This window comes from Schistocerca americana, chromosome 1, assembly GCF_021461395.2.
Source record: "Schistocerca americana isolate TAMUIC-IGC-003095 chromosome 1, iqSchAmer2.1, whole genome shotgun sequence".
Classification (NCBI taxonomy): domain Eukaryota; kingdom Metazoa; phylum Arthropoda; class Insecta; order Orthoptera; family Acrididae; genus Schistocerca; species Schistocerca americana.
In genome coordinates, this window is record NC_060119.1 from 1111228142 (window position 1) to 1111516499 (window position 288358).

The 288358-nt window shown below is 41.5% G+C and overlaps 1 protein-coding gene across 2 annotated transcripts; it reads left to right on the top strand.

Annotated features, from left to right (window-relative positions):
- Positions 1-29715: 29715 nt before the first annotated feature.
- LOC124550757 (caspase-1-like) lies at positions 29716-219390 on the top strand. Of its 2 annotated transcripts, none has more exons than XM_047125483.1 (7): positions 29716-29795; positions 53343-53548; positions 79140-79414; positions 123456-123628; positions 163835-163897; positions 212966-213062; positions 218492-219390. In XM_047125483.1, the coding sequence occupies exons 2-7, from the start codon at positions 53391-53393 to the stop codon at positions 218719-218721; spliced, it is 996 nt and encodes a 331-aa protein (XP_046981439.1). In that variant the 5' UTR covers positions 29716-29795; positions 53343-53390; the 3' UTR covers positions 218722-219390. The 2 variants fall into 2 exon arrangements, with proteins under 2 accessions (XP_046981439.1, XP_046981446.1); XM_047125490.1 differs by having other exon boundaries at positions 29722-29795; positions 53348-53548.
- The last annotated feature ends 68968 nt before the right edge of the window (positions 219391-288358 follow it).

The following is a 288358-nucleotide window of genomic DNA, read 5'->3' on the forward strand; positions in this document are numbered from 1 at the left end:
AGGTTATTGGTCTCATGAAAGACGAGGCGAATGGTTTACCAATAGTAAAGTTTGTGGGATTGAGGTCCAAAATGAATGCATATCGTACAATAGATGGGGGCACCCAGCGCGGGAAAAGGGTGTTAGACGTGCGGCATCTCAAGCTCAGTTGGTAGAGCACTTGCCTGCGACAGGCAAAGGTTCCGAGTTCGAGTCTCGCTCCGGCACACAGTTTTAATCTCCCAGGAAGTTTCATATCAGCGCACACTCCGCTGCAGAGTGAAAATCTCATTCTGGATAAAAGAGTCATTTGCGAGGATGGGGTGGAAACCCTCCCATACTCACACTATTTACTTGAAGCGAAAGTAGGGGCGGGGGACTCTGATTGAGAGAAAGAGAGAATGAGTGTGTGAATGAATGAGGGAGTCTATGCATGGAATAGTATGGCTCTTTTATCATAGTTTAAATAATGGATGAGTGTGTTTTGTGGTGTGTATCAGTCTGCATGTATCCGTGTGTGTCTGAGTGTGCGAATGAGTGTGGGAGCCAGTGTTTAGGAAATAAGTGTATGTCTGTGTAAATATATATCTTCATTAGTAGAAATTAATATGCCAAGGGAAAAATGATAAAAACGCAAAAATTTAAAAACTAAAAAAGACTGTCAAGACAAAAAGTTTGTACGTAAATATATTTCATCCTTATTAGTAATTAATATGTCAAGAAAAAGGAAAACGAAAAAAAAAAAATTTTTTTTAACTGTCATGAAAGTTTTCACACTTCATATGCGCGTGTGCGTGAGTGGTTATAGATCAGATTTTAGTTTCTAAGTTTCAACTGCCGCTAGCTACCCAGTCAGAACTAGTTTTAAGTATGTGAGTTCCACCCAGTTAATTATATATATATATATATATATATATATATGTGTGTGTGTGTGTGTGTGTGTGTGTGTGTGTGTGTGTGTGTGTGTGCGCGCACGTGTTTTCACTTGCGCTTGTGGTAGTGGAAAATGTTTAGAGCCACCCACTTCGAAGAAATACGTTCACCTTCTTGCATTGGAAGGAAGAAATGTTCAGCTTTACATCAAAGTCTTTTCTGTTTTGATTGAAATTTCACTAGTGGTAGTATTTAGCCTGTAAGATAGTGTAATTAGTTTGTAGTAGTACCTCTGCATTAGTTGTAAACTGATATAATGTAAATCTGAATCACGTATCTGTAAACTGATATAATATAAATCTGAATCACGAATCTGTAAACAGCAGAATGTTGATATTTCTCAAAAAATGTAAATCTGAATCACGTATCAGTATAAAGCAGAATGTTGATATTTCTCAAAACATTGTTAAATCTGAATCATGTATCTGTAAACTTATATTTCGCAAAACATTGTTAAATCTGAATCACGTATTCGCAAGTAAATCTGAGTTTAATAAGAAATTCACTTTTTAAAAAAAATGCAGAATCTTGTTATTTCAAACCTCAATCATCATTTTTTTAATTAAAATCATAAATGTATTTCTGTACAATGGGTGGTTACATCCACATTGCACTGCACGGGTCTATAAGGACTGTTGCTTTAAACACTATTCCAAAGAGAGAGAGTTGTGAATTTAATGGAAGGTTAAAGAATAACAAACATTATTTCAATTAAATTTAATTTATTTGGACATTATCATCCAACTTAAAAGTAATTTTACATTTTCATATGCAGACACAACGCTATTTTCTTCTTCACATGTTCGCCGTCTAAGTTGATGGAGGGGCGGACATCCGTAGTATTCCAGGTTTCAAATAGCAGCATACTTGTAGATTCCACGCAGCCAAGTAATATTCTCACCACCTTTAACGTAGATGATTGTCTCCTTGTGATCAAATACTCGGAGCACTCACGCCAAATCTTTATAAGAGATGCCAGGGTCATCCCAGTGAATTCCATGATAGAAGTGTGTTAACCACATTGTACTTTTACATGTTTTAATGCACTTCACTTCCTTCAATGGTTTCGGCAATGCAACGCTTGATCCAAATGTTCCTATTATTCCATCACTTTGTGTGAATGCTATTAATGCATAGTCTTTAATTACTTTAATTATGAATCGCCTTGTTTATCATAGTAAAATCCTTGAACGTCAGCTACGATCCTCACACCTTGGGGTAACATCATGATCTGCCTTAGAGCTAGCAGAGCACCGATTAATTTATACAACTTGTTGTACTAGACCAGTGAGGAGGCAGTATTTAACAACATGATCATGCAGAACTAGAGCATATGATGCAGTGTGAACTGGGAAGTTTGTTGAAGACTCAAATTCAATCCACACATCTACAGGCCCTGATTTAATTATCTCATTCTGTTTTGAACAGTCAATCACGATTATTGCTGCTAGCTTCTTGAAATTCTGTGGACTGAGTAGGCATTCTTTATTTTCAATGCCTTCGTAGTAAGATACTTGGAATCTCGCATACTTGTCAAATGCCAGACTGCATACATTGCTGATCCACTGTAGATGTAGATTCTCGTATGGGTAGTATTCGGAATTCAAGTAGACTCTGGCGTTACTTAACTTGCAGTGGTCAAATTCAGTTGAGTCCTTTGATACATTCCCACGGCTCTGAGTCCGAAATGCGAGTATGATGAATCGAGGTGCTTCCAGCTGCACTGATGTTTTAATTGCCCAAGTATGTGTGGATGCTGCAGGTAAGGCCGGGTATTCAAAAAGCTCCCATGAGCGGAAGGTTATTGCTAGGTAGGTGCCAGCATTCAGAACTTTTAAGAGCTTCAAGCGTTCCTCGTCAGCAACACTGATTTGAGGCATTAATCTTGATTTGAACATTCTCTGCAGCGGTTTGAAAGAATGAATTCACGTCAGTTGCACTCCACACCAAAATAAGTTCCTGTTTAGCACTCATTATAATTAGCTGTATGTCGTCAAAGTACCCCATAAGCATTTTTAGTGGCACGCACGCGGTAAATCGGTTGTATCGCCACTCACCATCTGGCGCATCTATGAATCATCCCTCATTTTCCAAGCTGTTTGAATCTGAGGCTAAGGCTGAAATGTACATCTTAAGGGTTGATGCTAGTCCGACATTACGTGTGTGGTCGATTTCGATACCGTTAAGTTCATAACGTATCTCCTGAAACAGGAATGCTAGAGCATTACGTGTCAGCTTTGAAAGCGTTACCATAGTGCCGCCAGCTTTCTTAAATGTACAGTCCAGATACAGGAAGCTCTTGCAAGGCTGTGTTATGGCGTCCTGATGCTAGATAACAATACTAATTTCATCATCACATTGTTAAATGTGGTTGAAACGCAGGATTTTTGTGAGTGATATTCATGACATAGAATTCGATCACAATTCTCTACTGACTGAGTTACGTTGAGCGACGTCATTTTTCGGTTTGAAACCTGCTGAAATAAGGAATTCGTAATTAAGGCGTGTTATCACCTTGCGCTTCTGCGATGCACTCACTGGTTGTGAGCTTGGTGTGCTAGCTTTATACCTTACCCCCATCTTGCCTTAGATGCAAGCGTACAATGATCTCTTCTCCTCGAAAGTTAACAAGTTGATTATTCTGGTCCACAGTACGCAGGTCTAGGTAATCCAATGTCTGAACTGTCACCAGGTGATGTATAACGTTTGTGGGGGCTTGAACTATTTTATACCCAGTATCGACTGTAGGGAAGAATCCGTAAATTGAGTGAATCAACTTGTCGTTAAGGTATGAGGTTGTGGCAATATTGCACTCAACGTTGATTGTGCTATGTCCACAGCCTGATCTGATGCGTAAAATTTACTGGGGTCCTTCACCAAAACACGATCCTTTGCAAAACCTAGCAGTGGACCTATTGAATCTCTCTGCCGGAAGTCGATCGTAGCACTCTGTCAGTATTTCAGATTTAAGCGTATTAATGCTTGGCCACAGTTCAGTACCTTTTCCAGACTGTTTTAAGACTTCGTTTAAATCATCAATATCGTAGGCACCCGGTTGTATTTGTAGAATCTCCTTCCGACCGTCAGTTTCAAGATGAAGTTTATTGTTGCTCTTTGTGATATTTAAAACCTCAAATGATGGGTGGGCGTTCAATGATGGCCCTTTTATAAGTGTGGATGTTTGCACACCTGCTCTGAGGAGGAGAAAGTGTGCATTCCGGACATCCATCCGCCCAGTCTATATACAGCACGCATTCCAGAGGTCCGCTGCTACAGGCGCACGCTAATTTGTCATGGATATGAGGAGGAACATAACGCAGAGATGCCCACACAGGCATGTGTTAAAGTCCTGATATCGCCGGAAATTGGAGAAGACACGTCTTTATCTGGTGAAGTAGCCTTGTAATTCTTCAGGCGGCTGTAAATCTCCAAATGAATGGAAATACTGAACTGTATTTGCACTTTTCTTAACATATACCACCCAGTGGGTCCCTGGACCCCTATGAACATCTAAATTTACAATTCCGCACTCATTAGTTCGCCACATGGTCTTCGGTAATGTATCCCACATAAAGACGCCACAGAATATAATATCTTAACCAGATATTTATTCGTGAGCGCTCGATCAGTTAGGATAACTAACAGACTTCTTTTTATTTCTGAATAGACCTAGTCCTTTCTTGTATGGTTTCAAGTAGAGATCCTTTCAGATAGCTACTGCTTCCATTGCCCGATTATGTCTTCTTGCTTCCTCTAGTTGCGCCTGTGCGTTCTGCGCGTTTTTGACCGTTTTGGCAACAGCTGCAGCCCCGGCTGTAAGTGAACCTACCGCTGACAGAGCTGCAAGGGCTGGAACGAGGAACGGGATAATTCCACCTGATGTCTTTGGTAGTGGTAGGACCCTAGGTGGTTTAATTGCAGTCTTTTTCTTCTTCTTCTTCTCGCCCTTCAACACACGTTTAGCTGCACACATCGAAGTGAGAATACAGTTTTTCAAACAACCGGGTTTCTTCTTCTTCACACCCAAAGCTGTCAGCACTGCATTCATAATTCGTTTGAAATTCATCACCCCCAGGGCTAACTTAATTTTTCCAGGCATGGTTTTATCAACTACGAATGCAGCAACACGCTGACCTATTCCGAGATCTTTCTGCGACGTGGCGTGCTGGGAGTTCCTTATTTGCAGCGTATGAGAGGTTGTGCTCTAGGCAGGCTTCGTCTAGTAGGTTAATACCTTTACCACCGCGTGCCAGGCGCTTCTGAAGCTTTGTTCCGGATCCACAGAAGTTATATCCCGGAATGTGCAATTCAACAGGCAATTTGTCGAGAGTACCACCTCCACCTCTTATTAGGTTGTGCTTCCTATCGTGCATGGTACGCTGCTGAGGAGATAGAGGTCTACACTCTCTGTTACATACTAACTTGTCGGCGTCAATCCAACTGTTTTCTGATGATGGAAATCCCAACCATTTAACTAGCGCTCTATTCCCGCGACGTCTTATCACGCGTTCAATGAGAAATACATCTGGTTCAGAACTCTTCTGCAATTTCTCCGTGTTAAAGCATCCTGCAATTTACGAGGCCTGTTCAGAAAGTAAGCTCCGATTGATTGCCAAATTGAAACCACAGTGAACATCAGAAATGTTTTACTTGTAACAGTTAGCTACACCTTTCAGCTACTTCTCTACGTAGTCGCCGTTCTGACTTAGACTTTTGTCATAGCGTTGTACCAACTTTTCAATAGCCTCATCATAGAAGGCAGCCGCCAGTGCTTTCCGCCAATTCTCCACGCTGGCCTACACCTCGTTGTCTGTGTCAAAATGTTGTCTTCAAAGACAGCGGTTCATGTGACCAGAGATGAAACTCAGGGGGAGACAATTGCGGACTGTATTGTGGGTAATCTAACATTTCCATTTGAAAACGATGCAGGAGCATCTTCATTGCCCCTGCAGAATGCGGCTGAGAATTGTCGTGAAGACGAAACAGCACGACAGTTATGTAATGTTAGCTGCATAGCTTCAGGCGAAATTTCTCACCAGGCCCTCGTACTTGGTGGCAGACACTATTTTCTAGATATCTTTACGCACTCACTGCGAGCTCAGAAATGAGAAGAGCGACGTGATGCTAACTGGGGTTATACTAGAGACACTACCCAACACATCTGTGCAAAGCTTTATCGGATTTTCATAGTCGTTTCCATTTCGCGACCGATCGGAGCTTACTTTCTGAACACCCCTCGTATTTACCCTTGCCATCCTTTAAGATATATGTCCCAGGGTTCGTTCTCTGCACTTCGGATACTGTATCTCCGCTGACCAGTTTGGTAACTACGATTTCTCGAACGCTGTCTTGTGCTTTGAAATACGTCGCCTACATTGAATTTCTATTTGCGTGGGTCCAGTATTTTAATCCAGAAATATACTGTGCCCATGAGTGAATTGTCGCGAACATCGATAGGTGGGGTGGTGGTTAAAGTTCAACGTCCCGTCGACAACGAGGTCATTTGAGACGGAGCGCAAGCTCGGGTTAGGGAAGGATCGGGAAGGAAATCGGCCGTGCCCTTTCAATGGAACCATCCCAGCATTTGCCTGAAACGATTTAGGGAAATCACGGAAAACCTAAATCAGAATGGCTGGATACAGGATTGAACCGTCGTCCTCCCGAATGCGAGTCCAGTGTGCTAACCACTGCGCCACCTCGCTCGGTATGACATCGATAGGTCTCATTTTTATTGTACTATGTTTGGTTCGATTGTACCGTGCAATTATCTGTGGGAGGACGTCCGTCCACTTGTACGCACAGCGAAGATTAAACTGCATCCACATTTGAGCTCTGACTGTTCTGTTCAAACGCTCCACGATGCTAACTTTCAGATGGGTAACCGTGGAGTAGTGGTGAATCCCGTACCGCTCCATCAAAGTCTTGAAATGTTCATTGTAAAACTCGCCACCAAGATCGGTTTAAAGATTGTCCGGGCATCGATTCGTTACTGTCTGCAGCAAACGGTCAAACACCGCAGCAACATCTCTGCCCGTATTAGTTTTCACAGGTAATACCCATGCGAATTTACAGTCTGTATCAATTACCATTAAAATATACTTGAAACCTTTATCCTCACAGGAGTAGAGACCCATATCCACAAGATCTGCCTGCCATAAGCCGTCTAGTTCTTTAATCATTACATGTCTGCGCGGGTATGTTCTGCGTCCCGATTTGTGCAGCTCCTGAACCACTGTTTCCATACTCGCTATTATTATTCGACGTTTCCTCTCTCTCTCTACGTTCTGAAATTATTGAGGTAACCTCATATGAGTGCGCTGTATTGCCCGCAACACCCGAAGCCATCAACAGTTGAAGTCTATCTATTAGTTCATTAGACTCATCGTAATATACAGGATGGTCCCTTAATCGTGACCGGGCCAAATATCTCACAAAATAAGCGTCAAACGAAAAAACTACAAAGAACGAAACTTGTCTAGCTTGAGGGGGGAAACCAGATGGCACTGTGGTTGGCCCGCTAGATGGCGCTGCCAGAGGTCAAATGAATATCAACTGCGTTTTTTTAAATACGAGCCCCATTTTTATTACATATTCGTGTAGTACATAAAGAAATATGAATGGTTTAGTTGGACCATTTTTTTCGCTTTGTTATAGATGGCATTGTAATAGTCACAAACATATGGGTCACAATTTTAGACGAACAGTAGGGAACAGGTAGTTGTTTAAAATTAAAATACAGAACGTAGGTACGTTTGAACATTTTATTTCGGTTGTTCCAATGTGATACATGTATCTTTGTGAACTTATCATTTCTGACAACGCATGCTGTTACAGCAAGATTACCTGTAAATACCACATTAATGCAATAAATACTCAAAATGATGTCCATCAACCTCAATGCATTTGGCAATACGTGTAACGACATTCCTCTCAACAGCGAGTAGTTCGCCTTCCGTAATGTTCACACATCCATTGACAATGCGCTGAGGCATGTCAGGCGTTGTCGGTGGATCACGATAGCAAATATCCTTCAACTTTCGCCACGGAAAGAAATCCGGGAACGTCAGATCTAGTGAACGTGGGGGCGATGGTATGGTGCTTCGACGACCAATCTACCTGTCATGAAATATGCTATTCAATACCGCTTCAACCGCACGCGAGGTATGTGCCGGACATCCATCATGTTGGAAGTACATCGCCATTCTGTCATGCAGTGAAACATCTTGTAGTAACATCGGTAGAACATTACGTAGGAAATCAGCATACATTGCACCATTTAGATAGCCATCGATAAAATGGGGGCCAATTATCCTTCCTCCCATAATGTCGCACCATACATTACCTGTCAAGGTCGCCGATGATCCACTTGACACAGCTATCGTGGATTTTCCGTTTGCCCAATAGTGCATATTATACCGGTTTACGTTACCGCTGTTGGTGAATGACGCTTCGGCGCTAAATAGAACGCGTGCAAAAAATCTGTCATCGTCCCGTAATTTCCCTTGTGCCCAGTGGCAGAACTGTACACGACGTTCAAAGTCGTCGCCATGCAATTCCTGGTGCATATAAATATGGTAGGGGTGCAACCGATGTTGATGTAGCATTCTCAACACCGACGTTTTTGGGATTCCCGATTCTCGCGCAGTTTGTCTGCTACTGATATGCGGATTAGCCGCGACAGCAGCTGAAACACCTACTTGGGCATCATCATTTGTTGCAAGTCGTGGTTGACGTTTCACATGTGGCTGAACACTTCCTGTTTTCTTAAATAACGTATCTATCCGGCTAACAGTCCTGGATGATATTGTCCAGAATACCGAGCAGCATACATAGCACACGCTCGTTGGGCATTTTGATCACAACAGCCATACATTAACTCGATATCGACCTTTTCCGCAATTGGTAAACGGTCCATTTTAACACGGGTAATGTAATCCGAAGCAAATACCGTCCGCACTGACGGAATGTTACGTGATACCACGTACTTATACGTTTGTGACTACTACAGCGCCATCTATCACAAAGCGAAAAAAGTGGTCCAACTAAAACATTCATATTTCTTTACGTGCTACATGAATATGTAATAAAAAATGGGGCTCATATTTAAAAAAAACGCAGTTGATATCCGTTTGACCCATGGCAGCGCCATCTAGCGGGCGAACCATAGCGCCATCTGGTTTCCCCCTTCAAGGTAGACGAGTTTCGTTCTTTGTAATTTTTTAGTTTGATGCTTATTTCGTGAGATATTTTGCCCGGTCACTATCAATGGACCACCCTGTGTATACTGCAGGAGTTGACTGCTCACTTCTTTATGCTGAAAGTCTACACCCTCACCAATGCTTTTAGGTAGCTCATTCAGTAAAGGTTGTATAATGGTTGTGTATTTAGTTTTGCGGGTTTCTCAGTGTTCCGTCAGGATTTTTATGCACCTCAGTCAACTGCAGTATTTCACCATACATTTTGCGATCATTGGTAAAGTATTTTATGTTTTTGAGGGCCTTAGGAAGATTAGATTCATTAAGCCATGTGTTCTTTTAAACTCTTTATCCCTGATGCGTATTGTGCTGTCGTTTAAACTTATAGTTTGAGAACCTAGCATGTACGGTCTCACTCTGCTGACACCAAATGTTCTATCTATCCTACCCACCGCATACTGGTTAGTGAATTCAGCGATAGGATCATTATCACGCGAAACCATCTTCCTGATAGATTCGGTAACGGGTTTAAAAATTTCTCTTAGTGTTTGCTCCCGATCCATATGTCCCAATCTCCATAAACATAATTTCTCTCCAACTGCTTTGCGCACCTGAAAGACTTTATGCCTTTGTCGACATCTCGGCGCATACTAATGTGAGTTCTGTATATCACGTGGTTTTATGTATGCTTTGTTGTTCTTCATCTTCTTTCCTGCACCCCCTTCTTCAATAACAACGACCTCGGCTTCTATCTTCGATTCAATTGCGCTAATTCTGTTCTCTAGCCGGTTTTGGTTAAGCGCAAGAAGTTTCTGAGTGTCTTTTAACTCCCTTGCAGTCTTACCGAGTCTTCCCTCAAGATTTTTAAATTTCATATCGGTGTAGATGTGAGCATTCTGTCTATGCACACCTAACCTCTCAGACTGAGCGTCCGCAATGCGTGCGAATTTGTCCATGGTGTAGTGTCTACTGATGCACTTACCTATTTTGTACGTTTATATCCTTAGAAACTCCTGGAAGTTCCGGCTGTACCTACCGTCATTCAGTTTTCGAGTTTTATCAATAACGAGAAACCCGTATTGTGAGAGATTCCAGGAATCCGCACATTCATTGTATGACATGTCGGTCCCTACGTGAGCGTGGCAAATGTGTTTTAAACTGAGATTGTCTTGTTTGAAGGCTATATGAAGGTTGGCGTTATCCCTCAGCTACTGTTTTGGGATCCAGGATTATGTCTGACTCAGATAAAATACGTCAACACCCATATGACGACCAAAGCAGGAATAGCTATGGATTTGATCCTGCTTTTCAACAGCCACATCGTCAAATATGAAGACATCGTTAGGCTTTACCTCTTCAGGGGGGGGGGGGGGGGATGTCGTCGCTTTCACTGAATGCTCTGTACGCTACAACATCTACTCCATCTAATATTTTCTGCAGTAACTGGTATTTGGTTTGAAATAGTATTTTGGAGAAAACGAAAAGGTACTCGAAGCGGACTCCATCTACGTGCGTTAACAGAGGCATGAGGACATTTGTCTTACCACAGGACCTACAATTATCGCTCGTATGCTGTCAGGAAAGAGTGCTCCATTCTTCTTCTTATTGGTCTTGTGGTCTTCGTCATCATTACAGGACCAGTCACCTACAACAAAGTCCTTGCGGCGAGGGTGCTTCAACCAGACTGCCATGATACCTACTGTGTTAGGTACTGGTGTGCAATAGGCTTTTATATGATAAACACTATGTGTGTTCGTGTAGCCACTATAGCGCGGTCACCTTACCAACTGAGCTACAACGGCTACACGATACAATTAACTCCAAGTGGTATATTTCAAGGGAAGATTGTCACACACATTAACGTACATAAACGTGTATTAACGTGCACTAACGTGTACTAACATGCACTAGCGTGCAATAACGTATGTGACATTTTGTCTAGAGAAATAAAAACACAAACACAAATTTCAGATTCTAAATATATTTATTTATTCACCATCTACAATTACCATCAACATCGAAAAAAAATCACTTCGTTTTTAATCGGTGCAGCAGCAGTACAGTATTTGGAAAACAGCTGATTCTTGTTTCCCTCAAATTTAACACGTATAATTACTTTTGAATGCATTACGGGAACAGCAGTGATCAATGTCTTATAAATAATTACTATTAAAAACAGTCTGTAACGCCGGAAATGCATATCCTCGTATTTCCATCTATTGTACTATACTTTTTTTCCTTGTTTTGTTACCTCAAGATATGACATTTCTGTGTCTTTATATATTGTAATTGTTTTACTATGTGTATATATATATTTATGCATATATGTCGATTTATAATTGGTTTATTTTGTGAATATTATTTGTATTTATACGCTGGGTCTTGCCTAGGGAAAACTGCTATCGAACGATTACATCGATAGGTCGTGTGAAGACTCAAAGTGTGTAGGATCTTTGGTAGTGTTAACTCTGCCGCGTGGAGCGCGGGCAGAGCTGTGGGAGTCTGGCTGGAGTAGCGAGTGGAGCAGGTGTGTTGTGTGACGCTCCCGCGAGTTGCCGCGCTTTCGGGGTTTGGCAGCATGTAATTGCGCTCGACTCGCGATGATAGTTTCTGACATGGTGTCGCGGACGGGAAGCATTAGCTGGCGCACATCAAGAGCCCGTTTCGCCTGGTGACCGTGTCGAGAAGAAGGCGCGCCAACATCCAGCTTCTGCAACAGCGACGGCCGACAATGAGTGACTGTCGCCACCTCCTCGATCGACGGCTTCAAACCTTCAATCAACCAACAAGGAAGACTAAAAGCACGTAAAGTTTCAGAACTGTATGGCAGACCTCAGTTTTTCAAATTGTTCCATTTGCCTCGCAAAATTACAGCAACTTAGCATGAACCTTTGTTGCTCATTGTCCCAATTGCATTGCCAAGCAGGGTCCCTTCCTTTTCCGAAATGAACCCGAGTGTCGTTGAAATTCAAACGCCAGCATAATTCCATTTCACTGCTTTAATTTCAAAGTTCAATTCAAGCATTAGCTGGCTACAATAGTTAGATTACACAAGCACAAATTAAGAGTGCGAGTTTTGTTACCGTATTTTAGCTTACCTGTGACTGCAGCTCAGCTTGGTACGTACTAAATTTTACTATTGTTAATTGTTCAGAATCATTTAATTCAAGTTCAAAGTTAATTCTCTTATTTCTAAATTGCGTAGATTAAAGTAGCTTTTGAAATGATTGTTGAGGTAGTCCAAGACTAACCTTATTTTTCTGAATGTCGATGTGCTTCAGAAAGAAAGCTCACTATTAACTTCAGTCACTAAATTAACTTTCGATTTTCCGGTTTCATTAATTCTTTTGCTAAATTAAGTGTAGCGAAATTTATTACTTCTGACAAACTTTCAGTTTTTACACTACACGTGTCGACCTTCAGTTGCCACGCTTCTAGTGCTAATTATATGTGTAATAACCTTTCTTTTTCAGTTATTATAGTAATTGTCCATGGGACTGGCGACCGTAATTTCCCCCAAATCTCAAATATCTAATTACCGCTAGTTAATTGTTAACGTAACGGCCGCACATTTACTTTCTTCATTAACTTCACCCCTTTTCAAAATTAATTTCCACCAGTTTCATTTGCATTTTTCCTTTCTAGTAACCCTTTCCTCCCTCTTTACCGACAGATTAACTTCGGTGACGATTGCTTTTCCAAAATTCCCATTAGGTACACGCGGTTTCATTTTTCACTGTCATTAAGGTCGATAAGTGAGGGGGAGGTTACACGTGGCGACCTGGTGACAGGACAATCTTCAGATTTGAGGTTGTTCTGGACACGAATTTTGTTTGGTGCAAATGTCGTAACAAAGTATTGGTTACGAACAGATAGTTACGTCAGCGAGATTAAGTAGTGGGAGGAATCCTAATTAGATTTGAGATTTGTTATTTATATTGAAAATTATTAAAATGAGTGAAGGCAACAATTACCAAAATTTGGTAGACTTGGATACGAAACAATCGGTCGAACAGTGGGAAACGCGCACCGTGGTACCCATTGTTCAGGGGCAGGCGGCTAGCGTGAAAGACGCGACCGCCGAAACGCAACAAAGAGCAGAAATGGAATTCCAAACTTTAGAAAATGTTTCGGAATCGGAAGTGAAAATCAAATCTGAACCCCTTGAGGACGAACACGCGGGGACAATTAAAGAGGAAGCCGCTACGGAAGTAAAACCGGTAGTTTCCGGGAATTTAGCTGATTTATTGAATGTTTTGATTAACGAAATCAAGGCTCAGTCTAGCAAGATAGAAACTCAATCGGCAGAAATTAAAGCTCAGGCTTCCAAGCAAGAAGCTCAGTCTGAAAAAATTGACAGGAAGCTAGACAATCAGAACAACGCTATTAATGTTGTTAACAACAATGTTGGAGTTGTTAACGCAAAAGTTGATAAAATCAAAGAAGATATTGTTGTGATTAATACCGAAATCCGTAATCTTAAACAGGAAATGATTGGCGTTCAGGCGGAAATTGCGAGCATAAATACGCGTTTTAATTCCGAAATTAGCAGAATCGAAAAAAGTGTAGGAGAAGCAGTTGCTCCGATCATCGAGAATAAGGTGACGGAACAAATTCAATTAGTGAAAAAAGAGGATCAAAAGAAGGTGGAAACTTTAAAGGCTTTAGTATCCGAAGTAGATACCAAAGTGACGAAGCAGACTAATACCTGCGAAGAACAAAAAAAGGAAGTAGAAACGCTTGCGACAACCACTTGCCAAGTAATTACGAGAGTGTCGGAATTAGAAAAGAAACTTGACGAAAAACAGAGCTATGTGCCAATCTGTGCACATAGTTCGGAATTGTTGACGAAAGAGGAGCGGTTCGACCCCTTGAAAAAAGGCGGTATACATGCGACGGATTTCATTAAAAATTGTGAAAGAGTTTTACCCAGATCATGGACTAATGAGAGAAAAGTTAATGCGGTTATTGATGTGTTGGCTGGTGATGCCAAGCGTTGGGGCTTAAACCTCAACATTACGAACATGACTTTTGACGAGTTTAAAAATTTGTTTCTGGCTGAATACTGGTCAGAGCAAAAACAGCAAAGTGTCTGGCGCGAATATGTCGTATCGAGGCCTTTCGATGCGAATTCGCGCGGCTCGATGAAGGAGTTTTGTGAGGGCTGGATCCGCAAGTTGGAATATTTGCGTGATCGCCGCTCGGAATCCGAAATAGTCTGGGAACTCTACAAGAAGCTTCCAGATGATACAAAACGATACGTAGGAAGCAATTACAGGACAATCAATGATTTCCTGAAAGAGTGGAGGACGAGGACAATTGGCGCAATAATCGCGACAGTGGTAGAGGCCGTGGTAACAACAACGGGAACCACAACAACGATAACCATGGGAATAATGCATACCGCAATCTTGGCAGCAATAACAATAATGGTTCGGGCCGTAATGACAATCGGTACAATGCAAATAATAACCGGAATGACGGAAACCAGTATCATACTTGCGTGATACGGGCTGCGCAGAATAGTAATAACGCCAGAGGGTGTGACCAGCCGGCTCAGCAGTATCCGGGGAGCGTATCTGCTGGGACGAGACAGGGAAACCATTAGCCGCGCCGGTGAGGGGTCGACCGGGCGTGGAGAAATTTTGGCGGCCCAATAACAGGAGAAAACCCAGGTGTCGTCGTTATGAAAATTCCGTATGGAATAATCAACGGTGGGAGAGTGTGCCAGTGTTAGGAGAAAGGAGTGCGCCCACAAGTAGTAGATCAACTGTATACACGGCAGTAGAAAATACATTCACTGTCAGTGAGAACAATTTAAGTAGTGTTCCGGAAATCGATTATAAAGGGGCAGCTGTAATACCCACAGCGGAACTGGAGATTGAGTTTAAGAATGATTCGCAATTGTTGGGAGAAGATCAGATGTCGGATAACACGTCCGTCATTGAGCGAGGGGATGCAGAGAGGGATGAGGTCTGGTTAAGGCAGTTCGGTCGCTTATACGACGAACTAAGAGATTATAGGGGCCTGTACGGGAGAAGCATTTATGGAGAGCGCGGGCAGAATTTGCCGCGTCTCGTCCCACAGGAAGATAGTATTTGTGAAGTGATGGAAAGTTCTGGCCCTAACCGGCAGACTTTACCAGAAATAGTTGATGTTAATGGGGAGCACGAGTAAGATTCGTCGTGTTTCGTCCCGCAGGAGTTAGATGTTGAAGTAGTAACGAAAAGTTCTGGCCCTAACCGGCAGACTTTACCGAAAATTATAGTGATAGAAGTAGCCGACCCATCCGACGCGAACATCCAGTTTAAACATTGCGAGAGTATTAAGGAGAAAGATTACGAAAATTTTAGTGATAGCCGGACACGATTGGTAGAAAAGCACGTAGATTACAGCGTGTATGAGGTTAGAGCTGACGTTATACGGTCAGACGGTAGCAGTGTGGGTTGCGCAGATCCAGAGGAAGTAATTGCAGATACTACTGGGCACATTTCTCCAGGTAGATTGGCAGATGAGATCAATCTGGCCAAAGAGGAATCAACAAAGGTGACAATTAGTGAATTGATAGCAAAGCAACACTCACTAGTTGACGAGTTACAGGAAAAGGTTTCGGTATTGGAGGCGAAGCTACAGACTAAGCCTCAGGACAGACGTGTTGAAATTAAAACTGTATGTGAACAGAGGCTGAAAAAGCCGCCAGATAAACCGGATTTAGGATCAAAGCCGGATGGTTTTTTCTGGAATGACCTGGATATAGACGAGGATTTACTGTGGGAAAATAAAGAAACCGTCGAGGACAAGTGTAGACAGATAGTAGTGTCTGTTAATATGCACGACCTACAACTAAACGTGTTGATTGACACCGGTGCAGAATTGAGTGCTGTATCTGGGAAAATATTTGAGTTACTGAAAGACAGACCCGGCATCGTAGTTATGCCAGTAACAGGAGTGAAAATTATCGGTGCTACTGGGAAGGCCAGTAAACCGGTCACAAAACAGATTTTTGTCAACTTCGAGATATGTGGGGCACGATTTGAACAAGAATTTGTCGTCGTGCCAGACTTAACTACGGAAGTAATTATCGTGTTAGATTGGCTATTAAAGTACCGTGCAGTGATTAACTGCGAAAGCAAAACTTTGACATGTACGTCCCAAGATAAAACAATAGTAGTTAGTTTTGACGAGGCAGGAGACGGTGTGCATAGGCAATACCAGCCTATACGCATTGTTAACTGGCCAGATGACATTGACGTAGGAATGAGTTTGAACTACTGTAATGTGAGGAATCTCGGCTTTGACAATAATGCAGAAAGTGAATTGGAAAGTATTGTAGATGGTGTCTCAAACGTAACACACGAACAAAGACGAGGCCGACTTTCCCGTACCTATTGCCATCACAACCATAGGGCATGGGGCAAATATGTAGTAGTATTTGAGAGAATTATGAACACCTTGAGACATGAATCGACGGGATTTTCTCCAGAGGAAATCCTGTTGGATGACAGAAGTAAGAGTTTAGTGGAAGAGATAATCAAATTCCCTCCACGGATTGACATTAGTATTAGTGTGAAAAAAGATCGTTTGCGAGAAGTAATGAAGCTTAAAGCCGATGCTCGCATACGTCGTCATGACGCTAAAGCGCGTTTTGCTAAGTTTGCGGTCGGAGACTTAGTACTTGTAAAAGCTCATGAGAAATCGAGCGAGATAGACAATGAAATCTCTAAATTTAAGTTTGTTTATAATGGACCATATAAAGTCATTGGTATACCTCACACAAATGCTTATTGCTTAGAGTATCCAAGCTCTGGAAAGCTATTAGGTATACGAAACATTGTAGACCTGAAATTGTACCAACCAAGGACTGATTAGTACCGCAGATAGGGTAATTTATACAGTATGTAAAATAGAGTGTAAGATTTAACGATTTGCTAGATTGCCATGCTTTTGACTGACCAAGGTCATTAAAGAAGTTATAATTAATAAGTAATTAATTTTGATTAATCAATTTAATTTTAATCAATTTAATCATGATCTAATCAACTGAAAAATCCAAGCTGCTAGTTTAAGTTTTCAGCTGAGTCACAGTAGATTAAGGAATGTAAATATGATTTTGTAAATAGCTGTAAGATTTCATAAATATGTGATTTACTAGTCATTGCCGATGTACTTAGACGCTGTTTTAAGTTTCAGGCTAGTACATGCGTGTGATGATGGACAGTGTTGAGTTATCCACTGTGATAGTGTTTATGGACTCCTTGAGATTACTCGGGAGTGAGTTTTTCCGAAAGAATTCAGTGAAACGGACGTTCTGGAAACGCCGTCACAAGGGCGAGTGAGATCAAGCGTGCCGCACACGCGGGCGCAACAATACTGGCGAGGCGAGCCGCAGTCGGCTCTTGTGCCGCTGTTGGCTCTTGGGCCGCTGTCGGCATTCTTTGTACTTGCGAGTACGGAAGGTGGAATTGTTTTTCTTCCTGGACAGCTGAAAGAATTCTGCTGTCAATACTTATGTTCTTTTCCATCTACTGAATATTATTTTCTTGTTTAGCATTAAGTGGACTCTCATGGCAAGCGTATTAATTACGAAAAGGTTATATAAAATGTGTATTCTATGTAATTAATAATTAATTTGCGTATTTTGATCTACCTGTTTTTATGACCATGTACTCTGATTAATTTTGTAAATAGTATTCCATTTCATGATACTGTTAGGAATTTTGACAATTTTAGAATAGCTAAACCATTTTCTATGTTTTCTATGAATTTTAATATGTTGTCAACCTGTTTTATTTCGTGTAAGATGACAGAGTGCAATAAGATTAGGAGTGTCTCCACTCAATTATTATGGTCTAAAAATTGATTTATGCTTAATTAAACGAATGCTAAATTTTGTTGATGTTTTGAGCATATACATTTCCGCTGGTTTTTTTTTGGGACATTTTCTGAGTCTGTTTAGGTTACACGAACATCCTCAGACAATGTGGGGCACGTGTAACGCCGGAAATGCATATCCTCGTATTTCCATCTATTGTACTATACTTTTTTTCCTTGTTTTGTTACCTCAAGATATGACATTTCTGTGTCTTTATATATTGTAATTGTTTTACTATGTGTATATATATATTTATGCATATATGTCGATTTATAATTGGTTTATTTTGTGAATATTATTTGTATTTATACGCTGGGTCTTGCCTAGGGAAAACTGCTATCGAACGATTACATCGATTGGTCGTGTGAAGACTCAAAGTGTGTAGGATCTTTGGTAGTGTTAACTCTGCCGCGTGGAGCGCGGGCAGAGCTGTGGGAGTCTGGCTGGAGTAGCGAGTGGAGCAGGTGTGTTGTGTGACGCTCCCGCGAGTTGCCGCGCTTTCGGGGTTTGGCAGCATGTAATTGCGCTCGACTCGCGATGATAGTTTCTGACATGGTGTCGCGGACGGGAAGCATTAGCTGGCGCACATCAAGAGCCCGTTTCGCCTGGTGACCGTGTCGAGAAGAAGGCGCGCCAACATCCAGCTTCTGCAACAGCAACGGCCGACAATGAGTGACTGTCGCCACCTCCTCGATCGACGGCTTCAAACCTTCAATCAACCAACAAGGAAGACTAAAAGCACGTAAAGTTTCAGAACTGTATGGCAGACCTCAGCTTTTCAAATTGTTCCATTTGCCTCGCAAAATTACAGCAACTTAGCATGAACCTTTGTTGCTCATTGTCCCAATTGCATTGCCAAGCAGGGTCCCTTCCTTTTCCGAAATGAACCCGAGTGTCGTTGAAATTCAAACGCCAGCATAATTCCATTTCACTGCTTTAATTTCAAAGTTCAATTCAAGCATTAGCTGGCTACAATAGTTAGATTACACAAGCACAAATTAAGAGTGCGAGTTTTGTTACCGTATTTTAGCTTACCTGTGACTGCAGCTCAGCTTGGTACGTACTAAATTTTACTATTGTTAATTGTTCAGAATCATTTAATTCAAGTTCAAAGTTAATTCTCTTATTTCTAAATTGCGTAGATTAAAGTAGCTTTTGAAATGATTGTTGAGGTAGTCCAAGACTAACCTTATTTTTCTGAATGTCGATGTGCTTCAGAAAGAAAGCTCACTATTAACTTCAGTCACTAAATTAACTTTCGATTTTCCGGTTTCATTAATTCTTTTGCTAAATTAAGTGTAGCGAAATTTATTACTTCTGACAAACTTTCAGTTTTCACACTACACGTGTCAACCTTCAGTTGCCACGCTTCTAGTGCTAATTATATGTGTAATAACCTTTCTTTTTCAGTTATTATAGTAATTGTCCATGGGACTGGCGACCGTAATTTCCCCCAAATCTCAAATATCTAATTACCGCTAGTTAATTGTTAACGTAACGGCCGCACATTTACTTTCTTCATTAACTTCACCCCTTTTCAAAATTAATTTCCACCAGTTTCATTTGCATTTTTCCTTTCTAGTAACCCTTTCCTCCCTCTTTACCGACAGATTAACTTCGGTGACGATTGCTTTTCCAAAATTCCCATTAGATACACGCGGTTTCATTTTTCACTGTCATTAAGGTCGATAAGTAAGGGGGAGGTTACAAGTCTTGATCACGATTTATTTAACAAGGTGACCGGTTTCGACCACTACTGTGGTCATCTCCAGACCATTGAGTAGGAACCTCTTTCTGTTGGAGAATCACTACTACCTCTGATTCTCCAACAGAAAGAGGTTCCTACTCAATGGTCTGGAGATGACCACGGTAGTGGTCGAAACCCGCCACCTTGTTAAATAAATCGTGATCAAGACTGTTTTTAATAGTAATTATCAACACGTATACCTCGTAATATTATCAGCGCATTGCAATATTCTGGTATTCCATCAGTAAATTTGAGTTCAACATTTTCAACACCTATTCGAGGAATAGCACAAGACTTTGGCACTGCACTTATGCAGGTATATCTTCTATGTGAATGTATGCTGCATGTGCCAAGCCAGTTAATGATGTCACTGTATACAGCTTGAACATATGGGCGCCATCTCTGCATGAAAATACTCTGTCCCTCACCACTTTTTATTCTTAGTGTAGCATCGTTTACATTGATAGAATTCTCAATTAGACTGCCGCAGTACATATCCTGGTAGGAGTGGGATGGAGCGTATTCGGTAGTCATATGCTTCTTGATGTATGTTTATATGCGACAGAGTTCATCCCACTCATAGTCTGAAAACCGCACTTTAATATTTTTCGGCACATTTTCGAGCACTAACACAGTTGACAGGCTACCGTCTTGTGAAACTTCGTCCTACATGAAGACAATGTGAACCATTAACTGTTAACACATAGCACGAGGCGAATAGTAAATGTTGCGGTGACTGGGGGCTGGTATCTTCTCTTACACACCAGTGCTGTTAGCCAGCTGTTCTTGCACAGATTGTTGTACGTCTCTTGTGCGATGATCAATGGACGACACGTACAAAGGAGTCCAGTACTGTGAAACTCCCTCAAGCGCAGTCTCTGGAACTGAAATTAGCACCTCGCTATCCTGCTCCAGCATGCTGAGAAGCTGCACTACAGGATCCTGTGTGGAAGAGTCCGAGACCGCCACGTGTGCAGACTCCGACAGGTTGGAGCCTGCTGATGCTGACGTCATGGGTGCAGCTACTGGGCAAAGAAGAATTTTCATAAGCAATATATGCTGCTGCTACAGAAATAATAATAATATTGCGAAATAGATACTTACTTATTTTTGTTGCTTCCTCCTCCTATTCTGCTGCTGCTGAGGAGACTGATGCTTCATCTTGACTGACTGACTGGAACAGAGATCAAGCAGCTGCTGAGTCCTCCTTATACACCATCCACCTACGTCATCATGAGTATAATCCTATTGGCTGAATCGCATGATCATGTGACCTATCAAAGTGCCCTCTAGCAGCGAGCTCGTGAACTAGCTCAGTTCTTCAGTTTGCTGGATCGGAGGCAGTCGTCTCTTGGGGACTTGGGGCTTATATGTTGGCTTTAGAAAAGGCAGACAGTTCCAACAGTAGCAGATGTTTCCATGAGTTGGTTAATGCATCTTTAAAGCATCTTCCTGAAAAATGGCATTGCCGTCAGGAGACATGACCATCATGAAGTGGTGTACGTGGTCTGCAATCAGCGTATGACACTCCTTCGCCATCCTGACGTCTTGCATAATCTCCACTGGACCCATGGATGCCAACATGAATGTTCCCAGGGCATAACAGAGCCCCCGCCAGCTTGTCTCTGTCATGTAGTACAGGTGTCGAGGAGCTGCTCTCCCAGAAGACGACGGATTCGCGCCATCCCATCGGCATGATGACTGCCGACAGCTTGCCCCCTTCTCACAGTACAAGTGTCAAAGGAACTGTTCCCCTGGAAGATGACAAGTTCGCGCCTTCCCATCGGCATGATGAAGAAGATATCGGGATTCATCGGACCATCCAAAACTCTGCCACTGCACCAACATCCAGTGCTGATGGTCACATACCCGTTTCAGTCTTAGTTGTCAATGTCGTCATCTTAACATTGGCACATGCATGGGTTGTCGGCTGTGGAGGCCCATTGTCAGGAGTGTTCGATGCACTGTGTGTGCAGACACAAAGGTACTCTGCCCAGCATTAAAGTCTGATGCTAGTTCCGCAACAATTCACCACCTGTCCTTATTTACCAGTATGCCCAGCCTACGACGTCTGACATCTGTAATCGGGGGTGACCACTAAACCCCACCTGGACCTGGTTTCACCATGGTTTCGCCAGGTGCTGAAGACACTCACCACAGTACTCGTCGATCACCCGACATGTCGTGCACTTTCCGAAATGCTCGGGCCGAGCATAACATGCTATAACAATCTGTCTTTGGTCAAACTCAGATAAATCACGTGCCTTCCACATTCTACACACGGACAGTACGCTCACTGATACCACATGTACCGTGCATGTCTCAGACTAGCAGTCATTCCTCTCTAGGTAACGCTGCTATCGCCTGGACGGGTTTATGCTGATAGTAGGTTAGTGGCCGTTTTGTTCTGGTTGATCAGTGTAATTACGATACTGCTGCTAATAGTTGGTCGCGTACTAATGTCTATATTTTTTAATTAATATGTACGTTTTCTCTTTTGAAATCGATCTGTTGAAACAGATTCAAGCTGGTACCTGAATAACACATACACTGATGGAAAAAAAAACGCAGCATCGAAAAATAACTAATGTAGAATAATGAAATTTCAGGAATATATTTTTCTAGATAACATATTTAAGTGATCAACATTGCAATATCCAAAATTAATGTAAGCTCTAAATGAGCTGTTGCAAATGTGAACTGCTGGTATATTAATAATAATCAGCCAGACTGCTAAGTGCAAACATGCAAACGTGCATACAGTGTGCTGTATAGATGCCGGATGTCAATTGTGTTATGGAGTTCCATCTTGTAGCTCTTTGTTCGTCAATAGAGGAACGGTTAATGCTATTTATGGATGACACTGGAGTTGTCCTCTGATGACATCCAAAATGTGGTCTATTGCAGACAGATCTGGTGATCCAGCAGGCCAACGTTCTGTCGACACTCTGTGGAGCATGTTGAGTTACAACTGTGGTACCATGGCGACCATCATCCTGTTGTTAAATATCCCATAGAATGCTGTTCATGGGGTTGGGTTGTTTGGGGGAGGAGACCAAACAGCGAGGTCATCGATCTCATCGGATTGGGGAAGGACGGGGCAGGAAGTCGACCATACCCTTTCAAAGGAACCATCCCGGCATTTGCCTGGAGCGATTTAGGCAAATCACGGAAAACCTAAATCAGCATGGCCAGACGCTGGATTGAACCGCCGTCCTCCCGAATGAAAATCCAGTGTGCTAACCACTGCGCCACCTCGCTCGGTAATGCTGTTCACGAATGGGGGTAAAACAGGTCGAATCACCAGATATACAAATTTGAAGTCAGGATGCGTGGGAAAACCACTGGAGTGATCCTGCTGTCGTGTGAAATCGCATCCCAGACCATAGCTCCAGTTGTAGGTCCAGTGTGTGTAGGCAGGAGACAGATTGGTTGGAGGCGCTCACCTGGCCTCGTTCTAACCAACACACGGCCACCACTGGCCCTGAGGCAGAACCAACTTTTATCAGAAAAGACAACAGACCTTCACTCTGCCCTCCAATGAGCTCTCGCTTGACAACACAGAAGGCGCAAATGGTGGTAGTTTGTTGTCAGTGGAATGCGCGCTACAAGGCGTCTGGCTCGGAGCCGTCCCTGAAGTAACCGATATGTGACAGTAAGTTGTGTCACTATGGTACCTACTGCTGCTCAAATTTGGTGCTGCAGACGCAGTACGATGCGCCACAGCCATACACGGAACACGATGGTGTTTCCTCTCGGTACGGCCAAATGGCCGTCCGGAGCCCGATCTTCTTGCGACCGTACGTTCTCGTGACCACCACTGCCAACAATCATGAAAGGTGGTTGAATTCCCGTCAAGTTTTTCTGCAGTATTACAGAAGGAATATCGAACTTCTAGTAGCGCTATTACACGAGCACGTACAGTCTTAGTGAGGTCTTTGTCGACTTACAGGCGTTCTTCACTGAATTCACTTCACCACGTCCGATTTCAAAGGTAACTAACACTTAACACCATAGTTAAGATACCAAATATTTTTTCTGATTAATTATGCTTTATATAAAGTATGTTTTCTTCAGTCTGTAATCTTTGATATGCTGTAAAGATCTAGAAAGATATGCACTATGTTTTCTCTTCACTGTTTGAACACTTTGCATCATTTGGAGGAGGTTGACTTTAATTACATGTATTCTTTTTGTTGATTTACTAACATGTGTAAATGAAAGGATGTTATAAAAGGTATGAGTATACAACTATGCTGATTCATACTTAGGACTTTTGAATTGTATAAATGAAAACTTGGTGTGCTTCCCCTCTGAAAAGAAAGTGAGTTAGCGTGGGCAAAATGTGGTTGGTGCCAGGGAAAAGGTGGAACAGTAATCAGTCGAAAACTAGCAACCGTACAGTCGGCAACTAGTAACTGGAAAGTGAACAGCGCAGGTGCCGAGAGAAGCTTTCAGTACTTGGAGTTATTGTGAAAAAGCCTCCGGTGGATAGAGGGCTCTAACAATATTTCTCTATTTTTGAAAAATATCATAAAAGTTGATGATTATGGCCAAGAAGGTAATAACAGAGCAAATAACTTACAACAGGAAGTCCACCTGTTGTTATGTACTCGCCACCAACATTGCGCAGTCACTTCAGCAGAGAGAAGAAGTCAGATCTTTGTAAAGTGTATGTATTAGCACACTTACTAAAGTATGTTCTAATATAAGGTAACTCAGGTTAAACTTTTGTACAACCTTGATTTGTTTCCTATCATGGTACCTCTTAGGATCCACTCCTCTTTCCGAGAACTGGTGAAAAACCAAGTGTTTAAATGCTTTTGCTTAAACCTGAGTGCTAAAAAGTTGACTAAAATTACTGAGCATTTTATTGGATTTGAGGGAGGAAATAAATGTTGCTTTTATGAAAGCCTCCCCAGTAACTGAATTGCTTTTGTTCAAAGTGTCAGTGTTATAAGAATTAACTGACTTAATTCTGTCTTAAAATATTAATGTTTGTGCTGATGACAAATAGGCAACACGATTTTGAGGTTGGTTAGAAGTAGATGATCTTAATGCCACATTTGAAAATCCTGTTGAAAAGATCTTCTGTATTAACTGTCATAAAATTCATACCAGGTGAATGAAAGTTGTGAAAGAGTGTTTACAAAGTTTGCTTCTTTTAATTTGGTGATAAAAGTGTGTTTAGATTGTCAAAATGCATAAATTTACTTGATTAATGAATATACTAAATGCATTTGAATTTAATGTTGAGTTTTGTGCACATTGTGTGACGAAAGTGTAATATCAGCTTGTGAGCCCCCACTTACTTTTTTTTTCTTACTGAAGGTAAAGTTACTGAGTGTGCACTTATTCATGCAAACAGTTACAACATTGATTACTAAAGAATGTGTAAATCTTATTGCAAGTGAATTTTAGTTAAATTTGTGCTGTTTGGAAAGTACTTGATGAAATAGGATTAGGTCCATGTCAAATTTTAGATTAACATTGATTTCCATTTTTATTGTTGATGAAATGACTTATGCTAGGTAAAATATTTACTGTTGATGAGTGCTAAAGTGTCTCATGTGTTTTGGAGAACTTGCATTTCCTATTGAAACTGGTTATATCCACTATACTACTTGCGTGCTCGTAAAAGGGTTCAATGCACATCTGTGGGAAAGAAGTATAGGTTGTGTTTTTCTGTCAAAACTATTTACTGTTTATTTAACAGAAATGTTTCATATTTCTATGCCTAATTTGGCTGGCGACCGTATTCTATTTCATTTGGGTAACTGTGATTAGCTAAAACATTTTCTAAATTGGAGCTGTCACTTTCTATGTCCTTATGTAACACTGATATTAAGTTCGATAGGCCAAAACCATTAGGCATTACTCGATCACTTTCCTTAAATCCTCACAGAGGATTGGTTATAAATATTAAGACAGTATACTACAACATTGCAGTGTAGTGTTATAACACGACCGTTACATTGTGTATTTGAAGCAAACCTGATAGGCCTATGCATCCTCATAGCGGCCCTAGTGGCACCTCTCTTATGCAACTGGCGCGAAATCTGAATGGAAATTATCTTTCAGATGTAGAAACACTCGTACCAACTTCCGTTTATGTCCCGCAAGCCCTTCTTAGTGTTGCAATCTTCTTTTCCGTGAGTGTATTTTCAATCGGAGGCTTATGGGGTACTTAAAATATTTCGTAACAACTCACAGCAGTCATCTTTATAATGACTGTATGCCCATCACTTTGGACCTAAATGATGTCCATTCATCATCTAAATAGGATTCTGACAAACAGTGCTTAATATCTAAAATTTTTGGTCCCGGAACACACCTCTCCAACCACACAACAACCCCCCTCTCCCCCCAGCCGGCGATAGAAATCACAAGTTTCGATTTTTTAAAACTCGTGGTAAAACTTACAATTGGAAATTATGTTTTACAAACTACTATTCTGAAATTCAGGTTTTTAAAATTTAATTTCTTATAAACAAAACAATAAAGTGGCAAGATTTAATAAGATGTGTGTCACTTTGCTCTGCATCTCGGCACACGTCGGTAGTCATCGTGTTTTCAACATGTTTTCAACTGCTGCAAACCGCACCGTTCAAACTCTTGCACGGTAGCTGCTAGTTGAACTTAGCATCGTCTGCATAGCGTTGTCGGTGCTAACAGGCAAGCAACACTATGTGAAATAACCGCATAATTCATTGTGGGACTTATGACGAACATATCCGTTAGGACAGTGCAGCTAAATTTGGCCTTAATGGTCTATGGACGTCACGAAGCTTTGGACGCAAGTTGCCATCAAGGAACTGTGCAAGCTGGTGGTGGTTTCATAGTGGTGTGGGTTGTGTTCACAGGGAGCGTGCGGCGTCACGGTTCCTTCCGTTCCTTTACGACGAACCTGCACCTACTTGTGAACATTGAGCAGATCATCAGTAGGGAAGCCGAGCGAAACCTACTGTACTTCGACGTGAACCGGGCTACAATTAAAGTCACTAATCTACGTGTCGGGAGAAAGTTTTCACACGAAATGAAAGGTTGGAAATTTTGTCCTTAATTAATACATTCTGAAACTTAGGTGAACAAGTATCACTGCCAAGCCCGTGCTAGTCTTAACACAGTCACAATCCCCTTCACTCACGTTAGCAAGTGTATAGCGTTGCATTTCCCGAAAACGTAATAGCTACAAAAATACGGATTGTTTTTGATTGAGAATTCTCGCCAAATATTAAGTCTGTCGGTACCTAATGCAGTCACAGTTTTTAGCCACCGACCTGCTCAATACGCCACGTGGAATTTATGTCTCTTCTCGTCACAAAATTCACTTAAAAATTCCGAAATTTCTACACACCCATCGGAATGATTATGCCGTCACTTTACAACACTTTTGATGTATGAAACGTTGCTAGATCCTGCAACTTATCATTTCCATCGGAACTACTACTACACACGCCCGGACTGTTTCATGGCTAGGCTTCGACTCTTCTCTAGAATACTCTTCAGTCTTCCCTACCAGCAGAGAAAGGGGCGCGAAGAATATTGCTTTACCATTGGTCAGTTTACTCAACAGCCAATAGCAAAACAACATTCTCCCGCGTCAGTCAGCACTTTTCCTCAATAACCAATCGCAATATAGTAAACCTAACGACTGCACTTTTTACCGACGTAATTATCTAACATGCTGAAGTTTCGCTTATGCATAAAGTTATTTACTATTGTTATTTATACCTGAATTAACTTTCCCTTTACCATAAACTTACTTTACAAATCTATTCTACAAAAATCCCCTTTGTCCACATCCATACTTCTTCGAAATGTTCCCACACTAAATCCCACTACATAATTCGTTAAACAATTATCTTCATGTTAACCTTAAACCATAATCACGCATCATGCATTCTGCTAAAACACATTTACAACATTTTACATACACAAAAAGACATAATAACACTTTATGAAAATACTAGAACAGTTTATGAAAAACATTCTATTGCTTTAGTGCACTCTAGTGGACACAATCGAAACTAAATCACAATCCCCTATCCAATACTGTCCTCTATCGGCTGATACATAAACTACGTGCGCGTCCAGTCTCGCGTCACCATCTGTCACTGTCCAGCTCTGATACACATCTCCTACTTAACCGCCTCCAAGGCAGGACCGGTATACGGCGCTACACCTCAAACGGACAGGGTCCTCTGGCCAAACTGAACCTATCATTGATTGAAAATTGATATGTTCACCTATCTGGAGATCATTTGCAGCCATTTGTGGGCTTCATGTTCCCAGGGAACGATGGAATTTTTCTGGATAAGTATGCGCCTTGTCATCGGACCACATTTGTTCGCGGCTGGTTTGAAGAACATTCTGGGCAATTCGAGCGAATAATTTGTCCACACAGATTGCCCGACATGCATCCCATCGAACATTTATGGGACGTAATCAAGACTTCAGTTCCTGCACAACATCCTGCACAGCAACACTTTTGCAATTGTCGACAGCTATAGAGACTAAATATTCGTGCAGGGGACTTCTAGTGATTTGTTGAGTCTATGTCACGTCTGCTGCACTGCGCCGGGCAGAAGGGAGTCCGATACGATATCGGGAAGTGTCCCATGATTTTTGTCACCTCAGTGTATCTATCTTGTGGCAGTCGTATTGTCCAGAGCTGCATGATCACGGCTGTCTGTCTTCTCGGTGAGGCCTTAAACATTGATTTGTGATTCCTCTGAAACCTTTTGGACTAATTGGAGGATATGAATGGAAAGGTCAATTGCGTCAATTTTTTAGACTGATCTAGAATACGAGTAGCTTTGTCGCCGGCATCCAAAGCTTTAAAGAGACCTTCTAAATAGTGTTACATAACCAGTACCTCGTCTCCTACCTTCCAAACTTTACAGAAGCTCTCCTGCGAACCTAGCAGAACTAGCACTCCTGAAAGAAAGGACGTTGCGGAGACATGGCTTAGCCACAGCCTGGGGAATATTTCTAGAATGAAATTTTCACTCTACAGCGGAGTGTGCGCTGATATGAAACTTCCTGGCAGATTAAAACTGTGTGCCGGACCGAGACTCGAACTCGGGACCTTTGCCTTTCGCAGGCAAGTGCTCTACCAACTCAGCTACCCAAGCACGACACACGCCCCGTCCTCACAGCTTCACTTCTGCCAGTACCTCGTCTCCTACCTTCTAAACTTTACAGAAGCTCTCCTGCGAACCTAGCAGAACTAGCACTCCTGAAAGAAAGGATGTTGCGGAGACATGGCATAGCCACAGCCTGGGGGATGTTTCTAGAACGAAATTTTCACTCTACAGCGAAGTGTGCGCTGATATGAAACATCCCCCAGGCTGTGGCTAAGCCACGTCTCCGCAATATCCTTTCTTTCAGGAGTGCTAGTTCTGCTAGGTTCGCAGGAGAGCATCTGTAAAGTTTGGAAGGTAGGAGACGAGGTACTGGCAGAGGTGCAGCTGTGAGGACGGGGCGTGAGTCGTCCTTGGGTAGCTGAGTTGGTAGAGCACTTGACCGCGAAAGGCAAAGGTCCCGAGTTCGTGTCTCGGTCCGGCACACAGTTTTAATCTGCCAGGAAGTTTCATATCAGCGCACACTCCGCTGTAGAGTGAAAATTTCATTCTAGTGTTACATAGTCATCGATGTAGATTTGGATTTCATGAATCCATACTAATTTTGTGATTATAATCAAAAATACTGGACGGAGAAACGAAAACGTGAACATTCTGAGAAAGTTAAAGACTCATCGGAAAGCAAAAAGAGCCAAGAAAGACAGGGAACTGAAGCCAGACCACCATACTATTGCATGAATTCGAATCTGAAAAAAGTAAAGCGCTAGGGAACGCTAAGTGACAGATTAGCTGTACAAGGAAACTACTGTATTCTGCGTTGCTCCAGTCGGCCAGAGAAGCGGATGTCGCCATTGGCCGGGCTTTATCAGTAAGGGAGCGCCGGAAAAGTGTTAGCTGGTTTCGTTTATCAGTAAGTCAGACTCTCTTAGCTGTGACAGTAGTTGATAAGTCATTTGAGCAGCGAGACACACGACAGCACCTCGGTGAGTAAAGTGCGGTCGCGAGTTCTACACGTGCGCTAAAATCTGATCCCTTAAAAAAAGTAGCTAGAGACGTGGAATTTTAGGAGTCTGATCGCTAACAGCAAGCGTTCGTACTCGTAGAGGCAGGGCAGAAATGTCAGATGCTTCAAGGACGTTTCACACTTGACAGAAAAACAGAACCTCAAAATACTCCAAAATGCGTTTCAGATGGTGGCATTCACGGGGTCGTTTGCTAATATCGGATGATAATCTATGCTCGCTGTATTCACTTATGTCATTGTCGTGGATTTTCTGTCAGTCTGCATTTGATTCTTCGTTTTGTTTTCATGACACACTGCGACAGTTGCACGAACACTTGGATACATTTCCTATACGCTTTCTTTCGCAAAAAGGACCGAAAAATAATTTAGGTTTTGCAATATCTGCACAAAGAATAAACATACATTGTGTATAAATGAGGACATGAACTGATGAAACAATTTTCATTGAATAAACTTTTTAGCAGTGAGGAAGTCACCTGTACTGAAGGGAAAAATTAGAGTTGTTTTTAACATTATTTGGTGTTTAGAAACAAAAGGAAAATACCATGAATAATGTAGAGAGGTTTTATGTATTGCCGCCTAAATATTATTTGGTATGTTCTCTAGCAAATAACTGTCGATGAATTGAAATGTTTGGACGACACTTTTCGTATTGTTTGACGTCTGAGCAGTTTATCATAAAAACCTTGTCAACAACATTGATTTGAATTTTGCTTTACTGTCAGTGAACTATATCATTACTAGTTCCTTAATTCTGATTTTGTATTCCGACTTTTTGTATCGCCGATGGTGTCTCAAATCTCACTTTAACCACTCGATACTAGCAAAAATTGAAGCCTGCGTTGTCTTCTCACCCAACTTCCTCACTCTTCTCTCTGCTAGCAGGCGCTGTGGGAAGTGACGTCAAGACGAAGCGTCACTCGATGCGACTGGTTCCATACTGGTTTCGTCACGCTTTGCAGTTTTACGCTGTTTGTCAAAGACTGACATTTTGAGCCCCTGGCTGCGTACAAAATATAGGTTGACTCTTACATATAGGATTACGGCAACCAGCCATTTTTACAATGCTATTTATTTATTTAAACAGTGCCGTTACCGGTTTCGAACCGACAGGTTAATCTTCAGACAGCTAGTTCACGTTGTACATTAGATTTCGCTGCTGCAAGATGATAAGCAGCCTGCACTGGAACATAATGGCGCGGATTCTTCATCATAAGTAACCGAAACATCTTCCCTTTAATAACAGTAATTTGTTACTTCACTTAAAATCGTTGTGAGGCACAATTATAGTTAAAAAGACGTTGTCTCACATCTTGTTTTGGCTGTAGTGCACCACCAAGCCAAGGAAATTTCGTCAGTTGGGGAAACAAAAGGCGAAATCTAATGTAAAACGTGAACTAGCTGTCTGAAGATGAGCCTGTCGGTTCGAACCCAGTAACGGCGCTGTTTAAATAAATAAATAGCACTGTGTAAGAGTCAACCTATATATTGCAGTTTTTCCGTTATAACTCGCAGCATGCCGTATCAAGGAAATGTCACACCGAAGATATATCACAAACAGGTCAGCCTTGGTATGATTTCTTCTAATTAAAAGTCAGTTAATGCATTATCGGTGACAAAGCCTTCATTGGATACAAATAAGAATCATATAGCATATAACATGACTGCACTACAGCGAAGTGTTGTAGTAGGTGAACTGGGAACTGTAAGCAGAGAGGTTTGCATCCTGACAGGGACTAACTTTTTTGTATCTCAGAGTTTTTAACACATTCTGGACTTTCTTATGACCCTAATTCAGCTATGTTTTGCAATACTCGATATTATTTAGAGATAATAGAGCACTCCTTCGGAACTGGGTGCGTTGTGCGTAAATGCAATTTTATACAACAGTTTTTACACGATAATTAATAAAAGGTAATAGCTAATTACAACAAATAACCATAACTGTAAGACTGGTATGATTGTTTTGTTTTTAGCTCAGAGGCAGCAACGAGAATCAAGAAGTTTGCACTATTGTTTCCTGTTGTTTACACTGCACACATGACTTTCTTGGCAGACGATTTATTGTTCACATCGATGTCCACAAGTATCCTCGATTTCTGTCTGATTAGAAAACTACGGATGAAATTACTTCCAGTCAAACAACGAGGAATGACATTTGTATTCTTGTTTAACACAAATATGTGGCCGTGCTTTCCGAATATGTCGTGTTTTCGAAGGGTGTGTTGAGACAGGAACCTAGGACTTCACCGTAAATTTCTTCGTGTGAAATGAGCAACAATGATTTTTGTATTCCTTGCTTGTCACAAATATTTGGCTATTTATTTCTGAATATGACCCGATTTCCGAGAGCGTCGTTAGGAAGGAACCTGAGAGCACAGCTTATATTGCCGCGAGTGAAATATTTAGCTATTGTTTCTACGATGCTTCTTTTGGCGAGGGAAGATGTCTTTGCCGGTGCTATTCTCCTTTTCTCGTCTGCCATGCATTACTTTCCATCTAGTCTCGGAAAATTACGTCACTTAGCCCACTATGTGGCTCCCAGTTTTGATTTCAAATTTGTCTCTCATCTCTTTTCAGCTACCATACTTATTTAGCGACATTCGATTATATACTCGATAGGGGTTTAGTCAAGTATAAGCACATAACAACTAAATAGATTTCGTTTCCTACATGAGTGACACATACACGTAACATTTTGATTATACAACACAATAAACAATATTAAAAGTTGAGTTGGGAAATCAGAACAGCAAACAGTATTAGCCAAGATGTAGTACCATACCTAAGCCGCGAGGGGTAGCCTTGTCACGCTTCGCGCGCATCCCCCGGTCGGAGTTTCGAGTCTTCCCTCGGGCATCGGTGTGTGTGTGTTGTCCTTAGCGTAAGTTATTTTAAGCTAGATTAAGTAGTCGATGGCCTCAGCAGTATGGTCCCATAGGAACTTACCATAAATTTCATACCCAAGTAAAGAACGTTATCAGTCACTGTCACATTAGTTTTGCACATTGGTGTTATAATGGCTGGACTAAACACGTTTTAAAAAAAATGCTTCCAAACGTGAGCTGTTTTTAGTTACATTAATACAACTGTTAAAGTAGTGATGTAAGTAATTTTCACAGCAGCACATCAGACAGAGACTGCATTCTTAACTGAGCTCAGTCAGGGGTAATTTTCTATCCTGGGGATTTGCTGCGTAGCTAAAAGCGCAAAATAAAGCCTTTTCTGATGCAGTTCACTTTACAGTTCTACTAAATCTTTTCGGATAATCCACAAGAGCCCAACACAGCACTCACAACAAGGAAGACTAAGAGATACAACATCTGAGACAAATTAATACTGACCACTGCCGTCATAGCCATGATCTTATTTACATTCTTTCAGCAATTAATATATTTATTATTTTGTTTAAAAATTGTTATTACAATGGGAGTTCAACAAGTAATGCGACACACTTTCTTCTCGGCCAATTTAGGGTGAAAAGATGCGAAATTTGCTGTGGGACATCGTGGAATTATCCCACTTCAACTCCTATAGTTTCATGAAGTCCTGACAGATGGCAGTGCTATACATTACCTTCAAAATGGTGTCTCTAACGAGGTGCGTTCCAAGCAGAAAGCTGTCATTGAATTTCTTTTGGCGGGAAACCAGAGCATCCAGACATTCATGAGTGCTTGCAGACTGCCTACGGAGACCTCGCAGTGAACAAAAGCATTTTGGGACGTTGGGTGAGGCGTCTGCCATCATCACAACCAGGTTGGGCAAACCTGTCCGAACTCCTATGTGCCGCCAGCTACACACAGCCTTGACTCCTGCAATATTAGAATGTGCGATCACTCTTATTCGGGCCCATCACGCCTGGATCTCTGCCCATCCTACCTTTTACAAATCCCTTCAAATCCTAGAACGCCATGCACTCCACCTCGCCAATCGCATCCGCCTTCCCTCCCCCACATGGACCTGTAGGACCTCATTCCATTCTCATACCTCCTCCTTTTCCTTGAACGGATATGGATCCTCTACACCTCCCGTAAACTTGATCCCCCTCACCCACTTGTCTCTCCCATCCTCTCCCACCCCCATCCGCTGTCATGCCTGTATTCCCTCGTCCCACCTGCTCTCCATCTCTCCACTCTCCACAGCCTCGCCCAAGGTGGTTTGCGCCAACTCCTCCTCCCTGATGATGCCCACATCTCCTCCATCTACCCCTCCTACCAACTTTGATCCTCCCAGTCCACCCCCTGTGTCTTTTCCCAAGGGCACCCTCTCTCCTTTCTCTCCCTCCTCACTTCTTCCCTCCCTTCTCTCCCCTGGGCTTCCCCTACCCCCTACCTTCTTTCCTCCCCCTCTCATCAACCTCTGCCACTGGAATCTACACCCTACCGTCTCCCTCCTCCCCTGCTTTTTCCCCTTTGGCAGGTCCCCAGACTCGTACACGTACAGTGAACTTTCGCGCGCCGGAGATCATCACCATCGGTTTTTTTAATGTGTGTGCCATCGTGTTAGTGCCTTAGTGTTTCACTGCCCACGCTCCATCGTTCACGTGTGTCTTTCGCCTACATTCGTGTACCAGTGCTAACCATTTTTTATTTTACTACGCCTGTGAACGGCTCCGTGTTTTTTACTCAGTGTGTCTACTGTTTTCTGTCCATCATTTTGTTTTGTTTTTTGTATGTCTTCCTGTTTCTACTTGTATTATCTGTGGCTGAAGAGCGGCGTAGTATTGCTGCTGTCGGCCTACCTTGTCAAGGTGTTAAAATTACAATAAAGAAAAAAAAACTCTTAATCTAGGTACAAACAAAAGTCTTCTTCATGACAACGAAGTCCTCACATAAATCTGCACACCCTAGAGGAGCACACAAAACTTGAATGGATTGTTCTTCCTCATACCCCCTACAGCCCGAACCTCTCCCCTTCCGACTTCCCCTTTTTTTCCCAATGGAGGATGGATTTCGGAAGAAGCAATACGTGGACGCTTACTCCATTGTCGACCAGCGGAGTGGTGCTATGCGGGCTTACAGGCTCTCCAGTAAGGTGCCTTAAGGTCGTGGTTGTAGGTGGTAAGTTCGTATGGGACCAAACTACTGAGGTCAGCGGACACTACGCGCGGCTACCCCTCGCAGCCCATAAGGTCGTCGCGTTGCATAGAGATTATGTGAAAAGAACGTAGAATTTTGTAACCAAAAGAGTGGGTTATAATATCGTGCATTGGAATTATAAATAAAATCAATCTGCTTTCAGAAAAAAGATTTGCTGCGTTACTTATTGAACCCACCTCGTACATTTAGTTTTATCTACTCAAACAATTATTACAGACTTATTGTGACAGTTTTTTAATAATTACTAGTAAATTTGTGAACATTCGATTGTTTTGCAAATATGACCTCCCTGCTATCGTGGCGGATACATATGGCGGGCGCCATGGATTTTAACACCTACTCCGAACTTTACTTTTGTTTCCTTCACTGCTTGCTCAATATAGAGATTGAATAGCATCGGAGAGAGGCTACAACCCTGTCTCACTCTCTTCCCAACCACTGCTTCCCTTTCATGTCCCTCGACTCTTATAACTGCCATCTGCTATCTGTACAAATTGTAAATAGCCTTTCGCTCCCTGTATTTGACCCCTGACACCTTCAGAATTTGAAAGACAGCATACCAGTCAACATTGTCAAAAGCTTTCTCTAAGTCTACAGATGCTAGTAATGTAGGTTTGCCTTTCATTAATCTATTTTCTAAGATAAGTCGTAGGGTCAGTAAAGGTAGCTCAAGATATATTCAGCGCCCCCTCCTTGAGGTTTTTATGTATCCGCCACTGCCCTGCTACAAATATGCATCCTTTCTCATGCGACTTACATGTTGTCGCTCTCTTATGACATTTATTACCTATCTTGAGGTTTATTAAATACATTTCTCAATCAAGGTTTGTTTGGTCCTGAATCAAATGCTTTTGGTAATCTGCTTGACTGCCATGCCCATGGTTTTCAGCATGTCATGTGAGAAGAGCGAAAGTTGGGTTTCACATGGCCGATGTTCTCGAAATCAAAGATATTTTCATGGATAATGTTATTCTGCTCAAGATACCTCATTATACTTGAGTTAAGAATATATTCTAGTATTCTACAACGGATGGGTGTCAGTGGGAGTGGCCGACAGTTCTGTGGATCATTTCTGTCACCCTTCTTACAGACTCGTATGACCTGTACTTTTTTCCAGTGACTGGGCACAGATTTTGTTCAAGGGATATACGGTGTTTTATGGTTAAAATGGGAGCTAATTCACCTGAAAATTCTGTATGGAATTTGACAGAGATCCCATCATACTTGTGAGCTATGTTGAGTGTTAGCTGTTTCTCATTTCCACTGACGCTAATATCTATATCATTTACCTTTGCAGTGGTGGAAGAAGTGAGCTAGGATGTTCCTCCTGTACCTCGCATAGTAAATGAGCAGAACCCAAAAATGACAAGATACAAGATCATAATACGTGGGTGAATCAGGTTCTTCATTACACATTTATTTCGTATGATCCAAGAAACGACAAGATACAGGATCATAATACGTGGGTGAAACTGGTTCTTCATTACACATTCATATAGTGTAGTACATTACAAGCTGTCTAAGACGGTTACATTTCAGTATTACTTGCTGCCTTTGTTACTTTTCTATTTCATTTAAATTGTCTTTCACAGTTTAATAAGACATACGCTGTATCCACTTAAGATAGTTCTGTAATGCCTGTGAGGTAATTTATGATAGAGTTATAACCCCCCCCCCCCCCCCCCCCCCCCGAAATCGTATACTGTTTTGGGTTCTCATTTTGGTGTTCTTTCTAGCTACCGACGTTCACTTTATCTACATCTTCATCTACATTTATACTCCGCAAGCCACCCAACGGTGTGTGGCGGAGGGCACTTTACGTGCCACTGTCATTACCTCCCTTTCCTGTTCCAGTCGCGTATGGTTCGCGGGAAGAACGACTGTCTGAAAGCCTCCGTGCGCGCTCTAATCTCTCTAATTTTACATTCGTGATCTCCTCGGGAGGTATAAGTAGGGGGAAGCAATATATTCGATACCTCATCCAGAAACGCACCCTCTCGAAACCTGGCGAGCAAGCTACACCGCGATGCAGAGCGCCTCTCTTGCAGAGTCTGCCACTTGAGTTTGTTAAACATCTCCGTAACGCTATCACGGTTACCAAATAACCCTGTGACGAAAAGCGCCGCTCTTCTTTGGATCTTCTCTATCTCCTCCGTCAACCCGATCTGGTACGGATCCCACACTGATGAGCAATACTCAAGTATAGGTCGAATGAGTGTTTTGTAAGCCACCTCCTTTGTTGATGGACTACATTTTCTAAGGACTCTCCCAATAAATCTCAACCTGGTACCTGCCTTACCAACAATTAATTTTGTATGATCATTCCACTTCAAATCGTTCCGCACGCATATTCCCAGATATTTTACAGAAGTAACTGCTACCAGTGTTTGTTCCGCTATCATATAATCATACAATAAAGGATCCTTCTTTCTATGTATTCGCAATACATTACATTTGTCTATGTTAAGGGTCCGTTGCCACTCCCTGCACCAAGTGCCTATCCGCTGCAGATCTTCCTGCATTTCGCTACAATTTTCTAATGCTGCAACTTCTCTGTATACTACAGCATCATCCGCGAAAAGCCGCATGGAACTTCCGACACTATCTACTAGGTCATTTATATATATTGTAAAAGCAATGGTCTCATAACACTCCCCTGTGGCACACCAGAGGTTACTTTAACGTCTGTAAACGTCTCTCCATTGATAACAACATGCTGTGTTCTGTTTGCTGTCTTGTGTATAGAGATGTTTATAGTATCATAGTGTTTATTTTTCCTTATACACACTATTGTTTCACTGGACTCGCATTCTGGAGGACGACGGTTCAATCCCACGTCCGGCCATCCCGATTTAGGTTTTCTGTGATTTCCCTAAATCGCTCCAGGCAAATGCCTGGATGGTTCCTTCGAAAGGGCACGACCGACTTCCTTCCCCGTCCTTCCCTAATCCGATGAGACCGATGACCTCGCTGTTTGGTATCCTTCCCCAAACAATCCATCCCAACACCATTGTTTGGAAAATATATTCACATGGGGCAACTGTAATACCTATCTCCGTAAGTAACTCAGCGCAGTGAGACCACTTATTCGCTTTCACTGGCTCCTAAAAGCCCTTTTCGTGACTTGACAATTTTTCTTAAGTTCTGGCAGTTTGAGCCCCAGACAATTGTAACTTACCTATTGAATGTGCATAATAAGTTACTCTGAGGCAAGTTCTGGTTCTAGTACGCTAGAGCATAGCATGCAGATGTAATTTATTTTGTTCTCCTTGTAATACAATCTCTCCGCTTCAGTTGCTCAGTTGCCGTCTATATCCAACCTTAAAAATTTGTGTTAGTTACACATCTTACCGAGCCACCATTTAATACCGACATTACTTTTGTTAATACTGAAGGTCATACTCTTCGGTATTTTTATATTAAGTGTTACCTTATTCTCCTCTTATCATTTGTGCACATTTTTAGCATATTAGCTTTGCACAGAAATAACACTTGTGAGTTATTATACTGCTGTGTCAGCAAACCGAAATTTGTGTCTTTGCACGACACTTGCTCATTCATGTAGATCAAAAACCGAATTCGGTACATTCCTGTAAGGATCTTATGCTGAAGTGTTTAGCGCTCATTTATTAGATGTTACGCTGTGTACTAGAGATCTTTATTGATCTGTGAAATTTCCACCCTATGTAAGTGATTAATGAGATATGACTGGAACCACCTGTTTACTACTCCTCTTAATCTGTTCAAAAATGGTTGTTCAAATGCTCTGAGCACTATGGGACTTAACATCAGGAGGTCATCAGTCCCCTAGAACTTAAACTACTTAAACCTAATTAACCTAAGGACAAGACACACATCCATGCCCGAGGCAGGATTCGAACCTGCGACCGCAGCAGTCACGCGGTTCCGGACTGTAGCGCTTAGAACCGCTCGGCCACTATGGCCGGCTCTTAATCTATTTTATGGGGAAGTATTGTGTAGGATACCGTATCGAACGCCTTCCGCAAATCTAAAAACGTTTCCTGTTACAAAAACTCCTCCATCCGAGGTCCGCATTAAGATTTTAGAAAATTCTGCAGTTGCTGATGCTATTCTACGGTGTAGTCTGAATCCGAATTGCAATTCTGTGTATAGCCAGAAGGAAAATGCAGAGAGTTCTCCTGTCTATACCCTGTGAAAATACGTATATGGTGAAGGTACAAATGGCTCTGAGCGCTATGGGACTTAACATCTGCCGTGCGGGATTAGCCGAGTGGTCTGAGGCGTAGCATTCATGGACTGTGCGGCTGGTCCCGGCGGGGGTTCGAGTCCTCCCTCGGGCATGGGTGTGTGTGTTTGCCCTTAGGATAATTTGGTTAAGTAGGATGTAAGCTTAGGGACTGATGACCCTAGCAGTTAAGTCCCATAAGATTTCACACACATTTTTGAACTTAACATCTGAGGTCATCAGTGCCCTAGAACTTAGAACTACACTACTGGCCATTAAAATTGCTACACCACGAAGATGACGTGCTACAGATGCGAAATTTAACCCACAGGAAGAAGATGCTGTGATGTGCAAGTGATTAGCTTTTCAGAGCATTGACACAGGGTTGGCGCCGGTGGCGACACCTAGAACGTGCTCACATGAGGAAAGTTTCCAACCGATTTCTCATTCACAAACAGCAGCTGACCGGCGTTGCCTGGTGAAACGTTGATGTGATGCCTCGTGTAAGGAGGACAAATGAGTACCATCACATTTCCAACTTTGATAAAGGGCGGATTGTAGCCTATCGCGATTGCGGTTTATCGTGTCGCGACATTGCTGCTTGCGTTGCTTGAGATCCATTGACTGTTAAGCAGAATATGGAAGCGGTGGGTTCAGGAGGGTAATACGGAACGCCGTGCTGGATCCCAACGGCCTCGTGTCACTAGCAGTCGAGATGACAGGCATCTCATCCGCATGGCTGTAACGGATCGTGCAGCCACGTCTCGATCCCTGAGTCAACAGATGGGGACGGACGTTTGCAAGACAACAACCATCTGCACGAACAGTTCGACGACGTTTGCAGCAGCATGCACTATCGGCTCGGAGACTTTGGCTGCGGTTACTCTCGACGCTGCATCACAGGCAAGAGCGCCAGCGATGGTGTATTCAACGACGAACCTGGGTGCACGAATGGCAAAACGTCATTTTTTCGGATGAATCCAGGTTCTGTTTACAGCATTATGATGGTCGCATCCGTGTTTGGCGACATCGTGGTGAACGCACATTGGAAGCGGGATTCGTCATCGCCATACTTGCGTATCACCCGGCGTGACGGTATGGGGTGCCATTGGTTACACGTCTCGGTCACCTCTTGTTCGCATTGACGGCACTTTGAACAGTGGACGTTACATTTCAGATGTGTTACGACCCGTGGTTCTACGCTTCATTCGATCCCTGAGAAACCCAACATTTCAGCAGGATAATGCACGACCGCATGTTGCAGGTCCTGTACTGGTCTCTCTGGATATAGAAAATGTTCGACCGCTGCCCTGACCAGCATATTCTCCAGATCTCTCACCAATTGAAAACGTCTGGTCAATGGTGGCCGAGCAACTGGCTCGTCACAATACGCCACTCACTACTCTTGATGAACTGTCGTATCGTGTTGAAGCTGCATGGGCAGCTGTACCTGTACACGCCATCGAAGCTCTGTTTGACTCAATGCCCAGGTGTATCAAGGCCGTTATTACAGCCAGAGGTGGTGTTCTGGGTACTGATATCTCAGGATCTATGCACCCAACTTGCGTGAAAATGTAATCACATGTCAGTTCTAGTATAATATATTTGTCCATTGAATACCAGTTTATCATCTGCATTGCTTCTTGGTGTAGCAATTTTAATGGCCAGTGGTGTAGTATTGGGGTGCGGCAGTCTTCGGTTGGCACAACTTTCTGAGTTGGGCAGAATCGTAGGTTTGGCGCTGTTTATTCTTCGCTGTTTGTTCTTGGTACGAAGGACGTTCATAGGTCCAGTGGCTGTTTGCACAAAAAGAGACAGTTTAGTGATCTATCATCGCTGTCCTTTAAAATGAATGGGAATGACAGAAGAGAGAGATGTGAATACTCTATTCGCGTAAGCGACGGTCTAACGGAACTGAAATGATGGTAGGCTGAAAGTAATTTGGAGCCCGCGCGTCGGAGACTGCGTGGGACTGCCAGGGAGCGCACCCTGTTGCCATCTATTGGCGAAACCGGGAATACAGCGCGAACTAACACCAGCGGGAACTAGCGGAAAGGTACCAACACGCTATCTGTCAGACAATGCACTAAGCTCTCGGACTCAAATGTATTCTTTTTCTTGTTAATTATAAGTTATTACTGTATAATTTAATGTTGTTAAGTGCTAGTAGTAAATCATTATGACTGGTATTAACTCCAGGCTAATAAATATAAAATTTCTTAAACACTAAATGATTTCGATAAAAATTTGGTAGGGGAAGGCCCCCACTCTTGGTGATACGAGCGTCGCTCGTGGTAGCTGGAGAGACAGGGTTCGAACAATAGAATGGCCTGCGTAGTGTTGACGTGATCGGACGTGTGTAACTGTGCTCACGAAAAAGTGATTGTGCAACGGCGAATATCGTCGCCGTTTGTGGAATAAAACGCGACGAATGGTTATCGAAGTCGTCTCTATGCCACTGGGGCTGATTGTAAGAGTTCCTGCTCCCAGATTTTATGGCGAACGTGCAGTAGACTACACGAGTGCTACGGCTCGTGGTTCCAGCCGCCATTAAGAGTATGAGGCGTGAAGAGTTGCGTTATCCACATACATCTCACCACCAGCACCGGCACGTCTGCCCAAGGCAAGACTGTAATTGTTAATTCGAACTTTATAGAAATGTAAAAGGAGAATACCAGTTACAGAGGACAGAATACAGTTATGAGTAAAATTACGACGCATGTTCATTGTAAAGTGTAGTAACCTCAAACATAGTATAGTGAAATCAGACTGAGGCCACCATCGCCTCTTTCATTTACAATTCTTTTTGTTTTAGAATACTTTGGCGTGTAAGAATGTTGAGAAGAGCAATGGTCACACCAGAATGAGTCGCCATTTTATAGTTAACTAAAATTTTTCTGAGTAACTTTTTAAGTAACGTCACTTAAGTAGTTCTATATCAATTGTTCAAAGAGTAATATCCAAAATCATTATATAAAGTTGAAGGATAGAATTTTGTTAACCCAAGTTGCATAAATAGCCTTGATAGTAATTACCAAGTCAACACACAGAAATTGAAAGAGTATTTGCTTTGTTGAATCACCTTGAATGATCAGTAATAGTAATATTCAAAATTAAGTTTAAATTCAACTCAAGCCGTTTCACTTTGAAACGAGCCAAAAAATTGATTTATTCTTTTGCTCCTTCAGAGCTGGCGACCGTAGTTAACTATTTTCAGGAGGATTCGACGGTAAGTCTGCTGCTCTCGTCGTGCTGATAGGATTATCCACTGCTGCTAGCAGTGATGATTGGATACATAAGCTCACTACCAAGTTAAGTGGGTCAAGTAGGCAGTGTTACCGTGTGAACTATAGGGCACTGTAGGCCGTGGATCGAACCCGTTCAATCATCACAGCTCTTTGGGAAATAGTCCGATTAGGAGTGTGCTTTAATCATTAGGTAAATACTGGCGAGTAACGGTCAAAATGTACACGCAAGTGAATTTAATAGCTTAGTAAGGTCCAAGTAGCACATAGTTAATGTTGTGCAATGGCGAGGGTAGGAGCGGAGTAAAAGTGAACTGAGCGTGTGGCAGGTGTGCTGTATTCAAAAATTAACGACTTGAATTCACTAATACCTCTTACCATTAGGGCTGAGTTATTTGCTGTTAAAATACGTAGCAGTAAGCGCAAAGGCGTGACAGCTACAAGTCCATATTGGTGATATACATACGGAATTAGGAAGCGGGTCATTCCGTCAGAGGAGGGGGTTAAAACAACTGAGTCAGTTGACAACATACCCGATTTACTGACGGAAGGATTCGGCGGTTCGGTCGCAACGGGTATTGCATATTTGCTATGGAACGACATTACAATACCATGCAGAAAGAATTTAAGGATTTAGTTGACAATGAAAGACGAAAAATTACAATTATCGACAGACGGTATTCACTGTTCTGTACATCAAGAAAGCACTTTGTGCTAAATTTGCAGTCGTGGAGAACTTGAAGAAATTGGTGGTACGAATAGTAAAATTTATCTAGTCGCACACATTATTCCATTGCCAGTTGCAATAGTTTTCAATGGAAGGAAGAGTAAGGAAACTTCATATATTACTGCCAAGTACGTTGATTAAGTCAATTTTTCTTTTTGAAACTCGCTATTGTTGAACTTATGAAGGAAAAAGGAGTGCAGAAACCGGAATTAGAACATCATTCAAAATGGATTGCAGGCTATGCATGTTAAATGAACTTGACTGCACATTGCCCACAGTAAGAAATTGTAAGGTAACTTCATTCTGATTTGATGGGGATGCATTTAAAAGAGGACACATAACTATCAAAGACAGTCCATTTTCTAAGCTCAATGGCTTTAAAGAAAACGCAAGGTTTGAAGAATTCATTAAGGCCTTGAAATAATTACAAGAATAGTTTCATAAAGGTTTTGAGGACACTGTCAATATTACATCTGTTTTTGAGCTGTTTTCGCAGTTTCAGTTGAAAGTCTCTCTTTCCCCTCTGCAGATGTAACTGATTGACCTGCAACGTAATTCAGGTTTTAATGACAAATGAATTCCCAGGCCTCCATAATAATTCGATTGATATATTTATGTGAAAGACGTTCTTTCGATTATTAAATTAAGTAAGTCACGACTGCGTCGGAACTTCAGTGCCAAACTCTGAATTTTTTTTTCATGTCCGATTACCAACAGTCTGTACCAGATAAAAAATATACACTGAAGAGCCAAAGAAACTGGTACACCTGCCTAATATCGTGTAGGGCGAGCACACAGAAGTGCCGCAACAGGACGTGGCATGGACTCGACTAATGCCTGAAGTAGTGCTGGAGAGAACTCACTCGATGAATCCTGCAGGGCTGTCCGTAAATCGGCGAGAGTACGAGCGGTGGAGATCTCTTCTATCACGTTGCAAGGCAGTGCCCAGTAGTGTTCATGTCTGGGGAGTTTGGTGGCCAAGGGACGTATTCCAACTCAAGAAGAGCGCTCCTGGAGCAACTCTGCAGCAATTCTGAACGTGCGTAGTGTCGCATTGTCCTGCTGGAATTGCCCAAGTCCATTGGAATGCACAATGGACATGAACAGATGCAGGTGATCAGACAGGATGCTTATGTACATGTCACCTGTTAGAGAGCCGGCCGGTGTGGCCGAGCGGTTCTAGGCGCTTCAGTCCAGAGCCGCACTGCTGCAACGGTCGCAGGTTCGAATCCTGCCTCGGGCATGGGTGTGTGTGATGTCCTTCGGTTAGTTAAGTTTAAGTAGTTCTAGGGGACTGATGACCTCAGATGTTAAATCCCATAGTGCTCAGAGCCATTTGAACCAGCCTGTCAGAATCGTATCTAGACGTATCAGGGGTCCCATACCAATCCATCTGCACACGCCCTGTACTGGTCCGTGACTGGCAGTACCCAAGATCGATTGACAACGACAAGGGATCGTACTGTACCAACGTCTCTATGCCGTTATTGCAGAGTATCCTGTTGCGCAAAGTACTTAAGCCACCAGTCGACCACCGCACCTTTAATTGGGTACAGTTTCTTATTTTTAAATAGTTGTTAAGACTGCAGAACGCTATCTAATTGCAGAAGATTTCAGTTGGAGAGAGCCTCTGATGACGACAAGAATCTACCCCGTGCCGCAATCACACTGACAATGAGCTAATCGAGAACGAAGTCAGCCTTAGTACAATTAATATTGCGGCCACCTCAACCGCTGACCACGCAAACAGCCTGTCTGCCAAATAATGGGAACAACACCCTGCCTAGACATGACGCCGAAATCGTACCAAGCCACGATAGAACTACGAATAATCACTTAACAATATTCACACACCAATGATTACTGAAGTTAAGCAGTAGTGAATAAATGGGCCGAATTTTAATGAATCACTCTCGTTGTCTACGATACTGATCTCGTCAGGGCAACAAATTACTTTAATTTCAGTACCTGATTATCTTGCGTGATGATAAATGCGATATCCAACTAGCAATTGTTATCTTTCGCAACGAGCTTTTCACAACGCAGTATGTACTCTCTGACATAAACTCGGAACTATTTTATTAATTGTACTAAAATACCGGTCTGTCTACCGTCTTGAAATGATTATTCTGTTTATGGAAACTTCCATCACTAGGAATTAAAACTTTTTAATTCTCCCTTAAATATTTTTCCAACTCGACGCAGCGATAATATATAAGTGATGAGACTTCGCATGCGTCACAGAATAACGAATCTTTGTTAGTAGCAAAATATTTGGCCTTTCCGTAAATAATTCAATTACTTCAATTAAACTTATTCATCATTTAGGAAGTTTTTTCCCTTAATTGAAATCTTTTCTTTAATATTGAGAAGATCTACTTTCAGTAGATTATTTATAATTTTCATTCTTTCAAGAACCTTTTACCAAGCACATGTAAAAACACCACATTATACGTGATATCGACTCCACTGTATCAATATCTCTGAATTACACTCGTTTATACTTCCGAAAATTCTATAGATATATTCACACTAGATACCAATTAAGTAGACTGGAAGGTTTCCTTTAACCCCAATAAAATCTGATTTATTTTCCTTCTAGGTATCTCAATACACGTTGGTTATCACCAGTTAACGAGTGCAAGCAAATATATGATCATTCCCCACAATACGGAAACAAGTAATAAAAAAATCAAACAAAAATCCTAAAAGTCCCCGCCACTTTTTAACTAACCTTAAGTTACAATCTTCACCTTGATGAATCAAGTTTTGGTTTAGCTACGTGTAGCTCGTTAAATGGTTCCTTCAATTTACTATCGCTTGTCTACTCGGTGATACGTGCCCACCATCACCGTATAGTGAAACAGTTCGTCGTTCTATGAGCCAATTCGCTGTCTGCTGCAAGCTAATGGTCTTGAAAATACAACTACCAACACGTGTTCGAGGCTTTCCCTTCTCGATACACACACGCACAATACCCAAACCACCTCAATAAAAACGACAAGCAAGCCAATTACCTCTGGGCGCATCGCGACCACTCAACATACAATGCAGACGGGATATCGGTCACACCGATTCCACAAAACTCAGCACCTAACAAATCAATCTCTCAATTAAATAAGGCTCTCGCGGGACTCATCCCAACAAATTTTACGAACGAAACTGTTCCCACAACTATAATCGACAAAATTCCGTGCACTCTCCCAAGACTTAGGTGTCAACTGAGTAGCCTCACTACACCACGCAGTGAAACGCTATAAGATCAGACCTGATATACACCACTACCACCACGTGGTCGGTGAGAGGTCTATCCGGGAACTAACTGACCCTTTTTGTTGCACAATAGGAACCATTTAAAACGAACAAACACGCAACGCCACACCAACTTCTAACAATTAATGTAATAATTTTCGATGCTGTCGATTCTTCGCAATAGCTGCCGGCTGCTGCGCGTCGCTCAGGCGGTAACTCTGGACGCAGCGAGGGCGATATGGTATATTGCTGCAGTCGCTCATAATCACCACCTGTTATTCCGTAGACGCTCTCATATCATCTAGAACACAATTTGATTTTGGTTTTACCACATCATACACTTATATTATCGTGACCACCAGGTGTTATCATTGATTTATCACGCAGGACGCTCAGCACCAGTAAGGGCGAACGTACCCCGTGCGTTTTGACACAGCACAGCCCCACACCATTACAGAGCCTCCACCAGCTTGAACACTCCACTGCTGACGTGCAGGGTCGACAGATTCATGAGGTACACGTCCATCCGCTCGATACAATTTGAAACGAGACTCGTCCGAGCACGCAACGTGTTTCCAGTCATCAACAGTCGAATGTCAGTGTTGACGGGCCCACGCGAGTCGTAAACCTTTATGGCGTGCACTCATCAAGGGAACACGAGTGGGCCTTCATCGCCGAAAGCCCATATCGATGATGTTTCGTTGAATGGTTCACACGCTGACACTTGTCGATGGCCCAGCACGGAAACCTGGAGCAATTTGCTGAAAGGGTTGCACTTTTGTCAGGTTGAACGATTATCTTGAGTCGTTGTTGGTCCCATTCTTGCAGGATCTTTTTCTGACCTCGTCAATGTGGGAGATCTGATGTTTTACAGGATTCCTGATATTGATGGTAAACTCGTGAAATAGTTGTATGGGAAGATTCCCACTTCAATTCTACCTCGGAGATACTGTGTCCCATCACTCGTGCGCCGACTATAATACCACGTTCGAACTCAATTAAATCTTGATAACGTACCATTGAAGCAGGAAGAACCGATCTAACAATTCCGCCAGACACTTGTTGCCTTATATAGGTGTTTCCGACCGCAGCGCCATACTCTGCCTACTCCCTTGAGTACACTCATTGCCACTTCATCTACCCCTGAGAATTTTTTAACCTACACATTACTCTTCTGACTGCCTAATTATCACCTTGGTATAAACAGCAATGAGTTTGCTGAGCAGCTTCTGGCTTGCAGTATGTATGACTCTGAAAGGTTTTACTGTAGTTTTGTTTGCAATGATGCAAAGTAACTGTTCATGAAACTGACCAGTTTCCACAAGTTACAGATTAACATTCCTCTAATTTTTATTTGGAACTCATTTCTGATTTTTCCTTCCCTGTCTCGTTTCTTACAACTATCACAACAGGTTCGCTTACATTGTATGAACTACCTAAGATTCTTTCATTCAAGGATTTATTTTCCGCTAGCAATGCTTTCCTGTACATTCTTTTTTATTTGTATGATGTTATTTAAACTCTGGTTCTGTGATTGCTTTGCAGAAAGGTAAGCTAATTAAAAGTTTGGGAGGATTTCATAATTTTCATGGAGCGAAGTCGATGTTCACAACTGAAAGGTGTTAATTGTGTTCAGTTTGTACTGTGGGCAGGCCAGTCCGTTTCGGGAATGTTATTTTCCACAGACCATTGCCTCACAGATGCTGCTTTAAGGAATGTTGCATTGTCACGCTGATATAGTCATCGCCTCTGAACTGTTTCTCTACTGCACGCACTACACATGCTCCCGCCATGCGTGGTAGCCGCGCGGTCTAGCCGCTTTGCCACGGTTCGCTCTGCTGCCCCTGTCAAAGGTTCGAGTCCTCCCTTGGGCATGGTTATACATATTTGTTATCCTTAGCGTAAGTTAGTTTAAGTTAGGCTAAGTAGTGTGTAAGCTGATGACCTCAGCAATTTGGTCCCATAGGACCTTACTACAGGTTTCCAAATTTTTGCTGTGCGGAGTGGCCATGTGGTTAGAGGCGCCACGTCACGGATTCCGCAGCCCACCAGAAGTTCGAGTCCTCCACAGTCATGGGTGTGTGTGTTGTTCTTAGTGTAACTTAGTCTAAGTAGTGTGTAAGTCTAGCAAGGCAAAGGCCTTGCCGCAGTGGATACACCGTTTCCCATGAGATCACCGCAGTTAAGCGCTGTCGGGCGGGGTCGGCAGCTGGATGGGTGACCATCCAAGCCGCTATGCGCTGTTGCCATTTTTTGGGGTGCACAAAGCCTCATGATGCCAATTGAGGAGCTACTCGACCGAATAGTAGCAGCTTCGGTCAAGAATACCATCTTACGACCGGGAGAGCGGTGTGCTGACCCCACGTCCCTCCTATCCGCATCCTCCATCGATGATGACACGGCGGTCGGATGGTCCCGATAGGCCACTCGCGACCTGAAGACGGAGTAAGTCTAGGGACCAATGACCTCAGCTGCTTGGTCCCTTGAGGATGCACCCTCCCCCCCACCCCCGCCCCCACCACACACACAATGCTGCCATATGTGTGCATTTCCTTCCGCATTAGGCTATTGTTAAGCACAATGAGGGGACCATTGTCTGATCACGAAAATCGCCATAATGCCGTAACATCACTGCCTCCAACTGTACTGTATGCTATATGTGATGACAGGTATCGTTCTCCAGGCATTCATCAAACCCAAACCCATTCATCGGATTGTCACAGAGCATTTGTGGTTTGTCAATAAAAGCATTCGTTTCCTGTCATCCTTTGACTAGTGGCGTCACTCTCTGCACGATGTCAAGCATCACTCACTGTAGCATTGTGGAATATAATGTGTGGCTTATGAGGACCATTCACCACATTCTTTTTAACTCATTTTACACAATCGTTTTGCTAGGTGGACTGCTGGTCTATAGCACACGACTGGCCATTAAAATTGCTACACCACGAAGATGACGTGCTACAGAGGCGAAATTTAACCCACAGGAAGAAGACGCTGTGATATGCAAATGATTAGCTTTTCAGAGCATTCACAGAAGGTTGGCACCGGTGCCGACACCTACAACGTGCTCACATGAGGAAAGTTTCCAAACGATTTCTCATACACAAACAGCAGTTGACCGGCGTTGCCTGGTGAAACGTTCTTGTGATGCCTCGTGTAAGGAGGACAAATGCATACCATCACGTTTCCGACTTTGATAAAGGTCGGGTTTATCGTTTCGCGACATTGCTGCTCGCGTTGGTCGAGATCCAATGATTGTTAGCAGAATATGGAATCGGTGGTTTCAGGAGGGTAATACGGAACACCGTGATGGATCCCAATGGCCTCGTATCACTAGCAGTCGAGATGACAGGCATCTTATCCGCATGGCAGTAACGGATCGTGCACCCATGTCACGATCCCTGAGTCAACAGATGGAGACATTTGCAAGACAACAACCATCTGCACGAACAGTTCGACGACGTTTGCAGCAGCATGCACTATCAGCTCGGAGACCATGGCTGTGGTTACCCTCGACGCTGCATCACAGGCAAGAGCGCCTGCGATGGTGTACTCAGCGACAAAGCTGGGTGCACGAATGGCAAAACGTCATTCTTTCAGACGAATCCAGGTTCTGTTTACAGCATCATGATGGTCGCATTCGGGTTTGGTGACATCGCGGTGAACGCACATTGGAATCGTGTTTTCGTCTTCGCCATACTGGCGTATCACCCGGCGTGATGGTATGGGGTGTCATTGGTTACACGCCTCGGTCACCTCTTGTTCGCATTGACGGCACTTTGAACAGTGGACGTTACATTTCAGATGTGTTACGACCCGTGGCTCTACCCTTCATTCGATCCCTGCGAAACCCTACATTTCAGCAGGATAATGCACGACCGCATGTTGCAGGTCCTGTACTGGCTAGGTCGGCCTGTGTGGCTGTGCAGTTCTAGGTGCTTCAGTTTGGAACTACATGACCGCTACGGTCGCAGGCTCGAATCCTGCCTCAGGCATGGATGTGCGTGATGTCCTTAGGTTAGTTAGGTTTAAGTAGTTCTAAATTCTAGGGAACTGATGACCACAGATGTTAAGTCCCATAGTGCTCAGAGCCATTTGAACCATTTTTGTACTGGCCTTTCTGGATACACAAAATGTTCGACAGCTGCCCTGGCCAGCACATTCTCCAGTACGCTCATCAATTGAAAGCGTCTGGTCAATGGTGGCCGAGCAACTGGCTCGTCACAATACGCCAGTCACTACTCTTGATGAACTGTTGTATTGTGTTGTAGCTGCATGGGCAGCTGTACCTGTACACACCATCCGAGCTCTGTTTGACTAAATGACCAGGCGTATCAAGGCCGTTATTACGGCCAGAGGTGGTTGTTCTGGGTACTGATTTCTCAGGATCTCTATACCCAAATTACGTGAAAATCTAATCACATGTCAGTTCTAGTATGATATATTTGTCCAATGAATACCCGTTTATCATCTGCATTTCTTCTTGGTGTGGCAATTTTAATGGCCAGTAGTGTACTTTTGAGCTTATAACAACGATTTCATGCGATTTCTTACAACCGCCCAACACGGTGGTCGACGATCCCTGTCCACCAGTACATGAGGGTTGTCTGGTATTGCTTTAACTGTGGTTGTTCCTTCACGTTTCCACTTAGCTATAGCATTGCCAACAGTCGGTTTGGACAGCTTTATAAGAGTCGAAATGTTCCTAATGGATTTGTAGTTAATATTACATGGGCTAGTTAGTCCATATTCGAAATTACTGAGCTCTCCTGACCAACCCATTCTGCTGTAACTGTTTCTCTGCTGACAGCACAGTACTTCCCACTTCATTTTATACTGGCGGATCCTCCTCTCACGACGTCTAATTGTCAATTCCACGTTACTTAAGAGTGCCTCGATAACTTTGATCAGATAGCGTATGTATCAGCGAGCAATTCGTGCTGTTGAACACTGGCAACCACTGAGTGGGAGATCTTCAATACTGCGCGTCTTACGATAGTGCCTGAATTTTCGAATGGCGTCACACCATGTGCGCCAATTCGGTGGGCAATGTACAATGCTCTGAACCCTGCTTGCTGTAAAGTGACAAAGGGGGTATGGACTAATAACCAGCCCAGCTAGCCGCACGGCTAACGCACTTTTTCTCGAGTGGGATGGCGTGCCGGTCCCTGGCACGAATTCGCCCGGGAGATTCATGTTGAAGTCCAGTGCGCCGGCCAGCCTGTGGATGGTTTTTAAGGAGGTTTTCCATCTATCTCGGTGAATGTGGACTGGTTCCCCTTATTCCGCCTTATTGCCATGTAAACACCATTTCCACATACGTGTACACCATAATTATTTTACGACGGTCACTCCAAAAGAAATGCACACTATTTTTTTAAAAATCCATCTTTTATTCTACATGTTTGAAAGTTTTACAGTGTATAGATACATCCTTTAGGAACAATATTTTCATTTCTCCACATTATTTCCACCCCACTCAACTGCCTTACACCATCTTGGAGCCAGCACCTGTATACCCGAACGGTACAATTCTGGACCAGCTTGTTGGAGCCACTGATTGGCAGCGTGCACAAGGGAGTCATAATCTTCAAACCTTGTTCCACGAAGAGAGTCTTTCAATTTCCCAAAGAGACGATAGTCACATGGAGCCAGGTCAGGACTGTAAGGTGCGTGTTTCAGTGTTGTCCATCCGAGTTCTGTGATCTCTTCCATAGTTTTTTGACTGACATAGGCCGTGAATTGTCGTGCAACAGCAAAACATCCTGCTTTTGCCGATGTGGTCGTACAAGACTCAGCCGAGCTTGAAGTTTTTCAGTGTCGTCACATAGGCATCAGAATTTATGGTGGTTCCACGTGGCACGATGTCCAATCGGGAAACACCATAGCCATAACTTTTCCAGCAGAGGGTGTGGTTTTGAATTTTTTTTCTTGGGTGAATTTGCATGATACCGCTCCATTAATAGCCTCTTTGTCTCTGGTGAAAAATTAGGGAGCCATGTTTCATCACCTGTCATAATTCTTCCAAGAAATTCATCTCCACCATTCTTGTACTGTTCCAAAAGTTTGCTGCATACCGTTTTTCTTGTTTCTTTGTGAGCCACTGTCTACATCCTGGGAACCCACCTGGCACAAACCTTTTTTAACGCTAACACTTTCAGTATTCTGCAAACACTTCCTTCCCCTATCCCAAATAGCGTGACAATTTGTTCACTGTGATGCGTCTGTCAGCAGTCACCAATTCGTTAACTCTCTGCACATTGTATGGAGCGTGTGCAGTACGAGGACTGCCACTCCAAGGACAATCCTCAATATTGCCATGCCCGCTTTCATCACGTAACTGGCTTGCTCACCGACTAACTGTACTGCGATCGACGGCAGCATCTCCATACACATTTTTCAATCTCTTGTGGATGTTTCCCACTGTCCTGTTTTCACAGCACAGGAATTCTATGATAGCACATTGCTTCTGACGAACGTCAAGTGTAGCAGCCATCTTTAAGACATGCTGTGACGGCGCCACTCACGGGAACGGGTTGAACTAAGTTTGAAAACAAGCGGGAAGGATGTATCTACACACTGTAAAACTTTCACACATGCAAAATGAAAACTGTATTTTTACAAAAATAGTGTGCCTTTCTTTTGGAGTGACCCTCGTACCATGCAAACATTTGGGGTTACACTTGTCTGGTATGAGACAATCCCAGGGGGGCCCACTGGGGATCGAACTGCACAATAACCCTGGGTTCGGTGAGGGGCGGCGGTGGGGTGAGTGGACTGCTGTATCCTGTTGTGGGGTTGTGAACCACTCAGGGCTACGGCGGGATGAAGCCTCTCCGTCGTTTCTAGATCCCCGGTTTAATACAATACAATACAATGGGCTAATAAGCCTGAAATGTGCACAAACCATATTCTCCCATTACTGAGCAAATTTAGGTTGTGTGCTTTATTTATTGTTTTTCACTTGTTGCAGAGAAGACCAGTAGGCAAAGGCTAAGCGAGTCTCAGGTCCTCCGTAAGAATGGAACAAGGTTACGAATCCTCTGACAGTGGAGTGTATGACATAGTGGACATCGCATTCCCATTTGATTACCCCCGCCAGCCCGGCAAGGATTACAGTGGCGGAGGTCCTCACCAAGAAGCGGGTGCCGGACATTCAGGATTCGTTCCCCATGGCATGTAAGTACCGAAGCTTGGTTCATACTTTATTCATTCACAGGTCAGTTTACAATCATTCTCAGGTCAGTTTCCAATGAGAAATATCAGATTAACACAACAATAAAACATAATTAAAATTTAACAAACATTCGAGCACATAAATTCGTAAATTTACTGATTTTTTAAAAATAACATTATGCGATTTGTTCAGATCTCATCACAAAACACTGCATGTTTTACACTTGCTGCTGACACTACACACACACACACACACACACACACACACACACACACACACACACACAGCCGGCCGAAGTGGCCGTGCGGTTAAAGGCGCTGCAGTCTGGAACCGCGAGTCCGCTACGGTCGCAGGTTCGAATCCTGCCTCGGGCATGGATGTTTGTGATGTCCTTAGGTTAGTTAGGTTTAACTAGTTCTAAGTTCTAGGGGACTAATGACCTCAGCAGTTGAGTCCCATAGTGCTCAGAGCCATTTGAACCACACACACACAAACACACACACACACACACACACACATCTATCTTTTCGCCTGACTGGAGGATCATGGTGATATTCTTGCCTCTCCATCGCATTCGTGGCACGTTCCCATTTGTCTGTCTGGAAAACTGAGTCTTCATCTCTCCAAAATGAAGATGGTGTGTCCAGGCAGTTGAAAGGAGAACAACATTTTCTGTCACAGGTCTTGGGCATACAGTTTTCCATTAACATACATTGTGTTCTGAAAGTGTGCTGTAGGTTGATTGGTATGGTTTAAATTTAAAGTTATTATCAGCTCCAAAATTTGTTATTGTTGTAGTGTTGTAGTCTGTGTCATTCAAGATCGTCTTTGCGTTTCTGAACATCTTTACTACTTGAGAGAAATTTTAACTGTTTCTAACATGCTGGTTCTGGCTACCTATTCGATTTTGTTAAAATGCACCATTTGTTCAGGCTAGATAGCACCTATAATATCCTTTGCCCGTGGCCAAGTTCGACTGAAAATGGGAATCGGTACAAAAATCTTGGTGTCAGACTGTAACACACCAAACTGTCACAATTATTTTCTTACTGATACTGCGAGTTTTACGCTCATTTATTCTGCTCATACATATTTGACATAATAAGAGATAAATACAGAAATACAGAACTGGGGAGGAGCTTTACAAACACTGGTTAGAGACTAAGCGTATTAGATTGCAAAGAAAATAGTCTGATAAATTGTCGTGTTCCAATGCACAGACAATTAAAAAAATTCAGACTATATCCAAGCAGTCTGCTATGAACAGTTAAGTGTGGGATATTTTTTAAATACAGTTGTTGTAGTTGTTAAATGCTTCATTTACTGTGCAACTGTCGTATTTATTAGATGATTTGTGCCACCACCATGTGTAGCCTTTCTTCTTCGAATTAGAAATGAGGTTCTTATACTTTCACGTCATCTTGTATGCTGTTATTGTTGTTATGGTCTTCAGTACTAAAAATGGCTTGATGCAGCTCTTCATACTACCCTATCCTGTGCAAGCCTCTTCATCTCTTAGCACGTGTTTGACTTCTGTTCATGGGTACACTCCAGACAAATACTTTCGGAAAAGACTTCCCATAACTTAAATCTATATTCTATGGTGACAAATTTCTTTTCTTCGGAAACGTTTTTCTTGCCACTTCCAGTCTACATTTTATACCCTCTGGTACTTCTGCCATCATAAGTTATTCTGCTGCCCAAATAGCAAAACTCATCTACTAGTTTAAGTGTCTCGTTCCCTAACCTAAATCCCCCAGCATCACATGATTTAATTCTATTACATTCAATTAACTTTGTTTTACTTCTGTTGATGTTCATCTCATATCTTCCTTTCAAGCTGCTGTCCGTTCCGTTCAACTGCTCTTCCATATCCTTTCCTTTCTCTGACAGAATTGCTATGTCATCGACAAATCTCAAATTTTTTGTTTCTTCTTCCAAATTTTTCTTTGTTTTCCTTTAATGCTGGCTCAATATACAGACTGAATAACATCGGGTGTAGGCTACAACCCTGTCTCACTCTCTTATCAACCACTGCTTACATTTCATACCCCTCAGCTCTTTTAACTGCCGCCTGGTTTCTGTACAACCTGTAAATAGCCTTTTGCTCCCTGTATTTTAACCATGCAATCTAATGAATTTCAAAGAGTGTGTTCTAGTCAACACTGTCAAAAACTTTCTCCGAATCTACAAATGCAATAAACGTTGGTATAACTTTCTTTAACATATCTTCTAAGATAAGTCGTAGGGTCACTATTGCCTCGAGTGTTCCTACGTTTCCCTGGGATCTAAATTGATTGTCTCTGAGGTCGGCTTCAACAATTTGTGTTAGTATTTTGCAAATCTTCCGTCTGCTACTGCTATACCATAACCTTAAAGTTGGATGCAGATCATAAAATGGAACTATATTGTTAAAGCAATTATGGGATAAAGCAACAGAGCAGTGTTACCCTCTGAAAGGAATTTTGTTGTGATGACCGCGATGTACCTAACGGAGGTGGCTTATCATAAGTGAAAGTTAGAATTACGTAAATATTTAAACAGAAACAAACAATAATTTACCTATCCACAGCGTCCAAATGATAATAAAAACGATCGCCAGTCTAATTTGGCATAAGAATGAGTAACATTCTTGTTCAAGGAACTGAAAATAAATAACTTCAATGGGCAAACACAGCCTATACTTTGTCACATGAGAGTGCAATGAACTCTGGCACCTGCATACAGTATGTTAACGTTAAGGTTGGAGCTGACAGAGCAGAACAAACTATTTGCATAACAGGTAACAAAACACACTATTACCTTGAGGACTTAGTCAAACTGAATGATCTCAATAAAGTTACTATTAATATTCACAGTAGAATTGCAAATTAGACATAGGTTAAATATTACTTTTCAAACAAATCCCTATTGGACATGAAATATGAGTATGGTTCACAGCAAAATTAGTTATTGTGCACAGATTAAGTCACTCACTACTAAACACCTTTCTACTAAGAATGAAAATTAAATGGAGTTCACTAACAAATTACATCTCAGTGTCTTTTGAATAAAGAAGTTACTATTTTCATAGATAGTGGTCTTTCTATTAATCATTATCTATCATGAGCACAATAGACAAACTGTGGATCCTGTTACACCATTAATATGCACTTCCGATACACGAGAGAGACAAACACTTAGCAAACATGAATATATAACTTTCCACAAACGCAGTTCACGACTTTTACTGCAGTGAGACACAATATTGACAAATTTGCTAAAAAAAACTGACTCACCTTTTAAAATTTACAACAGGCAGCACTATGATCATTAACTAAGCAAAACTTTATAAGCCTCAGTTTTAAGAACTTTTAATTTTTAAAAGTAACTGCAAATTGTCTTTATTACTGCAGTCTTCTGCTTTCAAGTCAATGATTGAATAAGTAACTTTGAATCTCCACAAAACTTTAAATTGGACTGTTTCAATCGCTGGGAGGCTTTAAAAAAGCTACATTTACTACCTCCCACAATTTTACCCAAGCCACAGTAAATCTGAATACTCCCTTCTTACCAAATATCAAACGACATTATTTAATTAACTGTTTGGCTTTGAGGCTTTTGTTTTTTCCACAACAAGGACACTCGGTAATGATATTTCAAATGGAGAGGAACCTGAGAGGTGTTGTGATAAGGAAAAAAATCAAGATAGGTACATAAATTCAGTTATAAATTACCTTATATTTGACCACACTGAAACATCCAATGAGCAGATCCTTCACTGTACATTAGTATAGTTCTTCTGTTCCATTACAGTGATTGCGCAATGTGGTGGCGAGTGCATGTTGGTAGATGGATTTTCAGGTAGAATTGCTGTTGGCGATGATAGATACCAATTCCAGAATAGTTCCAGCTCTTTATCCATCCATCCGAGGCATTGGAAAGTGCCAGGAAGAGCCTCTCTCAGAACCAGCACAATACACAACTTTTACATAAGCAGTTGATAGTTTGGTAGCTCGTCCCCAACTGACTCTTAATCCACCTCTTCTACCTATGCCAACCACAATTTGCGCGCACTGCTAAGTTCCGTTGCAGAGGGGAACCACACCATCTTTTACATACAAAATAACTAAAAGCCCTTAGTGAGGATCAGTCTTTACATAACAGCAACCAAACATGTTAAATAACACAGAACCTTTGCACATATTGACATTTGTACAAAAAATTATTTAAACAAAATTACAATTATATACATTAATTTCTTTGCGTGTTTTTGGTACTTGCATTGTTTAATTCATAAATTTCGGGCGTATTATAGTATTTGAGAGTGTAGCATCGCGTTTTAGTACCTGAATAGTGTAAATTCGCGTAGTCTCCTTCCGCCGCCAAGCAGTGTCAGCAGTGTGCAAGGAGCAGCATTACTGCATTTACTAGGCAATCTTGTATTTTAATAACCGTTTAAATTTTGTCGATTTGTTTGCGCTCTCTGTAGATTAGTTCAGACGTTCTTTGCAAAACAGTTTTTAGCATGGATAGGGACTGCAACTGCTGTGTTCGGATGCAGGCTGAGTTGGCATCCCTTCGCTCCCAGCTTCAGGCAGTGTTGGCTTCGGTCACAGAGCTTGAGGCTGTTGCCAATGGGCATCACTGTGGGGGTCTGGATGGGGGTTTGTCGGGGACGGCCAGCTCGTCCCACGCATCCCCTGATCGGACTACGACTGTGGTTGCCCGGGATACTGCCCGCATTGAGGCTGATCCCTCACCTGTGGTAGTGTGGGAGGTCGTCTCAAGGTGTGGCAGGGGGCGAAAGACATTCCGGAGGGCTGAACGGAAAGCCTCTCCAGTTTGTCTGACGAACCGGTTTCAGGCTCTGTCTCAGGCTGATACTGATCTTCGGCCTGACATGGCTGCTTGTCCTGTTCCAGAGGTTGCCCCTCAGTCTGCAAGATCCGGGCAGTCGCAGAGGGTGGGCTTACTGGTAGTTGGGAGCTCCAACGTCAGGCGCGTAATGGGGCCCCTTAGGGAAATGGCAGCAAGAGAGGGGAAGAAAACCAATGTGCACTCCGTGTGCATACCGGGGGGAGTCATTCCAGATGTGGAAAGTGTCCTTCCGGATTCCATGAAGGGTACAGGGTGCACCCATCTGCAGGTGGTCGCTCATGTCAGCACCAATGATGTGTGTCGCTATGGATTGGAGGAAATCCTCTCTGGCTTCCGGCGGCTATCTGATTTGGTGAAGACTGCCAGTCTCGCTAGCGGGATGAAAGCAGAGCTCACCATCTGCAGCATCGTCGACAGGACTGACTGCGGACCTTTGGTACAGAGCCGACTGGAGGGTCTGAATCAGAGGTTGAGACGGTTCTGTGACCGTGTGGGCTGCAGATTCCTCGACTTGCGCCATAGGGTGGTGGGGTTTCGGGTTCCGCTGTATAGGTCAGGAGTCCACTACACGCAACAAGCGGCTACACGGGTAGCAGGGGTTGTGTGGCGTGGGCTGGGCGGTTTTTTAGGTTAGATGGCCTTGGGCAAGTACAGAAAGGGCAACAGCCTCAACGGGTGCGGGGCAAAGTCAGGACATGCGGGGACCAAGCAGCAATCGGTATTGTAATTGTCAACTGTCGAAGCTGCGTTGGTAAAGTACCAGAACTTCAAGCGCTGATAGAAAGCACTGAAGCTGAAATCGTTATAGGTACAGAAAGCTGGCTTAAGCCAGAGATAAATTTTGCCGAAATTTTTACAAAGGTACAGACGGTGTTTAGAAAGGTTAGATTGCATGCAACCGGTGGTGGAGTGTTCGTCGCTGTTAGTAGTAGTTTATCCTGTAGTGAAGTAGAAGTGGATAGTTCCTGAAAATTATTATGGGTGGAGGTTACACTCAACAACCGAGCTAGGTTAATAATTGGCTCCTTTTACCGACCTCCCGACTCAGCAGCATTAGTGGCAGAACAACTGAGAGAAAATTTGGAACACATTTCACATAAATTTTCTCAGCATGTTATAGTCTTAGGTGGAGATTTCAACTTACCAGATATAGACTGGGACACTCAGATGTTTAGGACGGGTGGTAGGGACAGAGCATCGAGTGACATTATACTGAGTGCACTATCCGAAAATTACCTCGAGCAATTAAACAGAGAACCGACTCGTGGAGATAACATCTTGGACCTACTGATAACAAACAGACCCGAACTTTTCGACTCTGTATGTACAGAACAGGGAATCAGTGATCATAAGGCCGTTGCAGCATTACTGCATATGGAAGTTAATAGGAATATAAAAAAAGGGAGGAAGGTTTATCTGTTTAGCAAGAGTAATAGAAGGCAGATTTCAGACTACCTAACAGATCAAAACGAAAATCTCTGTTCCGACACTGACAATGTTGAGTGTTTATGGAAAAAGTTCAAGGCAATCGTAAAATGCGTTTTAGACAGGTACGTGCCGAGTAAAACTGTGAGGGACGGGAAAAACCCACCGTGGTACAACAACAAAGTTAGGAAACTACTGCGAAAGCAAAGAGAGCTCCACTCCAACTTTAAACGCAGCCAAAACCTCTCAGACAAACAGAAGTTAAACGATGTCAAAGTTAGCGTAAGGAGGGCATTGCGTGAAGCGTTCAGTGAATTCGAAAGTAAAATTCTATGTACCGACCTGACAGAAAATCCTAGGAAGTTCTGGTCTTACTTTAAATCAGTAAGTGGCTCGAAACAGCATATCCAGACACTACGGGATGATGATGGCATTGAAACAGAGGATGACACGCGTAAAGCTGAAATACTAAACACCTTTTTCCAAAGCTGTTTCACAGAGGAAGACCGCACTGCAGTTCCTTCTCTAAATCCTTGCACAAACGAAAAAATGGCTGACATCGAAATAAGTGTCCAAGGAATAGAAAAGCAACTGCAATCACTCAATAGAGGAAAGTCCACTGGACCTGACGGGATACCAATTCGATTCTACACAGAGTACGCGAAAGAACTTGCCCCCCTTCTAACAGCCGTGTACCGCAAGTCTCTAGAGGAACGGAGGGTTCCAAATGATTGGAAAAGAGCACAGATAGTCCCAGTCTTCAAGAAGGGTCGTCGAGCAGATGCGCAAAACTAGAGACCTATATCTCTGACGTCGATCTGTTGTAGAATTTTAGAACATGTTTTTTGCTCGAGTATCATGTCGTTTTTGGAAACCCAGAATCTACTATGTAGGAATCAACATGGATTCCGGAAACAGCGATCGTGTGAGACCCAACTCGCTTTATTTGTTCATGAGACCCAGAAAATATTAGATACAGGCTCCCAGGTAGATGCCATTTTTCTTGACTTCCGGAAGGCGTTCGATACAGTTCCGCTCTGTCGCCTAATAAACAAAGTAAGAGCCTACAGAATATCAGACCAGCTGTGTGTCTGGATTGAAGAGTTTTTAGCAAACAGAACACAGCATGTTGTTATCAATGGAGAGACGTCTACAGACGTTAAAGTAACCTCTGGCGTGCCACAGGGGAATGTTATGGGACCATTGCTTTTCACAATATATATAAATGACTTAGTAGATAGTGTCGGAAGTTCCATGCGGCTTTTCGCGGATGATGCTGTAGTATACAGAGAAGTTGCTGCATTAGAAAATTGTAGCGAAATACAGGAAGATCTGCAGCGGATAGGCACTTGGTGCAGGGAGTGGCAACTGACCCTTAACATAGACAAATGTAATGTATTGCGAATACATAGAAAGAAGGATCCTTTATTGTATGATTATATGATAGCGGAACAAACACTGGTAGCAGTTACTTCTGTAAAATATCTGGGAGTATGCGTACGGAACGATTTGAAGTGGAATGATCATATAAAACTAATTGTTGGTAAGGCGGGTACCAGGTTGAGATTCATTGGGAGAGTGCTTAGAAAATGTAGTCCATCAACAAAGGAGGTGGCTTGCAAAACACTCGTTCGACCTATACTTGAGTATTGCTCATCAGTGTGGGATCCGTACCAGGTCGGGTTGACGGAGGAGATAGAGAAGATCCAAAGAAGAGCGGCGCGTTTCGTCACTGGGTTATTTGGTAACCGTGATAGCGTTACGGAGATGTTTAATAAACTCAAGTGGCAGACTCTGCAAGAGAGGCGCTCTGCATCGCGGTGTAGCTTGCTCGCCAGGTTTCGAGAGGGTGCGTTTCTGGATGAGGTATCGAATATATTGCTTCCCCCTACTTATACTTCCCGAGGAGATCACGAATGTAAAATTAGAGAGATTAGTGCGCGCACGGAGGCTTTCAGACAGTCGTTCTTCCCGCGAACCATACGCGACTGGAACAGGAAAGGGAGGTAATGACAGTGGCACGTAAAGTGTCCTCCGCCACACACCGTTGGGTGGCTTGCGGAGTATAAATGTAGATGTAGATGTAGATGTAGAAATGAGACAAAGAATTTAAATGATAGATACACTATATTGCATAGAATCAAACCATGATATCAAAGTTTTTACAAAGAATAAAGTGAACAATTGTGCTATCAATGCAATCAAAACATTTACAGAAACTCAACGTTTTGACATTAAACATCAAACAAAAGGCAAAATAAATCAGTACAGCATTAGATATATGGTGTTACAACCTGACTTATTAAACTGATAGTTCGGTAATTTTCACACCAGTCAGCAACTGCTTTCTTTGTCATTGGAATTATTATGTTCTTCTTGAGGTCTGAGGGTATCTTACCTGTGCAGCGCAGGCTAGCCTCACGGTCTGGGCACCTTGCCACAGTTCGCGCGGCTCCCCCTGTCGGAGGTTTGAGTCCCTCCTTGGACATGGGTGTGAGTTTGTGTGTGTTGTCCTCAGCGTAATTTAGTTTAAGTAGTGTGTAAGCCTAGGGACCGATGACAGCAGCAGTTTGGTCCTATAGGGACATACCACAAATTTCCAAATATCTTACCTGTCTCTTACATCTTGTATGCCAGATAGAAGAGTTTTGTCATGACTGGCTCTCCCAAGGCTATCAGTAGTACAGACCGAATGACTTCTACTCTCTGGGGCTTGTTCCGACACGAGTCTTTCGGTGGTCTGTCAAATTCCTCCCTCCAATTTCGTCTTCATCTATGTCCTCTTCTGTTTCTATAACACACCCTTCATTATCATCTCCCGTGTATAGACACTGTATATGTCGCTTCCACCTTTCAGTTACCCCTTCTTTGCTTAGGACAGGTTTTCCATCTGAGTTCTTGATATTCATACAGCTGCTCCTCTTTTCTCCAAATGCCTCCTTAATTTTTCTGTTTACGTGAACGTCATTTGTATTATTTATTTTGCTTTACATGATCTATTTGCTCAGTCACGTTGCATATTTCAAGAATCATTTTACTTAATAATTGTGGGGATACAACCTCTCAATTTATGCCACTGGCTAGAAATCGTAATGTGGTTAACAGCCTCTCCTCGCAGTTTACAACCTCTCCCGTCACTAGTCTTTTTCGTTAAGAACGATTTGATAATATTCAGCAGCTTCGAAATCATTCATCCATTCTTAGATAATGACGAAAACCATCGGCTCTCAACTGTTTAAGCAACAGCACGTGTGTAAATTTCTTTCCTTGCCTTAGCAAATTCTCGGCTTTTTTTCGCATTGTTGCCTCTAAAACAGTCAAGGCAAACCCTGTTTTTGTTTCTGTGTAAAACCGAGCGGGATATCGTAGAATATAAACTCAATAAAACTTAAGTTAAACAAACCACAACAACAGGGCGGCGCTGTAATCGCTGACTGCAGACGGTCTGGATGTATATAGGCTGCCAGGAAATTTGTCGGTCGATTGGCCGATAAGTTGATGCGTGTGTAGGGGTCTTTACCATCCTTTACCCACCACATGCGTGATCTCAAAATCGCGCGGCACGCCTATGAGATATCTCTGTCAATAGCGTGTGTTTATAGTCGGTGGCCGAGGGAAATGCGGTTTTTCGTAGGCAGACGAGCGGTAGGAGAACTCACATACATTCTTAATCTGTTTTTTTCTTTTTTTGTATTTTCATTTTCTTAATCGGTCAGATTTGCGCACATCCTGTGCCCTATCTCGCCACGTTCTTGGTACAGCCCAGGAGGGACAAGAGGTGGAACTTCTCCCTCCCCCCCCCCCCCCCCCCCCTGCTCCCTTTGGATTCTCGTGTACAGTGTCTTTATTCGTTACAGTATTCTCATACATTTCTAGAAGTGAGTTCCCGTGATTGCGCCAAACCTCTTGTTTAGCCAATTACAACATTATCTTAGCTGATGCTGGGGCGACAGCAAACACCTTTGAAAAATAACTAAGACTCGCCGACGGCACAGCAGTCGTGGGGAATTTTGAACCTTTGGCGAATGCCATTGCGGTAGTAAGGGTCTGTTAAGTAGAAGCGGATTGTGTGGCTTTTAAGAACTCATTCCGTCTTCAGGCCATGAGTGGCCTACCGAGACCATGCGATCGCCGTGTCATCCTCGGTGGAGAATGCGGATAGGAGGCGCGTGAGGTGAGCACACCACTCTCCCGGTCGTAAGATGGTATTCTTGAGCGAAGCCGCTACTATTCGGTCGAGTTGCTCCTCAATTGGCATCACAAGGCTGAGTGCACCCCAAAAAATGGCAACAGCGCATGGCGGCCTGGATGGTCACCCATCCAAGTGCCGACCACACCCGATAGCGCTTAACTTCGGTGATCTCACAGCAACCGGTGTATCCACTGCAGCAAAGCCATTGCCAGCGTCTTTTAAGAACACAGATCGGAAATTATGTATTTATCGGGGGATATACACTGTATTTGTTAGTGGTAATTGCCCTTTCTACTCATTCTAGTTTACGTGAAAAAAGTGGGGAAGAATTTAAATGCAGCGATAAAGTGACCAACATTAACTTTCGAAAGTTTGTGGATATTTTTAAATGTTTTGTATATTAATGCACTAGCCCTATAACTGTGTCTACAATGTGATAATATAATAAACACACATTTAATTGCAGGTTTCCTGTTTCAAAACCACAACTTTTTGATAGGTTAAATGCTATCAGGAGGCACACTTCCTGACCGACAAAAAACGAGTTTCTATATTCAGAACATTTAGAGTGACGCTGTTTTATTAGGAATTATGTAAATTGCAGAAGGCTCAAAGATGGTGCTGTTCCATCTAACTTTCCTTTTCAGAATCATGTACTATTGAATGTAAATTACTGTTGTACCCCGTAGGGCCTATTATATTTTATTTTAACTACAGAACTTTAAACACACCAAAGTGTAAGCAAAGGGAGATTTCGTGCATAAGTTTACCACTACAGTGGCCGCTATTCAATTTGTCCAATGTTCACCACCGACCACTTACGGCATAGTGGGACATTGGTTCACAGTGGCACCGACTTCGGTGTATTCTGCCGACAATCGACATCGCCCAAAGACGGCCGAGTGTTTCAAATCAGAATGTCAATACGTACGCGGTCAATAATGCAAGCGATCTCATCATCTGAAGGTACAGACTTAGGACGACAATCGGTAATATTCAAATCAGTTTTTTTTCTTCGGTTGAAATGGCAGACATTCTCACACACGAAATATATGCTGTGAGGGACTGGTTCAAGAAAGAAGGGGTATTCTGTTGTATCGACAAGCACCGGCACAAAGATGAAGAACACAAGAGCAGAGAAGGCTGTGAGACAACGTCAGCCAATAGTCCGCTGACGAGGACCGCACCACAGCAGGAGCGGCCTCTTCAAGAAGAGAATACACTAGACTCACACTAATCCGGCCATTCCTGGCACATATGGGTGCCTGATTAGCGGAAGTTTTATTTTATTCATTTATTTTGTTTTTTATTTATTTTGAAAACATAGGGAAAGCAGAAAGGTGGAAGGAGTATATAGAGGGTCTATACAAGGGTGATGTTCTTGAGGACAATATTATGGAAATGGAAGAGAAAGTATATGAAGATGAAATAGGAGATATGATACTGCGTGAAGAGCCTGACAGAGCACTGAAAGGCCTAAGGCAAAACAAGGCCCCAGGAGTAGACAACATTCCATTAGAACTACTGGCAGCCTTGGGAGAGCCAGCCCTGACAAAACTCTACCACCTGGTGAGCAAGATGTATGACACAGGCAAAATACCCTCGGCCTCCAAGAAGAATATCATAATTCCAATCCCAAAGCAAGCAGGTGTTGACAGATGTTAAAATTACCAAACTGTCAGTTCAATAAGCCACGGCTGCAAAATACTAACACGAATTCTTTACAGACGAATGGAAAAATTCCTAGAAGCTGACCTCGGAGAAGATCGGTTTGGATTCCGTAGAAATGTTGGAACACGTGAGACAATACTGACCCTATCTTAGAAAATAGATTAAGGAAAGGCAAACCTACATTACTAGCATTTGTAGACTTCGGGAAAACTTTTGACAATGTTGACTGGAATACTCTCTTTGAAATTCTGAAGGTAGCAGGGGTCAAATAAAGGGAGTGAAAGGCTATTTACAATTTGTACAGAAACCAGATGGCAGTTAAACTTTGAGGCCCGCCGATGACATTGTAATTCTGTCAGAGACAGCAAAGGGCCTGGAAGAGCAGCTGAACGGAATGGACAGTGTCTTGAAAGGTGGCTATAATATGAACATCAACAAAAGCAAAACGAGGATAATGGAATGTAGTCGAATTAAATCGGGTGATGCTGTGCGAATTAGGTTAGGAAGTGAGACACTGAAAGCAGTAAACAAGTTTTGCTATTTGGGGAGCAAAATAACTGATGATGGTCGAAGTAGAGAGGATATAAAATTTAGTCTGGCAATGGCAAGGAAAGCGTTTCTGAAGAAGAGAAATTTGTTAACATCGAGTGTGCTCCCTGCCGTCGTTGGATAAGCAGCTGCCAGCAGCAAGTCGTATGCTTTTAGCTGACTTATTTGTTACATAGTTTAATTCTTAATTTCTTTGCGTGTTTTTGGCTACTTGCATTGCTTAATTCATAAATTTTGGGCATATTATAGTATTTGAGAGTTGTAGCATCACGCTTTAGTACCTGAATAGTGTAAAATCGCGTAGTCGTCTGTCTTCTGTTTTTGTTTTGAACGGCCAGTGTCGGTTGGTCACAGCCAGTGTGCTCCCTGCCGCCGTTGGATAAGCAGCTGCCAGCAGCAAGTCGTATACTCTTAGCTGACTTACTCGTTACATAGTATAATTCTTAATTTCTTTGCATGTTTTTGGTACTTGCATTGTTTAATTCATAAATTTCGGGCTTATTATAGTATTTGGGAGTTGTAGCATCGCATTTTAGTACCTGAATAGTGTGAAATCGCGTAGTCTCCTTCCACCGCCGAGCAGTGTGTCAGCAGTGCGCAAGTAGCAGCATTACTGCATTTACTAGGCAATCTTGTATTTTAATAACCGTTTAAATTTTGTGTCGAATTGTTTGTGCTCACTGTAGATTAGTTCAGACATTCTTTGCACAACACCTTTTAGCTTGGATAGGGACTGCAACTGCTGTGTTCGGATGCAGGCTGAGTCGCATCCCTTCGCTTCCAACTTCAGGCAGTGTTGGCTTCGGTCACAGAGCTTCAGGCTGTTGCCAATGGGCATTACTGTGGGGGTCCAGATGGGGGTTTGTCGGGGACGGCCAGCTCGTCCCACGCATTCCCCAATCGGACTATGGCTGTGGCTGCCCGGGATACTGCCCATACTGAGGCTGACCCCTCACGCGTGGTAGAGTGGGAGGTCGTCTCGAGGTGTGGCAGGGGGCGAAAGACATTCCGGAGAGCTGAACGGAAGGCCTCTCCAGTTTGTCATCTGATGAACCGGTTTCAGGCTCTGTCTCCGGCTGATACTTATCTTCGGCCAGACATGGCTGCTTGTCCTGTTCCAGAGGTTGCCCCTCAGTCTGCAAGATCCGGGCGGTCGCAGAGGGTGGGCTTAGTGGTAGTTGTGGGCTCCAATGTCAGGCGCGTAATGGGGCCCCTTAGGGATATGGCAGCAAGAGAGGGGAAGAAAACCAATGTGAACTCCGTGTGCAAACTGGGGGGAGTCTATCCAGATGTGGAAAGGGTCCTTCCAGATGCCATGAAGGGTACAGGGTGCACTCATCTGCAGGTGGTCGCTCAAGCCGGCACCAATTATGTTTGTTGCTATGGATCGGAGGAAATCCTCTCTGGCTTCCGGCGGCTATCTGATTTGGTGAAGACTGCCAGTCTCGCTAGCGGGATGAAAGCAGAGCTCACCATCTGCAGCATCGTCGACAGGACTGACTGCGGACCTTTGGTACAGAGCCGAGTAGAGGGTCTGAATCAGAGGCTGAGACGGTTCTGTGACCGCGTGGGCTGCAGATTCCTCGACTTGCGCCATAGATTGGTGGGGTTTCGGGTTCCGCTGGATAGGTCAGGAGTCCACTACACACAGCAGGCGGCTACATGGGTAGCAGGGGTTGTGTGGTGTGGACTAGGCAGTTTTTTAGGTTAGATGGCCTTGGGCTAGTACAGGAAGGGCAACAGCCTCAAAGGGTGCGGGGCAAAGTCAGGACATACGGGGACCAAGTAGCAATTGTATTGTAATTGTAAACTGTCGAAGCTGCGATGGTAAAGTACTGGAACTTCAAGCGCTGATAGAAAGTACCGAAGCTGAAATCGTTATTGGTACGGAAAGTTGGCTGAAGCCAGAGATAAATTCTGCCAAAATTTTTACAAAGGCACAGATGGTATTTAGAAAGGATAGATTGCATGCAGCCATTGGTGGCGTGTTTGGCGCTGTTAGTAGTAGTTTATCCTGTAGTGAAGTAGAAGTGGATAGTTCCTGTGAATTATTATGGGTAGAGGTTACACTCAACAACCGAGCTAGGTTATAATTGGCTCCTTTTACCGACCTCCCGACTCAGCAGCATTAGTGGCAGAACAACTGAGAGAAAATCTGGAATACATTTCACATAAATTTTCTTAGCATGTTATAGTCGTAGGTGGAGATTTCAATTTACCAGATATAGACTGGGACACTCAAATGTTTAGGACGGGTGGTAGGGACAGAGCATCGAGTGACATTATACTGAGTGCACTATCCAAAAATGCAATTAAACAAAGAACTGACTCGTGGAGATAACATCTTGGACCTACTGATAACAAACAGACCCGAACTTTTCGACTCTGTAAGCGCAGAACAGGGAATCAGTGATCATAAGGCCGTTGCAGCATCCCTGAATATGGAAGTTAATAGGAATATAAAAAAAGGGAGGAAGGTTTATCTGTTTAGCAAGAGTAATAGAAGGCAGATTTCAGACTACCTAACAGATCAAAACGAAAATTTCTGTTCCGACACTGACAATGTTGAGTTTTTATGGAAAAAGTTCAAAGCAATCGTAAAATGCGTTTTAGACAGGTACATGCCGAGTAAAACTGTGAGGGACGGGAAAAACCCACCGTGGTTCAACGACAAAGTTAGGAAACTTCTGCGAAAGCAAAGAGAGCTTCACTCCAAGTTTAAACGCAGCCAAAACCTCTCGGACAAACAGAAGCTAAACGATGTCAAAGTTAGCTTAAGGAGAGCTATGCGTGAAGCGTTCAGTGAATTCGAAAGTAAAATTCTATGTCCAGACTTGACAGAAAATCCTAGGAAGTTCTGGTCTTACGTTAAATCAGTAAGTGGATCGAAACAGCGTATCCAGAAACTCTGGGATGATGATGGCATTGAAACAGGGTATGACACGCGTAAAGCTGAAATACTAAACACCTTTTTCCAAAGCTGTTTCACAGAGGAAGACAGTGCTGCAGTTCCTTCTCTAAATCCTTGCACAAACGAAAAAATGGCTGACATCGAAATAAGTGTCCACGGAATAGAAAAGCAACTGGAATCACTCAAGAGAGGAAAGTCCACTGGACATGACGGGATACCAATTCGATTTTACACAGAGTACACGAAAGAACTTCCCCCCCTTGAAAGTCCACTGGACTTGACGGGATACCAATTCGATTCTACACAGAGTACGCGAAAGAACTTGCCCCCTTCTAACACCCGTGTACCGCAAGTCTCTAGACAAACGGAACTTTCCAAATGATTGGAAAAGAGCACAGGTAGTCCCAGTCTACAAGATGGGTCATCGAGTAGATGCGCAAAACTATAGACCTATATCTCTGACGTCGATCTGTTGTAGAATTTTAGAACATGTTTTTTGCTTGCGTATCATGTCGTTCCTGGAAACCCAGAATGTACTCTGTAGGAATCAACATGGATTCCGGAAACAGCGATCATGTGAGACACAACTCGCTTTATTTGTTCATTATTAAATACAGGCTCCCAGGTAGATGCTATTTTCCTTGACTTCTGGAAGGCGTTTGATACAGTTCCGCGCTGTCGTCTGATAAACAAAGTAAGAACCTAAGGAATATCTGGATTGAAGAGTTTTTAGCAAACAGAACACAGCATGTTGTTCTCAGTGGAGAGACATTAAAGTAACCTCAGGGGAGTGTTACGGGACCATTGCTTTTCACAATATTTATAAATGACCTAGTAGATAGTGTCGGAAGTTCCATGCTGCTTTTCGTGGATGATGCTGTAGTATACAGAGAAGTTGCAGCATTAGAAAATTGTAGCAAAATGCAGGAAGATCTGCAGCGGATAGGCACTTGCTGCAGGGAGTGGCAACTGACCCTTAACATAGACAAATATAATGTATAGCGAATACATAGAAAGAAGGATCCTTTATTGTATGATTATATGATAGCGGAACAAACACTGGTAGCAGTTACTTCTTTAAAATGTATGGTAGTATGTGTGGGGAACAATTTGATGTGGAATGATAATATAAAATTAATTGTTGGTAAGGCAGGTATCAGGTTGAGATTCATTGGGAGAGTCCTTAGAAAATGTAGTCCATCAACAAAGGAGGTGGCTTGCAAAACACTTGTTCGACCTATACTTGAGTATTGCTCATCAGTGTGGGATCCGTACCAGATCGGGTTGACGGAGGAGATAGACAAGATCCAACGAAGAGTGGCGCGTTTCGTCACAGGGTTATTTGGTAAGCGTGATAGCGTTACGGAGATGTTTAGCAAACTCATGTGGCAGACTCTGCAAGACAGGCGCTCTGCATTGCGTTGTAGCTTGCTGTCCAGGTTTCGAGAGGGTGCGTTTCTGGATGAGGTATCAAATATATTGCTTCCCCTTACTTATACCTCCCGAGGAGATCACGAATGTAAAATTATAGAAATTCGAGCATCCACGGAGGCTTTCCGGCAGTCGTTCTTCCCGCGAACAATACGGGACTGGAACAGGAAAGGGAGGTAATGACAGTGGCACGTATAGTGCCCTCTGCCACACACCGTTGGGTGGCTTGTGGAGTATAAATGTAGATGTAGATGTATAGATTTAAGTGTCAGGAAGTCGTTTCTGAAAGTATTTGTATGGAGTGCAGCGATGTATGGAAGTGAAACGTGGACGATAAATAGTTTAGACAAGAAGAGAATAGTAGCTTTCGAAATGTGGTGCTACAGAAGAATGCTGAAGATTAAATGGGTAGATCACATAACTAATGAGGAGGTATTGAATAGAATTGGAGAGAAGTGAAATTTGCGGTACAACTTGACTAGAAGAAGGGTTCGGTTGGTAGGGCATATTCTGAGGCATCAAGGGATCACCAATTTAGTATTGGAGGGCAGCATGGAGGGTAAAAATCGTAGAGGGAGACCAAGAGATGAATACACTAAACAGATTCAGAAGGATGTAGGTTTCAGTAGGTACTGGGAGATGAAGAAGCTTGCACAGGATAGAGTAGCATGGAGAGTTGCATCAAACCATTCTCTGGACTGAAGACCACAACAACAACAGGAGATATAGTGTACTGTACTTTAGTAAACGAAGGATACAGTTTTAAAACATAAAGGATATACTTTATTAAATCCAAAAATACATTAATTTTCAAAGAAAACTTAATCCTTGAGTGCTTACTGTACATAATTATACAGTCGTATCACTCACTGTGAAACATGTCCCTAATTTTTAACTGTCACAATGATGATGCGTGACGGTGGCATACGTTGTCACCCAACCGCTTTACAGACATTACATTGGTACTGCATGTATTTGGTTGTTGCATATTGTACTCCAGGAAGACGTCGGCAGCTTCAGCACCAGCAGTGTGAGAAATCTTCATGCTCTCTCCTCCTGTGTCCTCTGCTTCATTACTTTCATCATTACTTTCTTGCACGCTTTTGATTATTTTTTCGTATGTTAAAGTTTGGTCCTCATCACAGATTTCCTCATTCAGCCACTTAGTAACATCTTCATCATTAATTTCTCCTCCTCCTGGAAGGTTGTGGAACATGTCAGTGTACAAATTACGAATTGACTGGCTCATCGCTGTCACTCACTACTGGATCCAATTCGGCATCAATGGATGGCCACAATTTTCTCCAGCTCTTCGTTATTGTAAAACTCTCCACTTTATCCCATGCTTCGGTTGCTTGGAAAACAACATCTCATATGTTAATTGCTTTCCATGCCTTCAGCATAGTCTCGATAGAGTCGTTTTCACTTTCGTTCACGTTTAATTGATTCCTAAATTCCCTGGTCCATAGGTTGAATTAGGGCTGTCAGATTGGGTGAGAGAAAGAGTGCTTGTATACCATCGGATTGTAGAGAAACATCTGAAGGGTGACTGGGAGGTTTGTCAGTTATAAGGATAGCTTTCAGTGGAAGCTTTTTTTTCTTCATTAGCTCTTTTCTCACTGCTGGTACAAACGTTTCATGGAACCACCGAGAGAATACACTCCTGAAAATGGAAAAAAGAACACATTGACACCGGTGTGTCAGACCCACCATACTTGCTCCGGACACTGCGAGAGGGCTGTACAAGCAATGATCACACGCACGGCACAGCGGACACACCAGGAACCGCGGTGTTGGCCGTCGAATGGCGCTAGCTGCGCAGCATTTGTGCACCGCCGCCGTCAGTGTCAGCCAGTTTTCCGTGGCATACGGAGCTCCATCGCAGTCTTTAACACTGGTAGCATGCCGCGACAGCGTGGACGTGAACCGTATGTGCAGTTGACGGACTTTGAGCGAGGGCGTATAGTGGGCATGCGGGAGGCCGGGTGGACGTACCGCCGAATTGCTCAACACGTGGGGCGTGAGGTCTCCACAGTACATCGATGTTGTCGCCAGTGGTCGGCGGAAGGTGCACGTGCCCGTCGACCTGGGACCGGACCGCAGCGACGCACGGATGCACGCCAAGACCGTAGGATCCTACGCAGTGCCGTAGGGGACCGCACCGCCACTTCCCAGCAAATTATGGACACTGTTGCTCCTGGAGTATCGGCGAGGACCATTCGCAACCGTCTCCATGAAGCTGGGCTACGGTCCCGCACACCGTTAGGCCGTCTTCCGCTCACGCCCCAACATCGTGCAGCCCGCCTCCAGTGGTGTCGCGACAGGCGTGAATGGAGGGACGAATGGAGACGTGTCGTCTTCAGCGATGAGAGTCGCTTCTGCCTTGGTGTCAATGATGGTCGTATGCGTGTTTGGCGCCGTGCAGGTGAGCGCCACAATCAGGACTGCATACGACCGAGGCACACAGGGCCAACACCCGGTATCATGGTGTGGGGAACGATCTCCTACACTGGTGATCGTCGAGGGGACACTGAATAGTGCACGGTACATCCAAACCGTCATCGAACCCATCGTTCTACCATTCCTAGACCGGCAAGGGACCTTGCTGTTCCAACAGGACAATGCACGTCCGCATGTATCCCGTGCCACCCAACGTGCTCTAGAAGGTGTAAGTCAACTACCCTGGCCAGCAAGATCTCCGGATCTGTCCCCCATTGAGCATGTTTGGGACTGGATGAAGCGTCGTCTCACGCGGTCTGCACGTCCAGCACGAACGCTGGTCCAACAGAGGCGCCAGGTGGAAATGGCATGGCAAGCCGTTCCACAGGACTACATCCAGCATCTCTACGATCGTCTCCATGGGAGAATAGCAGCCTGCATTGCTGCGAAAGGTGGATATACACTGTACTAGTGCCGACATTGTGCATGCTCTGTTGCCTGTGTCTATGTGCCTGTGGTTCTGTCAGTGTGATCATGTGATGTATCTGACCCCAGGAATGTGTCAATAAAGTTTCCCCTTCCTGGGACAATGAATTCACGGTGTTCTTATTTCAATTTCCAGGAGTGTATTTGTCTGTCCATACATGCTTTCTTCTGAGCCGCAATATTGCACTGGTAGAGTACAGTCAGTGTGTTCAAAACAACGTGGGTGTTGGGATTTTCCAATCACCATAGGCGGTAGTTTATGACTCCCATTTGCATTACAACACGCCATTAATATTACGTGCTGTTTCTGTTGCTTGTAACCACGACCTTCCTTCTCGTTCCTGGCAGCTAATGTTTTTGAAGGAAGTGTCTTGTAAAAGAGTCCTGTTTCATCAGCATTATACAAGGCATCAGCAGTGAAATCTTCTTCCTCTGTTATCTTCCGCATCTTGCTTACAATCTCATCAGGATCCTTATCTTTAGGTGATCGAATTTCCCTGGTGACTGTCAGCTACCGAAAGCCATGTCGTTTTTTCTTCCAGTTTGATGGCCAACCTTCGCTCTCTGCAAACAAGTTACTACTGCAAAGTTGTTTGTTAAATGCAGCTGCTTTTTCCTATATAGTCGGGCCACTGACTGGAATTCCTTTACTGCGTTGTTGCATGAACCATCTATAAACAGCTATGTCCAGTTCTTCATTCTCACTCTTTTGCATAACTTTCTGTTTTCCCAAGTCACTCTCTGTTTGTGTTGAGTATTGTCGAATACCATTTTCTTTCCTTTTTATGTCATAAATAGTCCCTCGTCCAACACTGAACTCAGCAACAATGGTTTTCTGCGAAGAACCTCGATTTAAGTTATCTAAAATTTCGAGTTTCTGCTTGAGGTCTAGCGTAACGTGTTTCCATTTAGAAGACATGATTCTGAACTGTAAAGAAACCTACAATTTCAGATACTATATATAAAGCATTGTTTAACTAAGTAGTGTTGCGCACGGTAATTCATTGTACACGTGTTCTTGGATGTGCGCCGGATTACTGAGAGGCCGGAATACTGAGGACCAGATTCGCGAGAATCTAGTGTATAAGCACCGCTCCTGTCAGCCTCGGTCGCACAATACTAGGCTGGCTCTAGGAGAGCACTACTATTTCAATTATTAGTGATTCATATCCATTGCTTGTACGGACATAGTGTATAGAGAAGGACACTGATTGTTCGCTTGTCGCCCATCGCTTGCGACACGTTCTTTTAAATCCAAAGTTACGCATTGTCAATCTTCGCTATAGTAATCCAGTAACAACGATTAATGTTATTTGCCTGAATTGTATAGCTATCCGAGAAGGCAACATTCTTTAGGTACCCTGTAAGAAATGAGTGGGCAGAATGCCACAAGGAGTCTGAGGGATCCTGAAGATGAGAAAGATCATAATCGGGATATATCTCGGAATGTACGGACTGAAATCGCAACTTCATTGAAACCACAAGTAGGCAAACTCTTCATTTGAAATTTTAGGCATAAATTATAAACTCAAAAAATAATTTGTTCAAGTGAAAAGGGTGGTGCACTGTGTCTTACGTTCCAGTTATTGTAGTAGATCTTTCTCGGGTTGTGGTAGATGAGCATTAGCTGTCTATGAATTATAAGTATTGCTTACTGGCGTTTTTCTGCAAGCAGGGTAGCAATTCTGCTATTTTAGGTGGTTTGCAAATGTGGTGTGTGTTTCCACCTTTCAGTGCTTTAGGTGTGGAGAGCCTCTTATTCTAAAATGTACGTTTGTCTTTCACACATGTGCTGAGATTAGATTAGATTAGATTAGTACTTGTTCCATAGATCATGAATATGATGCTTCATAATGATGTGGAACGTATCAGGTTAATAAAAGGTGTCTATACAAGATATTACATTACACAAAATATTACATGACACTTAATTATTTTTTTTGTGGGGGGTGGGGAAATTACCCACTTACTACATCCAAAAATTCATCTAATGAGTAGAAGGAGTTGCCATTCACAAATTCTTTTAATTTCTTTTTAAATGCTACATGGCTATCTGTCAGACTTTTGATGCTATTAGGCAAGTGACCAAAGACTTTTGTGGCAGCATAATTTACCCCCTTCTGAGCCAAAGTTAGATTTAACCTCGAGTAGTGAAGATCATCCTTTCTGCTAGTGTTGTAGCCACGTACACTGCTATTACTTTCGAATTCGTTCGGATTGTTAATAACAAATTTCATAAGTGAATATAAATATTGTGAGGCTGCAGTGAAGATCCCTAGCTCTTTAAATAAGTGTCTGCAGGATGATCTTGGATGACCTCCAGCAATTATTCTGATTACACACTTTTGTGGAATGAATGCTCTTTTACTCAATGATGAGTTACCCCAGAATATGATGCCATAAGAAAGCAGAGAATGAAAATAGGCGTGGTAAGCTAATTTACTGAGATGTATATCGCCAAAATTTGCAATGACCCTAATAGCATAAGTTGCTGAACTCAAACATTTCAGCAGAAAAAAATGGTTCAAATGGCTCTGAGCACTATAGGACTTAACATCTGAGGTCATCAGTCCCCTAGAACTTAGAACTACTTAAACCTAACTAACCTAAGGACAATCACACACATCCATGCCTGAGGCAGGATTCGAACCTGAGACCGTAGCGGTCGCGCGGTTCCAGACTGAAGTGCCTAGAACCGCCCGGCCACATCGGCCTGCCATTTCAGCAGATCTTTAGTGTGTTTTTTCCTGTTCAACCCCTCATCAATGCATACACCTAGACATTTGGAATATTCTACCTTAGCTACCGATTTCTGATCAAAGTCTATATTTATTAATGGTGTCATTCCATTTACTGTGTAGAACTGTATATACTGTGTTTTGGCAAAGTTTAATGAGAGCCCATTTGCAGAGAACCACTTAATGATTTTCTGAAAAACATCGATTACAATTTCACCAGTTAATTCTTGTCTGTCGGGTGTGATAGCTATACTTGTATCATCGGCAAAAAGTATCAGCTTTGCATCTTTGTGAATATAGAATGGCAATTCATTAACATATATATTAAGAACAGCAGAGGACCCAAGACCGAACCTTGCGGCACCCCGTTCTTGATTGTTCCCCAGTTTGAGAAATCACCAGTTTTTTGCGCATTATGTGAACTGCGTATTTCAACTTTCTGCACTCTTCCAGTTAGGTATGATTTAAACCATTTGAGCGCTGTCCTGTTCATAACTTAGTACTTGAGCTTATCTAGAATTATTCCATGATTTACATAATCAGAAGCCTTTGAAAGATCACAAGAAATCCCAACAGGTGACTTTCGGTTACTCAGAGCATTTAATATTTCATTGGTAAAAGTATATATAGCATTTCCCGTTGAAAAACCTTTCTAGAAACCAAACTGACATTTTGTTAAAACTTTATTTTTACAAAGGTGTGAAGCTACTGTACAATACATTACTTTTACAAGAATTTTGGGTAAGGCAGTCAGAAGAGAGATTGGGTGATAGTTGTTGACATCAGACGTATCCCCTTTTTTATGCAGTGGCTTAACAATGGCATACTTCAGTCTATCTGGGAAAATACCTTGCTTCGGAGAGCTATTACATATGTGGCTAAGAATCCCACTTATCTCTTGGGAACAAGCTTTTATTATCCTGCTGGAAATGCCATCAATTCCATGCCAGCTTTTATTCTTGAGAGAGTTTATTATCTTCCTAATTTCAGAAGGAGAGGTGGGTGGAATTTCAATTGTATCAAATTGTGTTGGTGAGGCCTCTTCCATTAACTGCCTTGCTTCTTCTAATGAACATTTAGATCCTAGTTTTGCTGCAACATTTAAAAAATGATTATTGAAAATGTTTTCGACTTCCGGCTTGTTGTTTGTCAAATTTCCATTCGCTTTGATGGTAATGCCGTCATCCTATACTCTTGGTTGCCCTGTCTCCCTTCTAATAATATTCCAAATTGTTTTGATTTTGTTATCAGAGGTATTAATGTCAGAGATGATGCACATGCTTTTGGACTTTTTAATAACCTTTCTTAATGTGGCACAGTAATTGCTATAATATTTGACTGTTTCTGGGTCATTACTCTTTCTTGTTGTTAGATACAGTTTCCTTTTGTGGTTACAAGATATTTTTATTCCTTTAGTAAACCAAGGTTTCTTCCATGGTTTCTTATAATTAGATTTAACTACTTTCTTGGGGAAACAGTTTTCAAATTCTTTTACAAATGTATCATGAAATAAGTTGTATTTTAAATTACCATCAGGTACCTTGTACACCTCATCCCAGTCTAAATGCTGAAGATTTTCCCTAACATTTCTAAGTGTTGAGCCATTAATTGAACGCACAATTTTGGAGTCTAGTTTTGAATTACTGAATGGAGCCTTGTCATATAATGTAACTAGCTGAGCACCATGATCACAAAGGCCATTCTCAAAAGGACAAGAATTTACGTTTTTAAACTTATCTTGGTCTATAAAAGTGTTATCTATCAATGTGCTGCTGTCCTTTACTACCCGAGTAGGAAAATCAATGACAGATGTCAAATTGAAGGTACCGAGCAAGACTTCCAGGTCATTCGTCCTATTACACTCTTTCAGTGAATCAACATTGAAGTCCCCACAAATAATAATTTGCTTTGCCCTATCTGACAGATAGCACAACAAGGCGTCCAAGTTTTCCAGGAATAAATGAACGTTGACTGAAGGGGACATATATACTGTTACAATTATAAAAGAGCCCTCCTTCAGTTTAAGTTGGCAAGAACATGATTCTATATGTTGCACAAAGAACCTATATCCTCTACCACCTGGCTAAGACATGCACTTGGCTTGAAAAAGTTTGTGACCTGGTACCTGTCACGTAATTTTTCCAGCAAAATCTGGCCCACACCTCTTCCACGGCTGCTACCTAGCAACATAACCTTCCTCTTACTTTCTTACCTCTCTTACCCCTGAATCACAGTCATTGAAGATAACTGACATACGTCTGTTCTTATTTGAATTTGTACAGAGTGTCTGTATTCTTGCTTTTCACTGTCACAAAGAATCACCTCGAGTATGTAACAGGACATTTCTCTCTTTGCAAAATTTATCTGGTTGTTTCAGTAACTGAGGAAAGACAGTATCCACTACATGTTTTTTCGAGGCTGACATAGATTACTGTCGTGCATTCAACCATTTTTTAACAGCAAAAGTCGCAACGCAGCACTCGTATCCAGGCATAGATGTGTAGTGGCATCTATCCTGCCCAAGGGGTTACATTAGATTTTGAGCCCCTTAACGGGATAGATTTTAACGCACCATAAACTCTTTCATCCCACCAAAAACTGATGAAGGAGATCGGACAACTTGTGACAAAGCTGTCAGCCGATGTTATCGAGCAACCTCTGGCGACCTGAGGACCTCCTTCTGTGCCACTTGGAACAGCCTTAGTTTTTGCGACTTGACATCTCGAAACTGACACACTAATTTAAATAAAATAACTATATTTACATCTGTGTTATTATCATTACATTATAAATGTGCAGCATCTTGAAGCTATTGGATGTTGAGATAATGATCGTGGAATATTAATTTTGCTTTCTGAATAACCCTGCAATATCATTTTTGCTTTCTCTAGACAAATCCCGGCGCCCCCGCCGTCGACCCAGCGTGAGGACGTGGTGCCAATACGTGGAGTCTCTGTAGAAGATGAAGCGTATCCCATGGGCAACCAGGAGCGTGGGATAGCCCTCATCTTGAACCATAAAGTCTTTGAAGAAGACTCCCTTCATAACAGAGCGTACACAGAGATCGACAGAAACGCATTGATGCGTGCATTCACAACACTCGGCTTCGAAGTACGCTGTTTCGACGATCTGACATATAGCCAAATTCGCCAACAACTCAGACGAGGTAAGTAAGTCTACATCTTCATCTTCTTCACATCTGCGTCTGTTCTCTGACAAAGCATGTCATGGTGGTGAGAGATTTGTATTGTATTTAGAATGGACAAATAGAGGCTAAGTTGATCATGCGGAGACGGATCCGCACTGTCTTGATGAATTCTGCCCTCCAAGCTGCCTCCAAAACGGCAGAATATAGATATTTTGCATTCTTTTGTGTGTACCTACCCATAATTTGCAGGTAGTGGTCATCACCTGATGTTGAAGCTTCATTTCAGATTAAAACTGTGTGCCAGACCGAGACTTGAACTCGGGACCTTTGCCTTTCGTGGGCAAGTGCTCTACCATTTGAGCTACCCAAGCATGACTCACGCCCCATCCTCACAGCTTTAATTCTGCCAGTACCTCGTCTCCTACCTTCCAAACTTTGCAGAAGCTCCCCTGCGGACCTTGCAGAACTAGCACTCCTGAAAGAAACGATATTGCGGAGACATGGCTTAGCCACAGCCTGAGGGATGTTTCCAGAATGAGATTTTCACTCTGCAGCGGAGTGTGCACTGATATGAAACATCCTTACAGATTAAAACTGTGTGCCGGACCGAGACTCGAACTCGGGACCTTTGCCTTTCGCGGGCAAGTGCTCTACCATCTGAGCTACCCAAGCACCACTCACGCCCCTTCCTCACAACTTTACTTCTGGCTGGATCTCGTCTCCTACCTTCCAAACTTTACAGAAGCTCTCCTGCGAACCTTGCAGAACTAGCACTCCTGAAAGAAAGGATATTGCGGAGACATGGCTTAGCCAAAGCCTGGGGGATGTTTCCAGAATGAGATTTTCACTCTGCAGCGGAGTGTGCGCTGATATGAAACTTTCTGGCAGATTAAAACTGTGTCGAGACCGAGACTTGGACTCGAAGGTAGGAGATGAGGTACTGGCAAAAGTAAAGCTGTACGGACGGGACGTGAGTCGTGCTTGGGTAGCTCAGATGTTAAGTCGTGCTTGGGTAGCTCAGATGTTAGAGCACATGCCCGCGGAAGACAAAGGGCCCGAGTTCGAGTCTCGGTCCAGCACACAGTTTTAATCTGCCAAGAAGTCTCATATCAGCGCACACTCCACTACAGAGTGAAAATCTCACCCTGGAAACATCCCTCAGGTTGTGGCTAAGTTACATTTACATATTTTATGCCCACACTGGAGCACATTATTCAGTCCATACACAATTAAGTCTTAATACTAGTTGTAGATTTGGCTTTCCTCTTCTGCTCCCAAAACGTCTTCATCCTTTTTGACCTGGCTACCCTTTCTTCATCAGCTATGGTGTATTTTTTGCGTTTAAATGTCTTTAGTTTAAAACTCTTGTCACTGTGTTTCAGGATCTTCTTCTATTCTCTGCATTCAATTTGTTACATTGTCAAGCCTAACTAGTCTAAATCATCTTGAACTTCTTTGAACCAGTTGTTCTTGGTCTTACTTTTCCAAAAGTAGCTGAACAGTTGTTTCAGTAGCCTGCTTTCTGTTAGTCTGGAAATGTGGCAGAAAAAAGCAACCCTCCTTTTCCGTATTGTGTCAATTATTGACCCAGTTTCTTGGTATACAATTTCATTAGGTAATAGTCGCCATTGTCCCTCTACTTGGTATTTTTTGTTTATAATTGTTCTAAGGATTCTTCTGAATGCCTTCTGTAGTTTGCCTGTGATTATTTGGTGTCCCTCTCGAACAGTGTTTCACTAGCACAGGTTGCTTCAGGTTTAATAGCATAGTGATAGTGTCTGAGTTTTGCATTTATCAAGAGACATTTCCTTTTGTACGTTGACCAGGTGATGCGCTGCGCTTGTTTCAGTTCAGTTGTTCTGCTTTCTACTGACATTTTCTCGTTTGAATTCCAACTTATAACCTCCAAAAGATATTTCTTTACAATTTTAATTTGTTTGTTATATTTCAGTGTAAGGGCTGGTGTTTCAATTCCTTGTCTGACTTCTGCTGCTATTTTTTCGAGGTCTTCAATTTGGTGTTTAGGCTCTTCCACGCTATTTGCAAGCAGTGCTAGATCATCAGCAAAGGCCAGGCATTTGAGTTTGATATTTCTGACAATCTTGATGTTTGGTTGGCTTTCTTCTTCCACTCTCGCATGACTTTCTCCAATGCACAGTTACATAGTATTGGTGAGAGACCATCCCCCTGTCGGAGTCCCGTCCGGATTTCAAATGATTCAGATAGTCCACCTGAATTTAACTTTTGATTTAGTATTCTTAAGAGTGAGTCCAATAAGATTAACGAGTTTCAGGTGCAGTCCAAATTCCACGAGGATTTTAAGTAATGGCTCACGATGGATACTGTCATATCCTTTCTCTAAGTCAACAAAAGTGGTGACTAACTTCTTGTTTCTCACTCTTTGAAGTTTCATGTTCCACTTAAGGCTGATAATTTGATCTGGACAGCTTCTTCCAGGACGAAATCCTCCTTGATATTCTCCAAGTTCTTGGTCTAGTTGATTCTGAATTCTTGTAAAGATAATTGTAGACAAGATCTTACATGTGACATCAAGCAGTGAAATCCCCCGATAGTTGTTTGGATCCAATCTATCGCCGTTTTTGTATATTGGGTGGATTATAGCTTTTTCCACTCTTCTGGCATTTTCTAAGGATTCCAGAGGTCTACTATGTGCTTACGGAGGTTCTGAAGTGTTTGTTTATTTGTGCTCTTCCACAGCTGTGCGACCAGTTGATTCTCCCCTGCTGCTTTGTAGTTCTTGAGCCACCTAGTTGCTTTGATCGCTTCACTGAGATCTGGTGGTGTAATCTTCTCTGGATGTGTTTTGTTTTCTTGATGTGGTTCGAAATCTAGACATTCTTTTGGTTCCTTGGTATTTAGTAATTCTTTGAAGTGATCAGCTAGAATGTTGGCATTGTCTTGATTATTGTGCGCTAATTTCCCATTTTCATTTTTCATCATGAGTGTGGTTGGTGTATACTTTGATCGATATTATCTGACTGTCCTATAATAGTCCCTTGTTTTATGTTGTTTGAATAATTCCTCTACGAAGTTTAGGGTTTCTTCCTTGATGGTCTCTTTTGATTCTTCCGATTTTCATGGCCGTTTGTCTTCTGGCAATGGTTAGCTCTTCTCGATATTTTTCAGTTGTCTTTTGCTGGTCATTCAGCCATGCTTTGTGCCTTTTCTGTATTGCTTCTACTTTTAGTACTACTATTAGTATAAATAAATGCTATCTCTGTATATATGTATGTAACAAGTGTCTGTGTACTTGATATTAATATTAAGGAAATGTCCATGATAATGGTGAATCCAGGGCTCTGAGTGCCTTTCTGGCTTGCATGGTCCTCTAGTTCGATCACTTGTGTAGGTCAACTGCTTCCTACTTGATGCTGTATTCGGCCACGGTGCACCCATTTCTGCTAATATCGTCGAATGGTGGCATCGCACCTATTAAAATGTCGAGTGATTCGGCGATTACTACAGCTGGCTTCTTCAACTATATGAGATCTGTTCAAAAAACTCCAGAACATTAGTAATTTCGCGCCAATGGCGTGTTGAAGTGAAATGCACTTGGCATCCCTGCATACGCCTGTGTTTAATGAGTAGCTGGCGGCAGTTTCATTGTTGTACGTCTGTTAGTTATTGTCAGTGTGTAAGCTCCTCCTTCCCTATTGGCCTACTGGATTGCAATATAACTGACCGTGATTGCATATGACTAATGAAATTGTACAGTGAGTAAGACTATCGTTACCAAAGGAAAATAATGCCGGTTAGTTGGAGGGAAGTGTACAGTAGGCTCTTCTGAAGGAATTTTGAAACAAGTGGAATGTAATGCAATTGCTCACGAACTGCACAGGGGGAAAAAGGGTACGATGTAATGTTTACTACAAAAATCACTAATAGTACAAATAAAACATTGATTAGGTAAAAAAGAAAAACGGTCGCCAGCCCGCTAGGGCAATGAATCTCCAGAATCTTAAGAAAGGTAATGGCAAAAGTATTGAAGCAAATAATCATTGGCGTGGCAACAGAAGGCTGTCACGCTTTTCCACAGCACAACAATTCACAAGAAAATAAATGAATCAGAAAGCACTGAGTTTGCAGTTACTTATTCTGAAATACTAAATTTTGAAGGTAAAGCTAAATGGAGTTACTGGTTAAATAAATGAATGGCTTAACTTAAACTTTGCAGTGTAATAAATTACTTTTGGTAACCTGAGTGAGACGTAATGCAAAATTTAGAAGAAGGCAAGCAATTTACTTTTGAGTATTGAAAGATTAAAGTGAATTTATTTTAAGCAAACAGACAACTGATTTTATTTTTAATATAACAACAATAAGATACATACCAAGTCAGCAGAAGTCACTCGCTAAGCTAAATACAAAATAAATGAAAGTGCGCACTCTTAATTTGTGCGGTATCTTTAATTATTAGCTTTGCTATTGAAATTTTACGTTACTTTAAGCAAATGAAGTTAATACTAAAATTTGCAAATTAGTTTAGCCTTTGTTATGCAATACAACCCCCCCCACCCCCCAATGAACCATAGACCTTGCCGTTGATGGGGAGGCTTGCGTGCCTCAACGATACAGATAGCCGTACCGTAGGTGCTACCACAACAGAGGGGTATCTGTTGAGAGGCCAGACAAACGTGTGGTTCCTGAAGAGGGGCAGCAGCCTTTTCAGTAGTTGCAAGGGCAACAGTCTGGATGATTGACTGATCTGGCCTTGTAACACTAACCAAAATGGCCTTGCTGTTCTGGTACTGTGAATGGCTGAAAGCAAGGGGAAACTGCAGCCGTAATTTTTCCCGAGGGCATGCAGCTTTACTGTATGATTAAATGATGATGGCGTCCTCTTGGGTAAAATATTACAGAGGTAAAATAGCCCCCATTCGGATCTCCGGGCGGGGACTACTCAAGAGGACGTTGTTATCAGGAGAAAGAAAACTGGTGTTCTACAGATCGGAGCGTGGAATGTCAGATCCCTTAATCGGGCAGGTAGGTTAGAAAAGTAAAAAAGGGAAATGGATAGGTTAAAGTTAGATAGAGTGGGGATTAGTGAAGTTCGGTGGCAGGAGGAACAAGACTTCTGGTCAGGTGACTACAGGGTTATAAATACAAAATCAAATAGGGGTAATGCAGGAGTAGGTTTAATAATGAATTAAAAAATAGGTGTACGGGTAAGCTACTACAAACAGCATAGTGAATGCATTATTGTGGCCAATATAGACACGAAGCCCACGCCTACTACAGTAGTACAAGTTTATATGCCTACTAGCTCTGCAGATGACGAAGAAATTGATGAAATGTATGATGAGATAAAAGAAATTATTCAGGTAGTGAAGGGAGATGAAAATTTAATAGTCATGGGTGACTGGAATTCGGTAGTAGGAAAAGGGAGAGAAGGAAATATAGTAGGTGAATATGGATTGGGGCTGGAGATACTAAAAGGTATCAGATAGATTATATAATGGTAAGACAGAGATTTAGGAACCAGGTTTTAAATTGTAAGACATTTCCAGGGGCAGATGTGGACTCTGACCACAATCTATTGGTTATGAACTGTAGATCAAAACTGAAGAAACTGCAAAAAGGTGGGAATTTAAGGAGATGGGAACTGGATGAACTGAAAGAACCAGAGGTTGTACAGAGTTTCAGGGAGAGCATAAGGGAACAATTGACAGGAATGGGGGAAAGAAATACAATAGAAGAAGAATGGGTAGCTTTGAGGGATGAAACAGTGAAGGCAGCAGAGGATCAAATAGGTAAAAAGACGAGGGCTAGTAGAAACCCTTGGGTAACAGAAGAAATATTGAATTTAATTGATGAAAGGAGAAAATATAAAAATGCAGTAAATGAAGTAGGCAAAAAGGAATACAAACGTCTCAAAAATGATATTGACAGGAAGTGCAAAATGGCTAAGCAGGGATGGCTAGAGGACAAATGTAAGGATGTAGAGGCTTATCTCACAAGGGGTAAGATAGATACTGCCTACAGGCAAATTAGAGAGACCTTTGGAGAAAGGAGAACCACTTGCATGAATATCTAGAGCTTTGATGGAAACCCAGTTCTAAGCAAAGAAGGGGAAAGCAGAAAGGTGGAAGGAGTATATAGAGGGCCTAATCAAGGGCGATGTACTTGAGGACAGTATTATGGAAATGGAAGAGGATGTAGATGAAGATGAAATGGGAGATACGATATTGCGTGAAGCACTGAAAGACCTGAGTCGAAACAAGGCCCCCGGAGTAGACAACATTCCATTATAACTACTGTCAACCTTGGGAGAGCCAGTCCTGACAAAACTCTACCATCTGGTGAGCAAGATGTATGAGACAGGTGAAATACCCTCAGACTTCAAGAAGAATATAATAATTCCAATCCCAAAGAAAGCAGGTCTTGACCGATGTGAAAATTACCGAACTATCAGTTTAATAAGTCACAGCTGCAAAATACTAACGCGAATTCCTTACAAACGAATTGTAAAACTGATAGAAGCCGACCTCGGGGAAGATCAGTTTGAATTCCGTAGAAATGTTGGAACACGTGAGGCAATACTGACCCTACGACTTATCTTAGAAGAAAGATTAAGGGAAGGCAAACCTACGTTTCTAGCATTTGTAGACTTAGAGAAAGCTTTTGACAATGTTGATTGGAATACTCTCTTTCAAATTCTAAAGGTGTCAAGGGTAAAATACAGAGAGCGAAAGGCTATTTACAATTTGTACAGAAACCAGATTGCAGTTATAAGAGTCGAGGGGTATGAAAGGGAAGCAGTGGTTGGGAAGGGAGTGAGACAGGGTTGTAGCCTATCCCCGATGTTATTCAATCTGTATATTGAGCAAGCAATAAAGGAAACAAAAGAAAAGTTCGGAGTAGGTATTAGAATCCATGGAGAAGAAATAAAAACTTTGAGCTTTGCTGATGACATTGTAATTCTGTCAGAGACAGCAAAGGACTTGGAAGAGCAATTGAACAGAATGGACAGTGTCTTGAAAGGAGGGTATAAGATGAACATCAACAAAACCAAAACGAGGATAATGGAATGTTGTCGAATTAAATCGGGTGATGCTGAGGGAATTAGATTAGGAAATGAGACACTTAAAGTAGTAAAGGAGTTTTGCTATTTGGGGAGCAAAATAACTGATGATGGTCAAAGTAGAGAGGATATAAAATGGAGACTGGCAATGGCAAGGAAAGTGTTTCTGAAGAAGAAAAATTCGTTAACATCGAGAATAGATTGTCAGGAAGTCGTTTCTGAAAGTATTTGTATGGAGTGTAGCCATCTATGGAAGTGAAACGTGGACGATAACTAGCTTAGACAAGAAGAGAATAGAAGCTTTCGAAATGTGGTGCTACAGAAGAATGCTGAAGATTAGATGGGTTGATCACATAACTAATGAGGAGGTATTGAATAGAATTGGGGAGAAGAGGAGCTTGTGGCACAACTTGACTAGAAGAAGGGATCGGTTGGTAGGACATGTTCTGAGACATCGAGGGATCACCAATTTAGTATTGGAGGGCAGGGTGGAGGGTAAAAATCATAGAGGGAGACCAAGAGATGAATACACTAAACAGATTCAGAAGGATGTAGGTTTCAGTAGGTACTGGGAGATGAAGAAGCTTGCACAGGGTAGAGTAGCATGGAGAGCTGCATCAAACCAGTCTCAGGACTGAAGACCACAACAACAACAACAACATGCAATACAAGAATGAGCAGTAACTGAGGCAGAAAATTTGGACTGAAACTGGTCATTAGCAAACACACAAAACTGGCAGTAAACAGTTAATCAATTTTCACATTCTGGCGACACTTGGTGATTGCATGGACAGGAAAGGGGACCGTGCCTGGTAATAATGTCTGAAGACAATGACAACGCAGATGCCCTACAAGGTTTAACTATTGCAAGTTGCTATTCAAGTTAGTCATACTTTGTGAAAGAAATGTAACTGGGTAAAGCCTCTTGTAGTGGTTAATAAAAAAGAAAAAAGAGAAGAAAAGAAAAGAATAGAAATGGTGGGAAGAAATGGTGAATAAAAACGGGGTTTTAAAATCGTAAATGACCATGAAAAAGGGAAAGAATGAAATGCAAATCGGACTTTGTATTACAGAAAAGCTATCGGCCTTTGTGATTCGGAAAAGCTATTGTTGGGGTGGTCCTTGTGGCGTTCCTGAGCAAAAGTTAAACCAATTTCCACTACAAAAATTATTGAAAAAGAACAGAGAATAACAAAATGTAACTGACAGGGGGAAATCTTGTAGATAAGAGTTCATCCTTTACCATATTAACATGTCTTCTATCGTGCGGCGCAAAAATCTCCTACTTCATTTCTGCGTGAAAAGTCTGCTCCGAAATCTTGCAATAAGTTTCATCGTCCAGGAATTTCTAATGTGTACAAAACTGTCTTGACATTAAATGCAATTTATTTTACGTTGCTTCCCTCCTCCAAATGTCATAACAACTTCCACAATATGTCTACACATTAATAAGTTTTTTTCGTCTTCATCAGATCACGTCTGCATTAAGCTTCCGCTCTCGAGAAACAATAGATGGATAGAAAAAAAAGTTACAATTTTAGTACAAGATGCATTCAAGTTCTAAGGCCTCCGATTTTTTTTCTAATTAACAACTCACCTGAAATCGATGAAACTGGCGTTACTTCTCGACGTAATTTCCCTGCAGATGTACACATTTTTCACAATGCTGACGCCATGATTCCATGGCAGCAGCAAAGGCTTCTTTAGGAGTATGTTTTGACCACTGGAAAATCGCTGAGGCAATAGCAGCACGGCTGGTGAATGTGCAGCCACGGAGAGATCACGTCTGCATTAAGCTTCCGCTCTCGAGAAACAATAGATGGATAGAAAAAAAAGTTACAATTATAGTACAAGGTGCATTCAAGTTCTAAGGGCTCCGATTTTTTTTCTAATTAACTACTCACCTGAAATCGATGAAACTGGCGTTACTTCTCGACGTAATTGCCCTGCAGACGTACACATTTTTCACAACGCTGCCGCCATGATTCCATGGCAGCGGCAAAGGCTTCTTTAGGAGTCTGTTTTGACCACTGGAAAATCGCTGAGGCAATAGCAGCACGGCTGGTGAATGTGCAGCCACAGAGAGTGTCTTTCATTGTTGGAAAAAGCCAAAAGTCACTAGGAGCCAGGTCAGGTGAGTAGGGAGCATGAGGAATCACTTCAAAGTTGTTATCACGAAGAAACTTGCGTAACGTTAGCTCGATGTGCGGGTGCGTTGTCTTGGTGAAACAGCACACGCGTAGCCCTTCCTGGACGTTTTTGTTGCAGTGCAGGAAGGAATTTGTTCTTCAAAACATTTTCGTAGGATGCACCTGTTACCATAGTGAGCTTTGGAACGCAATGGGTAAGGATTACGCCCTCGCTGTCCCAGAACATGGACACCATCATTTTTTCAGCACTGGCGGTTACCCGAAATTTTTTTGGTGGTGGTGGATCTGTGTGCTTCCATTGAGCTGACTGGCGCTTTGTTTCTGGATTGAAAAATGGCATCCACGTCTCATCCATTGTCACAACTGACGGAAAGAAAGTCCCATTCATGCTGTCGTTGCGCGTCAACATTGCTTGGCAACATGCCACACGGGCAGCCATGTGGTCGTCCGTCAGCATTCGTGGCACCCACCTGGATGACACTTTTCGCATTTTCAGGTCGTCATGCAGGATTGTGTGCACAGAACCCACAGAAATGCCAACTCTGGAGGCGATCTGTTCAACAGTCATTCGGCGATTCCCCAAAACAATTCTCTCCACTTTCTCGATCATGTCGTCAGACCGGCTTGTGCGAGCCTGAGGTTGTTTCGGTTTGTTGTCACATGATGTTCTGCCTTCATTAAACTGTCGGACCCACGAACGCACTTTCGACACATCCATAACTCCATCACCACATGTCTCCTTCAACTGTCAATGAATTTCAATTGGTTTCACACCACGCAAATTCAGGAAACGAATGATTGCACACTGTTCAAGTAAGAAAAACGTCGCCATTTTAAGTATTTAAAACAGTTCTCATTCTCACCACTGGCGGTAAAATTCCATCTGCCGTACGGTGCTGCTATCTCGGGGACGTATTGACAATGAACGTGGCCTCATTTTAAAACAATGTGCATGTTTCTATCTCTTTCCAGTCCAGAGAAAAAAAATCAGAGGCCTTAGAACTTGAATGCACCTCGTATTTTCTCTGCTGTCGAGCACTCATACCGCTCCGACGGTATAATTTATATCTGAGGGAACGAGTGTAGCGCAGCGAAATTCAAAGTCCCGCTACATTGCCCCCTCAACTTTCACGCTAAAACATTTAGCGTGGCAGGCTAGCAAACAATGTAATTAATAGATATACCTATATATATATATATATATATATATATATATATATATATATATATGTGTGTGTGTGTGTGTGTGTATGTTTGTGTTTGTTTGTGTGTCTGTCGACCTGCCAGCGCTTTCGTTCGGTAAGTCACCTCATCTTTATTTATATATATATCTGAAAACAAAGATGATGTGACTTACCAAATGAAAGTGCTGGCAGGTCGACAGACACACAAACACAAACATACACACAAAATTCAAGCTTTCGCAACAAACTGTTGCCTCATCAGGAAAGAGGGAAGGAGAGGGAAAGACGAAAGGATGTGGGTTTTAAGGGAGAGGGTATGGAGTCATTCCAATCCCGGGAGCGGAAAGACTTACCTTAGGGGGAAAAAAGGACGGGTATACACTCGCACACACACACATATCCATCCACACATGTACAGACACAAGCAGACATATTTAAAGACAAAGAGTTTGGGCAGAGATGTCAGTCGAGGCAGAAGTGCAGAGGCAAAGATGTTGTTGAATGACAGGTGAGGTATGAGTGGCGGCAACTTGAAATTAGCGGAGATTGAGGCCTGGTGGATAACGGGAAGAGAGGATATATTGAAGAGCAAGTTCAAATCTCCGGAGTTCGGATAGGTTGGTGTTAGTGGGAAGTATCCAGATAACCCGGACGGTGTAACACTGTGCCAAGATGTGCTGGCCGTGCACCAAGGCATGTTTAGCCACAGGGTGATCCTCATTACCAACAAACACTGTCTGCCTGTGTCCATTCATGCGAATGGACAGTTTGTTGCTGGTCATTCCCACGTAGAATGCATCACAGTGTAGGCAGGTCAGTTGGTAGATCACGTGTGTGCTTTCACACGTGGCTCTGCCTTTGATCGTGTACACCTTCCGGGTTAAAGGACTGGAGTAGGTGGTGGTTGGAGGGTGCATGGGACAGGTTTTACACTGGGGGCGGTTACAAGGGTAGGAGCCAGAGGGTAGGGAAGGTGGTTTGGGGATTTCATAGGGATGAACTAAGAGGTTACGAAGGTTAGGTGGACGGCGGAAAGACACTCTTGGTGGAGTGGGGAGGATTTCATGAAGGATGGATCTCATTTCAGGGCAGGATTTGAGGAAGGATCAGAGGATCACCCTGTGGCTAAACATGCCTTGGTGCACGGCCAGCACATCTTGGCACAGTGTTACACCGTCCGGGTTATCTGGATACTTCCCACTAACACCAACCTATCCGAACTCCGGAGATGGGAACTTGCTCTTCAATATATCCTCTCTTCCCGTTATCCACCAGGCCTCAATCTCCGCTAATTTAAAGTTGCCGCCACTCATACCTCACCTGTCATTCAACAACATCTTTGCCTCTGCACTTCTGCCTCGACTGACATCTCTGCCCAAACTCTTTGTCTTTAAATATGTCTGCTTGTGTCTGTATGTGTGTGGATGGATATGTGTGTGTGTGCGAGTGTATACCCATCCTTTTTTCCCCCTAAGGTAAGTCTTTCCGCTCGCGGGATTGGAATGACTCCTTACCCTCTCCCTTAAAACCCACATCCTTTCGTCTTTCCCTCTCCTTCCCTCTTTCCTGATGAGGCAACAGTTTGTTGCGAAAGCTTGAATTTTGTGTGTATGTTTGTGTTTGTGTGTCTGTCGACCTGCCAGCACTTTCATTTGGTAAGTCACACCAACCTTGTTTTTAGATATATTTTTCCTACGTGGAATGTTTCCCTCTATTATATATATAGTTACATACAGTTTGTCTGAACAAGCTGCTCGCCAGCGCAGTTAATGTTGTGTGCTTCCAGCGTTGATTTCCCAATGCATCTCTGGCAGCACGTAGGCTTTGCTCATGCGCAATAGCATCATTGAATTTCGCCTGCGGCAGTTTCAAAATTGCTGTGTTATGACAGTCTTGAACAGTATTCACTTTCACATAGTGTTCATTACAAGTTGTTATTCCAGCATAAATGGCGTGTTAAGTCCGGAGACCCCATAAGATTGAGCGTGTGCGTGATCTGAAGCAATGTCCATGTCTTCTGTTACGACACAACACTCCAGGTCCTTGTGCGTTTTCGTGACTATTGTTACTGGGGCATATATGGTGGATGTAGTTTTTAGCCTCCACATCGCCTACGACAGGTGCTGAGTTTTTTGTCTCCAAAGCATCCGAAGGCCGGCCAGGAACAATGGCGTTGATATTCGCAAAGGTATGGGGTTTCATCACATTCTCTATACTCGCCAACAAATGTTCATTTGCAGTGTGAAAATCCTCATTTTTGTCGAAGTAAATTGCAGTTTATATTGGTTTACAAACAGTTATTTGGTTTATGCACTATAAGTTTCACAAATAACACAAAATTTGTCGTTTATAACGTTCACAGTTTAACACAGTTTGCAACACCTTTTTTGCCATATTTACATTTTAATGAAGTTCACTGTGTCCCAGCATGTTTACATAGTTAATTATGAAAGCTTACATTTCGTGGTCACATTTCGAAATATGTTGACAATATGCAAAGTTTTAACACATATACAAATACATATAAATTTACAAGAATATGCATGTGAAATATTTACACTAAAAAATTATTCTAAGTCCCATTGGCTTTCTTTTATTGGGGTATTAATTTTTTTTTATTCAGGTTTGGGCGTGCCAAGGGATATCAGACTTAACATTTAAAGCATGGGCTTTCCTTCATTTATTATTTCTTTCTTTCTTTTGATTCCATATCTTGGCTAGTGGTTGACCAGGCTTGTAACGCCATCAATATTCATGTCTTTTTATTCATACCTGAAAGTTTACTGTCACACAATGTATTCTTACATTCCATAAACAAACAATACCCAGCTGCAGGAGGTGGTAGGGTAATGGAGAAAGAAAGCAAGATAGACTGGAAGAAACTATTCACTACCTATAAACTACCAAATTCTACAGCTAATACATAAAAAGAGAACGTAATACATTATAACATTTGCATCACCTTCAAGGGGTGTGTGAAAGGAGGTGCTTACCATTTACCAAATCATGGGTAAATGTAAGTGTCCTTACGTTATAAACTACCAAATCCTACAGCTAATACATAAAAAGAGAACATAATACATTGTAACATTTGCATCTCCTTCAAGTGGTGTGTGAAAGGAGGTGCTTACCATTTACCAAATCATGGGTAAATGTAAGTGTCCTTACGTTAAGTCTGTGTAGTGTAACATCATGACAGGTTCTCTGTTTGTGTTCTGACTGTTCATATGACTAAGTGTATTATACCTTAACAAATCCTTGCATGAGTAAATCACGTATCTGCTCAGTACTTCCTCGTTATCTCCACTTCTTGTGGATACCGTCTATACAAATGGAAAATATATCTCACAGAGATTGTCTCTCTCATAATGTGTATTATATAATAACATATCAAATTTCCTCTCAAGAGTTCAACCATGAACTTTCTTCTACTTTAGTGAAAGTTAAACATCATGTATGTTGTGTATATATTATTTCTTTCTATAAAACATAAATGAAGAACATAGTATTATAATTGACAGTAAAATGTCTCTTTCTCAGTGTCCGTTGCTCAATGTCGGCTGCACGGGTGGTCACTGCTCCTTTGCACTTACCTTGCATAGCCTGAAAAGTCAAATGTTGTCTTCAACGTAGATGTAATTTTGTCATCTGTTCGCTTAAGTGGAGGTGTTGTACGAGTCACAAAACTGCCTTAATAACTCTCCTATCTTTTGCTTCCTCAGGGTTTTCTGTCATGTGTAAGTATAATAAAGGCTGACATGGCACTAAATTTTACTTTCGTATACACAAATGTATTCACATGAGGGCTGTGTAAAAACTATATTTCAACTTAAGTTCCTTAAAATATCATTCTCCTGTCTGAACACGAACTAACTTAACAAAAGGTTACGAAGTTACACTTCTGAAATAAATTAATGCTAATGTGTTTCCAAGTTACATTCTTATTACACTTCTTTCCACAGCTGTAATCATCATTATGTTCACTCTGCTTTTCTTGCAAGCGTTCATTTTAAAGGGCACTGAAAATAGATTCGCATATAATGTCTAGTACTCACGTGTTCTTAACTCATCACAAATGTTTTCTTTTAAACTGAAATTCTTATGTAATCTTAAAGATGTAGACTGTTTACTCACTTCTCTATGTAGCACAATATTGCCAAAACATTCTCACTCATTCCTTACTCACATATTCATCATAATATATATATCCTTATCAATATAATGGAAGGAAACATTCCACGTGGGAAAAATTATATATAAAAACAAAGATGAGGTGACTTACCGAACAAAAGCGCTGGCAGGTCGATAGACACACAAACAAACACAAACATACACACAAAATTCAAGCTTTCGCAACAGACTGTTGCCTCATCAGGATGAGGCAACAGTCTGTTGCGAAAGCTTGAATTTTGTGTGTATGTTTGTGTTTGTTTGTGTGTCTATCGACCTGCCAGCGCTTTTGTTCGGTAAGTCACCTCATCTTTGTTTTTATATATATATATATCCTTATACATTAAACATATTCCTCATCAAACATTAATATATCACATACGTGGGGCCATTTGGCACTTCCATTCTCATAAAACTCCAATAATATTTTCCTCAAATAATCTCTTGTCTCCATCAACTACTTCACAGTAACTTACCTTCTTATGTTAACTTAAATATTAACTCATTCATACTGATCATTCATTCTTACATCCTCATTCATTCTGCTACATACCTATGTCATTAATGATCTCAATAGCTATTATCTCCTGTCATTAGAGTGTCTTGAAATAACTAACTAATTGTTGATTCACCTTATAATTTACAATTAAGAACAAATGTAACCTGTGTAGATCTCATTCCTATATGAATATCTTTTCTTATTCAGTAAGTGTACTCAACTGGGTTTACATTCTCTTCATAATTATGTGTACAAGTGTAACTGCAGTATATAATTTCCATAAATTAACGTTTGTGTTCTTATGCTGTATAACTTAATGTTCGTGTATGCAATACAAATATTAATGATCTCATTATCACAGCGACTTGCTCATGTTCAAATTAGTTGTCATTATATTATGTTGTTTTAGTGCACAAAGGGTTTCAAATGTCTGTGGGGATGCAGCCCCCTCGGCTTGTGAGATAACGGGTATTCTAGGGAGTAACAGCCTGGGTGAGGTATGCTTGCTATTCTGTAAGGACCTGAATATAATAGCTGCCATTTTCTGTTCAGTTGTTTTAATTTTGTAGACTTGGGATGTGAACGCAAAAGAACAAGGTCATCAACCTGATAGGTTTGTGTATTTGTAACATGTTGTCATACTTCTCTTTCCTGATCTTAGCTTTATTGCACAACATAGTGTATGCCTGTCTTACTTTCTCTTCCAAAGGTGTATGTGTTGTGGATGCAGTTAGCTTTGGAATGGGTATAGTCCACTTGTTCTGTTCAGGTTTGTTTAATAATTATTCCTGTGGTGGGTATCCTGTTGAGGCATGAGGCAAATTGTTTACTATCTGCTCAAAGGGTGCTAAAAATTCGATCCACTTTGTGTGTTTGCAAGGAGAATGTAATCTCATGAATTGACCAAACTCTCTAAAATTCCTTACTACGGGGTTCCCTTCCGGATGAAATGCTGATGTAAGAATATGTTTGATGTTATGTGTGGCAACAAAAGATTTCCAATTTCTTCCCGTAAAATAGGGTGCGTTATCCGTGATAATGCTGTGGGGTTTGCCAAACCTTGTAAAGTAGCTGTTAGTCAAACGTCTAGCAATAGCAGATGCATTGACAGTACGGATAGCATACAATTTTAAGTATTTTGAGAAGACATCAAGTACAGCAACGATGTATTTCACACCTCCACGAGCTTTGGGATAAGGTCCGGCGATATCTAATGATACTAACTCCAAAGGTTGGGTTGGTACAATAGGATGTAATTCATTCAAAGATGATCGGTTGGAAAATTTTGCTTCTTGGCAGATGATACATTTATGAACAATTTTCAACACTCTCCGACGCAGATTGGGAAAATTACAATACTGTACTATTTTATCAGTGCATTTGGTGACTCCGTAGTGTCCCCAAGTTTTGTGTGTGAACAGAATAAAATCGTCAACATGCGCGTCGGGTAACCAAACACACCAATGGTGCGTCTGGGGTACGCCTATGAAAAACTACATTTTTATGTATTGTGCCATATTTTTGCAAGTGTGAAGAAGGATCTGTACGTAATTTCTTTTTGATGTTTGACCACCTGTGGTCGCTGTCCTGAAGTGAAGCAAAGTTCTTGCACATATTGCGGTAGTATGGGGCGTACGTACCATCGTACATAAGTAAGATGTTAAAGTCTGATGTTTGCTCAGAAAGTTCCGAAAAATCCTGTATGCCTTGCAGCAAACGGGACAGGGCATCGGCTTCTACGTTTGATTTACCTTTAATGTAAATAATTTCGAAGCTGTATTCTTGGAGTGAAAGGCACCACCGGGTGAGCCGTGAATGAAGCAATTTGCATGATAGCAAGAAAGAAAGGGCTTGATGGTCTGTGTATATGCGAGTATGTTTACCCCAAAGAAAGTAGCGAAACTTACGGAATGCCCAAATAATGGCAAGAGCCTCCCGCTCCGTCACGGAGTACGACCTCTCGCACTCTGTGAGCGTGCGGCTCGCAAAACTTATCGGTTTGATGATAGATTGTCTTGATTCGGATTGAATTTGAAATAGAAAAGCTCCAAGACCGTATGATGACGAATCCGTGGCTAGGCAAAAATCTGACGTCATGTCAGGTTGGCAGAGGAGGGGTGCGTTCACCAGTGCATCTTTAATAGCCTGAAAATCAGCTTGGCAAAACTCTGTCCATCTCCAAATTGCGTTCTTTTTCAGTAGAGTTATCAGGTGAGAGCTGTTCAGATGCTGTTGTGAAACAAACTTCCGAAAGAAAGAAGATAATCCTAAGAATGCTTTCAACTGTTTGCGGTTTTGTGGAGGAGGGAAATTACGAATAGCATCAATCTTCTTAGAATCGGGACGAATGCCTTCCGGCGGGACAATATGGCCTAAAAACTTGACTTCACGCCTTCCTACTTTGGACTTCGAAAGATTTACTGTGACTCCAGCTTGTGAAAATTTAAATAAAATTTCCTGTAACAGATCAATATGTTCCTCCCACGTATTTGTTGCCACGACAATGTCATCGACGTATGTCGTGACGCGGGACAACAAACACGGGCCGAGAACAGCGTCAAGCGCCTCGATGAACACGCCCGCGCTTACACGCAAATCAAAAAGCAACACACAAAACTGATAACTGCGTCCTTCACAAAGGAAAGCAGTGTATTTACGACTGTCATTGTGAAGGGACACCTGGCAGTACGATAAGTGGAGGCCAATATTAGTTAGGTATTGTACATTATAAAATTTTAGCAACTGTTCGTCCAAGTTGACGGGTCTTGTGTTAACTGGTATAATAATTTTGTTGATTTCACGTGCGTCTAGCACCAATCTGACGTTGCCATCTTGCTTGCCTACTGCCAGTATAGGACTGCAATAAGGGGAATGTGATTTTTCTACGACACCCCAGGTCAACATCGCTAAATTTCACGTAAAACTGCAGGTTTCCTCGTCCATGGAATATTATAATGTGTCCTACAATAAGTCTTATGTGGCTTAACATCCATTTTGTAGCTATAACCTCTGATTACACCAGGCCTCTCACTGAAAACTTGGGCATAATCACATAATAATTTGTACAATTCTTATTGCTGTTGTTTCATTAAATAGTCAGATTCGACACATTTCTGATACAATAAATCCTGCTCAATCTCCTGATAGTCTGAATCTTCAAGTGTTAAATTTACACTAACTATGGTAGGATATACCAATTGAAATTGACTTACTTCGTAATGTTTTTGTCGTGGGTCAATAGTCTTGTTAAGTTCAGCATTAATTAGTTGTTCTCCTACAGATAATTGACATATGCCATTACTTAAATCTATGATTGCTTTGTGTTCATTCAAGAAATCCATCTCTAGGATGCAGTGTACGATGAGCTTGTCTACCATCAGAAAATTACACTTGAACTGTGTATTGGAAAATGTGAAGTTAACAAGGGCTTGCATGCGTATGTTCTTAGATTTAGTACCTTGGCACTAACCACGTGGCAATTCTGTACAGGTAATGTAGGTATGTTTATAATTTGATTCAATTCATTATAGAATGCGGTTGACATCACACTTGCAACAGCACCAGTATTGAATAAAATTTGTACATCATAATCATTAAACTTAACCCATGCCATAGCTTGTATGAATTCTTTAACACAACTGTCTGATGTAATGTTTTTCTCGTTGGTTAATTCCTGTTCTGCTGTCATTTTGTTATCGTACCTGACGAAACAAACCATCTCAGCCATTGCGCTCGTACAACACCTCACGACCGAAGCATGAGCACTTAGCTCGGTCGACGAGTGTTTTCTGTCGTCTGCTGTGTTTGGCCGGGTTCATTGACCAGCTTCACTATGTTTACATTCCGCCCGGTTGGCGCCCACGCCTCAGCTGATGGCGCGCCGCAATTGTTATTTCTACTTCGTGGCGGGGAGTGCATAACTGTACTGGGGAACGGCGGCGGATTCCGTGGAGGGTTATGATTTGTCATGCGTGAATTTTGTGTGTTCCACATATTGTGTCGCTGATTGTTGGGATTGTTATTGTTTTGGTGGTAATTATGGCTGTTATATGGCATGTTCCTGTCAAAGTAGCCCGGGTTGTACCGGTTATTCTCACGTCTCCCATTGCGGTTGTTGTTGTACTGTCTGTGATTTTCATTTTGCATGTAGTTACCATTTTGATATGGGTGATAATTATTGTTGTTATTTTTATTCCATGAACTTCTGCGGTTGTTCCTACCGTCTTACACGTTTCCATTTGAATATGTTTCGCGCGCAGGCATCGTATTTTGTCGCGGTGCGGACGGATGGTTCCACCAAACACCATCACTATGGTTCCTTTGGGGTGGGTGCTGTTTTTGGTTACTAATAAGAGTAAAATTTGAATGGCGTTGTGGTGTTACCTTTTATTATCTTCTCCTCATTAGCTATTGAAACAACATCGCTTTGTAATGTAATTTTAATTTTCACCAAAAGCACATTCAACACATCGCGGAAAAATACACGTCTTTCGTATCAAGACAAGAGAGAGAGAGAGATATCCATTAGTTCTTAAAAACAAAAAAACTACGAAAAAGTAAAAAAAAGAACAAAATTATTTATAAAATCGGTCGCTGGCGCAGCGCTCTTCTGCGTGCGCGATCGTAAATTATAACTTTGCGGAACTCAAAGTACCATTACAATGCCTCCTCTACTGACACGCTCCGCAAGCGAGCGTGGCAGTATAGAAAATTTATATACATACATATATGAGAAAATAAGAAATTTACATATTACAAAAAATATTTCTGTGCACAATGCTCTTTGCATATCAGTCTTTGTATACAGTCTTTTTGGTGTGTATCTTCTTTAGGAGTCGTAACATTAATGTCTTTGAATTGCAGCATATTATCGTTGCTTAGCACAGCGACAGGCGTCTAAAGCTAGCGAAATGAGGGATGCTCAACTACCGGACCTACCGATAGATGGCTGTATCGCGTGCCGGCAAGAGACCGTATCATTGAGTGTCCGCCATATCTGAATTTGGCAAAAAACAAAGTGTCAAAACACGGATGAAAATGTTTTTCGTTCTGCGCCCTCATAAGTATTTTATATTGGATGTTCTAGATGTCTACACATCAACATAATGAAGTGTTTCTAATCTAGCGAGAAAAAACGGTGACTTCTGCTATGAAATTCCTAAATTCGAGTGTGTTTTGAAAGCTTGACAAGCTGATCTATAAATTGTTTACTATTTTATGAGTGCTTTACTTATTTGCCCGTTTTAAAACACTATTTAAGATTCAATGGAGGTCAACAAATTACCTTACTTGCCGAAGATGGTATAATTCGGAAAATCAAGTGTGGACAACAGTGAAGACGTCTCTTGAAAAAAAGTTGACATCGTTTGCTTAGGGGTATCTTTACTGACAACAGAAATTACAACTGAACTATTAAAGTATTACTTACGTATAAACGGAAAAAATCGTTATTTTTTCTTTATCTGAAGTGATGCATTACCGATCTACATATATGCTGACACTGTAATTGCAACATGCACTTACGAATTTGGCTCTCTGTTTGATCAGTAATTTAAATGCCATGATTTTATTATCGCCTGTACATGACACGGTGTATTTAAACTGAGTGATATGGTAGAAGCACCAGTTTTTAACAGTGCTTCACTCTTTGATACGAGACAAGAAATACATTTAAATGAGACAAACACAAAGCCCAACGTTAAGGCTTCTCGTAAATGCATGACTTGTATCATTTGGAAGTTAAGTCTAGTAATAATATTATATTGGACTGATCCATGATGATCTAGGCAGTGAAGGGACCTGTTGAAAATAACCTCGATCACAGCTGTTAATTTTAAGGTTGGGGTGTCTTAAAACTCTAATTTTCCAGTCTGACACCCAAACAATTTTAAAATTGAATTCAAAACATGTCAGTGAGCAAAATTAATTACACTTTGAATAACAACCATAGAATTCTATTTCTGTGAATCTTGGTTCCAGTCTTTGACATGGTGTCAATCACTGGAATGACTAGTTGTCAGTATACGGCCCAAGCAAAAAACAAACCTGAAAGTGAAAGCTACAGAAGCTGGCCAGACAGGCACCCCAATGGCTGCTACAATCTGTGTGAGACAAGGGTGACATTATATTGCAAATTTAGTGTAAAAAGTTCCATATTGTCTGAATTTGTCCTATACTGACAGGACATTCTAGTCCAGTCGATTTTCGTATCTGCAAGAGTACACTAGCCAATAGCAGTGGCACAAAGGTAGTGCCACATTACAACTCTTGCAGGATGAACTAGGATCAGAATACCAGGTCACCAATTTTTTTAAACCTAGTGCTGGTCTGGAGCAGGTGACAGAGGATTTAGGATCACTTTGCAAAGATTTCACTAAGGAAGATACCGTGGTTATAGTGGGTGGGGCAGGTAACAGTATTGACAGAGATCCTGGGTACAGCATAGAGTGTGACCTGGCGAAGATTGCATCAGCATCGAGGCATACCAGTGTTGAGTTTGTATCTGTTCTTGGGCGCCATGACCGACCTCATTTGAACTCTTCTGTCAAGAGAGTTAATTTGGAGCTGGAACGGCTGCTCATGTCGGGTGCGGGGTCACACATTGGTGTGGTTCATGTTGATTCTGTCAGTAGGTGGGATTATACTAGGCATGGCCTTCACCTCAACAGGAAGGGGAAGGGTAAATTGGCTGGGGAAATAGCAGGAAAGTTAAAGGGGGGAGGCACTGTCATGAGTGGTTATAGGATTCAGAAAAGACCCTTTTTTAGGGTAGGGAGGACAGAAAGAAAACAAATTTTAAGAGAGGTTAGAACTGAGACAAACCTTCAGTTTGAGAAAGAAATCAAAAAACATAATTCCAGCTTATTACATCAACATAAACAGCCATTGGTTAAGAATTTTCAACTGTCAGCAGATATTTTAACTCCATCCAATTTTAAGTCAGTCAATGTGAAATGTCAGCTATCTTTATTGCATCAAAATATTCGAGGACTGAGAAATAAAATTAATGAATTAACTATCTGCATAGATGAATTAGAGTCTTCAAACCCAGCTGACATAATCTGCCTCTCTGAACATCATGTGACCACTGGTATAGAACTTTTAAGTGTTACAGGGTTTAGGTTAGCATCTCACTATTGTAGATCAGAAATGGAGAAAGGAGGAGTTGCCACATTCATCAGGAACTGTCATAAATTTAAGAACATAGACATTCATAAATTTTGCCTAGAACAGCATATGGAAGCATGTGCAACAGAATTAGAATTTCACAAAAAATCTTTCATAATATTAAGTGTATATCGAGCACCTGCAGGTAACTTTAATCTGTTTGTAAACCACCTTGAAGCTGTACTGGCCCATTTAACAACCAAAAACAAAGAAATAGTGGTTGCTGGTGATTTCAATGTAGATTTCCTTAAAGACTCTCCCAATAAGAACCTATTTGAGTTAGTAACACTATCATTCAACTTAATTCCCACAGTAAAGTTCCCCACTAGGATAACCACTTGCTCACAAACAGCCATTGATAATATCTTTATAGAAAAGTCAAATGAACAAAATTATATTACAAAACCAATAGTCAATGGCCTCTCAGACCATGACATGCAGTTCCTTCTGTTAAATGTTAATACTGAACAAGATATAAAATCTGTTAAATCTGAGCTCAAGAGGGTAATCAGTAAGCCAAAAATTGATTATTTTAGGACACTCCTCAGAGACATTCACTGGACTGATGTTTACAGTGCTCATGGCATGAATGAAAAATATAACATTTTTGCTAATAAAGTGCTTACCTTATTTGAACACTGCTTTCCCCCAAAACTTACCAAGGTTAGAGCAAAGTCTACAAAGAAGCCATGGATTACTCGAGGAATAGGGGTATCTTGTAAAACAAAAAGAAAACTGTATCTGTCAATCCGAAACATTTCCAATGTTGATGCTATAGCACATTATAAGAAATACTGCAAAATATTAAAGACTGTAATACGGATGTCAAAGCAAATATATTACAAGGAAAAGATAGTCATATCAGATAACAAAATAAAGACAATATGGGATATAGTGAAGGAGGAGACCGGTAGAACCAGACATGAAGAGGAACAAATAGCATTAAGAGTAAATGATGCATTGGTGACAGATGTGTATAGTGTTGCAGAACTTTTTAACAAACATTTTATAACTGTTACTGAAAAGATGGGGTTGTCAGGTTCGGTAGATGCTGCTATGGATTACCTTAGACCAGACATTTCAAGTAACTTCCATAATATGAATTTGACCCTCACTACCCCAACAGAAATAATGTCCATCATAAAATCTTTAAAATCAAAAACATCTAGTGGGTATGATGAAATATCAACAAAGTTAATTAAAGAATGTGATTCTGAGCTAAGTAACATATTAAGCTATCTGTGTAACCAGTCGTTTATCAGTGGAATATTTCCCGAATGGCTGAAATATGCTGAAGTTAAGCCACTGTTTAAGAAGGGAGATAAAGAAATAGCATCAAATTTCCGTCCAATTTCACTGTTGCCAGCATTCTCAAAAATTTTCGAAAAAGTAATGTACAGTCGTCTTTATAACCATCTTATCTCAAATAACATACTGTCAAAGTCACAGTTTGGATTTCTAAAAGGTTCTGATATTGAGAAGGCTATCTACACTTACAGTGAAAATGTACTTAATTCATTAGACAAAAAATTGCAGGCAACTGGTATATTTTGTGATCTGTCAAAGGCATTTGACTGTGTAAATCACAATATCCTTTTAAGTAAACTAGAATATTATAGTGTAACAGGAAATGCTGCAAAATGGTTCAAATCTTATATCTCTGGCAGGAAACAAAGGGTGTTATTAGGAAAGAGACATGTATCAAGCTATCAGGCATCATCCAACTGGGAACTAATTACATGTGGGGTCCCACAAGGTTCCATTTTGGGGCCCTTACTTTTTCTTGTGTATATCAATGACCTTTCATCAGTAACATTACCAGATGCCAAGTTTGTTTTGTTTGCTGATGATACAAACATTGCAATAAATAGCAAATCAAGTGTAGTCTTAGAAAGATCAGCCAATAAAATATTTGTAGACATTAATCACTGGTTCCTAGCCAATTCTTTGTCACTAAACTTTGAAAAAACACACTACATGCAGTTCAGAACTTGTAAGGGGTGTCCCAAGAGTATATGTCTAACATATGATGACAAGAAGATAGAAGAAGTGGACGGTGTTAAATTCTTGGGATTACAGCTTGATAATAAATTCAACTGGGAGGACCACACCACAGAACTGCTGAAGCGTCTTAACAAATCTGTGTTTGGAATGCGAATTTTGTCAGACATAGGGGATATAAAAATGAAAAAGCTGGCATACTATGCTTACTTTCATTCCATAATGTCATATGGGATTATTTTCTGGGGTAATTCATCAAGCCAAGCTAAAGTTTTCCGGGCACAAAAACGTGCAGTAAGAATTATATGTGGTGTGAACTCAAGAACATCCTGCAGAAGCCTGTTTAGGAACTAGGGATACTAACTACAGCTTCCCAATATATTTATTCCTTAATGAAATTTGTCATTAAAAATATATCACTTTTTCAAACCAATAGCTCAATTCATGGAATCAATACTAGAAATAAGAATAATCTTCACAAGGATTTAAAGTCACTTAGTCTTGTACAAAAAGGTGTGCATTATTCAGGAACACACATTTTCAATAACTTGCCAGCAGCCATAAAAAGCTTAACAACCAATGAAATTCAGTTTAAGAGAAGCCTAAAGGATTTATTGGTGGCCAACTCCTTCTACTCCATTGATGAATTTCTGAGGAAAACCAACTGATTTGTATATAAGTACAACATATCTTCTGCACAATTTCAGTGCAGTAATGTGTTCACTGAAAATTTGTGTGTGTGTGTGTGTGTGTGTGTGTGTGTGTGTGTGTGTGTGTGTGTGTGTGTGTGTGTGTGTAAGTATAATCTAACTTCTGCACCATTTCAGTGCAGTAATGTGTTCATTGTAAATAAGTATTACAGTAGTTGTATTACATGTTTCTTACCTTATAAATAAATAAAAAACTTTTTTATTTTAAATTCAGTGCAATAGTATTTGTAAAGTGACTCTTAGTGTTCATTAAAAAATGACGATCATTCCACTTGGGACCTGTGGAATGGTACATTAGCTTATTTGTTTTAGTTTAAATATTTGTCATGTATTGTTGTTTTTCTGACATGTTCCACATCCTGGAGGACCTCCTCACTACGGATCAATTGGAATGAAAGTAAATCTAATCTAATCTAATCTAAACTATCTGGTAACAACAGAAGTATTAGTGGACAAAGTACAGTAAATAATATGTAATAACCTGAGAAATTCAAAATTGGTTGGAAGAAATAGAACAGTATTTGGATAGAGAGTAACATTTTGAAAATAACAAATGATGCAAGTAGAGTTTTCAGTTTTTATGAAGCTCGCTTACATTTTTTTTTCCCTCTCTCTTTTCGATTATGAAGGGAAAAATGTGATAACATAAAAGTGCAAGAAAGTTGTGTACAATGTTGGAAATGATGAAAAAGAAAATCTCACTATGCTTCCTCCTCCATGTGAAGAGTATTCCTGTAATAATAGCTAATATCATACCAAGAACATGAGGGTGTCACAGTGGAGATTTGTTTTCTGGTACAGACATCTGATACAACTATTCCACAGCAAAACGTACTTTCAATAGGTGTGGTACCAGTGCACTCCCGTAGGATAACAGAATATTATGTCCTCCAGGAATCACATTGGGTACACCACATACAGCATAAACTGTACAGCAACTACAATGCTTTGTGAACAAGTAATAACTGTCAGTATCTTTAATTTTAACATAACTGTTGACTCTCATAATTATCTGCTTATACGTGTGCTTGTACTACGGGTTATTGGTAAAGCAAATACTAATTGAATAGGTCTTCACACTTTTAATACTTAGGAGAAATTCTGAAAAAAGTAAATTGTTTTATTACTGTATCCCCTCTATGGTGAATTAAGAGGTACTGACTGGTTTCTTTGAACATTTAATAGAAGCCTTCTTTTTTACCTGCTATTGATAAAGAGCCATTCCAAGTTCTGTACAGAACAATCTCTCGCATTTTTCATGAGGGTTGTTATTCTGTACACTAGTATTTCTTCTTCTAAATGGTAAATAATGCATTCAGACAGTGCTGGTATTAAAGGTAATTCATGAAATAAACTATATTTAAACCAGAAAATTAAAGGTTCCACATGGCACATGAAAAGTACCTTGCTACACACATGTATGTACAGATTCCAAAATGTCTGTGAATTTGAGTTACAAACTTTTTTAAATAGAAATATGAAGATCACAATACTTTGGGTCTGCAATAACTCAAACGTAAAATACTTTAGTTCCCTATGGGAAACTTTGTTCTTTACGTGACTCGTGCAACTGCTATCACTCTTAATGGAAACCAAATGGCTTGTGTTGAAGTTAACTAGCAAAAAGTGTAACCATTGTTACATAATTTCTGTGAAGTAAGATTCCTTAATGTTATTTCCTTCCTTTGTCATCATAACTTGATAATTTCAATTCCGTATGGGACATATGAACTAACGAAATGAAATGCTTTTATTACTATGACCAAACAAAATCTTTTTAACATGTAGTACACAGTTCAAATCAGCAAAAAATGTAACCGTATAATTAAGGTAAATGTTGATGAAAATTAGGCATGTAAAATGAATACTGAAATTTCCTAGATTTCCAGGTGTACCTGTAATCACTGTATTACGTACTTTGTAGTGCTAGAAAGATAATTCTATATGATTATTTGCATTCTCCCCCCCCCCCCCCCCCAACACAGGAAAATATAATAGAAAGACATCCTAGCAAAATAAAGACAGGTTTTGCCTGACTCGGGCCCCCTTATTCTAGAATGGTTATAAAGTAATAAGAATGCTTATGATCAACTGGAACATTGTGTTCATTATAGGAAGTATTAAAACAAGAATTAACAGAGTAACAATTTTATTGCTCTTATGTTGCAGAGTATCCACAAACATTACTGTTTGAAACATAGGGCCACTGCATACTCCATTAGATCACACCCATCCTGTGATTAAACTGTTTTCTTGAAGTGAAAAATTCAAGTTAACGTAATTATTGAGGGAAATATTTTCTCACACTGAAAGCCATCTGTCAAATAAGTCTCAGAACATTTTTTTTTTCATTAATTTCACACAAATCACCCGTTTTTAATGCAAGTGCATATTTTGTAACACCAAACATCTTAAAATAAGCTTATATAATAAACAATTATAATTTTTTTACAATATCTACACAGGATGTAAAGACTTAATTTTACTTCAATGTGATTCATATTTTGAAGTTCATCATTACACAACAACAACTCTACGGACAAAATAGTAAAATCTGTCAAAATGTCACACCCATCTGCATAGAATGTCTTGTTACATAATTTTTCCAGTTTGAGCACTATACATGATTAAACAATACGAGTTTATTTAACGTCTGCCTTATACTTGATTTGTTGTTTAAAATTTTCTCAGCAGGCTTTTTTTCCACATGTTTTTAAGCGTATTCAGGAGTGTAGGGATGCAATCTTACAAACAAGTTGAGTCTGATGTAAGTCCTCAATCCTAATTTCATAATGGTAATCATGACCAAGAGCAAGAAATGGGTAATCTACAAATTTATTTTTAACACAATGCAAAATCTTGGCCTGTATATATTTCTGTCGCATATCCCCAGCAATCACAAACATCTGAAACAGTTTCTGAGTATTCTACAACAGAGTACACGCAGTCACTTGTTTTAACCAGTTTTCCCCGGTTAACAAAATTTACAAATGCATTTTTACTGGCCATATTGGGAAAAGCATAGAGGGAATCACATTCTAATGCAGATTTAACTACTTGTGGCTTCAGTATGTGATGACAGTCTTTGCATGTGATCTGCCTTGAAAGGCGCAATGACACATACCCTGCAATATAATAGAGTATGTTTTACTTGTGAAATGAGAACTTAATCTTATCATCAAGAAGTGCACACCACTCCTCTACTTCATTTTCTGCAGCACTTTCATCACTTTCTACTACATGCTTTCTTGCATGAAAATCATAAACAGGTGGCAAACAACACACATTAAAATTTGAGCAATTCCCATTCATTGCAGTGACACTGTTACCCAAGAGCAACTTTCTCATGGCACATTTGAACTGGTATGCATTTGGATTGTTGTTCCAACCACATCTGGACCGAATGCAGGGGGAAAAAAGCTCTATGTGGTCTTGTGACAGTTTATATGTTAGCAAATACTTCAAAGGAGATTCAACACGAAGCATACTTGTCAGAGCTATGAAAATTATCCCAAAAGCAAAAGTATTTCTTGCATGGAGCAGCAATGGAACACCAATGATTTTTAAGCTTTTGATATAATTTTCAGTGTGTCTGAAAATACCAACGTGTTGACTGGGTGTTGTGTGATGTCCTTAGGTTAGTTAGGTTTAAGTAGTTCTAGGGGACTGATGACCAAAGATGTTAAGTCCCATAGTGCTCAGAGCCATTTGAATCATTTTTTTAATTCTATTTTAAATACCAAGCCAATAAGATTTGTTGTCAAGTCTCAGGGGGCTCTTATACCCTTTACCTAATGGATTTCCGGAGTTCAGAATATCAAAAATCCTATCAATATTATACAAAAATTCTACTGTTGCTTCACTTCCTTTAATATTTGGATCACCAGCCCTCCTCAAAAAACACTATACTATCTGCCACACTAGAACACAAAGTCTGTGGAGCTAATGAAACATTCAATTTTCTATTTACATAACTTATATGTTGTCCTGATAGTTTGTTGGCAAATGTCATACCTTCTTCTTGTTGTACCTTGTTCAATTGCTCAATGAAATGCCATCTAATAATGCCAGTTGGAGACTCAATAGCAGATACTTCTGCTAGAGCATTTCTGGCAAACTTAATCACATGACATGTCCAAGATACAATAAACATTGTAGCTTTTAAAATCACCCTTGGAAAAATTTAAAGTACAGCCAAGTGTACGTAAAGTGCTTATATTTACCTTGCAGCCATCACATGTAACACACCAAACCCTAATGCCAGAACTATGCAGCCTCTCTAAGGATCCTCTCTTAGGATCCTACAAGTATGTGCATCAGTAGGATCCTAAGATTATATATATATCCTAAGATTATATATAATCTTAGGATCCTACAAGTATGTGCATCAGTGTGGTAAGTATACACACACACACACACACACACACACACACACACACACACTTAGAAACGGTAATAGAGGGGTACCACTCTTAGAAACAGCAATAGTGGGGACATCACACTTAGAAACGGTATATATATATATAGTTCAAGTCAATCATGTTCCTATAAAGTTTGTGTAGTTCATCTCCTTCCTTTCATGAGTATCAAGCAATATAAATAAATGTTTTACTTAATAAATAAATAAATCTTCTTAGATAATTGCTGCTGCGTTCCATGCTGTATATCCATTCTGTATTTACCTTGTGGTACCTGTAAAATTCTATTCATAAATAAACATGTGTGTATGTCTCTCCATACTGTCAGATAATCACGAATTATATAATGTCAAATATTTCATCACCATGTATAAATTTTTCTAAGGAAGGGATGAGAGTATGAGCCGCAACAGAGGACTGACGTTTTGTTTTCTCCTTATTCTCCTTTCTATTTAATGGTGCATCAGTTCAGTTCAGTAGATGAGCTTTAATTATGTCATTAGATGACTGCTAAATATGTTCTCTTAAATAATTCTTCCAATCTGAAGTGTCAAGCCTACATAACTCCAAAAATTTCATTACAAGTTCCCATTAAATTAGTGTTAAAGTGTTACAGATTTAAATCTTCTGGTATATTTCCAACAGTGGCTGCTGTAAATAATTCTTTCCACATAAATCTATACTTTCACCTTTAGTTATAAGAATATATAAGACACCACATAAGTTATTATCTCAGGCATACCAATCTTTCAATAAATAATATTCTTTCCACTACTTTCATTCTGTATTCCATGAGTACATGTGATATAGCGTTCAAATCTAGTTTCTCTCCTCTCAACAAATTCTCAATTACTCATAACATTCTCACCTATCCATTATTCATTCTTCACAAAATAACATATACTTATTCCTCAGCATTATATATATATATTTTCCTCTTGTTCATCACCACTTACTTTTTACTTCAACAACAACAACAACAACAACAACAACAATAATAATAATAATAATAATAATAATAAGACCATTTTCTCATCTTATATACCATTTACCTCTCTCCGTATTACTATTTGTCCTCTTATTAAACTAAAATTACATTCACTCATCTCATTCAGTCACTCACATCATTCATATCAACATTACTATTATCACATGCCTCCTAAAGAAAATAATTCTGTTCAGTTCTCTGCCTCCTCTAATGTGTATATGCCTCCTCTAATGTGTATATGCCTCAATAGCAACTCCTCTTATAACCAAATATCTTATTAGCTATTGGATTGTTCACATTGCTTTCTAGACTTACCTGCATTCATTAGATTGTAAGTATCTGTGTAACTTAAATGTAGGCTCATCATAACTGTATATCATATTAATTATCTTCTTTGTTTTACTGGTACTATTAAAATCTACATCCTGATATAATTCTTTTTCTACTTTCTTACTGTCATCATATCGGAGAAAACAAATCGTCGGTTCCATTGCGCTCTGCTCCCTATCGACCGTAACTCGAGCGCTTAGCTCGGTCGTCGTTCGTTTTCCAGTAAATTCGGTTGTTGCTGCGGGTTGGGTTCATTGCCCAACTCAATAATATTTACATTTCTGTCGCGCGTCACCCAAGTATCAGCTGTTTGGTTGTTGACATTACCCCGCGTCGCATTGGGAGTTCCGTTAGGTACAAATTGAGGGTTGCTGTATTGCATGTGTCGTGGCGGTTGTCCATTGTGATTTCCCCATAAATTATTTCGCCCATGACTGTAACTGGTATTGTCATTACTGTTATTCCTGCAATACATGTTTGGATGTTGTTGGATGTTGTTTCTTTGAAAATATCCTGGATGGTACCTTTTATCCTCTCTTCTTTGATCTCTATAATTTCGGTTCCTTCTTCTGTTGTTGTTATTTTCAATATAACTGTTATTGTTCTGATTGTAATTACTGTTCGGATAACCATTATAGTAATAATTACTGTTTCCTTGCCAATGCTGCGAGTTGTTTCTCCTAATATTGAATGGATTTGTCCCAGTGTAGTGTGAATTGTTTCTTTGAGTGTTTTGTTGTGGTGTCGGAGGCGGATTCCAATAGCCTCTGTCATTTCTGTTGTGCGTACGCGAATTGCTTGGATGGATCGGATACAATTGGTTGAAATTCCTGATCTCATCTCTGTAAACAACATCTATCTCATCAACATAACTGAAAAAATTCTTTATGTTGTCCTCGGACACTCCTATTAATTTATCACGGTAAGGAAATGGTAAGTGGCTTTTAAGTGTTGTAATTACATCTGGTAAATCTGCTGGTTTTGTCCAATATAATGTTTTGTCTAGGTAGCGTTCAAAGTATTGTCGTAAAGTCTCTTTCTTCGGGTTGTAAATTTCTGGATTGTATACTTCTCGTTTTAAACTTTGCTGTTCTGTGATCGACCAGAATTCCTCAAGAAATGCTTGTTCAAACTGTTCAAATGTTAAACATCGTCTTTTAATTGCTGCTCCCCACTTAGCTGCTCTTCCACGTAACAAATTTGTAACATATCGAATTTTATCGGCTTCTAACCAATGTCTCAGGAAAATACCATCAAAAGAGCGGATGAAAACAATCGGATGCACTTTGTCTTCCTCATCACATGAAAATGTCTGAAAGTATCCATGTCGTACTAATGTTTCATCAGCTACTCCCGATGGTATTATGGGTCCTGTATTTTGTGTCAAACTGTGCATAGTATGTGGTGATGTCTGATAGTAATTTTGTTCTTGTGGTAGCATTGAAAATGATTCATTGGGATTTGTATCACTCATTGGTAATTCTATTTTCGGCTGTGTGCTGGGTCTAGCATTATTATGATTCTCATTTATGTTTTGGTTGTCTGTTACGGGTTTTGGTATCACTGACGAACTTGGTATTACATTCTCTTTAAGTTTACGTACCTCTTTCTGAATATTATCTGTTTCTCCCTTTACTTGTTCCTTTGTCTTATCTAAAATGATCTGTGTCATTGTCTCAAACTTCTCATCTAAATAATCATCACATAATTTGCATTCATGTACAAGTTTTTCTGCTAGAGTTGTGTCATTCTTGAAAGATGCTACATCTGCTCTGTCTTCAAGCTTTTCTAACTTTTCCTGTAAGGATTTCTGCTCCAATGTTACATCATTTAATCTGTCTGAAAGGTCTGTAATCGTCAGGTCTAAGTGTTCTTGGTTTGTTTTTACGGAATTGTGTGACTGTCGTAATTCGTCAACTTGGGTACTGGTTCTCTGTTGTTCAATAACTACTGTTAACAATTTCTCGTTACATCGTTGTAAGTCAGTTTTTGTCTCGTCACTGAATTCCACAAATACCTTTTCTTGTCTCGTAACCTTGTCTGATAAGTCAGTAAATTTCCTTCCAAGACTACTGGTGGTTCCTGTCAAGTCGGCAATTTGTCTCGATTGTTTTTCAAAATTTTGTTTTATGTCCCGTGTCAGTTCATCGAATTTAGTGTCAAATTTCCCAATGTCACGTTTTAAATTGTCATTTTTCTCGTCTAAAGCGTCAAATCTTTTGTCTAAAGTGTCAAATTTTCTGTTTTGGTCACCAAGTAACTTCAGAATCTGATTGAGCATGTCACAGTCCTGTGTCTTAGTTTCGTTATTTTTTCGTGTCTGATTGATGTCTGGTTCTGAAGTTGACATTGTCAATGTCATGTCTTGTCGCGTAGTACTCACTCTCCATTCGCCTGTATATCTGTTTAAATATAGGGGTTGTTGTCTTAATTGATCCGGTAAAATTATGTCGTGAACATCCTCACTATTAAGTTCAATATTCATTTGACTGTCGGGCATGTTTTGCAATGTGTCACTTTCACTAAGCTCGTCCACAGAAACAAATTCTACGTGTCTAGCGCCCATCTTGCGATTTTCATAATTAATTACAAATAAAATTTTCCAATGGTAAAAAAAAATTTTTTTGAAATATGATATGTTGAAATCTGAAATTTCTCTAATGGAAATGGATATTTCTATATGATTTCTAATTAGAAATTGAATTATTAAACTGGTACTGAAATTTCCCTCTCACAAATAAATGACTGTGAATATGCTCTTCACTTACCATTTCCAATAATAGTAGTAAATCAATTTTAACTACAATTTGAAAAAATAATTTCGAAATAAATGGATCGGAATAAAGGAAGTACAGATGGCTGCTTGAAACTGGAAAAAATGTAAATTTCTGTACTCACCAATTTTTTTTCAGTCTTTATGTTGCAAATGTAGCGTCAAATATACAGTTTTCAATCCAAAATTTTTCTTTCGCGTCCGTGCAAATTATTTTATGGAACGTTATCCTTTTCCCTTTTTTTTTACCAAATTAATTTCCTCAGCATGAAAATTAAAATTAACACAAATTAATAACAGGGAAAACAATATTGTTGTAAATTTCATGCACGTAACATTACAATTGAAATGAATGAGACTTGGTCCAAATTCGTTTTCAGATGCTATTAAGTGGTTAAAATTAGATAAAATGTCCAAAATTTATAATAATTGCACTTGTATCAAATCCAGACTGCACTTGTATCAAATCCAGACTGCACTTGTATCAAATCCGAAGATTGCAAATCCTGTCACCAGGACGCCAATTGTGGTGTTACCTTTTATTATCGTCTCCTCATTAGCTATTGAAACAACATCGCTTTGTAATGTAATTTTAATTTTCACCAAAAGCACATTCAACACATCGCGGAAAAATACACGTCTTTCGTATCAAGACAAGAGAGAGAGAGACATCCATTAGTTCTTAAAAACAAAAAAACTACGCAAAAGTAAAAAAAAAAAGAACGAAATTATTTATAAAATTGGTCGCTGGCGCAGCGCTCTTCTGCGTGCGTGATCGTAAATTATAACTTTGCGGAAGTCAAAGTACCATTACAGCGTGAATCGCCTCTGTAAACTACGTCCATTTGATCTAAGAAGTTTAAGAAAGTCTTAATGTCATTCTCCGGTACTCCTATTAATCTGTCTCAGTATGGAAAGGGTAAGTGGCTTTTTAAAGTGTCAATTATCGCTGGCAAGTCAGCTGGTTTGGACCAGTACAGTGTCTTGTCTAGGTACCTCTCAAAGTATTGTCTTAATGTCTCTTTTTTTAGGGTCATAGGTCTCGGGGTTCCACACTTCTCTCCTTAGACTCTGTTGCTCATTCTCGGACCACAATTCGTCCAAGAAGGCTTGTTCGAACTGTTCAAACGTAAGGCACCACCGTTTCATAGCGGCACCCCACTTAGCTGCTCGTCCCCTCATGAGATTGGTGACGTATCTGATTTTATTGACTTCTGACCAACTACGTGGAAAAACACCGTCAAATGATCTAATAAACACAATAGGGTGGACTTTGTGCTTGTCCTCTCTGGAAAATGTCTGGAAATACCCATGCCTTACAAACGTGCCATCGGCCATGCTGGTTGGCGTAACTGTATTGATGTGATTTATGCCACCTGCTACTCTAGGTGTCGTACCGTAATATTGCTCGTTTGGTGGAAATGAAAGCGGCACATTGTAATTTTGACTTGAAATAGGTGATTCCACAATAGGTGTTCTGTCTGTGTCATTAACCATGGTTTTAGCTGTTTTGTCGTTCCCTGACGATGCGTTTGCACCAATCGCCAAACACAGCATAACATTGTCTCGTAATTTTGTCACTTCGTCTTCTGTGTGTTTTGTCTTGTCTTTAACATGTGTCTTTGTTTTTGAAAGTATGTGCTGTGTAATTGTTTCAAGTTTTTTGTCCAGATAGTCGTCACACAATTTACATTCATGTACAATTCTTTCGGCCATGTTGGTGTCGTTGTTTAGGTCCGCTCGGTCTTCTAATTTTTCTAGCTTTTCTTTGAGGTGGGTTTGTTCAAGAACTACCATTGTGAGCTGTTGGGTAATATTTCCTACTTCTTCAGTCAGCTTTTCTTGGGTGGAGCTAGCTGAAGTGCGGGCCTGAGCTAACTCTTCCACACGGGTGTTCACTTCCTGCTGCACATTAACTATTTGAGTTAACTGATTCTCGCATTGGGTGATATTGTTTTTTGTTTCATGTGTGAATGTAACTAAAGTTTCTTCCTGTTTAGTGACTCGGTCGGACAATGTCTCAAATCGCTGGCTGAGCTGTTGAGTGGTGTTATTTAATTCTGTCATCTGTTTTGTCGTTTGTTCAAAATTTTCGGTCATAGTATGGTTTAATATGTCAATTTTCTGACTAACGTCTCATTTCATGTCTGCAAATAACTCTAATAGTCGGTCCAGTTTGTCAGTTTCCTGTGTCCGATTTGTGTCACATTGCTGAATTTGTCTCATATTCGGTTCTGACAATGATGTTAACAATGGCGCTGACGGTCTAGTCTCGCGTCCATTCCACATTTCATCATTTAAAGTCGCCATCTGTGTATTATCACAAATGTTGCGAGTTTGAGGCAAAATCATTGCACTGATCTGTGAACTCGTCCATGGAGGGAAACGCGGACTTTCTTGTTGGTTGAACGATGAATCTACTTCACTTAACTCATCTGCCGAAACTATCTCTACCTTACCGCGTTCCATTGTAATAGGATGTATAATCATAAGTCAAAAAGGGAATAATATAAGTCTGATTAATAAAGATTTGACTCAAATTTAGGTTGAAATATTTTCTCGTCAATGTAAATGATCGCTCTATTGCAAACAATGGTTGAGAAAGATGCCGCGCAGGGCGGACAAAATTTTTCATAACAAATGACTGTTTGGCGGTCAAATTCATGATCTTCATATGCTACAATAATACTGTAATTACCACAAACTACAATAGAGATAGATAATTTTGGAAAAATCTAGAAGAAAACTACAGGATGTGTGGAAAAGGAAAAATGGATTCTGGAGTTGGCTATTGAATGTTTGAATGAAACATAATTGTGTGACTCACCATTAAATTTTCTGTCCTGCAGCGGCTGGTCAATCACTTCTGCGTCAATCGTATTCGTCAAAATATGGATTTTCTTAATACATCTCTATCGGATAATCACCAAAAGGTCTCAAAATAACAGTTTTGCATAAATATATGCCATGCAAAGAAAAACAGATTGAATTAGTTACAAAAATTCTTTACAATATTGTTGTATGATCATTTGCTTAGGTACAATAAGGTTGGTCTTTTAGTTACCATTTAAACTTCAGGACTTTTGGTTATTCTCTGTTGGGGAAAAAATGCAAATTAAAGTTTCAAATTTGCTCAAAAACGACACATCCGAAAATTGTGTCCTGTCGCGGGAGCCAGTTGTAGTGGTTAATAAAAAAGAAAAAAGAGAAGAAAAGAAAAGAAATGGTGAATAAAAAGGGGGTTTTAAAATCGTAAATGACCGTGAAAAAGGGAAAGAATGAAATGCAAATCGGACTTCATATTACAGAAAAGCTATCAGACTTCGTGATTCGGAAAAGCTATTGTTGGGGTGGTCCTTGTGGCGTTTCTGAGCAAAAGTTAAACCAATTTCTGCTACAAAAATTATTGAAAAAGAACAGAGAATAACAAAATGTAACTGACAGGGGGAAATGTTGTAGATAAGAGTTCATGCTCTACCATGTTAACATGTCTTCTTTCGTGCGGCGTCCAGGTCTTCAAAAATCTCCTACTTCATTTCTGCGTGAAAAGTCTGCTCCGAAATCTTGCAATACGTTTCATTGTCCAGGAATTTCTAATGTATACAAAACTGTCTTGATATTAAATGCAATTTATTTTACATTGCTTCCCTCATCCAAATGTCATAACAACTTCCACAACATGTCTACACATTAATAAGTTTTTTTCATCTTCATCAGATCACGTCTGCATTAAGCTTCCGCTCTCGAGAGACAATAGACGGATGGAAAAAAAAGTTACAATTTTAGTATTTTCTCTGCCGTCGAGCGCTCTTACCGCTGCGACGGTATAATTTATATCTGAGGGAACAAGTGTAGCGTGGCGAAATTAAAAGTCTCGCTCCACTCTACATTCCTATATCTGTTAGTTAACAGTCTTAGGATGTTGTAGCTGTTCGGACGACCAAGAATGTAGCCGACGACAATGCTGAGCTGCTGTTGTTGCTGCTGCTGCTGCTGCTGTTTGAGTCTTCTCCAGAGCTATGGATAAATGTGGTATAGGCAATAGCTAGAATAGCAGCTTCCTCCGCCTGTCCAATCCGACCGCACTCTCAATACTCGCCGGTTAACGAATCAGGTGCGTCTACACTGGCGAGAGCATAGCTGCACACCGTGTCTGCGGGAGCGCCCAATAAACTCTTCCACACTCTTTCATCACTTGAGCTACGCTGCTTCCTCTCTTTCGCAAAGCGACAGAGACTCTACACACGTGAAGATTAACAACAGCACCGCTACTGCCATTTCGTCGTTGCTATCGATACATTTAAATAAAGTTCGCTTGGCTACCACCCAGAAATTTACAATATTTTCATTTACAATCGATTACACAGGGTGGTCCATTGATCGTGACTGGGCCAAATATCTCACAAAATAAGGGTCAAACGAAAAAACTACGAAGAACAAAACTTGTCTAGCTTGAGGGGGGAACCAGATGGCGCTATGGTTGGCCCGCTAGATGCCATAGGTCGGACAGATATCAACTGCGTTTTTTAAAATAGGAACCCCCATTTTTATTACATATTCGTGTAGTACGTAAAGAAATACGAATGTTTTAGTTGAACCACTTTTTTCGCTTTGTGATAGATGGCACTGTAATAGTAGCAAACGTACAAGTACATGGTATCACGTAACATTCCGCTAGTGCGGACGGTATTTGCTTCGTGATACATTTCCCGTGTTAAAATGGACCGTTTACCAATTGCAGAAAAAGTCGATATCGTGTTGACGTATGGCTATTGTGATCAAAATGCCCAACGGGCGTGTGCTATGTATGCTGCTCGGTATCCTGGACGACACCATCCGGTGTCCGGACCGTTCGCTGGATAGTTACGTTATTTAAGGAAACAGGAAGTGTTCAGCCACGTGTGAAACGTCAACCATGACCTACAACAAATGATGATGCCCAAGTAGGTGTTTCAGCTGCTGTCGCGGCTAATCTGCACATCAGTAGCAGACAAATTGTGCGAGAATCGGGAACCTCAAAAACGTCGGTGTTGAGAATGCTACATCAACAGCCATTGCACCCGTACCATATTTCTACGCACCAGGAATTGCATGGCGACGACTTTGAACGTTGTGTACAGTTCTGCCACTGGGGGACGATGACAGATTTTTTGCACGCATTCTATTTAGCAACAAAGCGTCATTCTCCAACAGCGGTAACGTAAATCAGCATAATATGCACTACTGGGCAGCGGAAAATCCACGATGGCTGCAACAAGTGGAACATCAGCGACCTTGGCGGGTTAATGTATGGTGCGGCATTATGGGAGGAAGGATAATTGGCCCCCATTTTATCGATGGCAAACTAATTGGTGCAATGTATGCTGATTTCCTACGTAATGTTCTACCGATGTTACTACAAGATGTTTCACTGCATGACAGAATGGCAATGTACTTCCAACATGATGGATGTCCGGCACAAAGCTCGCGTGCGGTTGAAGCGGTATTGAATAGCATATTTCATGATAGGTGGATTGGTCGTCGAAGCACCATACCATGGCTCGCACGTTCACCAAATCTGACGTCCTCGGATTTCCTTCTGTGGGGAAAGTTGAAGGATATTTGCTATTGTGATCCACCGACAACATCTGACAGCATTGTCAATGCAAGTGCGAACACTGCGGAAGGCGAACTATTCGCTGTTGAAAGGAATGTCGTTACACGCATTGCCAAATGCATTGAGGTTGACGGACATCATTTTGAGCATTTATTGCATTAATGTGGTATTTACAGGTAATTACGCTGTAACAGCATGCGTTCTCAGAAATGATAAGTTCACGAAGGTACATGTATCACATTGGAACGACCGAAATAAAATTTTCAAACGTACCTACGTTCTGAATTTTAGTTTAAAAAACCTACCTGTTACTAACTGTTCGTCTAAAATTGTGAGCCATATGTTTGTGACTATTACAGCGCCATATATCACAGCGAAAAAAGTATTCCAACTAAGACATTCATATTTCTTTACGTACTACACGAATATGTAATAAAAAATTGGGGGTTCCAATTAAGAAAAAACGCAGCTGATATCCGTTTGAGCTATGGCAGTGACATCTAGTGGGCCAACCATAGCGCAATCTGGTTTCCCCCTTCAAGCTAGACAAGTTTTGTTCTTTGTAGTTTTTTCGTTAGACGCTTATTTTGTGAGAGATTTCGCCCGGTCACGATCAGTGGACCACTCTGTATAAGTCAGAAATAATGCACAAGTACATCGATTACTTAGTAAATACAGTTTCTGTAATACAGATTACAGCTTCAGAATCAGAAGTACAGTACAAATTATCAACGACTATTAAACACCGAAAATTTTTGGATGGTGCACAAGGTATCTTATCTGTATTTTCGGTGTTACAAGTGCTGTATGGACTAGAAAGTTGTGTCGCACAGTTCGCGAATTTCGAGATGGCAGAGTTAGTGGTGCAACATGCCTGCATTTTAATTTTGAATGAAACTCAAGAAACCCTTTACGGAGACACGCTAAATGGTGCAGGAAGCCTATGGTAATGAGTGCTTAAAGTGGTACTCCGTGTTACGAATGGTTCACAGGGTTTAAAAATGGCCGGACGGGAATGAAAGATGACCTTCGTTCAGGACGCCCATCGACATCTACCGACTACACTCATATCAGGAACTTCAACGAAAATGTGTGGGGCAGTCGAGGACTGACTGTCCGAGAGATTTCAGAAGAATGTAACATTTCAGTTGGGTCATGTCATGAAATCCTGACACAGCATCTTGGAATGGATCATGTTGCCGCCAATTTCGTCCCACGGCTCATGAGTCAAGACCAGATACACATTCACCTTGTAATCTGTGTAGAGCTTTTGGATCGCGCAAATGAGAACGACATGTTGCTTAAGAGAACTATAACTGGTGATGAAACGTGAATCTACGTTTATGATGGTGAGACCAAGGTTCAATCTTCACAATATGTCGGGAAAGGTTCTCCAAGACCAAAAATGCTTTCGAGGTCTGATCAAATGTCACTGCCATAGTTTTCTTTCACTTTGAAGGATTAGTTCATCATGAATTCGTGCCACGGGGACAAACTGTTAATCGATGGTGTGTGTGTGTGTGTGTGTGTGTGTGTGTGTGTGTGTGTGTGTGTGTGTGTTGAACCAGGGACCTAGAAACAACGGAGATAGATCGTCCCCACTGTAGCACTCATTGGTTCACAACCCCACAACAGGCTACAGCAGTCCACTCACCCCACCGCCGCCCCACACCGAAACCAGGGTTATTGTGCGGTTCGGGGCCACCAGTGGACCCCCCTGGGAACGTCTCATACCAGACAAATGTAACCCTAAATGTCTACGTGCTAGAGTAATTATGGTGTACGTGAACGTGGAGACAGTGTTTGTGCAGCAATCGCTGAAAAGTGTAACTGAGGCGGAGTAAGGGGAACCAGCCCGCATTCGCCGAGGCAGACGGAAAACCACCTTAAGGGGGGTAGGACGTCAAACGGGCCGACTTGGAGCAGGAGAGGCACCACAGGACATTTGAATTTCCACTGTCTATACTTTTACAAATAAATTTATTAAACTTTGTCAGCATGACCAGGAAGGATTCAGAATTCACACTCTTAGCAGTGTAAGTTGTAAAACATAACGATATAATTTGTTTTACATGTGAAATTTCATCATTTTTTTCACTTACTAATGGCAGCATTTGTTGCTATAGGTACACTTTTCTTCATAACTAAGAGAGATTCTTCGATGAATTTTGCACAGCATACAAACCATACTTAAAGGTGTATGGAACTCTAGAATTTTCCAAATCTATTAAAAACTATGGTAAAAATTGAGGTAATTAACTACAAAATTTGTGTTTTTTTCTAAACATGAAATTTAAAATACAACAGCTCGTTCGTTTTTTCATAAATAAATTCTAGAGTTTCGTACACCTGTAAGTATGGTATGTATGCTGTGCAAAATTCATCAAAGAGTCTCTCTAACTTATGAAGAAAAGTGTACCTATGGTAACAAATGCAGCCTGCTCCAAGTCGGCCCGTTTGACATCCTACCCCCTTAAAAACCATCCGCAGACTGGCCAGCACTTGACACTAATCCGCCGGGCGGATTCGTGCCGGGGACCGGCATGCCTTCCCGCTCGGGAAGCAGCGCGTTAGACAGCGTGGCAGTTTAATCACTTCGCTGGCTCTATCGGGACGTTTTCGACGCTTGCAGGAAAATGTGAGAAGGAAACAGCCTGAAATGCGATGAGACAATTCGTGGTTCTTGCATGAGGATTGTAACTTCCCCCTCACTTATCGACCTTAATGACAGTGAAAAATTAAACCGCGTGCACCTAATGGAAATTTGGGAAAAGCAATCGTCACCAAAGTCAATTTGTCGGTAAAGATGGAGGAAAGGGTTACATCTAAGTGAAAGGAAAAATGCAAATGAAATTGGTGGAAATTAATTTTGAGAAAAGGGTCAAATTAATAAAGAAAGTAAATGTGCAGTCGTTACATTAACAATTAATTGGTGTTAATTAGATATTTGAGATTTAGGGAAAATTACGGTTGCCAGTCCTATGAACAACTACTATAGTAACTGAAAATGAAAGATTAATGCACATATAATTAGCACTAAAAGCATGGAAACTGAAGGTTGACACGTGTTGTGTGAAATCTGAATGTTTGTCAGAAGTAATAAATTTCGCTACACTCTGGCTTAATTTAGCAAAAGAATTAATAAAACCGGAAAACTGAAAGTTAATTTAGTGACTGAAATTAATAGTGAACTTTGTTTCTGAAGCACTTCGAAATTCGATAAAATAAGGTTAGTCTTGGGCTACCTCAACAATCAATCCAAAAGCTACTTGAATCCACGCAATTTGGAAATAAGAGATATAACTTTGAACTTGAATTAAATGGTTCTGAACAATTAACAATAGTAAAATTTACTACGTACCAAGCTGAGCTGCAGTCACAGGTAAGCTAAAATATGGTAACAAAACTCGCACTCTTAATTTGTGCTTGTGTAATCTAAATATTGTAGCCAGCTATGAATACTTTAACTGAACTTTGAAATTAAAGCAGTGAAATCGAATGATATTACTTTAATGCTGACGTATGAATTTCAACGACACTTGGGTTCATTCCGGAAAAGGAAGGGACCCTGCGTGGTAATGCAATTGGGACAATGAGCAACAAAGTTTAATGCTAAGTTGCTGTATTTTTGTGATGCAACAGTTTGAAAAGCTGATTTCTGCCATACAGTTCTAAAACTTTATGTGCTTTTAGTCTTCCTTGTTGGTTGATTAAAGGTTTGAAGTCGTCGACCGAGGAGGTGGCGACACTCATTGTCGGCCGTAGCTGTTGCAGAAGCTGGATGTTGGTGTGCTTCTTCTCGACACGGCCACCAGGCGAAACGGGCTCTTGATGTGTGCCTGCTAATGTTTCTCGTCCGCGACACCGTGTCAGAAATTATCATAGCCAGTCGAGCGCAATTACACGCTGTCAAACCCCAAACGCGCGGCAACTCGTGGGAGCGTCACACAACACACCTGCTCCACCGCCCTACTCCAGCCAGACTCTCTGTGCCCGCGCTCCATGCAGTAGAGTTAACACTACCAAAAATCTAAACACTTTGGTTCTCCACACGACCTATCGATGTAATCGTTCGATAGCATAGTTTTCCCTAGGCCAAACCCAGCATAAAAATACAAATAATATTTACAAAACAAACCAATTATACACACACACACACACACACACACACACACACACACACACACACACACATTAAAACAATTACAATATATAAAGACACAGAAATGTCATATCTTCAGGTAACAAAATAAGAAAAAAAATGCATAGTACAATAGATGGAAATAGGAGGATATGCATTTCCGGCATTACAGGATAATGCACCCGCATATTCACCCCTGTTGGGGCGTGACTATTGCACAGAAAACGAAATTACTGTGCTGCCTCATCGTCCGCACTTTCCAGACCTGTCACCTGTGTACGTTTTCCTTTTCTTTCCAAAGTTGAAAGGTAGAAGATTTGCAACTATAGACGAAATAAAAGAAAATTCGCAGACGGCCCTTCGCGCATTCCAGCAAGTGGCATGCCAGGACTGCTTCCGGAAATGGAAAAAATGTTGGGAGCGGTGCATCAATTGTGGAGGAGAACATTTCGAAGGAGACCATGCACAATAAGTAAAAGGTAAGCGTAGAAAAAAATTGTGGACAAATTTCTGGAGTTTCCTGAACAGACCTGGTACATCCTCTCTCAAATGCTGTTAACTGAGTATATCACTCACGTGCCCGTCTGCGAGGCGTACCGTCCAACTGAGTATACGGATGAAATTTGCAGACTTGATGCCCTGGTATCGACATATACCCTGTTTACTTTCCTGCCAGCTGTGCAGTGAAATTGTGCTGAAGCGTCATACATTCGTCCATAGACCGCTAAAGTTAACAATGTTGCATTCTCCGTTGATACATGTATGATTATCGGTTCGTGACCAACTTGTGTAACTTCTTCGTCTTGAGTATTTTTTGTCTTAAAGTGTAAATGAAAATTAAATGAGGACAGTGACATTTCGCCGTAACGTAAGTATGTCTGTGGTTACAGTGGCCGAGGAGGACCACGTCAACTGCGTTGCAGTGGCTGTGCTTTCACTTGGCAGTGCGAATAATGTGCTGTTTGCGAAAGACCAGGCGTATCATGTCAGCGACCTGCTGGAACCTTTCAGCCCCGCTCAGTGCCCACGCCTTGTTGGGAAACCCAAACTCTTCTTCATACAGGTAGGTCGACAAATGCACTCTAAGTGCATTTGCATGTCTTGGTAGCTGTTCATATCCTGTGGAATCTTCCGGTTTGTTGGTGTGAAATCAGTTTGATTCATAGTAGCAGCTAGTTTCACGATTAACATGTTATGTATTAAGGCAGTCTGGGGAGAAATGATTCAAAATTCAGGAGAACGAAGGAGACAAAAATGGCAGTTCCCGACAAGCAGAAACCAAATTGTAGTCAGTTTTTAACATGGATCGCACGTTCCGGCCTCTCTTCGAGCTCTTACTAGAGTTCTTCTCAGTATCCTGTAGATTCCGGTACTCCAGATCTGGCGTACGCAACGTCCGCCACCTCCATATACGTTCGTCTGTCTGAAAGGCCTTATGATCATACGCTATGGTCACTAAAATTGCTACACCACGAAGATGACGTGCTACAGATGCGAAATTTAACTGACTGGAAGAACGATACTGTGATATGCAAATGATAAGCTTTTCAGAACATTCACACAAGGTTGGCGCCGGTGGCGACATCTACAACGTGCTCACATGAGGAAAGTTTCCAACCGATTTCTCATACACAAACAGCAGTTGACCGGCGTTGCCTGGTGAAACGTTGTTGTGATGCCTCGTGTAAGGAGGAGAAATGCGTACCATCACGTTACCGACTTTGATAAAGATCGTATTGTAGACTATCGCGATTGCCGTTTATAGTATCGCGACATTGCTGCTCGCGTTGGTCGAGATCCAATGACTGTTAGCAGAATATGGAATTGGTGGATTCAGGAGGGTAATACGGAACGCCGTGCTGGATCCCAACGGCCTCGTATCACTAGCAGTCGAGATGACAAGCATCTTATCCGCATGGCTGTAACGGATCGTGTAACCACATCTCGATCCCTGAGTCAACAGATGGGGACGTTTGCAAGACAACTACCATCTGCACGAACAGTTTGACGACGTTTTCGGTAGCATGGACTATCAGCTCGGAGACCATGGCTGCGGTTACCATTGACGCTGCATCACAGACAGGAGAGCCTGCGATATTGAACTCAACGATGAACCTGGGTGCACGAATGGGAAAACGTCATTTTTTTCGGATGAATCCAGGTTCTGTTTACAGCATCATGATGGTCGCATCCGTCTTTGTCGACATCGCGGTGAACGCACACTGGATGCGTGTATTCGTCATCGCCATACTGGCATATCACCCGGCGTGATGGTATGGGGTGCCATTGGTTACACGTCTAGGTCACCTCTTGTTCGCATTGACGGCACTTTGAACAGTGGACGTTACATTTCAGATGTGTTACGATCCGTGGCTCTACCCTTCATTCGATCCCTGCGAAACCCTAAATTTCAGCGGGATAATGCATGACTGCATGTTGCAGGTCCTTTCTGGATACAGAAAATGTTCGACTGCTGCCCTGGCCAGCACATTCTCCAGATCTCTCACCAACTTAAAACGTCTGGTCAATGGTGGCTGAGCAACTGGCTCGTCACAATACGCCAGTCACTACTCTTGATGAACTGTGGTATCGTGTTGAAGCTGCATGGGCAGCTGTACCTGTACACGCCGTCCAAGCACTCTTTGACTCAATACCCAGGCGTATCAAGGCCATTATTACGGCCAGAGGTGGTTGTTCTGTGTACTTATTTCTCAGTATCTATGCACCCAAATTGTGTGAAATTGTAATCACATGTCAGTTCTAGTATAATATATTTGTCCAATGGATACCCGTTTATCATCTGCATTTCTTCTTAGTGTAGCAATGCCCAGTAGTCTACAACCGCCCAAAAAGGGCTTGAAATGTTACGTGATGTGGTTGGTGTCTGTGGAAGTACTTGTTTTAGTATAGTTGTGGTTTCTCTCAGCCGTTTCCATCCACTTAGCCCCGCCCAAAACACCAACTCGGCTTGTTCCCGACATAAATGACGGACCATTTTGCTGCTTACAGCACGCTGCGTTAGTCACACAGCCTGCAACACACAAAGAACACATGGCACGTGGTCAGAGGAACTTTCAATCATCAGCGCTATTTACCGTGGCAATGATGCATTTCCGGACACAAGTTTATGGCGCCTTTCTTCCTCTATTTACAGTCAGGAATCCGTAATCGATCATTTAAAGCTTTATCGATGGCCACGCAGGAAATTAAACTAACCCAAAAACTGTTGTAAAAATATTTGTCAGAAAAAGCCACCTAATTTCTAATGAACAGATGATGTTCTACTGCATTTTCTTAAAAAAAAATTACTATGCTATCTTGTAGAAAATTTATTTTCGTACAAAACAAGATAAGTTCGTCAGTTTTCGTACAGGATTGAAATGTTGATAATATTTTGTCGTGCACACATTGTTTTGCAGTTCTACTTATTTCAGACAATTATATTCATACTTAATTCAGATTGGTTGTTGCAAAATTATTCACGTGAGGTTTTCTAGCGATGGTTTCTTAGTTTTCAATTTTTAGTGATGCATGTTTTAAATAAACAAAGACAAAAACTTGAAAAAATAACAGTATGTGTGCTTTTCAGTAGTTTACTATTTGTAGTGTGAATCTCTCACCCTGCACTATAGTAAGGTTTTAAGCAAGTTTATTTATGTAACACATTTGTATCGTAAAGTTATCTACATAATATGAACTATTTACATATATTATTTTTATCATACAGGGTATATCTAAAAGAATCATCCGATTTGGAACGTCTACATTTCTGAAACAAATAAACATATACAATGAATTTTGTTTTTTGACTCACGAGAAACTCAAAAAGTTTTTTTCATACCTTTTCATAGGTGTTCAATAAGTCCCCCATGAGACGTACGGCATATGTCAATGCGGTATTCAGGTTGTTTCCACACTGCACCGAGCATGTTATGAGTTACAACTTCCACAGCTGCTGTTATGCGATCTCAGTTCATTCATTGTTTGACGGAGGCACAGAAACAGTCTTTTGTAAGCCACCACAAGAAATAATCACATATAGTTAGGTCTGCTGACATTGGAGGCCAGTAATGTAAGACTGAATCAATTGGTCCCGTTTGACCGATCCGTCATTCTGTAATCCTTTGATTTAAAAATTCCCGAACACCCAGATGCCACTGTGGCACTGACACATCCATTTGGTAAATGAAGTAATTCGATCAGCTTCCAGCTGTGGGGAAAGAAGGTTTCCAAGCATCTCGAAATATGTGCTACCTGTAATGGTGTTCTCGGCAAAGAAAAAAATGGACCATACACTTTTTCCTGTGAAACTGCACAAAACACATTAACTTTTGGAGAGTCACTCTCATGTTGTACTGCTTCATGTGGTTGTTCCGTATCCCATATTCTCATTTTCTGACGGTTCACCTTTCCATTTAAATGGAGTGTTGCCTCGTTACTAAATGGTAAAAGTGGGAGAAAGTTGTCACCCTTTATCTTGCCAAGAACGAAATTACGTAACTTCACACATTGTTGAAAGCTTGCAGCAGCTAATTTGGTTTGGTTTCATGTGTAAACGTCGACGCAATACACGCCAGATGGATATCGGGGGCTTGTTGAGCTCTCGAGCTGCACGGTGAACGGCTTTCTGCTGACTCCTTGTGAAACGATAGCGTATGCGTTCGACGTCTGTGTCAGAAAATCGGAGACGGCTCGGCGATTTGCCTTTACACAAACAACTTGTTTCTTGGAATCGTTCATGCCATCGTCTAATGCTCTGATATGAAAGTTGCGCTGAACAGTTATTACTGACACGGACTGCGCGAAACGTAGAACACAAAACGCTTTCTGTTGTCCCGACACCATTTTTACTAGAACTGAAGTGGGCGCACACCGCTACCACCTAGCGGGAACCATGTAAAACTTGAGAGTTTGCTATTCACGCACATATCTCAAATAACAAATAGTTGTCATTTTTTATATACCCTGTGTACTTCACGCAGCACTTAATATTTAGTTCGGTATCGTGTTCATGTTTTCTGTTATTTTCTGCCCCAGGTAACTGCAGAGCAGCCAGACTAAGGATGCCGAACTCAAGCAATATGGTTCGAAAAATAATAAAAAGAATCTATTCTGGGTCAGTCAACGCCCAGGTCATCAAAAATCTACATCGGTTGCCAAGCTAGGGCGGTCTAATGTCAAAATTCTGGTAGAGAAGAAGTTGGTAACCAGAATGAGAAGTACTCCTACCAAAGAACGAAAAAAAGGCTAAAATGTCCTGGACAGTGTTAGTGATGTAAAAGAAGGGTACTAGATTTTCGATTTATCTGATACCTTCAAAGACATTTAAATCAAAACATCTTGACATATTCGCGCTTTCTTTACGAGTTAACCCTACTCCCTCAGCATAGCGAGGTCTCTTACCTGCATTGTGTTGGTACACTTGCATATTGCAATTTATAGGCTAAAATCCCTGCTCCTGTGCCCAAAATCCAGAAGATTCGTCAACCATAGCGTACAAAATATAATAGCATCGTCTGAAGAGCATACATGTAATAGCTAAAAAAGCGTTTTTTGAAGAACAGCATTTCTGGGGGTGTATCGTCCCATCCATTTTTTGATATCTGGGTGGGAGGAGGGAGGGGTGATGATTTTATTCCCCGAGGGCATCCTCCCTCAAACCCGTCCCCTGTTTCATGCATGGAGAGGGCTGTAAGAACAAATAAGACACAAATTTATGTGCTTCTAGAGAGTTGGATGGATTTACAATAGCAAGTGTCTGAGGGTGGGGATGTATCTATAATATGAAGTATCCCTGAGTGTTGATGTATGCATTCTAAACTTAAATGTCATGTTGTGTCATATAGTATAGTACGACAAAAGAAATGCCGTGCTGGATTATGCGATGGACTGTGTCATGTTGTACGACATCACATCGTGTATCACATTACTTTATTTTTTTCTTTATTGTATTTCAATTCCCCCCCCCCTTCCCCCCTTGGGGGGGGGGGGGGGTGTCTGGCAGCAGCATAATATGCTGCTCTACAGCCTACAGAAAGGTTAAAAAACATAAGAGAAAGGAGGCAGAGAGAGGGTAGATGGGGAAAACAGGATGGAAGGGGGAAGAGGATGCCCGGGGAAAGGACAGAGGAAGGGGGAGGGAGGTGAGGATCAGAGTTGATAGGAGGGATAAATGGAGGGAGAGAGGCCAAGAAGGTGCTTAAACATCAATGTAGGCCTGTGCTGTGATAGTGCCACTCAAAACAGCAAGGAGTGCAAGCCCCCTCCATGAAAACCATGACCACACCAAAACACCACCGCCTCCGAACTTTTCTGTTGGCACTACACACGCTGGCAGATCTACATCTGCATCCATACTCCGCAAGCCACCTGACGGTGTGTGGCAGAGGGTGCCTTGAGTACCTCTATCGGTTCTCCCTTCTATTCCAGTCTCGTATTGTTCGTGGAAAGAGAGATTGTCGGTATGCCTCTGTGTGGGCTCTAATCTCTCTCATTTTATCCTCATGGTCTCTTCGCGAGATATACGTAGGAGGGAGCAATATACTGCTTGACTCCTCGGTGAAGGTATGTTCTCGAAACTTCAACAAAATCCTGTACCAAGCTACTGAGCGTCTCTCCGGCAAAGTATTCCACTAGAGTTTATCTATCATCTCCGTAACGCTTTCGCAAATACTAAATGATCCTGTAGCGAAGCGCGCTGCTCTCCGTTGGATCTTCTCTCTCTCTTCTATCAACCCTATCTGGTACGGATCCCACACCGGTGATCAGTATTCAAGCAGTGGGTGAACAAGTGCACTGTAACCTACTTCTTTTGTTTTCGGATTGCATTTCCTTAGGATTCTTCCAATGAATCTCAGTCTGGCATCTTCTTTACCGGCGATCAACTTTATATGATCATTCCATTTTAACAGCGCTCATAACCCATGTCCTTTCACTTCAGGAAGGCATATGACACCGCACACACTACCGTTCAGAAAGTAGCAACGCCAGTAGATAGTATCGATTTGCAGAGGATTGATGAACGTTGCAGGCCCTGCCAGTTGACAACTGGCCTGAGCTCACAGGCGTCACTGGATGCGGATATGAAGGGGCATCTAATCAGTACACCGCTCTTCCGGCCGTATGTCAGTTTACGAGACTGGAGCCGCTACTCCTCAATCAAATAGTTCCTCAATTTGCCTCACAAGGGCTGAGTGCACCTAGTTTGCCATCAGCGCTCGGCAGGCCGGATGGTCACCCATCCAAGTGCTAGCCCAGCCCAACAGTGCTTAACTTCGGTTATCTGACCGGAACCGGTGTTACCGCTGCGGCAAGGCCGTTGGCATTGCGCATACATAGAGAAAGAAATTTATTACTGTCCAGCTGCACTACTGATGACAAATCGCTGGAAACAGCATCTGCAGTTAAATATCTAGGAGTAACTATCCAGAGCGATCCTGAAGTGAAATGACCATATAAAACAAATAGTAGGAAAAGTAGTTGCCAGACTGAGATTCTTCTATGAATCTTAAGGTAATGTAAATCATCCACGCAGGAAGTGACTGGTAAGGCATCTGTTCGACCGATTCTTGAGTAGTGTTTATCAATCTGGGACGCTTATCAGTTACGAATGGTAGAAGGGATGGAGAAGATCCAACGAGGAGCGGCGCATTTGGTCACGAGACCATTTAGTCAGCATAAGAGCACTACAGAGATGTTCAACAGACCCCAGTGGCAAACACTACAAGACAGGGATTCTGCATCACAGAGAGGTTTGCTATTGAAATTTCGAGAGAGAACTTTCCGGCAAGAGATGAACAACATAGTACTTCCTTCCACACATATCTCATGAAATGATCACGAAGAGAAAATTCGAGAAATTAGAGGTAACACAGAGGCTTTGTAATCCCTTTGGCTTTGTAATCCCTGACACCGTACTCGTTAAAGCCTGTGCTATGGTAAGTTATCGGAATTCACCTTATGAGAAAGGATTTTCGCATAGATATCGACCGCGTGTACCTGAATGGTGGCAAATCAGACTTACATCCGCTCTGTAATAACAATGATCCATCAAGTAAGTTCGAAATGCAATCACACGTCAGGATGGATCAAAGGATCAAAAGCAAACCAGAAGTTGCTACCAATGTGACAATATTACGGTCGCCAGCCTAATTAGGTATTAACTGAGTTTCTTCCCTGCACAAGTTGGTATATATTCACGCAAAACAACAAGTTGTAACACTGCATAATACAGGAGAATTTTAGAACCAGAAAATCTTTTGAACTGATAGTTTCACGTTCTGTACTGATATGGAAAATCATGAATACATAACACTACAATATAATGTTTACTACAAAACTTTATACTGTCTATTAATCTGATTAAAATCAGGCATAGGTTACCCTAGAAATTGTGCTTTCATGCCACACACAAAATTTCAATTTTGATAAAGATAAAACACTGATAAATTTTGACTTTTATATTGACTTTAACTTTTGCTGGTCAGACCAATTTAGATCACTTCAGAATTCGACCGTGAAACTGTTATGATCATTGTATTTTTTTTTAAATGATTACTGAATTTATTATTCATTCAAGATTTCCAGTATATAAGTAACTACTCTTTTCATCTTATTTACTGTTCATTGAAATGCCTTTAAATCCGTCTCGAAATAATAAACTTCATTACTATATCAATACTAAAGTTGTCATTCGACTTCGTTAAACCTTCGCTATTCATTTACTGGTTCATTAACAAAACCTTTCTTTAAACATCATTCTAATACAGCTAGTTCAGCAAATAATTATTATTAACGCAATTTTTAATTTTCATTTCGGGACACTCGGATTGCACAATGTTTGGAAAGGACCCTGTCTAGGTTAGTTGTGAGGATAATTAAACGATGGAGAAGTTCTGGTAAAATTTAGGTTATTATTGCACTAAACAAACACCACTCTCTGATCCATACGAATACAGTACTAAAAATTTCAACCTGCTAGTATCGATGCGGCGGGTGGCGGGCGGCAAGATGGCGAGGAACAGAGGACACATTCAACCACAGCTATGGCTCTTGACGTATCGGCACTTTAATTCTTCTTAGCGTAGCAGTGCTTTTCCATTTAGTGCCTATGAAATTTTGCCATGCTGTGTGGGCGTTGGAACGGCATACCCGAGGCTCAGTGAAGCTATGTCTTCCAGGAGAGCCTCCTCGTTCCAGAAGGTGTTGCTCAAACCAGTGCCAAACTCCAGCTACTGCTGTGCCCGTTGTGCCGTGCAGTGCCCGTACGCATTTTCCCGCACTCGCCTGCCATCCACCTTTTACCGCTCCCTGACAGACCGGGTATTCACCCGAGGTTTTGCATTCTACATATCCTAACACATTGCCAACGTATGGAGCAGACGCACAGTTGCAATTTTAAACATCTTACAACAGTTTCAACATTTATTACATTTCAATTCTATTACAATATTACTTGACATTTGACATAAACATTAATATTCACATTGAAACTTATTTACAGTTTTCTTAACATAATGGCATGAAACAAAACGAAATGAAATCAGAACATCAATTACACGAGTTTATCGTAAAATCAGATGAAAAGAATTACTTATATGTACAATAGTACAGAGTCGTTGTTGTTACAGCTTAACCGACAAACATTCTTCCCATGTGCCATTCGCGAGTAAAACAGGGAAGGGGAAATTACTTAGTGGTGCCAGAAGTACCTACCAAAAGTATGCTCGGGTACACACTGTTAGGTGGCTTGCGGAGTATGATGCAGATGCACATGTTCATGTTTGCATAACGATTTTAGTATTCTTACACCATCTGTTGTGGTTTTCACTCCGAAGACAGGTCTGATGCAGCAAGTGTTTTTGTCTCTGCGCAACTGTTGCACACGATATTCACTTGAACCAACTTACTGTAGTTTTGTCTTACTGTCCTACACAAAGTTTTTCATTTAGTGAAGTTGTGCCACAAAGTTATTCCCTCCCCACTTCGATTTTACCCCTTAATTCCGAGTGTCGCGAATTCGCATCATACCAATGCTGTGTGTTGAAGGTTGACCGTTTTAGAGCGCCAATGCCGACAGGTGCTGGAAACTAACAATGCTTCTGATAAGTGGTGCATCCTCCTGAGTGTTTCGGGCACGTCTAAAGCGCCACAATGTTTGATTTTTATTTTTCATCTACAAATTTATTCAGCCATTAAGGGGTTAATACCTCTTCGTTTAGTATACCATCCACCCACACAATATTTCTACACTTTTCTGAAGTACAGTAAGAAGGTTCCCCCCCCCCCCCCCCTTTCTCCTACAAATCACTTTTAGCCGCTACCACTGCTGACTAGAAGTAATTTTTTTTAAACCCCCCGCAGATTTCTTCTTTAGTGTATGACAAACTTGAAATTCATTCCCAGCACCGAATTTAAGTTTTCCACATATTGTTTTATGAACTAAGAATGCTGCAATATGTTGTCCTATGCATATGATCTTTCTTCCATGTACTTGCCTAGTATAATTTTAATTAATTATTGTGTTTTTACTGGTTGCTGTTGAGGAGGAAATTTAGTTATTAGTATTTTATTAATGATCTCATTCATAAACAGCCATATCACAGTCATCACAGTCACTCAAGAAAGTTATAATTAAGCTTTACTTGTTTAATCAGAATTGGACGATGACTCTTCTTGTCCGCAGTCTCGATGATTCGAAGCGATCTGCAATCCTGTGTCTTGGTTTTCTTGCGTTGCGTAGTCAGTCGGAAAACCTCAGATCAAGCGGAAAGTTTGCTTTGATAGAGTTTAATTATCCAATGAAATAATGGAGCTCTTGGATCTAATAATTGCAGGTTTGTTTCCAATTCATCGGAAGTTCCCTTCTGATTACCAACGAAACGACACCTCCATGCTAATTTCCAATTAGAGAATACATATATAATACACACCTTTGATCTAAATGCCCAGTATATATTCTCTTGATTAGCATACAATATATTTCCAATCTCTTTCTTCCAGTAATCCCGATAGCAACATTACAATTATTCAATGTGGCTATTTGGCACGGAGAAAATCCTAGAAGTCCTTCCAACACACACCAGAGAGAATATTACAAAGAGTAATTATGCACTCATGGAATAGTAATAGTACTGTACTATTTTTCGTATCAATTCTGCGAATATATAGATGGTCAAGTATGAAACTTAATTCACTCATAGAATTGTGCAAGGATAATTAGTAGAATATAAAGAGATATAAAAATTGCCCCTCGCAGCGAGCAAAGTTAATGATAATACACTTTGCGAGCTAACTGTAAATTTTGTTGGCGTGTTTATTCAAAAGAGAAATATTTTGAAGATTAGTTTTTTATAAATTTACTATAGAGTGTATGGGTAACATGTTAAGACTGTATGTTACCAGAATACCTAGGTTGTGACTTTTACATGTACCGGGGTATATTCGCATCCTGCGTACATAACCAGGGAAGATATAAATCAGTACGATCACGGAAAAGGTCTACCCATTTGGGAGCTGGCCTTCACAGGGAAACCCTGGAAAACCCGGAAGATTAGACCCCGGCTCAGGTATTAAAGACGATAGGAAAGCCTAAACAAAGTGATTTTGAAATGTATAAAAATTTGATAGATGAGGTAGATAGAAAAGTGCCTCATAGCCAAAAAAAATCTTTACAACAGTGTTTAAAAAAAATTTTTTTAATTTCTTCTTTCGACGGTGTTGGCGGAGATCTCGTAGTGGAACCGATGAAATAGGAACACTGGGTACGGACAGTGGGTAGGTGACGTACAGCATTTGGTGGAGGCGGTACGGAGGACAGGTGATGAGTGGCGGTACAGGACAGAAGCTGGTAATTTACCGTAGAAACAGCAAGATGGTCTCAGGAACAGATGGTCAGGGACGTGAACATGGAACACGTTTGAAGTGGAATGAGAAAAGGTTCTGCTGAATAAATCCCTGGGAGAGAGTGGATTAAGCCACTGAAGTCCGTATTTCATCGTTGAATTCAAAGTCTGAATTGATTCATGTATTCTTCCATCTGTACTAGACTAGAATATCCATCAGTCCTGAAAATCGCGAATTTTATTGTCGCCCTCAATTCTGAAGTTGTTCTGAATCACAACTGCGGGTCGTCCAAAGTATTGCAAAGGAAACTGTGTTAATTTAATTTTGCTGTCGCACGTACCGAATGTATTCCTCCCACAGATTTTCTTACTCTAATCTTCGATTTGATGTAGTTCAGGTGGAAGTAAGGCACTGAATCTATCCGAATTTTGTTTCCAAGTACGAAATTATGGATAAAATTCAAGTTCATACACGAGGAAAATTTTAAAATGTAGGCATGTGACATCGAATACACATAAAATGATATTCTTCCAGTACAAATATCTTAAATATTTTAATCTTTGTTACCATCGTTATTTGATCTGCAGATCCACCTGCAAATAAACAGCATTAATGGTGATGTATGCTCCTTTAGCTCATCATCCACTCGCAGAATCTTTTGTCATTCTCTCATGAACATTAATGGAAAACATATTTTCAACAATCATGTCAATAATATGAAAACACAAGAAACCCAACTCTTAAATATTCAATTAAAACTCTTAAATTAATTCAACTGAAAATGAATGCATAATGAGAACTTTTAAATATAATAAATTTTCTCTCGCGCGACCAGCGAGTTTCTTTAACCGTTCGTAGCGGTGATATTATCGACTACAGTTTCACTTCACTTGTTTTTACCACAATCAGCGCGCGTCCTGCCTTCAACGTACTTCCATACATAATGACTACGTTTAAAGTTTCACACGACATGTTCATATGTTTGTTATGTCTTGAGAGAATATAGTTGCACTTTAAGTAACACATTAACACTCCCTGTGGCTGTTACTTATAGGCAATACGTACACACACTAGCAAATGCTATAGTCTGATACCTATTCTAAAGATTATACTTAACTATCACAGGAGTAATCTCACTGTCTCTTAACCTATCAACCACATAAATATATAGATTTATATAAATTCACTCAAATAATCATAAAAATCCATTCTTGATTCTTCTTTAAGTCCAATGTCGAGGTTTTAAGATCCTTCAAAAATTTTCTTGATACCATTATGCAGGACTAAACCCTTTACCCCTTTTGAATCGGAATAGGCCAACAAGTACGATACCGGATTTGGTATACTGACAATAACATATGGTCCGGTATATATAAGATTCCATTTGTTGGTGTTCTTTCTCAGTTTCGAGGAATGCAGGTGTCACCTCAATAAAACCTATTCTCCGAGATGAAACGTCTGAATCCGGTGTATCCTTTGATCATATGTCAACTTCCGTTGTGCTGCATTTTCAGTCAAACTGACAAGTGCTAGTCGAATCTTTTCCTCCCATGTTAGTTTTCGATCTTCATGCTTCGACAAATGGTTTATCCAGAAATTCTTTTCAGCCTGCTTAAACATTAGCTCTGTAGGTACCGCTCCTCCGGGGCACGGAGAAAATCCTAGAAGTCCTTCCAACACACACCAGAGAGAATATTACAAAGAGTAATTATGCGCTCATGGAATAGTAATAGTACTGTACTACTTTTCGCATCGATTCTGCGAGTGTATAGATGGTCAAGTATGAAACGTAATTCTTTCATAGAATTGTGCAGGGATAATTAGTAGAATGTAAAGAGATATTACACTAGCTTTATTAGCTAATATTCGATCTGCAGCATGAGGATCTTTATTTGTAGCATTAGCAGTGCCATGTTCCTTTCAGGCATTGTCTAGTATGTTAATTCCCTTATCACCACAAGATAGCGGGTTTTTCAGCTTCGTTTCAGGTCCATAGTAGTTGTGTCCAGTAACTGTAATCATGTGGTAACTTATTGAGAATAACACTACCACCACTATCTATGGTGTGCTTACGAGCTGTCATTTCACGTTACTATATAGTTTGAGATTTATGTGTCCTGTTTATGTACCAAATTGTGAACATTCACTCAACTGTTGTGCGTTGATGGGAAGCTGAGCCACTTCAGTAGAGCCTCATTCCCTCGATGCCTTATAACACGCACTGTAGTGACATTTGTGATTCAGAGGTTTTCACTAATTCCTCTGTGTAAAATCTTCCAGTGGTCTTATCACCTTTGCTGTCCTTTAAAAAGTAAGTTCTTCAGTTTGCATGTTGCACTTTCCAAACTGTGAATGTCTGTGCTGACCAGTTTGGTAGGTAAAACGTCTCAAATGCAGGGTTCGTATTTCGAAATATGCACCAAATCACCCACATTCTACTTCTGCTTGCGTAAATCTACCATCTTAATACGGCTGTAAGCTATATTTAGAGACCCATTATCATGTACAGCAAGAGGTCTCATTTTAATTGTCTTATGTCTAGTTCGATTATACTACTCAGTTATTTGTAGGAGACTGTCTAACCATTTGTATGACCCCAGAAGATTAAATCTCGTCCACGAGAGCTTCTTAAAATCCTGTTCAAACAATCAAAAATACTTGCTTGCATGTGTGAGATTGTCAAGTAGTGGTTTATCTCGTAACATTTTAGTACTAACTTGACATATAAAATTCGCCTCCATGGTCAGCTTGCAGATTGTCAGGACACTGATTTATCCCCATCTGCAGCAATCATTCAGACACCATTGCAGTCTCCTTTCCTGTCTTTGTCCTCATAGGCAGGGCCATCAAAATTTGAACACTTATCTATAACCATTAAATATATTTTCTAGATTTAGTCAATAGTGATTACTGATTCATATCAACGAGATCAGCCTACCATAAGGTGTCAAAACGTCATAATATGATGTGTAAACCCTATATTATAACATGTCTATGGGGGAATGTTTTGTGTACAGACTTGTGAAGATCATGAACGGTCGTCTCCAAAGCCGTAGCCACTTGAGGATCTGTCTTTCTCAAAGCTCTGAAATTATTGCTATAATTTCATATGTTCGCGCTGTAGTCACGGCTTCAGCTGATGCTGCTAGTAGATGTAGATATTCTATGATTTTATTTGGGTCATCATAGCATGTATACTCCAGAGGTCGAGTGCTCAGTATTTTATGATGAGCATCGATGCCTTCACCAGCATTACATATACTACTTAAAGCAGACACTATTTTTGTGGAATCCTGCGCACTTGAATCTTATAGGGTGCTTAGGGTGCTGTTTTTTCGGTTAGCTAGACAACATACAAGCATATCATATTAATGGAGTTTATTACAGTAACTGAACTGACGATAGTTAACTTTGTATTTACAATAATTTGTCCCAAGCAATTGGTAACATGCAAATAATCAATGTCCATGCAAGTTAATCACACAAGTTCATATGGGTCACAAATTGCGGCTCTTCTAGTGCCTCTCGTCTAGTCCGTCTCTACTAGTGCGTGTCTTCTACTGTCCAGCCCAGACTGGCAGGATCGGCGTTTATATTCTCTTCGGATAGCGGTCGCTCCTGTTGTGGTGCGGTCCTAGTCAACGTCCCCCGGAAAACGACCAGAAGGGTATGTGTCCACCTCCTGATGCCATAACCAGATGAAGAAGATGGTGACTGCTGCGGTGTGGACGGGTCCAGCTCCATCGGTAGAACGAGAGGAGGCGAAGGCTCCATATCCATGAGGTCGTCCTGCAGTGTTGTGATGACGCCTTGTGGCGGCTGCTGTGGCCGAGCTGTCCTCTGGATCCCTGAATCTGGGGAAAGAGACACTGATAGATCATCCTGCACGTGACAGAGGCGAAGTCGATTTTGATGGTGCTGCAAGCCATCTGGACCCGAAGTAAGGTACGTGCAAGCGCCAAGTCGACAAATAATCTCGCCTCGTGCCCAGCATCTACTGCCGCTTAAAATCCTCTAAAAGAGAATATAATGCAGCACGATGCTGAGGAGGGTGGAGCAGTGTCTGATGCCAGTGGCCGTGAAGTAATTTCGCCGGCGATGGTCCATCTCGAGGGTGCGAACGATAGGAGGCGAGAAACTGATGCAACGCTTGATCCCTGGTGTGTGCAGAGCGAAGTTTGGCCATCTGCTGCTGGAAGGTTCTGACAAAACGTTCCACTCCGCCGTTTGTCTGTGGATGGAACGATCCACTTCACAGGAAGTTTCAAATTCATTTGACATGAACTCAGGTCCGTTGTCTGACACTATTACTCCAGGTGTACCTTCAAGGCAGAAAATAGAGGCCACCGCCTGAATTGTGCTATGTGATGTTGTGGAGTTCATTGGCACAGCAAGAGGAAACTTGCTGTACGAGTCGACCACAACCAACCAACAAGTGTTCCAAAAAGGTACCGAAAATCTATGTGCACGTGTTGCCATGACGATTGCGACTTAGGCAAAGCAGAGAATTTTTTTGGCGGAGCGGACTGATTTTCCGCACATGCATGACACTGCGACGTCATCTCTTCTATTTGGGTGGCCATACCCTGCCAAGTACAGTATCGAAGCGCAAACTGTTTCGTACGAACAATCCCCAGTGTCATTTGTGAAATAACTGCAACACTTCTTTTTGCAAAGCTTTAGGGATCAACACAGATGACTGTCCACTGTCAATTTGAACACGAATCACACCTTTCTGTACAACGAGGCTATGTCGACGTGCAAATTATCGGTGCACTACAAAGTTCTTTATGCTACGCAAGGAACGAGGCCACAATGTGTGAATGTATGTGAGCAAAATGTTCAAATCAGAATGAACTTCCGTGGCCTATGAAATTTTCCTATAGTTTAGTGGGAAAGATGGAAGCAATTTAGAACCCTGAGCATCGATGTGACAACAAGATGTAGCAGTAGCGTCAAAGTCTGTATCAGGGCCAATCGGAAGACGTGAAAGTGCGTCCACATTATCATGTTGAGCTGTTGGACGATACACAATCTCGTACTGGTATTGAGACAACAACAAACCGAATCTTTGCAATTTTTGGGCAATTTGTACAGTAACCGGTTTTGTCGGATGAAACAAGGGCTACAAAGGCTTGTGATCCATAACTAAGTAGAATTTTCTGCCATATAAATAGTGGTGGAACTTGGTGACATCGTACACAGTAGCCAAAGCCTCTTTCTCAATTTGTGAATAGTTACACTGAGCTTTGGACAACATTTTTGATGCGAAAGCGATAGGCCTGTCTTCATCACCAAATCTGTGCGAAAACACTGAACCGATTCCGTAAGAGGGACCGTCAACTTGCAAGACAACTCGCTTTTCAGGACCAAAGTGAACTAAGCATCCATCACTGAGCAATGCATCTTTAAGTTTTTGAAAAACTTCTTGGCGCAGATCTGTCCAAACAAAGGGGACATTCTTTCGACACAAGCGAAGCAGTGGGGCCGCGATATGAGCCATGAACTGAATGTAATAGTTCATTTTCCCTAAGAGTGACTGCAATTTTGTAACATTGCGAGGAACTGGTAAATCTCATGTGGATAACAAATACGACTGTAGTGGATGTACACCTTGACTGTCTGTGACATGACCAAAATACTCCAACTCACGTTTAAAAAAATCACACTTGTTCTGTCTACACTTTAATCCTGCATCAGATAACACACGAAACAAAGCACCCAAATTTGCAATATGTTCTTAAAGTGTACGACCTGCTACGACAATGTTGTCCAAATAGTTGGAACAGATTGGCACTTGTGCAGTCAGCTGTTCCAAACACCTTTGGAAAACTGCAGGTGGGGAAGCACCGAAAAAGGCAAACGCAAATATTTAAACAAGTTCAGATGAGTATTCACTACACACACTTTTTGAGATTCTTCATCGAGCGTTATTTGAAGACATGCATCATACAAATCAATTTTTGAAAAGTACCGTCCAGCGCCTAATATGTCCATGAGATCATCTGGGGTGGCAGTTGATACATACCAATCACACTTTGTGGGTTTATTGTAGGCTTAAACTCAGCACAGAGGCGAACGCGACTTGACGGTTTGGGGAGCAGCACCAATGGACTTGCCCACTGACTAACTGAAATGGGCGCAATAGCTCCGCTATCCTGCAGTTCTTTAAGTTCAGCTGTGACTTTGTCCCCTGATGCAGACTTTGAATATACTGCATTAATGACATGGACCTTGTGACGAGATTTTTGTCAGTGGGCCGAATTGATATCTTCATTCCATTGCAAACATACAGATTGCACATGTCCTTTCCTGCCACAAGCGTAACACTGAGCTTGTCGGGAGGGTAGTCTTGGGGTTTGTGCCGTGAATAACACGGAGGGCAAGACTTAATTCTGTTAGCTTGTGTAGCTGCCTCTTTAGGAACTTTTACGCGGCGTGAAGGGCTGTTTACTCAGTGTGACGAGCGCACGCCACCAATGTCGAATGGACCAGTCACAAACAAGGGACTCAACCCGACAAATAGGTGGCTGCTCAAAAATATCGGCTGACAATGCATCTGAATCGCACTGATCTAATATTTGCACTACCTGCTGAAATGATGGATCATACAGTTTCAAAAGCTGCCATCTCAGTTTGACATCAGGTACATTGTACACCATTGCAACACGCACCATAACATGTGAATATAAAGCACCGAGAACACATTTGAATTTCAATTTCCTTGTCATACCCTGCAAATCTGTTACGCACTCGCAATATGTTTGTTCTGACCGTTTTTTACAATTAAAGAACTGATACCTAACTGCTACCACATTCACTTGTTCATCATAATAGTTAGTTAGCGAATCAATAACTTGTTCATAAGCAAGTTCACTCAGAACACTGCACTTCTTACTGTGGATAGGAAATAATGGCTGTTCACAGTACCTGGCACAGGCGCCGACTCCGTGGGGTCTGAGGGAGGCCAAGCCCCCTCAAAAATTCTTTTGGGGGAAGGGGGGGCGCACTGGGATCTGCCACCCCCCCCCCCCCTCCCTCCCCAATAATTTAAGAAAATTATTAGTTATATTATGCTTTGTAAAATCACAAAATTATGTTGGAATTTTTTATTTACCTTGTTTGACGATAGTTACCTTTTAAAATACCTACAGTAATGAGTAAAAACAAATAATTATGGTAGTAAGCAGGTTAACTGAAAACGAGTGGTGTGAATCATGATAGTGTTACGGTACTGCGGGCACACTTAGAATTTGTCATGGTGCGCGAATCTTCAGGGAAAGTCTGGCACCAGCAGACCAGCGCCCCGACCACAGCGACATCAAAAGGACTGGAGCAGAAGCGCCTGGAACCCTCCGCCTCGCGTCGCCTTGATGTTTCGAGACATTATGACGCTGCGGCTATATAAAGCCCACCCTGCTGTCGCAGTCATTCAGTGTGGATAGTTTCGTTCAGTGCATGCTGCAAAGATTAGATTAGATTAATACTTGTTCCATAGATCATGAATATGACACTTCGTAATGATGTGGAAGGTGTCAGGTTAATAAAAGATGTCTGTACAAGATATTACATTACACAAAATATTGCATGACACTAATGTTTAAGTTTTTTTTTTTTTTTCTAAAAATTCAGCCAATGAGTAGAAGGAGTTGTCATCTAGAAATTCTTTTAATTTATTTTTAAATGTTAGTTGGCTATCTGTCAGGCTTTTGATGCTGTTCGGTAGGTGACCAAAGACTTTTGTGGCAGTATAATTTACCCCTTTCTGTGCCAAAGTCAGATTTAACCCTGCATAGTGAAGATCATCCTTTCTCCTGGTATTATAGTTATGCACAATGCTATTACTTTTGAACTGGGTTGGATTATTAACAACAAATTTCATAAGAGAATATATATACTGTGAGGTTACTGGGAGGATCCCTAGATCCTTAAATAGATGTCTGCAGGATGACCGTGGGTGGGCTCCAGCAATTATTCTGATTACACTTTTTTGAGCAATGAATACTTTTCTACTCAACGATGAATTACGCCAGAATATGATGCCATACGAAAGCAGTGAATGAAAGTAGGCATAGTAAGCTAATTTACTGAGATTCTTATCACCAAAATTTGCAATAACTCTAATAGCATTCGTTGCTGAACTCAGACATTTCAGTAGACCATCAATGTGTTGCTTCCAGTTTAACTTCTCATCAATGGACACACCTAAAAATTTTGAAAATTCTACCTTTGCTACAGACTTCTGTTCAAAGTCTATATTTATTACTGGAGTTGTGCCATTTACTGCACGGAACTGTATATACTGTGTTTTATCAAAATTTAAAGAGAGTCCTTTTGTTGAGAACCACTTAATAATTTTGTTAAAAAACATTATTTACAATTACATCACTTAGTTCTTGGTTTTTGGATGTTATTACTATACTTGTATCATCAGCAAAAAGAACTAACTTTGCATCTTCAAAACTAACTTTGCAAACGTGTTTAGTATTCCGACTTTAGTGTCTAGTGGAGTATTTTATATGACTATATTTTACAGATTTACTTCAGTCTCTTAGTGTATTGTGAATTAAGTTTGCAATGGATAAATTTGTTACCAAAACGACGCCCTTAGAAGCTGTTGACATCAATTGCTTCATCATCTTCAGGCGAGAACTGTTCATATCCGAAACCTGGACAATTGTGAGGGAAGATCATTTCAGAAGTCTTGGTTGATCAAATAGACATGGCTAGAATATGAAGCATCTACCGAAAAAGTTTGTTGCAAAACCTGCAAAGAGCAGATTCTAAAAATCTATTACAATTTTCTTAAAAAAAAAAAAAGAAGATGCATTTACTTCCGTAGGGTTTCCTAACTGGGGAAAGCCTTTGGAAAAATTCCGTCTTCATGAAAACACGTTTACACATAAAGAAGGTGTTCTGCAACTAAATTCTGTCACTAACCGATGTGTGGCCTCCCAATTGAATGAACAGTTAGACAGTGATATGATGAAAGGGCGTTTAGCTCTTGAGAAAATTTTTACTACCGTGCAATTTCTATGCCAAGGACTAGAAATTAGAGGGCATGAAGATGTAAACTCTGAATTTTTTTCAATTGTTGGAACTCCGAAAGAATGAAATGCGCGAGTTTAAAGATTGGTTAGGGCGTTCGGGGTATAAGTGGATGTCCCACGATATTCAAAATGAGATCATTGATCTACTAGGAAAGTCTGTGTTGAGAAAGGTATTGGCTTTAATCAAGAAGACTGAACACTTTTCTATTATGGTTGACGGAACAAATGATTTTTCGCTTCACGAACCAGTGTAATTTTGTATCCGTACTGTCGATGATTCCTTAATCATCGATGAAGACTTTATTGGCTTATACAAGACCCCCAACACTGAATCACAAACTCTGTTTAGTATTTTAAAAGACTTTTGGCTGGTCTTGATTTGTCAATGCATAACGTAAGAGGATAGTGCTATGATGGTGCCTCGAATATGAGTGGTAACTTCAAAGCACTAAAAAAAGTTAGTTTTGGATATGCAACCAAAAGCACGTTGTGTGCACTACACTGCTCACAGTTTAGACTTGGCAGTTGTATACAGTCTCCACCATCTTACATCTATGAGGGCTATTATGGCTTTAGCCAAGAACTTAAACACCATAATGGAATCCAACAAAAGGATGGGACTTTTCAGAAGCATATTCTGTAAGAGCGCCAACGACCAAGCTGGTCTACGATACCTTTGTCGGACTCGATGGACTATGCGAGCTTCTAGTGTCTCGAGAATATTGAGAACAATTGAAGAACTTCTAGAGTTTTTTTGAAACATTTTCTGCTGAGGACAAAACAGAGGCAGGTTAGAAATCTGCTGGCTACCTTGACTCAATGTTACAGTTCAAGGTTTATTTCTTTTTACATATTTATTGCCATGCAATGCACCCAGTAGAGGATGTCAATGAAAAAATTCAATGTCCTCATTTAAGTGTTGCTGATCTGGAAAAAATATATAAGGGCATGATTTGTATATTGAATGGAAGGCGTGATAGTTTTGAACACTTTTGGGAATTGTGTTTAAAAGAAGAACCTTCACAAGTTGATGATCCTTCGCTTCCTCGGAATCGAAGTATACCAAAGAAGTATGAAAACAACAAAGCACACTGCCCACTTTTAAAGCCCCAAAGGAATACTACAAAGCTATTTACACTGAAGTTTGTGAAACAGTGCAATCTTGCATTACTGAGCGGTTTGCTTCAACTGGACTCACACAGGTCATTGCAGTTGAAAAAGAGTGCTTGCTTTTAGTAAACAGAGGTGAAACAAATTTTGAAAAATCAATAGTTTTTCAAAAATGACCTAGACATTGAGAGACTATGCTTACACTTGAATATTGCTAATAAAAAACAACTGGGCTTAAAAAACATGCATGATGTAAGAAAGTACATTACACAAAAACTTGCAGTTGGAGAAATGTTGTGACGTAGTGAGTGTACTAAGCGTTTCCAAATAGTTCCAATAATGACAGCAACAACAGTATGGTCATTTGGCACCCTTAGACGTCTGAAGCCATATCTCTGATCAACAATGAGACAGAAGCAACTGAAGAACTTGGCTGTTCTTCATACCACCGAGATGTTTTGGATGAATTGGATATCTGACTAGTCATCAGCGACTTCAGATTCAGTAATCCAGCCGAACGGTCGACATTTGAACCTTTCTAAAGATGCTCTAGCCCTGATAATGGCATTTAGAGCAATATTAAAAATATGTATAAAATAGATAATTAAATACATACATAATGTTAAATTTTCAGTTTTGAAATATTAATACTAGTTTAGTACTATATTACTATAGTATGGTATTAGTTATTTTCAAATGCTTAAATATTTTTAGGGTGTAAGACCCAATTAAAACCTGAAATTTACATACTTTTTGACTGAAAGTATTAGGCATACTGTATTAACTTTATTAACTTATGGGGTGGGGGAGTGGAAAATGAAGTTATTATTATATATTTTCTATTTCTTTTGTATTTTCGTTCTCAACACAGGCTCTCTTAACTACAATGTTGGCAACCAGAAAGTGATCAGCAAAAACGTGATGCCTGTAATTATAGTTCACTGTGCCCACTCTGATGGAAAATAAAAATTATTGATTATTGAAGTTCATTTACTTTGGGGATTTAGGATGTCTGGGAATCATAGTAAATGCAGTTTACTATAACCATTTTCACTATACTCTGAAAACGATAAAATGTAAAATTCCAGACAAATGATTACCCATATCAGCTATTGTTCTATCAGAGCTGTTCAGAGTCTATTGTGCGGATCATATTATCCCTAGATAACGAAACTGTTCAATAACTGTTATTGACATAAATGTTCAAAGTGAATGCTCGCCAAAATTTGATGTTAATACTCATCAAACGCCATGCTAGTAATGGTAGAAAGTCTGTCCTGCAGCGACACGAGAAAATATGACATACGCAAACTGAGACTAAATCACTGGAGTCGTTCCGTTATTAACTCTTTACCCCAATGCGAGCTCATTGTTACGTGCATACTGAGTTACATAATACGGCATCCAAGGCTATTCCTGGCAACTGCACAAACGCAACGTGGTGGCTTCTGACACGGAGTGCACGCTGATACGAATCTAGAAGAGAACTGGGGCCTGACTCTAGTTTTTTTTTTTTTTTTTAATTGATTTTCAATTCCCCCGAAGGGGGCGGGCTGGCAGCAGCTTAGCACACTGCTCTACAGCCTACAGACTGTTTTTTAAAAAAATGGAAGAAGAAAAGAAACAATAAAAACAGGCGATAAAACGATGACTTAAAGCGTAAAATGGCGGAAAAATGCTGAAAGTTAAAACAGAAAGTAAAAGGGGTTGGCAATGTTAATAAAAGACACAGGAATCAGACAAGTAACGTAGTACACACACAATTTAAAAAACATGGTGACAGTCTGGTTTCTGTTCGCAAGAGATAAAAAGCACACCCAGCGATAGTATGATGGCCATTCGCAGCACGTCCCAAAAAAAGAAAAAAAAAACACAACACGGAACACTTACTGTAAAACACTCACTGTAAAACACTGCACAAAAACAGCGGCACAAAGATGACACTCCCAGGCCAAGGCAGATGGGGGGGGGGGTACCTCGAGGAGGGGGGAAGAACAAGGAGGGAGGAAGGAAAAAACGAAAAGGGGGGGGGACCAAGGAGGGAGAGGACTCATAAAGGGGGAGAGGGGCAGGGCAGACGCGAGAGGGAATGAGAAGAGGCAGAGGAGGGAAATGCAAAAGGACTCGGGGGAGAGAAGGGGGCAGAGAGAGGGGAGGTGGGGAAAAAAAGAGGATGGAAGGGGGGGGGAGAGGGAACCCGGGAAAAGGACAGAGGAAAGGGAGGGGGAGTGAGGATCAGAGTTGATAGGAGGGATAAATGGAGGGAGAGAGGGCATCATCCGGGAGGGGGAGTTGATGGAAGCCACCTTGGGAAAGGAGATGAAGGGTGTAGAGATGGAGTGTAGGGGGGACACAACAGTGAAGACGTGGCAAGGGGTGGGGATGGGAGAGGAGAGGAGCAGCCAGGGGGTGAGGGGGATCAAGGCGGCGGGAGGTGTAGAGGATGTGGGTACGTTCGAGGAATAGGTGCAGATGGGGAAAGGAATGAGATCATAGAGGATCCGCGTGGGGGACGGGAGGCATATACGGAAGGCGAGGCGGAGTGCATGACACTCAAGGATCTGGAGGGACTTACAGAATTTGGGGGGGGGGGGGGCCTGACTCTAGCTTGCACACTCTTATTTATATAGCCGCGGTGCGGACCGCCGAAGGCGCAGCTGACAACATTTGCCTTACTGACTAGCTGCTGGGCTAGCAAAACACCTCTTCAAGTTACTAAATAATTAATTGCTTCATTCGCTGAAGGCCAATGAAGCTCTCGATTTAATTGTGCAATCAGCACACAGGTAAGTATCTATAACAAAATTCTAATGTCGTTAGGTTAAATATTTTTGGCGAGAGAATTATTTCAGTTGTACTGCACGCAATAGATGAGCTCTGTACTTGCCCTTTGGAGAGATGCTACAGCTATAGTTTTATAGCTACCTTTTTGAAACTTCTCACATCTTTGTTATTATAGCGTATCTCCATTCTACCTAAATCTAAACATCCTAGCTTTATCTACTCACTTACTTAAAATATCTTGCTTCCGAACTTTTAGGACACAAAAACAGAAAATCATGAATTTCAACCAAAATATTACTTTGTGAGATCCAGCATGTGGTTTCCATTAAATTACAATGAAAAACGAATCCGAAAATAAATTTTGAAGTTTCTAGCTCCTTCCTGTTGCGCCGATAATTTTTACGTAAAACGTCCAAATTTAGAAAACTGTTGAAGTTACTAAACTGAAACTTAAAGCATTATCATTTTAGCATCATTCCTGATATGCTATCAACTTTTCCGATTATTTACTTTAGTTTTAAGGTATTACACAACATTCGTGATGTCATAGCTAGTTAGAGCAGACTAGCTGGCACATAATGGTAAGCATATGAATTTTATATGGCGTGAGTAGGCTGCTTCCCTACAAACTGTATTAAAGCATTAACTCTGAGATATTGTTTTTGTTTAATGAACCCTGAGCCTTATTCAAAGTAAGCTTAAATTAGCTATTTCACTTATTAATCAATGTGCTATTACTATGCGACAGCAATATTTTTATTTTTTATTCTTTTAATGGTAGTTTAAGATTTATTTAAATATAATTTCAACCTTTTCAAAGCTATATATTCACTGCTCTGTAATAGTCTATAAGCATGATTATTACTGTAAATTTAATTAGCTTTTCACGAAAATACCGAGCGTGTTTATGTTGTTTCTTCTTTCAAAGCCAAAAATGTGTCAGGCTTGTCAACTTTCCCGCAGTGCCCGAATCATCGAGAGTCCAGTTTTCCTGGGTTCTAATGTTGATCATATGACTCTAAAACTCACTATTTTTCATTTAAAATTTAGAAAATTTTGCGGGTCAAGACCACAGTATGCCCCCCCCCCCCCCCCCCCCCCCCCCCAAATATTTTTTGTAAGTCGACGCCCCTGGTACGTTGTGAGCAAATACACACATCAGAAAAAGTTTTGCGTCACTTCAGTTCTGAGAGTTCCGGAACCTGTACAGAAAATTGGAATAATGATCAACATAAACATCATTTCAGCCATTTTTATTGCTCATGAAAACCACATATTGGATGCCGTACCACCGTACAGTGAGACCTTCAGAGGTGATGGTCTAGATTGCTGTACTCATCCGTACCTCTGATACCCAATAGCTCGTTCTGTATTCGTCGTGGCATACTATCCACAAGTTTATCAAGGCACTGTTGGTCCAGATTGTCCCAGCCCTCCATGGTGATTCGGCGTAGATATTTCGGAGCGGCTAGTGGATCACATTGTCCATAAACAGCCCTTTTCAATCTATCCCAGGCATATGCGATAGGGTTCATGTCTGGAGAGCATGCTGGCCACTCTAGTCGAGTGATGCCATTATCCTCAAGGAAGTCATTCACAACATGTGCACGATGGGGGCACGAAATCTTGTCCATGAAGACGAATGCCTCACAAATATACTGCCGATATGGTTGCACTATCGGTCGGAGGATGACATTCATGTGTCATACGGCTGTTACGGCACTCTCCATGCCCACCAGCGGCATACGTCAGCCCCACATAATGCCATCCCAAAACACCAGGGAATCTCCACCTTGCTGCAATCGCTGAACACTTTGTCTAAGACGTTCAGCCTGACTGGATTGCCTCTAAACATGTCTCTGATGATTATCTGGTTGAAGGTATATGCGACACTCATCGCTGAAGAGCACGTGATGCCAGTCATGAGCGGTCCATTCGGCACGTTGCTGGGCCCATTTGTACTACGCTGCATGGTGTCATGGTTGCAAAGATAGACCGCGCCACGTACGTCGGGAGTGAAATGGATGTTGGGAGTGAACTTAACTTCTGAGGACATCAGTCCCCTAGACGTAGAACTACTTAAAACTAACTCACCTAAGGACATCACACACATCCATGCCCGAGGCAGGATTCAAACCCGCGTCGTAGCGGTCACGCAGTTCCAGATTATAGCACCTGGAACCACTCGGCCAACCCGGCTGGCTAACACGACGTCCTGTGGCTGCACGAAAAGCGTATTATTCAACATGCTGCCAGGGTTACTCCGAGCCATAATCTGTAGGTAGCGGTCATCGACAGCAGTAGTAGCCCTTGGGCGGTCTGAGCGAAGCATGACATAGACAGTTCCTATCTCTCTGTATCTCCTCCATGTTCAAACAACATCACTCATCACTTTGGTTCACTCTGTGACGCCCGGACACTTCCTTTGTTGAAAGCCCTTCCTGATACAAAGTAACAGTGCGGATGTGATCTTTCTGCGGTATTGACTGTTGAGACATAGCTGAGCTACAGACAAAACGAGCCGTGTACCTCCTTCGAGGTGGAATGACTCGAACTGATCGGCTGTCGGTCCCCCTCTGTCTAATTGGCGCTGCTCAGGCATGGTTGTTTACATCTTTGGACGGATTTAGTGACATCTCTGAACAGTCGAAGGGAATGTGTCTGTGATACAATATCCACAGTCAACGTCTATCATCAGGAGTTCTGTGAACCGGGGTGATGCAAAACTGTTTTTGATGTGTGTGTGTGTGTGTGTGTGTGTGTCTGTGTGTGTCAGTGTGTGTGTGTGTGTGACTCGAATTGGTGCAAGCTCTCGAGACATTCTTCTTTTTGTCCATGAAACTGTCGAAAAGGCGGTATAGCAGTATTTGTTGCTGTACGTGGTGCTTGATCTGTCGGGCGCGCAGCGTGGGCCAATAGCTGCTGCACCATGTTGTGCAGCATAGAGATTTGCTGCGTCTGGAACTGAAACATCTGCGTTAACTGTGTTGCATCTAATGCTTGCAGCTGTGGCGCCTGAGCAGCCGGTGGGATAGGCGGGGTGGGCATTTTGGAAGAGAGAAAGGCAAGAAACAGACAAGTCAAGCAAGAAAAACAACAACAAAAGCAAAGAAAATGTCTGCAACGCTCACCTGAAAACACTGATCAGCAAAAGAGACTGTTAAAGCAAGTAAACGTCCCTGCAAAGAAAAGAGAAGAGAAAATTAAGGCGCCAGTAAAAAGAAAGGAGAAAAAAATTCACTGGCCGCCAGACACTGCGTTCTTCTAAAGTGTGCGTCATTTATGACGGCAGCCGAGTTTAGGTTCGTTCTGCGCATCTGACGTCATAAAACACAGTCAGCCAATGAACAGAGAACGAAGTTGCCAGAGCTCAACTGCAGTGCAGAGCACGGACGATTGTCTTCAGTTTTAGAAACGTTCAGTCATAAATAAAGTAATTGAACAAAAGCAATGTCTTGATAGCAGACTTCCTTTTATAGAAGGTTTGGAAAAAGCATTCTTCATACCACTTGCTTCATATTCTATTAGTTAATTAAACCAAAAAAGCAATAAGCCTCCTAATTCAGGCGATAGCAACGAAAGGTGTTTGTTTCATCCTCACTAACTGCTTTTTCGCAATAAAGAACAGCGGTAATTGTTTATTTTCTATTGCACTTTGACGAAATGTGAGTAATTCATAATCATACCAACAATGTTTGTCGGTATTTTGCGTGATATGTTAAAGTCCTCTGGGACACATACTGAACGACGAGCTGCGTTAGCATAATGGTTAAAGTGTATGACTGCTAAACAAGAGGTTCTGAGTTCAAACCTTGATTGGTGCTTACTATTTTCTTTATTTAAAAACAATATCGAAGTGTCTTACTTCATGAATTTTATTCGTTTGAATGTAATTTTTTGAAATTTCTAGTGGCAACTAAAATCGACCATACGGAAAGTATATTTTTACCTGTGCAAACTCTTCAAAATTTCGTGCAATGGTTTACTACATCTAATGCTGCACAATAACTGCGTTGAAAATCGAAACAAACTTAAGTCTTTTATGGGGGGAAGGCATCAGTCAAGAAGATGTTTAAAAATCAAATTTTTGAGCCAATTAGTTTTTGTGAAATCGAATGATACAGTATGTCAAAGCAGTCGAAACACCATGTGTCTGCACAGGCGAGCAGTGCAATAATGACAAAATCGTGCACATCCCGGAATGCGGGGAACACGTCTCTGTAGCAGCGAAAGGGTTAATGCGGCCATGGTGACTTTACTTCATAAACTGCGCGCTCCCCCCTAAACGTAAGTTTGCGAACTATATTATACTATGGCGCTGCTTCTCTTGGCGCTACAACTGGCAACGCAGCAATCTCCCACGTCTGGGAGGGCATGTGCGAACCGCCAAGATAAAAGAATTGAACTATAATAACTCGTCGCCAATATGGAATCATGCCCACTTGTATCTTATAGGGTGCCTAGGATGCTGTTTTCTCGGATAGATAGACAACATACAAGCAAAGCATGTAAATGGAGTTTATTACAGCAGTTGAATTGACAATACTTAACATTGTATTTACAATGAGTTGTCGCAAGCAGTTGGCGGTATGCAAATATTCAATGTCCTTCGCTGCATACAATGTCCATGCAAGTTAATCACACAAGTTCATATGGATTACAAGTTACGGCTCTTCTAGTGCCTCTCTTCTACTCTGTATCCACAAGTGCAAGTCTTCTACAGTCCGGTCGATGCTGACAGGAGCGCTGCTTATATTCTCTTCGGATAGAGGCCACTCATGTCGTTGTACGGTCCTATCTAGCGTACTATTGGCTGACGTCTCACAGCCTTCTCTGTGATTTCGTTCTTTACCTTCAAGCCGGCACTTGTCATTACCCAGAACAATTTTTAAATTTCTTATTTATGGGTCTTTTATTTATCATTTATGTTCTTTGCCTTTCCTGTATGCATTACTCATACATAATATTTCAGCATATGCTTGCTTCTCTTTAGGTAGATTGTTGTCAGGACTTGAAGCTTTTAAGAGTATTAGCTTTGATAAACCTGGTACCCCCCCCCCCCCCCCCCCCCCCATATTTTGTATTCCAAATGTATACTTCAGCCTTAGATGAACACACAGGATGGGACCCTGGCATATGTAGCTCATACATGCTGACCCATATATGGTGCCTAACTCTCTATTCTAACGTTCGTTAATGTAGTTTCTAATAGTGTTTTCGTCTCCTTCTTCTTCTTATTATTATTATTCTTCACCTCCTTTTGCTCTTCTGCCTCCATCTGTAGTTCATGAGAGTCTATTCAGATTTTCAGTTACTGGTTTATGCATTTCTAGAGAGACTGTTCTCGTTGCAGCTGTGTTAATTTTAGCAACCATAATTTCCCCTGAATAGCTTTTTGTGCTTTGATAACTTTATGCTTTGCCATTTGCCATCGACATAACAGCATACACTAAACCATTTCTGAGATAGTGTACCAAGCGAAAGCGTTGGCATGTTGATAGACACACAAACAAACAGAAACACACACACTAAATTCAAGCTTTCTCAACCAACGGTTGCTTCGTCAGGAAAGAGGGAAGGAGAGGGAAAGACGAAAGGATGTGGGTTTTAAGGGAGAGGGTAAGGAGTCATTCCAATCCCAGGAGCGGAAAGACTTACCTTAGCGGGAAAAAAGGACAGGTATACACTCGCGCGCACACACACACATATCCATCCGCACATATACAGACACAAGCAGACATCCTTTTGTCTTTCCCTCTCCTTCGCTCTTTCCTGACAAAGCAACCATTGGTTGCGAAAGCTTGAATTTTGTGTGTGTGTTTGTGTTTGTTTGTGTGTCTATCAAGATTCCAACGCTTTCGCTTGGTAAGTTACATCATCTTTGTTTTTAGATATATTTTTCCCACTTGGAATGTTTCCCTCTAATATATATATATAGCTATTGTTGTTATTGGGACTCATCTGACCGGACCACGGTTCTCCAGTCATCTAGCGTCCAACTGATATCGCCACGAGCCCAAGAGAGATGCTGCAGGCGATGACTGCTGTCAACAAAGGGAATTACGTCGGTCGCATGCTGCCGTAGTCCATTAACGCCAAATTTTGCTCTAAAGACATTACGGATGCACTCCTCGTACATCACACATTGATATTTGCGGTTAATTTATGCAGTGTTGCTTGTCTGTTAGTATTGACAACTTTACGCAAAAACCGTTTTTCGCTCGTTAAGTGAAGCTGTCACCAACGACGTTGTCAGTGGTGAGACGTAATTCCTGAAATTTAACAATCCAGAACACTCTTGAAACTGTGGATCATGGAATACTGAATTCGCTAATGATTTCCGAAATGGAATGCCCCGTGTGTCTAGCTCCAGCTATCATACCACGTTCAAAGTCTGTTAATTGCTGTTGTGTGGTCACAATCACGGCAGAAATCTTTTCACATGAACGGGTTGAGTACAAGTGACAACTCCACCAGTGCACTCTCCCTTTATACCTTGTGTATGTGATACTAAGAGGTGGAGCCCTCCATGCCCACCCGAGCATGATGGTGAACACAAAAGATCTGCCATCTCTGCATAAGGGAAAGTATTCCCTAAGGTGAGGTCTCGCAGGATGTGGGTACTGCGATGTTTGCGTACGTCTGGTTAAGGTAAACAATTAATACATGCTCATCTGGAGATAGATTGCATTGAAAGTCAAACAAAGTGAAGCGGCTTGAAGGGCAGAGGGGAAAGAAGTGACGAAACAAGGGCCAAGGGAGAAAAACCTCTGCGATAGTTAGGTCGGGTAGTAAGGGCAGTAGCAGATATCTTGTCGACTGCGACAGGTCATGCAAGGGTCGGTTATGTTAATAGTGGGTATTGTGAAGGAGGATACTGTGTCATGCCATTGGTCATTATAATGAAAGGAGTCTGGTGCAGCAACGCAGAGCATTGCCTTCAGCCCCTCTGCTGTGCCGTGTCGTCCGTGATTTGGCACGGCATCATCAGGCGCTGGTGTTGAAAGGCGCAGCTCGATGTTGGTCAGGATCCCCTGTTACTGCGTGACCCAGTTCTGCCGCAGATGCCCGTGCATGATGAATGCTACCCTTTTGTCTTCTCTATCCCTTGCGGCGGCTGTCCCCACGGCAGTCGACGTCCTGCCATTACCGTTGGGGCAGCGGTTGTCTGTCAAATGGACTGTGCCTGTGATACAATATCCACAGTCAACGGCTATCCTCAGGAGTTTTAGGAAACAGGGTAAAGAAAAACTGTTTTTGATGTGTGTGTGTGTGTGTGTGTGTGTGTGTGCCTCGAATTGGTACAAGCGCTCGAGCCAGTCTTCTTTTTGTCCATGAAACTATCGAAAAGGCAGTATAGCAGTATTTGTTGCTGTATGTGGTGCTTGGTCCATCGGGCGTGCATTATGAACCAGTAGCTGCTGCACCGTATTGTGCAGCATAGATATATGCAGCGTCTGGAACTGAAACAACTGCATTAACTGTGTTGCATCTAATGATTGCAACTGTGGTGCCTGAGCAGTGGGTGGGATTGTCGGGGTGGTCATTTTGGAAGAGAGAAAAGCAAGAAACAGACAAGGCAAGCAAGAAAAATACGTACAAAAGAAAAGAAAATATCTGCAATGGTCACCTGAAAACAATGATCATCAAAAGAAACCGTTAAAGCAAGTAAATGTCCCTGTAAAGAAAAGAGAAGACAAAATTAAGGCACCAGCAGAAAGAAGAAAAAATTCGCTAGCCGCCAGGCACTGGGTTCTTCTGATAACTCGTTGCCAATGTGGAATCCTGCCCTCTTGTATCCTATAGGGTGCCTAGGATGCTGTTTTCTTGGATAGCTACACAACATACAAGCAAACGATATTAATGGATTTCATTACTGTTATTGAAATGACAGTATTTAATCTTTGTATTTACAACGAGTTGTTGCAAGCAGTTGACAACATGCAAATAATCAATGTCCTTCACTGCATACAATGTCAATCACACAAAGTTAATCACACAAGTTCATGTGGGTCACAAGTCATGGCTTTTATAGTGCCTCTCTTCTAGTCTTTCTCTACAAGTGCGCGTCTTCCACAGTCCGGCCGAACCTGGAAGGAGCGGCGCTTATATTCTCTTCGGCTAGAGGCCACTCCTGTTGTGGTGCGGTCGTAGTCAGTGTATGTTCTTGATCATGAGGCCGGCGCTTGTCGTTACCCAGAACAATTTGTATATTTCTTACCTATAGAACCTTTTATCTATCATTTATGGTCCTTGTGTTTCCTATATGCATTACTCATACGTAATATTTCAGCATATGCTTGCTTCTCTTTAGGCAGATAGTTGTCACAACTTGAAGTTTTTAAGAGTATTAGCTTCATATTCCAAATCTATACTCCAACCTAAGTTGAACATAGCATATATTGTTCATTCTTGCTGATCACATACATGGTGTCTAACTATCTATCCTCACGTTTGTAATAGTGTTTTGTTCTCCTTCTTATTATTATTCTTCACCTCTTTCTACTCTTCTGCCTCCATCTGTAGTTCATGAGAGTCTATTCAGATTTTCAGTTACTGATTTAGAAATTTCTAGAGAGATTGTTCTCGTTGCAGCTGTGTTAATTTTAGCAACCGTAATTTCCCCCGAAAGCTTTTTGCGCTTTAATAACTTTATGCTTTGCCATTGACATAACATCATATACTAAACCATTTCTGAGACTTGTGGTAGCGATGATAGTCAAGTGCCTTAGGTATTGAATTGACATATCCACATATATATCAATTAGTGATATGAATTAATAGAGGGAAACATTCCACGTGGGAAAAATATATCTAAAAACAAAGATGATGTGACTTACCAAACGAAAGCGCTGGCACGTTGATAGACACACAAACAAACACAAACATACACACAAAATTCAAGCTTTAGCAACAAACTGTTGCCTCATCAGGAAAGAGGGAAGGAGAGGGAAAGACGAAAGGATGTGGGTTTTAAGGGAGAGGGTACGGAGTCATTCCAATCCTGGGAGCGGAAAGACTTACCTTAGGGGGAAAAAAGGACGGGTATACACTCGCACACACACACACATATACAGACACAAGCAGACATATTTAAAGACAAAGAGTTTGGGCAGAGATGTCAGTCGAGGCAGAAGTGCAGAGGCAAAGATGTTGTTGAATGGCAGGTGAGGTATGAGTGGCGGCAAGGTTTTTCGCCTGACTCCATCAACCTCCTGACCCCACCGACACCCCGCACCCCTACCTTCTACCTTCTTCCTAAAATTCACAAACCCAGTCATCCCGGCCACCCCATTGTAGCTGGTTACCAAGCCCCCACAGAATGTATCTCTGCCTACATAGATCAACACCTTCAACCCATTACATGCAGTCTCCCATCCTTCATCAAAGACACCAACCACTTTCTCGAACGCCTGGAATCCTTACCCAATCCGTTACCCCCGGAAACCATCCTTGTAACCATTGATGCCACTTCCTTATACACAAATATCCCGCACGTCCAGGGCCTCGCTGCGATGGAGCACTTCCTTTCACGCTGATCACCTACCACCCTACCTAAAACCTCTTTCCTCATTACCTTAGCCAGCTTCATCCTGACCCACAACTTCTTCACTTTTGAAGGCCAGACATACCAACAATTAAAGGGAACAGCCATGGGTACCAGGATGGCCCCCTCGTACGCCAACCTATTCATGGGTCGCTTAGAGGAAGCCTTCTTGGTTACCCAGGCCTGCCAACCCAAAGTTTGGTACAGATTTATTGATGACATCTTCATGATCTGGAATCACAGTGATGAAGAACTCCAGAATTTCCTCTCCAACCTCAACTCCTTTGGTTCCATCAGATTCACCTGGTCCTACTCCAAATCCCATGCCACTTTCCTTGATGTTGACCTCCACCTGTCCAATGGCCAGCTTCACACGTCCGTCCACATCAAACCCACCAACAAGCAACAGTACCTCCATTATGACAGCTGCCACCCATTCCACATCAAACGGTCCCTTCCCTACAGCCTAGGTCTTCGTGGCAAACGAATCTGCTCCAGTCCGGAATCCCTGAACCATTACACCAACAACCTGACAACAGCTTTCGTATCCCGCAACTACCCTCCCGACCTGGTACAGAAGCAAATAACCAGAGCCACTTCCTCATCCTCTCAAACCCAGAACCTCCCACAGAAGAAACACAAAAGTGCCCCACTTGTGACAGGATACTTTCCGGGACTGGATCAGACTCTGAATGTGGCTCTCCAGCAGGGATACGACTTCCTCAAATCCTGCCCTGAAATGAGATCCATCCTTCATGAAATCCTCCCCATTCCACCAAGAGTGTCTTTCCGCCGTCCACTTAACCTTCGTAACCTCTTAGTTCATCCCTATGAAATCCCCAAACCACCTTCCCTACCCTCTGGCTCCTACCCCTGTAACCGCCCCCGGTGTAAAACCTGTCCCGTGCACCCTCCCACCACCACCTACTCCAGTCCTGTAACCCGGAAGGTGTACACGATCAGAGGCAGAGCCACATGTGAAAGCACCCACATGATTTACCAACTGACCTGCCTACACTGTGATGCATTCTATGTGGGAATGACCAGCAACAAACTGTCCATTCGCATGAATGGACACAGGCAGACAGCGTTTGTTGGTAATGAGGATCACCCTGTGGCTAAACATGCCTTGGTGCACGGCCAGCACATCCTGGCACAGTGTTACACCATCCGGGTTATCTGGATACTTCCCACTAACACCAACCTATTCGAACTCCGGAGATGAGAACTTGCTCTTCAATATATCCTCTCTTCCCGTTATCCACCAGGCCTCAATCTCCGCTAATTTCAAGTTGCCGCCACTCATACCTCACCTGCCATTCAACAACATCTTTGCCTCTGCACTTCCGCCTCGACTGACATCTCTGCCCAAACTCTTTGTCTTTAAATATGTCTGCTTGTGTCTGTATATGTGTGGATGGATATGTGTGTGTGTGCGAGTGTATACCCGTCCTTTTTTCCCCCTAAGGTAAGTCTTTCCGCTCCCGGGATTGGAATGACTCCTTACCCTCTCTCTTAAAACCCACATCCTTTCGTCTTTCCCTCTCCTCCCCTCTTTCCTGATGAGGCAACAGTTTGTTGAGAAAGCTTGAATTTTGTGTGTATGTTTGTGTTTGTTTGTGTGTCTATCAACGTGCCAGCGCTTTCGTTTGGTAAGTCACATCATCTTTGTTTTTAGATATATATATCAATTAGTTTTGTGATGACTTCTTCAACCCTGTCATTGACATGTAGTTCACATTGCAGGATTTTAACATCCAGCCACCCCAACATCTCATTATTTGTAGTAACCACATTCACAAGACTTTCCAGCTGTATCATTCTAGCGTTAATTCCCTCAATTTTTGTGTCAGCATATAGATGTGTAACCTTCACACCCTCAGAAGAGTGCATGCTATCTGTGCCAATTTGTCAATAGTCTACAGTATACTGATGTAGTAAGCAGTAGTATACAACGTTTTAAGCAGAATCTCCTGGAAGTTTCGTTTGTATCGTTCTTCACTCAATTCCCTCATTTTATCAATTACTGGAAAACTATATAGCGTATGATTCCAGCTATCAGCTCATATGCTAACAAATTCTACATCTACATGGTTACTCTGCAATTCACACTTAAGTGCCTGGCAGAGGGTTCATCCAACCATTTTCATACTGCTTCTCTACGATTCCACTCTCGAATGGCGCGTGGGAAAAAGGAACACCTAAATCTTTCCGTTCAAGCTAAGTTTCCTCTTATTTTATTCTGATGATCATTTAATTCTTCCTGCTTAGGTGGGTGTCAACAAAATATTTTCGCATTCGGATGATAAAATTGGTGATTGAAATTTTGTAAATAGATCTCGCCACAAAGAGTGACTGCCACCCCAACTCGCGTAATGTATCAGTGACACTCCCACCCCTATTGCACTATAACACGAAACGAGCTGTCCTTCTTTGCACTTTTTCGATGTCTCTCGTCAATCCCACCTGGTAAGGATCCCACACCGCGCAGCGATAGTTTAGCAGAGGACAGACAAGTGTAATGTAGGCTGTCTCTTTAGTGGGTTTGTCGCATCTTCTGTGTGTTCTGCCAACAAAGTGCAGTCTTTGTCTCGCCTTTCCCACAATATTATCTGTGTGGTGTTTCCAATTTAAGTTCCTCGTAATTGTAATTCCTCAGTATTTAGTCGAATTGACAGCCATTAGATTTGCGCAATTTATCGTATACCCAAAATTTATCGGATTTCTTGTAATACCGAGTGGATGACCTCACACTTTTCTTTGTTTAGTGGCAATTGCCACTTTTTACAAGACGGTAAATTACAGCGTCATCTGCAAACAATCTAAGAGGGCTGCTCATATTATCACCTAGATCATTTAGCTAAATCAGGAACAGCAGTGGTCCTATGACACTACCTTGAGGAACGCCAGATATCACTTCTGTTCTACTCGATGATTTACCGTCTATCACTACGAACTGTGACTTCTCTGAGAGGAAATCACGAATCCAGTCACACAACTGAGACGATACTCCATATGCACGCAATTTGATTAATAGTCGTTTGTGAGGAACGGTATCAAAAGCCTTCTGGAAACCTAGGAATATGAATCGATCTGAGATCCCTTGTCAACAGCACTCATTACTTCGTGGAATAAGTAAGAGAATGATATTTTCTGATTCCATGTTGGTTATGTATCAATAAGTCATTTTCTTCAAGGTGATTCATAATGTTCGAGTACAGTATATGCTCCGAAATCCTACTGCAAATTGAGGTCAGTGATATGGATCTGTAATTCAATGGGTTACTCCTATTTCCTATCCTGAATACTGGTGCAACCTGTGCTACTTTCCAGTCTTTAGGAACAGACCTTCCGTCAAGCGAGCGGTTGTATATGATTGCTAAGAAAGGCACTATTGTGTCTGCATACTCTGAGAGGAACCGGATTGGTACACCATCTGGACCGGAAGACTTGCCTTTCTTAAGTGATTTGAGTTGTTTCGCAACACCTAAGATTTCTACAAGTTTTTATCACTCATGCTAACAGCTGTTCTGCTTTCGAATTCTGGAATATTTACTTCGCATTCTTTAAGGAAGGAATTACGGAAACAGTATTTAGCAACTACGCTTTATTGGCACCATCATCGATAACATTTCCATCACTATCGTGCAGTGACGGTACTGACTGTTTTTTTTGTTTTTGCCACTGGTGTACTTTACATACGACCAGAATCTCTTTCGGTTTTCTATCATATTTTGAGACAATGTTTCATTGTGGAAACTGTTGAAAGCATCTCGCATTTTCATCCGCACTAAATTTCGAGCTTCAGTGAATTCACTGAATTTTGTGTGTTACTACATACATATGTCTCGTAAATATGTTTTAAATTCATACTGTCATGTTTGAATGTGTTAATAAGAGTAGCATTTTCTGTCACCAACTAGACTAGAGTCCAGCAATACACATGGCTCAAATACATGACGTCCACTTCATATGATGACATAAACAGAAATATATGTGTATCTTACTTTGCTCTTCCTCTGCCACGACGTGAAATATGATCACAGTGTTCATCTTTACTTTCTGAGGTGGTGGAAAATCACTGCTTTCACTAAATGTATGTTAGATTATTCCATCAATACTGTGTACAATCGGCTGTGATAGAGTTTTGAAATTATGAATATATGTGCTCAAAGCGAATCTCCTCAGGGTGGATTTACACTGACGGAAGAAGATTAGTCTTCCTGCAATCACATGACTAGACAACGGTAGCATGTACACTGATGAACCAAAACATTATGACCACATGCTTAATAGGTTGTTTGTCCATCTTTGGAATGAACTACATCAAAAATCGTGCGTATCAGGGATCCGACAGTTTGTTGGTAGGTTTTTGTAGGTATGTGGCATTAGATATCTATGCTCAGATCGTGTAATTCGCATAAACAATGGGCCGCTGACTTGCATACACAGAGACTGCGACCAACAGCAACCCAGTGGGCTCAATAGGATTTACGACAGGCTCATTTGGTCACCGAGATATCAATGTGAATTCACTATAATGCTTATCAAACCACTGGAGCTCGCTTTTGGCTCCCAAACAATAACAATTATATTGCTAAAAAATGACATCGCTGTTGGGGAAGACATTAAGCTTGAAAAGATTCACATGTTTCGCAGTTGTCAGCGTGTCATTGATTACTGCACAGATCCCATGCAAGCACAGGAGAATGTCTCCCATAGCATAATAATGCTCCCACCAGCCTACATTCTTGGCATCTGCACATTTCGAAGGGCTGTTCACCTCGATGACGACGTTTGTGGAGAAGACCATCGAGCTACTACAGAGAAAATGTGATTCGCGTGAAGAGCTGACACTTTTCTATTCATCGAAGGTCGAATCCTGATGGTCTCTTGCCATCGGGAACCGTAATTGACGATGTTGTTTGGTCAACATGTGGGCTGCTGCAGAGTTCCATGTTCAACAATGTATGATGAATGGTGTGCTCCAAAACAGTGTTGCGTACACCAGCTTTGTGTGCTTTTGGTAGAGATGTCACAGATCACTATCTATCCTGCATTACATAGCAGACGAGTCCCCAAACCCCACGTTCTGTGAAGAGTCGTGGGCATCCAAACTATTTAGCGCCTAGTGGTAGTTTCAATGCCCTTGTACCTATTTCCATAGATACTCACAATAGTAGCACATGAATATTCGACCAGATTCGCCGTTTTCGAGATACTCGTTCACAGGCTCTGTGTAATAATAATCTGCCCCTTGTCAAAGTCACTTATCTCAGTGGATTTCACCATTTGCAGCCCACATCTTCACTAATGTGATTCCCTATCTGTGTCTGTTCTGATTCCATGCTTTTGTTACTGCATCACGTGCCTGTAATGCCACCAAGTGGCATCCATCATCGTGGTGGGTAGTGGTCACAATGTTTTGTCTTATGCGTGTTTGTTATTAGGCACTAGTGAGCGATTCCTCGTGTGCCAGTTTCAAGTATAAATACAGGACCAGTTGGTAACTACAAGGCTCTTGTGACAGGGCTACTTCATCCATTCAGTCACGGTGGTGAACATGCAATTCCATTAACATGCATGGAACTTTTACAGCTGCACTTCTTTCTTTATAATCTCTTACATATAGCAAGGTATATGAAGAGACTTAAGTAAGATCACAGTTGTATGCCTACATTTAATTAATACATTTCAATTTCTTCTTGCATCGATAATAAAAGTGATTAGTAGAGCTGAGTGATGGTTTCTTTTGATGGATGAGGAGTTTTGTGCACCATCTCTAAACCAACATGTTTACAGGAGCTCTTGTTTAAGTTGTAGATAACCATAAACAATATTATTTGCGATGTTACGGTTAGCCATTGAGAATTCTCATGCAACTGGGTGAGTGATTTATCGATAAATGTTAAAATGTAGCTTAGAAGGAATATTTTTTGTTATTAATCTAGTATAATTTTGTTCCTCCTCACCTGAGGCACTGGACAGTGTCCTTATCTCTGCCTCGTAACATGCATCTAGCGTCAGGGATGGCACATGTGGACTGGCGCTCAGCACACATTCATATCGTCTTGGCCATAATTGTGGAGTACAGACATGCGCATAATTATATCACAAGTGTGTTTGAGTATATGCCATTTGTGTGTATATTTATATGATACATCTTGGTTATGTGAACGTCGGAAAACATTAATAGGTCGTAATACAAATGTATACATGGCCATGTGGGCACTGAACATTATAGAATAGTGTTCAGATTGTTTGCCATTTGGCAAAATAGCAGTAACAGTACTGCTCCTCTTCCCATACCATGGGTGAAGAACATGATTTGGCGCTGTTAAGAAAGTGTGATTTTCAAGCAGTGGAAATTCCATGACTTCCAAACAATGTAAGTAAATATGTGGAAGTCTGGCTGTAGCCACCCCTTTGTTTTGGCACAACACATATTGCATGGTTCCTATTTGGTAGGAGCAAAATGGGCAGATATTGGGAGGGAGCTCGATTTATATTGGATAATCTCTCACTACAATCCTGCCCCTCCCCCCCCCTCCCCACCCCCACCCTCCTCCCTGGATGACCTTGCCATGTGTCAATTGTGACCTTCAATATGACATGTAAATGTATAAGATGACACAAGTTAGAAAGTACTGCCATATGTTGAGTCAGCGATTTGGGCTCATTCTCTCACTGCCGCTCTACTATTGCAGACTGTTGACTGTGTGCAATGAGTAATCCATGATGATGTTTACAGCAAAAGAAGAAATTAGTGGCCTGTAACTACACATTCACAATTGTATCGCAATTATACTGTAGACCCATATTTACAGGAACGTTTCCGCTTCTGTTTTCATATACTTTCAACCATGTTAGTACATTCAATGTACTGTAATTTACCGAAATCTGAAACCTAATCGAGTGTGTCTTTCTGTTGCAGGCGAGTAGGGGATGGATGGCTGGAACTCCATTGGATCCGTTACGCCATACTACACCTGTGCAGGTAAGACATTGTCTTAATATCCGTCTGATAGTTTGAAAAGTTAATTTCTTAGTTAAGGTTTTCTCATCAGTAGCCCTACGATGGGCATTCAGATAAGATAAAGGCATTGGATGTTCCTGCCTTGCACAACATATGGCACAGTTGGACCTCATGTACGACAGTTCTGTACGTTCACAGCACCATGCAAAATAACACGAGCCTTGTCTGTTTAAAGAATATTTCATCGCCCTATGTCATACATTTCCAGGTGTGAGTGAGTCCTCGTTATTCAACACAAAAAAGTAACATTTACAACCTGACCATCTCAGATGTCTTTCAAATTTGGTGCATCCAGTGATCCAGATAAGAGATGTAGAATTACCAGTTTGCAGAGGTGTAGGACAACTGCGAAGAAAGTCACAAGTCTGCGAAGTTTGGGAATAGTGTGAGATTTACATGTGTATGGTTGAGCATAAATGTCTATATTTCTGATTCTATACAGGTACAGCAATGAAACTAGTATCCCTGAAAAGCTAACGAGTAGGGTTTTACACTGATACGCAACCTTGGAGGTTTCTAAGAATTTTCATAATCAAGGTAACTGCCCTTGACTTTTGACCTTGAATATCTCAAAACACTCCACTTTCATTTTTCTTAAGAAAAGATATTCTACTGTATCGATATAGTATTTTGAACACGGTAAAAACTCTTATGAAGATGGCACATCAAAGACATCATGCCCAAAAATTTATTTTGTCAACATCAATATCCTATCAAAATGAAGGAGGTAGCACATAAATGTGAAACACAAATTATTAAAAAATACAGTTCATAAGTAACATTATATAAAAAGAATGTATATATTACTGTTGTGGTATTATGATTCATTTATAGTGTAGCTTCAGTGAAAAGGCAATGAAAGTGGTTACATCAGGCTTTTTCGAATCTCCAATTAAATCTTTAATGTTCACCGGACTGATGCAGGGGAAGATCATGTTCTTCTAGTAGATGTCACTAGTTGTAGTCTTCTAAGAATGCCACATCTTCTGATAACACAAGTATTTGGTGTGGCAGGAAACACAAATGATGGAGATGGTCCATGTAGACGCAAGAACCTGGACTATACTTAATCCGTTTCTTCATAAATTTGTAAGAAGTATGCAACCATACATATAGGCTGTCTGTTAACAGCATTTCTTTCCAAAGAGCAGCCACTGATTCCTCTCTGCTCTCTATAAAAGTAGAATATGTGTTTGTTTTTACTATACCTTTGTCAGCAGGTATTACACAACGAATCTTATGGGTACATGGAATTGTACTTGTATTCTTGAAACGTTATTCAGCCTTGTTGATGTCGTAATAAAGATGTGTATCAATATGTAGTCGTAGATACACAAAGAAATATTTTCCTTACACTACAACAGTAGTTCTATTCCAAAATAATGCCATTCGAAACCTTCCTGATGGTGGCACAGATTCATGAAATTATTTCCGTCTTTGTATAGGGCAGCATTTTCATCTCGAAAGTGGTAAATGTGCTACGAAGCTGGAAAGTGACATTTTAAAAATGTATGAAATTGTACTGCAAAGAATACACACACACTGTATCATACTGAACTCAATCAGATAGTTGCACATAAAAGGTGACAGTTATTGAAGTATATGAAAATCACATAAATCAGTTACAAACCACAGTGGACACACACTTCATTCAAGACGTACGTGTCCCTACAGATATTCGGATTTAGGATATGGCATGTTTGATATGCTTGCCGTCATTGGTGATTATGTGGCACAGATGAATAGCGGAATTCTGCATGACCCACAGAAGTGTCGGAAAATCGCTGCTGTCGATGACCTCCTGCATGTCTATCTTCAGCTCAGCAATGGTTTTGGTGTTATTGCTGTATACCTTATATTAAGCTGCACAAAAAGGAGTATCATTGTGCTGATCCAGAGAATATGGCGGCCAATCAAGACCTACGCCAGTAACCTCTATGTACCCCAGAGCCTGAATGCGATTCCTTAAGTCCTCTTCCAGGACAAGATACACTCTTTTGCTTCGATGGGAATGAGCATCGTCCTGCGTGAACCACATTTTATCGAAATCAGGGGCACTATGGATTATCTTCTAAAACCTTCATGTACAATTCGATTGTCACCAAGCCATCAAGGAGTATCACACCGATTATTCCGTGACCGAACATTGGAAACCACACAGTCACACACTGAGGGTGAAGAGATTTCTCGATTGCGAAATATGGATTCTGAGTCCCTCAAATGCGCCAATTTTGTTTATTGACGAACCCATCCAAATGAAAGTGCACTTTGTCCTTAAACCAAGCCATAAGGACATGCTAGCCCTGTTCATCAATTTTGTGGGCGATAGTGTTAGAGAAACATAACTGCTGTTCCATAGCCCTGGGGCTTAATGGCTGATGGGTTTGAATTTTGCATGGGTAGAGATGCATGTGTTCAAGAACACTTTGTCGCAGTGTCACCCTGTTGATTCCCACCTGTTGTGCAGATTGTCTGATAGATTTCCTGGGGCTGGTCTGAAACACAGTGCATTTCTTATCGATGTTTTCAGGCGATCTTACCTTTTTGAATGACTGACATGGACACTCTGTCATTACGAATCTACCCATTCTCTAAAATTTGTGAATCAAATTCTTGATTGTTATCACTCTTGGACAGGTTGTCTTCCGCTTACACATGGCTGCAAACTTCGTTTGATCTGCAGTTGGGCTGTTATTGCTCGCATAGTAGCCCTTCACAAGTGCTATACACTCAGGCACGCTGTACCGTGACATTTGCACGTGCAAATGGCCGACAACAATAAGCCGTGTGCCCTTGCGAACACTAATTCCCAACATACCCTGCAACCAAGAATGCAGGTTGAACGTCCTAACGCAAACCGTTCAGAAGTTATGACGATTTTATTTCATGTAGTTCAATAATTGTCACCCAGTATGTCACATGAGTATTTGATCAGCATTTGTGTCGATGTTGTAAGTTATTTGTAAGTTATAAACGTGTGAATTGTAATCTGTGAGCTATTCCAGAGAAATCCCTGTACTTTATCCTGAGTGGTAACGCAGTAATCACAAACAAGATATTCATTTACTCTGAGATCTTCTTTAGTGATTTTTAAAGATCAGTGAGGTGATACTGGATGATACATGAGTGTTGAAGGAGTTGTTGTAAACTCGATGCAAACACCTCAATGAAATGATCTCTAGAATTTGTTATATCTCTAGAACTACCCTATCTGTGGTTAACCAACACTTGTTTGTAATTTCGTCAATGCAATCGGTCTTGCCAAACATGCACAGTAGGGATATGCACCTAAGAAACATGCTGGAAGTGCAGAATTGCACATAACAAACGCTACACAGTGCTTACATGATGGTAAAGTGTCTTCTTTACACTTTATTGAAGTTCGCGTCATGTAGGAAGGCGGCCAAATTTTCACCAGTTTTGTGCATCCCCCTCCACTAGCCACTTTCAACCAAATAATATTCACTCTCTTTCCGGGTGGCTATGAGAGAGTTACGGCTAGAGAGCGAGAATCTCGCTCCTACTTGCTGCACTGTGTGCCGTAGTCTGCGACAGCCGAATTATTCATTCAACTGTCAATTTTTTTCCTATTTTTTCTTGTGGCAGTATAGCTGTGGATGTGTATCTGTAAATGTTTAGCCGGCCGGAGGGGCCGAGCAGTTCTAGGCTCTACAGTTTGGAACTGCACGACTGCTATGGTCGCAGGGTCGAACCCAGCCTTGGGCATGGATGTGTGTGATGTCCTTAGGCTAGTTAGGTTTAAGTAGTTCTAAGTTCTAGGGGACTGATGACCTCAGCAGTTAAGTCCCATAGTGCTCAGAGCCATTTGAACCATTTGTAAATGTTTTAAGTGCGATTAAAAAACAGTCATATGACAGCAATAAATGTGAAGTGCTTTACAAGCAGGCAGGCGGATTATTTACCTTTTTTAGACCTTTTTCAAACATGAATTAAAGCAGGTCTCCTACTGTTTACAATTTAAGGCACAAGAATGGACTTTAGAACAATGTGGTGTCGGCAAGAGAAGTGGAAGAGAATTCTAAACGAAAGTGTCTGAGCTGTAAGAACCATAGAGGCATTTGGTTTCTTGTCACCTGGAAATCGCAAGGAACGTGTAACACAAATGGATGGTTTTAACAACGATGTTTTAAAGTGCTTAATGTGAATGATGAATGCCCGACATCAGTAAAACGTCTTACAGTTATGCGGCTTCATCAATGTAAAGAATTTTAAAAGACGTTGGTTTCAGATATGTTAAGGAGACAGTTTTTAGTTCAAAGAAGCGACATAAGCTCAGCACGAACTATTTCTAATATAAAGATTCACGATACAAGAGAAGGAGGTAGTTCAGCAGTGTATTACCTTGATGAAAAATGGGCCAATTAGAATCATTGGAAGAAGATCTGCTGGAAAATGAGTGATGGTACTGTCAGTATTAAAGTTCTCATAGGAATAGGTTCTCGAATAATTATTGAGCATTCCGACTCATCTTCTGGTTATGTTTCTGAGAATAAACTCATATTTACGTGTAAGAAAATCAGCCATGATTGCCATACGGAAATGAATGCTGTCGTTTTCGTGACGTGATTCATAACTATTGTGATACCTACCTTCGAAGTCGGCCATTGCCAGTTATACGTGAAACATCAGGTAGAAGCACCAGAAATGCAGATATTTTTCATCGACTTAAAAACAGAAATATTAAACACCGTATAAATCAGACTTACGCCGATCTCCTGAAGCTTGTTAATTTATACAAGTCACATGACAGAACGTCAAACTTGACTTCCTTGCACGCGAATGGAGTCACATAGTTTTTCGTGTACCCCCTGTCACTGTCAGCGTAGCCCCTCAGAATTAATTGGGGCAAAGGTTTTTAAGGCTGTGTGAGAGAAAAAAACAAAACATTCGAGGTAACAATAGTAAATCTCTTGTGCGTGAGAAAACAGACAATGAGGCAATAGACAACATTCCGCCTGCATCATGAGCACTGTCCCTGTGGTATACTGAAAAGCTTCAGAAAGAAGAATTTGACAGGGAAGTAATGATGGATATAAGCCTTCAACGTATCATCGTAAATTTTCAGTCATATTGTTCAGAAACAGACTCAAATAGAAGTGACGATGATATTACGATATAGAATTTGGAAGAAAGTAATAATATTTCTTAGCTTGAAAAGCTCGTGGTTTAAAAAATGTGATTGTTGACATATTGGAGGTATACATAATAATGAGAAATTCCTACCCCCTTTGTGTAGGACTTTTTGTCCTTTTAGTTATGCAGATTATAACGATCAAAATATTACCCAAGCAGATGTTAACCCTTTCCCACCAGCAGATGTTAACCCTTTCCCACCATACTGTAAGCTTTAATAGCACGCGAGAATATGCTATTGGATAAATTAATGAGAAGACTGATATTTCCAAATGTAGACGTCTGTCATTCCGACTAATGCTTTCCTATGCAGAGCGATTACACTTAACTATAGTCAAACACATCCACACACACACACCTTACACATTTTTTTTTTTTTTTTAAAAGCAGTTGCCAAGCAGATACAAAGATTTCGGTTTGTAGTTGAAGTTAATTTTGTTGTGTATTAAATTTTTACTCATAATGCAGCTCAATTTGCAATAAACAGTAATTATTGCAAGCAGTTCCAATGACCTTATTGTTAGACAATAATCATTTTGAGAAAAAGTGTACTTCACGTCTTCACAAAGCTGTGTCAGCTGTTCTCACCCCCCGACGTCATGAAGAGTAAGTCTGTGGAGCATTGCATGCAACGTCGTCAAGACGTGAATTAATATTTATGTCATGATAAATGATCGAAATTGGTTTCAATATTTATTTTTCCCCTCATAGATTTGACCGTATAATACAATGCACCATAGACAACCAAGCCTGACTCTTGTCCGCAGATATGCAGTTGCGCATGTGCAGTTCTCATCCCCCCCCACCCTTTCTGTCTAGTCCGCTCCTATGCGCGGAAGCGCCGTCCTAGGTGACACAGGCTTTAGTTCTTTCGATTTACGCCGTACAACTTAGTATAGTGTGAGACACACAAACAAACAGCATTGGTTTCACTTGCATTGGCACGAAGACAGTGTTTTGACCACAACTCACAAAGGTTTGAACATTCATTATTTGTATCAGGGTATATAGCTTTGAAATGTGCATACAATTTTTTAATGGCTGATATAGGGCAAAATTGTGAAAAAATTCAAAGTTTTGTAACTGCACAGTTTATTATATTGATTCTTTAAGAATAACATGCAGAGTTTCATAATCGAATTCTGACTAGAAATATCTTTTAGAAAAGGTTATTTGGGTGGCTGTGCATGCTACGCCCTTACTTTCTGTGATGTGATCCACACCTTCTCTATGCTAGTAACTTTTTGTGCATAAATTTTTCGTTCACACTACCAAAAGGAACTGCAGATGAGTCTAGACTTCCTTTGATTTCAACGTGGTTCTTCTGCGAAGTACATGCTTCAAATTTATTTCAGTTTTTAGTTTTGCATATATCAACCTGTTTTGCTGGAAATAGGTCGAAACGCATATTCAAAAAAGTGAGGAAATGTTGAATTTCACTAGTAAAAGGTGCAGGATATTTAAATAACAGTGTTACAGATGGTGCTCCTAAGTGTAAAGAACAAGTTTCAGCTAAGTCACTGAGTTCATCGAAGAAGAAAATTTGTGAAGGAACTGGTGATGCTGCGTACAATCTAAACCATGGCTTTTCCAGTGGATTTTAGTTAACTGAATTAGAAATACTTGCCTATATGATTAATGTTTCACGTTCATGTAGTAATTGTGGATCAAAGGGCCTTAGACTTTATGATGACAGTGAAAGAATTGTCATTGTAGGTAATATACATACTTTGTGTAAAGTTTGTAAACAAGATCTTCATTTCGAGTCTTCGGCTCTCCATGAGAAGATGTATGAGGTGAATACAACATTTTGTTACGCCTTGAGATGCTTAGGTGCAGGCAGAAAAGGCGAAAATTTGTTTTGTGGCATGATGGACGTGCCTGCATCAGTTACTGGATTCAGTGATTACAAAAGAACACTCCTCAGTGCTCTTGAAGTTGAGTGCAAGGAGGGCATTAAAGCAGCTGTTGAGAAAGATGTAGATATAAACAGTGAAGGGGAAGAAGGACACTGTGTAGTGAAGACAGATCTTTGCGTCTCTTGTGATGAAGTGGGGCCATACATTTTTTTGTGTGGATAAAGGGGAAATCTTAGATCTCAAGCAATGAGCAAATATTTTTATCAGTGTGACGAAGGAAGGACAACAGTGCAGTGATAAAGTCTCAGAACACAAGTAAGTGGGCACCAGGAATTGCGAGGGGTTAAGTGGTGTGATAGAAGCAGGTGGGATGAAACAAATATTCTAAAGGTCAGTTGAACAATATGGTGTTACATATGTGAAGTATCTAGGTGATGGAGAGTTCAGTGTCTTTAAGACTGTTTTAGAGAGCAATCCTTGTGTCTCACAAACTAAAATGGAAAAAGTGGAATGTGTGGGGCATGTTCAAAAGTGAATGGAAGTTATACTTCTCAGATTGAAGAAAGAATTGAAAGCCAAGAAATTAGATGGAATCTCACAGAGAGGTGTTAACAGACTGACAGACAAGGAAATTCACATTTTGCAAATATATTATGGAATAGCTATCACAGGTAACTTACATTGTGTGACCAAAATGCAGGAAGTCATATGGTCAATATTCTTTCACAAAATTTCCACAGATGATAATCCTAGAAATTCCCTTTGTGACATATCGTGGTGCAAATATCTTCAGGCAGAAGCCAGTGGAATGCCATACACCCACAAACATGGTTTGGCACTTGTTGTTTTAGATGTTATAAAACCTGCTTTCAGATACCTAGCTAATCCTGAACTGCTGAAAATCAGTGTACATCGGAAAACACAGAATACAAATGAGAGCTACAATTAGCTTATGTGGATGCATTGTCCAAATACAGTATTTGTGTCCTCAGTTGTTATGAAGATAGTTGAATGTGATGCCTGTCCAGTGTTCAGTAGTGGAAATTTAGGTAGGATTAAGTGCCAACAGAGACTAGGCTTCCATTCAGGTGCATTCACACTGAAGATACTGAGAAGCATCCATGAAGCATGACTGGACAAAGCCGAGGCAGCAGAAGAAAAAATGCAAACGTTGGCTAGGCAAAGACGGCAGGGGAAGGGATTGCTCTAGGAAGACGAAGAAGAGAATAAAGATTATGGATATGGACAGCATTAGTCACTAGATGTATAGCAATATTGCCAAAAACTGAAATAAAGACTTTAAATGCTATTTGCAGTAAACCAACTTTTTTGACTGATAATGTGTCTTTTCTCAGAAAATATAAAAGCTAACATCCTGAAATTTGGCATAGTTCTTAAGATTAATTACTGGATAATCCTGTGCAGCAATAGTTAATTATCTTCCCTCTGAGAAATGTCCTCTTTTAAAACTTGAGAAAAATAGAACAGTTCTGTGTAACACAAAACAAAAAAATTAATTTTATATCGACTGTGATATTAAACAAAAATCTGTTCCACACGTTTTATTTGCCTCTTATGCAAATATAAACTGTTGGATTCCAGTTTTGTTGTTTCACTAGTTTATACGAAAAGGTACATTAAAAATTCAAATTCTTGTAAAATGTATGTCGATCTGCATTTTCAAACAAAAACTGCACACGGTATCAAGCATTATGTTCTACATAATAGTCTCAATTTATACTATTCTATCTGTAATAAATTTAGACATATACATGTTTAGGTACAAGAATCCATTTTGCCCTACATCTGTCTTTAAGATTATGCAAACCTAGGTGCTTCTGCTTTGTGATCTAATTCCATTTTTTCTCGCAGAACAAAGTCTTTTATTGATGAGATCTCATGGCTAACATTGCCACCACAATAAAAATCATGTACATGTTGAACAGCTTTTTTACAACATGTCTTACTTGGTTTTGGATTTGGTGTCACTAATATACCATGTTCTTCTAATAGCTGTTTTGCTCTTCGTGTAGTGTAATTTGAAGTGGAAGTACTGTGAAAATTTGTATTTTATCACACATACCTTCCGTGCGCGAAATTCATATTCCAGCTGGGCTACTATTTCTCTATCTCCATTTCTTCCTCCACCTTCGTTAATTGGGTTTGGATGGGAATATTTTAATAAACAAAATGCAGAAATAATCTTTAGAATGTGACCTTTAATTACCAATATTCACTTTTGCACATAATCACCAGCCAACTGGATAAATTTCTCCCAACGATGAACAATTTTTCTGCAGCCATCGTGGAAGAAGCCCTTGCATAAAAAGTTCTCGGTTTACTTGCCGTGTCAAATTTGGATAAAATCCCAAGCTTTCGATGACTACCTCCGTCATCTTCGTCAGGGGTAAAACTGACTGTCGTGGACCGGTGAGGCTTCCGCTTTTATAAGCAGTGGACGGCTTCTCATTGGGTGGATGATGTCACAGTGAAACCGGCACCTACTGAGGTGGTGTCCTCTATATCCATAGATTTTGTTTGCATGCTTTACCCAGCATTGCTTGCAGCGCCATCCATCGCAACAGGCAGAGAACAACAAGGAATGTACGAAGTCTCCCTCTGTGCTCTTTCTTCATCAGTTGCATTTTCCATGCATTTGTGAGTGCATAACTGGAGTCTCTGTTGAAATTATTTTCACAGAGTCTAATTTCAACTGCTTCCCTGATGACAGAGTCCCAATAGTTTTAAGCATGAGCAAGTAGTCTTGTTTCATCGAATAAAATCTTATGTTTATTTAACAAACTGTGCTCAGCCACCGCTGATTTTTCTAGGTACCTGTATCTCAGGTGACGCTGATGTTCCACACAGCGATCGGCAACAGTTCTTATAGACTGGCCCACATAATTATTCCCACACTCGCAAGGAATGCTGTCAATTCCCGGTACTCTCAGGCCAAGATTAACTTTCACGGGTTGCAGCATTTCCTTAATCTTCCTGTGTGGCCGGAAGACTGGTCTGATTTCCTGCCGGCTCAGGACCCTGCCAATCTTACTGGTTGTTGCACCAACGAAGGTGACTGTGGTGGTCATCGAAAGCTTGGGATTTTATCCAAATTTGACGCGGCAAGTAAACCGAGAACTTTTTATGCAAGGGCTCCATCATGAAAGACTTCGTAGTCACGGAAGAAGTCGACGCTCTTTCCACAACCACAGTCTCACAGTTCTTTCAGTGTCTTCCTCAGAACCATAATGATGTCCTCGCAGATCGTCTTTATCAGGAACCGATGGAAGTCAGACAGTGCTAAATCCGGACTGTGTGGAGGATGCAATGTGGTGGTGAATTCAGAATTTCATTTCGGACCGTTGTTAGCCATCGTTTCAGAGTTTGCAGCGTTGTGATGTAACGCTCTGAATTTACTGTTGTTCAACGATCAAGGAAATCAACACGGATAATAACATCTGTGTCCCAGAACACTGAAGCCATGATTTTTCCAGCTGAGGGCAGCGCTTTCAAATTTCTGTTTCTGGGGCGATTCTTTGTGTCGATATTCCATAGACTGACGTTTCGTCCCCAGGTCGTAATGGTGTACCCACGTTTTGTCTCCTGTCACAATTTAATGGAGAAAGGCGTCAAATTCATTCTCGTTACGTGAGAGGAGTTCGTGGCAAATTTCAAGTCTGTGCGCTTTCATTTCAAGAGTCAGCATCTGGGGTACTCATTGTGCACAGATCTTCCGACAGACAAACAAAGCAATAATGTGACCCTCACGTTCTGGTGAAATACCAACTGTGCTTGCAATTTCTCTCTGAGTGATACGACGATCGTCCTGAATCAATCTGTCAACATTTTGCTGGTGTAACTCAGTCGTTGCTGTCCCGGCACATCTAACTCTGTTTGTCACGCAGGTCAGATGTTCCTGCTTCTACATTTTTAAACTTACTCGTCCAACGACGCACAATACTTACATCAACACAATCACCATAAACTGCTTTCATTCTATGATGAATCTCCTTTGGGGTGACACCTGCTGCTGTCAAGAATTCAATGACTGCATGTGGCTTAAATCACATTGCCCGACCGTCTGCGAAGGGTTCCATACATTGCACTGCAGCAACACAACCGTTCAATGCTAAGGCTTCGCGCCAACTGGAGCTGTAGAGAAGAGGCTACGAAACAAGCCAGTACCTGCCCCATGCCAATACCGCCAACTGTTGAAGAGTTGCGCAGGTGGAGGCATTACTTTTCAGTCAACCCTCATATTTCATTTCCACTTAACATATTTTCTGGAAGTACCTAACATAGCTGAGGCAACACCGCTGCATGTTGATTGGTTTTGTGATATTTGCTTTCTACATATCCTTCAAATTTTTTCACCCAGCAACACATTAGGACACTTTCTCACGGTCAGTTACTGAACATTCCTCAGATTCTTCTCTACTCTTGCATGTTCTTATTTAAATGGAATGCAACAGTACAATTTTGACCTGAAATCAATTTTTTACAAGCTCCTACTGAATAATATGCAGGAAATATACAGCGCAGGTTGAATAAACAAGCCACAGCCATGAAACAGCTGGCTGGTTGTTCACTTAAAGAAGTTTTCACCGATTTATCAGTATAATAGTTACTGAATACACTGATGATTACAGAATTTTGATACTATATTGATGTAGAAGAAGTACATTTTTGGCAATGATGACTTTGGTGTGGCATTTTGATATTTAACACGTTTGTAGTAGTATATTATGGCAGCGCAATAAGTTTTTTTTTTCCCCAAACAAAATTGAAGGTGAGGTTCTTTGAGATATCCGAAGTCAAAGGTTAAGGTTAACGACCTTGAATGTGAAAAATTCTTAGAAAGTCAGCGTGTTGCATATCAATGTAAAGCTCTTCTCATTAACTTTTTTGTTATGTAAGTTTTACTGCTGTATGTGGATTAGAACCAGACTTATGGTGACAGGTTGAGAGAGACCCATGTAAATTTCACACTATTCTCTACCTCTGCAGATCTGTAACTTACTTAACAATAAACACATACCTCTGCTAATCGGTAGTTTTCCATCTCTTATCTGGATTGTTAGATGCACCAAATTTATGAGAAATCTGAGATGGTCAGGTTGAGTGTTGCTTTGAATTGATGTCTGCCTGTGTGCCAGATAATGGAGCGCAAAATCACAGCTTTATAGTCGATCTTGAGTCTTGACTTGATCTGCATTCTGAATCTTGTAGGGATAGAAGTGTAAAATTCGTAGCAAAATCATTTCATCTGTTGACGAGTGTAAAGAGAAATACCATGACACAGCTTGAGTACTGACAGCAGAATTTGAAGCACAGATGGCTATAGCTTGAGTACTGACAGCAGAATTTGAAGCACAGATGGCTATAGCTGCTGCAACTTCATCGTCAACTGTTATGGGAATGGGTTTCCTCTCTCTCTTTTCCCCTTTCCCTACTGCACCACCTAATTCACCTGTTTCTTAAAACTCCTTGATCACATTGTTTACAGTCTTGGTGGACACGGGGCCTTTTCGCAGCTGTTTCTGTCAGCGATATTCCCATAATGCAGCGCTGCCACTGCTATCTATCTGATAAAACAACTTGACCAGCAGGACACGGTCTTCCTTCTCCAAAGCCATTGAATTTCATTCGGAAGAGATCAACCCTTACTCCAACTGTCACTTCATAAAACAAATCAACGCACATCGCCAAGAGACAAACAGCGAGGTGGCGTTAAAATAGGAAACATTTCGTATTTTGAGTACTTACAGTGACATGTCTCCACTTCGTAGCAGGAAGTGACTCCTTTGTGAGCACGCCAACTAGTGAATACACCTATGATGTTGCAGTACATGTCTGATAGCGGTTTTGTTAGCTGAAAACCGGTTACTGCAATAAATTAATACTGTAGAACAAAAGCAAACATATTTCAAATCACTGTGATACTTCTCTTATCACATTTGTTCGAGTTTGTAGAAGGTGAAAAATTTGCCACACTTAATGTTATGCCCTTTCAAGCCATAAGACAAGTCAGGTACAGCCTTTAATCTTTGGGTCTTCTCATGGTCACTACCCGGTCTTTTCCCGGTATATGGCTGAATATTCCACCCACAACTTTCTTCGTTGTCAGAAACCACCAGTAACCTGATGCTGTACTTTGGTGGTTTATTTGGGATATACTGGCAGGAAGAGCATTTTCTCCTGAAGGTAACAAGTGCTCATCTACTGTACCAAACATACTGGGATTGTATAACTTAGGTGATATCTCTACCCATTTCTCCCAAAGATTCCTTTACAAACTTATCTTGTTCACGTCTTCGTAGTCTTGTCTCATGGTCGTAACTCTGAATAACCCTTGATATATTTTAGAACGTTTGTAGTGTCATTCTAGCTATGAAAACAGGGCGCCCTCTGTATTCATCCACAAAAACTTTCAGTACACTAGAAATGTGACTCACAAACTTTTAGTTATAGCATCAGACCAATGTAAGCATCTAGTTGAAGACCGTCATATATATATATATATATATATATATATATATATATATATATATATATATATATATATATATATATATATATATTTTTTTTTTTTTTTTTTTTTTTTTTTCACGTCCCCATATATCTACTGTTGGTAACTTAGTTTGTGTGAAATGATCGCATTATGGCTGAGAAAAGTCTACTAAAACAAATCAGAATTGTACAGTGGTAGTAGAGTTACATATCAAGACTGCAGTATGTTGTTCTACAACATTGGCTGGAAACATGTCTGCCATTGGAATATGGAGTCGATGCCTCCAGGCAGCCATACTCACTGCCATGAAAGATCTCAGCAGTCCCAAAATCACCTAGAGGTACGGACCCCTTTAATACCATTCAGATCCATAAGAGTTGGATGGTAATCGTTGTAGCATCTCCAGGCACCTGAAGTATCACCAGCTGCCCATCTCTACATACAGGCTGCTCTCTCTCAGTAAGTCTAGGATCTTCTGCATCACTGTGTTATCCGCTTGGCCATCCAGAATCATGCAGCTGCGTCACGTGCACTGAGGTGACAAAAGTCATGGGATAGGGATATGCACATATACCTAAGGCGGTAGTCTTGAGTACATGAGGTATAAAACGACAGTGCATTGGCGGAGCTGTCATTTGTACTCAGGTGTTTGATGTGGGAAGGTTTCCGACGTGATTATATCCGTACGATGGAAATTACCACACTGAACGTGGAATGGTAGTTAGAGGTAGACACATTGCAAATTCCATTTCAAAAGTCGTTAGGGAAATCAATAGCCCAATTCCACCAGGTCAAGAGTGTGCCAGGAATACCAAATTACAGGCATTACCTCTAACAACTGAGAAACAGTGGCTGACGGACTTCACTTAATGATCAAGAAGTGGTTATCTTCAAGAGTTGTTAGTGCTAACGAAAAATACCACTGCATGAAATAACTGGAGATATCAATCTGGGACATACGACGAATATATCCTTTAAGATAGTTCGGCGGAATTTTAGCGTTAGTGGGCTATGGCAGCAGACGACCATCTCGAGTGCCCTTTTTTAGCAGCACGCCATCGCCTGCAGCTCCTCTCCTGGGCTACTGACAATATCGGTTGGGCCCTAGACAACTGGAAAACCCTGGGCTGGTCAGATGAGTCCCGATTTAAGATGGTAAGAGCTGATGTTAGGGTTCGAGTGTGGTGCAGATCCCATTAAGCCATTGACCCAAGTTGTCAAAAAGGCACTGTGCAAGTTACTGCTGGCTCCATAATGGTGTGGCCTGTGTTTACATGGAATGTACTGCGTCCTCTCGTCCAGCTTAAACGATCATTGACAGGAAATGGTTATGTCCGGCTACTTTGAGACTATTTGCAGCCATTCACGGACTTCATGTTCTCAAACAGTGATGAAATTTTTATGCGTGACACAATGGAATCGCATGTAGCCTAAGCTGTCTTCACCTGCACTGAGGTGACAAAAGTTATGGGATGCCTCCTAATACTGTGTCGGACCTCCTTTTCCCCAGCATGGCATGGACCCAATAAGTCACTGGAAGTCTGTTACTGAAATCTTGGTCCACCCCAGTAGCTGAGTGGTCAGCTTGACAGACTGTCAATCCTAAGGGCCTGGGTTCGATTCCCGGCTGGGTCGGAAATTTTCTCCACTCAGGGACTGGGTGTTGTGTTGTCCTAATCATCATCATTTCATCCCCATCGACACGCAGGTCGCCGAAGTGGCGCGAAATCGAAAGACCTGCACCAGGCGAACGGTCTACCCGACGGGAGGCCCTAGCCACACGACATTTCCATTTACTGAAATCTTGAATCAAGCTACCTCTGTACCTGTCCATAACTGCGAAAGTATTGCTGGTGCAAGACTTTGTGCATGTACTGACCTCTCAATTATTTCACATAAATGTTAGATGGGTGGCCAAATCATTCTCTCGAACTGTCCAGAATATTCTTCAAACAGATCATGAACAATTGTGACCTGGTTACATTGCGCAATGTTATCCATAAAAATTCTATAATTGTTTGGAAACATGATGTAACTGAATGGCAGCAGATGGTCTCCAAGTAGCCGAGAATAAGCGTTTCTAGTCAATCATCATTTCAGTTAGACCAGAGAATCCAATCCAATCCATGTAAACACACCCCACGCCATTATGCAGCCACCACCAACTTGTACAGTGACTTACTGATAACCTGGGTGCATGGCTCCGTATGCCTGCACCACACCACAACCTTACCATGAGCTATTACAAACCTAAATTGGGACTCATCTGACCGGACCACAGTTCTCCAGTCATCTAGCATCCAACCGATATCGCCAGGAGCCCAAGAGAGACGCTGCAGGTGATGACTGCTGTCAACAAAGGGAATTACGTCAGTCGTATGCTGCCGTAGTACATTAATGCCAAATTTTGCTCTAAAGACATTACGGATACACTCCTTGTACATCACACACTGATATTTGCGGTTAATTTATGCAGTTTTGCTTGTCTGTTAATATTGACAACTTTACGCAAAAACCATTTTTCGCTCGTTAGGTGAAGCTGTCACCAATGACGTTGTCAGTGGTGAGACGTAATTCCTGAAATTTAACAATCCAGAACACTCCTGAAACTGTGGATCATGGAATACTGAATTCGCTAATGATTTCCGAAATGGAATGCCCCGTGTGTCTAGCTCCAGCTATCATACCACGTTCAAAGTCTGTTAATTGCTGTTGTGTGGTCACAATCACGTCGGAAATCTTTTCACATGAATGGGTTGAGTACAAGTGACAACTCCACCAGTGCACTCTCCCTTTATACCTTGTGTATGTGATACTGAGAGGTGGAGCCCTCCGTACCCACCCGGGCATGATGGTGAACACAAAAGATCTGCCATCTCTGCATAAGGGAAAGTATTCACTAAGGTGAGGTCTCGCAGGATGTGGGTACTGCGATGTTTGCGTATGTCTGGTTAAGGTAAACAATTAATACATGCTCATCTGGAGAAAGATTGCGTTGAAAGTCAAACAAAGTGAAGCGGCTTGAAGGGCAGAGGGGAAAGAAGTGACGAAACAAGGGCCAAGGGAGAAAAACCTCTGCGATAGTTAGGTTGGGTAGTAGGGGCAGTAGCAGATGTCTTGTTGACTGCGACAGGTCATGCAAGGGTAGGTTATGTTAATAGTGGGTATTGTGAAGGAGGATACTGTGTCATGCCATTGGTCATTATAATGAAAGGAGTCTGGTGCAGCAACGCAGAGCATTGCCTTGAGCCCTCTGCTGTGCCGTGTCGTCCGTGATTTGGCACGGCATCATCAGGCGCTGGTGCTGAAAGGCGCAGCTCGATGTTGGTCAGTATCCCCTGTTACTGCGTGGCCCAGTTCTGCCGCAGATGCGCGTGCATGATGTATCCTACCCTTTTGTCTTCTCTATCCCTTGCGGCGGCTGCCCCAACGGCAGTCGACATCCTGCCATTACCGTTGGGGCGGCGGTTGTCTGTCAAATGGACTGTGCCTGTGATACAATATCCACAGTCAACGGCTATCCTCAGGAGTTTTAGGAAACAGGGTGAAGAAAAACTGTTTTTGATGTGTGTGTGTGTGTGTGTGTGTGTGTGTGTGTGTGTGTGTGTGTGTGTGTGCCTCGAATTGGTACAAGCGCTCGAGCCATTCTTCTTTTTGTCCATGAAACTGTTGAAAAGGCAGTATAGCAGTATTTGTTGCTGTATGTGGTGCTTGGTCCATCGGGCGTGCAGTGTGGATCAGTAGCTGATGCACCGTATTGTGCAGCATAGATATATGCAGTGTCTGGAACTGAAACAACAGCATTAACTGTGTTGCATCTAATGATTGCAACTGTGGCGCCTGAGCAGTGGGTGGGATTGGAGGGATGGTCATTTTGGAAGAGACAAAAGCAAGAAACAGACAAGGCAAGCAAGAAAAATACGTACAAAAGAAAAGAAAATATCTGCAATGGTCACCTGAGAACAATGATCATCAAAAGAAACCGTTAAAGCAAGCAAACGTCCCTGTAAAGAAAAGAGAAGACAAAATTAAGGCACCAGCAGAAAGAAAAAAAAATTCGCTAGCCGCCAGGCACTGGGTTCTTCTGATAACTCGTTGCCAATGTGGAATCCTGCCCTCTTGTATCCTATAGGGTGCCTAGGATGCTGTTTTCTTGGATAGCTACTCAACATAGAAGCAAACGATATTAATGGATTTCACTACAGTTATTGAAATGACAGTATTTAATCTTTGTATTTACAACGAGTTGTTGCAAGCAGTTGACAACATGCAAATAATCAATGTCCTTCACTGCATACAATGTCAATCTCACAAAGTTAATCACACAAGTTCATATGGGTCACAAGTCATGGTTTTTATAGTGCCTCTCTTCTAGTCTTTCTCTACAAGTGCGCGTCTTCTACAGTCCGGCCGGACCTGGAAGGAGCGGCGCTTATATTCTCTTCGGCTAGAGGCCACTCCTGTTGTGGTGCGGTCGTAGTCAGTGCATGTTCTTGATCATGAGGCCGGCGCTTGTCGTTGCCCAGAACAATTTGTATATTTCTTACCTATAGAACCTTTTATCTATCATTTATGGTCCTTGTGTTTCCTATATGCATTACTCATACGTAATATTTCAGCATATGCTTGCTTCTCTTTAGGCAGATAATTGTCACAACTTGAAGTTTTTAAGAGTATTAGCTTCATATTCCAAATCTATACTCCAATCTAAGTTGAACATAGCATATATTGTTCATTCTTGCTGACCACATACATGGTGTCTAACTATCTATCCTCATGTTTGTTATTGTTGTTTGTAATAGTGTTTTGTTCTCTTTCTTATTATTATTATTCTTCACCTCTTTCTACTCTTCTGCCTCCATCTGTAGTTCATGAGAGTCTATTCAGATTTTCAGTTACTGGTTTAGAAATTTCTAGAGAGATTGTTCTCGTTGCAGCTGTGTTAATTTTAGCAACCGTAATTTCCCCTGAAAGCTTTTTGCGCTTTAATAACTTTATGCTTTGCCATTGACATGACATCATATACTAAACCATTTCTGAGACTTGTGGTGGTGGTGATAGTCAAGTGCCTTAGGTATTGAATTGACATATCCACACACATATATCAATTAAATTTGTGATGACTTCTTCAACCTTGTCATTGACATGTAGTTCACATTGCAGGATTTTAACATCCAGCCACCCCAACATCTCATTATTTCTAGTTACCACATTCATAAGACTGTCCAGCTGCATCATTTTAGAGTTCATTCCCACAATTTTTGTGCCAGCATGTAGATGAGTAATCTTCACACCCTCAGAAGAGTGCATGCTATCTGTTCCAATAGCTTATTTGTCCATCTTTGGAACGAAATACGTCAGTAATTCTGCGTATCAGGGATCCGAAAGTTTGTTGGTAGGTTTTTGTAGGTATGTGGTGGCATTAGATATCTATGCTCAGGTCACGTAATTCGCATAAACAATGGGCCGCTGACTTGCGTACACAGAGACTGCGCCCAACAGCAACCTAGTGGGCTCAATAGGATTTACATCAGGCGCATTTGGTCGCCGAGACATCAATGTGAGTTTACCATAGTGCTATTCAAACCACTGAAGCACACTTTTGGCTCCCAAACAATGGCAATTATATTGCTAAAAAATGACATCGCTGTCGGGGAACACATCAAGCTTGAATAGATTCATATGGTTCGCAGCTGTCAGAGTGTCTTTGATTACCGCCACAGATCCCATGCAAGCCCTGGAGAATGTCTGCCATAGCATAATAGTGTTCCCCGCAGCCTGCATCCCTGGCATGCTGCACACTTCGAGGGGCTGTTCACCTCGATGGAAACGTTTTTGGAGACGGCCATCGAGCTACTGTAGAAAAAACGTGATTCACCTGAAGAGCTGACACTTTTGTATTCACTGAAGGTCGAATATTGATGGTCCTGTGTCCTCTGCAACCGTAATTGAAGATGTTGTTTGGTCAACATGTGGGTTGCTGCAGAGTTCCATGTTCAACAACGTATGATGCATGGAGATGTCAGAGATCAATATCTAACCTACTTTACAGAGCAGACGAGTCTCCAAACCCCACGTTCTGTGAATAGTCGGTGACTTCCAACCATTTAGTGCCTTGTGGTAGTTTCAATGCCCTTCTACCTCTTTCCATAGATACTCACAATAGTAGCATATGAATATTCGATCAGCTTCGCCGTTTTTGAGAAACTCGTACACAGGCTCTGTGTAATAATAATCTGCCCTGTGTCAAAGTCTCTTATCTCAGTGGATTTCACCATTTGCAGCCAATATCTTCACTAGTGTGATTCCCCATCAGTGTCTGTTCTGATTTCATACTTTTGTTACTGCATCACGTGCCTGTAATGCCACCAAGTGGCATCCAACATCATGGTGGGTAGTGGTCACAATCTTTTGGCTTATCAGTGTTTGTTATTAGGCACTAGTGAGTGATTCCTGTTGTGCCAGTTTCAATTATAAATACAGGACCAGTTGGTAACCACAAGGCTCTTGTGACAGGGCTACTTCTGCCATTCGGTCATCGTGGTGAACATGCAATTCCATTAGCATGCATGGAACTTTTACAGCTGCACTTCTTTCTTTATAATCTCTTACATATAGCAAGGTATATGAAGACACTTAAGTAAGATCATAGTTGTATGCCTACATTTAATTAATACATTTCATTTTCTTCTTGCATTGATAATAAAAGTGATTAGTAGTGCTGAGTGATGGTTTCCTCTGATGTATGAGGAGTTTTGTGCACCATCTCTAAACCAACATGTTTACAGGAGCTCTTGTTTAAGTTGTAGATAACCATAAACAATATTATTTGCGATGTTACGGTTAGCCATTGAGAATTCTCATGCAACTGGGAGAGTGATTTATCGATAAATGTTAAAATGTAGCTTAGAAGGAAAATTTTTATTTATTAATCTAGTATAATTTTGTTCCTCCTCACCTGAGGCACTGCACAGCGTCCTTATCTCTGCCTCGTAACATGCATCTAGTGTCAAGGATGGCACATGTGGACTGGCGCTCAGCACACATTCATATCATCTTGGCCATCATTGTGGAGTACAAACAGGCACATAATTATATCACAAGTGTGTTTGGATATATGCCATTTGTGTGTGCATTTATATTATACGTCTTGGTTAAGTAAATATCGGATAACATTAATAGGTCATAATACAAATATCTACATGGCTATGTGGCACCGAACATTATAGAATAGTGTTCAGACTGTTTGGCATATGGCAAAACAACAGCAACAGTATTGCCCCCCTTTCCATACCAGGGGTGAAGAACATGATTTGCCGCTGTTGAGAATGTGTGATCTTCGTTGTTGTGGTCTTCAGTCCTGAGACTGGTTTGATGCAGCTCTCCATGCTACTCTATCCTGTGCAAGCTTCTTCATCTGCCAGTACCTACTGCAGCCTACATCCTTCTGAATCTGCTTAGTGTATTCATCTCTTGGTCTCGCTCTACGGTTTTTACCCTCCATGCTGCCCTCCAGTACTAAATTGGTGATCCCTTGATCTACCCATCTAATCTTCAGCATTCTTCTGTAGCACCACATTTCGAAAGCTTCTATTCTCTTCTTGTCTAAACTATTACCGTACATTTTTCACTTCCATACATGGCTACACGCCATACAAATACTTTCAGAAACGACTTCCTAACACTTAAAACAATACTCGATGTTAACAAATTTCTCTTCTTCAGAAACGCTTTCCTTGCCATTGCCAGTTTACATTTTATATCCTCTCTATTTCGACCATCATCAGTTATTTTGCTCCCCAAATAGCAAAACTCCTTTACTCCTTTAAGTGTCTCATTTCCTAATCTAATTCCCTCAGTATCACCCGACTTAATTCGACTATATTCTGTTACCCTCGTTTTGCTTTTGTTGATGCTCATCTTATACCCTCCTTTCAAGACACTGTCCATTCCGTTCAACTGCTCTTCCAAGTCCTTTGCTGTCTATGACAGAATTACAATGTCATTGGCGAACCTCAAAGTTTTTATTTCTTCTCCATGGATTTTCATACCTACTCCGAACTTTTCTTTTGTTTCCTTTACTGCTTGCTCAATATACAGATTGACTAGCATAAGGGAGAGGCTACAACCCTGTCTCACTCCCTTCCCATCCACTGCTTCCGTTTCATGTCCCTCGACTCTTATAACTGCCATCTGGTTTCTATACAAATTGTAAATAGCCTTTCGCTCCCTGTATTTTACCCTTGGCACCTTCAGAATATGAAAGAGAGTATTCCAGTCAACATTGTCAAAAGCTTTCTCTAAGTCTACAAATGCTAGAAACGTAGGTTTGCCTTTCCTTAATCTTTCTTCTAAGATAAGTTGTGTTCCAACATTTCTACGGAATCCAAACTGATCTTCCCCAAGGTTGGCTTCCACCAGTTTTTCCATTGGTCTGTAAAGAATTTGCGTTAGTATTTTGCAGCTGTGACTTATTAAACTGATAGTTCGGTAATTTTCACATCTGGTAACACCTGCTTTCTTTGGGATTGGGATTATTATATTCTTCTTGAAGTCTGAGGGTATTTCGCTTGTCTCGTACATCTTGCTCACCAGATGCTAGAGTTTTGTCAGGACTGGCTCTCCCAAGGCCGTCAGTAGTTCTAATAGAATGTTGTCTACTCCTGGGGCCTTGTTTCGACTCAGGTCTTTCAGTGCTCTGCAGTATCTTATCTCCCATTTCATCTTCATCTACGCCCTCTTCCATTTCCATAATATTGTCCTCAAGTACTTCGCCCTTGTATAGACCCTCTACATACTCCTTCCACCTTTCTGCTTTCCATTCTTTGCTTAGAACTGGTTTCCACCTGAGCTCTTGATATTCATGTAAGTGGTTCTCTTTTCTCCGAAGATCTCTTTAATTTTCCTGTAGGCAGTATTTATCTTACCCTTCGTGAGATTAGCCTCTACATCCTTACATTTGTCCTCTAGCCAACCCTGCTTAGCTATTTTGCACTTCCCATCGATCATATTTTTGAGACGTTTGTATTCCTTTTTGCCTGCTTCATTTACTGTGCATTTTGGTATTTTCTCCTTTCATCAATTAATTTCAGTATCTCTTTTGTTACCCAAGGATTTCTACTAGCCCTCGTCTTTTTACCTACTTGATCCTCTGCTGCCTTCACTATTTCACCCCTCAAAGCTACCCATTCTTCTTCTACTGTATTTCTTTCCCCCATTCCTGTCAATTGTTCCCTTATGCTCTCCCTGAAACTCTGTACAAACTCCGGTTCTTTCAGTTTATCCAGGTCCAATCTCCTTAAATTCCCACCATTTTGCAGTTTCTTCAGTTTTAATCTTCAATTCATAACAAATAAATTGTGTCAGAGTCCACATCTGCCCCTGGAAACGTCTTACAATTGAAATCCTGGTTCCTAAATCTCTGTCTTACCATTATATAATCTATCTGAAACCTTCTAGTATCTCCAGGGTTCTTCCATGTATACAACCTTCTTTCATGATTCTTGAACCAAGTGTGATCTTCAAGCAGCGGAAGTTCCATGACTTCCAAACAATGTAAGTAAAATATGTGGAAGTTTGGCACAACACTTATTGATTGTTGGAATACAATTTTAATGGCTCTCTGTGCTAGTGTCATGTTGTGACACCCTCTGGTCATTAGGGTACTTTTTGAAATATCAATTTGTTACAGTAATAAACAAGAAATTGATCATAGGATCATCCTCCTACAGAGCACAGAACTTGAATGGTTCCTACTTTTTCAGAACAAAATGGGGGGGAGGATGGGAGGGACCTCAGTTCACACTTGATTTTCTCCCCCCCCCCCCCCCCCCCCCCCCACTCCCCAGGTGACCTTGCCATGTGTCAATAGTGACCTTCAATATGACATGTAAAGCTAGAAGGTGACACCAGTCAAAAAGTACTGACAGATGAGAAGCCAGCGATTTGGGCTCATTCTCTCACTGCTGTCTACTATTGCAGACTATTTATTGCGTCCAATGAATAAGCCATAATGATGTTTTCGGAAAAAACAAGAGATTAGTGGCTTGTAGCTACACAGTCACAATTGTTTCGAAATTGTACTGCAGATCAATATTTACAGGAACATTTTCGCTTCTCGTTTCACATACTTTCAACCATGTTAGGTTTCGCTATTAATTAAGAACATGCAATGTACTGTAATTTACCGAAATCTGAAACCTAATTGTGTGTGTCTTTCTGCTGCAGGCGAGTGGGACAGATTTCAATGTAAATCCATTGTTGGAGTCAAGCTCAGTGACGAGGCGTATTAGTCTTGCTCGGTGTCTGCGGATACGATATTACCTTAATATCAGTGTGATAGTTTGAAAAGTTCATTCCTTAGTTAAGGTCTGCTCATAATTAACCCTACGATGGTCATACTGAAAAGCTAAGTTTAAATTGTTTAAATGTTTGTGAGTTGCTAGACATACACACTACGTAAACTAACTTAAAGTAACTTATGCTAAGAACAAGACGTACACCCATGTCCAAGGGAGGACTGAACCTCCGGCGGGAGTGGCCGCGCAGTTCGTGATGTGGCGCCTTGAACTGTGCCGCCACTCCATAAGTTAAGTGCAGTGGACGTTCCTGTCCTGCACAACATATGGCAGAATAGAACCTAGTGTACGACAGTTCTATACATTCACAGCACCATGCAATATAACATGAGATTTGTCTGTTCAAAGAATATTTCCTGACCCTATGTCATACATTTCCATATGTGAGTGAGTCTACGTTAATTTAGCAATGAAAAGTAACATTTTCAGTCTGACCATTTCAGATAGCTTTCAGATTTGGTGAATCCAGTGATCCAGATAAGAGATGGAGAATTACCAGTTTGCAGAGGTGTGTAATAATTGCTAAGAAAGTTACAAGTCTGCAAAATTTGAGAATAGTGTGAGATTTACATGTGTCTGGTTGAGCATAAATGTCTATATTTCTGATTCTATCCAGGTACAGCAATGAAACTAGTATCCCTGAAAAGCTAAGGAGTAGGGTTATACACTGATATGCAACCTTGGAGGTTTCTAAGAATTTTCATAATCAAGGTAACTGCCCTTGACTTTTGACCACGAATATCTTTAAACACCCCATCTTCATTTTTCTTAAGAAAAGGTATTCTATTGTTTCAGTATAGTATTTTAAACACGGTAAAATCTCATATGAAGATGGCACATCGAAGACTTCGTGCTCAAAAATTTAATTTGTCAACATCAGTATCCTATCAAAATGCAGAAGATAGCACATAAATATGAAACACAATTATTAAAAAATGCATTCATAAGTAATGTTATATAAAAATAAGGTTTATACTACTGTAGTGTTAATATGAACCATTCACAGTGTAGCCTCACTGAAAAGGGAATTTCGAATTAAATCGTTAATTTTTTCCAGATTGTTGAAGGTAAACATTATGTTCTTCCAGTAGTGTCACTAGATCTAGTCTTCTGAGAATTTCACATTTTCTGATAACACAAGTGTCTGGTGTGGCAGGAAACACAAATGATAGAGATGGTCCATGTGGATGCAAGAACCTGGCTTATACTTCATCTGTTTCTTCATAAATTTCTAAGAAATATGCAGACTTACATATAGGCTGTCTGTTAACAGCATTTCTTTCCAAAGAGCAGTCACGGATTCCTCTTTGCTCACTATAGAAGCAGGATATGTGTTTGTTTTTACTATACCTTTGTCAACAGGTATTACATAATGAAGCTTATGGGTACATGGAATCGTACTTCTATTCTTGAAACGTTATTGCAGCCTTGGCTATCTCGAAGTAATGATGGGAAACCGATATGTAGTCGTAGATACATGAAGGAATATTTTCCTTGCACTACAACAGTTGTTCTGTTGCAAAATTATACCATTCAAAATTTTCCTGATGGAGGGACAGATTCATGAAACTATTTCCGTTTTCGTATAGGGCAGCATTTTCATCTCTAATGTGGTAAATGTGCTGTGAAGCTGGAAAGTGACATTTTAAAAAGTGTATAAAATTATACTGGAAAGAGTACACACACACACTGTATCATACTTAACGCAATCACATAGTAGCACATACAGGGTGACAGTTATTGAAATATATGAAAATCACATAAATTAGGTTCGAACTACAGCATACACACACATCACTCAAGATGGACGTGTCCCTACAGCTATTCGGATTTAGGTTGTGACATGTTCGATATGCCTGCAGTCATTGGCGATTATGTGGTGCAAACGAATAGCGAAATTCTGCATGACACACTGAAGTGTCGGAACATCGATGCTGTCGATGGCCTGCTGCATGTCTGTTTAGAGCTCAGAAAGGGTTTTGGCGTTATCACTGTATACCTTATATTAAGCTGCGCAAAAAGGAGTCTCATTGTGCTGATCCGGAGAGTGTGGCGGCCAATCGAGACCCATGCCAGTAACCTCTGCATACCCCAGGGGCGTGCTCTTCCAGGACATCAAACACTCTCCTGCTTCGATGGGATCGAGCTCCATCTTGCATAAACCACATTTTATCGAAATCGTGCACTATGGATAATGGGGATCAAATTATCTTCTAAGACCTTCGTGTACCGTTCGATTGTCACCAAGCCATCAAGGAGTATCACACCGATTATTCTGTGACCGAACATTGGACACCACGCAGTCGCAGATTGATGGTGAAGAGACCCCTCGATCGCGAAATACGGATTCTGAGTCCCCCAAATGCGCCAATTTTGTTTATTGACAAACCCATCCAAATGAAAGTGCACTTCGTCCTTAAACCAAGCCATAATGACATGCTAGTCCTGTTCGTTAATTTTGTGGACGATAGTGTTAGAGAAACATAACTGCTGTTCCAAGGCCCTGGTGCTTAATGGCTGATGGGTTTGAATTTTGTATGGGTAGAGATGCATGTGTTCAAGAACACTTTGTCGCAGTGTCACCCTGTTGATTCCCACCTGTTGTGCAGATTGTTTGATTGATTTCCTGGGGCTGGTCTGAAACACAGTGCGTTTCTTATCGATGTTTTGAGGCGTTTTTACCGTTTTGAACGACTGACATGGGCACTCTGCCATTACAAACCTACCCATTCTCTAAAATTTGTGAATCAAATTCTTGATTGTTACCACTCTGACCGGTTGTCTTCCGCTTACACACGGCCGCAAACTTCGTTTGATCCACAGTTGGGCTGTTATTGCTTGCATAGTTGCCCTTCACAAGTGATATACACTCAGGCATGCTGTACCGTGACATTTGCATGTGCAAATGGCCGACAACAACAAAGCGTGTGCCCTTGCGAACACTAATCCCCAACATACCCTGCAGCCAAGTATGCAGTTTGAACGTCCTAACGCAAACCATTCAGAAGTTATGACGCTTTTATTTCATATAGTTCAATAATTGTCACCCAGTATGTCACATGAGTATTTAATCAGTATTTGTGTTGTGTTGTAAGTTATAAACGGGTGAATTTTAATCTGTGAGCTATTCCAGGGAAATCCCTGTACTTCATGCTGAGTGGTAACGCAGTAATCACAAACAAGATATTCATTTACTCTGAGATCTTCTTTAGTGATTTTTAAAGATCAGTGAGGTATTACTGGATGATACATGAGTGAACGCATTATTGTGGCCAAGATAGATACGAAGCCCACGCCTACTACAGTAGGACAAGTTTATATGCCAACTAGCTCTGCAAATGACAAAGAAATTGAAGAAATGTATGATGAAATAAAAGAAATTATTCAGATTGTGAAGGGAGACAAAAATTTAATAGTCATGGGTGACTGGAATTCGGTAGTAGGAAAAGGGATAGAAGGAAATGTAGTAGGTGAATATGGATTGAGGCTAAGAAATGAAAGAGGAAGCCGCGTGATAGAATTTTGCACAGAGCACAACTTAATCATAGCTAACACTTGGTTCAAGAATTATAAAAGAAGGTTGTATACATGGAAGAAGCCTGGAGATACTGACAGGTTTCAGATAGATTATATAATGGTAAGACAGAGATTTAGAAACCAGGTTTTCAATTGTGAGACATTTCCAGGGGCAGATGTGGACTCTGGCCACAATCTATTGGTTATGAACTGTAGATTAAAACTGAAGAAACTGCAAAAAGGTGGGAATTTAAGGAGATGGGATCTGGATAAACTGACTAAACCAGAGGTTGTACAGATACCAATTCGACTCTACACAGAGTACGCGAAAGAACTTGCCCCCCTTCTAACAGCCGTGTACCGCAAGTCTCTAGAGGAACGGAAGGTTCCAAATGATTGGAAAAGAGCACAGGTAGCCCCAGTCTTCAAGAAGGGTCGTCGAGCAGATGCGCAAAACTATAGAACTATATCTCTGACGTTGATCTGTTTTTTGCTCGAGTATCATGTCGTTTTTGGAAACCCAGAATCTACTATGTAGGAATCAACATGGATTCCGGAAACAGCGATCGTGTGAGACCCAACTCACTTTATTTGTTCATGAGACCCAGAAAATATTAGATACAGGCTCCCAGGTAGATGCTATTTTTCTTGACTTCCGGAAGGCGTTCGATACAGTTCCGCATTGTCGCCTAATAAACAAAGTAAGAGCCTACGGAATATCAGACCAGCTGTGTGGCTGGATTGAAGAGTTTTTAGCAAACAGAACACAGCATGTTGTTATCAATGGAGAGACGTCTACAGACATTAAGGTAACCTCTGGTGTGCCACAGGGGAGTGTTATGGGACCATTGCTTTTCACAATATATATAAATGACCTAGTAGATAGTGTCGGAAGTTCCATGCGGTTTTTCGCGGATGATGCTATAGTATACAGAGAAGCTGCAGCATTAGAAAATTGTAGCGAAATGCAGGAAGATCTGCAGCGGATAGGCACTTGGTGTAGGGAGTGGCAACTGACCCTTAACATAGACAAATGTAATGTATTGCGAATACATAGAAAGAAGGATCCTTTAATGTATGATTATATGATAGCAGAACAAACACTGGTAGCAGTTACTTCTATAAAATATCTGGGAGTATGCGTGCGGAACGATTTGAAGTGGAATGATCATATAAAATTAATTGTTGGTGAGGCAGGTACCAGGTTGAGATTCATTGGGAGAGTCCTTAGAAAATGTTGTCCATCAACGAAGGAGGTGGCTTACAAAACATTCGTTCGACCTATACTTGAGTATTGCTCATCAGAGTGGGATCCGTTCCAGATCGGGTTGACGGAAGAGAAGAAGAGCGGCGCGTTTTGTTACAGCGTTATTTCGTAACCGTGATAGCGTTACGGAGATGTTTAACAAACTCAAGTGGCAGACTCTGCAAGAGAGGCGCTCTGCATCGTGGTGTAGCTTGCACGCCAGGTTTCGAGAGGGTGCGTTTCTGGATGAGGTATTGAATATATTGCTTCCCCCTACTTATACCTCCAGAGGAGATCACGAATGTAAAATTAGAGAGATTAGAGCGCGCACGGAGGCTTTCAGACAGTCGTTCTTCCTGCGAACCATACGCGACTGGAACAGGAAAGGGAGGTAATGACAGTGGCACGTAAAGTGCCCTCTTCCATACACCGTTGGGTGGCTTGTGGAGTATAAATGTAGATGTAGATGTAGTTTCAGGGAGAGCATAAGGGAACAATTGACAGGAATGGGGGAAAGAAATACAGTAGAAGAAGAACGGGTAGCTTTGAGTGATGAAGTAGTGAAGGCAGCAGAGGATCTAGTAGGTAAAAAGACGTGGGCTAGTAGAAATACTTCAGTAACAGAAGAAATATTGAATTTAATTGATGAAAGGAGAAAATATAAAAATGCAGTAAATGAAGCAGGCAAAAAGGAATACAAACTTCTCAAAAATGAGACGGTCAGGAAGTGCAAAATAGCTAAGCAGGGATGGCTAGAGGACAAATGTAAGGATGTAGAGGGGTAAGATAGATACTGCCAGCAGGAAAATTAAAGAGACCTTTGGAGAAAAGAGAACCACTTGAATGAATATCAGGAGCTCAGATGGAAACCCAGTTCTAAGCAAAGAAGGGAAAGCAGAAGAGGACAATACTATGGAAATGGAAGAGAATGTAGATGAAGATGAAATGGGAGATACGATACTGCGTGGAGTGTTTGACAGAGCATTGAATGACCCGAGTCAAAACAAGACTCCCGGGAGTAGACAACATTCCATTAGAACTACTGACGGCCTTGGGAGAGCCAGTCCTGACAAAACTACCATCTGGTGAGCAAGATGTATGAGACAGGCGAAATACCCTCAGACTTCAAGAAGAAGAACATAATAATCCCAATCCCAAAGAAAGCAGGTGCTGACAGACGTGAAAATTACCGAACTATCAGTTTAATAAGTCACAGCTGCAAAATACTAACGCAAATTCTTTACAGACGAATGGAAAAACTTGTAGAAGCTGACCTCGGGGAAGATCAGTTTGGATTCCGTAGAAATATTGGAACATGTGAGGCAATACTGACCCTACGACTTATCTTGGAAGCTAGATTAAGGAAAGGCAAACCTACGTTTCTGGCATTTGTAGACTTAGGGAAAGCTTTTGACAATGTTGAGTGGAATACTCTCTGTCAAATTCCAAAGGTGGCAGGGGTAAAATACAGGGAGCGAAAGGCTATGTACAATTTGTACAGAAACCAGATGGCAGTTATAAGAGTCGAGGGGCATGAAAGGGAAGCAGTGGTTGAGAAGGGAGTGAGACAGGGTTGTAGCCTCTCCCCAATGTTACTCAATCTGTATATTGAGCAAGCAGTAAAGGAAACAAAAGAAAAATTCGGAGTAGGTATTAAAATCCATGGAGAAGAAATAAAAACTTTGAGGTTCGCCGATGACATTGTAATTCTTTCAGAGACAGCAAAGGACTTGGAAGAGCAGTTGAACGGAATGGACAGTGTCTTGAAAGGAGGGTATAAGATGAACATCAACAAAAGCAAAACAAGGATAATGGAATGTAGTCGAATTAAGTCGGGTGATGCTGAGGGGGATGCCGATGGGGATGCCTCTAGGAAGTCGGACCAGTTCCCTGCATATGCTCACAAGGAGTATTCACCATGGATGTGTTGGATCGTCTGTCTAGGGGCACCGCAGTCGCATTCTGGTGACATCGCTCTTCCCCATTTGTGTAGTGAATCCGCACACCTGCCATGTCCAGTACGTATTCGATTTAATGCGGACCATGTTTTCCGTGTTAGTTCCATTCCAGAGATGTTGCAGTTATAGCTCTCAAACCAGGTCTGTAGTTGGTCATTTGTCTTTTGGTTCCAATCTAGTCTCCATTATTTCATGTAGTCATAGTTATTATTTTGAAGCTGCTCAGCTGTGCGTATGGGTGGCTTTCTTGATTTCAATCGAGTGTGTCGCAGTTGTGAGAATTCTTCTTTAATTGATAGTTCTGGTTTTGTCTCAATCTTTCTGAATTCGTGCAGTAGGGCCGCCTTTCTATGCAGGTCCGGGGGCAGGATATTACATAGCACCTGTAACCAGTACGTGGGCGTTGATTTAACAGTTCCAGAAATCAACCTCATTGTGTTATTTAATTGCCTGTCAATAAGTTTGGTGTGACAGCTATTAATCCAGACTGGAGCGCAGTACTCAGCCACAGAGAACACTAAGGCGATAGATGAGGTGCGTAATGTTTTTGTGTTAGCTCCCCAAGTAGTACCGCTGAGTTTTTGGAAGATGTTATTCCGTGTTCCAATTTTTGCAGTGGTGTTCTCCAGATGTTTTCGGTAAGAAAGAGTGCGCTCCAATGTTATACCTAAGTACTTTGGAAACTTATTATGTTTGAGGTTGGTGTTTCCGAGTTTTATGTTAATAATTTCATTTGCCATTTTGTTATTAAGATGGAATGTAGATACTTCAGTTTTGTTAGGGTTTGGCTCGAGTCTCCATTTCTTGAAATAATTGTATAGTATTTCAACATCATTATTAAGGACTTCCTCTGTATTGAAGAGATACTTGTCTCTGGTAGCCAGTGCTATGTCATCCGCATAGCAAAATTTTCTTGACTCTGTGTTTGGGAGATCTGCTATATAGAGGTTAAACAGAAAAGGGGCCAATACGGAGCCTTGCGGAAGCCTGTTGTTAATAAGTTTTGTTTTGCTTGTCTTTCCGTTTAGGGTGACCTGGAAGGTTCTGTTACTCAGCATATTATGTATTAAGGATGTTAAAATCTGGCAAGGAATCACTCTTAAGAGTTTGTAAATTATTCCATCTCTCCAAATAGTATCATATGCAGATGTTTAGTCTAGAAATACAGCACTTGTTTTCAATTTCTGTTGAAAGCCAGCCTGTATGTAGGATGTTAATGCCAGAACTTGGTCAGAGCAACTACGGCCAGGTCTGAAGCCTGCCTGTTCTATAGATAAGTTCTCCATAATAATGCCACTAATTCGATTATGGACAAGTCGTTCAAGAAGTTTGTATGTACAGCTAAGAAGTGCTATTGGTCTGTAGCTTAGCGGTTGGTCTGCTGGTTTCCCTGGTTTCAGCAAAGCTATTATTCTTGCCTTTTTGAATTCTCTAGGGAGATGGTTTGTAGTCAAAATGTTCGAAAAGAAATTTGCCAGCCATTTGACTACGTTCTTTCCAGCGTAGGTTAGAAATTCTGGATGTATGCTGTCAAAACCTGGGGCTTTGCCCAGTTTCATATCCTTGAGGGCAGTAATGACATCATCCTCAGTGAATGGTCTGGAAAGCTCTGATGTATTCGGAGTATTCTTTTTTAGTGTTCTGAGTTCGCGCTTTATCATCCTGGTATGTGGTTTGTCTCTCGGAGCTCTTGACATTTCGACAATGTTATTTGCAATTTTCTCTGGTGTTATGGTTGGATTTTTCTGGGCTGGTCTTGTCGTACCTCCGAGTTTACATAACAAACTTCATGCCTTCCTACTTGTTTGAGTGAAATTCATTCTTTCAGTTGCTTCAGTCCATCGTTGTCTTCTTGCGGAATTTAGATTGTGGAGGAGGTCATCAGCTATTTCTTGGTCACCACTACTAGTAAAATCCTCATACAGCTGATGGCATTTTGCACCCCATCCTGGGATGTATTCTTTTCGAAACCCCCTAGGGATGTGTTTTTTAGCTGTGGTAATTATAGCTTTCCTGAAACGATCGTAGCATTTTGGTAGTGACGGTATAAACCGGATGCATTTATCAAGGTCCGCTGAATACTTCTCTCAGTCAGCTTTTTGGAAATTCCATCTAGGTCGAGGGAAGGACCGTATCAGGGGTATAGTGACACCAGTGTCTAAAATAACAGGCCTATGCTGGCTGTGTGGGAGATCTGTGGCAACCCTTCTATGTATAGGCACTGGTTTTCCCTCATTATCGGTAGTTACAAAGCAGAGGTCCAGATTGTAGTCCCTGCGCCAGGCGGCCGAGTGGAATGTGCCCCTCTCCTTGGCATCGAATATAAGATGTAGATTGTTCTCGTCAGCCCATTCCACCAGCGCTTCTCCATGTTCATTATTTTGGGTGTATCGCCACATTTCATGATGGCTATTAAAATCACCGGCATATATCGTCGGGTGTTCATGTACGGGTAGTACAATACTTGACCAGATTTGGTTTAGTGGTTTGTAGACATTTATAAGTCTTATGTTGTCTACTTTTATATCAACAACATGGATGTTGTTTTCTGTGCTTGCAGACAGCAGGTGTGCATGTTCAGTATCGGATCAGGCATATGTGGTGGTGCCATAGGCGTGATGATATGTTGCGCCTATTTGTTGGAAGCCTTGAATACGTCCTCTTCTTTGTAAGTCTTCCTGTAAGTCGGTATGTGTTTCCTGAAGGAGTACCACATCGATGCTATTGTCCAATAAAAACTTTGAAAGATATTCAGATTTGGATCGACTAATTCCCTCAATATTTAGCTGGCAGATCCAGACTAATGGTCCCAATCTTCTAGTCGGATGGTTCCCAAAGGAATCGTTCGTTTGGTCACTTCATTGCATGTTTGAATTACCAGGAGATCCCAAAGGATAGTCTGGTAGCCAAGTTTGTAGACTATTTAGCCGCGATATAATCACGTTGCCTGGGGTACACCACGTGGAGGCTAGTCTACTACTATACATCTTGGTATATCGCTTTGAAATGTGCATATAATTTCTTAAGGGCTGATATAGGGCAAAATTGTGAAAAAATTCAAAGTTTTGTTACTGCACAGTTTATTATATTGATTCTTTACGAATAACATGCAGAGTTTCATAATCAAATTCTGAGTAGAAATATCTTTTAGAAAAGGTTATTTGGGCGTCTATGCATGCTATGCCCTTACTTTGCGCTGTGATCCACACCTACTCTACACTAGTAACTTTTCGTGCATAAATTTTTCGTTCACACTACCGAAAGTAACTGCAGATGAGTCTAGAAGGCTGTGAGAAAATTATCTTTGCTTCTTCCTTTGCTTTCAATGTGGTTCTTCTGCACAATACATGCTTCAAACTTATTTCAGCTTTTAGTTTTGCATATATCAACCTGTTTTGCTGGAAATGGGTTTTAACGATGGACGTAGATTCAAAAAAGTGAAGAAATACCGAATTTCACTAGTAAAAGGTACAGGATATTTAAATAACAGTGTTACAGATGCTGCTCCTAAGTGCCTCTTATGCAAATATAAACTGTTGGATTCCGGTTTTGTTGTTTCACTAGTTTACAAGAAAAGATACAGTATAGAAACAGTGTTAATTATTAAAAATTTAAATTCTTATAAAATGTATGTCGATGTGCATTTTCAAACAAAAACTGCACAGGATATCAAGCATTATGTTCTACGTAATAGTCTCAATTTATACTATTCTATCTGCAATATTTTTAAGAGATATACATGTTCAGGTACAAGAATCCATTTCGCCCTACATCTGTCTTTAATATTGTGCAAACCTAGCTGCTTCTGCTTTGTGTTGTAATTCAGTTTTTTTCTCACAGCACAAAGTCTTTTATTGATGATATCTCATGGCTAACATTGCGATCACAATAAAAATCATGTACATGTCTTACTTGGTTTTGGATTTGGTGTCACTAATATACCATGTTCTTCTAATAGCTGTTTTGCTCTTCGTGTAGTGTAATTTGAAGTGGAAGTACTGTGAAAATTTGTATTTTATCACACATACCTTCCGTGCGCGGAATTCATATTCCAGCTGGGCTGCTATTCTCTCTCTCTATTTCTTCACTCTCTTCTTTTTTCCGTTGTGCAGCGTAAGTATGCACCAATACTGAGGCTACCTTTTCCAGGATTTGTTTTGTGTACCTTCGCACACTGATGCCTCTTTTTCTTTATCTAAAAACTGAAGGCTAGGATTTAAACCATCCAATGCCAAGTCCGATATGACGAGGGTTGAATGAAAAGTAAAGCCTCCACCTTCATTAATTGGGTTTGGATGGGAATATTTTAATAAATCAAACACAGAAATAATCTTTAGAATGTGATCTTTAATCACCAATAATCACTTTTGCACATAATCACCAGCCAATTGGAAAAACCTCTGCCAACGATGAACAATTTTTCTGCAGCCATCATGGAAGAAGTCCTTGCATAAAAAGTTCTCGGTTTACTTGCTGTGTCAAATTTGGATAAAATCTCAAAGCTTTCGATGACTACCTCTGTCATCTTCGTGAGGAGTAAAACTGACTGCCATGGACCGGTGAGGCTTCCGCTTTTATAAGCAGTGGACGGCTTCTCATTGGCTGGATGACGTCATGGAGAAACCGGCGCGTACTGAAGTTGGGGCCTCTATAACCATAGATTTTGTTTGCGCGCTTTATCCAGCATTGCTTGCAGTGCCATCCATCGCAACAGGCGGAGAACTGCGAGGAATGTAAGAAGTCTCCCTCTGCGCTCTTTCTTTATCAATTGCTCACTTCCATGCATTGCTGTGTGCATAACTGGAGTCTCTGTGGCTTTCTTTATCAATTGCGCTCTTCCATGCATTGCTGGTGCATAACAGGAGTCGCTGTTGAAATTATTTTCACAGAGTCTAATTTCAACTGCTTTCCTGATGACAGAGTCTCAATAGTTTGAAGCTTGAGCAAGTAGTCTTGTTCCATTGAATAAAATCTTATGTTTATTTAACAAACTGTGCTCAGCCACCGCTGATTTTTCTAGGTACCTGTATTTCAGGTGACGCTGATGTTCCACACAGCGATCGGCAACAGTTCTTATAGACTGACCCACATAATTTTCCCACACCTGCAAGGAATGCTGTAAATTCCCGGTACTCTCAGGCCAAGATTATCTTTCACGGGTCGCAGCACTTCCTTGATCTTCCTGGGTGGCCGGAAGACTGGTCTGATTCCCTGCTGGCTCAGGACTCTGCCAATTTTGCTGGTCGTTGCATCGATGAAGATGACAGAGGTAGTCATCGAAAGCTTGGGATTTTATCCAAATTTGACGCGGCAAGTAAACTGAGAACTTTTAATGCAAGGACTCCATCGCGAAAGACTTCGTAGTCACGGAAGAAGTTGACGCTCTTTCCACAACCATAGTCTCACAGTTCTCACAACGTCTTCCTCAGAAGCATAATGATGTCCCCGCAGATCGTCTTTCATTATCGGGAACAGATGGAAGTCAGACAGTGCTAAATTTGGACTGTGTGGAGGATGGCGTATGGTGGTGAATTCAGTCTCTGAAGTTCTGCTGTGGTGGCATGTGAAGTGTGTGGTTTGGCATTGTCATGCTGCAGGAAAACATTTCCCTTTTCGTTTCGGACCGTTGCTAGCCATCGTTTCAGAGTTTGCAGCGTTGTGATGTAACGCTCTGAATTTACTATTGTTCAATGATCAAGGAAATCAACACGGATAACACCATCTGTGTCCCAGAACACTGAAGCCATGATTTTTCCAGCTGAGGGCAGCGCTTTCAAATTTCTTTTTCTGGGGCGAGTATTTGTGTCGATATTCCATAGACTGACATTTCCTCTCCGGGTCGTAATGGTGTACCCACGTTTTGTCTCCTGTCACAATTGAATGGAGAAAGACATCAAATTCATTCTCATTACGTGAGAGGAGTTCCTGTCAAATTTCAAGTCTGTGCACTTTCATTTCAGAAGTCAGGAGTCAGCATCTGGGGTACTCATCGTGCACAGATCTTCCGATAGACAAACAAAGCAATAATATGATTCTCACGTTCTGGTGAAATACCGATTGTGCTTGCAGTTTCTCTCTGAGCGATAAGACGATTGTCCTGAATCAATCTGTCAACATTTTGCTCGTGTAACTCGATGGTTGCTGTCACGGGTCATCCAACTCCTTGTCACGCAGGTCAGATGTTCCTGCGTCAACATCTTTTAACTTTTTCGTACGACGACGCACAGTACTCACATCAACACAATCACCATAAATTGCTTTCAATCTATAATGAATCTCCTTTGGGGTGACACCTTCTGCTGTCAAGAATTCAATGACTGCATGTCGCTTAAACCGCATTGCCCGACCGTCTGCACAAGGTTCCATACATTACACTGTAACAAAACAATCGTTCAATGCTAAGGCTTCGCGCCAACTGGAGCTGTAGAGAAGAGGCAACGAAACAAGCCAGTACCTGCCGCATACCGATGCTGCCAACTGTAGAAGAGTTGCGCAGGTAGAGGTATTACTTTTCAGTCAACCCTTATATTTCATTTACACTTAACATTTTTTCTGGAAAAACCTGGCATCGCTGAGGCAACACCTCTGGGTGTTGATTGGTTTTGTGATATTTGCATTCTACATATCCTGCAAATTTTTCCACCCAGCAATACATTAGGACACTTTTTACGGTCAGCTCCTGAACATTCCTCAAATTCTTCTGTACTCTTTCATGATCTTCTTTAAATGGAATGCAACAGTACAATTTTGACCTGAAATAAATTTTTTACAAGCTCCTACTGTATAATATGCTCCACATTTACAGCGCAGGTTGAATAACCAAGCCACAGCCATGAAACAAGCTGGATGGTTGTTCACAGCAACAAGTTTTCACCGATTTATCAGTGTAATAGTAACTAATATTATTTTCTGTTCTGGGATGAAAGCTGAATACATAGATGCTTACAGCATTTTGTTACTGTAATGATGTAGATGAAGTAAATTTTTGGCAGTGATAACTTTGGTGTGGCATTTTGATATTTAACACGTTTATAGTAGCATATTAGGGCAATTCAATTAGGGCAATTAAATTTTTTTTTTTTTTTTTTTTTTCCAAAAATATTGAATTTGGGATGCTTTGAGATATCCAAGGTCTAAGGTTACCTTGAATGTGAAAACTCTTAGAAAGTCAGCGTGTTGCATATCAATGTAAAACTCTTCTCATTAACTTTTTCGTTATGTAAGTTTTACTGTTGTATGTGGATTAGATCCAGACTTATAGTCACTTAGTTTGAGAGTGACTCCATGTAAATTTCACACTATTCTCAAACTTTGCAGGTCTGTAACTTGCATCAAAATTGTCGTACCTCTGCAAATCCCTTATCTGGATCGTTGGATGCACCAAATTTATGAGAAATCTAAGATGGTCAGGTTGAGTGTTGCGTTGAATTGACGTCTGCCTGTGTGCCAGACAATGGAGTGCGAAATCACAGCTTTATAGTCGATCTTAGGGCTTGACTTTGTCTGCATTCTGAATCTTGTAGGGATACAAGTGTAAAATTCGTAGCAAAATCTTTTCAACTGTTGATGTGTGCAGAGGGACATACCATGACAGCTTGAGTACTGACAGCAGAATTTGAGGTATGTGCTGCACAGATGGCTGTAGCTGCCGCAACTTCATCATCAACTGCCATGGGAATGGGCTTCCTCTCTCTCTCTTTCCCCTTTCCCTACTGCACCACCTAATTCACCTGTTTCTTAAAATTCCTTAATCACATTCCAGAATGAGATTTTCACTCTGCAGCGGAGTGTGCACTGATATGAAACATCCTGGCAGATTAAAACTGTGTGCCGGACCGAGACCCGAACTCGGGACCTTTCCGACTTCGAGTCATGGTCCGGCACACAGTTTTAATCTGGCAGGAAGTTTCTTAACCACATTGTTTATCGTCTTGGTGAACATGGGGCCTCTTCACAGCTGTTTCTATCAGCGATATTCCCATAATTCTGTGCTGCCACTGCTATCTTTCTGATAAAACAACTTGACCAGCAGGACACGGTCTTCTTTCTCCGAAGCCATTGAATTTCAGTCAGAAAAGGTGAACCCTTACTCCAAACAGCGTACTGACGTCAAAATAGGAAACATTTCGTATTTTGACTACTTACAGCGACATGTATCAACCAGGTAGCAGGAAGTGACTCCTCTGTGGGAACGCCAACTAATGAATACACCTATGATGTTTCAGTACATGTGTGATAACGGCTTTGTTAGCTGAAAACCGGTTGCTGCAATAAATTAATACTACAGAACAAAAGCAAACATATTGCAAATCACTGTGATACTTCTCTTATCACATTTGTTCAAGTTTGCAGGAGGTGAAAATTTGTCACACTTAATGTTATGCCCTTTCAAGCCATAATACAAGTCAGTTACAGCTCTTAATCCTTGGTTCTTTTCATGGTCACTACCTGGTCTTTTCTCGGTATACGGCTCAGTAGTCCATCCATAACTCTCTTCATTGTCAGAAACTACCAGTAACCTGATGCTATACTTTGGTGGCTTATTTGGGACATACTTGCAGAAATAGCATTTTCTCCTGAGTGTAGCAAGTGCTCATCTACTGTAACAAACATACTGGAATTGTATAACTTAGGTGATATCTCTACCCATTTTCTCAAAGATTCCTCTACAAACTTATCTTGTTCACGTCTTCGTCATCTTGCCTCATGGTCGTAACACTGAATAACCCTTGCTATATTTTAGAACGTTTGTAGTGTCATTCTAGCTATGAAAACAGGGTGACCTCTGTATTCATCCACAAAAATTTTCAGTACACTCGTCATGTGACTCAAACTTTTAGTAATAACATCAGACCAATGTAAGCACCTAGGTCAAGAGCGTCCAATTTTTTTTCACCTGTCTCCATATATCTACTGTTGGTAACTTAGTTCATGTGAAATGATCGCATTATGGCTGAGAAACGTCTGCTAACACAAATCAGAAGTGTGCAGTGGCAGTAGAGTTACATACCATGACTGCAGTATGTTCTTCTACGACATTGGCTGGAAGCATACGTCTGCCATTGGAATATGGAGTCGATGCCTCCAGGCAGCCATACTCACTGCCATGAAGGATCTCAGCAGTCTCAAAATCACCTAGAGGTACAGACCCCTTTAATACCGTTCAGATCCATAAGAGTTGGATGGTAATAGTTGCAGCATCTCCAGGCACGTGAAGTATCACCAACTGCCCATCTCTACCTACAGGCTGTTGTCTCTCAGTAAATCTAGGATCTTCTGCATGAGTGTGTTATCTGCTTGGCCATCCAGAATCACGCAGCCACGACGCATGCACTGAGGTGAGGTCATGGGATAGCAATATGCACATATACGGAAGGCGGTAGTCTTGTGCAGTGCATTGGCAGAGCTGTCATTTGTACTCAGGAGTTTCATGTGGGAAGGTTTCTGACTTGATTCAAGACCACAATATCCACCAGGTCAAGAGCGTGCCAGGAATACCAAATTACAGGCCTTACCTCTAACCACTGCGAATGCAGTGGCTGACAGTCTTCACTTAACGACCAAGAAGTGGTTATTGCGAAGAGTTGTCAGTGCTAACGAACAATACCACTGCATGAAATAAATGCAGAAGTCCACTTAGGACATAAGACGAACATATACTTTAAGATAGTTCGACGAAATTTAGCGTTTGTGTGCTATGGCAGCAGACGACCCACTCGAATGCCCTTTTTTAACACCACGCCATCGCCTGCCGTGCCCCTCCTGGGCTACTGACAATATTGGTTGGGCCCTAGACAACTGGAAAACCCTGGGCTGGTCATATGAGTCCCGATTTAAGATGGTAAGAGCTGATGGTAGGGCTCGACTGTGGCGCAGATGGCATGAAGCAATAACTTGCACAGTGCCTTTTTGACAACCTGGGTCAATTGCTTCGTGTGTCTGCACCACTCTAGAACCTGACCGTGGCACTCGAATTGGCCATCTGCTGCCTTAGTTCATTAACGCCAAATTTTACTGCAAAAATGCGGATATGCTCGTCGTACGTCTCACATTGGTTTTTGCAGTTATTTCACGTAGTGTTGCCTGTCTATTAGTATTGACAACTTTAAGTAAAATCCGCTTTTCGGACGTTAAGTGAAGCTGTCACCAACCCCGTTGTCAGTGGTGAGACGTAATTACTTAATTTTAAGATTCCAGAATACTCTTGACGCTGTGGATCTCGGAATACTGAAATCCTTAAAGAGTTCCAAAATGGAATGGCCCATGCGTCTAGCTCCAGCTACCATTCCGCATTCAGAGTCTGTTAATTGATGTTGTGTGGCCACAATCACGTCGGAAATCTTTTCACATGAACGGCCTGAGTACAAATGACAACCCCACCAGTGCACTCTCCCTTTATACCTTGTGTACATGATACTGAGAGGTGGAGCCCCTCCATGACCACACCAGCATGATGGCGAACACAAAAGATCTACTGCCATCTTTGCATTATGGTTAGTTTTCACTAAAGTGAGGTGTCGCAGGATGTGGGTACTGTGATGTTTGCGTACGTCTGGTTAATGTAAACCATTAATACATACTCATCTGGAGATAGATTGCGTTGAAAGTCAAACAAAGTGTAGCGGCTTGAAGGGCAGATGGAAAAAAGTGACAAAGCAAGGGTCAAGGGAGAAAAACCTCTGCAATAGTTAGGTCGGGTAGTAAGAGCAGTATCAGATGTCTTGTTGACTGCGGCAGGTCATGCAAGGGTAGGTTATGTTAATAGCGGGTATCGTGAAGGAGGATACCGTGTCATGCCATTGGTCATTATAATGAAAGGAGTCTGGTGCAGCAACGCAGTGCATTGCCTTGAGCCCTCTGCTGTGCCGAGTCATACGTGATTTGGCATGGCATCAACAGGCGCTGATGCTGAAACGCGCAGCTCGCTGGTGGTAGGCATCCCCGTTACTCCGTGGCCCAGTTCTGCCGCAGCTGCGCTTGCACGATGTATGCTACCCTTTTGTCTTCTGTTTCCCTTGCAGCGGCTGCCCACACGGCAGTCTACGTCCTGCCATTACCATTGGGGCGGCAGTTGTCTGTCAACCGGACTGTGCCTGTGATACAATATCCACAGTCCATGTCTATACTCAGGAGTTTTAGGAACCAGGGTGATGCAAAACTGTTTTTGGTTTTTGTGTGTGTGTGTGTGTGTGTGTGTGTGTGTGTGTGTGTGTGTGTGTGTGTGTTCCTCGAATTGATACAAGCGCTCGAGCCACTCTTTTTGTCCATGAAACTGTCGAAAAGGCAGTATAGCAGTAGTTGTTGCTGAGGGTGGTGCTTGGTCCGTCGGGCGTGAAGCATGGGCCAGTACATCTACGTCTACATCTACATCTACATTGATACTCCGCAAGCCACCCAACGGTGTGTGGCGGAGGGCACTTTACGTGCCACTGTCATTACCTCCCTTTCCTGTCCCAGTCGTGTATCGTTTGCGGGAAGAACGACTGTCTGAAAGCCTCCGTGCGCGCTCGAATCTCTCTAATTTTACATTCGTGATCTCCTCGGGAGGTATAAGTAGGGGGAAGCAATATATTCGATACCTCATCCAGAAACGCACCCTCTCGAAACCTGGCGAGCAAGCTACACCGCGATGCAGAGCGCCTCTCTTGCAGAGTCTACCACTTGAGTTTGTTAAACATCTCCGTAACGCTGCTCGACGACCCTTCTTGAAGACTGGGACTATCTGTGCTCTTTTCCAATCATTTGGAACCCTCCGTTCCTCTAGAGACTTGCGGTACACGGCTGTTAGAAGGGGGGCAAGTTCTTTCGCGTACTCTGTGTAGAATCGAATCGGTATCCCGTCAGGAAAATATTAAGCACCAAACAAGGTTTGAACTCAGAACCTTTTGCCTAACAGCCAAACACAGTAACCATTACGCTAAAGCAGCTACTGCACCGTGTTTTGCGGCATAGAGATTTGCAGCGCCTGGAACTGAAACTTATGCATTAACTGTGTTACATCTAATGCTTGCAGCTGTGGTGCCTGAGCACTGGGTGGGATAGGCGGGGTGGGCATTTGGAAGAGACAAATGCAAGAAACAGAAAAGGCAAGCAAGAAAAATAAGTACAAAAGCAACGAAAATGTCTGCAACGCTAACCTGAAAATACTGGTCAGCAAAAGAGACTTTTATAGCAAATACATGCCCCTGCAAAGGAAAAAGAATAGAAAATCCAGGCGCCAGAAAAAAGAAAAAAAAAAAGATATTCGATAGCTGCCAGGTACTGGATTCTTCTGATAACTCGTCGCCAATGTGGAATTCTGCCAACTTGTGTCTTATAGGGTACCTAGGATGCTGTTTTCTCGGATAGCTAGACAACATACAAGCAAACCATGTTAATGGAGATTATTACAGTAATTGAATAGACAGCACATAACTTTGTATTTACAACGAGTTGTTGCAAGCAGTTGACGACATGCAAATAATCAATGCCCCTCGCTATATACAAGTCAATCACACCAAGTTCGTATTGACCACAAGTCACGGCCCTTCTAGTGCCTCTCTTCTAGTCCGTCTCTACAAGTGCGTGTCTTCTACAGTCTGGCCGACGCTGACAGAAGCGGCGCTTATATTCTCTTCGGATAGAGGTCACTCGTGTCGTTGTGCGGTCCTAGCTAGCGTACTATTGGCTGACGTCGTCTCGCAGCCTTCTCTGTGATTATCTTCTTGACCTTCAAGCCGGCACTTGTCGTTACCCACAACAATTTTTAAATTTATTATTTATAGGGTCTTTTATTTATCATTTATTTTCGTTGTCTTTACTGTATGCATTACTCATACGTAATATTTTAGCATATGCTTGCTTCTCTTTAGGTAGATTGTTGTCAGGACTTGAAGTTTTTAAGAGTATTAGCTTTGATAAACCTCCTACCCTCCCATATTTTGTATTCCAAATGTACACTTCAGCCTTAGATGAACACATAGGATGGGACCCTAGCATATATTGCTTAGATTAGATTAGATTAGATTTACTTTCATTCCAACTGATCCGTAGTGAGAAGGTCCCCCAGGATGTGGAACATGTCAGAAAAACAACAATACATGACAAATATTTACAACTAAAACAAATAAGCTAATGTACCATTCCACAGGTCCCAAGTGGAATGATCGTAATTTTTTAATGAACACTATATGAAAGTCATTTTACAAATACTAATGCACTGAATTTAAAATAAAAAAGTTTATTTATTTATAAGGTAATAAGCATGTAATACAACTACTATAATACTTATTTACAATGAACACATTACTGCACTGAAATTGCGCAGAAGATACACAAATCAGTTGGTTTTACTGAGAAATTCATCAATGGAGTAGAAGGAGTTGGCCACCAATGAATCCTTTAGGCTTCTCTTGAACTGAATTTCATTGTTTGTTCAGCTTTTTATGGCTGCTGGCAAGTTATTGAAAATGTGTGTTCCTGAATAATGTACACCTTTTTGTACAAGGCTAAGTGACTTTAAATCCTTGTGAAGGTTATTCTTATTTCTAGTATTGATTCCATGAATTGAGCTGTTGGTTTGAAAAAGTGATATTTCTAATGACAAATTTAATTAAGGAATAAATATATTGAGAAGCAGTAGTTAGTATCCCTAGTTCCCTAAACAGGCTTCTGCAGGATGTTCTTGAGTTCACACCACATATAACTCTTACTGCATGTTTTTGTGCCCGGAAAACTTTAGCTTGGCTTGATGAATTACCCCAAAAAATAATCCCACATAACATTATGGAATGAAAGTAAGCATAGTATGCCAGCTTTTTCATTTTTATATCCCCTATGTCTGACAAAATTCGCATTGCAAACAGAGATTTGTTAAGACGCTTCAGCAGTTCTGTGGTGTGGTCCTCCCAGTTGAATTTATTATCAAGCTGTCATCCCAAGAATTTAACACTGTCCACTTCTTCTATCTTCTTGTCATCGTATGTTACACATACACTCGTGGGACACCCCTTACCAGTTCTGAACTGGATGTAGTGTGTTTTTTCAAAGTTTAGTGACAAAGAATTGGCTAGGAACCAGTGATTAATTTCCACAAATATTTTATTAGCTGATCTTTCTAATTGATTTGCTATTTATTGCAATGTTTGTATCATCGGCAAACAAAACGTACTTGGCATCTGGTAATGTTACTGATGAAAGGTCATTGATATACACAAGAAAAAGTAAGGGCCCTAAAATGGAACCTTGTGGGACCCCACATGTAATTAGTTCCCAGTTGGATGATGCCTGATAGCTTGATACATGTCTCTTTCCTAATAACACCCTTTGTTTCCTGCCAGACATATAAGATTTGAACCATTTTGCAGCATTTCCTGTTACACTATAATACTCTATTTTACTTAAAAGGATATTGTGATTTACACAGTCAAATGCCTTTGACAGATCACAAAATATACCAGTTGCCCGCAATTTTTTGTCTAATGAATTAAGCACATTTTCACTGTAAGTGTAGATAGCCTTCTCAATATCAGAACCTTTTAGAAATCCAAACTGTGACTTTGACAGTATGTTATTTGAGATAAGATGGGTACTTGCTGATCCATATATGGTGCCTAACTCTCTCTTCTCACATTTGTTAATGTAGTTTGTAATAGTGTTTTCTTCTCCTTCTTGTTCTTCTTCTTCTTATTATTCTTCTTCATCTCCTTCTGCTCTTCTGCCTCCATCTGTAGTTCATGAGAGTCTATTCAGATTTTCAGTTACTGGTTTAGACATTTCTAGAGAGACTGTTCTCGTTGCAGATGTGTTAATTTTAGCAACCGTAACTTCCCCTGAATAGCTTTTTGCGCTTTAATAACTTTATGCTTTGCCATCGACATAACATCATATACTAGACCATTTCTGAGATAGTGTACAATATATATCTCTGAGACTTGTGGCGATGATAGTGAAATGCCTTAGCTATTGTATTGACATACCCACATATATATCAATTAGTTTTGTGATGACCTCTTCAACCTTCTCATTGACATGTAGTTTACATTGCAGGATTTTAATATCCAGCCACTCCAACAAGTCATTATTTCCAGTTACCACATTCACAAGACTTTCCAGCTGTATCATTTTAGCGTTAATCCCCTCAATTTTTGTGTCAGCATATAGATGCATAACCTTCACACCCGCGTAAGAGTGCATGCTATTTGTGCCAATTTGTCCATAGTCTACAGCATACTGATACAGTTAAGTAGTAGAATACAACTTTTTAAGCAGCATCTCCAGGAATTTATGCTAACAAATACACTGAATTTTATGTGTTACTACTTACGTATCTCTCGTAAATATGATTTACATTCATACTGTCATGTTTGAATGTGTTAATAAGATTAGCTTTTTCTTTTACCAACTGATTTTGGAGTCCTGCAATACGTATGGCTCAAATACATGACGTCCACTTTCATATGATGACATAAACAAAAATATTTGTGTATTTTATTTTGCTCTTCCTCTGCCACAACGTGAAGTATGATCACAGTGTTCATCTTTACTTTCTGAGGTGGTGGAAAATCACTGCTTTCACTAAATGATTGTTAGATTATTCCATCAATACTGGGTACAATCGGCTGTAATAGTGTTTTTGAAATTTTGTATATATGTGCTCAAAGCGAATCTCCTCAGGGTGGGTTTACAGTGACGGAACAAGATTAGTCTTCCTGCAATCACATGGCTAGACAATGGAAGCATGTACACTGATTAGCAAGAACATTATTAACACCTGCTTAATAGCTTATTTGTCCATCTTTGGAGCGAAATACATCAGTAATTCTGTGTATCAGGGATCCGAAAGTTTGTTGGTAGGTTTTTGTAGGTATGTGGTGGCATTAGATATCTATGCACAGGTCATGTAATTTGCATAAACAATGGGCCGCTGACTTGCATACACAGAGACTGCGCCCAGCAGCAACCTAGTGGGCTCAATGGGGTTTACATCAGGCGCATTTGGTCGCCGAGACATCAATGTGAGTTTACTATAGTGCTAATCAAACCACTGAAGCACGCTTTTGGCTCCCAAATAATGACAATTATATTGTTAAAAAATGACATCGCTGTCGGGGAACACATCAAGCTTGATAAGATTCACATGTTTCGCAGCTGTTAGCGTGTTTTTGATTACTGCTACAGATCCCATGCAAGCGCAGGAGAATGTCTGCCATAGCACAATAGTGTTCCCAGCAGTCTGCATCCCTGGCATGCTGCACATTTCGAGGGGCTGTTCACCACGATGACGACTTTTGTGGAGACGACGATCGAGCTACTGTAGAAAAAAAAATGTGATTCACCTGAAGAGCCGACACTTTTCTATTCATCAAAGGTCGAATCCTGATGGTCCCATGTCCTCTGCAATCGTAACTGACGATGTTGTTTGCTCAACATGTGGGCTGCTGCAGAGTTCCATGTTCAACAATGTATGATGAACGGAAATGTCACAGATCACTATCAATGCTGCACTACAGAGCAGACTAGCCTCCAAACCCACGTTCTGTGAAGAGTTGTGGACGTCCAACCATTTAGCGCCTAGTGGTAGTTTCACTGCATTCTACTTCTTTCCATAGATACTCACAATAGTAGCACATGAATATTCGACCAGCTTCGAAGTTTTCGAGATACTCGTTCACAGGCTCCGTGTAATAATAATCTGCCCCTTGTCAAAGTCACTTATCTCAATGAATTTCATCATTTGCAGCCCATATCTTCACTAGTGTGATTCCCCATCTGTGCCTGTTCTGATTTCATACTTTCATTACTGCATCACGTGCCTCTAATGCCACCAGGTGTCATCCAACATCATGGTGGGTAGTGGTCACAATCTTTTGGCTTATCAGTGTTTGTTATTAGGCACTAGTGAGCGATTCCTCTTCTGCCAGATTTCAGTATAAATGTAGGACCAGTTGGTTACTACAAGGCCGTTGTGACAGGGCTATTCAGTCATGGTGGGGAATATGCAATTACATTAGCATGCATGGGGCTTTTACAGCTACACTTCTTCCTTTACAGTCTCTTACATATAGCAAGGTATATGAAGAGTCTTGAGTAAGATCGCAGTTGTATGCCTAGATTTAATTAATACATTTCATTTTGTTCTTGCATCGATAATAAAAGTGATTAGCAGAGCTGAGTGATGGTTTCTTCTGATGTATGAGGAGTTTTGTGCACCATATCCAAGCTAACATGTTTACAGGGGCTCTTGTTTAAGTTGTAGATAACCATAAATAATATTATGTCATGGTTAGCCTGGGTGAGAGATGTATCAATAAATGTTAAAATGTAGTTTAGCAGGAATATTTTTTGTTATTAATGTAAAATAATTTTGTTCCTTCTCACCTGAGGCACTGCACAGCGTCCTTATCTCTGCCTCGTGATATGCATCATGTGTCAAGGATGGCACATGTGGACTGGCGCTCAGCACACATTCATATCATCTTGGCCAGCAATTTGGAGTACAGACATGCACATAATTATATCAGAAGTGTGTTTGAATACATGCCATTTGTACGTGTATTTATATGATATGTATTGGTTATGTAAATATCGGAAAACATTAATAGGTCCTAATACAAACACGTACATTTCTATATGGGCACCAAACATTATAGGAATGGTGTTCAGACTGTTTGCCATTTGGCAAAACAACAGCAACAGTACTGCTCCTCTTTCCATACCAGGGGTGAAGAACATGATTTGGCACTGTTGCGAAGGTGTGATCTTCAAGCAGTGGAAATTCCATGACTTCCACACAACATAATTAAATTTTGTGGAAGCTTGGCTATAGCCACCCTTTGTTTTGGTACGACACATATTGATTGCTGGAATACAATTTAGTATCTCTGTGTGTCAGTGTCGTGTTGTGACACCTCTAATCATGTGGATAATTTTTGAAATGTTATTTTCTTACGGTAATAAAGAAAAATTGATCGAAAGATCATCTCCCCACAGAGCACAGAACTTTAATGATTCCTCTTTGGTGAGAGCAAACTGGGGGGAGGGTGGGAGGGAATTCGATTCATAATATATGATCTCACCCTGCACTCCTGTCCCCTCCCCTGGATGACCTTTCCATGTGTCAACAGTGGCTTTCAATATGACAGTAGTCAAAAAGTGCTGAAACTTAATGAGTCAACGATTTGGGCTCATTCTCTCACTGCTGTCTACTATTGCAGACTATTTATTAAGTGCAATGAATAAACCATTTGGTATTTACAGCAAAACATGAGAATAGTGGCTTATAGCCACACATTCACAATTATACTGCAGACCCATATTTACTGGAACATCTTCACTTTTGTTTACAGATACTTTCAACTATGTTAGTTTTCCCTATTAATTGAGAACATCCAATGTACAGTAATTTACCGAAATCTGGAACCTAATTAAGTATGTCTTTCTGTTGCAGACGAGGATGGAAAGGGAGGCTTCTGAGAGTGGTATCTTCAGAGGCCCTGTTGTTAAGACATATGGTGATGTCCTCATATCGTACTCCACATCTGAAGGTAGGACATTATCTTAATGTCTGTCTGCTAGTCTGAGAAGTTCATTTTTCAGTTAAAGGTTGCTCATCATTAGCCCTACGATGGGCAGTCACATAAGCCAAGTGCAGTGGATGTTCCTGCCCTCCACAACATATGGCAGAGTAGAACTTTATGTATGACAGTTCTGTGCATTCACAGCACCATGTGAAATAACATGAGCCTTGTCTGTTCAAAGGATATTTCCTTCCCCTGTGTCTTACATTTCCATTTGTGGGGAGTTCCACGTTAATTCAAAGCAGCAAAGTAACATTTTCAACCTGACAATCTCAGATTTCTTTCAAATTTGATGCATCTAACGATCCAGATAAGAAATGGAGAGCTACCAGTTTGCAGAGGTGTATGATAACTGAAGAAAGATACAAGTCTGCAAGTCTTGGGAATACTGTGAAATTTACCTGTGTCTGTTCCTCAAAATAAATGTCTATATTCGTGATTCTATCCAGATACAGCAATGAAACTAGTATCCCTGAAAAGCCAATGAGTAGGTCTTTACACTAATGTGCAACCTTGCAGGTTTCTAAAAATTTTCATATTCAAGGTAACTGCCCTTGACTTTTTTTGACCTTTAATATTTCAAAAGACCCCACCTTCAACTTTAAAAAAAATGTTCTGTTACTGCAATATACTACTTTAAACATGGTAAATATGAAGATGGCACATCAAAACATCTTGCCAAAAAATTTATTTTGTCGACAACAGTAGTCTATCAAAATGCAGGGGGTAGCACATAAATATGAAACACAAATTATTAAAAAATACAGTTCATAAGTAAATTCATATAAAAAGAAGGTTTATATTAATTTAGTGGTATTATGACTGATTTATATTGTGGAGCTCTTCAGTGAAAAGGCAATGAAAGTGGTTATATCTTGTTTCTACGAATCTCCAATTAAATCTCTAATGTTCACTGGATTGATGCAGGGAAAGATTATGTTGTTCTAGTAGTCTTCTAAGAAAGTCACATCTTCTGATAACACAAGTTTTTGGTGTGGCAGGAAACTCAAATGATGGAGATGGTCCATGTGGATGCAAGAACCTGGCCTATACGTCATCCGTTTCTTCATAAATTTGTCAGAAGTATGCAACCATACATATAAGCTGTCTGTTAACAGCATTTCTTTCCAAAGAGCCGTCACTGATTCCTCTCTGCTCTCTATAAAAGTAGAATATGTGTTTGTTTTTACTATACCTATGACAGTAGTTATCACACAGTGAAGCTTATGGGTACACGGAATCATACTTGTATTCCTGAAACGTTTTTTTTTTTTCCCAGCTTGTAAATGTCGTAGACATGATGGTAAACTGATATGTAGCCGAAGACACACGAAGAAACGTTTTCTTTGCGACAGTGGAACAACTATTGTGGTTTCAAAATTTGGTTTTCAAATGGTTCAAATGGCTCTGAGCACTATGTGACTTAACTTCTGAGGTCATCAGTCGCCTAGAGCTTAGAACTAATTAAACCTAACTAACCTAAGGACATCACACACATCCATGCCTGAGGCAGGATTCGAACCTGCGACCGTAGCGGTCGCTCGGTTCCAGACTGCAGCGCCTAGAACCGCTCGGCCACTCCGGCCGGCATTTGGTTTTCACCATATCTCTTGAAGCTGGAAAGTGTGGTTAATCTTTTCACAGGCCTTGCGTCCGCAGCTCAAGGTCCTTTCCCATGTGCTGTTGCAAAAAATGCCATTCAAAATCTTCTTGATGGTGCGACAGATTCATGGTATTCTTTCCGTTTTTGTGCAGGACAGCATTTCCATCTGAAAAGTGGTAAACGTGCTTTGAAGTTGGAAAGTGACATTTTAAAAAATGGATGAAATTTCACTGGAAAGAATATTAAACGTGCAAACAAAGTTGGCACTCGAAGCGCTGGCTGATGGGAGCGGCTGTAAATGGGAAATGCCTTTGCTTTCGCTCCCATCAGCCGCTGCGCCGAGTCTCAACTTTGTTTGCGCGTACAACACACAGATAGTGTATCATCCTGAACGCAATCATATATTTGCACATACAGGGTGGCAGTTATTGAACTATATGGAAAAACACAGAAGTTAGTTAAAAACTACACCGTGCACACATTTCCTTCAACATGTACACATCCCTATAGATACTCGGATTTAGGTTATGACATGGTCGATATGACTGCCGTCAATGGGGATGATGTGGCTCAGATGAATAGCGAAATTCTCCATGGCTCACTGAAGTGTCGGAACGTCAATGCTGTCGATGACCTCCTGTCTGGCTGTTTTCAGCTCAGCAATGAGTTTGGGATTATTGCTGTATTCCTTACGTTTAATATAGCCACACAAAAAGGAGTCGCATGTGTTCAGATCCAGAGAAAATGGTGGCCAATCGAGGCTCATGCCAGTAGTTTCTGCGCACCCCAAAGTCAGAATGCAGCTCCTAAAGTGCTCCTCCAGGACATCAACCACTCTCCTGCTTCGATGGGATCGATCTCCGTCTTGCATGCACCACATCTTGTTGAAATCAGGGGCACTTTGGATAATGGGAATGAAATCATCTTCTAAAACCTTCACGTACCATTCAGTAGCCACCATGCCATCAAGGACTATCACACCGATTATTCCGTGACCGAATATGCACACCACACAGTCGCCCATTAAGGGTGAAGAGACTTCTCGATCGCGAAATGCGGATTCTCAGTCCCCCAAATGCGCCAATTTTGCTTATTGACGAACCCATCCAAATAAAAGTGGGCTTCATCGTTAAACCCAACGATATTCTCATCATAGACTTGTTCGTCAATTCTGTGGACAATAGTGTTAGAGAAACATAACCGCTGTTCCACAGCGCTGGGGCCTAGTGGCTGATGGGTTTGAATTTTATATGGGTAGAGATGCAGGTCTACAACAATAATTTGTCGCAGTGTCTCCCTGTTGATTACCACCTGTTGTTGAAATTGTTTGATCGATTTCCTGGGGCTGGTCTGAAACACAGCGCATGTCTTATCGATGTTTTCAGGTGTTTTCATCGTTTTTGGACGTAAAATTGCCGACACTGCCATCACAAAACACTACCCGTTCTCTCATTGTGAATTAAATTCTTGATTGTTAGCACACTTGGCCAGTTATCTTCATCTTGCACACGCTCGAAAACTTCCTTTGAGCCGCAGTTTGGCTGTTATTGCTCGCATAGTAGGCCTTTGCATGTGCTATACGCTGAGGCAAGCTGTACCGTGACATTTTCAAAAGCAAATGGCTGACAACAACAAGCCGCGTGTGCATGCGCTTGCTAATCCCAAAATGCCTCACGGCCAACCGTGCAATTTGAACGTCCTAACCCGAAACGTTCAGAAGTTTTAACGATTTTATTCCATATAGTTCAATAAGTATCACCCTGTATGACACATGGAGTATTTAATTAGTGTCTCTGTTGTAATCTATAAATGGGTGAATTGTAACCTGTGAGCTGTTCCACTGAAATCCCTGCACTTCATCCTTAGTGGTGACAGAGTAATTCTCTGCAAAATCACAATCAACAAGATATTCATTTACTTTGAGTTCTTCTTTAGTGATTTTAAAGATGTCACTGATGCTGGATGATATATAAGTGTAGCAGGAGTTGTTGTAAACTTGATGCAAACACCTCAATCAACTGATCTCTTGATTTTGTTATATCTCTAGAACTACCCTCTCTGTGGTTAACCAACATGTGTATGTAATTTCATCAATGCAATTTGTATCAAAAAATTCAAACAGGTAATCAGTCCATTTTGCCAAACTTGTACAATAGGGATGCACACCTAAGAAACATACTGGAAGTGCAGGATTGTGTGTAACAAATGCCACACAGTGCTTACATGATGGTAATGTGCCTTCTTCACACTTTATTAGTTCTTTCAGTTTACACCCCTCAACCTTTAACATAGCATAGTGTGACACACGAACTAACGGCATCAAGTCCACTATCATTGGCATGAACACAGTGCTTTGGCCACAATTCACAAAATTTTGAGAATCCAACCTGGCTTTGAAATATGCATAATTCTTGAGAGCAGAGGTAGAGCAAAAGTTTTTTATTGCATAATTTATTAGATTGATTCTTTAAGAATAACATGCAGAGTTTCATAATAGAATCCTGATTAGAAATATCTTTTGTAAAAGTATGTTTCGGTGTCTTTGCATGCCATGCCTTTTCTTTCTATGCTGTGATCCACAACTTCTCTATTCTAGAATTTTTTTGTGCATTAATTTTTCGTTTACACAACTGAAACGAACTGCAGATGAGTCTAGAAGGCTGTGAGAAAATTATCTTTGCTTGTTTCTTTGTTTACAACATGCTTTTTTTTTAATAGTACATGCTACAAACTTATTTCAGTTATTAGTTTGGCGTATAACAATCTGGTTTGCTCGAAATGGGACATACAAGTAAGGGACTTTTGAGTCTCACTTGTAGAAGCTACAGGATAGTTAAATAGTTAAATAACAGTGTTACAGATGCTGCTCCTAAGTGCGAAGAACAATTTTTGGCAAAATCACTGAGTTCATCGAATAAGAAAATTTGTGAAGGAACTTATGACTCTGTGTACAGTGCCAACGACGAATTTACTTGTGGATTTAGGTTAATTTACTTACAAATACTTGTCTAAATGATAATGTTTCACGTGCCTGTAGTAATTGTGGGTCAAGGGTCCTTAGACATATGCTGACAGTGAAAGAATTGTCATTGTAAGTAATAAATATATTTTGTGTAAAGTTTGTAAATATGAGAGTTCTTCTCTCTGTGAGAAGATGTATGAGACGAATACAAGATTGTGTTACACCTTGAGATGCTTACATGTAGGCAGAGAAGGCAAAAATTTGTTTTGTGGCTTCATGAGCTTGCCTGCACCAGTTACTAGATTCAGTGATTACAAAATAACACTCCTCAGTGCTCTTGAAGTTGAGTGCAAGGAGGACAAGAAAGCAGCTGTTGAGGAAATTGTAGATATCAACAATGAAGGGGAAGAAGAACACTGTGTACAGAAGACAGATCTATGCATCTCTTGTGACGAAGTGGGGCCATACATGACTTCATGGTGTGGATACAGGGGAAATCTTAGATTTCAAGTAATGGGCAAATATTTTTCTCAGTGTGATGCAAGAAAGATCAGTGGTGGGAGTGAAGAACTGGCAGCATCAACACAAGAAAGGGATATGAATTACTTACAACTTCTGCAACCATCACCACCATTCCTTGTACGCTCTTCTGTATCTATTATAATTTTTCATTTATTTGAAACTTGTTCAATATTTACAAACGTTTGTTGGAACATGTTTGAAATCTCCATTTTTGCATAATTTTTTGAGTAAGTGTGTCCATGGTGCACAGTATCTTTCTTATTACATAAGTATCCGTCGCCTTACTGCGAATCCTTTGAAATGTTGCAGGTTCACAGTCATTCCGCAACACACAAAATGGTGCATGGTACGTGCAGACCCTGTGCGCCCAACTGGAGGCCCACGGCAGAACTAAGGACTTAGTGTCGCTGCTCACAGACGTGAATCGCATCGTGAGCGAACAGTTTCGCTCCCACATGCCTCAAAATCCAGAGTTTCATAACAAGATTCAGGAACCCTGCTTCACTTCTGCCTTGAAACGGCGATTGTATTTCCGGTAGAGTAATCATCCTGGACAGCCAAAGTTCCCAATCAGCCACTACTTGCCATTCCAGGCTCATTACTGCATTCATTGGAATCAACACCAATGCATTCACTGTACCAGAAGATTAGTCAACCAGATTCAACATAGCCCACAAACAATCTTTTGGCCAATAGCATGATTTTTGGCAGATTATTATTTCTATTCTATTGGCACTGATCTTTCAGGAGCTTAACACTACAGTTTTGTTTCATTAACCTCTACAGCCATAATTATTAGGATATATTTGCACTATTGAAAGTATGAGCCTAAAGGTAATACACATAATATGTATCAAAATATGGCTGCACGTTCACAATATACAGATAAATACATTGAATGGTAAATTAACTAGAGATATCAAATGAAAGATATAGCAACTTGGGGCGTCAAAAGGAACATTCAATTTCTTCCTACAAGAATCTCATGTCGGAGAAATTGATATCCACGATTTTAATTTTCGTTGCTAGTAGCTGGCCGCATTTCTGATTTGGCACTATGCCTTACGTACCTAGGTAACCCCACTTTTTCACTCATAAATTTCCCATATCACAAATGGACTATCATTGCATCTTGTTAAATCTTTCCTCATCTCACTGTAAATAATGATATGTAGTTTGTTTCTTTCAATAAACATTGTACAGTAAGATTTCTTAGAAGTAACTTTGTGTAAACCATACCAATCCTTACTAATGTTAGCTCTTGTCTTTGAAATTTGCTGTAAAGTACACTAGAACTGGACTCTGTGAAGAAGGTCTTAATAAACAGCACATCACATCAGTAAAAGATATAGAAAATTCTCATTAAATTAAAGAATCACATAAGTGTATACAGGGCAGAATAACAAATGCATCATGTCTACCTTCTCTTGAAAGTGCCTTGTGAATGAAAACTTGAAGGTCATTCTTTGAATTCACCAGCGATATCTCTTAGTAAATGTGGCATGATTTTGCAGCGATTTTTCAAGTTCTTGATCTACATCAAACATCTGCTGCGGGTATATGATATACCGCAATTTATTTCGACTTTTAAGCTTATTTACTAACTCATACAATTAAGTATCCAACAAAACCAATTCCCAATTAAAGTAAATTAATTTGCAAAAACAGACATTGATTTCATGTTCAACAATATTTCGGAAATGAAGATACTATTACGTTTGACAAATTACTATTTAATCGCCTTTAACATGGATCTTTAACAATTTTATATTCAAAATGACTGCTTACTTTATGAAGAACTATAAACCCTTTTCTGGATTTGTAAGTGAACAGACTGATTTACTGAATACAAGACTTGGGTTCCGAAGGAGTGACTTTATAAACCACATACGACCATCCACGTTTGTGTTTCCTAAAATTTCACTAAATCGTTTAAGACGAATTCCGATATGGTTCTCCTAAAAACATCAGAGCTCATTTCGCTGCTCTTCCTTACCCAGTCCGCAGATGTGCTCCGTCTCTGATGACAACTTTGTCATTGACAATTACGTCCTAAAGCTTCTTCCACTCTCCCCGACACACTACAGTGAAATGTGTTAATGAGGTGTTGTAGAGGCAGATTTCTAAACTCAAATACTTGTCATTATCTACGAGGCGTGTTCAATAAGTAGTAAAATAAATTGCTTTAAGCAGGCTGGTTTCATTCAGGATTGCAATACTTCTACATCTACATCCATAATCCGCAAGCAACTTGACGGTGTGTGGCGGAGGGTACTATGAGTACCTCTAACGGTTCTTTCTCCCTTCTATTCCAGTCTCGTATTGTTCGCGGAAAGAAAGATTGTTGGTATGCCTCTGTGTGGGCTCTAATCTCCGATTTTATCCTCATGGTCTCTTTGCGAGATATACGTAGGAAGGAGCAATATACTGCTTGACTCCTCGGTGAAGGAATGATCTCGAAACTTCAACAAAAGCCCGTACCGAGCTACTGAGCGACTCTCTTGCAGAGTCTTCCACTGGAGTTATCTGTCATCTCCGTGACACTTTCGCTATTACCAAATGATCCTGTAACAAAGTGCGCTGCTCTCCGTTGGATCTTCTCTATCTCTTCCATCTACCCTATCTGGCACGGATCCCACACCGGTGAGCAGTATTCAAGCAGTGGGTGAACAAGTGTACTGTAACCTACTTCCTTTGTTTTCGGATTGCATTTCCTTAGGATTCTCCCAATGAATCTCAGTCTGGCATCTACTTTATCGACGATTAATTTTACATGGTCATTCCATTTTAAATCACTCCTAATGCCTACTCCCAGATAATTTATTGATATAACTCCTTCCAGTTACTGACCTGCTATATTGTAGCTAAATGATAAAGGATCTTTCTTTCTATGTATTCGCAGCACATTACACTTGTCTGCATTCAGATCCATTTGCCATTCTCTGCACGTTTGCGTCAATTCGTTCCAGATCCCCTGCATTTCAGTACAATTTTCCATTGTTACAACCTCTTGATATACTACGGCATCATTCGCAAAAAGCCTCAATGAACTTCCGATGTTATCCACAAGGTCATTTATGTATATTGTGAATAGCAACGGTCCTACGACACTCCCCTGCGGCACACCTGAAATCACTCTTACTTCGGAAGACTTCTCTCCATTGAGAATGACATGCTGCGTTCTGTTGTCTAGGAACTCTTCAATCCAATCACACAATTGGTCTGATAGTCCATATGCTCTTACTTTGTACATTAAACAACTGTGGGGAACCGTATCAAATGCCTTGTGGAAGTCAAGAAACATGGCATCTATCTGGGAACCTGTGTTTATGGCCCTCTGAGTTTCGTGGACAAATAGCGCGAGCTGGGTTTCACACGATCGTCTTTTTCGAAAGCCATGCTGATTCCTACAGAGTAGATTTCTAGTCAATATATTCTAACATAATATATATAGGCCACGACATCTTGGTAGATGATTGTTGCAGTGTCTGTGTGTTTATGGGTTGCTGTTTTCTAACTCTGTTGTTGTACCACAGTGGCTCTTTTCCATCTCTTACGATCTTGCTTGGCACACACTCATCTAATGCATATTCATAACATTCTCCATTCTTTTAGCTACAGAATCTTATTTTTCAACATGATCTTCGTTCAATGTGACGGATTTACACCACCTTACTGGAAGATTCTGTATGCTCGCATGGCGACGTCGGAGCGAACGTCTTGCTGCACCAGTGTGCAGTAAGGTGCGTGATTGTGATCCGTCGATCACCGCGTATAAGTCCCCATTTTCCAATATTACAGAAGTCACAGCTGTGTATGGCCGGCCGCCACGCAGAAGATTAGACAGGTTTGAGAGGTCTTGTTGCGACAATACCACACGCCTTGCCCGACGACTCACCGTGACTTTGTTCAATACCATATCTCCGTAGGCATTCCGCAAGGGTAGACATTCCGCAAGCATAGACATTCCGCAAGCGTAGACATTCTACAAGTGCCTAGGAATACCTGCGATACTCAGGTTTTCCGGCAAAAGAGACTTAATGACAGCGCTCTGCTTGGAATGCACCTGTGTTGCAGACGCCATTTTGGAGGCTACATATAGGGGCTGAAGCAGGAATATTTCACGATGCCCCACAATAAATGCTGCCTTTTTTCAATCGGAACTAGTCGAGAAAAAAATCTGTTGATTACTTATTGAACGCCCATCTCTATCATTTGTTTGTTCTGTTTTAAAACTATTATTTATGCTAATGTGGCTTTCATCTACAACTGAGTAAATAAAATTGTTTCTGGAAAACCTTGTATGTTAACTGTTGTGCTATTTATCTATTGTTAAACCTATTAACCATTCAGTTTACAATTTACGGTTTAGCTGAGAACGCTGCCAACTTTTGACTTGTGCTGGCTATTCGGACAAGGCACGAACTTATAACTACTCTCAGTGAAAATGTAACACAGTTCGTGAACTCTACTTGGTATACATGCAGCAGATAAAACAAATATACATTCTGGTAACACATTCTTCTACAGAAAAACAATCGAAATGAACAATAATGATTTAAACTATTGTTTTATGGTCGAACAACACAGTTGTGCGTGCTTTTAGGAGACAATGGTACATTCGCTTTTAATACGCTTTTAATATGCTCTTCTACCATGCAACATTAAAATAAAACTTTTTTTTTTGGATCTAATAACTTGAGTTAGACGTGCAGCAGATAAAAATACATTCTCTGTTAATACATTATTCTACAGCAAAGCATAAGAAATGAAAATGAAATTTTTGTGTACGATCTAATAACTAACAAAGAGACAAAGAGAGGCCCCCACTGGAGGGGGGGGGGGGGGGGGATCAACAATGGACACCATACCATATATACGGAGGTGCAGGCTAGAGTCACACGTGTCATATCCTGGAGTAAGTCACCCTAGTAGGCCCCCGTTTGCAATTAATGGACAAAAAAAGAAAGTTCCGGAATTCCGCAGGAGACTCTATACCATCAATATACAGAACACATCCCGTCAGCTGAAGCAGCGCACTGGATAACACGTATGCTTCCTGTGCAAGAGCTTGTGGGTTCAAATCTTGTCAGGTGCTGGAACATTGTTACTATTTTAAAATCTTTATCGAAATGAGTTTGAGCACTGCATTATTAAGTCTTGTAGCAAAATACACATTCCTGAATTGCATTGCACAACCAGTAGAGACTGATTATTCTACTTTGTTTTTTAATCAATTCATCAGAATTTTCAAAAGTTTAAATATTATGGTAGATAAAAATAATTAGTCACATACGCAAGGGTACCAAACGGACGAAGAAAGACAGGAACAAAAAGTGACCTGGTGAAAAAGTTAATACAATGTTTTCAACAATCTTTAAGAGTTGAACACCTAGCTCTTCTGCACACAATTGTACCTCGTCTGCTGACTCGTGAGAGCTGTTACTGATGTCCGAAGCAGCTGTTTCTGTCGAGTCTGAATCTGCCTTGTCCTATATACACCATGTGATTAAATGTATCCAGACACCACCCCCCCCCCCTCCCCCCCCCAAAAACATACGTTTTTCATATTACGTCCATTGTGCTGCCACCTACAGCGACCTCAGTAGTCACTAGACATCGAGAGAGCACAGAATAGGGTTCTTTGTGGAACTCATGGACTTCGAATGTAGTCAGGTGATTGGGTGTCACTTGTATCATACGTCTGTACATGAGATTTCCACATTCCTAAACATCCCTAAGTCCATTGTTTCCGGTGTGACAGTGAACTGGAAACATGAAGGGACACGTACAGCACAAAAGCGTACAGGCCGACTCGTCTGTTGACTGACAGAGACTGCCGACAGTTGAAGAGGGTCCTAATGTGTAATGGGCGGACATCTATCCAGATCATCACACAGGAATTCCAAATTGCATCAGGATCTACTGCAAGTACTATGACAGTCATGCAGGAGGTGAGGAAACTGCGGGCGACTGCTCATAAGCCACATATCACGCCGGTAAATGCCAAACGACGCGTCGCTTGGTGTAAGGAGCGTAAACATTGAACGATTGAAAAGCGGAGAAACGTTGTGTGGAGTGACGAATCACGGTGCACAATGTGACGATCCGATGGCAGGGTATGGGTATGGCGAATGCCTGGTGAACGTCATCTGCCAATGTGTGTAGTGCCAACAGTAAAAGTCAGAGATGGTCGTGTTATGGTGTGGTTGTATTTTTCGTGGGAGGGGCTTGAACCCCTTGATGTTTTGCGTGGCACTATCACAGCACAGGCCTATATTGATGTTTTAAGCAGCTTCTTGCTTCGCACTGTTGAAGAGCAATTCGGGGATGGTGATTGCTTCTTTCAACACGATCGAGCACCTCTTCATAATGCACAGCTTGGAATGGACTTGGCTGCACAGAATCCTGATCTGAATCCTATAGAATACCTTTGGGATGTTTTGGAACGCCGACTTGGTGCCAGGCCTGACCGACCGACATCGATACCTCTCCTCAGTACAGCACTCCGTGAATAATGGGCTGCCATTCCCCCAAGAAACCTTCCAGCACCTGATTGTACGTATGCCTGCGAGAGTGGAAGCTGTCATCAAGACTAAGGGTGGGCCAACACAATATTGAATTCCAGCATTACCTATGGAGGGCGCCACGAACTTTTAAATAATTTTCAGCCAGGTGTCCGGATACTTTTGATCACGTAGTGTATGCTCGGAACCGCGAAATTCCAATGTCACTGTCTAGTTGAAGCTGAATAATTACGCTCAGTGTGTCTCTGTACCAGTGTTCGTCCATAATAGTTTTCACTCTCCTTCCTGCAGTCTTTCGCAATGCTCTGTATTGTAGCCGTAGTCATTTGTTTAAGTCGGGAAAGGGTAACGATACTGACGTTGTTTGATGAATCCTTCTGTTTCATTAAATTCCGGCTAAGTTCGACAGGGTTCACATCACAGTTGTAGGGTGGAAGGCGTAACACTACAAGTTCTTTCCCGGATTCCTTTAGTATTGTATCTATTGTAATTCTGGCTTAGGTTTGTGAAAATGGTTCACATGGCTCTGAGCACTATGGGACTTAACATCTGTGGTCATCAGTCCCCTAGAACTTAGAACTACTTAAACCTAACTAACCTAAGGACATCACACACATCCATGCCCGAGGCAGGAATCGTACCTGCGACCGTAGCGGTCACGCGGTTCCAGACTGAAGTGCCTAGAACCGCAAGGCCACACTGGCCGGCTTAGGTTTGTAACGTTTCACAAGTTCCAAGAGCTCGTTGCGTGTTAAATCCGCATCCAACGGAATTTTATGCTTAGTCAGCCAAGATTATGTATCAGCTTTACGAGAAGACGTGTTAGGCGCTTTATTTTGTGAACCCAACGCTAGGGTGCATTGTCTAATATCGCAATACTCCCATCTGGAATATTTGGTATTGGGTGCTCTTGTAACTATTTTATGTAATTTTTGTTGTTCATTTCGTTGTGAGAAACTTTCGACGTTGATCTCGAATCGTAGATGAGCTCTACACCTTCAGGGAATCCCATTTCTCCTCCCGCATGAACCACTATTGTTGTTTGTACAGAACTTTCCATTTTTTCGCACACCTGGTAGTCACTATGCTTCCAACATTTACTGACAGGATAGTGTGTATGCACCCGTGTTTCATCCGTATACGGGACGTGTTTCTTCGCACCTTTCTCCTTTTCTCTCAGAGTTCTAAGAAAGCGTGCACGCCATGCTACAATGTCCTCCCCCTCAACCAGAAATTTTCGTTTTATTTTTTTAGAAACGAGACCCCATACACTTCATAATATTCCAGAACGTGTTTCGTTTTTCCGTGAAATTAATGTCTGTATCCTCCTTCACCCAACTGTAAGGCTTTCGAAGAGTGGGTCTTTCTTCTTTAACGTCGTAATATTCCAAGAACTTCCTTTTCACTAAAGACTTGCCAAAGCCGTCGAGACTCTTCATTTTCTTCCTCAGACTCTTCTATCCTGGCGTCACACTTTTCTGACCACTCTGTCTGGCTTTCTTAGCATTCTCCGCAACATTACACGTTGTTCTCACACTCTTTGTTCTCACTCTCTTTCCTGCTGCGGCTGGTAGTAAAGGAATTATATAAAAAATTTTTTTTACGAATATATAGACACTAGTTCAACTACCAGAGATTAATGCGTAAAGCATTTGCTGAAGAAAAGAAGCTTTTCGCTCTTCGTTTATTAGTTTTAGAATAAGTTATCTTTCGCTGTTATTCTGTCCTAGTGTTAAGACGTGTTGTGCCATTTGTTACTGATAAAATTGGGTTAAATAATGAAGGTGATATTGAAGCAGAGCGATTTCGTCTTTTATGATATCATGGGTCCCAGCTCCTGAAATTCTGGAAAATTATTACCGTTATTTTAATTTTATGCTGAGTATTTAGATGGAGGCGACGATCTTCACGGTGGCGTTGCTCAATAGTAGAGGTACGTGAATGTGTTCATCTTTTTACTTTCATGGTTGTTACCGTCAATTACATTGTATTTGCCGCGACATTCAGACCCTGCAGTCTTTCTTTTCATTTATGTTCTAAGATGAAGAAATGCATTTAACTGTAATTCTTTTTACCGAGGCCACGGGTGATGATTACTCAAAATGTACGTGCCTCTATCCCGTTCGTATGTTCGCATACATTTGAGTGTGTACAAGGGTAACTATATTTAAGACTCATTTCCTACACAGACCACTCATTCGCGAATGTACGTGCCCTCTTATTTGATGTAGTCAGTCGGCCGTATTCTTTAACAACATTATTTGTAATATTCAGTGGCTTAGTTTCCACAATTGAGCTTTGCCTGTGTCGTAACAGCGCTTCACGCGAAATATTGATTACGCGACATCCACAATAACTTTTATTTCAAAATTTCGACAACCGACTGAATAAAGATTTTTCTAACAATAACAATAGCAAAACATAATAATATAAGAGGGCGCGTTACAAAAGGCGACCGAGTGCCATGACGTTTGTTAATTTTCAGAAAAATTCAGTACAAATTTTAAGTGGAAATATTTAAGTAATTTTTGCCATCCATTATTGCGACTATAACCAATTGTTTCTCTTACATGTTACGCTAACTGCTTATAAGATCACGAAATTTACTAATGAAATCAGCTCACAAATTTCACATATATCCATAAATTAAAAATTTTGAAAAAAGGAGGAACTTCTGCAACATCAAATTTTTAACCGACTACTAAGAAAACGACTGGCAAAAGAAGATACGTAAGGTAAGAGGAACAGCACTACTCCCCTTTATTTGACCGTTAATGTGGGACTGAATAGCATTTTTCCGACACCCACAGCGTAGCACGCATTTTTTTTCAAAATTTCATTTTTTTTTGATGATTTGTAGATTGCTGTTAGTGAAATATACGTGAATGCGTCACAAGATGGCGGATCATTTTCATTGATTGCGCGCGTAAAAGTCATTTATCAGTCTACTGTTTTACCAGAGACATATTTTACCACATTGAATTTCACGAAAGAGCGTGACATCATCTGTGATTTGTTTACGTGTAGTACGAGCCGCAATAGTAGTGAAGTTCGGCTTGAAAACCACAGTTAAGGATGTGACAAATCAGATAAGTAAGTTAACTGAAAATTTCAATGCCATGAGTGTACAGCAAACCGAGCTTAATACAAAAATGCAGGAAGCTGTAAATCAAGTTGAGAACTTGACAAAACAGCAGAAACAACAATTTTTAGAAGAAAAAGACACACACATAACCCGTACTCTAGAAACGGAGCTACAAAAAGCAATAAGTAACACAATGGAGCAAGTATACACTACACAAAACACATCTGTAGTTAAACTGCAAACTGACATAGACCAGATACAAAAAAACTTTGGGGACTGGTGACCATAGATGTTAAGTCCCATAGTGCTCAGAGACATTTTACCAGGTTGGCAGAATCAAATAGTCGACCAACTAAACAGGAAACTTGGTACAATGAAAGAACGAAACCAACATGCAGCAGAAGAACTTGACAACATACCCACAGGTAAGAGCGATAGTGCGGTCAGTGAATATCCTACCCCGGATGTACATGTGTATTCACCAAACTATGAAGTGTACGGTAATCAACGACACCGTGACGAAAGAAGGGAGCAGCAGATAGCTGAACCCACTTTGTCATCAGTTTTGTTAGAATAGTCATATAAAACACCGTCAATTTCAAGTGTTTATCCCGGAAAAAAAATCCGTGCATCCGGTAATTTTTATAAAGTCATTCAAAAATATATTGCCTAAAACGCGGTCGGAACAGCAAAAGATACAATATGTCACTGGTTATATCCAATGCGATGGAGCGTTATGGGCGATGGAAATATCAGAGACTTGTCAGACAGTAGAACAGTTTGAAAACGCGTTTCTTTCAAAGTATTGGCTACAGGGCGTGCAAACGAGATTAAGAAAAGCCTTATTCAACCCTCAAGAATATAATCCAAAATGTGGATCACTCCGAAAGTACTTTGAGAAATATTTAATAAAACAAGATTCTGGGATGAACCAGTGACACACACGGACGTCCTACACATTCTGAAAGCTAAACCACCGCTAAATATTATAAGCTAGTACAAGTACCCGAAAGCGATTTGGAGTATTTTCTATCTGTCTTGGACTCTATTGACTTAATTAATGAAGGCGCAAGGCAAAGCCACACCAATCAAAATACACTCCTGGAAATGGAAAAAAGAACACATTGACACCGGTGTGTCAGACCCACCATACTTGCTCCTGACACTGCGAGAGGGCTGTACAAGCAATGATCACACGCACGGCACAGCGGACACACCAGGAACCGCCGTGTTGGCCGTCGAATGGCGCTAGCTGCGCAGCATTTGTGCACCGCCGCCGTCAGTGTCAGCCAGTTTGCCGTGGCATACGGAGCTCCATCGCAGTCTTTTAACACTGGTAACATGCCGCGACAGCGTGGACGTGAACCGTATGTGCAGTTGACGGACTTTGAGCGAGGGCGTATAGTGGGCATGCGGGAGGCCGGGTGGACGTACCGCCGAATTGCTCAACACGTGGGGCGTGAGGTCTCCACAGTACATCGATGTTGTCGCCAGTGGTCGGCGGAAGGTGCACGTGCCCGTCGACCTGGGACCGGACCGCAGCGACGCACGGATGCACGCCAAGACCGTAGGATCCTACGCAGTGCCGTAGGGGACCGCACCGCCACTTCCCAGCAAATTAGGGACACTGTTGCTCCTGGGGTATCGGCGAGGACCATTCGCAACCGTCTCCATGAAGCTGGGCTACGGTCCCGCACACCGTTAGGCCGTCTTCCGCTCACGCCCCAACATCGTGCAGCCCGCCTCCAGTGGTGTCGCGACAGGCGTGAATGGAGGGACGAATGGAGACGTGTCGTCTTCAGCGATGAGAGTCGCTTCTGCCTTGGTGCCAATGATGGTCGTATGCGTGTTTGGCGCCGTGCAGGTGAGCGCCACAATCAGGACTGCATACGACCGAGGCACACAGGGCCAACACCCGGCATCATGGTGTGGGGAGCGATCACCTACACTGGCCGTACACCACTGGTGATCGTCAAGGGGACACTGAATAGTGCACGGTACATCCAAACCGTCATCGAACCCATCGTTCTACCATTCCTAGACCGGCAAGGGAACTTGCTGTTCCAACAGGACAATGCACGTCCGCATGTATCCCGTGCCACCCAACGTGCTCTAGAAGGTGTAAGTCAACTACCCTGGCCAGCAAGATCTCCGGATCTGTCCCCCATTGAGCATGATTGGGACTGGATGAAGCGTCGTCTCACGCGGTCTGCACGTCCAGCACGAACGCTGGTCCAACTGAGGCGCCAGGTGGAAATGGCATGGCAAGCCGTTCCACAGGACTACATCCAGCATCTCTACGATCGTCTCCATGGGAGAATAGCAGCCTGCATTGCTGCGAAAGGTGGATATACACTGTACTAGTGCCGACATCGTGCATGCTCTGTTGCCTGTGTCTATGTGCCTGTGGTTCTGTCAGTGTGATCATGTGATGTATCTGACCCCAGGAAAGTGTCAATAAAGTTTCCCCTTCCTGGGACAATGAATTCACGGTGTTCTTATTTCAATTTCCAGGAGTGTAATTTCCGTAGCTGCGGTGGCAACCAGCCTGCGCGGCGCCAGCCGCAGTACGGCGTCAACAATGTAGCTGCTGAGTCACGACCGGCTTTTGTCGTTTCCGCCACAGCAGCGCATATGCCATGCCCGAATACAGGGGACAATTTCAATAAGAACTATAATCAAAATTTTAATCCAGGTTTTAGAAGAGGAAGAAAAAATGGGGACAGAAACTACTCTGGCTATTCCGGCAACCGGAAGCGAAACTGGAATAGGAACGATAACGGAAATCAGTGGGGTAACGCTCACAGTAATTTTCAGCCTCAATTTAGCAACAACACTGCTAACCCAGGAAATGTGCAGTGGCAGTACCCGATTAGCAATCTACACTATCAGTCCCAAGCTGAAAGTAACATTACACCTGTAAACTCAGGGCAAAATCATGATCGTAATGTGCAATGGAGTAACAACACGTCGGGGATGAATATTATGGAAGTGACGAACAAAACACCTACAAACAGTAATAATGGGGCGTTCAACTAAACAGGGCCTCATTATGCTCCCCAATGTTAGCCATGAATAGTCGTGGGGCGATCCATGCTACCATGGTAATAACTTGCTAACATATCAACATGAAACGGACATGCATGATTTTTTAACCAGTGGGGAAGAACCACAGTTGTATGAAGAGGATGGTATAGTGCAAGCTAGCATACAGGCTATAGTAGGAAAAATACCCACTCATATCCTTGTGGATTCTGGCGCAAAAATTAGTGTTATGTCGAAGGCATTGTTTAAAGAGATTGACAGCCACAAAGCTTTACCGACCTATCCAGTGCAAAACTGCAGGATATTAGGAGCCATAGGTGGAAAATCTAAATTAATTAAGGTACAAACCATGGCTAAATTAATTAAGGTACAAACCATGGCCGAAATACAAATTGAAGACATTGTTTTTCAGGCAATTTTTCTAGTAGTGGAAGGACTGACGGAACGGTGTATTTTTGGCATGGATTTCTTAAGCGAAAAATGTGCAAAACTTGACCTAAAAACTGGGAAGTGTTATCTGTTTATATATGGGAAGAACTGTACTGTAGATCTGATAAAAGTCAAAAGTAGCAACGCCAAGCCTTGTCAAGCTATACACATCCAAATTTTAAAAGTCAACACCTTTTGACACCATGTTTCGAACGAAATGTGGTGTCAGCAAGTAGAGCAGCACGAATTTGAGGATGTTGTTGTTGTTGTGGTCTTCGGTCCTGAGACTGGTTTGATGCAGCTCTCCATGCAACCCTATCCTATGCAAGCTTCTTTATCTCCCAGCACTTACTGCAACCTACATCCTTCTGAATGCTTAGTGTATTCATCTCTTGTTCTCCCTCTACGAGTTTTACCCTCCACACTGCCCTCCAATGCTAAATTTGTGATCCCTTGAGGCCTCAGAACATGTCCTACTAATTCGACTACATTCCATTATCTTCGTTTTGCTTTTGTTGATGTTCATCTTATATCCTCCTTTCAAGACACTTCCATTCCGTTCAACTGCTCTTCCAAGTCCTTTGCTGTCTCTGACAAAATTACAATGTCATCGGCGAACCTCAACATTTTTATTTCTTCTCCATGGATTTTAATACCTACTGTGAACTTTTCTTTTGTTTCCTTTACTGCTTGCTCAATATACAGAATGAATAACATCGGGGAGAGGCTACAACCCTGTCTCACTCCCTTCCCAAACACTGCTTCCCTTTCATGCCACTTGACTCTTATAACTGCCATCTGGTTTCTGTACAAATTGTAAATAGCCTTTCGCTCCCTGTATTTTACCCCTGCCACCTTTGGAATTTGAAAGAGAGTATTCCAGTCAACATTGTCAAAAGGTTTCTCTAAGTCTACAAATGCTAGAAACGTAGGTTTGCCTTTCCTTAATCTTTCTTCTAAGATAAGTCGTAAGGTCAGTATTGCCTCACGTGTTCCAATATTTCTACGGAATCCAAACTGATCTTCCCCGAGGTCGCCTTCTACCAGTTTTTCCATTCTTCTGTAAAGAATTCGTGTTAGCATTTTCAGCTGTGACTTATTAAACTGATAGTTCGGTAATTTTCACATCTGTCAACACCTGCTTTCTTTGGGATTGGAATAATTATATTCTTCTTGAAGTCTGAGGGTATTTCGCCTATCTCATACATCTGGCTCACCAGATGGTAGAGTTTTGTCAGGACTGGCTGTCCCAAGGCCGTCAGTAGTTCTAATGGAATGTTGTCTACTCTACTATTAGAACGTATCAATATCGCATAGATGTCCGGCCCCACGACACGTTATTCCATACCGTGGCCACAAAGAGAGGCAGTGGCCCAGGAGATAAGAAGGATGCTTGCATACTGCAGTCCATTGCTTGCAGTGAAGAAAGCGGATAAATCGGTGAGACTTGTTCTCGATGTCAGGGAAATCATTAAGATTATTGTTACAGTAACCACCCTATCTGAAAACCTAGAACAACAATTGCAGCGGTTCCACGGAGTACAATTTTTAACTAGTGTCGACCTCCGTAGTTCGTACTGGCAAATTCCCCAAACACATGAAAGTAGGAAATATACAGCATTCATATTTGCAGGCAGGTCCTACCAGTATTGCGTTTCGCCCTTCGGGTTAAACGTGAGTGCTGGAGTTTTCATCACTGCACTCGACACCGTGTTAGGGCCTGACCTCTTAGACAAACTCACAGTATATACAGACGACATCTTAATAGCAACTCCTACTTGGGATGAACATATAGAACTTTTAGACAGGATGTTACAGAGGTTTTCAGCGGCTGGTGTAACAGCGAATCTTAAGAAATCTAAATTAGTAAGAAATGACATCAAATTTCTCGGTCACATAATTTCGCCCACTGAGATAAAGCCTGACCCTGAGAAACCATTAGCGATAAAAAAAAAAATTTCCAGCCCCTTGCACAAAGCGACAGCTAAAGGCATTCGTAGGCTAGTGCTCATTTTTCCGCCGGTTCGCTCCGAACGAATTGCTCAATAGCCCTGCATTATTACACCTATTAAAGAAGGACAAACAGTGGAACTGGACGCAGCAATGCCATCTGATTTTGATAGTATAAAACATGCTTTGGTAAACTCCAGTATTTTAGGACATCCTGACATGAACAAAGATTTTTGTATAGCAGCAGATGCCTCATTTTCGGGATTAGGAGCCTTTCTGCTTCAACTGGACCAAGATGGGGGCACAGAGAATGTTAAAGTTAAAGCCGCACACTATCAGAATGTGAACGCAGATATTTCACCACAGAGTTAGTAGCCCTTTCTATTGTGTGGGCATTCAAGAAATTTAATTATTATCTATTTGGAAAACATATACGAGTCTACAGTGACCACCAGGTGTTAAGCTTTTTACTCACATGTAAGTTATTACATAATAGCCTTGCGCAGTGGACTTTGTTTTTGCAGTCTTATGATTTTGAAGTTATATATGTGAAGGGCAAAGACAGCGTAATCGTCAATGCGCTGTCACGGTTACCCCAAGGATTACCCGAGTTTGAAGAGTTGATAGAGCAAAACACAGAATTTAAGGTTATGCTCATAAAAGACACTAAATTTAGAAAATATTTTTTGGATATGTGTAACAACATGGCGAAATTGCAGGAAGAAGATGAGCGGTGGAAGAAAGTCAGATTTCAATTAAACGCATTACAAGTTGTATAAAGATGTGTTATTCTATAGGAGAATCCTAAGCAGCGATGTGTGGTGCCGTTGTGTACTCTAAGCGTGCGAGAAAAGTTTAATTTGGCATACTCATTTCACTTGGGGACACTACTGTGCCCGCAAGTGCTGTAAAAAGTTGAATGTGTACTGCTATTTTCCCAATATGCTTCGACGCACACAACAAATTTTGAAAACTTGTTTGTCAGAAGGCTAAGCCTGTCAATCTGAACTGCGAGACAGAGTTACATCCCTTACAAAAAAAACCTCTAGAGCTGGTACACATAGATGCTATGGGTCCTTTACCCTCTACAAGAGGAGGGGTGAAGTATATAATTGGTGTGTATGATGTATTTTCGAAATATGTGAAACTGTATGCCACAAAAACAATCGCAGCTAAGCCTATTATTAGACGTATACTAAATGACTACTTTCCGTCTGTTGGGAAACCGCAGGCGATCTTATCAGATAATGCAACCAATTTTACATGCCATGCTTGGAAACAGTTTGTAAAAGAGCAGCAGGTGAAACAAATTTTTATATCCAAATATAGCCCGTAATCCAACCCGATAGCAGTTTTTCGTGAATTGAACAGGTTTATGAGGACGTGTGTAGCCAACAAAGTCTAAATCGATTGAATACTTAAACGTTTTTGAACAGGCAGTAAATAATCTTCCGATTTACGAAACAACAGTTACACCATCGTAATTAATATACAATAGGCAAGAAAACAATGAATGTTCCAAGACAACCTGGAGATTTAAATGAAAAGGTAAGTAAGGTATTGATCTCTATTACAGAACAAGCTCGACGCCGTAAGTCACATTTTGACAACCAGCTACATGGTGTTACCAGATTTGTGGTTCGAGAAAAAGTATTACTTAAGACCCGTGTGAAATCTTCTCTGTCAGCCAAGAAAAACGCTAAGTGGCAAATAAGATGTACTGGTCCGTATATTATTGTACATATTCCGCATGACGGATGTTATTTACTTGCGTATCCTCACAATGGTAACATCAAAGGACTCTATGCACACAGAGACTTGAGGAAATTCCACCATGTTTAAGTATCACACTTTATATCTATCTATGCACACGAGTGAAATAAGTAAACTATGATAAAAAGAAGACATGCGATTAGGTTAAAGTAGGTATATCTTCCTATGCAGCTACGTGAATAAGAGCATTTCACTACTTCTGTTTACATTTGTCAGTGATTGTGGACTCAATACACAAGCAAGCGAGAACATACACGTCAATTGATGATTATCAATGTTAACATAGGATGTACTTCAAAGGTTGACTGAATAGTTTCTGATCACAGTGTTATTTTAGTTTTAAGTTTATGTAAAAAGGATTCTGGAGCGAACAATTAGCACAGACCTCGGAACAAAATAGACGTACGTTTTTTTTCACTTTTGTTTCAAGATTATAAGGTACAGGGTAAGTTACAGAAAATATTGGATTCCCTAAGGTACATAAGTATACGGTCAGGCAAGTACATGCCATGTTGCAGAGAGAATATTTTTTTTATGTATCCGCACCACTAGGCTTTATTTATGAATATATCGAGCAAAACGATATTAACTTTTTTTATGCTCCGATGATAATATGATATATGGCTGCTAACGAAAGTTTAGCGTGTTATACACCATACGAACGACAACCTGATCTAAGTAATGTGCATCCAAAGATTGAATTTAGGAATTAAAAAAAAAAAACTGGTGTGATCTTACAGAAATAAAAATAATTTTTCAGCTTTATACACACTTTTGAGTGCAAGTACACTGCTGAGGTACGATTTGTATACATGATGTGAGGCATACTTAATACCGTCTCTTTTAGAATAAAGTGAAAGAAATATGTACGAGGTAAGTTCAGGAAACTGACGGGCAGAAAAATTGGACAATGCCGAAACAACCTTAATTCTTTACAGGCGGCGTTCATCGAGATGCTACGAGACTTCAATCGGCGAAGAGAAGCAACTATATTACTCTTACGTCGTACACGTGCCAGTGATACAATGATGCACACAAGTAAACATGAACAGACACAGACTCAGAAAGCAGTAGGGCCTATATCGTATAGCGGCCAAGCTGCATTATCAATCTGTTGTTCGTACTGCCTAACATTTTAATATTTCTATTTATGTATGAATTTTAGTATAGTGATTTATTTATTTATATGTTTTTTTATTTCTTTCTAATTGTTCTTTATGTGTACCATGCGTTGTTACAATCTTGAGCGACATAAAGATGAAATTCTTGCCCCCACAGTAACTCGCGGGTAGTAAATGAACAGATTTTTCCTCATTTGGAGACAATTTCTATAAGCACTTTTTGTGCATTCATTTTTTGTGGTGTCATTTCAGTGTGTAAGTGCGTCTATAGCACGATCCTAAGTTAGGGAAGAGCTGTTGTTCACGAAAACGTGTTCTCTTATGCCCTGGGAGATGTCAGATAGTATCGCAATTGCGAACTGTAGTACTAGAGGCACGTATGTTCTGTGAACACATTCACCTACCAACTTCTATAATGAAATATTTTGAACAATATGTACCCCAATAAAAGTTTTGAAAGAGAATACAGGAGCAAATAACGAACGTGGGCAAAAACTACTAAAAACCAGCCAGAGGCCTCAAGAGTTTTTTTTTTTTTTTTTTTTTTTTTTTTTTTTTTTTTTTTTTTTTTTTTTTTTTTGGACGGTGTATAGTTACCCAACGACAGTGAGATATTCAGTGTCAGTGACATGTGAGATATACGCATAGGAACCAGTGAGAATGCTATTATACTACAAGCTTTCTCCTTTGAAATAAAAAAGACCTGGTAAATCGAGAAAGCCTGTTACGGCACGAGTGTTTGTGCACAGTATAGGACAGTGTGCCGTTGGCAAGCTAAATAATAAAGTGCAGTACTTTCCTTCCTGCAGTGACCGTAGGAGGTGCCCTGTGGTCCCTTCTCACAGCCAAGGTGTACGACGAGTGGAAACATGTTTCGTAAACGCTACGAACGCTGCACAAAACACTTCACGGAAATGTATTGATCGGCGGGCGCGACATCGCTATCCGGCGGTGTTTGCACGACTACTGGACTCCAAACGGGCGCGTAGCGTGTCGCCAGACTCATTGTTGCGCGTGCGGTTGCTTTTAACTGACACATTATTGATTGACAGAGTGAAGCTGGAGGACAATTTGAATAGGAAGCAAAAACCTACGTTCAAATGGACGCTCACCATATTGCAAAGAGGTGTAGAGACTCGATTTCCTGAGCTACTAAATGAAGTCTTATCACTACAGCTCATGATTTACGTCCCACGTTAGAAAACGAAATGTAGAAAAACGACACCCATGTTCATTGTTCAGCACCCATGTTCGTGTATATGTTAGTGTTAAGCTAGAATAAGTACTAATCTCTGTGAATTTCATTTGTTACACGTTTATCTTGCCCATGATCAGACAACTATGAAACCCAGACAGGACATTAACAAACAGATCCTGGTATAAAAGAGGGAGGAAGTGGAAAGCATAAGCAACTGTAAGGAAAAATTTCTCCCATTTACTACTCCAGATGCCCTTGCAGGCATACAGCCTGGATCGATACACTAAAATATACGACATTCTTGTAAAACTTCCTTGTTTTCAGCAAAAATGTAACTGCAGAATCATAGAAAAGACTTGTGAAATGTGATGTTATTGTCAACGTGCGATTGAAGATGTTTTTTGCACATAGGAACTATGACACTATGAATCGTCGTAGAGAACTTAACTATAAATTTGATCTAAAAGACGATGTAATGTACACTACTGGCCATTAAAATTGCTACACGACGAAGATGACGTGCTACAGAGGTTAAATTTAACCGAGAGGAAGAAGATGCTGTGATATGCAAATGATTAGCCTTTCAGAGCATTCACGCAAGGTTGGCGCCGGTGGCGAACCTACAGCGTGCTGACATGAGGAAAGTTTCCAACAGATTTCTCATACACAAACAGCAGTAGACCGGCGTTGCCTGGTGAAACGTTGTTGTGATGCCTCGTGTAAGGAGGAGAAATGCGTACCATCACGTTTCCGACTTTGATAAAGGTCGGTTTGTTGCCTAGCGCGATTGCGGTTTATCGTATCGCGACACTGCTGCTCGCGTTGGTTGAGATCCAATGACTGTTAGCAGAATATGGAATCGGTGGGTTCAGGAGGCTAATACGGAAGGCCGTGCTGGATCCCAACGGCCTCGTACCACTAGCAGTCGAGATGACAGGCATTTTATCCACGTCTGTAGCGATCGTGCAGCCACGTCTCGATCCCTGAGTCAACAGATGGGGACGTATGTAAGACAACAACCATCTGCACGAACAGTTCAACGACGTTTGCAGCAACATGGACTATCAGCTCGGAGACCATGGCTGCGATTATCCTTGGCGCTGCATCACAGACAGGAGCGCCTGCGATGATGAATCAACAACAAACCTGGGTGCACGAATGGCAAAACGTCATTTTTTCGGATGAATCCAGGTTCTGTTTACAGAATCATGATGGTCGCATCCGTGTTTGGTGACATCGCGGTGAACTCACATTGGAAGCATTGACGGCACTTTGAACGGTGGACGTGACATTCCAGATGTGTTACGACCCACGGTTCTACCCTTCATTCGATCCCTGCGAAACCCTACATTTCAGTAGGATAATGCACGACCGCATGTTGCAGGTCCTGTACGGGCCTTTCTGGATACGGAAAATGTTCAACTGCTGGCCTGGCCAGCACATTCTCCAGGGCCGGCGCAAGGCACGTGCGAAACGTGTGGCCGCACGGGGCGGCACTTTCCTTGTTAAGGACAAATTCAACATTCATACCCAAGAGGGGATTCGAAACCAAACTTCGGAACTGTGGCATGGCGCTTCGACTACCTGCAGGCCGCCCCTGTAGAACTAGGGGAAGAAGGACTAATTTCCTCCTCGCCACTGTGGTAGCACCGTCGTGTTTACGCCGGAGGAAAAGAGAGGTGGAAGCAGTCCGGCTCCGAGCACTATGGAACTTAACATCTGAGGCCATCAGTCCCATAGAACTCAGAACTACTTAAACCTAGCTAACCTAAGGACATCACACACATTCATGCCCGAGGCAGGATTCGAATCTGCGACCGTAGTGGTCGCGCGGTTCCAGACTGTAGCGCCTAGAACCGCTCGTCCACTGCGGCCGGCAGCAGTCTGGCGTACACGCCAGTATTCTTATGTGCGGAGCGCTGTCAGCCTGTTACGCGCCGTGCGTTTACTCATAACTAATTTCGCAAAGACTAAATGTAATTTGGAAATTCGAATGCAATGTTCGATACAGCGGTTACATGTTAGGCCTGAAGCAATTTTGCTAAGCCCTTCAATGACAGTTTGCGAGTGTTTTATTCTTCCCGCATTATGGAAAAAAATGGTTGAACATTACTACAGTCAAACAAGTCCAACACCTACAATGGTTAGAAGTATTCAGAATGGGTAAATGCGCTGCGAGTAATTACAAGGGATAAAGACATTGCTAATAAGCCTGGCATAAGTTGGATTTCTACGTATTTCTGAAAATTTTTGCTATCCGTTTCTGAGTGATAGTCCGACGTTTTGGTTTATGAGCCATGAAACACCTGTCTCCGCCTGCATGAACAACAATTAAACTCTGACCGGCACTTTTGTTTAACAATACTACTCGCACACTATCACTTTGCCAACGTTTATTTACTGTATAATGCGTGTGAATCCATGTTTCATCTTAGTAAACTACTGGTAGGTTTGATTCTGGTGAAAACCTGAGAAAGTATGGTCTTTTAGCAACAATACCCTCTCGTCAGCACATTACAAAACGTTAATTTTGACACCTTCTAAAACGAAAATCCATAGACAGAACATTGCTTCTAATGTTTTCCTTGCTAGCGTTGAAGCTCATTTCTGTTTGACAATAGTTGTGCAGTTTTCGCTAAGTTCGTATTTTTTTCCATTGTTCGTAATGCCATAGAAATTGCTACCTGATAATACATTTATCCATATCATCGGTCACGTGCTTATTGTGAGCTTCTTGCTTCTTCTTCTTGGGCGCTAGTTTAACCGTAGCCTCGCTGTACCTTGTCACGGGACCTAGTTCCTGGCGCTGCCGCGTCACCACTTCGCCTTTCCAGGCAATAGGTACCGTTGCGTTCTCTACAACGGAAACTACAGAATTCGTTTCCGTAGTTGGCCGAGGGAGTCAAGATTGGTCGGAAGCACTTTCATTTCGTTTCGTAAGAACAGAAGAATTGGTGCGTCCGAATTTCTTGCAACTTGGGATGTAATAGGTAAGTGCTTTTCATATAGCGTACAATTAGTATTGCGCATGTACGTTACTATTAAGTTAGAATTTTTCACCTTCAACATTGCAGAATAGGAGAATTTATTTTTCTTATGATCTGTTACTTTAAAAATTGGCAAGTCGGCAAATAAGCACGCGTCGTCCCAATAGCTAGAATGAAAATAAAGCGAAGAAAAGTGAAGTGATACGGCGATGACTAATTTGTTACCCCGTATTCCACAATCAGACACGAAAGAAATGACACATGGAAATCACGGCGGATGTCGAGTGTCAGTTCTTTGGAATGAACAACCGCAGTGCAATGAGTTAACATATTTCGACTAGTATTAGTACCCATCGATGCCCGGGTGTGTAATTATTGCATTATTATGTTACTCCATCTCTTTATTCTTCCTCTCTCCATTGTCTTCCGCCCCACTCTTTGACCGTTTCACCTGCGTCTGTAGTGAAATTCGACCTGAAATTCAATTTCACGCGGCTAAATTCTCCTGAACGGTGTATCCTACAATAATATAATTTTCCGTTTACGTGCAGTGGAGTATCAGGAAATTGTCTGCGAAGTGTGTTGCAAATAAAGTTAGTACACTGACATCAACAGTTAGTTTCACGTAATCGTTCTTTACAGGCTGGATCGAAACATTTCCGAAGGTAGAAAAAGACTGTCTGGCAGTGAATACAGGAAAAGACGGGCGCTGAAGCAAGATGACGATAAGAAGCAAAAGGATGCACTACAACGATATTTCAAGCAAAGGAGAGAACGACTTAGGAGCGGCGAGGGTGGAAAAATAGATCCTGAAAGTACAGAAACTAGTGGAGCTACTACAGCTACATCTTTATCTTCAAGACATGGCCAGAAAGTTGCGACCACCGCATACAGTAGCAATGCTGACGGTGGGCCATCCACAACATGTTCAACAGACCTCGTCTGGACTCAAGACCTGCTTTGTGACGAAAGCTTCGAGATTGGAACATCAGGCAGAACTGAAATTAGGCGACGCGATTCGGAAAATATCGGAGGAACATCAGCCGAGGTACTCACCACCGGAGAAGGGGCTGAAGGCGAGCCTAAGCTGGAAGACACAATTGACTCAGATCGCGGAAGATGGCCGGAAATTATTACAGACTACATTCGAACGACTTTGGTCATGCGAGGTCCTCCCGAGCGCATTAAGGAAGCTGAAGAATGTCCTAAAACCGTGGACAACCGGCGTTTCAGCCCTGTGCATTACAGCTATTCTTTGAAGAATTTAGAAGAAGCAGATAGACATTGGCTGGTGTACTCAAAGAGCAAGGATGCTGTGTTCTGCTTTTGTTGCAATCTTTTTTCGTCATCTACAGTAAAAATTGCAAAGAACGGTATAAGGGACTGGCGGCACCTTGCTTCGTATCTCGAAAGTCACGGGAAGTCTACCGAGCATTTGAATTCACATAGAAAGTGGATCGTATTTTCCGAGGGACTGAAAAAGTCACTAACTGTCAACGCCCATCATCAAAGGCTTCTGAATACTGAAAGCGAACATTGAGAAAATGTTCTTGAGCGCTTAATAGCAATAATTCATTTCCTGGGTCGGCAGTGTCTGCCTTTGAGAGGAAGTATAGATACACTCTTTCAGCCTGACAAAGGAAACTTCTCGAAACTCGTTGAATTATTCGGAAAGTTCGACACTGTGATGATGGAACTCCTGAACAGAACAAAACAAGGTGAGAGCAAGGGTCATCATTATCTTGGAAAAGAAACAAAGAATAAAATAATTCATCTTATTGGATCATCTGTAACTAACAACATTCTATTAATGATGAAATATGCTAAGTATTACAGTATAATTCTGAACTGCACACCAGATATTTCAAAAGTTGAGCAGATGACAGTTGTGGTACGTTTCGTCCAGGAGACGAGACTCTACGGGGTATACGATGTCCGAATTCGGGAGCATTTCCTGGGATTTCTGCCAGTGCCCGATTCTTCAAGCTCCACTTTGACGTAGGCCGTATTCAGGTTCTTGGAAGATAAAGTTCTATTCTGTAATATGCGAGGGCAAAGATACGACAATGGAGCAAACATGAAAGGAAAGAAGTCTGGTCTCCAGAACAGAATTTCAGATATGTGCAAGAGAGCATTTATGTCCCATGTAGCAGTCACTCATTGTATCTTGCTGTAAACGATGCCACTATGTCTTCTAAATATGCTGTTTCCATGTTTTCAACGGTGTAAAGCTTGTATGACTTCTTCTCGTCCTCCGTTCGACGTTGGGATGTCTTAAAGAAATATCTGCCAAACCTGTCGCTGAAGCCACTGAGCGATACTATGTGGAAAAGTCGCATCGATGCACTTATTCCCCTGAGGTTTCAAATTGGAGGTGTTTATGATGTACTGGTTCAGATATCAGAAGAATTCGATGGCATGACCGCTCACAAAGCAACGTCACTTGCGAATCAAATAAAAAATACACGTTTCTCACTTATCTGGTAATCCGGTACGACGTTCTGCTTCACGTCAGTGTAGTCAGTAAGACCCTCCAGACCATTGACATAAATGTTTCTGAGGGCGTCGAAATGCTTGAAAAAACGAAAGCATATTTTGAGACCTGCAGAACAGAAGAAAAGTTTGTGTCTTTCTTGACGGATTCCAAAGAATTGGCTACAGAATTAGAGCTAGAAGATCTAACGTTACCACGGATAAGTGTTTCCGGCGACGAAGTAAGAAGCCAATACACTTTACCTATGAAGGAAGGGATGACAATAGATGACCCAACAAAACGTTACAAGATTGAATTCTACTATTATCTTCTAGATATAGTAACCACATGTTTGGATGAGAGATTCAATCAACTGAAATCTCATTGTGATTCTTTTGATTTTCTCTACGACATCGTCGAGCTGAGGAATGCACCTCCTGACGGCCTGGACACAAAGTGTAGAAACGTCGCAGTGATTTTGCAGGATCATGAATCAAGAAACATTGATGGACTGGAGTTGAGGGAAGAACTAAAAGTACTTTCAACATTGTTGAAACCTGGTATAGGTCCAAATGAGACTCTGAAGTTTATAGGAAGACATAATTTTTGCCCTAATGTTAACGTTGCTCTGAGAATTCTCCTAACACTTCCAGTGACAGTTGCAAGTGGAGAGAGGAGTTTCTCGAAACTGAAATTGATAAAGACATACCTCCGATCAACGATGAGCCAAACTCGTTTCAATGATTTTGCAACAATGTCGATTGAGCACGAGGTTGCAGAGGACTTAAATTGCACAGATTGTTGAAAGAGTCTGCACAACCAAAAGCCAGGAAGGTCTAGTATTTTTTTGTTGTTGTAATTTTTAATATTATGATGAGTGTCTTGGTTATTTACTGTGCTGTTTCTTATTTTGTTCAATATTAAGTAGTTATTGTAAATGTTATTGTTCAAACCAAATTATCTGTTCAGAAACATTGAAAAATGTTTATTTACGGTAACCCTGTATGTAATATCCATGCCGCGCGGGATTAGCCGAGCGGTCTAGGGTGCTGCAGTCATGGACTGTGCGGCTGGTCGCGGAGGTTCGAGTCCTCCCTCGGACGTGTGTGTGTGTGTGTGTGTGTGTGTGTGTGTGTCCTTAGGATAATTTAGATTAAGTAGTGTGTAAGCTTAGGGACTGATGACCTTAGCAGTTAAGTCCCATAAGATTTCACATACATTTGAACATTTTTGTAAATTAACAAGGCCTATTAAAATTGGCTAGATTTCTTCAATCAGGTTTGACTCCATTTTTGACCTGGTGCCCAGCGACTGTTTTGTACAAATCTGTAGAGAATGTCACCAATCAGTCGCAATTTTTGTTTTATTTTCTAGATCTACATATATTTCGGGAACAGTGAGGCTATTCTCAATGCTTTGAGTTATGTTTACATCTATACCATCATGCTGAACGTAACTGTCAACATGACGGTTTAGATGTAAGCACATATTAAAAGCTTTGAGACCGGCCACTCAGTGGCCGAAACCTAGCTAGATTTGAAAAGTAAAAACTAAAATTTCGATTGATTGCTGACATTTCCTACAGATTTGTTTAAATAAAATTCCACAAACTTTTTGTAATAAAAGGAAACGAGGGGGGGGGGGGGGCGGCAATTTAGCAGCTCGTACGGGGTGGCACTTGGGCTTGCGCCGGCCCTGTCCAGATCTCTCACCAACTGAAAACGTCTGGTCAATGGTGGCCGAGCAACAGGCTCGTCACAATACGCCAGTCCCTACTCTTGATGAACTGTGGTATCGTGTTGAAGCTGCATGGGCAGCTGTACCTGTACACGCCATCCAAGCTCTGTTTGACTCAATGCCCAGGCGTATCAAGGCCGATATTACGGCCAGAGGTTGTTGTTCTGGGTACTGATTTCTCAGGATCTGTGCATCCAAATTGCTTGAAAATGTAAACATATGTCAGTTCTAGTATAATATATTTGTCCAATGGATACCCGTTTATCATCTGCATTTCTTGTAGGTGTAGCCATTTTAAAGGCCAGTAGTGTAATATGCATGTATTTGATCTAAAAAACGATGTAATGTAATATCCATGTATTTCATCTAAAAGACGATGTAATGTAATATGCATATATTTGATGTAAAGGTGATTTAACGTAATATCCATGTGTTTAATGTAAAGGACGATGTAGTAATTTTTGTAACTAGTATGTAAGTATTTTGTGTGTCCTAGTGTGTACGTTTTGTTTTCCTTGCTAAGTACCAGTGGCAGCACCAGAACTATATAAGCTAAGTGATGAAGAGAACTCCATTAAAGAAATGAACAATGCCATTTAAGTACGTGTGTAGAGGAGTCAAGAACTACCAGTGTGTAAAGTGGTTGGGCTCATTGCCCGGAATTAGACATTTCTTCGGACAATTTGCCCAAGGGGGCAATGTATAGGAATTATATAAATTTTTTTATGAATATAAAGACACTAGTTCAACTGCCAGAGATTAATGCGTAAGGCATTTGCTAAACAAAAGAAGCTTTACGCTCTTCGTTTATTAGTTTTAGAATAAGTTACCTTTCGCTCTTATCCTGTCCTAGTGTTGTGTTGTGTCATTTCTTACTGATAAAATTGGGTTAAATAATGAAAGTGATTTTGAAGCAGAGCGATTTCGTCTTTTGTGATACCATGGGTCCCAGCTCCTAAAATTCTGGAAAATTATTACCATTATTTTAATTTTATGCAGAGAATTTAAACGGAGGCGACAATCTTCACGGCGACGCTGCTCAACAATGGAGGTACGTGAATGTGTTCATCTTTTTCCTTTCGTGGCCGCTACCGTCAATTTCAACATATTTGCCGCGACTTTCAGAACCTGCAGTCTTTCTTTTCATTTAATTTCGAAGTCCACGCATTTACGTTCTAAGATGAATAAATGCATTTAACTGTAATTCTTCTTATCCAGGCCACAGGGGATGATTGCTCTCAAAACGTACGTGCCTCCATCCCGTTCGTATGTTGGCATACATTTGAGTGTGTACAAGCGTAACTATGTTTAAGACTTATTTCCTACACAGTATTAATGCTTTTTTTTTTACCACTCATTCGTGAATGCACGTGCCCTCTTATTTGATGTAGTCAGTCGGCCGCATTCTTTAATAACATTATTTGTAATATTGAGTGGCTTAGTTTCCACAATTGATCTTTTCCTGCGTCGCAACAGCGCTTCACACGAAATATTTATTACGCGACAGCCACAATAACTTATTTTAAAATTTCGACGACCGACTGAATAAAGATTTTTCTAACAATAACAACAGCAAAACATAATAATATAAGAGGGCGCGTTACATGGTGCTCTATCCACAGCTCTTTTTAAAGGTATTAGTAAACCTTTCTGGTTTCTTCTCTGAACTGAACTGCGTTATTAATCAAAACGTTTCCGTCTGAGCAGACTCTTTGATAACATACACTCCTGGAAATTGAAATAAGAACACCGTGAATTCATTGTCCCAGGAAGGGGAAACTTTATTGACACATTCCTGGGATCAGATACATCACATGATCACACTGACAGAACCACAGGCACATAGACACAGGCAACAGAGCATGCACAATGTCGGCACTAGTACAGTGTATATACACCTTTCGCAGCAATGCAGGCTGCTATTCTCCCATGGAGACGATCGTAGAGATGCTGGATGTAGTCCTGTGGAACGGCTTGCCATGCCATTTCCACCTGGCGCCTCAGTTGGACCAGCGTTCGTGCTGGACGTGCAGACCGCGTGAGACGACGCTTCATCCAGTCCCAAACATGCTCAATGGGGGACAGATCCGGAGATCTTGCTGGCCAGGGTAGTTGACTTACACCTTCTAGAGCACGTTGGGTGGCACGGGATACATGCGGACGTGCATTGTCCTGTTGGAACAGCAAGTTCCCTTGCCGGTCTAGGAATGGTAGAACGATGGGTTCGATGACGGTTTGGATGTACCGTGCACTATTCAGTGTCCCCTCGACGATCACCAGTGGTGTACGGCCAGTGTAGGAGATCGCTCCCCACACCATGATGCCGGGTGTTGGCCCTGTGTGCCTCGGTCGTATGCAGTCCTGATTGTGGCGCTCACCTGCACGGCGCCAAACACGCATACGACCATCACTGGCACCAAAGCAGAAGCGACTCTCATCGCTGAAGACGACACGTCTCCATTCGTCCCTCCATTCACGCCTGTCGCGACACCACTGGAGGCGGGCTGCACGATGTTGGGGCGTGAGCGGAAGACGGCCTAACGGTGTGCGGGACCGTAGCCCAGCTTCATGGAGACGCTTGCAAATGGTCCTCGCCGATACCCCAGGAGCAACAGTGTCCCTAATTTGCTGGGAAGTGGCGGTGCGGTCCCCTACGGCACTGCGTAGGATCCTACGGTCTTGGCGTGCATCCGTGCGTCGCTGCGGTCCGGTCCCAGGTCGACGGGCACGTGCACCTTCCGCCGACCACTGGCGACAACATCGATGTACTGTGGAGACCTCACGCCCCACGTGTTGAGCAATTCGGCGGTACGTCCACCCGGCCTCCCGCATGCCCACTATACGCCCTCGCTCAAAGTCCGTCAACTGCACATACGGTTCACGTCCACACTGTCGCGGCATGCTACCAGTGTTAAAGACTGCGATGGAGCTTCGTATACCACGGCAAACTGGCTGACACTGACGGCGGCGGTGCACAAATGCTGCGCAGCTAGCGCCATTCGACGGCCAACACCGCGGTTCCTGGTGTGTCCGCTGTGCCGTGCATGTGATCGTTGCTTGTACAGCCCTCTCGCAGTGTGCGGAGCAAGTATGGTGGATCTGACACACCGGTGTCAATGTGTTCTTTTTTCCATTTCCAGGAGTGTATTTGCGCGATCAATGTCCTCTTCAGCATCCGCTAAGGGCAGGCAGCAGCAGTAACGCACTATGAGAATGACACGTACGTTGTTCGTGTAGTGTCGAGTATTGTCTGAATCCAGGTTCTGTTCACAGCATCTTGATGGTCGCATCCGTGTTTGGCGGCATCGCGGTGAACGCACATTGGACGCGTGTATTCGTCATCGCCATACTGGCGTATCACCCGCCGTGATGGTATGGGGTGCCATTGGTTACACGTCTCGGTCACCTCTCGTTCGCATTGACGGCACTTTGAACAGTGGACGTTACATTTCAGATGTGTTACGACCCGTGGCTCTACCCTTCATTCGATCCCTGCGAAACCCTACATTTCAGCAGGATAATGCACGACCTCATGTTGCAGGTCCTGTACGGGCCTTTCTGGACACAGAAAATGTTCGATTGCTGCCCTGGCCAGCACATTCTCCAAATCTCTCAACAATTGAAAACGTCTGGTCAATGGTGGCCGAGCAACTGGCTCGTCAATATACGCCAGCCACTACTCTTGATGAACTGTGGTATCGTGTTGAAGCTACATGGGCAGCTGTACCTGTACACGCCATCCAAGCTCTATTTGTCTCAACGCCCAGGCGTATCAATGCCGTTATTACGTCCAGAGGTGGTTGTTCTGGGTACTGATTTCTCAGGATCTATGCACCCAAATTGCGTGAAAATGTAATCACATGTCAGTTCTAGTATAATATATTTGTTTAGTGAATACCCGTTTCTCATCTGCATTTCTTCTTGGTGTAGCAATTTTAATGGGCAGTAGAGTATGAAGCACTTTTCAACCCATAACATTTAACATTAGACAAAGAAGTTTAAGTAAGTACTTTGAGAAGTATATGAGTGTAATTCGCTTCTGGGATGAACTCGTATCTCACAATGATGTGTTACACATTCTGAAAAACAAACTGCCCATTAATATTAGAGAAAAGCTATTACAAAGGCCTGAGTCAAATTAATAGTACCCATTATCTGTGCTGGAATCAGTTGGTTTAATAATCGAAGATGTAAGAGCTAGCAATAACAAGAACAACTATCGAAATGATAATAATCGAAGATGTAAGAGCTAGCAATAACAAGAACAACTATCGAAACGCCACCACGTCAACAGCACGGCAACAGCAGCGGCTGATGCTCACATTGGTTTTGGCGCTCCACTGCCGGCTTTTCAGATGTTGGGTGGTCGTGGATAATAAATGGTTGTTCTCTGAACCATAAAACGAGGAGGAGAACTGATATGTTTTCTCTTGACTATCAGAATAATGGAGCACGTCCCTGAATAACCATCACAGCAATAATCAGTGGTATTCTGGTGCTCAAAATCAGTCACGGTTTATTTTAAATTATGATAACTCTAATAACCAGTGGCATCCTAATCAAAGCAATCGATCGAATCGCAATGTCGACCCGTAATAGTGACATCAGAATCCCCTATTCAGCGTTGTTGAAGTCACAGACAAGTCGCGCCGTGTGATTTTATGTTCGACAAACTAGACTTGGCCTCATTTATTCCCCCCCCCCCCTCCCCCAACCCCCGAATGATGGCTATGAATTGGAGTGAGGGTAATGAGCATTACCATAAGTGTTCAGAAAAATTAGAAGAGGTAGTGCCAGCCTGCTTCCTTGGTGTTACGAGAACTGTTTCACCTATCATTTCGCTTGTCACAGGAGCTATGGCAAATGTCCTGTCCCGAACGTTATGAAATAAGTAGTGTACAAAACTTACATATTTACCATCTGAAAAATTGTTCAGTGGTTTGCGCTGTAGTTGATAAGTCGAAGCCCATAAAAATAAAGAAGATTGAAATGAGAGTGGGGAGTACTGTGATAGAATGCGTGTTTCTTGTGCTAGAGGAAATAATAGAAAAGTGTATCTCTGGTCTTGAATTTCTTAGGGAGAAAAATGCGGAGATTGGGTTACAATCTGGAAAATGCCAGCTACAAATAAATGGGAAAAATTTTACTGAAAACGTAATCAAAAGAAGTTGATGTCATAGCAAAATTTTGTCGACGTATGCAGTTAAAGCCCATGCATACAAAATGGTTGATGGTTAATAATTTTTCTGACCATAATGTTTGAACTCATGAAGGTGATAATGTTATCTATAATAAACTCTTAGAATCGAACATCACAAAGAGCAACGGAAAGAATTACTGTTGAAATACGCACGATAAAAAACCATATGTGATCAGTACATATGAGTACCACATTGAATTTAAGCTCCATGACACTTTTTGTGAGAACACTTACGGTATTCCATGGTAAAAGAAATGCAAGAAATTAGACGTATGTTAGAGTGGTGAAACATTGAACCTTCACTCTCTTTCTATTGTAGTCCACTTCTAGTAGTAACTAAACCGGATGGAAAGGTACGCCTCGTTCTTGACGCTATGGCAATCAAATTATTACACTTGTTCAGACACGACCAGAAAGTCTGTAGGAACAATTGCAAAAGTTTTGTGGTGTTAAGTTTTTGTCTAGCATCAATGTGTGAGGTTCATACTGGCAGATTCTGCTCTCAAAAGATTCCTAAAAGTGGACAGCTTTCATATTAGTTGGAAGATCATACAATACTGTGTATTACCTTTCAGCCTAAGCGTCAGTTCCGTTATTTTCATTACTGTACTTGATAAGGCGCTTGTACCTGTTCTATTAGATAAGATTAAGCTTTATGTTGATGACATCCTCAGAGCTACCATCACTTCGGAGCGGACGATGCAGAAATTTTTGTCTGCCAGTGTCACTGCCAACTTATCGAAGTCAAAGTTAGTCAGGAGCGAAATTAATTTTTTAGGAAATATAATTTCTCCTAAAGGGATAACCCCTGAACCCTGACAAGATGAGTGATAGAGAATTTTCTTGTTCCCAAAGCAAAAGGCTGTTAAAATCTTTTATCGGATTATGATCATTCCTTAGACGTTTCGTCCCGCATCAGTCGTTAAACAGCATTGCCTTGTTAAATCTATTAAAAAAGAATGGAAAATAGTATTGCACGAACCACTATCATGAGAATTTTGAGGCTATAAAATAGTCTTTAACACGTTCCGACGTACTATGTCACCGTGATAGGTCAAAAGGTTTTTGTATCGCTCCTGATGCCTCGGTTTTTATGTTACGGTCGTGCCTCTTCCAACTTTCTAATGAAAGATGAAAGAGTGAAGTAAGAATCTTATTGCACGTAAATGTCGCACGATGGTGGAATGATCAAAGTGGATCACGTTTTCCGTATTTCGAGCATACTGACGTGTATCATTGTGGATTAACGCGTTTAGGCGATCTTCATCGAACCCCCAAAGCTTAAAACGATCCTCCTCAAATAGAGAATGCTATTTTCTTGACGTACTCTGAACAATGCCATTATCCTCATACACGGTTCAAATGTTTCTGGCTGCCTCCGATACTGTCATCCCTCTATTGAATTCACACAGAAGAATATGTCGAAAATGTTCCAGTTTCTCCACATGGCACTTCATTTCCCAGCGTCCACAGCTCCACTCACAATCTCCAAACGACAAAATGAAAATACATGACTTCAAACAGCAGTAGTGAAAAATAGTTGACTACAAATAAAAAACTGACAATCGATAAATAAACCCTTAGCAACCGGGATACTAACACACCAAACAAATACACTGCTAAACTAAAATCATTTTCTTTTTCACTTGAAAATAGTTGGTGTGATAACATTTGTAGATTCAGAGTGTGTAAGTGGTAAGCTTATCTGAATAACCATATTTTGGTGAAAATTAAATTTGTCTTTGATCACCGTCCCCTCTCCCCCTCCCCCTTCCCCCGCCTCCCTCCTCCCCTACGTATGCGGCCCAAGATGTCGCCCTACAATGTCAATTTTGGTTCTTAAGCAAAAACGTTTCAAGACCACTGCTCTACCCTGAAGCTTCGGTCGTAAACCTTCAGGCACTGCTTATTCACAGCCTTTGTGTGAAAACATTCTTTTCTTACATTACAGATTAAAGTGAGCTTTTCACAGCATGATAAGAATAAAAGGCTAAATACAGTGAAGGTAATTTAAGTAATAAAATAAAACTTAGTTTTTTCTTGGGGGTCTCCTTTAGTATACAAGTAACTACCTCACGTTAACGAGTAAAAGCTGTAGCATTTTTAATTAACTTTAACGATAAATTGTTTGTGTTAATGTGATCAAAACGTAAAAAAAGACTTTAGTCGCCATGGTCACTACGGATGGGCTGTCTTCTTCCTAGGAAAGTAAAACTATAAAAATTATATACGTAGCACGAACTTAACTGATCACATACCATTGAAAATCTTGGCCACATGATGGTACGATGAAGTTATAGGGGACTAGTGTAGCAGGGGATACAACCCGTCGGCTTTGGACATTGACGTCACAAGTCGCCAATCGAGAAGCGATTCTTGTTAGTGTTGTAGCTCCCTTCAGTGGCTGATAAGTGTTTTTTGGCTTAAAAAAAATCTCACGAGATAGAATAAACAGATCCACTTTATTAAGCAATCAGTAAAAAAACGAAACAAACATAACAGCAAAAGCGAAAATGGTAAACTGCTATCTGGCGACTTGTGACGTCATTGTCCAAAGCCGACTGGTTGTATCCCCTGCTGCACTAGACCCAGTTATAGAGGTACACTGACTGGGTTATCTAGCCTTCAGTCATGTACATAGTAGTTGATAAATTACCAGTTTGTGTTAATAAGTAAATAATGATATGATGCCTAGTATGCTACGAAGAAGCCTCTGATTAAGATTTTGAAAGAAAAAGCAGAATTTTTAATAGCACCTGATAATTGGACTGTCTCTTATTGCCATGAATTTTTGTAAGGGTGTATATACATATTTGTAGTTAGTAAGTAGTGTCACATCAGAATAGTTATTAAGATATCATCTAATATATGATTAAGTGAAAGATCATACTTATGGCTTTGAAATGCAAGCTTGAAGTAACCAGATAAAAACATACTAATGTTTCCTACTTATGTCCATGGAAAAATAAGTAAATGAGAGGTAGTATAGAATTCTACGAGGGTCGATGTTAAAAAATATATCGGCTCAGCCACTTGTTTATAGTGTAAAACACTACGATTGACGCGTTTCGGAAGTCAAACTTCCATCATCAGAATAATAAAAAGTAAAAGAAATTGTTAAAATTCGCTAAAATTGTAGATGCACCATGCACAATAAAAGTGATAATAAAATTAAAACATCGTGGCTACTCCCCATGTTGCAGCCGTGTCTTCCAAGGTGCATCTCCACATAGTCGTCAAAATATAAAAAACTCTAAAATGGTGTCGCCTATGGCGTTCAACATCTAACCACATGGCTCTCTCCTCTATCGTTGTAAACCGCCCATGCATCTTCGTTGATACCACATAGCACGTAGCCAAACACGACACTGAAACGCGAGTGAGCTCACGCACAAGTAAACAAGGAAGTCACAGAGATGTCTATACAAACAGATAACTTATACATGTTCCAAGGACCTCATGAAATGATGGTATCCCGGCAATTGCTTAAAATGTAGTTACAAAAAGAAACCAGTGAAATGTTTGAAAAAGTTATTTGTATCACCAGTTAGCTGTTCATTCAGTGTGTTCTGATTATCCACGATATGTATCGTAATTTCCAGCTGTTCTAGTAGATCCAGCTTTTTGCCTTTTTCCTGTCTATGTAAAATAACGAGATCCTGATCTATTCCCAACATGGGGTGCCCCGTTTCCCAAATATGCGTGGCTACAGCTGACTTTTCGAAATTATTAAGCCGGAAGGCATCGCTGTGTTCTTTGTAACGTACTTTAAAGGACCTACCAGTTTGGCCTACATAGCTTGCCTTGCACGTGTTACACTGAATTTTATAGACCCCAACTCTCTCATATTTATCGCTTTCATGCTGCAAATTATTTCTTAATTTAAACCGCAGCGTATTACTGGTCTGAAAAGTGGTATCAACTTTAAAAGGTTTGAAAATGTTAGCCACTTTTAGCGAAATATCACCGAAGTATGGTATTGTGACTCTCGTAATATTATTTGCGGTATTCTTCCTTAAATTCGCGCGCTGTTTCTGTCGTATTAATTTATTGACAACGTTTTGGTGATACCCGTTAGCTCTGGCTAGTTGTTTCACGATGTTCAGCTCAGTCATTCTGTCTTCATTATTCATAGGGACTCTAAAGGCTCTATCTATCAAAGATCTAAAAGCAGAAAGTTTCTGGCTATTAGGATGGCGGGAATTATTTTGTATCAACACCTCAGTTGTGGTTGGTTTCCTAAATATTTTGAAAACATGCCTACCATTTTGTTTCTTAATACTTAGGGCATTGACATTCACAACCACGACCTCTCATCCAGTACGGATAAAATCAAAATCTGCGAGGGTCATTCCGTAAGTCATGGCAACCGTGGCATATGTTGCGAACATTTGGCTTCTCTGTAATCGCAGTAAATACATTAGAGAGCCCGCGGCAAACAGTACCGAAATCAACCGACAGAATGCGACCTCTTCAGAGGATGGCTGGGTACTAGCGCTCGAAACATTTAGTGTGAGCTTGGTTGTGCTCCAAGATGGTTTTAAGCAGAGACAAACAACGAGCATACGTGAATATTACCTTTTTTGTTGGCACAAATGCTACTCAGCGTCGTGCAGAACTACGAGCAGCTACGGGTGATAGGGCATCACCCACGAAGGTTATGTTCATTTTCGCATATAACAACCACGGTATTGTAGAGTTTCATCCTATCGCGGACAGCCACCCTGTCAGTGACCAAAGCTACCGCAACTTTCCGCTGTACCATTTGCGATATACATTTCGGTGAAAACGTTCGCCACTGCTGGATAATGCGGTCAGACGCTATGATAGCGCTACAACCCACATTTCAGGCGGCATGAATAGTTGCTTACAGCAGTTGTGTGGGAAATCCTTCCCCACCCACCCTAATAACCAGACCTCAGTCCATGCGACTTCGACCTCATAGTTGAAGAAACCATTACTTCGGAGGTGCATTGCGAACAGGATGGATATCCCTACGGCATTTCGGCGACAAGTGGCTCACATTTGTGGCAAATGCCATTCAGCGCCTTCCCTATCGTTGGCAGCACGGTGTCAGCGCAGTGGGGGACTATTTTGAAGGACAGTAATTGCTTTTGATTCATTTTTGTTCTGTTTGTACTCGTGGACATAAATTTACTCGAAGCTCCAATACGTGTGTATAATATCAACCTTTGCATTGACCTCCTGTACTAGAATGCTATTTTATGCTGGCATTCAGATACACACTGCCTTATCGGTTCAATGCACGTCGTCGAATTCCCATGTTGTCGCATTATCGCAAAATATGCCGTAGTTGCCATGACTTACGGAATGCCCCTCGTATGTACAAGTCTCAAATAAATGGGGTTTATTTCAATTTGTTCTTTCGATGAGCTCTGTGGTTAGAATTTTAGGTTTTTTGTCTTCTTTGGTGACACTGATTTCCGCACACATTGGTGCTTGTCATTTCACTTGTCAGCAGTTTGTTGCATTTAATTCTCAACAAATGAATGAATAGTATTGCCTTGCTAAGTACAGTTGACGAGAACTCTATATTACTGAAACTGTGTTCCCATCTGAATGGAACACAGATACGAAATACTATCTCTCCGATCAGTCAGGAGAACGTCTTGTACAGAAAAAGTAAGTTGTGCACAATTGTAATGCAGTGTTTCACTTACCAGTGCCAGGATGTTGCGGAGGAGAACGGTGAACGGAATTCCAGTCACGAAAGTCCTTCCTCTTCCTCACTATTTCAACTCACTTAATTCAACCTATATACAATCTCCTCTGCTCTATTATATTCTTCCTTGGTTACATCCAGCACTGTTTCCCCGATAATAATGCTACTTCCACCCACTCTGCTAGGCCTCTCATCTGTTTTGCAGTGGTGATTCACCCCCATCTTCGCTTTCTGTACCTAGTTCCTCACTAATATGGTTCCTAGGATCTCTATTTTGACTTTTCCTTTCAAAGATGCTACTTCGTTTCCTAAATAAACAAACTTTTTTACAGTGCCACTCTCCCCTGCCCTACTGTTTTCTCTAAAACCACCCCCCTGATGTTTATTTGTTGCTTTCTTTACAAAGGGTGTCGCTAGCGGGTTTAACTTACGTGATTTCAGTCTGCAAACGCCATTACAGACTGCTTTCAGTTTCCCTCCTGTGTGACGTCACTGCCTCTGATGTTTCTGTCACCTGTCGGGACGCGCCTACTCGTTACGTCATCAGACTGCAGCTGACGGCAAATCAAAGTATTGTACTCGGTCATTCAACCACTTTCCAACAGAGCCCCCTCTCCTCCTGTATCTGCTTCAATAACTGTTCGTACGCTGTATGCCTATTCTGTTTACATTAACTTCGGCTCTTGTCATTTGGTCTAGCAGGAGGCCTAAAATCTCTCCTAGTAGTTTCTTCCTCTTTTAAAATATTTTCCACCCCTTCCAAATAATGGATAAACCGGTCAATGTCATCCCTGGGTGCCGATATTTTCTTGTTCCTCCAATACAACGCCAACTTGTTTTCAATTCCCATAATAATTTGTTCTGTTTCAACCTTGGCATCTAAATATGATAAAGTAGTTACCCGTTTCTGTACAGATCTTTTAATGCCCTCTCTCTTTGGATCATACTTTTCCCCTGATCAAAATTTATTTAAAACCTCCATTTGTTTCCGTTTTCCCCAGTAATTTTCAAAAAAGGCTTGCTTAAATTCTCCTAATTTATCGTATTTATCTGAGGCCAAGTTCCCCCACATGCTTGCCTCTCCCATCAAATTTGAAATAATGAACCAATCTTCTCCTTATCACTCCATACTTTTGGCAAAACCTCATCAAAATCACTCCAAAATTGTTTAGGATGAACATTTTTACTGGGATCAAATCGTAAAAACTGGCGATGTGTACCATAGACAATTTCAGATGATTCTACTACACCATTAGTTATTACACAACCACTATGGTTGTTAGCATTGTGCTCTACTAGGGTTAGTCTACCCTCATGCTTACACAACTGCTCATTCACACTGGTACTGAATTGCTGGATATTGGTCTCTATGTTAGTAATTTTACTAGCCACTTGCATACCAAACTTAGCACACACATCTTTTCCTTCTTTGATTTTACTTGCTAATACAGCGTGACTTTCCTCACAGTGTTTTTCTGCATTATGAACATGTTCATTAACTTTGTCTAATTCTAAATGTTGCTTTCACTGTTGGTTGTCCTCAGCATCTTGCTCAACCTGTGTGGTTAGCTCACTTTTCACTGTCACAATAGCAGTATTACATTCCTGTCTGACCTGATTAATGCCACTTTTAGCATTGTTACTGAACAAAGTCATATCATTTTTGCAAGTATCCCTCAAATTCGAAAATTTACCTTCCATTTTGGTTTCCATCTCAGCTGACAAATTATTTAACCCTTGGTTAACCTCCTGCATTAACCCATCTACTTCAGTGTGTAACTCATTTATCTCCAAACCTAATTTACTCATTTTGGTATCATATCATTATTTCTTTTATTAATTTTTGTGCCTATATCAGAACTTACTGAAGATTTAATATCGGAACCCATCTCCTTCATATGTTTGAGAATATTCGTAAACATACCTGAAACACTATCCTTTGGTTCACAAGCCACTGACATTGGTTCCTGTTTCATATCTTTAACAGTAACAGGTATATATTTAGCATCGGCTTCCACCGCGCTCAGTTCATTATCTACACCATAGATGACATTGACTCAGGTAAACCACTGTCCTCTGTTCGTGATACATCAAAACTGAAATTACCTATCATTGAATCATCTTCGTAATTTAAATTACTCCATCTGCTCCAGATGCCGGTAGGCTGCAGCAGCAATGCCATCTCTCGAAGTTCCGTGGTCACCAACGTAGTCCGCCACCTCGTTCCACTGGCTGCCAATTCTTGACGAAAGTTCATTTGCACACGTGTCTATTGTCCTAATATAGTTCCTTTTACACATGTGTGTGAAAACTTCATGGGTTCAATGGACACTAATGCTTTTATAAAGTTCCTACACATCCGAACTTCACTATTGTTTTTACCGGCTTATGAACTAATTGCGGCGGGGTGGGTTAGTATCCCGTCGTTGTCGCTGTCCAGGCTGCAAGTTAAAACTCACCTCGGAATGGCGTCTGCTCGATGTACCTTCACTCGGCAACGTAGATACTTAAAAGATGATTTGAAAGCAGCGTTGATAAGAAACACCATCTAATATCTACAATTACTGAGGCCGCGCAACACTAGTAATGAAATAAAGTTCTTTAGAAAATCTGTCATTAAAATTTTACTGGGTAGTAAGAAAATAGATTGGCTTCTGGAAAATAATGTCCGAAATTTCAACACAAAAATGTTTATTTTGTCCTTATAGCCAAAGAAACGGTACTATTCAGTCCACAATTAAACTATTGGCTATTTTCTTCCAGTTCACAATGCATACACACATTTCATACTCACAGCAGCCAGAAATCTGTCCAGACCCGACCCGAATTAAACAACATTTTCACAATCATTAATTTCATCACGAATTTGAGTTATTGCTTTCGGTCCTTCTTGTGGATTTCTAAAGAAGAAATTGCTCACCAAAAACGCTCGGAGGTTGTTTACTGAAACATGCCACACGGATACTATGAAGGCCAAATTTTCACACGCAAATATCTTTCCAACGAAACAATTCCAAAACTTCCAATCTTCACAAAACTGTCCGTAAACGCAACTGCAATTACAGCCACACAATCTCGACGCGATAAGCCAAATATTTCTTAATTTTATACATTATTTTGACTCGCGCTAGTAACATGGCCGTCTGCGTTCAAAGCTAGAAAGCGACTCCCTTCTTCCAGCCTCACTCCCGGGTAACGAGCGGGAACTGTCTCAATTCTGATTGGCTGACCATACTGACTGCCAGTCAGAATGCTCGCTCATGGTCATACTCGCGCCAAAACTGGCCTGCACCAATCCTTATACACAGACGCATTTGCGTCAATCTGACATACAAATATTAAAGTAATGTTTAATAAACGAATATGAAAAGACAAAAATTCTGAAAATTGTACTCCAGTTGACTTTCTGGCTGCTTTGTTACAATAGCGATCACACCTAGACATATGTTATCAGCAAATTGGTAAATTCCCTAGGACCATTTTCCCACCACAGGCTTGTGTAACTCTTGCAAGTTACTTAAGACGGTATATAATTCAATATTTAAATCTGACGATTGTCCCACGTACACGCTCTCATTTACTCACATTTACTCCCACAACAATATTAGACACAAATAATAATTTTGTCTGATTTTCATATTACGAAAATGAAAAATATATATATATATATATTTTTCACTATGGGACTTAACATCTGAGGTCATCAGTCCCCTAAACTTATAACTACTTAAACCTAACTAACCTAAGGACATCACACACATCCATGCCCGAGGCAGGATTAGATTAGATTAGATTAGATTTACTTTCATTCCAATTGATCCGTAGTGAGGAGGTCCTCCAGGATGTGGAACATGTCAGAAAAACAACAATACATGACAAATATTTACAACTAAAACAAATAAGCTGATGTACCATGGAAAGTAAGCGTTTCCGGACACATGTCCACATAACATATTTTCTTTCTTTGTGTGTGAGGAATGTTTCCTGAAAGTTTGGCCGTACCTTTTTGTAACACCCTGTATAAGCGTTGCCGACTGCACCGGCATATTCTCCTCGTTTATGTATCTCTGTATTTGAATACTCATGGCTATACCAGTTCCTTGGGCGCTTCAGTGTAGTAGCACTTTTTGAGCAGATTATATTAATAGTCATGTATATTCATTCCTCATTGATACATAGTGCCGATAACGTGATTGAAGTGGAGCTACAGATGCGTCGTATAGTCCACGAAATACAGTTCCCATGTGCTGAAATAAAAGTTCGGTAGATGAAATGCTTAGCCAGGTAGCACCACGACTGCTTCCTAGACGGAGAGATACGCCGGGCTCGAACCGAATCCACCCAGCACACAGTGGGCCAACTCGCTTCAAAAACTGAACATAATAGACAAATGGATATTAAATCTTACAAAAATGTGTTCTTCTTAGACTCTTTGGGTATCTTATTAGGAATCCGATCTCGGAATTAAAAAATTCAAAATGGTGGATCCAATTTGTCGTATTATAAATTTACCGGATTCAAGTAAAACTTCCGATACTAAGTATTGCGAGGTCGCTGATAACGGATTAGAACTCGAAATTGCCGTTTTGAAATGTTTTATTCGTTATTTTACATTTGCCGTAAAAATTATAGTCACGTTCGTCACCTGTGTCATTATTGCTTTCAGAAGTGGCGCCGCCGGGTTGTCCAATGGGAGATAGTTCGAATAGCGGATCTTTTATCTCAGACGGAATTTCTTTATCTTTTTCAGTTTGTCATTTTCTGGTCTCTTGAGGTGGATGGATCGGAAAATGCTAGAAGTCGACGAAATACGGATGCGTTGTCATCTAACGGGAATATTTTTTCATAAAATCTTCTTGGTAACCCCGTGTATCCCTCTTCAGAGCTTTCTGCGAATCTTCGGATAGCCGACGAGCCAGCAGCGGAGCAGATTAGATAACGGCATACTCGTGCCTCAAAACTACATGTGAACTGATGTCGGCATCGGGCGCTATTGCAGAATATTGTGAGTCCCGTGAACCTGATACCGAACTTCCAAGAAATGTATATTTTTCAGTTTTTGATAGATATGTTTTCGTTCTGGAGTTATGTCTGCAAAATTCGAACAGTTATACAGTATTTCGTGAAAAAAGCAATATTACCTGGGTAAATTTTAATCTTGTAAAATAGTTTGTCAATTTGCGAAAAAAATTATGAAATTCCGAATAGCTCCTCAAGAACTCTGCAGGGAACCAATTTTTTTTTTGGGGGGGGGGGGGGGGCAGGTAATATTTAACGAGATACACTGCGGGCCATTAAAATTGCTACACCAAGAAGAAATGCAGATGATAAACGGGTATTCATTGGACAAATATATTATAATACAACTGACATGTGATTACATTTTCACGCAGTTTGGGTGCATAGATCCTGAGAAATCAGTACCCAGAACAACCACCTCTGGCCGTAATAACGGCCTTGATACGCCTGGGCATTGAGTCAAACAGAGCTTGGATGGCGTGTACAGGTGCAGCTGCCCATGCAGCTACAACATGATACCACAGTTCATCAAGAGTAGTGACTGTATGAAACGTCCCCTTAGAAAAATTATACATGACTGTGCTTAAACTGACACACAATATTTTTTGGCGCAACGCAATCTGACTTTCAAAAATCCCTACAAAAGAATGGCCCTGACTAACATTAACCTATACCTTTCACAAATCACTTACCTCACAAAAATCTTCGTTACTCGAACTACTGCAATACAGCGAGCGCCACTAGTGCCAGCTAAATAAAAGATTCAAACTACTGAAGGCACTAACTACTGATAGGCATAGTTAGCGAATGAAAGATTTTGATAGAGAACAAACAATGTATTTACCTCAATAGAGTTCAAAAGTAATATATATATATATATATGTATCAGTTCATGGCATCCAGTCTTACAAATTAAATTTACTGTCTCTGTCCAAAACTCCGCCATCTCACTACCCACATCCACCACTGCTGGCGGCTCACCTCCAACTGCGCAACGCTACGCGCTGTTAATAGCCAACAGCCCAACACTACAATAGCAAATATTACAACAATGCCACACAGCCACAGACTGCACACAGCACAGCCAGTGATTTTCATACAGAGCGCTACGTGGCGTTACCAATATACTCGTAAAAACCTAGACAGCCTACTTACAACTGGCGTATTGTGGCGAGCCACTATTGACCAGACGTTTTCAATTGGCAAGAGATCTGGAGAATGTTCTGGCCAGGGCAGCAGTCGAACAATTTCTGTATCCAGAAAGGCCCGCACAGGACCTGCAACATGCGGTCGTGCATTATCCTGCTGAAATGTAGGGTTTCGCAGGAATGAGATGAAGGGTAGATGGTTCAAATGGCTCTGAGCACTATGGAGCTTAACTTCTGTGGTCATCAGTTCCCTAGAACTTAGAACTACTTAAACCTAACTAACCTAAGGACATCACACACATCCATGCCCGATGCACGATTCGAACCTGCGACCGTAGCGGTCGCGCGGTTCCAGACTGTAGCGCCTAGAACCGTTCGGCGAATGAAGGGTAGAGGCACGGTCGTAACACATCTGAAATGTAACGTCCACTGTTCAAAGTGCCGTCAGTGCGAACTAGAAGTGACCGAGACGTATAACCAATGGCACCCCATACCATCACGCCGGGTGATACGCCAGTATGGCGATGACGAATACACGCTTCCAATGTGCGTACACCGCGATGTCGCAAAACACGGATGCGACCATCATGATGCTGTAAACAGAACCTGGATTCATCGGAAAAAATGACGTTTTGGCATTCGTGCACCCAGGTTCGTCGTTGAGTACACCATCACAGGCGTTCCTGTCTGTGATGCAGCGTCAAGGGTAATCGCAGCCATGGTCTCCGAGCTGATAGCCCATGCTGCTGCAAACGTCGTCGAACTGTTCGTGCAGATGGTTGTTGTCTTGCGAACGTCCCCATCTGTTTACTCAGGGATCGAGACGTGGCTACACGATCCGTTACAGCCATGTGGATAAGATGCCTGTCATCTCGACTGCTAGTGATACGAGGCCGTTGGGATCCAGCACGGTGTTCCGTATTACCCTCCTGAACCCACCGATTCCATATTCTTTTAACAGTCATTGGATCTCGAGCAAAGCGAGCAGCAATGTCGCGATACGATAAACCGCAATCGCGATAGGTTACAATCCGACCTTTATCAAAGTCGGAAACGTGATGGTACACATTGCTCCTCCTTACACGAGGCATCACAAGAACGTTTCACCAGGCAACGCCGGTCAACTGCTGTTTGTGTATGAGAAATCGGTTGGAAACTTTCCTCTTGTCAGCACGTTGTAGGTGTCGCCACCGGCGCCAACCTTGTGTGAATGCTCTGAAAAGCTAATGATTGGCATATCACAGCATCTTCTTCCTGCCGGTTAAATTTCGTGTCTGTAGCACGTCATCTTCGTGGTGTAGCAATTTTAGTGGCCAGTAGTGTAAGAGCAATAATGAGGGACCCGTTTTTACCGTTTGGCACCGCCACCCGACAGAAAAATCACCATCCACTAAAATCGTGCAGATATATGCACGCAAACACATTTGAACTTGTTAACTGTACTTTAAAGGTAATAGAGACGTTTAGAAAAATGGAGCCGCTCAGAGGAAATTTTACAGCCAACGATTTCGGGTAGCATCTTTAGTAGTTTAGTTTTAAGTCGATATACGTGATTACACCGATTAGAATGTCATAAACATACCTTCTAGAATGCTACACACCTTATTTTATCCTGAAAATGAGGTAGCATCGCTGTCGGACATTAAACAGGACCCACAAACAGTATCTGAAAAATGTGTCGTCGTTCAATTCACTCTTCGCTGTCAATTGTCACAGCATATAACATATCGACCTGAGACTGGAAAGATACAACAACATATGGCAAGTATACGCCTGTGTTATCTACACAGGACTAAGTTGGATCCGCGCGGAATAGCCGCGGGGCCCCTTGCCACGGTTCGCGCGGCTCTCCTTTGGAGGTTCAAGTCCTCCCTCTAGCATGGGTGTGTGCGTTGTCCTTAGCGTTAGTTAGTTTAAGTTAGATTAAGCAGTGTGTAAGCCCAGGGACCGTTGACCTCAGCAGTTTGGTCCCATAGGAACTTACCAGCACCACTAAAGTCGGAACGTGAACCTGTTTTTCTGTTCTATCCAGGTTTTGAAGCGAGTCGGCCCACAATCGGAGAATTAACGATGAGGAATCAGTGTGCCGACCTGCCTGGATATTTTTAGGTGGCTTCCCAAATAACTAAAAACGAATATGAAGCTCTTTTATATAGTTAATCGCACCACTCGCCACTTTCAGGAAATCTTCGGAAGGACCCTTGAGGACACTTGCGGGAAATGATGATACAAGGTGAGAAACTGTCGTTCACCACCAGTCACAAAATGAGACAATCAGAAAACAAGTGGTGTAAATCCACAAAAATTGTACTTTGAGAATGGAGCCCTAGTACACTCTGTTTTACGGGATCTTTTACGCGGACTAGTGAATGAAGCCCCCGATTGAGCTGTATGATGCCAGATGACAGCACTTTACTTGGCAATTGAAACGGTTGTTTATTATTTCAGATGTCAACTGAAGCAAGTCGACATTGCATGCTATGTTAAACTTCAGTAGTTTCGCTACGCCAAATTATCATAACTATGGAGAGGGATGACTGTTCATAAGAAAATGAAGGTAAACTAATGTAATTCAAAACGTACTGCGAAACACAGGTCAGCCACTTGTATGCATGGTTTGACAATAATATAACCTATTCTGAAACATTGCAAGCAAGTGATTTTATATTCCGACAGCTGCACAGTACAAAATTGGAACATGAAAATGGCACTTGCTCCCCTCTTCTGTACCTCTTGTATACGGCGGACATGCCGCCGCCTTCACCCCTCATCCACCTTCTCCAGTACGCCAATGACACCGCCTTCCTTGCCCTCGCCCCCTCCCTGCAGCGCTCCCAACACCTTCTCCAATCCCATCTTGACCGGTTCACCACTTGGTCCAACCAGTGGTTGCTTAAGGTCAATCCTTCCAAAGCCCAGGCGATCATTGTAGGCAAAACCACCCCTTCCTTCCGCCTCCTCGACTTCTATGTCACCATCTATGGCCGTCCTACCGCCCTCACCCCCACCCTTAACCACCTTGGCGTCACCCTTGATTGTCGCGTCTCCTGGACCCCCCATCTCCAGACAATCCAAGCCAAGGCACACTCCCAACTCCGTCTCCTCAAGCTCCTTTCTGGCCGTACGTGGGGTCTGGATCCCTACACCATCCTTCACACCTATAAATCCCTCATCCACCCTATCCTCTGCTACACCCACCCTGCCTGGATCTCCGCCCCTCCTACCTTTTACAAATCCCTTCAAATCCTTGAACGCCATGCTCTTTGCCTCACCTATCGCATCCGTCTCCCCTCCCCCACACGGATCCTGTATGACCTTATTCCGTTCCCCCACCTCCTCCTTTTCCTTGAACGGATATGGATCCTCTAAACCTCCCGTAAACTAGATCCCCCTTACCCACTTGTCTCTCACATCCTCTCCCACCCCCGTCCACTGCCGCACCTGTATTTCCACGTCCCACCTGCTCTCCATCTCCCCACCCTCCTTACCCTCTCCCGAGGTAGCTTCCGCCAGCTCCCCCTCCCTGATGATGCCCTCCTCCCCTCCATCTACCCCTCCTATAAACTTTGATCCTCCCCTCCCACTTCCTGTGTTCTTTCCTCAGGGCACCCTCTCTCCTGTCTCTCTCCTTTCCTCCCCTCCTCCCTTCCTCTCCCCTCCTCCCTTCCTCCCCCCTCCTCCCCCGGGCTTCCCTCCCCCCACACCTTCATTCGTCCCCCATCTCCTCTGCCATTGGCATCTCTGCTCTCCCCTCTCCCTCCCCCACCACCTTCTTCCCCTCTTGGCAGTTCCCCGGACTCGCACACGTTATGTGGACATTCGCATGCCGGAGATCATCGCCATCAGTTTAGTGTGTGTGCTGTCGTGTGTCGTGTTTGTGATTCAGTGTTTTTCATCGCCCAAGCTCCTCTTCGTTTACGTGTGTCGTCTACATCATCAGTGTTTGTGCACAGTGCCGCCAGTTTTCTTGTTTTTCGTCGAGTGTGAATGGCTTCGTGTTTTTTTAATTACTGTAACTACTGTTTTTTAACCACCATTATGTTAATTTTCTGTCTTCATTGATTTTCTCTCTTATTGTATTGCTTGTGGCTGAAGAGCGGAGTAAAGTTTTCCGCTGACAGCTCACCTTGTATGAGGTGCAAAATGACAATAAAGAAAAAAAATGGCACTTGCTTTGATGAAACTATTACAAGAACCTGTTACGGAAACATAAATCACACAGACTATAAATATCTTACGTCGGCGCATTCGTACCTAATAAATGATGTCGACTTCGGTTTGATACAAGTAAGGTGCTGAAAAGAAAGCCATTTATACCCGTTAGATAACTGGGTAACCGTTTTGAAAGAATCAATGAAGAAAAATCAGTATAATTGTTCACATGATGTGTAATGACGTTTTATCCACGAAGAAATTGGAAGCAGTCCTTGTAAACTGGAAGAAAACCGTTGATGGTCACAAAGTGAATCGGTTAGGTATTCAGTGGTTGAGGTACGAAAGGGAAAGTGATTATCAACCAAAATTCAAGAACAGTCTTGGTCCTAACATACAGTTCCATGAAATTAATTTGGCAAAGAAAGGTAAAGGAAGAGCAGCGCGTCAGCTACCACAACAAGGCAACCTCTACAAGCTGCGACGTGCAGTTACTGATGCAAAAAAGGAGGATATGCCGGATTTGCTGCCTTTTATGCCTCCCATTCAGCATCGTTTCTTCAAACACGTTCCTTGCACTGCAAACACACATCAAAAACGATTTGACGCCGAGTATGAAGATACTGATGAATTGTTCTCTTTGTGGATATGTAGGTGAAGGTAGTTCATACAAGAACGTATACGGAGATATTAGACGTGTGCTCTGGAGTTCCCCCAAGGCTCCGTCCTTGGTCCATCACTCTTCTCACTGTACATTAATGATATTTCTTCAGTGATTCACTTCTGCAACTACCATCTAACACGACATCCAACTGTACATAAGTACAAGCCCCAAAAACATTGCTGACGCAGTAGCGAGTATGAACGTAGATCTATGCCCTGTTTCTCGATGGGCGCAGAACCTAGGTCTGAAACTAAACCCCAAGAAATCCCAAGTCATTCTTATATCTCATCCAAAGTTAATCAGGCGGTACTTTCGCGAAACAGTCCCTCAAATACTCCTCAATGGTACCCAACTACCATACCAAAAAACAGTAAAAGACCTTGGAATAATATTGGATGAACACCTAAACTGGGAAGAACAAACAGTCACAGCTTGCCGGAAATCGCTCTCCTCCCTACGTGCAATCCAAAAATTTAGAAAAATATTTCCATGTTAAACAAAAATTAGTCCAAACACTAGTCTTGCCTAATCTTTACTACTGTGATGTAGTTCAACACGGCACAAATAGTGAAAATTAGAGATGCCTCGAGCTAGTGATGATTACTTGCGGCCGGCCGAGGTGGTCGAGCGATTCTAGGCGCTCAGTCCGGAACCGCGCGACTGCTACGGTCGCAGATTCGAATCCTGCCTCGGGCATGGATGTGTGTGATGTCCTTAGGTTAGTTAGGTTTAAGTAGTTCTAAGTTCTAGGGGACTGATGACCACAGCTGTTAAGTCCCATAGTGCTCAGAGCCATTTAATTGCTTGCGTTAGATACGTATGCAATATACGGTTGTATGATCATATGAGTCCTTCATACTCCCAGCTAGGTTGGATACGTCATGGTAAAGCACGCGATCTCCACACGATGTGCTTACTTCATCGATTTCTTAGTCACTGGTGCCCCCAATACTTCTCACATTAAACACCTATCATCATTCCACAACCGCAATACCAGATCGGATACGCCTAGCATCTTGGCTGTACCTTTACATAACACAAAATCTTGCTCCATCTCAGCCATATGACTATGGTACGCGCTCTCCTGTGATCTGCGTCTTAGGACGGTATAGCCACCATTGTTGTTCTATATCTCTTTCACCCCGTTCTATCGTCTTATGCCTCTGCTCGATGTGAATAACTCACAAGCTGCAAGAACAAAACGAGAAAATTCCCAACTAGCAATAAAACTGACATTTGTAAAAGAAAAATATGTTTACTTTCATATACACAGTCATTACTATTATTATTATTATTATTATTCTTGATTGTTATAATTTTTTTAATTGTTATAATTATCCTTGTACTACTGTTATAATCTCCCTTTTTTCTTTAACATTAATACTGTATAACACGTGGTATGTCCATAATGGTCTGCACAAACTGAAATTAGTTCAGTCTGAGTATGCCTGCTTAGGTGTAAGAGAGGACCTGAAGGCCCTAATCTTGCCAGGTAAAATAAATGCATAAAAAAATAAATAATACTTTATCTGTAATTGTTTTCAGGAGACTGCAGAAGCAGGTCCATATTTTGCGTTTCAAACATTGTTGCAGTCTTCAATGTTTCTTCAGTGTACTCTACTTTGCGTGGAACAAGTGAAGTTTGAAAATAAAGTGAAATTATGTTTGTAAAGTTTATGCTGTTTTCTATTCCCATGTATCTTTATTCTCCGATATCTCAGAAACGCTTTCTCTGGACTTGCACCACTTGTATTCGGGATGCCTCAAATGGTGATGAAGATTCGTCCCAGTTGTGGACAGTGTCTGCACATCTTCCATGGTCCGTTCAGGTGCAGTGGAGAGTAGTCCAAATTGCCAGAGACAAGTCAAATCCAGAAGGAATCTCCTGTAAGCAGGGCAGTTTCGTGCACTGTGATGGATAGTTTGGCTGCCAGTAAAGTTCCCATTCATATACGGCATTGAATTCATCTTTAGGATTCCTGGCTGTGATCTTAATCTTTTTCGGTCCATACGGAATACATCGTTCAATAATGGAGATCGGGATTATCACGTAGCAGGCCATTTTTCCGTCTGATTTCAGGAGGTGGAATGTGACCCACAGTAGGTGAGAAGCATGTTGGAGTCCATCGTATTGGCTCACTAACGCTGCGCAAAGATTCGTTAAGTAACACATCTATCCTTCTGGCTAAAATGAATTTTTCACGAGACATGGACCCACACGATTCTTTTCAGGATGTACCGTCCCCAGTGAAATATTACAAATAACATGGAAATGACATTTTAATATTAGATTATAAGTCAACACTAACCGCTCAGGCGAGATACAATTTTCTCTCATGCGTATTATTATTATTATATAAAATTCTGTGAATCATTTTCCAATGCAGAGAATAAAAAGATGCATTCGAAACAAGACTGGACCAGATAGCTGTCTTATTTTAGCCGTTATCACTTCTTCTCTTGTCTTCGTTGCGAATAGACGGACATCTTGGCGAGTGCCGTTGAATGTAAGCAATACTATAGCTTTAATCAGATAATATATTAGTTTCATGTTACTATCCACTTTTAAATTGTAAGAGGTGAGCCTTATCTCATGTCCGCTTCCTTGAAACAACCTGCATTTTAAGTAATTTACAGCGCAACAATTGCGGCAGCCGTTGCAGCCAATGACGCCATTACGTGGCAATCTTACTTAACTTATAAAATTAGCGGAAGCGAAAAACTCCACCGTTACAGTTACAATAACATTTTTTTCGCAGCCGCCAGACGTTTCAGCAGAGTACGTAGTTTTAAGATTTCTATTTTCAGTTCAATAGCTGAGATCCGGAGCCACGACCCAGACTACAATGCAAACTCTAAAAGTGGTAAGAAATAATTCTCTCGCGCATGTGTGGGCAAAATGCAAATAATAATTAAACATCTCATGCTTGATTAAAAAACCTAATCAGCCAAGGCAATAATCTGAAAAAGTTTATTTCATTTTTCGACGTATATGTCCATGTTCTAAGATCAGTGTGTCTTATAGTTAGTGAAGTGACAAATAATTTTGCTAAAGATTATCTTTGATTAAACGGACAATTTCCACAAAAGCAATTTAATGTTAATCAAAACCAAATTATCAATTATTTTGAGCAAAGCCCACCACGTTACGACAACAATACTCCATCATTATCAATGCATAATTTGTGGAAAAAAAAAATCACGTTGTCACGCGACAAGGAGCGTCCAATAATAAACTTTGTACCTTGTTATCAATATCTGTCAAATCAGTACTGAAGAAGAGGGAATGCAGGAAATAGATCAGAAAATAGATTTACAACGATCTAGCTTTCGAATCTGAATTCGAGAATGCCACAAGTTTCCAGAACAGAACTGATCGTGAATGAAAACGTCGCAGTGGAGCGAAGAGGATTGCAAAACGTGCGAATGAAAGAATGCTGGATAAGAATTAAGACTGAAAGGAAACACGCCGTTGGAAATCAACGTAGTCTACAGATGGCCGAATATAAAAGAAACATGAGGAAGAAATAATACTTTTAAAGAGAACAAAATTACAGTCATCCGACTTCGCGGATTTCAACCATTATTGCTGGGACAATTAATTCAGTGTTATGCGGATGAAAGGAAAATAAAATAAAAGATCTTTATCGCAGAAAACAACTGCTATCGATTGGTTGAATGCTCTCCAATTTGTAATTATTCAGTTTTACCAATAACAGCCATCTCTTCAGATGCGACTGAGCTTCAGATACCATATAAATTTCATAATGCTGCACTTCAGAAACAGTTGTGTTATGCGCGAGTCCTTCAAAACAATTTCTTTCACTCTTGATAGAATGAAGGTAAAAGAATTCTTAGTTTAGTTACTCTTATCATTATTAATTTCGAGTATGGAAGTGCAAAGTCTCCATATTACAACAACCTCAGAGTTTACAATAGTTGTAGTTATCATAGTAAACATAAAAGTTTGTTTAAAAGGAGTAAAGAGCTGATATGCATAGCGGAGAGCTGATCTGAATCGAATTTTTAAAATTTAACGAGATTCAGACTACAAGAAATTGATTTTCCTGTCCCGTTGTTAGTAATGTAGAGAACAGAATGCCCACCGAATTTTGGAACATGTAGGTAGCAGTTACTTCTGTAAAATATCTGGGAGTATGCGTACGGAACGATATAATGTGGAATGATCATACACTCCTGGAAATTGAAATAAGAACACCGTGAATTCATTGTCCCAGGAAGGGGAAACTTTATTGACACATTCCTGGGGTCAGATACATCACATGATCACACTGACAGAACCACAGGCACATAGACACAGGCAACAGAGCATGCACAATGTCGGCACTAGTACAGCGTATATCCACCTTTCGCAGCAATGCAGGCTGCTATTCTCCTATGGAGACGATCGTAGAGATGCTGTATGTAGTCCTGTGGAACGGCTTGCCATGCCATTTCCACCTGGCGCCTCAGTTGGACCAGCGTTCGTGCTGGACGTGCAGACCGCGTGAGACGACGCTTCATCCAGTCCCAAACATGCTCAATGGGGGACAGATCCGGAGATCTTGCTGGCCAGGGTAGTTGACATACACCTTCTAGAGCACGTTGGGTGGCACGGGATACATGCGGACGTGCATTGTCCTGTTGGAACAGCAAGTTCCCTTGCCGGTCTAGGAATGGTAGAACGATGGGTTCGATGACGGTTTGGATGTACCGTGCACTATTCAGTGTCCCCTCGACGATCACCAGTGGTGTACGGCCAGTGTAGGAGATCGCTCCCCACACCATGATGCCGGTTATTGGCCCTGTGTGCCTCGGTCGTATGCAGTCCTGATTGTGGCGCTCACCTGCACGGCGCCAAACACGCATACGACCATCATTGGCACCAAGGCAGAAGCGACTCTCATCGCTGAAGACGACACGTCTCCATTCGTCCCTCCATTCACGCCTGTCGCGACACCACTGGAGGCGGGCTGCACGATGTTGGGGCGTGAGTGGAAGACGGCCTAACGGTGTGCAGGACCGTAGCCCAGCTTCATGGAGACGGTTGCGAATGGTCCTCGCCGATACCCCAGCAGCAACAGTGTCCCTAATTTGCTGGGAAGTGGCGGTGCGGTCCCCTACGGCACTGCGTAGGATCCTACGGTCTTGGCGTGCATCCGTGCGTCGCTGCGGTCCGGTCCCAGGTCGACGGGCACGTGCACCTTCCGCCGACCACTGGCGACAACATCGATGTACTGTGGAGACCTCACGCCCTACGTGTTGAGCAATTCGGCGGCACGTCCACCCGGCCTCCCGCATGCCCACTATACGCTCTCGCTCAAAGTCCGTCAACTGCACATACGGTTCACGTCCACGCTGTCGCGGCATGCTACCAGTGTTTGCGATGGAGCTCCGTATGCCACGGCAAACTGGCTGACACTGACGGCGGCGGTGCACAAATGCTGCGCAGCTAGCGCCATTCGACGGCCAACACCGCGGTTCCTTGTGTGTCCGCTGTGCCGTGCGTGTGATCATTGCTTGTACAGCCCTCTCGCAGTGTCCGGAGCAAGTATGGTGGGTCTGACACACCGGTGTCAATGTGTTCTTTTTTCCATTTCCAGGAGTGTAGAATAAAAGGGCAGCTTGCTTTGTATTATCGCGAAATAGGGGAGAGAGTGTCGCAAACACGCCAGTTGGGGTGGCAAGCATTAAAATAAAGGCGTTTTCGGTTGTGGAAGGATCTTTCCACGAAAGTACAATCACTAACTTTCTCCTCGGAATGCGGAAATACTTTGTTGGCGCCCATCTACATACGGAGAAATGATCATTGTAATAAAATGAGATTGAATTGTTCCTTTTTCCTGTGCACTGCTCGAGGGTGGAACGGTAGAGAAATTAGCTTGAAGGAAGTACGATGAACCCTCTACCAAGTGCCTAGCTATGAACCGCAGAGTAGTCGTGTAGATGAAACAGTGCAAAAAGCGGCGAGACGACTCATTGTGGCCATGCCAGACTTGCTTAGCGTCACTCAGTCTACGCTGTTTACAAATTTCATTCTTTTCTCCCTTTAACAGAAGACTAGACTAAATAAATCGAAACTGCTTTCTCCAGAAGACACCTGGCAGCACTGCTGTAAGCGACACATTACAGAAGATTCAAGGTAATCGTATCTAGTTCCACATGTGGCTACAGTCTCTTGTAATTACTACTCGGCGAGTAGCCAAGCTACTCAGGTGAACGCCGGTGGACAGTGGCTATTCTGTTTTGACGCAGTTCACATCCGAGAGCAACCTGTCTCGACGACCAGTATGAGGGGAACTGTTGCCATACGAAAGGTATTCAGATACGGTGACTCGTTTAAAAATGTTGTCTAATCCAAAATAAGTGTCGCCCCACTGATCTGTAAGCGATGGAAGCAAGATCACGTTTGAAAGTACCGAAAAACAACGAAGAAAGCCATTCCACCACGTTTACCCACTGTAGATCTCAACAATGCACTGAAGCCAGTATAGTGGTCCTCTGTCCAAATCAGGTAGTAATAATGAGTTAAAACAATAATAATTATGGCCGAGTGTTTCTAGGCGCTTCAGTCTGGAACCGCGCGACCGCTACGGTCGCAGGTTCGAATCCTTCCTCGAGCATGAATGTGTGTGATGTCCTTAGGTTAGTTAGGTTTAAGTAGTTCTAAGTTCTAGGGGACTGATGACCTCAGATGATAAGTTGGAAAGCACCGATTGTCGCACAGATGACACAATGGTAGATATCGAAATAGATGACAGAGGGTCAGAAAAACAATTAAAATCGCTTAAAAGAGGAAAGGCCGCTGGACCTGATGGGATGCCAGTTCGATTTTACACATTCTTGGAGCGGTGTACCGTAGGTCGCTGGAGGAGCGTAGCGTTCCAGAAGATTGGAAAAGGGGCACAGGTCATCCCCGTTTTCAAGAAGGGACGTCGAACAGTTGTGCAGAACTATAGATCTATATCTCTAACGTCGATCAGTTGTAGAATTTTGGAACACGTATTATGTTCGAGTATAATGATTTTTCTGGAGACTAGAAATCTATTCTGTAGGAATCAGCATGGGTTTCGAAAAAGACCATCGTGTGAAACCCGCTAGCGCTATTCGTCCACGAGATTCAGAGGGTCATAGACACGAGTTCCCAGGTAGATGCCGTGTTTCTTGACTTGCGCAAGGCGTTTGATACAGTTCCCCACAGTCGTTTAATGAACAAAGTAAGATCATGTGGACTATCAGACCAATTGTGTGACTGGATTGAAGAGTTCCTAGATAACATAACGCAGCATGTCATTCTCAATGGAGAGAAGTCTTCCGAAGTAAGAGTGATTTCAGGTGTGCCGCAGGGGAGTGTCGTAGGACCGTTGCCATTCACAATATGTATAAATGACCTTGTGGATAACATCGGAAGTTCGCTGAGGCTTTCTGCGGATGATACTGTAGTATATCGAGAGGTTGTAACAATGGAAAATTGTACTGACATGCAGGAGGATATGCAATGAATTGACGCATGGTGCAGGGAATGGCAATTGAATCTCAATGTAGACAAGTGTAATGTGCTGCGAATACATAGAAAGAAAGATCCTTTATCATTTAGCTACAATATAGCAGGTCAGCAAATGGAAGCAGTTAATTGCATGAATTGTCTGTGAGTAGGCATTAGGAGTGATTTAAAATGGAATGACCATATAAAATTAATCGTCGGTAAAGCACATGCCAGACTGAGATTCATTGGCAGAATCCTAAGGAAACGCAGTCCAAAAACAAAGAAAGTAGGTTACAGTACACTTGTTCGCCCACTGCTCGAATACTGCTCACCGGTGTGGGATCCATACCAGATAGGGTTGATAGAAGAGATAGAGAAGATCCAACGGAGAGCAGTGCGCTTCGTTACAGGATCATTTAGTAATCGCGAAAGCGTTACAGACGTGACAGATAAACTCCAGTGGAAGGCTCTGCAAGAGAGACGTTCAGTAGCTCGGTGGGGCTTTTGTTGAAGTTTCAAGAACATACCTTCGCCGAGGAGTCAAGCAGTATATTGCTCCCTCCTACGTATATCTTGCGAAGAGACCATGAGGATAAAATCAGAGAGATTAGAGCCCACACAGAGGCATACCAACAATCTTTCTTTCCACGAACAATACGAGACTGAACTAGACGGGAGAACAGATAGAGGTACTCAAGGTACCATCCGCCACACACCGTCAGGTGGCTTGCGGAGTACTGATGTAGATGTAGATGCAGATAGTGTTCAGAGCCATTTGAACCATTTTAATAATAATTATACTATCGATTGTACGAATTGCAAATAGACGAAAATCGTGATTAGCTACTGCGGATGTTCGCAGAAACATATACATCTGCATAGAGTCTTCGCAAACCATCATATGGTGCGTGGCGGTAGGGACATTGTGCAACTGCTAGTCGTCCGCTTTCTTGTTGCTTCCGTGCGAGCCCTTTATTTCTCGTCTTGCCTTCACGGTACATACGAGAGATGTACGTTAGTGGTAGTAGCGTAGTTCTACAGTGTGTCACAACTTCCGGTTCTCTAAACTTCCACAACAGTGTTTCGCAAAAGAAACGTCAGCTTCCCTGCAAGGATTGCTGATTGATTTGACGTAGCGTTTCCGTCACCCTTGCGTGTTAATCTAGTAGTAAGTCTCTCAACTGCTTCGACATCATCCCTTATTCCGATCAGTGGGGATCCCAAACACACGAACAGTACTCAAGAACTAGTAGCATAAATGTTCTGTGTGTGCTCTCCTTCATAGATGTACACTTTCCTACAATTGTCCGAAGAAGTCGAAGACGACCATTCGCTTTCCCCACAGTCAACCTCATGTTCATGTTTCATTTCACGTCGCTTTGCAACATTACACCTAAACGTTTAATGGACGTGTCTGTATCAAACAACACAGCACTAATGTTGTATTCGAAGATTACAGAATGGTTTTCCCTACTCATCTGCATTAACTTACATAGAAGGTGGTTACAATTAAACTCTCTTTGCTTGTTAGGGACCCGCTCTGAAAACGAGTGGTCATAGGACAATGAACTTTGTGGAAACATTTATAAGGACATGCGGAAGAGAAATAGCAAATAAATCAATGAATGAAACACATTTCAGTTTCCACGTAAGAGGGTACAAATCTGGTGATCTCTGCGGCTACGGAGTTTGGAACGATCGGCCAGTGATTCGATTTTCTTCAAATGTGTTACAGAGTAATGAAGTCACCTCACGAGCAACGTCAGTTGGAGCTCCATCGTACGAGGGGCATTTGTAAAGTCCGTGCAAAGCCCGAGAGATGGCGCCACCGGTGCGTATCGTGGTCATGTTTAGTTAGTAGCATCTTAGGAAAGAAGACACACCAAGTTTCAGCCATACTGGTCTATTTCTTCGTGTTTGGCATTCGTGTGAATCAAGGAAGTCGAGTGATTGTCAAAAAATCGACGACAAAGAATTTCCTGTGGTGATTAAACATTACTTTATGAAAAGCAAAACCCCTCAGGAGACTAAAGAGAAGCTTGATAAACATTACGGTGACTCTGCACCTTCGATTAGAACAGTTTATAAGTGGTTTCAAAATTTTCGGAGTGGCTATATGGGCACAAGTGATGCTAAACGTTCTGGAGGTTACGACTCCAGAAATAATTGATAAAATCCATGATATGGTGATGGATGACAGAAGAGTTAAGGTGCATGAGGTTGCTAGTGCTGTGGGCATCTAGAATGAACGGGTACATAATATTTTGCATCAACATTTGGACACGAGAATGCTAACCGCAAGGTTGGTTCCGCGATTGCTCACGCTTGACCAAAAACGGAATCGTGTGAAGTGTTGCAAGGATGCTTTGCAGCTGTTCAGAAAGAATCCGCAGGACTTTAAGCGTCGTTTCGTCACTGTGGATGAAACATGGATACATTACCGTACTCCTGAGACCGAACAACAATCTAAACAATGGGTTACCAAGGGAGAATCTGCACCAAAAAAGGGGAAGACCATTCCTTCGGCTGGAAAGGTTATGGCAACTGTCTTTTGGGATTCGCAAGGGATAATCGTCGTCAACTATCTGAAAAAGGGTAAACTATTACAGGTGCATGTTATTCATCGTTATTGGACCGTTTGAAAACCGAGCTGCAAGAAAAACGCCGGCGGTTGGACCGCAAAAAGTCCTTTTCCATCACGACAATGCACCAGCACACACCTCAGCTGTTGTGGTCCTAAAATTAATGGAAATAGGATTCTCCTGTCTTTACTCCCTAGGACTACTATTTGTTCCCCAATTTGAGGATATGGCTTGCAGGACAAACATTTTATTCAAACAAGGAGGTGACTGCAGCATCTAATAGCTGTTTCGCAAACTTGGACAATTCCTATTATTCGGAACTGTTCAACAAATTAGAACAACGTTGGACAAAGTGTATAAGTCTAAGAGAAGACTATGTCGAAAAATAGAAAAGGTTTACCCCAAACATATAAGTAGTTTTTATTTTTGCACGGACTTTTCAAACGCCCCTCGTATATCAAAAAAGGTGAGTCGAAAGCATATCTCCTGTAGAGCAGGGATCACATGTTGGCAAAGCAGATCACTGTAACGTGTGACTTTCACGGTGCATGCTCATGCTCCTAAGTGTCCGACTTCCTCAAAGAACTATGCCGTGGGGCGACAGCACAAAATGACGCGTTCACTATGCAGGGGAACTTCATGATAACTCGTTGGCGGTGACGATCACCAGATGCGACATTTGTGAGTGTTCACTGCCCCAGTGAGCGTAAAGTGTGCTTCATCACTCCACAAAAAGTTCCAAGGCCACATCTCATCAACTTCAACCCTTGCAAGAAACGTAAAAGCATAGTCTGCAAGTCACGTGACAAAAGTTGGCGAGTGTGTGACGTTTGTACGGATACCGTTTGCAATTGTTTGCAGTGCTTTTCGAACGGTGGGCTGTGAAATGTTCAGCTGTCATTAGACAGCTCGTACACTGCTTGAAGGTCGTATATTGCGTTCAGCATTCTCAGCTTTAGCAACGCCCCTTCTTGAACACCTTGTGACAGAATTGTCCGTCGGACTCTCCCAGGAGCAAACCGAATCATTTGGTCGGTCGTTCCAAACTACGTCACCACCAAGACCACCAGAATTGAACCCTCTTATGTGGAAATTGGAATGTGTTTCCTTCAGCGGTTTATTTGCTGTTTCTTTTCCGCGCCCCCTTACAAATGTTTTCACGGAGTTTCTTTGTCCTACGATCACTCGTTTTTCATGGGCCCTGCCAAGAAGCGAAAGTTTAATTGCAGCCACCCTGTTTTTTATATTACTCACAACAAATAGAAACTTTGGCCCTATCATCCTGTTTTCTTTTACAGTCACTCAACAAGGACATTTCCCGTACACTGTAGCATCATTAGTAATTAGTGGCAGACTGCTGCTGACCCTGTCAGTCGAGATCATTTATGTACGTACAGAACAAGAGCGGGCCTATCACACATCCCAGGCCTTTTTTTTTTACTTAGTAAGTCTGGAAGCCGAAGCCTAGGAATATGAACGCTTTTTTTTCTTTTTTTTTTTTTTTTTTTTACTTAATAAGTCTGGAAGCCGAAGCCTAGGAATATGAACGCTACCTGTTGCCTGCCCCTCATCCAAGGTTCACAGAACATCATGTGAGAAAAGGGCGAGCTGAGTTTTGCGCGAACGATCTCAGCATAAACGCAGGCATTTATTCGCAGAGTAATCAACACTGTGATTATTCGCTGATAAGCGCATTCACACACACGTCTAGTGACGTGCTAGTAAAATTCGATATTGATTACGTCGACATACCTATGTTCGTAAGGAAGTTTCTAGTCCGTGTACGAAGATATAATCGTTAATATCATGAAGTGAATGAGGGAAAGAAATGTACTTTGGAGCACATTAAAAGATTGAGAGAGAGAGTGGAAGAGCCAAACCAAGCTAAGGAAGCAATTTATTTTATTTCTCGAAATAGTACTGCACCAAAACGACCCATACATATGTTTATAGCAGTGAGACTTAACAACAAGTTCTAGGATTTAAAGGCCAAATTCAACCAAGCTACAGGCTTGCCCATTTATTTCGAGAGTAAGCATGGTAAATAATCAGTGCAGATTTTAGATTATGGATAACACGTTCTGAGAAGGATGGCTGTGGATGATAGGAGATGATCGCAATATGAGATATGAAATTCCAAAAGCAGAACATTCTTCACTCTCCAGAGACAAAAACGAGAGCGTTATCGCTAATTAAGAGTCTAGATTGCCCAAAAATAGAAAAAAAATTTTTAGCAAATTGTTGAATACTTATAATGGGTAATATAACAAAGGAATCCTTTAAGTTGGTAAGCCTGAAGTTGTTCACTAGTGAGAAGCCTGTGACACCATCTGTATCTGGTCCTGTTCCGGCTTCTCCCGTGAATTACCCAAAAAGTGCATGTATTTCAGCTACTACCGTAGAAAGTCACATTCAAAATCCCGAAATGCTCCTGAGTCAGCTTGATTCGCCTCGGCATATGACTCCAGGTGTCCACGATCTGATTATCTGATTCGCTTATATGCAGAAATGTGGACAGCCCTCCATACAGCCTTACCATTCCTACGAGTTCCCCCAAGCACCCATGTTAAGACCTGGTTGCTGGTTTCCAACAAGGACTCCTTATGTTTGGGATGAAAAGGCCAGGATGCCTCTAACTCATATATGGAATATTTTAATTCAGCTGCAGATGAAATTCCAGAAACATATGCGAAGGTCTTTCTGTCGTCGTCATGCTCCTGGAGGAGTGCTGCACCAACCCCAGAATTCGAGGCATCGATTTGGACTATAAATGGACATTCAAAATCAGAAATATCCAAAATAGGAACACTACTGCATCAAAAGCGGCTTTTTGACTACTGGTCACCTGAAAAACTTTCCTTTACAGTGCAACTGAATCGAACACACAGCTAACTGGACAAAAGTAGCTATTAATTTACTTATGTGTGGATAATTTACTTATTTTTAGGTGGAAGAAAATTCTAAACAACTTTGGAGCGTTCTTGATAGACTCTCATCTCAGAGGCAGAAACTGAAACGAAATGATCGTATGACATTATTCGCCAGGAGCTGTTCCGCCACCTCCTGCAAGTCTTTCTACTTGACGCCACTTTGACTACTTGCTTGTAAATGAAGATAAGATGAAATGTTAAGGACAGTACAAACACCTGTTCCCTGAAAGAAGAAAATCTGCAACCCAACTGGATATCGAACCTGGTGTGACACTTATATAGATTAAAAGTAGGTTTATATTATGTAACTGCAATTATGAAGTGAGTTTTCTGTGTTATTTAAACTCCTTGATCTATGGCAAGAAAATTAGAGTTTTGTAATGTATATATGAAAAAATCAAAAGGATATGTTAAAATGATAAATTATTATAATATGAGTGTGTTCATAAAAAGAAAATGTTTATTGAAAGCTGGATCATGCGTAGTGAACTTGTATTTGTAACATGCAAAAACTGTAGGGAAGTCCCTCCGCAACGGAAACGGAATGGCGCAATGTAAAAGGTGGTTTTGGTGGTCGAACTGAGCGGCTCCTTTGTGTAAACGACACGCAGTATGTGGCTGGCCGTAGAAAGGTACACTTGGGCGGTGTTAGGAGAGGCAATTGGAAGCTGCTTTACAAAGGATTTGCCTCGGATGTGTATCTGGCTATTATCTGGTATTCTAGGCATAAAGGAATGGCTCCAATGTTGAAAATCCGATGCCAAGAAGAGGTTTTATAGAGAACGAACATTAAGAGCGGTGAGTACAGTTAGTCGCCATGTCGCTTGCCACCAATCTTCGCCACTGCTTCACAAACTTCATACATTCAGTAATGTACAGTATATGAGCATGGACCAGTTGATTTGTGTGTTGTCCAATAATAATCACAAAATACTAAATTCATGTCCGGAACCATATTTTCTATCCTGATCACGAACCTATGCAGGGTTCTCACATAAGTGCTACTAAAACCGAGTATCCTGATTTAAATGAACAATTCTTGCATTCAAGTGCTTAAAAGTGATTTTTTGTCTAATGTAAAAGGAGTAGTAAAATTTAAAGCCAAAAGCACAAAAGAGAAGTTGGATACGCTTTGGCTAAAGTATCCTTATTTTATTACAAAATATGGTTTTGTGGGATTACAATGAAGGATTGTGTAATTATTATTGTCTAGAATACCTGCTTCACAGTTGATAAAAGGCAAAAAAGTTATGCTCATTTTCAAAAATAGTGTTGTTTTGATTTATATCATGAATGTTTCTTTTTTTGAAGTTAATTAAGCCCAGTGTTGTACCTTATTATCTTGCAAAGTAAATAATGAACTACTGCAAGTGATGTGAGTGATTAGCTTTTGGAATTAGTCTTCACTACTCTAATATCAAAGAGCGTTGACTAGTGAAACTATACTAATTTATGGGTCCCCATCATATTCTCCACCTATTACGAAAAATTGAACTATTACTGTTGTGAAGGAAAATTGGTATATCTACAGGAGCTTAAACAGTGTATTTATAACATTATTCATCTTTTTTTTTTCATGTCAGTCAAGATAAAAGCCCCTCATGTCCAAATTTAGTCCTGCACTTCATGCAGTAACATTTCAGTATTTGGTTAAGTAATGCTCTTGAGTGTTGCTGTCATTAGTATGAGCTTGGTGCAAAATTACTTCCTATAATTTACTGGTGTGTACGTTATCGGTAACTGCTGCTTAATACAGTTGAGAGTGCACTGTGCCAGTTAGTATCCTGTTTGCTATTTAAAGGGAAATCTCAAAGAAAGTATGGTATTGTATTATATTGAACTGGGGACCTAGAAACGACGGAGAGGCTCCGTCCCGGCCGTAGCCCTCAGTGGTTCACAACCCCACAACAGGCTACAACAGTCCACCCACCCCACCGCCGCCCCACACCGAACACAGCGTTATTGTGCGGTTCGGGCCCCAGTGGACCTCCCCCCCCCCCCCTCTCTCTCTCCTGGCCCCCCCTCCCCCTCCCCCCCCCCTCCCGTGAACGTGTCACTCAAGACCTGTGTAATCCCAATGTTTGTGTGGTAGAGTATTTATTGTGTACGCGTACGTGGAAAAAGCAACGAAAGTAACTTCAATAACCAATATTCAATTTTCTTAAACATATATTTCCAAATTAATGTGCCTAATTGAGCTGGCGACCGTTTATTCACTTATGATTTTACCACTTTCATTAACTCCCAAGATTAAAGTCCGTTTGGTTTTTCTATAAATTTCACCAAATTCGAAATTATAGTCAGATACCTTTGTCCATTAGACGCACTCTCGGTCAATCCTCGAAATCCTTTCGGAGGGTAACATTAGCGTGTTTCACGGCAAGTTAGTGTTATATGTGGCTTCTCCCGTGACAGGACTAAGGTTCGGTTGTTACGGAAGAGTGACATATACGTTAGTGTTATACTGGGACGATGAGGACCAAAGGCAGCAGTGCTACCCAATAGATCACAAGCTGCGAAAGGCGGAAACTAAATGCGCTAAAAAAGGTATTTCATTATGGGGTAGACTAACCTTAGACAGTTTGAGAGATAAGACCACTTCTTGTAAATGAACCAAAACTTAACTTAAGCGGTCTAAGCGTTCTTGCAAGGTTTTACTATCGCTATATCATCAGATAATTATTAAGTTCGCTAAAAATTACATCCAGTAACTGTGAAAGCGTAGATGTACCTGTTGACAAATCAAATGGAATGAGTCTGAGTTAAGAAAAAATTCCAATTGTTAAAGAATGCTCTCACTGCTTTGAATTCTTCCGTTAATGGCACTTGATGGTAGGTTTAGGGTGACCAGACGTCCGGATTAATCCGGACATGTCCTCCTTTTTAACTCTTTGTCCGGGTTCCGGGCGGATTTTTACAGTCTCCGGCTTTTTCGCAAAAGTGATCGTAATACAGTTAAATTTAAAATTCGTCCCATTCTATTGCTCTTTTCTTAAATGCTTTAACTATTGGCACAGCCTTCGTGATAAACACGTACGAAGACGGTGTTAGTAGGTGGCACCAGGATCGTCGATGTTATCGTTGATCGACCTATAAGCGATTGCAAATGTCGATTATTTAAAATTTTCGTTTCGTATCTTCGTTTTGTATTGGCTTGGCTTCCTATAGTGCAAGTGTGATTTGTGAGTGTAATTTTTAACCGAGTGAGTTACGCAAAATATTTGGCTATGCCTATACGAAAGTGTACATTTTCTGATGTCCTTTCCTGAAAATATCGAGCTTTCAAGAAAGGAAGAAATGAATTTGAAGCGGAGTATAAGATATGTGGAGCTGGAACGTACGTCTCAGTGGCCAATAAAGGTAAGAAATAACTCGATAGATTAACTGTCATGGTTTTATTTCATTGTTTCATAGTCATTCAGTTTATTTGTATTCGGAAGTTTAATGGGCAGTTTACATGTCGTCAGCTGCTGCTTCAATTGTAGACGTTGGTAGCGGTGCGTCAAATGAAGGGAGGTGAATGGTCTTACGTTTTTCGTTTTTGTAAACAATTCCGTGTTGTTGACATAACAAAACAATTGACGCCACACTGTCACCACAATCAATGTTCTTAATCTTTTTTATATTGCTAAGTTAACCAACACCTGACCATCAGTAGCAATTAACTACTAGTTTTACCGGTAATTCCCTGCAGTCACGTGACTTGTGCAAAGATGAAGGGTGGTATCCTAATCTGCAATTGACCCGTTTGATGTGTCCTCTTTTTTCTTTCTTTGTCCCCCTTTTTGAAACTGTTTGTCCTCCTTTTTAAACAATTGCATCTGGTCACCCTAGTTAAGGTCAAATACGGTAAAATAACATACTCCAGCAAGACCAAGAGAAACAGTTGTGTAAGTCCAGTAATGGATCCGACTGCTAGATAATCTTTTGATTGAGAGCACAACAACCTTCAGCTAGCATATAGGCACCTCGTACCTCTTGAGTACTAAAGCAATGGGTAACGCATGAGGTGAGGTGGGTGGCATAATAACATTGTCACCAAGTAGCTTGACAATAATCTGACATAACTCATTTTGAAAGGGGATGAAAGGGATAGAGCATGGCGAATGTGTATATAATCAGTCAACTGCATCTGGTATTAAATTTTATCAGTAATACCAAATATATCAGTCAATACATCCGGAAATTGAATGTGAATCCTTAAAATATGTTCGGTCTACGCTTCTTTAAAACGTCATATTCGACAGAAATCTTGCATTATTAGCGCCTTGGTTGCAGTTACGATTACGTAATCCTGAAATCTTATTGGATTGATATTTAAAATATAATTTCTTTCCAAATAGAATTACTTTCCAGCATAATAATAAACCGGGATAGTCCTCACACAATCTACAGTATATGATCAAAAGTATCCGAACACCAGAGAAACACAGGTAAAGAGATTATTTCTGGCCAAAAGAAAGCTGCTAGTACCAAACGTAAGTGTTAATTTGAGGAAGAAATTTCTGACAATCTGGGTTTGGAGGGAATCATGGGCAGTAGGAAAACCGGAACAGAAGAGAATCGAAGCGTATGAAATGTGATGCTACAGAAGAATATTGAAAATTCTAAGGGGACTGACAAAGAAAGGAATTAGGATGTTCTCCTCAGAATCAACCAAGAAAGGAACATGTGGAAAACATTAACAAGAACAACGGACAGAATGACAGTGCATGTGTTGAGATATCTGGAAGTAACATGCACGGTACTACAGGGAGCGTAAAAAACTACAGGGAAAGATGGAGATTGGCATACATCCGACAAATAACTGGAGATTTAGGGTTCAAATGGTACTCTGTGCTAAGGAGGTGCATCAAGCAGATCAGAAAAAATAATTAAAAATAAAATAATGTAAATGAATACTGGAAAGATACTGTCGACGACAAGCCGCAGAGTGCGTTTGTGTACAATGGAATTGAATTGCACCAAAACAATAAAATCTGCACAAATGTATAGCCGTGAAGCTGAACAATAAATACAGGAAATTAACGAAGTGCCGCACCGGTACTTAAGGAATTTATAACAACGTATTGTGATGCAGGCAGTTTACAGTCAGGATCCGACGTCTGTCGCCAAGACTAGACACACACTCCACCTGCCGAACTTCACAGTTTCACGCTCTAAACTGGCTGCACAATGTAGCTGCAACATGTAAAAGGCAATTCTCATTAACATGGAAATGAATAAAAGACACACATTAATAAAAATATGAAAACTGGCTTATTGCAGATTACAAACAGAGTATGTTAAAAGAAATCTTCAGATATCTAACTAAATAAACATAAAAAAATCCTATAATGTTAAGTGAAACAATGAGCACAAGATGCCAGTTATATAAAAACCGGCCCGCTTCCACGTTATTCAAGTATGCGATTGTAAGCAGGGTTTCTATCTTAATAACTTTGGGGCCTGTCGTACAAGGTATATCGGGTGATTTCAGTCGTTACAGAAAAACCATAAAAGATAGGAACACATTGCGCATGTGACTGGATGGAGGAAGGTGCAGAGTTTTGACACAGCTGCGATGTTGCCCTTTGCAGCAACAAGGCGACTGCACCACAGGTTAATGGAAATGTAAACAATTAATTATAACTGTATAAAGAAAATAAACTTTTAGCATTAGTATTAATTTATGGGTGAACAAGTATACACAAACAGTCAAAAATTTTCAGCTTATTGGGCACGCAAGTTTAAAATCTAGTTAAAGAAACATTGCAACGCATTACGGTGATAATAACAACGCCATTATGCATAAAAGATATTAGATTTACTGAAAAAACGTAGAAGTTACAGATTTTTGAAGCAGCGTAGCTCAACTAGGTGGTTTGTAATTACTGTTTTTTATTCGATGCACTCATAGCATATCTGTACTGTGTTCATCATGCACCCTTATGTGGGATGAGGTGCAGATGTTCTTTGGTTTTCTGCCACGATTCCTCGGGCAGAAACTGCATCTCCTACGCAGCCTGTCTGCTTCGCTTACTCGTCATCCTGCTAGGTCGAAGGCACACCTGGCCCGCAGAAGACACTCTGAGGTGCAACAAACCCCACACCAACTATCAACAAATATTAGTGCGCAGAGAGGGCATAACGGGCAAAACAACATATTGGCTGCTTAGGACAGTACTACTAACCTAATTTGCATGCTGATCAAGTGAGTAATTAAGAACAGAAATGTAGGTGTCTCTCTCCAGGGTTAAGATCCAACTACGACTCCCACATGGACGGCAATCTCAGTACAAATGAGGTCAGTACAGTGACACCGTGTTAAGATTTGTAGCCAAAGGGTTTCCTAAATAAGCTATAGTGCAGTAAACTTTGACAACTATAAGTATATGTCAGCGTGACGCTGGTGCTACAATAGTAGGATGATTGGCTTCAAATGAGTGCAGACTTGACATAATGCTGCTGCATTAGTTCTTTGCCACAGTTGAGCATTCTTACTCATACGTATGCATGGTCAAGCGTCTATTTTTTACGCCTCAGACTAATTTAGATCTGTTAAAGGCATTTGTAATCTGTTCTAACCTAGACAAATAGCGGCCAGGGGCACGTGAAACAAATACCAGTGCGTTCTCGCAACTTTGGTTCAAATGTGTGTGAAATCGTATGGGACTTAACTGCTAAGGTCATCAGTCCCTAAGCTTACACACTACTTAACCTAAAGTATCCTAAGGACAAACACACACACCCATGCCCGAGGGAGGACTCGAACAGTCCATGACTGCAGCGGCTAAGACCGCGCGGCTAATCCTGCGCGGCCGCAACTTTGGTAATAACTGACATATAGGCATCTCTTTCTTAAATCGAACGATGGTATTTTAGCAGCCAGAATAGTAGACGTGGATGAGACAGTCAGCGATACTACTTTTTTTGCAGATCTAACAAGAAATCACCAAGTAAATGAAACTAATGTCTAAGCAATACTCTGTAAAACGCAGGTAAACGGGCAGTAACGAAAACACGTGGTTCAGAATTTAGTCAGTGTGTTATTGCCCTGCAGTGACACAAGTGAATAGTGTGTGCCATTTCACAAAAATCATTTGGCAAATACGGGAACTGTATTTCTTATTTAACAACTAATTACAAGGAAATTCTGCTGTTAAATATACTCCTTCACACGAGCATTTAGAAGCTTGACCTTTGTTATGTCTCAAGAAGTTGAATTCAAATATTTATGCAGAGACGGCCATCATAAAAATTTTCGTCCCTGAGTAGATAAGCTACAGGACAGGCTTCAGTTTTAAATTCCATCCTTGGAGTATATCACCTTTTCCTACGTTGCTTCCTCATTGTGCATTTGTAATTAAATAACGCAGAAACAACATATGCTTATATACAGCGATAGTGTGGGCACTTCTGACGTCACAGGCGGCACTTCCTGCTCATAAGGACGCACTAGTTGCAATCAGCAGTCATTCAACCTGACTATGGCCAGGGAGTACTTGGTCGAAAACTCGTGACATTTTAAGCACTTGATGCAGTTGCAAACACAAGAATATTTTACTGTCGGTTTCGTTGTTGTTTTAATGTTTCATGTTGACTAGATGTAATACCAAAAAGAAATTTATTATGTGTGTTCGGTTCAGCTTTCCCGGCGAATAAATTGTTGTCAGTGATCGCGATTGCTCTGCCAGGTGTAGTATTTCACGAAACGCTCTTGCTGTTGGTTAAAATGTCCTGTTTCATCAACGACTGTACCCAGCGGGGCGCTAGAGATGGAAAAAACCGACCGGTTAAAACTGATACCCGGATTTTAGTTCTGAATATCCGGTGTTTTCCGATATTTTTTTCGTCTGTGTTATGACAGGTGCTTTTTATTTTTTACTAATAACTGGGTAGAAAAACCGAAATATCCATTAGCAACAGTACCAAAATTTTTGGTTCCTAAATAAACATCTCAAAGAACAGTAATTTTTATTCGTAATATTTCCGTTTTTTGAAATATTACGTTATTATAGAAAATGGGAAATATGCTCAGTGTTATTTTAATAACAGTGCCGACAGAAACGAGCAAGAAACACATGGCTTAAGAATTGGTACAACGCTGCTGAGACAATAATGTATCTTTCATCGTGTGGCTTGGCCTACTGGATGATACGCATGTACATGCAGTGTTTGAGCCTTACCCTATCTCGCCTATATGACAGTTTCTCGCTGTTGTCATCGGGAGTATTATACGAAGTGGGGTGTCAAGAAAGTAAAATGCTCCATTAAGAACGTGAGCAGCCTCAACGAACTTGCTACATCATCTATGTAGAAAACATAACAATACATCATTCTAGAAACATCCCCCAGGCTGTGGCTAAGCCATGTCTCCGCAATATCCTTTCTTTCAGGAGTGCTAGTTGTGCAAGATTCGCAGGAGAGCTTCTGTAAAGTTTGGAAGGTAGGAGACGAGGTACTGGCGGAAGTAAAGCTGTGAGGACGGGCCATGAGTCGTGCTTGGGTAGCTCAGTTGGTAGAGCACTTGCCCGCGAAAGGCAAAGGTCCCGAGTTCGAGTCTCGGTCCGGCACACAGTTTTAATCTGCCAGGAAGTTTCAATACACCTATAGCTTACAGTAAAAATAGAAAGTAGTTGCTCTGTTTCCTGAGTTTGCATTATATGCCTCTGTGTGCCAGTAGCCTTTGAAAACAGAAAAATTAACACACCAAAAATAGACTTCTCAACCTTCTGTTTTCACCCTTTAGAACTGACTATTCGTAATGCTCGAATAGTGGTATAATCCTCGATTGTAACACGATGTCTGAGCAGAGTTTAAAAAAAGTTAGAATCAGTAGGAGAATGCCGGTGATTTCTCGTGGCATTCAAATCACTTTTCGGTAAAAGCAGCGAATGGTGGACGGACTAAGTATTTTTTTTTTCAGCCTGATTAATTTAATGTTTTGATCCTGTGTATCCTGAACCGAGAGAGTCAAAATTTTTCAATTTTTATTGGATTTCTAC

Coding starts and splice junctions, on each gene's coding strand:
- LOC124550757 (XM_047125483.1), top strand. CDS start 53,391: ATGGAACAAGGTTACGAATCCTCTGACAGTGGAGTGTATGACATAGTG. Junction 163,898..212,965: donor GCCATACTACACCTGTGCAG/GTAAGACATTGT, acceptor TTTCTGTTGCAG/ACGAGGATGGAAAGGGAGGC. Junction 213,063..218,491: donor ATCGTACTCCACATCTGAAG/GTAGGACATTAT, acceptor GAAATGTTGCAG/GTTCACAGTCATTCCGCAAC.